At 40.0% G+C, this 283198-nt stretch overlaps 28 protein-coding genes and 1 long non-coding RNA gene across 39 annotated transcripts; 15 read left to right on the top strand and 14 right to left on the bottom strand.

Annotated features, from left to right (window-relative positions):
- Positions 1-19070: 19070 nt before the first annotated feature.
- On the top strand, positions 19071-22626 carry LOC104437229 (protein TRANSPARENT TESTA GLABRA 1). 2 transcript variants are annotated; one of them, XM_010050135.3, is made up of 2 exons: positions 19071-20234; positions 22194-22626. In XM_010050135.3, exon 1 carries the CDS (start codon positions 19208-19210, stop codon positions 20231-20233), a length of 1026 nt encoding a protein of 341 aa, XP_010048437.1. In that variant the 5' UTR covers positions 19071-19207; the 3' UTR covers position 20234; positions 22194-22626. The 2 variants fall into 2 exon arrangements, with proteins under 2 accessions (XP_010048437.1, XP_010048445.1); XM_010050143.3 differs by having other exon boundaries at positions 19071-20257.
- Positions 22627-26185: 3559 nt separating this feature from the next.
- LOC120296523 (E3 ubiquitin-protein ligase RHA1B-like) lies at positions 26186-26743 on the top strand. Its single transcript, XM_039318392.1, has one exon. It carries the CDS (start codon positions 26186-26188, stop codon positions 26741-26743), a length of 558 nt encoding a protein of 185 aa, XP_039174326.1.
- A 4096-nt stretch (positions 26744-30839) lies between these two features.
- Positions 30840-31388, top strand: LOC120296507 (E3 ubiquitin-protein ligase RHA1B-like). Its single transcript, XM_039318391.1, has one exon. It carries the CDS (start codon positions 30840-30842, stop codon positions 31386-31388), a length of 549 nt encoding a protein of 182 aa, XP_039174325.1.
- Positions 31389-93106: 61718 nt separating this feature from the next.
- Positions 93107-94635, top strand: LOC104437248. The gene has a single exon (XM_010050166.3). It carries the CDS (start codon positions 93646-93648, stop codon positions 94306-94308), a length of 663 nt encoding a protein of 220 aa, XP_010048468.2. The 5' UTR covers positions 93107-93645; the 3' UTR covers positions 94309-94635.
- A 1659-nt stretch (positions 94636-96294) lies between these two features.
- LOC104437255 (NDR1/HIN1-like protein 26) lies at positions 96295-97746 on the bottom strand. The gene has a single exon (XM_010050173.3). It carries the CDS (start codon positions 97706-97708, stop codon positions 97079-97081), a length of 630 nt encoding a protein of 209 aa, XP_010048475.2. The 5' UTR covers positions 97709-97746; the 3' UTR covers positions 96295-97078.
- A 4733-nt stretch (positions 97747-102479) lies between these two features.
- On the bottom strand, positions 102480-107694 carry LOC104437265 (two-component response regulator-like APRR9). The gene is made up of 8 exons (XM_010050191.3): positions 107310-107694; positions 106199-106360; positions 105979-106109; positions 105677-105832; positions 105286-105460; positions 104869-105199; positions 103904-104681; positions 102480-103122 (listed from the first exon to the last, which is right to left on the bottom strand). Exons 1-8 carry the CDS (start codon positions 107527-107529, stop codon positions 103015-103017), a joined length of 2061 nt encoding a protein of 686 aa, XP_010048493.2. The 5' UTR covers positions 107530-107694; the 3' UTR covers positions 102480-103014.
- A 9833-nt stretch (positions 107695-117527) lies between these two features.
- Positions 117528-120383, top strand: LOC104437281 (ribosome-binding factor PSRP1, chloroplastic). The gene is made up of 5 exons (XM_010050203.3): positions 117528-117959; positions 118164-118307; positions 118384-118635; positions 119783-119891; positions 119975-120383. Exons 1-5 carry the CDS (start codon positions 117633-117635, stop codon positions 120103-120105), a joined length of 963 nt encoding a protein of 320 aa, XP_010048505.2. The 5' UTR covers positions 117528-117632; the 3' UTR covers positions 120106-120383.
- Positions 120384-124419: 4036 nt separating this feature from the next.
- Positions 124420-129600, top strand: LOC104437306 (granule-bound starch synthase 1, chloroplastic/amyloplastic-like). The gene is made up of 14 exons (XM_010050239.3): positions 124420-124587; positions 125781-126164; positions 126286-126366; positions 126448-126546; positions 126663-126752; positions 126925-126988; positions 127123-127223; positions 127312-127421; positions 127504-127747; positions 127855-128031; positions 128156-128347; positions 128457-128543; positions 128633-128761; positions 129028-129600. The coding sequence occupies exons 1-14, from the start codon at positions 124435-124437 to the stop codon at positions 129142-129144; spliced, it is 2028 nt and encodes a 675-aa protein (XP_010048541.3). The 5' UTR covers positions 124420-124434; the 3' UTR covers positions 129145-129600.
- A 143-nt stretch (positions 129601-129743) lies between these two features.
- On the bottom strand, positions 129744-131183 carry LOC104437298 (60S acidic ribosomal protein P1). The gene is made up of 3 exons (XM_010050226.3): positions 131022-131183; positions 130687-130899; positions 129744-130000 (listed from the first exon to the last, which is right to left on the bottom strand). Exons 1-3 carry the CDS (start codon positions 131088-131090, stop codon positions 129947-129949), a joined length of 336 nt encoding a protein of 111 aa, XP_010048528.1. The 5' UTR covers positions 131091-131183; the 3' UTR covers positions 129744-129946.
- Positions 131184-149958: 18775 nt separating this feature from the next.
- LOC104437320 (60S acidic ribosomal protein P3) lies at positions 149959-151485 on the bottom strand. Its single transcript, XM_010050260.3, has 2 exons — positions 151201-151485; positions 149959-150347 (listed from the first exon to the last, which is right to left on the bottom strand). The coding sequence occupies exons 1-2, from the start codon at positions 151396-151398 to the stop codon at positions 150183-150185; spliced, it is 363 nt and encodes a 120-aa protein (XP_010048562.2). The 5' UTR covers positions 151399-151485; the 3' UTR covers positions 149959-150182.
- A 4134-nt stretch (positions 151486-155619) lies between these two features.
- On the bottom strand, positions 155620-179088 carry LOC104437330 (U3 small nucleolar RNA-associated protein 25). Its single transcript, XM_010050272.3, has 26 exons — positions 179039-179088; positions 178344-178397; positions 177916-178023; positions 177362-177479; positions 176675-176769; positions 175958-176144; positions 173947-174085; positions 173298-173421; positions 172355-172455; positions 172100-172231; positions 170930-171010; positions 168708-168895; positions 167265-167337; positions 165564-165623; positions 165410-165448; positions 165211-165299; positions 165053-165117; positions 164497-164543; positions 162928-162987; positions 161843-161914; positions 160483-160512; positions 159463-159557; positions 159220-159325; positions 156738-156800; positions 156505-156576; positions 155620-156027 (listed from the first exon to the last, which is right to left on the bottom strand). Exons 2-26 carry the CDS (start codon positions 178369-178371, stop codon positions 155953-155955), a joined length of 2247 nt encoding a protein of 748 aa, XP_010048574.2. The 5' UTR covers positions 178372-178397; positions 179039-179088; the 3' UTR covers positions 155620-155952.
- A 2604-nt stretch (positions 179089-181692) lies between these two features.
- On the top strand, positions 181693-182960 carry LOC104437338. The gene is made up of 2 exons (XR_724371.2): positions 181693-181878; positions 181967-182960. It is a non-coding gene; the product is annotated as an uncharacterized LOC104437338 (long non-coding RNA).
- Positions 182961-183314: 354 nt separating this feature from the next.
- On the bottom strand, positions 183315-189370 carry LOC104455767 (serine/arginine-rich splicing factor SR34A). Its single transcript, XM_039312462.1, is given in 14 exon segments — positions 183315-183608; positions 184145-184181; positions 184278-184349; positions 184435-184514; positions 184679-184735; positions 184842-184891; positions 185985-186042; positions 186123-186169; positions 186285-186327; positions 186330-186434; positions 186516-186590; positions 186695-186760; positions 187262-187369; positions 189186-189370. Coding segments are annotated over 13 exon segments (798 nt in total). The 5' UTR covers positions 187349-187369; positions 189186-189370; the 3' UTR covers positions 183315-183587.
- Positions 189371-191184: 1814 nt separating this feature from the next.
- Positions 191185-196285, top strand: LOC104437350 (polyadenylate-binding protein-interacting protein 12). Of its 2 annotated transcripts, none has more exons than XM_010050301.3 (10): positions 191185-192212; positions 192490-192597; positions 192747-192791; positions 192873-192945; positions 193037-193149; positions 193280-193339; positions 193425-193472; positions 193560-193628; positions 195650-195711; positions 195825-196285. In XM_010050301.3, the coding sequence occupies exons 1-10, from the start codon at positions 191763-191765 to the stop codon at positions 195880-195882; spliced, it is 1086 nt and encodes a 361-aa protein (XP_010048603.2). In that variant the 5' UTR covers positions 191185-191762; the 3' UTR covers positions 195883-196285. The 2 variants fall into 2 exon arrangements, with proteins under 2 accessions (XP_010048603.2, XP_010048596.2); XM_010050294.3 differs by having other exon boundaries at positions 191195-192212; positions 192487-192597.
- Positions 196286-197086: 801 nt separating this feature from the next.
- On the bottom strand, positions 197087-199641 carry LOC104437365 (RNA-binding protein 38). The gene is made up of 6 exons (XM_010050311.3): positions 198841-199641; positions 198598-198730; positions 198210-198324; positions 198076-198109; positions 197598-197826; positions 197087-197499 (listed from the first exon to the last, which is right to left on the bottom strand). Exons 1-6 carry the CDS (start codon positions 199054-199056, stop codon positions 197435-197437), a joined length of 792 nt encoding a protein of 263 aa, XP_010048613.2. The 5' UTR covers positions 199057-199641; the 3' UTR covers positions 197087-197434.
- A 697-nt stretch (positions 199642-200338) lies between these two features.
- Positions 200339-201882, bottom strand: LOC104437376 (small heat shock protein, chloroplastic). Its single transcript, XM_010050320.3, has 2 exons — positions 201200-201882; positions 200339-200993 (listed from the first exon to the last, which is right to left on the bottom strand). The coding sequence occupies exons 1-2, from the start codon at positions 201459-201461 to the stop codon at positions 200569-200571; spliced, it is 687 nt and encodes a 228-aa protein (XP_010048622.1). The 5' UTR covers positions 201462-201882; the 3' UTR covers positions 200339-200568.
- Positions 201883-202397: 515 nt separating this feature from the next.
- On the top strand, positions 202398-204861 carry LOC104455778 (protein IQ-DOMAIN 14). Its single transcript, XM_010070511.3, has 5 exons — positions 202398-202843; positions 202945-203244; positions 203394-203636; positions 204027-204170; positions 204271-204861. The coding sequence occupies exons 1-5, from the start codon at positions 202748-202750 to the stop codon at positions 204859-204861; spliced, it is 1374 nt and encodes a 457-aa protein (XP_010068813.2). The 5' UTR covers positions 202398-202747.
- Positions 204862-205374: 513 nt separating this feature from the next.
- On the bottom strand, positions 205375-208681 carry LOC104437386 (growth-regulating factor 7). Of its 4 annotated transcripts, none has more exons than XM_039308032.1 (5): positions 207920-208681; positions 207580-207732; positions 206612-206918; positions 206257-206324; positions 205375-206154 (listed from the first exon to the last, which is right to left on the bottom strand). In XM_039308032.1, exons 1-5 carry the CDS (start codon positions 208113-208115, stop codon positions 205556-205558), a joined length of 1323 nt encoding a protein of 440 aa, XP_039163966.1. In that variant the 5' UTR covers positions 208116-208681; the 3' UTR covers positions 205375-205555. The 4 variants fall into 4 exon arrangements, with proteins under 4 accessions (XP_039163966.1, XP_039163964.1, XP_039163969.1 ...); XM_039308030.1 differs by having other exon boundaries at positions 205375-205689; positions 205783-206324; positions 207920-208679; XM_039308035.1 differs by having other exon boundaries at positions 205375-206324; positions 208064-208676.
- Positions 208682-222705: 14024 nt separating this feature from the next.
- On the bottom strand, positions 222706-229192 carry LOC104437401. Of its 3 annotated transcripts, none has more exons than XM_010050345.3 (16): positions 228707-229192; positions 227800-227850; positions 227500-227727; positions 226908-227006; positions 226766-226821; positions 226393-226504; positions 225996-226166; positions 225606-225848; positions 225018-225230; positions 224716-224919; positions 224494-224619; positions 224098-224376; positions 223897-223995; positions 223287-223777; positions 223145-223177; positions 222706-223011 (listed from the first exon to the last, which is right to left on the bottom strand). In XM_010050345.3, coding segments are annotated over exons 1-16 (2523 nt in total). In that variant the 5' UTR covers positions 228824-229192; the 3' UTR covers positions 222706-223010. The 3 variants fall into 3 exon arrangements, with proteins under 3 accessions (XP_010048647.1, XP_010048665.1, XP_010048660.1); XM_010050363.3 differs by having other exon boundaries at positions 227500-227718; XM_010050358.3 differs by having other exon boundaries at positions 227500-227721; positions 228707-228841.
- Positions 229193-233051: 3859 nt separating this feature from the next.
- LOC104437432 (auxin-responsive protein SAUR32) lies at positions 233052-234313 on the bottom strand. Its single transcript, XM_010050373.3, has one exon. The coding sequence runs from the start codon at positions 233912-233914 to the stop codon at positions 233510-233512; it is 405 nt and encodes a 134-aa protein (XP_010048675.2). The 5' UTR covers positions 233915-234313; the 3' UTR covers positions 233052-233509.
- Positions 234314-242268: 7955 nt separating this feature from the next.
- LOC108959872 (homeobox-leucine zipper protein ATHB-12-like) lies at positions 242269-243737 on the top strand. The gene is made up of 2 exons (XM_018874085.2): positions 242269-242791; positions 243115-243737. The coding sequence occupies exons 1-2, from the start codon at positions 242462-242464 to the stop codon at positions 243439-243441; spliced, it is 657 nt and encodes a 218-aa protein (XP_018729630.2). The 5' UTR covers positions 242269-242461; the 3' UTR covers positions 243442-243737.
- Positions 243738-243883: 146 nt separating this feature from the next.
- Positions 243884-246065, top strand: LOC104437452 (B3 domain-containing protein At2g24670). The gene has a single exon (XM_010050395.3). The coding sequence runs from the start codon at positions 244782-244784 to the stop codon at positions 245877-245879; it is 1098 nt and encodes a 365-aa protein (XP_010048697.2). The 5' UTR covers positions 243884-244781; the 3' UTR covers positions 245880-246065.
- Positions 246066-246348: 283 nt separating this feature from the next.
- Positions 246349-249202, top strand: LOC104455787 (pyridoxal reductase, chloroplastic). The gene is made up of 9 exons (XM_039314487.1): positions 246349-246663; positions 246753-246981; positions 247081-247088; positions 247376-247470; positions 247632-247755; positions 247841-247942; positions 248089-248240; positions 248358-248451; positions 248603-249202. Exons 1-9 carry the CDS (start codon positions 246526-246528, stop codon positions 248786-248788), a joined length of 1128 nt encoding a protein of 375 aa, XP_039170421.1. The 5' UTR covers positions 246349-246525; the 3' UTR covers positions 248789-249202.
- Positions 249203-249290: 88 nt separating this feature from the next.
- Positions 249291-251258, bottom strand: LOC104437441 (ubiquitin-60S ribosomal protein L40). The gene is made up of 5 exons (XM_010050384.3): positions 251098-251258; positions 250915-251001; positions 250212-250314; positions 249653-249719; positions 249291-249538 (listed from the first exon to the last, which is right to left on the bottom strand). Exons 1-5 carry the CDS (start codon positions 251198-251200, stop codon positions 249512-249514), a joined length of 387 nt encoding a protein of 128 aa, XP_010048686.1. The 5' UTR covers positions 251201-251258; the 3' UTR covers positions 249291-249511.
- Positions 251259-253136: 1878 nt separating this feature from the next.
- Positions 253137-255773, top strand: LOC104437462 (probable 6-phosphogluconolactonase 4, chloroplastic). The gene is made up of 3 exons (XM_010050417.2): positions 253137-253612; positions 254165-254300; positions 255054-255773. The coding sequence occupies exons 1-3, from the start codon at positions 253248-253250 to the stop codon at positions 255513-255515; spliced, it is 963 nt and encodes a 320-aa protein (XP_010048719.2). The 5' UTR covers positions 253137-253247; the 3' UTR covers positions 255516-255773.
- Positions 255774-260109: 4336 nt separating this feature from the next.
- On the top strand, positions 260110-264470 carry LOC104437467 (GTPase-activating protein gyp7). Its single transcript, XM_010050430.3, has 5 exons — positions 260110-260850; positions 262010-262145; positions 262245-262294; positions 262642-262695; positions 262810-264470. The coding sequence occupies exons 1-5, from the start codon at positions 260699-260701 to the stop codon at positions 264032-264034; spliced, it is 1617 nt and encodes a 538-aa protein (XP_010048732.1). The 5' UTR covers positions 260110-260698; the 3' UTR covers positions 264035-264470.
- Positions 264471-264923: 453 nt separating this feature from the next.
- Positions 264924-267519, bottom strand: LOC104437478 (cytochrome b5). Of its 4 annotated transcripts, none has more exons than XM_010050438.3 (4): positions 267366-267519; positions 266833-266928; positions 265731-265797; positions 264924-265477 (listed from the first exon to the last, which is right to left on the bottom strand). In XM_010050438.3, the coding sequence occupies exons 2-4, from the start codon at positions 266917-266919 to the stop codon at positions 265227-265229; spliced, it is 405 nt and encodes a 134-aa protein (XP_010048740.1). In that variant the 5' UTR covers positions 266920-266928; positions 267366-267519; the 3' UTR covers positions 264924-265226. The 4 variants fall into 4 exon arrangements, with proteins under 4 accessions (XP_010048740.1, XP_010048748.1, XP_010048762.1 ...); XM_010050446.3 differs by having other exon boundaries at positions 266833-266925; positions 267366-267518; XM_010050460.3 differs by having other exon boundaries at positions 266833-266925; positions 267335-267458.
- A 5802-nt stretch (positions 267520-273321) lies between these two features.
- On the top strand, positions 273322-273945 carry LOC104455798. Its single transcript, XM_010070531.1, has one exon. It carries the CDS (start codon positions 273322-273324, stop codon positions 273943-273945), a length of 624 nt encoding a protein of 207 aa, XP_010068833.1.
- A 1084-nt stretch (positions 273946-275029) lies between these two features.
- Positions 275030-278731, bottom strand: LOC104437505 (metal-nicotianamine transporter YSL3). The gene is made up of 7 exons (XM_010050473.3): positions 278049-278731; positions 277751-277920; positions 277525-277622; positions 277305-277439; positions 277024-277213; positions 276802-276916; positions 275030-276674 (listed from the first exon to the last, which is right to left on the bottom strand). Exons 1-7 carry the CDS (start codon positions 278413-278415, stop codon positions 275737-275739), a joined length of 2013 nt encoding a protein of 670 aa, XP_010048775.2. The 5' UTR covers positions 278416-278731; the 3' UTR covers positions 275030-275736.
- Positions 278732-283198: the final 4467 nt, after the last annotated feature.

Genomic DNA, 283198 nt, shown 5'->3' with positions numbered 1-283198 from the left:
TGGTGCCAGGCCTCCATCTTGTATTCTTTATAGGCAAAATCTATACATCTCTTATCTTCACCAAAAAAAAAAAAAATTATCATCCACCCACTATCTAATATAATCACACACTTAACAATAAAATATGGACCATCCAGTATCAGTTTTATTCTTCAGTTTCTCCTCAGCAAATACTGGTAAATAAAAATCTTTCACATATAAAAGGTCCTCCATCTTTCCTTTCCAAATATGATAATTCGAACCATTCAGTGTAACAATTCTACTCGTATTCGTTTCCATTGTTTAACACAAGGTAGAAAAATCAAGCAATAACCAGAAACTCTAATACCACTCAGCTGGGAGAACAGTAACAATTCGAACAATATCGAATTAACGTAGCGGAATAAAATAATTTCTCATCTTGTGTAGACCTAATAGGAATCGATATAGTAAAGTAAAATAAATACCAAGCATGCGAACACAAGACGATTTTTTTATGTGAAAAACCTCCTCGATGTGAGAAGATAAAAAATCACAGGACTAGAGTCTACCCAAAAATCTTCACTATCAACAAAATTGGGTGAAAAATGTTTTTCTCTAGCAAATACTAGAGGTACATAGCAGCAAAGACCTCAAGAATATAATTCTTGGCAATATACATGAATTTCATAAGAGATCAAGGATAAATTTGACCAAAAACGCAGGTTTTGATCAATCCATGAAAAACCTGATGTATGGAGCTTTGGATGAAAATCAAACCGTTCAAATTCAAGAAGATTGCACCATGAACATGTTGACAAAATTTCAGCTCAATCGGACCACGAATCAACCTCTGATGCCAGCTTGATGTAAATCAGACTTTACCCCAACCCCAGTTTTTCTGCTTTCCCTTTTTCTCTTCTTACTACGTCTTTTTATGGCTACCACTTTAAATATAGTGAGAAACCCTATTTCTCCATATGACTTATCATATGAGCTCAAACCCTTTTTAGGTTTGTAACTCATTGGGCTTCCTCCACATAGGAGTAAACCCAGCTAACACAAGCATATATTGCACTCAAGGATTGTGGCTCACAAGTGTCTGTTTCGTGAAGGCCATAGATTTGTGTTCCAAACAGCATCCGAACAAATAAATATGGAGACAAAATGAACTAAATTCACCCCAATTTCAGCAACACATGAAAAATGCCAATAAACATTTAGGGTTGCACCGACTTAGGGTTGACTCTAGATATTGTGGTTTGCAAGCACATAAAAGAGGGTCGACTCTAGACACAGAAATTATAGAAATGGTCACGAATCAAATGCCAATCAAACGAAAAAAGAGAGAGGCAGAGCTAGGTCACAACAACAAAAAGGGAGAGAGACTCACCTTGTTGTGATGGAGGCTATGGTTGTGACAGAGCTAGGGTTGCAACGAGAGGTAAACCTACAGTTGTAGTGACAGACGTTCGACAATGGTGGCGATGCTCCTTGCAACGACAAAGTTGGAGCAAAGAGGATATGAAGAAGTTCGGCTGAGTCTATGCACTTGAGAGAGAGGGATTGTGCGATGAGAAATTTTTTTATTTATATTTATGTTCTAAACCTATTTTTGGACAAAAAAAATTATCTGGGAAATAGAAATTTGAAATTGTGCTACCAAATGGATTTTTGTTTTAAGCCTATTCCCGATACTATAAAAAAATTTTAAAAAAAAAACATAATGGTTATCATGTACGTCTTTATCAATTATATCTAATAAAAGATTTTTTTTTTTTTAATTTTCATGCACTAAAGATGCACAAACACAAGGAAAATAATATTTTTCAAATAACAAATTTTCAATATTTTAATGGGCGCTGGTTAACAAAATACTGATAAACATGACCGTTTCCATCATATTTACATGGAGACAGCATTTTGATTTATGTACCACACTCACACGATACTTTTTCCAGAGTAAAACCTTTAAATAATCCCTAAATTCTTGAAATAGCATCTACAGGACAGTGTCAATATAATATTGTGTATACAATAAAGTAATCTCATTTCATGTGAACATTCGATACGATAATATTGTGCTGAAGTTCTGGATTTCTCAAATGAGATGGGACCCTGTTGAATTCCCAAGCATACCTAACAATTTTTCTTTTTCTTAGTAGTGATTAGCTAAAGAATTGGATGTGGAGGGACGAGATGAGCATGATGCCATCTCATATTTAAGCCTCATTAGTTATATGGAAAATAAATAATTTAAAATTTTTTTTTCTAAAGATAATTACTCATATCGCTTGAAATAATTAGTCGATAGAAAATAATTTTCATTATCAATAACAATTTATGTCTAAACATTTTCAAGACATTGAAAATATTTTTTGTTGATTCATTTTTTCAAATGATACAAATAATTAGAAAAAATTCCAACTTATCTATTTTCCGTGAAACAAATAGTTCTAGAACCTTAGAGGGAACTAGTCAAATACCCGCGCTTTGCCACAGAATATTCTTCTCTCTTTTTTTTCATAATTTTGTTATAGCAGACATCAAAATTTTATGTTCTTATGATTATCTCATGCTTGTAGTCTCAAAATCTAAACTAATATAATGGAGTCAAGAAGAGTCGTCGCTCTAATCAAGTGATATAGTATTATAACATGGATTTTTTTTTTCTTTCACTATCTTTCTTAGTCAAATTAAAATATAATATTTCCTTTGTTATAGGACTTTGAAATACTGTTTATGATGATTTCATACATCACACCTTCAAAATTACCAATATATTTTGTCAGTTTTATTGAGAAGCTCCTAATCAAAGTTTTTTTTTTTTTTGTTAAAGTACGTGAGAAACTAAAAGCAAGGGTTCTCTTTAATAACTAAAATAAATTAAATAAATTCTACTCCAATGAATTAAAAAGAAACCTAAACTTTGTAAAACAATTGGCTTGTTACTTAATAGATGAAAAAAAAATGAAAGAAAAAAATCATGAAAATAGTTAAGTAAATAAAACGGAAAAAATAAAATAAAAACCAAGGGCTGACCGACCCGAATTTTCCTTTTTCTAGGGCGAAAGGCCTAATTCAGTGAAAATATTTTCAAGAACTATCTTAGGCTCCTTGTTTAACGTAAAGTATGACATCTTTGAAAAATGTTTTCTAGGAATTCATTTTCCAAGGAAAATAAGAATATTTTCCTATATTTGACTGAAATCTTAAATAAGTGAGAAAATATTTTCCACCATTTGATATAGATTTTCTTGAGGAAAATTAACAAAGTATTCGATTTTTTTTTTTTTTTTTTTCTTTTTCCTTCTTCCTTGGTCAAGTGCATGCCACCGCCCAACCATAGGGTGAGGAATGACTCTCCCAAGCTAGTGAGCAAAGCTTGTTTGAGTTCAACAAGCTAAGTCAAGTTAGACTACGAGCTTGAGCCTCATCATAGGCCGGCAAGGCTTGAGCTAGCCAAATTTCGGCGAGCTCAAGTCTCGCTAGCCTTATGCTAGTTCATCCCTTGCCTGGGGCCTTTCACTAGCCCTCATCATGGCTGACAATTGGCCAAAGAAGAAGGAAATAAATAATAAAAGAATAATTCAATTTTTTTTAAGAACAAAGAAAAATAATAAATAATTAAAAGGATTGCAAGGACAGCATACTTGGTCATGGTGAAAGAAATAGGAAATCATTTTTCCTACTTATAAGTTTTTTTATTAATAGAACATATTTTCTTTAATTAATTTATTTTTCTGTGAACTAAATATCGGAAAATTTAGAAAAAAATTCTGAAAATTATTTTTGGTGAAAAAGCGAAAACCAAACATGATAGAGAATCGATCAAATATTCTTGTCCTATTTCTAGTCAAGATCATCATTTGCATTGGAAGTCGGCACCGATGCCGTGCCAATTACTTCTCCCGATCGTACCCGCCGTGGAAAATAGACTCCCAGTGAGGGATAGCCAGATCAATCATTCAGCCCCCCTGATTTAATTTTTTTTTCCACTCCGTACCTGCCTGCGTTCACTCTGTCAAGGGGAAGGAAATGAGACGATCATGATGCCGACGAACTTCGGCTTCAGGATGGATGGGCCACGGGACAAGCGTGGAGAAAACGCAGAGCCTTCCGCCCTTATCGCGACGTGCCATCGAGCCTATCACACAGCTGCAGAAATCACAGATAACGCAATTGGTGCACTTGTTGTTTGTACGCAATAGCTGACTTAAAACCACCCGTTTTCCACCCGTTCACATGTATCAAGATGAGGCGTCGGTGGATGCGCGTTCATTGCGTTTTCCACAAGATCGCAACTTCTAGTGGGGGGGGCAGACTCTGGACAAACCCCCTTTATAGCCTCGTCAACTCGAACCATTTTCCACGCATTCGTGCATCGGATCGAGCGGTGGAAGCGAGCGACAATATCCACATGCTTTTCGTGGGTCACAACATCAATGATGGGGAGATGAGTTGACTTGAAATATCCCAAGTCAAGGTCGACGCTTTTATCTTGGTCGATATCCACATATTTTGTGACGTGGTCTTAGCAAGACAGCTTCTATAATCATCTCATGGTTGCGAATGGATAGATACCAAAGTGCTGAGACACAAAAGAGTCAATTTTTGTGACCACTTCACTCATATCATGGTGAATGTCATGAGATATCGGAGGATGATATATGAATTGCCTTAATTGATACCGTGAACGCCTAGTGCTTATTATTGGGCTTGTTTTACTCCGTTAGTTTTGTTGGATATGTTGATGGTTTTGAATTATTCAAAGCAATTGTTTTGTAACAGCTTTAATGGAAAATATGACTACAATGAATTTGTAGCGGCTTTGTAATGTTTGATTTGATTTATTTTTTATGAACCCTCTGCTTTTTTTTTCTATAAAGAAAATCTCCAAATCACAATAAAAATATACAAAAAATAAAAAATTCTCTTTTTTATTTCCATTTATTTGTTGGGTTTTACATATAACGATGTTGTTTTTGTTTCCTCAATTACTCTATGTGAAGTAAAGAGAAAGATTTGTTGTATTCTGGGAGGATAGCCACAGGGGTCAAATACACAAAGTTCTGATCTTTGAGGATGGAATTAAGACAGTGCTTATTCTCCTCAAATATATGTTTGTATTTTTCATCTTTTCTAATAGATTTTCCAACAAACTTAAGGATAATTCATATTCCCAATAATAAGGTCATTCATGTTCTCATCGAACTTTAGAATCAATTTTATGTTAATATTCTCTCCACTACCTTGGTTTTATATTCTGCTTATGTGTGTCTTCTCAAGCAAAACCATGGGCGAACACCAAAAAAAAAAAAAAAAAGATATGTTAAGTCATCACTCACTTTCATGTATTAATTGTCAAGTGAAGATATTGGAAATCGTGATATGTATCCTCTTAGTTCTTGATTATTTGTAATTAGTCAATAAAGTTGATGCGAATTGGTTTTTCTTGTGATGTGATCATGCCAGATGTCAAAAGAAATAACAAAAATTTCCGTTAATTTGGATTACGTGATTCACGTTTGTCCTTAAGTTGATTTGGCATCCAAGGATATCCTGAGTTTTATTTACTACTATGTTTGTATATATTAGCTTTGGATGGTTGTTGAAAAGATTCACTACCATATTTGACTATGTGTGATGAAATTTGAGTCCAATTTAAACCCAATCTTGTTACAATATGATACTGGTATATGTATCCTCGATTGAGTCTACTTTGTTGGAGAAAACCCTTATGATGTTTTGAAGTTGACAAAAACTTATCCAAGTTCTATTATGAAGATTGCCAGACTTATATGTCAAAGTTTATCTTACATCAGAAGTCTGCCCACTCTGATAAGTTCCAGATTGTACACATGAATGAAGACTTAATCAGACTCGAGATTATTTTCTTCAAAGTGCCAATACGTTCAAGACACATCAAGCTTTCTGGTTGAAAATATCACTTACCATATTGGTTATCTCAATCAATCTCGAAGAAGCAAATCATTTTGGAAGGCAAGCTTATTTGGAAAGAATCTACTTATGGAAACCAATATCCTGATTGTATGGGCGAACAGGATTGACGGGTTTTCATCACAATCATCAAACGGCTCGAGATGTCCTTGATTGATTCTGTCCAATGGGTTGATTGGAAGAATTCCTCTAGAAAGTGCAAATGGTCAAGAAGGCATAAATGAGTATTTAAAGAGGATTTTACAAGTTATTTGAAGAAGAGCATGAAATAAGAATTCCAAAGTCTAAAGCTTATAATTCACTTGCCCTTCATCTTTTAGTGCTTAAACTTGTATTTGAAAGTAAGAAACTCTAGAGAGTAATATTGTGAGAACAGTAGAGGCTCCTCACTGAGAAGTTGAGATCACAGGGTTGTAATATTCTCTTTCGATTCATAGTGGAAACCATTCAGAAGGCTGTCAACATGGAAGAGTGAATGTGGACTTGATCTAAGCCGAACCACTATAAATCTTGTGTTCATTTTTTCTCTTCCTTGAACTCCTTTATTTTTTTTGCTACGATATACTTCTGTATTTTGAAATATTTGTTAAAGTCTAAATTCTTCTGCAAAGTCTGTAGTCAACTAGACTTAGGTTAAAAGTAAAAAATTCCACTGCATTTCGCAAAATCTATTTTCACACATATTCACCCCCCCTAAGTGTTCATATTAGCCCTTTCATACTTGTACATCATTGAAATTGAATTATTTCATCCCGCATACTTTTTTTACAAATACTTTTGAGTCACTTTACATTGTAGTCACATTTATTGATTATGCTAAACATGGTGTTGCATATGGATTTCCTATATTAAAAAGAGATGTGTTTGGTAGTAACTCAATAGTTGAGACAAAGAACGTAGCATAATGCATAAAGAAAATAACACAATTTATTTTGTGGATTTCTTGGTGTAAAATAAAAATAAAAATACAGTGATGGTAACTAGATCTCATAGTTAGATGAGACAAAATCCACTAATGGATATGTGTTCACACATGGTGGCAATGTTGTATCTTAAAAATTAACCAAACAAAATTATGAGGAAAACGGCAATCCTATTAACCCAAAAGTTAACTCGGTTGAAGAGATTATTCTGATGACATAATTGTTGCAGTTATTTCTCAAGCTAATATTGTGGCCAATGTGAAAGAAATAGATGGTAGATTCAGGTGCTACAAAGCATATATGCACAAAGAAAATGTTTTATACTCCTACAGTTTATTAGAGGAAGGAGAAGAGATTATTTATTTTAGTGTTGGGAGAGAAAAAGTTCTTCTAAAACTCATATTTGCAAATGAGACTAAGTACTTAATAAAGTTTTGGGCAGATATTCCTTTGGGAATGAAACCAACACATTTTATGTCTAGACATTGTGATTGTCAAATGGCAATATCCATCGTAAAAAATTATATTTTCAGTGGCTAAAAGAAACACATCTGATTGAGATGTGATATAGTAAACAATTGTTTAAATATGGAATTATGTCAATTGATTTTTGGGTTAATACCTTGAAAAACTCAAAACTAATATATGCGTGACAAATTTACCTCAAACTATTTTTTTGACTATAAAAAACTCCAAACCGGTACACTTGTGATAAATTTACCCCGATTAACCTTAAAAATCATAAACTGATATATTTATAACAAATTTACCCAAAACTAATTTATTTGACCGCCAAAACCCCAAACTAGTACATTCGTGATAAATATACTATTTGTTAAATTGGTTAATACCACAAAAAAATTGTAAATTGTGACAAACGGAGAGTAAAATCCTAAACCAGTATACAAGTCAACTGTCATGTGTCATCCAACTTAATAATTTAACTGTAAAATTTATTGTCGATCATAAGGTGAAAATGATGCAGAACTGTAGTGAAAGAATAGTTGAGCTAAACTTTTAATAATTTCCGTAGCTATTATTAGTGGTGTATTAATCTGCAATATACTCTTGATGAAATCACCTACATAAGTGTGAAATGAGATTGCTCCTATAAGAATTTTGGCAAAATCTTTGGTATGCTTATGAATAAACCAAGCAATTTGATGGTCTATTTGTGCAAAACCGCATTGGACAACAAAGCTTATGGGAGTGTAATGTGATTGGTGAAAATTATAATTCACACAACAAGTCCTTGGCTTATAAAAGTTTCCTACTTCACCAACGATCTCGTGAATTGTTATTTTATTATTTTCTATTTCATAGCCTAACAAGCATCAATTATGTTGCATTACATTCAATTCAGTTTAACTCAACATTTATTTTTCTTTTCTTTTCTTTTCAAAACTTTTGAAATATGTGGGGATAGTTGGATATTTCTACTGTTTTGAATTATTCAAAACAATTGTTTTGTAACGGCTTTAATGGAAAAAATGATTGCAATCGATTGGTAAGGGCTTTGTAACATTCGATTTGATTTATTTCTTTATTAACCATCTCCTTTATTTGTCTATAAAGAGAATTTCCAAATACAACAAAAAAAAATGCAAAGAAAAAAAGAAATTCTCTCTTTTCTTTCCATTTATTTGCTATATTTTACATATAACGATGTTGTCTCTATTTCCTCGATTACTTTATGTAGAGTAATGGGAAAATTTTGTTGTATCCTATAAGGATAGCCTCTAGAGGCCCACGTTGAGTTTCGTACTCCAAAGAATGGGATGGAATTATCCTTAAAGACAATAATTACATACCTCAGATATACGTTCTCATTCTTCATCCTTTCTAACAGACTTTCCAACAAGTTTTTGCAGAATGTTAAGAAATCTTGAATTTCTTAGCTTTAGGATTCTTCAGGTAACTGGCCTCATCTTTACACTTAGAGAGCTATGTCTAGCTCATGGGTTGGGCCGTTCTAATGTTTCGAGGCCCAATGACACCTGCAATTCAAAGAAGTTAGGTTTATAGATGAGGCCGGCATCAAAGCTTTTTTGGCAATCCAAGTTCATTATTGGGTCCACAACATGTTGTAGTTAAATGATACAAACCATACAATCCAACAAGGTGCAGGGCCAGCTTTTGACCCACTTTTTATTGCCAAATGAACTGGGCTTAATCCATGTAACTCATCTTTTGACAAATCAATATGCGCCCAATCCATAAAACTCATCTTTTGATGAATCAATCTCTCTCTCTCTCTCTCTCTCTCTCTCTCTCTCTCTCTCTCTCTCTCTCTCTCTCTCTCTCTCTCTTTGAAAAAGACTTTGGTTGCAATTAGGGATTAGTATGGTCCAAATGGTTGGTTATTGTCTTGGAATTGGGAACCATCCATTAATGACCGATTTCGAAAAATTGGAACCGAGATTCACCTGTTAACTCTATGGATCCACCCAAGAACCGAATTATCGATCCGATCTAGTTCCTAAATAGGTTAATGGAACCGGTCCCTAATCCATACAAACTTATTCAGCCTTATATTCAAGTTAAATTGCGAGCTATTCAATTTGATTAAGGATTGAAAACCATAAGGCAACATGAATAAACAATATTTGTTAGCCATAAACTTAATTTCTTCGAAAATCATGGTGCAGTCCTCTTAAGACTTTCCAACACCAAACACATATGGAGAATTAGATTACATGTTAAAAGTCCTAACTTCAATAGAAGTTAAAATATTGATTGCTTAATTTGTCTTATTTAAATGTCAACCTAATTTAATCATGGGAATAATTAAAAAGAAACCTAATTATACTTTTAAAATGAGTTATTCGCTCTTATGGACATCTCCAATCAATTATGTTCTTCCTCTATGTTTGTTTATTTTATTTGGGTTGAGAAAGTAAGTAAATGGATTTTTTGAATGAAAAAAAAAGGGAATAAGTGCAATAGAAGTCCTAAAACTTGTCATAAAAATGCAATTGAGTCTTAAAACTTGCAAAAAGTGTAATCAAGTCCTAAAACTTGTAAAATTATTTCAATCGAATCCTAAAGTTAACACCGTCAAATTTACGGACGGAAAATGCTGATGTGGCGCAGACGTAGAATTTTAAATAAATTTTCATTTTCTATATGGCTTTTTTAAATTATTTTTTATTCAAATTAGATTTAAAAACTAAAAAGAAAAGCTAAAATTTAGTTTAAAAAGAAAAATAAAAATGGCAGCTCCTCCCCGCCACCGCCCATCACTGGAGGGGCCGGTGATGGTTGCCAGGCATGGGTGAGGACGCCCAAATTTAGGCACACCCGCCCTCATGGGGGGCCGGTGATCATCGCCCGCCTTGGGCGAGGCCTCGGTCGCCCTCGCTCAAGGCTGGTGAGGCTCGCTTAGATCTAGGTGACCGCAAGCCTCACTGGCCCCAGGTGAGGACCAACAAGGCCTTGCCCAGGGCGGGCAATGATCATTGGCCCTAAGTGAGCACCACCAAGGCCTTGGCATCGCCTACCCTAGGCAAGGGCTGCCGAGACCTCGCCAAGGGTGGGCGACAATCGCCGGCCCCCTGTGAGCACCAGCGTGCCTAGATCTAGGCGCCCTTGCCCACACCTAGCGGCAGCCGGCCACCTCCGCCCAAGGTTGCCGGCCCCTCCGGTAATCATCGCCAACCCCTCCGACGATGGGTAGCGACGGCATCGAAGGAAGAGCTACCATTTTGTTTTTTTTTTTTTTAAACAATTTTTTAAAATAAATTTTAGCTTTTCTTTTTTAGTTTTTAAATCTAATTTTGAATAAAAATAATTTAAAAATCCATATGGAAAATGAAAAGTTATTTAAAATGTCACGTCCACGCCATGTCAGCATCTTCCGTTAGTAAGTTTCATAGTATTAATTTTAGGACTCGATTGAAATAATTTGACAAATTTTAGGACTTAATTGCACTTTTTGTAAGTTTTAGGACTCAATTGCATCTTCGTGATAAGTTTTAGGACTTCTATTACACTTATCAAAAAAAAAAAAAAAAAAAAACAGGGGGTTAATCTTATTACACACCCGAGAAATAAAATTAGTCAATAATGTCTAATAACTATAAATATACACATATGTACATATAATTTGGTCTAAAAACTATTAAATAATTAAGTGATTAAAATGGAATTTCTTTGTATGCGCGCACGCGCGCACACACACATATATGTCCATTCCGGTCCAGGTAGGCAAGCGGGTGATTCCACTCCTAGAAACAGGAACCGAACTAGTATTGACCGGTTCCACTAAACTGGAATTGGGAATTGGACTAACCCTCATAGGAACCACCACTTCCGGTTCCAATCTATGCAGTTTCCGATTCTTTCGCACGCCTCTAGTTGCAATGAATTCTATGCTGGAAATTTCTGATAATATGGGTTTACATTAATTAATTGATTTTTTGTTTTAAATAATTGGGTTAATGGATATTCAAATATTTGTTAAACCCTTGAATGATCTTATTGAATTAGGTTTTGGCATCTATTAATAATAGGTCTAGTTGAGCAGCAAAGTGTAGGCAATTGTGTTTAATTGAAGCCTGTAATGGAATGGCCAAATTGACAAACTATTTATTAGGGTTTGCTAGGTTCCCTCTTTAGTCTATCAATTACTTAATCCCCTTATAAGCTATTATACGAAAATATATCATAAAGAGGAATATCTAGCATTCCAATAGATCTCTGATTATTAGGTTGATCTATTTTATTTTTCAAGTGAAACAATGGCTCAAACACGTACGTTTTGATTCTACCGTGATTATCGATTTTGGTGTTTTACAATCATATATGAATTCAATTGTTCTTGATTAATTATTTATTTTATGTGAATAATTTCCTACATATGGTATCAGAGCAAGCCATATATGATTGTAGAACCAAAAATTATTTTTTTTATGAACAAATTCGAAATTTTCCTCTCTGAGTCGAATATTTGTGTTATTTTTTTCATGTCGATTTTTTAATCGATTGATCCTAAAACCATAGGGCTTTTGTTTTGTATGTCGAGATCTTTCCAACCATATATATTTTGTATAGTTTTGTTGAGAATTGAGTGAGAATTTTAAATTTTAAATTCTAGGGTTTATACATGAAAAATGTTCTAGAATTTTAAATCACATATGACTGAGTGATGTTCGTTGTAATTGTTGCATAAATATTGTTTTATATATGTTTTAGCATCTTTTGGTTGCATTAAGGTAAATTTTTTGGGCTTAAACATGAGAAAAACGAATTTCGGCCATGGGTGTTTAGATCCGAAATTTTGAAGCTTGAATATGAAGATTTTCTCATTTTTTTTCTTCGTTTAATTCACTTTTATCAATTTATAATGATGTTAGTAGCAAGATCCGTGAATAAATTTAAAGAAAAATCAACTTAGTGGGTGTTTTTTATGTTCTGAGTCAAAATCGGGTCGTGTGACCTGGTTTTGTAGAGGTTCGGGACCCGGCTAGAGGTTGAAGAAGACCTCCAGCCGGGCCTGGGCCAAAATATGGGCTTTCACCCATATTCTATTTAAATATATGATTTTGGGCTATAAACTTACTTGGGCTAGGGACAAAATATGGGCATAAACCCATATCTTTCTAAGTTTCTGATTTTGGGCTCATGCCCAAAATCTTGGGCTTTGTAGGTCTAGCATGGGCCATGGGCAAAATCCATCGAAATGGGCTGCGTAGTTTGGGCTGCTCTCATGGGCTCCGCAGGAGGGTCCAAAGGTTGCCCGCAGGTCAGGGCCTACGGGAGGGTCCGAGACATTTAATAATAAAAAATATTTAAAATTAAAATTAAAATTAAAAAAATGAAAATTATGGCAAAAGTTGTTGATTGATAAATGCAATATAATCTTAGGAATCACATGTTGTAAAGTGTTTCATATTATTCGATGAATTTTGGGCATAAATTTTTGGAAATCCCTATTGATAAAATATTAGTATATATAATAACTCACCCAAAGGGGGTTATTGTGTATATTAATTTGGAAAATAACATTAAGATTAATTTCCAAATTTAAAAGATGTGAATGTATAATTGAAAAATATTTATCTACCCAAAGGGGATAAATGTTTTGAAAATTATATGCAATTCTCATCTATATTGATATTATATAGATGTATAATTTAAAGGATTTGTCTACTCAAAGAGGATGGATCCTTGACAATTATATGTAATTCTCCTTATTATTACTTTATAAATTTAATGCTGTGGAAAATAATAGTACATTGTATACTCTACCCAAATAGGAATTTATAATGTACTAATTTTTTTTAATTGTTTATTACCCATAATTGATCTTATTACATTATGTATGACAAATAGTTACATTTGATGTAAATAACAATAATGCCACAGTTGAAATGTTAATTGGATCAAACTTCAAGAGATTGAAGCAAGATATAAAGTTTGCTCTAGGCATCATAAATATGGGCTTGGCTCTACGTGAGGATGAACCTTCCAAGCCCCATGATTAAAGTACTACATATCAAAAGGCCCATTATGCTAAATGGGAAAAGTCTAACTGACTAAGCCTCATTGCTATGAAAAGGTCCATTGCTGAGCATCTCATTAGTGGTTTGCTAGAAGATACAAATGTGAAACAGTTCCTTAAAACAGTGGGAGAAAGATGTAAAGTTTCAGATAAGGCTAAAGCTAGGAACTTGGTGAGTGAGTTAACGAATATAAGGTATAATGATGCTATGGGTGTTAGAAAATTTATACTTATAATGGTCCACATTCAGTCCAAACTTAAGGCTCATGAAATTGTCTTTTTTGAAAATTATATTGTGCATCACGTCTTAAATGTTCTGTAAGTTGAATATGCTTATAGTGCTTAGAATGAAACATGGAGTGTCAATGCCATGATTATCAAATGTGTGACTGAGGAAGAGAAGTTAAAGAATGAGAAGTATGAGTCGGCCCACTTAATTGCCGATGCCAAGTTGAGTTCATCTAGTGGAAAATAGATGCCTAAAGGGTCAAATGCTTATAGTCCAAAGAAATGCCAAGACTTCAAGAAAAATGGAAATCATGGGAGAAATAGAGATAGAGATTTCAAGTGTTTTCACTATAAGAAGTAGGGTTATAAGAGAAAGAATTGCTATAAGTTTCAAGTTTGGCTAAAAGTAATAAAAGAAAATCACCAAGGTAAGTTGTTGGTTTGTTTTGAATCAAATCTGATTGATGTTTCTTTGGATTCTTGATGGCTTGATTCTGGTGCTAGTTCATGTGACTACTACCTTATAGGGTCTCACAAATCTAAGGAATCCAAGTCTGAATGAGTCAGAGCTTAAAGTTGGAAACGATATTAGAGTTAATGTGGAGTGCATAGGAACAATTGTTTTGAATTTAGATTCTAGTTTTCAACTTATTTTGAACAATGTCTTTTATATTCCTGATTCAGGAGAAACTTAATATCTCTTTTTTTGCTTGACAAAGCTAGATATTGTTTTTATTTTGAGAATAAAAGAGTGGATTTGAGTTATGATTCCAAAATTATTGGGAATTGTGTTATGTTTTATGGATTATATCGATTATCATTATCTCTCGATAGATTATATTATTCTTTCAATGTCGAGAATAATATTGCTAAGAGATCTTTAATCAAAGAAAGATCTTCATTGCTATGGCATAAGCTATTATGACATATCTCCAAAGAAAAGGTAAAGCAACTCATCAAGATTGATATTCTTCCTCCTTTTGACTTAGATGGTACTAAGACTTGTATTGATTGTGTGAGAGGAAAATTGACTAAAACCAATAAGCATTGTGCTACTTGCAATCAAAATCTATTGGAAATAATTTATACAGATACTAGTGGGCCATACTCAACCATCCTGTGTGGAAATAAGTACTTCATCACATTCATTAATGATTTTTCCCATTATTATTATGTTTATCTAATTAAGGGAAGACTGATGCTCTTTAAATGTTCAAAGTGTTTCGCACAAAAGTTGAGAAACAATTGGGAAAAATTATCAAGATTATTAAATCTAATTCCGGTGATAAGTATTATGGGCGATATATAGAGACTGGACAATAAATGGGACCGTTTGCTAAATATTTGCAAGACTATGGTATTGTCACTCAATATACAATGCCTGGTAGTCCTGAACAGAATGGTGTAACTGAACGGTGCAATACAAACTCATGGAGATGAAATGAAGTATGATGGACAATTGTAATTTGCCTAAATACTTATCAGGTGATGCAATTAAAATAACAACTTATATAGTGAATCGTGTACCTAGTAAATCGGTATCGAAAACACCTTTTGAATTGTGGATAGGGAGGAAATCAAGCTTGAATCATTTTCTAGTTTGGGGGTGTCTTGCAGAGGTGAAAATTTATGATCCTTCTCAGAAGAAGACTGAATCGAGGACTACTAGATGTTACTTTATTGGACACCCTGACCATTCCAAATGGTATAGGTTCTATTGTCCTACTCGTGACACTAGAATCGTTGAATTTCAAACTGCCAAATTCTTGGAATTAGATGTTGCTAAAAAGAGTTTTTCTTAATCTTTCGAAAAAGAAGAACCAAATAAAACGGTCGCTATCCCATTGCCTATCTTGAATGATGATTCTATGCGAGAGCCCTACAGAATAAAAATTCAACAAGAAGCAGATACTGGAGATATGACGGTAGATAATACTATTACAAATGAAATTCCCTAAACGAATGATGCGGCTCCAGAAATGTCTGTGCAAAGATCACAACAACAAAGAAGACCAACACCTTTAAATGATTATCATGTCTACCTTGGAGAAGCTGATTTTGACATTGGAAATATAGTTGATCCGACGACCTTCAAAGAAGCTCTTAATAGTGATTAGACAGATGAATGGTTAGGAACGATGAAGGACGAGATGATTTCCATGTCAACTAATCAAGTATGGGAACTTGTTGATTTACTTGATGGGTATAAGATTGGCTACAAACGGGTATTCAAAACCAAGAAAGACAATAAAGGCAACATAGAGAGATTCAAGGCAAAGTTAGTCGCAAAGGGGTACACACAGAGAGAAGGCATCGATTGTATTGAAGTCTTTTCTCCAGTGTCCACTAAAGACTCTTTTCGGATAATTATGGCATTAATGCTCATTTTGACTTAGAGCTTCACCAAATGAATGTCAAGACATTCTTTCTAAATGGAGATCTGGATGAAGAAGCATATATGTAGCAACCTGAAGGATTTAAAGAAGTCGGAAAGGAGCATATGGTATGCAAACTTCAAAGGTCTATCTATGGTTTCAAACAAGCATCATATTAGTGGTAGTTGAAATTTCACAAAGCTATGAAATTATTTGGCTTTAAAGAAAACAAATTTGATCAATGCATCTACATGAAAGTAAGTGAGAGTAAATATATTTTCTTAGTACTTTATGTAGATGACATTTTACTTGCTAGTAGAGATGTTGATCTATTGAATAACATAAAAAGTTTTCTATCTACAAAGTTTGATATGAAAGATTTTGGGGAAACCTCTTTTGTTCTAGGCATTGAGATTCATCATGACGAATCTAAAAAGGTTCCGAGGTTATCTCAAAAAAATTATATAAATCATGTTTTAAAAGGATTCAATCTGCAAACCTACAAATTAAGTGAAGCCTCTGTTGTGAAAAGAGATAAATTGAGCATAAAACAATGCCCCAAGAATGATATTGAAAAAGAAGTCATGAAGAATGTTCTATATGCTAGTGCAGTTAGCAATCTTATGTATGCACAAGTATGTACTGGACCTGATATTGCCTTTGCTATGAATACTCTTGGAAGATATATATTGAATCCAAGTCATGAATATTGGGTTGCAATTTAAAAGGTGATGATGTATCTACAACGAACAAAATATTTCATGCTTGTGTATAGCAGAGTTGAGGACCTAAAGGTGATTGGATATTCAGATGCTAATTTTGCTAGTTGTTTAAATGACAGAAAACCAACTTCTAGATATATTTTTATGATGGCTAGAGGTGTATTTCTTAGACGAGCACAAAACAAATCTTGATTATGAACTCTACAATGTATATTGAGTTTGTAACGTGTTACGGCGATCCAATTCAAGTTGTTTGACTTAGAAATTTGATCTCAGAATTGTAAATTGTGGACTCTATTGCTAGATCTATTTTGATATATTGTAACAACATTGCAACTGTATTTTATTCTAAAAATGACAAGATCAGCAATAACACATGGATATCAAATATAATACTATAAAGGATGTGGTCAAAAAAGGAGACATTGTGATCGAGAATATCAAAACTGAGTCCATGTAAGCTTATCCTCTAATTAAAAGGCTTACGATGCATTTTGTTTAAATAACATGGGTGTTTTAGATTCTTTAGATTTCTTTTATTAGTGAGGGCTATATAATTCGTATTTCTAGATATTATAGTTATATGCAAACTGATAATGCTTTTATGATATCTATTAAAACATTTATTTTCAATTATCATTATTATTGATTCTATTGTTATTTTTCTCCTTTTGACTGAGAAAAGAAAGTATAAAATTGTATCTTTAAATAAATTTTAGTTTAAAGACGACTAAATGTCACTAATTATGAGATTTCATATTGGATTGTGACATAGTCATGCAATTTCATGTTATTTAAAAATTGTGCTAATGTAGTTTTATGTCGTTGAAAAATTGTATTGAGAACCGATAAAAAAATAGTATATATTTTGATCACATGTTACTACTATTTCTTACTCCATTAGTAGGCCTATGATCCATGAAAATATAATAATTATTATACGTGATTATAGAATGTCATGTGTTGTAGTATTTTCTTAACACACACTGATCTCCATAGTCCTATATTGAAGTTTTATAAGATTGGATTGGTTTTGAGATACCGTTATTGAAATGTCATTTTTTAAATTTGTGGCCACATAAAACAAAATTTTCAGTTATTAACCCGATAGTGTCGTTTTCAATATATTTTTTTTCAAAATAAAAGTAAGTTAATTAATATAGCCCAAGTTGGAGAATGTTGGAAATTTCCTATAATGTAGGCTTACATTAATTAATAAATTATATTTTAAATAATCGAGTTAATGAATATTCCAATATTTGTTAAACCTTGAGTGATCTTATAGAATTGGGTTTTGATATCTATTAATAACAGATCTAGTCGAGCAATAAAGTGTAGATAATTGTGTTTAACTGAAGCTCGTAATAGAAGGGGCTCAGTTGACACACTATTAATTAGGGTTTGCTAGGTCCTCTCTCTAGTCTATAAAATGATAGGTTATACCTATTAGTTGTTTAATCTCATTGAAAGCTCATATACTGAAATAGATTATAGAGGGGAAGATCTAGTGTTTCAATAGATCTCTGATTATTAGGTTGATTTATTTTTCTTCAAGTGAAATAATGGCTCAAACATATACGTTTTGATTCTACTGTAATTATCGATTTTGGTGTTTTACAATCACATATGAATCCCGATTGTTCTTGATTAATTATTTATTTTATGTGAATGATTTTCGACATTCTTGCGAGCAAGCCAAACTCGCATGACTTGTCGTCAGCTTGACATGGATCATACGATTTTACAATCCAAGTGAACTGAATGTGCCCATCCCTCACCCTTCTTTTCGTCCAGAGATCCAACGCTCGGATCCTGATTGTCCAAAGCCAAAGTAGGGGCAACTCCTTCAAGAAATGCCCCGTTGTACTCGGTTACTTGAAGGGGGAAAAACGGTCTTTTAAGGTTATCCAGGAATTCATCGGCCACAATATGATCCGATGAGATTATGTCGTGTAAATACATGCGCGCACAAAGCTTACTTTCTATTGTTGTCGGTTCGATGGTCAAGGTCACGCTCTATCGAGAGTGATTGCACGGTAATGCTCTCCCCTGTCATGGAGTCTCTAGCTTCGCGATCTACAGGGTCCTTTAAGAGCTTTTTATAGTGGCATGCTGACCATTTCCAAAACGACGTTTCCGTCTTTTCTTTTCTCGCACGGCTTGCTCCTTTGTTTGCACGAGCCGAGACTGGTCAAACCACGTGTCCGTCCGTCCCGGCCGACCGGGTCATGCCACGCCACGAACTTTGTCTCGGTCTCGGTCCAACCCACGTGGCACCCCCTTTCCCTCATCTCTCCTACCAGTCAACGCTGACCGCTCCCCGGTTTGGACCGCGTCCCAGCGACAAAGTTAGATAAAGCACGCCGCCGTTTTGGATCTCCCCCCGCCGGGCCAAAACGACGTCGGCCTGAATACCTCCCAGGCTTCCACCGTGCCGTCCCCAAAACCCCCACACCTCTCGTCCATTTTCCCGGGAAAAAGCATCCCCCAGAACCCCTCCCCACACTTTCCCTCTCTTTCCCGGAAAATTCTGGAGAGATGGAAAACTCGACCCAAGAATCCCACCACCTGAGATCCGAGAACTCGGTGACCCACGAGTCCCCCTACCCGCTCTACGCCATGGCCGTCTCCTCCTCCCCGGCCCGCCACCACCACCACCACCGCATCGCCGTCGGGAGCTTCCTCGAGGAGTACACCAACCGGGTCGACGTCGTCTCCTTCGACCCGGACTCGCTCTCCATCAAGACCCACCAGGGCCTCTCCTTCGACCACCCGTACCCGCCCACCAAGCTCATGTTCCACCCGCCCTCCAGCAACCCCTCGAAGTCGGACCTCCTCGCCTCCTCCGGCGACTACCTCCGCCTCTGGGAGGTCCGGGAGAGCTCGATCGAGCCCGTCGCCGTCTTCAACAACAGCAAGACGAGCGAGTTCTGCGCCCCGCTCACGTCGTTCGACTGGAACGAGATCGAGCCCAAGAGGGTCGGCACGTGCAGCATCGACACCACGTGCACCATCTGGGACATCGAGAAGAACGCCGTCGAGACGCAGCTGATCGCCCACGACAAGGAGGTGTACGACATTGCCTGGGGCGAGGCTAGGGTTTTCGCTTCCGTCTCCGCCGATGGGTCGGTGCGGATCTTCGATTTGAGAGACAAGGAGCATTCGACGATCATCTACGAGAGCCCTCATCCCGATACGCCGTTGCTCAGGCTGGCTTGGAACAAGCAGGACTTGCGATACATGGCCACCATCTTGATGGACAGCAGTAAAGTTGTGATCTTGGACATAAGGTCGCCGGCGGTGCCGGTCGCGGAGCTCGAGCGGCATCGGGCGAGCGTTAATGCGATCGCGTGGGCTCCGCAGAGTCATAGGCACATCTGCTCGGCCGGGGATGACTCTCAGGCGCTCATTTGGGAGTTGCCCACCGTGGCTGGGCCCAATGGGATTGACCCGATGTCGATGTACTCTGCTGGGTCCGAGATAAACCAGTTGCAGTGGTGTGCGGCGCAGCCGGATTGGATTGCTATCTCGTTTGGGACCAAAATGCAGCTTTTGAAAGTTTGAGGTGTGAGAAATCTCTTTATCTCAGTAAGTAGTCAATGGTCTGGTCAGTTCTGTGCTTAGGAATTAGGAGTTGCTGACCATGAGGGTTATGTCTGGATGAACAGTTTAGGTTGTTCGGTGCCAAAATGAAATGCTCTTCGAAGGTGAATTAAATGTAGCGCTTGGAAATTTCAGTTCTGAAATTTCTCTTTCATGGTAGTTGGATTATATGTTAGTTCAAGTGATTTTAAGCTCTCTTTCATTGGTGGTTGTTTTCCGTGAGCCAGTTATATCCCAGAATTACGCAATACCGATCCTGCATTCGGAATTATAATTGGCTAACTATTCTAGCTTGTTTTTCGGGCACTTCATAGCTTTCATTAGGTTTTATTTTGGTTCTTAAACACCATGTTAAATTACATGTGCTGTCTGTTGGCACTAGCTCAAATCATTTGCCAACATTTCTTACCGAAGGTGGCCTTTTTGTTTTTTAAGTAGCGCAGTGAGAGCTCTTTTTGAACATCCCAAGACTGTGGGTAATATTATTTGTCACTGATGATAACCGCAGAGTGATGAGACTCTGTGTTCTATGAGTTCTCTCCAACCCTGTTAGAGGAATCATTCCCTAACCTCCTTGAATGTTATGTTGTCCCATCTCATGTTTGGCAATCTCAACCTGTTGGATGTTACCACTTTCCAGCCTCGTTTGTGGGTTTTGGGTAGGATTGAATTTGGCCTCCTTGAACATGCAATTTGTTGATAATCTCTTGCCAGTCCAGTCCATTCACAAATAACTTGCCATATTTTCTGGGAGTCTTGTGACTAAAGTTGATAGCTAGGGAGTATCCACTGCTGAGAGCTGGTGCAGGGTTGGGGTTTTGCATGCGTCCACTTAAAGCTGATACATCAAAATGGAGTACTTGGACTTTTCTTGGTCTTAATACATGTCTAAGCCACTGTAGTTTTCTAGTAGCACGTACTTAGCCTCCTCTTTTCAGTATATTCGGTTATCTTTTCAAAGGTCAGTGACTCAGTACCACATAATAGGAACCTGCGCGGTCTGTTAATACCATTATATTCTCCATCTTCTTTAGTCAGCTTTAGCAATTCGTGTCCTGAAAAATGGCATTGATTATTTTAGAATTTCAAACCACAAGGACAAGTCAAGTCCAAGGCATTTGGTTATGGCCAGATGGATTGAATGTTTTTCCTCCAGCCACTGTTTAGATGTTGGGCCCTTGGAGAGTTAGGAATTCTTAGCGTTGTCGGTTAAGGCACATGCATTCTCAAATGATGTAGTTTGATGTCCTCCCTCTTTCAAAATCTGTTCTCTATTGCCTTTGCTGCATCTGCTATCCCAGACTGGACACTAGACTGATAATTTCATACTGTTTCTGTAAGATTGGGAAAGGCTGATGAGTCCTGATGAGATTGCTGAAATCTCATTTTGGTGGCTGATAAAATTAACCAAGAAGCTTTTCATTTTGATAACAGCATTACTCCATCAATCCAGCATAATACTGCAGTCTATGTGCCCATAAGATTTCTTGCTGAGATCTTTTGTGATTGTCAGTCCTTTCATCCTGGTAAATCAAGCATGATATATACATCAAAAAGAGGTCTAGTGACATGTGAGAGCTGCTTAACTAAGTGCTGTCAGCATCCTGCCTGACATTGGCATTACCATGGATGAAAACTTTAGACAAATTGTTAGACTAAGAGGATGAAGCTGGGTTACATCCTTCTATCCAGTGCTATTGTTGTCAGTTATCCTGCGTGCAAAGCATTTCTGCTCTCATCTTGATTTAAATACTCCCAAGACTTGTTACTGGTTTCCTGATTTGGTCGGCTTATATGTGCCTATCCTTTATAGCATGTATGGTGTCGTATCATGAAGTTGCTATTTTAACTTTTCACAGTGATGCCTACTGTGTAGCTACTTGATGAATGTGTAACTTATTGGCGTGACTGTGTTTTTCAGGCTGTAGGCGGGTTGTTTTACAAGTAGGTCATAGCAGGATGGAGATTGCTCCCCTTCACGGTCGGAGATTGTTCAGTTGTCATGTGAAGTCTGTTCTCCCTCTGTGAGGTCCTTGGAGACAGATCAAGTTGGTGGATTTTGTAACTGTAATCTAATCACTGTATCTGAACCTCGCTAACGAATTGGATCCTGAACAAGTTCATGCCGTGAATTTGTAGTTTCTGTCTAGATCATTGTGATTCATGTACTCTCTCTCTCTCTCATTCAGTTGTCAGGTGAAGTCTGTTCTCCCTCTGCAGGGTCCTTGGAGACGGATCGAGTTGGTGTATTTTGTTACTGTCATCTAACACTGTATCAGAACCTGGCTAACGAAATTGGATCCTGAACAAGTTCACGCCATGAATTTATGGTTTCTGTCTAGATCGTTGTGATTCATGTACCCTCTCTCTCTCTCCCACTCTCTCTCCTTCAGTTGTCAGATGCGCGCGCGCGCGAGCAAGTTGTGCGCGCGCGTGTATTGTAGACTTCGTTATTTTGCGAATCCTTTGGATGTTTTGTTTCATTTGATTAGCTATTCTGATTAGATTCTTGGAAGTCAGGGAGTTAGGTTTGGGATGGTTTTAATGGATCGATACCGAATCACTCGAATTGACCACGATGTCAAACATCTCTCTGATTAGGCGGATCTGTTGACAAACAAAGACTACTGTGGCTTGCCTCACTGGGGATCGGGGATCAAATCCCACCTCCGGGTTCAAGGCAAGAAAGAGCTCCTTGCAATTGAATTTGCAGATACCATGTGCTTTACTTTGAAGGGCTTGTAAGCAGGCCGAGTCCGCTGGCGAAGTCACCATGTCGACTTACTTACAGAGAAGAAAAGGAGAGATTTTGCCAAAACGGCTTCACGTAACAGAGTCTAAAACCAAGGGGGTCCACCAAGCTAATTGAGATGGTTCCGGCGAGGAGGTTCTCTAGGAGCTGAATCGTCAACTCATTTTGGTTGGACGTTCCTTTCAACGGTGTCCATTGATTTTTCTTCTTTGATGTGCTTTCTTGCTTGTTTCCTGATTTGCTGTAGATGCCCAAGTGAAGTCAAAGGCACGCGACTTCTTCTTTCATGATCTTACCCGTCTCTCCTAAGACAAAGCAATATATATAAGCATATGAATTCGCACAATATCGATATTGGTTTTCCTGTCCTTACCTCTGTTGTACCCGAATCTTTGCTTAAGGTAAATAATATATATTAACAAATAAATTGAGAAAATTATCTAAAAAGTCATAAACATATTATATAGATACTAATTGAGTGTTAAACCCTTTAATTTGGCCATTTTGTATTAAACATTTTTATCAATTTGTCAATGTAGTCCATTAAATTAGTTTTGGTTAGAAATTGTTAATGTGGACGCAAATCATCCCATATAGTATAGTCAACGCTATTGTTGGCAACTTTTGCTGTTTTTCTATAAAAGTTTCCTATTTTTTTTTTTTTTTTGTTCTTATTTCCCTTTGTGGATCTGCAACCTAATCATTGGTCAGCGGAGGTTGCGGACCATAGGAGAGGGCATCACCCTAGATCTAGTTAGAATCACGCCACCCTTGCTTGGCCTAAATCTGGTTAGAACTGTGCCAACCTCGCTTGGCTTAGATCTGGCAAAGGCTGTCGAGATCCTTGCCCAATGCTGCTTATAGCTGGCGAGGGTTAATTAGCAGCCCTCAATTAAAAAAAAGTAAGAAAGAAAAAGTCATAAAAATAATGAAAAAATTTGCAAAATTTTCCACCTCAACCTACATGTGCCACATAGGAAAATCAATGTCCACATTTCAAATATCAAAATATTTATAAAAAAAAAAAAATAGCCAAATCAATGGTATCAAAACCTAGCTTTTGCAAATGTCTCTCCTACTTCAATCTTCAAGGGATCAATCTCCAAACTAACCATTGGACGATTTGTCGAGCTAATCATTTAACCGTTGAGGTGTATTAATCCAAGTTCTATACCTTTAGTCACCTATACAATCAATTTCTTTTTTTCTTTTTTTATTTCAAGAAAAAGAGTATCTTGGTTGTGGAAAGAATCTTAAATTTAAAAACAAAAAAATATATTTAAATAATACTTAAAAATGTCAACATCGGTCTTGCCGGTCGTGTCACATAGGATGCCTGATATCCATGTTAGCAATTTCCGACCTAAATTAGCTAAGTAAATTGAATTTATATCAATGTGAAAAGGTTTATAACAAAAGTGATCAAATTAAAATGTTTATGGCTAAATTTGTATCAATGCAATAGGTTTATGACATTTTTTTGTACTTTTCCCATAAGTATTTCACTTATATTAGCAGTCCTCGGTTAAATCCAGTTTCTCAGTGATATAAGACTTCCACTAATGTTAGGCTTTTGGTCATGTCAAACTCTTGCTTATATCAGGCTTCCGTTGCTATCAAAATTCGCTTATATTATTAGGTTTTTGGAATACCCAATTGCGATCCACTTGATACTTTGAGTATGATGGTGATGTAAATTCATTTAGACTGTTTATCACATAAGTTCTTGAAGTTATTGTGAATATTTTCTCTTCAACATCCAAATTTCTTCTAAAGTAGATAGTACCTGAGACATAAACAACACTTATATAGACCAAGCTTGTTAGAACTCATGAATTGTTTTGTTAATTTCAAAATATATTATGAGGTTTTCTTAACAGTTCTCTCTCTCTCACTTCCCTGCATCATCTTCTTCATCCATCATCCATAGGGGAGGATGAGAGCCCTCTCTTGTTAATTTCAGTTATCATCATCATCATCATCATCATCATCATCATCATCATCATCATCTTATTTTTCTTCTTCTCCCGATCTAGTTTTAGATCTAAGAGTTTAAACTCTTCCGATTAAGTGCTAGATTCGGGAGTTATCCTTTATTGATCTATATCTAGAAGTTTAATAAATATATGTTTGAGGATTCAATACGTGTTTTGTTTCTATACAAGCTCTCTACTTCCATATCTAATGGCAATCTCAGGAGCCCTGGTAGCTTGCTAAATCACAAAGATTTACTCTCTCTCAATGTTGGATTTGTGTTTGTTCTACCTATTTTGGCTATCTCTACACAACAATGGTCCAGAGGCTCCAACTAGAAACGCTACAATTACTTAAGAATGAATTTCTAGCATGTGTTCATCACTGATAAATATATAAGATTCAGTGATTGGCCATTGATTATTTTGGTTGACAAATATTTTTTTGTTGAACTAGCATATGAACAAATGAGGATCAACAGAGCATCAATAGGATAATTATTCCGCAAACAGAGTGCTATGCAAGTTAGGCGAAAGGCCGGATGCATCTGCACAATCCTGTGCTTCCTCGCCGGCCGCAAGAGGAACCCAACTGAAGTTAATAGGCATTGACCAAACATCATAACGATAATGATTTTCTGCCTACTTGTGCTTCCCAATGAATCGACTTAATCATTACTTATAAAAGCATTTGACCAAACAGTTCTCTCTTTTTCGGTGCCCTGAACTCCAAGGAATCACGTGTCAAGTGGCCTCGTGTAAGGGCGAAGAGAAGACGGGAAGACAGACCATCAATATCAGAATTGAAAACGGAATCGATAACTACAAGTGTATTCGGCGTATTAATACCTATTCGCTATAGAATTCCACTAGAATTTAGAACCAATGATCCAAAACAAGCTACCTCCTATCAGCCTACGAGAGAGACACGGAGATTCGCGTACAGATATAATATCCATGTACCGCAACATGGCAGTTGTCTGTGACCCATAAAAGAAATCATTTCGTTATTATAGATTATCCACAGTTGGCGCATGTACCACGCTAATCCTTTATGTCGTTAGCAATGCCTCCAAAAGGGACCCCCACTAGCTCATCAATTGCCTTCATTTGTGTTCTGGTGCATTGTCATTGAGACGGTATTTTACCATCTTCGTCACTCCCAAGACTCGCGGCTTGCTAGTTTTCATGGGTTCTCTAGACAGGCGCACCAAGCAAGCTCCGGGTCTCGCATCCACAGCCTCCCGAAATCTCAATCTCCGCCATGCCAAGCACGCGATCGGATCGCTGCTCTCTCGTCTCCCACTGATCGGCAGACCATCGGAAGCAGACGAATCACCAGACGAAACGGCGGGTAGTTCTCGGCCTTCTCCTTCGCTCGTTCCACTCCCAGTCACCTCCAATGTGCCCGAACCGGCGAAGGATCCGTGTTCAATGTTGTCCTATCGCGAATTTGTGGAGAGAAGGGGAGGATCATTAGACTTTCGGACGGACACGGACTCGGGCGTATGCACGGTGTGCATGAACTGCTTGCAGGAGAGCGACCAAGTGAGGGAGCTTTGTTATTGTGCTCACGCGTTCCATCTCGAGTGCCTCGATGCTTGGATCGACCAGGGCCACGATACTTGCCCAATCTGCAGAGCGAAGCTATGGAGCGATCCACCAGAGGAGCCGAGAGACGGTGGGGCCGATCCGTGGAGGGCGGAGAGGATGGTGTACTTGTTTGGGGAGGATCTGGAGTTCTGATGATCTTGATGTCCGGACGAAGCAGCGACGAGGGAATGGAGTTCAGCAAAATGGCCTGGAGGACATGATGAAGGCTCATCAAAATTCACCAAAATGAAGATGAGAAATTGAGAATAGTCCCCTTTGCAGAAGACTCTGGGAAATCATGTTACTTCCTCTATAGAGTCTTATGTGAGGAGATTTTACAAATCTCGCTTTTTATTCTGTCTGGAAGTCAATCAAATGCAAGATAGGTAAATTATATTGCAAGTTTGGACTTTGGCTGATTATAATCTCTCTCTTGTTAGCAAAAACTTGGACTATGCCCTCTCATCAGGTAATATGATTCCATTTTGTTGATCTTTGAACGCATTAAATTCATCAGTGTTAGAATCACTACATAGCGCTAAATAATATACCGCATCTCGTCATCTATCGTGTAATTTTAGTTCGAATCGCACATTCATCTCTCCTGTTCATCTTTAGCGGAACTTGTACTAGACTATGATATTATCACATTAATCCCAACGTATTTAAGAGATTTGGTAAGAAAATAGGAAATGGACGGATGAAAACATTTATTGAGAGAGAGAAATCACGGCACTTACATTTATTAGCAGGACACCAAGAAAATTTTGAACGTATCACATCCTCAACTAATTTAACATGAGGCAATCAATCATATCATACCATACGATCGCCCCAATTCTTTCGACATTGTCCACGATTTGGGATGTGGGCTCTTAAATGGCCTGGTTGATAATGTGACGTGTGATGCAGACCGAATTTTTTTTGCCCCCTCTTTGTGCTTTTGATAACAAAGTCTTTTCCCAAAAATGGGCTTTTCGGTTCAGATTCGAAATGCTCGAGATCGAGGTTACAGTCAAGAGACGTATCTAAACACATCTGGACCACCCACAACAACCCAGAAACCCATATCAGATCAAATTGACCAATGCTGCCCTAACCAAACAAAAACAAAAGGAATAAGTATATTGAAAGTTTTAAAATTTATCAAAAATGTGCAATTAAATTATAAAACTTTAGAAAAATACAATCGAGTTTTAAAACTCATTATAAAGCACAATCGAATCTTACAACTTTTAAAAAGTATAATCAAATCTCGAAATTTACCAAATCGATGCAATCAAATTCTTGTATTAACTATCAGTTTAGTCAAGAGCTGGCCCTAGATTTTTTATCCTCCCAAGGATTCTCTCTTCTCCCTTTCATTTTCACATAGTTGTCTCCTTTAATTAACATAGAGGGAAGGGTTTGAGCTAGAACTCTCCCTCCCCTCCCTTTTTCTTTTTCTTTTTTTTTTCTTTGACTATTTTGGTTCTTTGTTTCCTTTTCTTGCTATCCTCTTGTTTGGATGTTTTTTTCTTCCAATTTAGTCTAGATTTAGAAGCTTCTCTCTTCCATTTCAAGAGTTCTATCACAATCTAGTCTAGATTGTGTGTATGTTTCCAGGGTTTCGCTTCTTTCGAGTTTCATTAATAAACGAGTCCAATTTTGAAGGGATGGAGGAGCTTCGTGAATGTTTCACTCCTACATGCATTAAATCCATACTTGTTCAATATATTTTCTCTAAACAACGATGGTGTTAGGGATGTTGAACCTAGGCACGCATCGCTGAAAAATAAAGCTATTGTAACAACTATAGATATCAAGGTATGTGCTCATTATTGAAGACGAATTCGGTGATCGGTTGTTGATTTTAGTTTGAATAAATCCTAAATTTGCTTTTTGAGTGCATGACCTCTAATCTTGTTTTGATGACTTTTCTTGTTTTCGGAACTTGTTTTGCCGTGAATTTGTGGTTTATGTCTAGATCATTATGATTCATGTTCTCTCTCTCTCGTCCACTTATCCTAGTTGCACTCTTCAAACGTCAGGCATCTCCCTGATTGGGTGGACCCATCAACCAACAAAGACTACGGTGGCTTGCCTCCACCTCCGGGTTCAAGGCAAGAGAGGCTCCGTGCAATCGGTATGGTTTTCATGTATCGACACCAAATCACGCAAATTGATCAAATTTTGATAATCCTTCGATATCGGGCATTATTCGATCCGATTTTGCTTACTGGGACAAAGAGGACAAAAGTTGTAAGAACGGCCCCACATAACAGTGTCTAGAACCAAGAGTGTTCACCGAGCTATTAATTGAAATTGTTCCTGCGAGAAGGTTCCTGTAGATGCACAAGCGAAGTCATAGGTACGCGACATACTTCCGGGGCGTCGGGGTCCTACCTCCTTTCATAATCTTACCTTAACTTGTACGACAAAGCAAATATAAATTCGCACAATATTGATATTGGCTTTCTTTCCTCTGTTGTACCTAAGTCGTCGCTTGAGGTAAACAACATATATTAGCAATAGAATGGGAAACTTATCCAAAAAGTAGGATAATTGGTTTTAGGATGGATAAATTCCAAAAATGAAACCTAAAACCTGCTCTATTATAATCGGTTCTAAATTTTTTGACCTTAAAACCTATCATGTTTGCCTAGAACTAGTTCTAGATCCTATCCTATTTTTTCGATCCGGTTTTAAGGTCTACTCGAGAACATGTTATGAATAACAAAAATCTCTATCCGCCAAAAACAACAATCCATAAGATGAATATATAATAAACAATAAAAAGTTCAAACACATAACATAAAGCATAAATTATAAAACTCCATTCCCTATTCATCCATGAAAATTTAGGGAAAGAGGAAGGACTGGCAAGGCGTTTCGAGGAATGACAAGAAATGAAGAAGTATTGAAGTTAGAATTTAGCGGGAAAAATTAGGATTTTGGCTTTTTAGCTTATAAATTTGACTCCAAAACTAGTTCCAATTCAGGTATTCAGTGAGAATCTATTCTCGAACCATTTCCATAAATTTGGAACTTGTTTCCAAATCAATTCCAATGGGAACCAATTCCTAGACCTATTTTTTGGGCGATCCAATCCGGTTCTTAGGTAAAATCGGTTTGGTTACACATCCCTACCAAAAGTTCATAAATCAATTATACATATATTAATTCAATTCTAAACATTTTCATTTGACCGATTTAATTCTTAACATTTTAATGATTTACTAATGTAGTTCTTTTGGTCAATTTGGCTAGAAATGACTAAATGTGGATGCCAATCATCTTATATAGTATAACCGGTGCTAATATGGACAACTTTTGTTAGTTTTTTAGATCTTTTTATTATCGAAAGTTTTTTCCCTTTTATTCCGTTTCTTCTTCTTGTTTCCTTATTTTCCTCCATGGATCCAAGGCCTCGATAGTGGCAAGTGGAGATCGCAAGCTATAGGTGATGGTCAGGACGCCCTTGCCGGGCGCCTAGATTTGGCAAGGGTGTTACGGCCCTCACTTGATGCCAATGAGGGTCGCCACCCCTTACCAATGGCCCTCAATTTAAAAAAAAAAAAGAAGAAGAAGCAAAAAATAGAAAAATTATTCAAAATGTGCAAAATTTTTCATGTCATCTTTGGTCATGCCACATAAAACGGTTAGTATACACGTCAACAATTTTAAGGTTATGACTAAATCACATGCCAAGCGGCTGTTAAAAGGGTCAAGTGTACGGGTAAAGAGAAGACTAAAATGAAAATTACTAATGCCATAATTGAAATCGCAACAGGCAACTATAAGTAGACTGAGTATATCAATATCACTCCGCTACAAAATCCATAAGAATTTAGAACCGAGGGTCCAGACACAGAGCTCGCTCATTTTGAGCTATCGAAAAGAGATATAGGGATTTTCATACAAATATAATGTAAATTATTCTAACATTTTCTCTCACGGTTGGCATGGTTTTTTATAGAAATTTAATTGGAAAGGCAATTGAAGTCTAGAAATATTCAAATCCTGATATCATGTGAGATTTTGCTTCATATGTTTACGGGACTATTTAGACAAATGCATAGTTCAATATTTAATTATTCTAATACTCTCGGTTAGTAATGTCTTCAAGACCACACAGCTCATGAATTTTGCCGTCCAAAAAGTCTTTTGGTAGATCCTTTGCCGTTGGCCCAGTCACCGTCATTGAGCTGTTATTTTAGACCCTCTTCTTCGTCACTTACGAGTCTCGCAGCAGCTTCTCGCGGAGTTCATGGGCTCTCTAGACACGAGCACCAAGCAAGCTCCGCGCCTTGAATCCGTAGCCTCCCCCCGAGATCTCAACCTCCGCCGTGCAGGGCACGTGATCGAATCTCTGCTCTCTCGTCTCCTGCCGGTCCGCGGACTGTTGGAAGCGGACGACACGGTGGCTGGCTCTCGGCCTTCTCCTTCGCTTGTCCCGCTCCCAATTACCTCCAACGTGTCTGAACTGGCGAGGGATCCACGCCCCGTGTTGTCCTACCGCGAATTCCTGGAGAGGAGAGGAGGATCGTCGGACGGCCGGAGAGACGCTGACCCGGGAGTGTGCGCAGTGTGCATGAAGTGCCTGGAGGGGGCCGACCAGGTGAGGGAGCTCCGTTACTGCGCCCACGCGTTTCACCGCGAGTGCCTTGACGCTTGGATCGACCACGGCCATGGTACGTGCCCAATCTGCAGAGCGAAGCTATGGAGCGATCTGCCGGAGGAGCTGAGAGACGGCGGCAGCAACCCGTGGAGGGCTGAGAGGATGTTGTACTTGTTTGGGGAGGATCTGGAGTTCTGATGATCCCTCGATGCCACGACGGAGCGGCGGCAAGGGAATGGAGTTTCAGCGAAATGGCCCGGAGGACATGATCGTTGATCAAAGGCTGCGTCAAGATCACCAAAATTAAAGATGAGAAATTGAGAGCACTACCCTTTTGCAGAAGTCTACATGGGGAGATAATGACATGCCAAATAAGGGTAAATTAGTTTGCAACTTTCGAGTTTAGCTTAGCATAGTCACTCTCTTGTCAAAAGCCTTTTCGTGGTGTAACATGATTTCATTGGTCGCGTTTGAATAGTCATGTATTGCTAAATGACATGTCGTGTCTTGTCATCTATTATATAACTTTTATTCAAGCCACGCGATTATATCTTCCTTATTTTTTTTTTATCAAAACTTGTGTGAGATTATCATATGATCACGATAGTCTTGATATGAATAGAAAATGATAGATGGGTTGATGAAACACTTGAATGCGACAAAGAAACTATAGCACCTGCATCATTTAATAGGATATGGAGAAAATTCTTAAAATGGGTCACATCATCATTAATTAACTTAATATATGACAAATCAATCATATCATACTCAGGCCACCCTCTCCGTTTCTTTGGAGCTTCTCTCTATCTCTAGGAGATAGTTCAAATCCCTTTCATCAAACCCTAAATTTGTCAAACATGGCAATTTTCAGGCATTTTCCACCCGACTAAACACCTTTCTTCCTGTTGATTCTTCTCTAAATGGCGACCAATGGTAGCAGATTTGAAAGAATCGAGGGGTTTTTCGCTATATCATCCTATCCTCATTTGTGAAAGTGCTGCTGGGTTGGCGTCGTTCACCCCGATCTTCCTCTCACTGGTTGACCCAACATTGATTGAAGCTTAGTTGAGAATGATCCACTCCTCTAGGTTCCTTTTCTTCTATTTCCTCCAAGCTACGACCGAAGCCTTCTAGTGAATATGTTGATGAGAAAGCCTTCTTGCAATTGTGTTGCTGAGAAGTGTTTGCAATTGGGGTCTTTTGTTTTTGCGTTTATGTGCCTCTTCCGGTGAGTCAATTAGTAGTCTTTAGTGATTCCCCTGTGTAAGGTCGCATTACAAGACATCAAAGCTAGACTTACACATTACAAGACATCAAAGCTAGAGCTCCCTTCACTCCATAGCCAAACTCCTATAGTATCTCGGCCAATCATGAACTTGTGACAATAAATGGCAGACAGAGAGTGTCGCGACCTAAAAGTTCCGGGGCTCCACCTAAACTTTAGGTTAATGGATTACTAAGTTTGGAACTTAGCTCAGGCCTTCTCAAGCCTATACCAATTCGCGACTTAGGGTTCCAATTTTTTTTAACATACATATGAATTTTATTTAGGAGTCGCCACTAATCAGTTTTCGGTAGGTCAATTAGACACTTAAGTAAAATAATGGGAAAATTATTTTACTCCTACAAACCAGAGATTATAGGTGCGGGGACTTGATTACGTTAGATTAGTCTAATACCCTTTCGGTACCTTTTATTTTAAAAAAATATTTTTGCAGACAGTATTGATTAATTTTAACTTAAGTTAAATAACATGCAAATGATGGTCATGCAGATGCACAATCAATGAAATAACATTCAATAAACTAAAGTGATAGAATTGTAAGAAATCATTAACGACAGCCTTACAAAAATGCTAATGAAAATACATGCCCTAAACATGATTTTCTAAATGACATGACACTTAATCTTAATTTAACTTAATATGCATGAATTTATTTTAATGACATGCGAGATGCAATTTATATTTATCACTATATGTATGCAATCTAATTTATATAATCATAAATATGCATGTACTACGTGATATGGGATGAATGACATGATATTTCTACATGCATGCTCTCTTATGATTTTTTTTTAATGATGATTCATTTTTTAATGCATATATGCAACCTATGCTAAATAATGATGATATTAAATGAGATTAATTATGAATTAACCTATTAACTAACCAAGGAAATGATCTTTAGTTTTTTTTTTTTTTTTTTTTTAATGACATAATGTTTTTATTGAAAAGAAAGTAACTTAATGGTGCAATGATTCATCTTTTAGCATTTTCCTTTTTATTAAAAAAAACAATTAAACTATAACTCATATTTTTTGTTCCTTTTTTTGTTTTACTAAATGAAAATTGACTTAATCTAAAAATATCTAAAAATATCTAGGTGTGTTGCTTTAATATGAAATGTGTATGGACCTAAGTACCTAAGTTCTAGATATGAAAATATTTTACTAATAAACAAATTCTAATTAAACCTATTATGCAAATTAATTAATATGTACCTAATATTTTTGGATTCTTTTTATTGAAATTCGAAATTAAAAAAAAAACTAATTAGAGTATCTAAAATGAATGATATTCTAATTTATTTTAGGAATCAATTTAACTTAAACTATATCCTATCTTAAAAAATCAAGACATGCCAACATTATTTAAAATTAGCCCTAACAAAAATCACTCATCTAAAAGTATAATCTAAAAATTATAATCCTATAAATACAATTCTAATTTACTAACCCTAAAAATACAGTCCTAATTTACTAAACCTAAATGCTCTAACGCAATATTTAGATTTTTATGTACTTTTTGATTTTTTGATTTTTTTAATCTTTCCAAACAAGTAATTATCAAATAAACCTTACATCTACACAATCAAGATATTCAACAAATAAAGAATTAAAATAGTCGAAAAAATAACCTATTGTCTCACAGGTTAAATTAACGATTACTCTAACCCTGAACATCACGACACATAAAAAGGTTCAAAATAATTAAAAACCTGATCCGAAGTCTCACGGATCAAATTAATAATTATAATGATTTTTATAAAAATGCCCAAAATTAATATAATTAACAAAATAATCCGATGTCTCTCGGATTAAATTAATAATTACATTAATTCCGGACAAAACCCTTGGATAATGCCTACAAAATTCATGAAATGAAGATCCCTTCAAATTTTCACAATAACAACTAAACTTAAAAGAAATAAATAAAATAAAGTTAATAGAAAAAGAAAATAAAACTACCTAATTTCCTTTTCTTTTCTTTTTTGCTTTTTTTTCTTTTCCTGCTTTCTTCACCCACGGCTGAGCGGCTTCGGTGGATCACCGGGGGTTGGGTCACCGGCGTTCAGAGCTCCGGCAAAGACCAGCAACGGGCTGGTCGGCGACGAGCGGTGGCGTCGCGAGGAGCAGCAACAGGCAGCCTCGCTCGAGCTCGGGCAGAGGATCGGCGTCAGACTGTGGCAGAGAATTGGCGTTGGGCTGTGAGTGGGCTCGACTCGAGCGACGGGGGTGGTGTCACGGCGGTCGGCGCCTGGGTCGTCATGAGGGAGACGAGCGCTGCGACTGGAGTGGGTTCGTCAGGGGGCGGCTCGGGCGGCAGCGAGCAGTCGAAATCGTGGGTCAGCCAGCAGTAAGGATGGCTCGGACTTTTGGAGGCTGGACGACGGCGGCGCACGGGTCTTCGGCTCCGAGTAGTAGGTGGATCGCGGTTTAGGCGAGGCCGGGGAGGCGTTGGGCAGCAACAACTCGTTGGGATCGTGGGTAGGCGCCGCGCGAATGGGAGAGCTCGGACGGACACCGGCAGGGCTTTGAGCGAGGCGGTCACGGCTGGCCTCGGCTTCCAGGCGGCGTCGGCGTGGCGAGATAGCGGCGTCCGGCGGACAACGTCAGTGACAGGTCGAGATGTCGGCGGAGCGACGGTGGGCGCGGAGGTCTTTGCGGATGGAAGTTGCAATGGGGGGCGAGTGGCGAGGGAGACGATGAACAGTCGTCCCTCTGCCACTTGTACTTTTCTCCTCTGCCCCCTTTTCTTTTTTTTGCTTTTTGCTATTTTTACTTTTTATGCTCTTCTTTTTCTTCCAAAGAACTGAAAAATCCCCCTCAGAGAACTCTCCTTCCCTTCTGACTTTTCTTCGACGAAGACAGAGAGGCCCTCTTGACGTCCTTTTTGACCGTTTTACCTTTTTTGCATTTTTTTTTCGACGAAGAAACACCCCCCCCGGGCGTTCACTCGGTTCTGAAGCCTCGCCTTTTATAGTGAAAGCCCTCAAAGTTGTTTTTGCAGGCGAGATATTCACTCAACTACTCCAACAATAAAAAGGCTCAAAAATCAAATAAAAACTGATTTTTTTTTTTAATTTTGAAATGAAGATATATTTTCAATAAAAAATTTCCAAAACCAAATTTTTATTTTATTTATTATTTTCTAAAATATTAGGTGTCAATAATTTCCCTCTTTTTGAAGGGGAAGCTCGTAGAGGTTTCCTTCAAAGATAAATGACACCTAAATTTAAACCATGCAAAATGAATATGAATATGCAAATGTTAATTGTAATGACTTCTTTTTTTTTTTAAAAGGAAATGAACTCAAATAAATTTAATTTCTTTTGAAATGCAAGGTCATGCAATAATGCAATGTAAATGCAATGATTTGGTCAAGAACATAGATCTCAATGTGTCTATGCTCAATGAAATGCAAATGCAAAGAAGAACACGTACCTGTCATACTTATCCGGAGATTCAGAAAAGTGTTATTAGGTGTGAAATGATTCCTAAGAGACATGACCAACATCTGGAAATCTCTTCAGATAATTGAAAGGCTCAAGGTCTTCAGGGATCTAGAACTCTCATCCGATCCCAAGCACTTGGAAATTGTATCAAGTACTTGAACTTTCAAAAATCTGATTCTTATGTCAGACATTTGAAAATATTTACTAAACATTTGGAAATCACATCAGATGCTTGAAAAGACAAATACTTGGAAGTCACATCAAGCATTTAAGGATTCAAATATCTGGAATTCACACTAAACATTTGAAAACATTTACTAAATATCTGGAAATCACACCAGACGTTTGGAATGACAAACACTTGGAAGTCACATCAAGCATTTAAATGCTCAAATATCTAGACATTTAAAAACATGGGTACTTGGAATTCTCATCAAGTATTCAAAGATAATTGAACAAACTGGGGTTTCAAAGACAAATCCTTTGGTCTTTGAGGAAAAATTCATTTCATTTTTTTTTATAAATTCAATGAAGGTCCATACATGATGACTTTTTCAAACTTCCACAAGGAAAAATTATCAAGACAATTTTCACTAAGCTGTGAATCTCTTGAACATGCTAAACGAGACACTTTTGATGTGAAAAAGGCTTTTTCACTCGCTCTCATTTAGGAGGGGTTATTTGTCCTGACCATTGATGCGGGAATATATCACTCAATCTTATCATCATCTTGTCGACAAGAGTTCGAATTTTCTTGCAATCAGTACGACCTTACCAATTTGAAGATGAACTCGAAGAGGTTGCTTTCAAAGATAATTTGAGACCTTAAATTTGACTATGCATATGCAGTGAATGATTTTTTTTTTTTTTTTTTTTTTTTGAAAAAAAATGAATCCCATTTCGAAATGCAATTTATATGATGCATGGAAATGCTAATGCAAATGATAAAGGAACCTACCTGGAATAGCTTACCTTTAAGGAGGGTAGAGTGATTTGAGATAGTTAATGTTACATGTCCAAGACCCGTACCATTCTACGGTCGCCCAGAATAGTAACATGGCTTTGTAAAGAGACTGCTTTTCTAGGACTCGTACCATTCTACGGTCGCCCAATATGACAGTGTTTGATTGTGTCTAGGACCCGTACCATTCTACGGTCGCCTAAACAGGGGTTTACCTTCCAGGACCCGTACTATTCTACGGTCACCTGAATAGGGAAATAGATGTTGTCTAGGACTCATACCATTCTACGGTCGCCTAAACGGGGATTTTGCTTAGCTAGGACCTAAACCTGTCTTCGATCGCTTAATGTTGCAACATAGATTATCTGACTAGGACCCGAACCTTTCTTCGGTCTCCTTAATCAAACTAAATTTGGAGAAAAATCTTTGGGGGACAGCTCGATCGAGATTCGGTGTAAAGGACTCTAGGCTATGAAAGCACGCCAGGTCAATAAAAGAAAACTGGGCTATGGAAGCACGTCGGTTCGATAAAAGGGAACCTGGGCTACGAAAGCACGCCATGTCAATATAAATGAACACCGGGCTACGAAAGCATGCCGGGTCAATAAAGAGGGGGACTCTAGGCTACGAAAGCACGCCAGGTCAATTTAAAAGGACAGCTTGACCGAGTCAAATGTCAAGAATGGGTAGAGATATACTTACCTGATGATATCTCTGATTCTTTGGGATATGTCTTCTGGAACTTAGATATCCTGTGGAGGCCTCTCACCTCCTGGTAGAAATAAATTTTGGAACATCAAGGATGCACCTTGAATGTTCATGATGGTTTCTCATCTCTTAATATCATGACGCATTTTGAAAAGAACTTGAATATCAAGAGCTCTTGGGTCTTTGAGAAAACATTATCTGTCAGACATGATTAGAGTAAAAATGCATTTACCAATGAAATAAGCAATTAAGGCTATTCTGGAATGCATGCTTCAAAATCTACTGAAGCTTTTATCAATTTAATAAAGGTTCATGCATAATGACTTTTGCATCACCCAAATTTCCACTAGAGAGAATTATCGTTCAAGACAATTTTCACTCATGACATGGATTTCTTAAGAATACTAAATGAAAGACTTTTGGTTAAAAAAGACTTTCACTCACTCTCATTTAGAATGACTATTTTATGAGAATCACTCAATTTTATCAAATCGACATGGGTCCGAGTATTCTCGCAAGCGGTACGATCTTACCAATCTGAGAGGTCTTTAACAAAGACCATAATGTGGACTTGGTCAACGGCTTAACAAAATGACTCTTTGAGTCAAAGCTATCGAATGAACTGTCATGTAATCATCTCCAGGTTTACAAGTCAAGAATCCTGCAAAATGAAAAAGAAATAATCTTGCTCGCACTTCTTCGAGCGATGCTTATAAACATATGAACTCCTACGTTAATTCAAATGCCCTAAACTGAAGAGACTTTGTAAGGAACGTAACGTAGGTTGGGTTCATGGGTTGAGAAATGAAAGGATCATTAGGCTCAAAATGTGTGTAAAAGGTGAGAGTTGATGATCATCTTGGCATTGCCACCAGTTTTTTTTTTTTTTTACCATCGGGGATTGTCTTCATGAAGTCCTCCATTGATTGTAGAAACTCGGCATTTGAGTTCTTTGAGTATTGCTCCATTGGGATTCAATTCTTACAATTGACAGTCACCTATCTTAACTTTTTTTTTTCATCTATGGGCATTGGCCTTGCTTTTACCAGGCACACCGCTTTTTTTATGCCCCTTAATTCTATTTTGAATTCAATTCTTGTGCATAATGCATGCGTCAAGCAATTACACTTTGAATGACACTCGAACTTTTCAAGAGTCTTCATCTGTCTTTTGCCTTGCCCCAGTATGGGGGATGATCACCAACTGAGTTTAAAGAAATAAAGTTGTAGGCTCACGTGGGCTATGCAAAGGATATAAGTATATAAGATGGAGAAAGAAATGCTATTCGTCATCCTAAGGCACTTAAATTAACACATGAATTCAATGTAATAGCATGACTTGAAGATTGATGCAAGTGATAGCAGGAAAATTTCAATTCATTTTCCTCACCTCATGATGCCATTTGATCTCTTAGTTGCCCCGATGTGGGGTGATTCTTGACAGAGGTAATTTGAAAAGAATGTCCGTAAGTGTATGGGCTCAAAAGGGTTAAGCAATGGATCACCTGTAGTGTTTGGGATAGAAAAATGACTTGCCTCTCATCATTTCAGTTGCCGTACCTCTTGCGAGAGAACTCTTTACCTTATGGATATGAACCTTCCTACACTCATCTCACAAGTGTATGAATATGGGACCGTGTATAGGATAGGGTTTGCATTTCATCATCCCGACTCGTCTCATTTAGTACGCTCAATCAATTCCACATCATTCATTAAATTAGTCAATCCCGATGCTTTTTAGTGGAATTGGTGGATAAAACATGTAAGAGTCATTATGCAAAATCCTTTTTTTTTTTTAAAGATCTTAACAGCTTTAGGCAGGCAATATTGTCAACTTTAAAACAAACAATTTTCCACAATAAAAATGGTTTTAAGCATTTATTCAGGGGTTGCTCCACAAAGGGATTGCCTTAGCAATTGATGTCTTTGGATTGTCCTTATCATTCAAGACTGAAAATCCACTTTTTCCCCTGTACAAGAGAACGTGCATCAGTATGATACTATGCAACATCAAAGTAAATTCAAATTGCACATCCATTTTGGCTCGGGTCGAGACTTTATCCCAGTCGGGTGACTACCAAAACCTGTCATGCCCCCAATTTGTCAACTCTTCCACCAGGGAATGATGGTCCTCTTTTACTTGCCCCAAATCTGTTTTTCACTACAAGTACACTCTAAGCCTATTAATCACAAGTCAAGTTTATGATCATTGAAACTTGATACACTATTCTCAGATGTCCCTTGTCATAACAAGTTATAGAATTATGCTCTGAGACAACAAGCAATTGAGTTAGACAAACAAACAAGTTTAATCTGCAACAAGCTTTGGAAAAATATTTTTTTTTTTAACAATGAAATGCTTTTGCTTTCGAAAAAGTTTTTGGGAGGAAGCATGAAAAAGTCCAGCCCTCAGGATTCCTCCATGGATGATAGTTTCTTTCATGGTTGGATATCGTCATTGGGCTGGTTTGGAGTACCCCATCATGTCCTCAAAATTTGAAATAAAATTGTAATTTCATTGAATAGAATCAAATGAATTACATTATTGGAATGGAAATTGTGATTCCTAAACCCCTAAAAAGAGAAAAAATCGAAAACGATTCCTAAAAAGTGAAAACTATCCTAAAAACTGATAAGAAATTCCTAAAAAGAGATAAAAATTCCCGCGCAAGGGAATGTGCAACAGTAACAAGTTACTCTTGCAGGCTAACGTCTATGTCTTCCGAAGGTCCTTCGTCATTGGCTCTTATGAAGAGGTCATCAAACAGACCTATGATTCCTTCCAGGTAGGGGTGAGCATGGTCCGGGTTGGTCCGGGCTACCCCCTAACCCTAGGACCAACCCGTACAGTGCCGGTCCTCAATTTTTAGGACCGAGGACCGACCCTATTGAGCCTGGGACCAAGGACCGGACCGACCCAATGGGTTCAGTCCGGTTCCAGGGTCAACCCGGGACCGATCGATAATTTTTTTCGTCTTATTTTTTATACTCCCTAAAAAAGCAAACTTACAAATTCAAATTACACATCCATCAATAATGCGACATTGTGCAACTAAACTATAAATACCAATACATATTTAGCAAATTTAAGATTACACAATAATAGAAATTTCATACTTGCTAACCGCTCATCGAGATATGGGACAAGATGGAAAGTTCTTGTAATCATCTATCTTTAATATTCATAACATCATATGCAAAAGTGTTTTCCTGCATTTGATCATGTAAAGTCCACTTAACCAAAAAATGAGCTTCACACCACTTGACTAGCAAATCACCGTAGCAACTGCAGTACTACTCTACTCTTAAAAAACTTCTACCATTTGACACAAATTGAAAAGCAAAGTGCAGCTGAAATTCATTAGTAAAATACAATTAAACCATAAAAAGTTCAAAATACTTAATATAAACCATGAATATATAACTTCACATCTTGTTAATTCACTTGAACTTCTAAACACTTGAAAACAAAACAAACGACACTTAATTAATACTCAACAAAAGTTTTAAATTGAAATTACTATTAGTACTATTGATAGAACATTTCAATATAATATAATATAACAGACATTTTACTTAGGTTTGAATATATAAGAGAATTATAAATAATATAATATAATATAATATAATATAATATAATATACAGGGTTGGTCCAGAGTTGGACTGACCCAAAACTTTTAGTACCAAGGACCAACCCGCACAGTATTGGTCCTGGAATTTCAGGACCAAGGACCGACCCAATCCCCTTGGGAACCGGACCAGGACCGGCAGGGTTGGGCCAGTCCAGGGTTGGTCCAGGGTCGACCCTAGACCGCTGCTCACCCCTACTTCCAGGGCGTCATCAGAGTTCTCTGTCTTTGGACGCGTCAGATCGTCCATGTCATCCTATCCACTTGGAACTATGTTGTGGGAGTCAAAGTAAAAGCTAGGAGGAGCCGAATACTTCACCAGGTAATCAAACTTGCCACTAGGCTGCCCCAGAGTGTCCATCACTTCCACTTCATCTTGCCCCATATTAGGGACATTGTCAGATTTAGTTTTTTCAACAGTGACCAACAGTGGGTCATCTTCCAGGTCAGGCATGTCGCCATTGCTCATTTGGGTCTTACCTAACTGCTTCAAGACTATTGTCTCAAGGAGAGCAGGTGCAAGAGTCAAATCCGTTCGGAGGGATTGGATTTGAGCTGTCAAGAATTGTATAGAGGCGAGCAACTGTCGGAGTTGATCTTCCATAGCGGAGATACGATCACGCATTTCGGTTTGGTCGGCCATTCTAGTTCTTGATTGCCTAAGGAAATGGAAATATGTAAGAACGAGGTATAATGAGAAAACCAATCCATGACAACAATCTATTTTTTAGTTAAGAAAAGTCCACATATGAAAAGGATTTTCAAAAAATGGACTAGGAAAATAAAGACACGAGATGCTCCAGTAGGGATGAAATTTCTTAAACATGAACTAGGAAGAGTCAAGACATGAATTGAAAACAAATTTCCAATTTTTCATTTTCCAAATGATTCATTGCATGGCAATTTTCTCATTTCGTTTCTAACTGACAAAGGAATTAAATTAATGATTGACCTAGATTGTCATGGATAGACCCAAAAATACGACAAAATAAATTGCATTGTATAGGGATAGAAAACTTACTTCATCAAATAAAATCAATGGCAATCACATACACATGCACATGAGACGTGAGGCTCGATTTCTACCTAGATGGCTTAACAAAGTGAGCTAAGAGGATGATCTGACCGTTGCAGTCTCGCATTAACGTGTCAGGTCCCCCTAACTCCAACTCAGTCGAATGGAATACCCAATAATCACGCAGTCTCACGGATATGGACAAACACATTCGACACCATGAAAGAAATTTCGGGGAAGAGAAGGTCAACCTCTACATAGCAGTCTCGCTTTGGAGGAAGTATCCTTCTCAACACCATCCTAGAAATCCTATCGCAGCCTAGGTCCAACCGTAGGTTGTGTGTGCAATAGTGTAGTGCTAAAAGCAATAAAACATGCACAACAGTTTAAATGCAAGCAACACTTCTGTAGTTTTAATTCAAACATTCATTCCTAACTTCAACCTACATGACAGGGGTTAACAAATACTACTCCCCTTATACCTCCCATCTGCAAGAACATCTAACACCTTAGGAATGTTAGGGACGTACCTGAGATCTTCGCTGCCAAACAAAAATATTTTTAAAAGAAAAAGAAAAATTGGCCTAAGTCCACTAAGTGTTTTAACACAGTTCCCTAGTGGAGTCACCAAGTTGTCGCGACCTAAAAGTTCCGGGGCTCCACCTAGACTTTAGGTTAATGGATTACTAAGTTTGGAACTTAGCTCAGGCCTTCTCAAGCCTATACCAATTCGCGACTTAGGGTTCCAATTTTTTTTAACATACAGATGAATTTTATCTAGGAGTCGCTACTAATCAGTTTTCGGTAGGTCGATTAGACACCTAAGTAAAATAATAGGAAAATTATTTTACTCCTACGAACCAGAGATTATAGGTGCGGGGACTTGATTACGCTAAATTAGTCTAATGCCCTTTCGGTACCTTTTATTTTAAAAAAATATTTTTGCAGACAATATTGATTAATTTTAACTTAAGCTAAATAACATGCAGACGGTGGTCATGCGAGTGCACAATCAATGAAATGACATTCAATAAACTAAAGTGATAGAATTGCAAGAAATCATTAACGATAGCCTTACAAAAATGCTAATGAAAATGCACGCCCTAAACATGGTTTTCTAAATGACATGACACTTAATCTTAATTAAACTTAATATGCATGAATTTATTTTAATGACATGCGAGATGCAATTCATATGGTATGACTTAAACTGATCACTATATGTATGCAATCTAATTTATATAATCCTAAATATGCATGTATTACGTGATATGGGATGAACGACATGATATTTCTACATGCATGCTCTTTTATGATTTTTTTTTTTTAATGATGATTCATTTTTTAATGCATATATGCAACCTATGCTAAATAATAATGATATGAAATGAGATTAATTATGAATTAACCTATTAACTAACCAAGGAAATGATCTTTAGTTTTTCTTTCTTTTTTAATGACATAATGTTTTTTTTTATTGAAAAGAAAGTAACTTAATGGTGCAATGATTCATCTTTTAGCATTTTCCTTTTTATTAAAAAAAATTAAACTATAACTCATATGGCATGCATAATATTTTTTGTTCCTCTTTTTGTTTTACTAAATGAAAATTGACTTAATCTAAAAATATTTAGGTGTGTTGCTTTAATATGAAATGTGTATGGACCTAAATACCTAAGTTCTAGATATGAAAATATTTTACTAATAAACAAATTCTAATTAAACCTATTATGCAAATTAATAAATATGTACCTAATATTTTTTGGATTCTTTTTATTGAAATTCGAAATTAAAAAAAAAAAACTAATTAGAGTATCTAAAATGAATGATATTCTAATTTATTTTAGGAATCAATTTAACTTAAACTATATCTTATCTTAAAAAATCAAGACATGCCAACATTATTTAAAATTAGCCCTAACAAAAATCACTCATCTAAAAGTATAATCTAAAAATTATAATCATATAAATACAATTCTAATTTACTAACCCTAAAAATACAGTCCTAATTTACTAAACCTAAATGCTCTAACGCAATATTTAGATTTTTATGTACTTTTGATTTTTGATTTTTTTAATCTTTCCAAACAAGTAATTATCAAATAAACCTTACATCTACACAATCAAGATATTCAACAAATAAAGAATTAAAATAGTCGAAAAAATAACCTATTGTCTCACAGGTTAAATTAACGATTACTCTAACCCTGAACATCACGACACATAAAAAGGTTCAAAATAATTAAAAACCTGATCCGAAATCTCACGGATCAAATTAATAATTATAATGATTTTTTAAAATAAAAAAAATGTCCAAAATTAATATAATTAACAAAATAATCCGATGTCTCTCGGATTAAATTAATAATTACATTAATTCCGGACAAAACCCTTGGATAATGCCTACAAAATTCATGAAATGAAGATCCCTTCAAATTTTCACAATAACAACTAAACTTAAAAGAAATAAATAAAATAAAGTTAATAGAAAAAGAAAATAAAACTACCTAATTTCCTTTTCTTTTCTTTTCTTTTTTGCTTTTTTTTTCTTTTCCTGCTTTCTTCACCCACGGCTGAGCGGCTTCGGTGGATCACCGGGGGTTGGGTCGCCGGCGTTCAGAGCTCCGGCAAAGACCAGCAACGAGCTGGTTGGCGGCGAGCGGTGGCATCGCGAGGAGCAGCAGCAAGCAGCCTCGCTCGAGCTCGGGCAGAGGATCGGCGTTAGGCTATGGCAGAGAATTGGCGTCGGGCTGTGAGTGGGCTCGACTCGAGCGACAGGGGGTGGTGTCACGGCGGTCGGCGCCTGGGTCGTCGTGAGGGAGACGAGCGCTGCGACTGGAGTGGGTTCGTCAGGGGGCGGCGAGCAGTCGGAATCGTGGGTCAGCCGGCGGTAGGGATGGCTCGGACTTTTGGAGGCTGGACGACGGCGGCGCACGGGTCTTCGGCTCCGAGTAGTAGGTGGATCGCGGTTCAGGCGAGGCCGGGGAGGCGTTGGGCAGCAACAACTTGTCGGGATCGTGGGTAGGCGCCGCGCGAATGGGAGAGCTCAAACGGACACGAGCGGGGCTTTGAGTGAGGCGGTCGCGGCTGGCCTCGGCTTCCAGGTGGCGTCAGTGTGGCGAGACAGCGGCATCTGGCGGACTACATCAGTGACCGGTCGGGATGCCGGCGGAGCGGCAGTGGGCGTGGGGGTCTTCGCGGATGGAAGTTGCAGAGTGGGGCGAGCGGCGAGGGAGACGATGAACAGTCGTCCCTCTGCCGCTTGTACTTTTCTCCTCTGCCCCCTTTTCTTTTTTTTTGCTTTTTGCTGTTTTTACTTTTTCTGCCCTTCTTTTTCTTCCAAAGAACCGAAAAATCCGCCTCAGAGAACTCTCCTTCCCTTCTGACTTTTCTTCGACGAAGACAGAGAGGCCCTCTGGACGTGTTCCTCTCCTTTTTGACTGTTTTACCTTTTTTGTGTTTTTTTTTTCGACGAAGAGAACCCACCCCCCCCGGTTCACTCGGTTCTTTGTTTTTGCACGCAAGATATTCACTCAACTACTCCAACAATAAAAGGCTCTAAAATCAAATAAAAACTGATTTTTTTTTTTAATTTTGAAATGAAGATATATTTTCAATAAAAAATTTCCAAAACCGAATTTTTATTTTATTTATTATTTTCTAAAATATTAGGTATCAACAGAGAGGAAAATCAACTCCAGCTAGCAGCATTGTGTAGGTGAATGGGAGACTTGTGGTCAGAAGAAGAAATAATAGACCTAAGGGACAACATTCCAGGAGAAGAAAAATAGCAAAATGAGTTAACTCTCTATGAAAAGTTATATTCGATGCCCAATGTTAATTTTCAGGCGTTCTGGTAGCACTATGAAAAGAGCATGGAAAGCAAATTCAGTAAAATGTGAGCAAATTGAACCAGGTTTCTTCTTGTTTATGTTCCAATCCAGCGAAGAAAAAAGATGGGTGTTAGAAACTAGACCTTGGTCTTTTGCTAGTAATCTACTAGTCCTGAGAGAGGGAGATCCAAACATACCTAAGCATTGTTATGAATTTACACATTATGCGTTCTGGGTACATTTCATAGGCTTACCTTGAGCTAGAGTGAATGAAGTGCCATACGCCTTTTAGCTTCAAAATTGGGGAGAGTTGAAGAGATAAAAATTGAGGCGAGGGGTAATAACTCCCAGAAAAATGGAAAGGCAAGAGTGCTGTTGAATCTATCTAGTCCCCTCAAAACAGGAATCGTGATAAACTATGGGGAAAAGAAATGGTGGATTGACTATAAATATGAAAGGCTACCCCACTACTGTTATTCCTATGGTCGGATTGGGCATTATGCAAACTTTGTGCTGAAATACCCTATGAAGAGACGAGATTAGCTCCAGACCAACCAGGTCGATTTAGCTCGTGGCTGAAAGCTGAAGTCAAGGAAGTTAGCCCTTATTAGGAAGATTTTTTATGGCAAAATCGAACCCTCAGTGTCAGAAGATGAAGTCGTTATGGAAACCCAAGCAGAGGTGATTGAATCAACCATAAAAACAACGGTAGAAGAAGACAACTCACTGGCACTTGTCCTTATTCAGCCTGAAAAAATAGAACCAATGAGTGTAATTATAAGACATAATTCAAATCAGCACCAAGCACTTCCTTTATCCATTGCTTGGAAGGAGATTCCATCACAAAATACTAAGAAAGGCAAGGCGATATATAAAGCTCCAGCAGCTAAAAAACAAAGGCGAAGCAACCCCTATGAAAAGAAAACATCACAGGAGCTGGTGGTAGATGAAAAGTAACTCTTGGATGCCCCAATTCAGTCTTGGAAATGGGCGACTACATGAGTTATGGTTGATGGCCCTAATAAGCCACCTGAGCAAAGATGAAACTATTAAGCTAGAACTGTCAAGGGTTGGGCAATCTCTTACCAATCTAGCATCTTAGAGCCCTAGTGGCTCAAGAGAGGCCCAACCTGGTTTTCCTCATGGAAACAAAAAATCAGAATCCTGTTATCGAGAGAGAGTGAGGAAAATGACTCATTTTACAGCTTCTTTTACTATTAAACCGGTTGGCATAGCCAGAGGATTAGCAATCATGTGGGATGGGGAGGTTAAGGTGGAAGTGGAAGGAAGTTCTAGGGAGCTTATTACTATAACATGCACGGATCTTAATAGAGGTGACCTTATGAGGATCTCTTTTCTACATACACCAACAAATTTCCAAAAGCGACTGAGATTATGGCGTATTGTGAAAGAAAGTAACTACTCCAATCCACTCCCCCATGGTTATGTATTGGAGATTTCAATGAAATATTGTACCAATGGGAAAAGTTTGGGTGTAGAGAGGTGGATAGATACAGACTTGCAGCTTTCAGGGGTTTCTTGGATGATTGTTCTCTACTGGATATTGAAAGCAAATGTTGTGCTTATACCTAGTCCAATAACAGAGAAGGCAACGCATTAGTTAAAAAGAGATTAGACAGGGCACTTTGCAATTTGGAATGGAGAGTACTATACCCAAATGCGATGGCCTTTGCTCTACCGGCAATAGGTTCGAACCATAGCCCGATAGTCCTGAACCTTCATCAAAAGGACAAGAAAAGTCAGAAAAAATTCAGATTTGAACCAGTTTGGTTAGAAGATCCGGAGTATGAGGAGGTGATTAAACGAGTTTGGCATGCTAAAAGTTATGTGGCTCTCAGTCTCACACACAAAACAAGGCTGGTGGTGGCTAAACTACACAAATAGAGTAGGAGGAAGTTTCAAAATACTCAAAAACAGATCAACCCCCTTAAAGTTTAGCTTATGGAATTAACAAATACAACAACCGGGGAGCAAAACAGAGAGGAAATTAGTAACATTATCCGAAAAATTAAAGATTCGTGGACGCAAGAAGAGATGTATTGGTGCATGAAATCTAGGATAGAATGGTTAAAATGGGGGGACCAAAACACCAAATATTTCCATGCAACTACAATTCAAAGAAGACAAAGGAATAAAACTTCTATGCTTCGGCTTGATGATCAAACCTGGTGTAGGGATCCAGAGACTCTTAGTCATCACATTTGCAGCTATTATCAATCTTCGTTCACCTCAGTAGGAGATCGGAACTATCAACCTATATTACAGCAATGCCAAGTGGTAATCAATGAGGAGATAAACGAAGATCTGACTAAACCAATCACAAAAGAAGAAGTAAAGGCTGCTGTGTTTCAGTTAGGGGCTACAAAGGCACCAGGTTGGGATGGACTAAATGGCTTATTCTATCAGAATCATTGGTCAATCATCAATGAAGATATATTCAGCATGGTACAAGCTTTCTTCAATCAAGGTATGTTTGAACCAGATCTCAATAGAACGTACATTACACTTATTCCTAAAGTAACAAACCCAGAGAACATCACCCAATTCAAACCTATAAGCCTTTGCAATTTCAGTTATGAAATTATAGTAAAAGTGTTGGCTAATAGGCTGAAACCATGGCTGTCCATGATAGTTTCTGAAGAGCAAACAGCCTTTATAAGTGGTAGACAAATCCAATATAACATATTTATAGTCCAAGAGGTGATTCATCAACTAAGAGTGAGAAGGAGAAAACATAAATTTCCAGCTATTCTAAAACTAAATATGCAAAAGGCGTATAATAAAGTTGAATAGGATTTTTTTATGTGATTATATGCTGAGGTTGGGATTTCATGAGAAATGGGTCAGGTGGATAAAGTATTGTATCTCATCGGTATCTTTTAGCATATTACTTAATGGTGAATCTTTAGCTGCCTTTAGACCTACAAGAGGAATCCAGCAAGGGGATCCCCTATCCCCCTACCTTTTCATTATCATGGCCAATATCCTCTTGACCTTAATGAACAAAGCTGTACAAGATGGAACTATAAAGGGTATTCGTCTCAACTCTACATGCACAACCCTCTCTCATCTCTTTTTTGCAGATGATGCCATTTTCTTCTTAGATGGCACGATTCGAGAAGCCCAAAATGTATCCTCTGTACTGAACCGATATTGTTACGTGTCTGGACAAGCTATAAACCTTAATAAATCAGGTCTTTTCTTTCGGAGAGATTGCCCTCAGGATCTTAAACATGTTGGAGAAATCCTCTTGAAGTGTTTTGAAGTTGACAAAACGTTTCCATCAGTCTAGTCTGAAGGCTTGCAGACTCTTCTATTTAAAGTCTGAAAACCTCCGGACAACCAGACTCAAGACTCAAAGTCTATCCTCATTGACAGTTTCTAATCCGTTGAAGAAAGGCTATCCAGAATTGGATGTTTCATTAAGGATGTGACCTTATCGACTGGAGAAGATCTCTTGACTGGATATGACATAATAGAATCCTTTATTTGATCATAATTGATTTGAAGATTAAGGATCCGATGATTGGCAAAGTATACTTGGAAGGTTCTACTTATAGAAACCGAGATCCTGATTGTATGGGCGAACAAGATTGATGGGCTATCGACATGTTCCTTTAATAGCTCGAATGATCTTCCTAATTGATTCCGTCCAACGAGTAAATTGGAGGAATTCCTTTGGTAAGTGCCAACGGGTATGATAGCATGAAGGAGTATATAAGGAAGACGTTCAAGTTGTTCGAGAGTGTGCACGATAGAAGAATTCCAAAGTCTGAAGCTCCTTGTTCTTAGTCAATTCATTTGTTGAGCAAAATCTTGTAAACAAAAGAGAGTCTGTATTCGTGAGAAACCTTGAGAAAGTGTGGTAGAACATCTACACTGTGGAATCAAGGAAAAGCTGTGCTATAACTTCTCTTTTGTTCATAGTGAAATCCAGCCGGTGGGCTATCAGTGCGGAAGAGTGGACGTAGGCTTGGAATAAGCCGAACCATTATAAATCTTGTGTTCAATTTTCTCTTCCCTAACCTTTACTTTACTTTGATCGTATTTTCTTTTATATCGTTTGCCTAGAATCGTTTCCGTATCTCGAGAAATTATGTGTGCACCTATTTACCCCCTCTAGGTGATTATACTAGCTATCTCAATTGGTATCAGAGCCTGTGTACTCACTTTGTTTGAAGTGTTTTACTTCAGAGTTAAAGATCCATGGCTAGTATGTTGGCTCCGGAGCTGGTAGAAAGGCAAAGCAATACCAGACCACCTTACTTTGATGGAAAGGATTACAACATATGGAAAAACAAGATGAAAGCATTCATAAGATCAAAGGATCCTCTGGAATGGGACGTTGTAGAAAAAGGAATCATTCCTAAAGCTGCATCTGTCTCAGAAAGAGGAAAAGATGATGTTGAGTCTAGCGAAATGACTCAGGAAGAGATAATCAAGAGACAAGCTCTTGATGCAAAAGCAATTTATTTATTATATTGTGCTTTATCCCCTACTGAATATAACAGAATATCTTCTTGTGTTACAGCTAAAGAAGTCTGGGATAGATTACATATTACCTATGAAGGAACCGATCGAGTGAAAGAGACTAGAATCAATATTCTCCTCGGTCAATATGAAGCCTTCAAGATGAAATCAGGAGAATCTATAACTGATATGTTTAGTCGTTTTACAGAAATCGTGAATGGTCTTGAAAATTAAGGTCAACCAATTTCTGATCCCATGAAGGTAAACAAGCTACTGCGTGGACTCTCCAAGGATTGGAATCACATAAAAACTTCAATCAGAGAGACCCAAAGAATCATACCACTATCTGTTGATGAGTTGGTTGGGACTCTTCAGTCTTATGAAATGGAACAAATCAATGAAGACGAAGACCCTAAAGGTAAGAAATCCATTGCATTAAAATCTAATGATGATTCTGATGTTACAGATTCCGAAGACAATATGGATGATGAGGAACTTGCTCTCGTGATAAGAAGATTCAGAAAGCTGAACAGAAAAGGAAGAAGATTCAATCCAAAGAAACAAAGTTTTCAAAAGCAACAGACTAAGTCTGTTGAGGATGATGAATCAAACAAAGATGTAGTCTACTTTGAATGTAAGAAAAAGGAACACATCAGACCCAACTGTCCTCTTCTGAGGAAGAAGAAAGGAAAAACTGAAAAGTACCGAAAAGCTCTTAAAGCTGAAACCTTAAGTGATACAGAGTGTGAAGAAAGTGATGATGATTATGCCAATATATGTCTGATGGCACAATCGGATTCAGATTCAAATTCCGAGATAGATTCAGATTCAAAAAGCGAATTTGAGGTAAGTAACTTCAAAATCCCTATTAAAGTTTCAAAATACATTGATGAATTGTGTTTTAGTCTTAAGACTTCTCTTAAAAGAATTTCCGAACTCAAAAAGGAAAATTCTGCTCTAAAACAACAGGAAAATATTTTGAAAGAAAAAGTGAAATGTTTAGACAAGAATGTTTTTTCTCTTAAAGAAAGTGAAGATAATCTTTTAAAAGAAAATGCATTCTTGAAAAATGATATCTCAAATATTTCCAAAAGATTTTCTATAAGATCTGAGAAACTAGAAAAAATACTCTCTGTTCAAAGACCCTATTTCAATAAATCTGGTTTGGGAATGACTGCTGAAACCATTCCTTTAATTGATTTTCCTAAAGTGAAGGAAAGAATCAAACAAAGACCCACAAGAGATGCTTACAAAAATCATTTTAAAAGGATATTTGTAAAACTAGTAGGTCGCAATGCTCTCAAATGCTCAAAGTGCAATAGTGCAGATCATTTTGAAAAAGAATGTCCTATGATTTGGAAACCTGTTAAAAAGGTATGGGCAAAAACTGCATATCATACTAACTGTCGCGACCAATTTTTTCGGGGTTTTCCGTCTAGGGTTTGGCTAATGGATTGTTAAGCCTAGACTTAACTCGGGCTCTCCCAAGCCCATACCAATTCGCGACTTTCGGTTCAAGTTCTTAACATGTAATTTTTTAATTAAGAGTCGCCACTAATATATTTTTGGTGGGTCGATTAGAAACCCAAGTAAAGTAACGGGAGATTCATTTTACTCCTACGAACCAGAGATTTGGGTACGGGGACTTGGTTACGCCAGATTTTTCTAACGCCCTTTCGGTACCATTTCTTTTATTTTGACAAAAGGGTTTTGCAAGCAGCTTGAATTGATTTTAAACTATTTTCCTAACATGTAAGGTGATCATGCAGGTACACAAACCACCAATTTAACACCCAGATAAACAATAAATAAATTACAAAAAACATACCTCAAAGCAACGAAAGCATCTGCGTTGTTAGATCAAAATTCACATAAACAACCCTAGATATGATTTCTAATTAACACGCAATTTCTTTTTTTGGTTTTCACTTAATTAATGAGAATCATGCTTTACGCAATGCATGCCACTGATTTAACATGAAATGATATGACATGGCAACATGACTTAGCTATATGACCTAAGCGATATGACATAAATAAGCATGTAATCTATCCTGAAGCATGAGATGGATTTATTCTAAAAATAATTTTTTTTTTGTATTTTCCACGAGATTCGAAATTAAAGAAATGCAACATTTAAATATGCAATCTAAATTAATCTAATGACTGACAATTTCTACTTAAATGGACCTAACAAAAATCACTAAATGACGTGTATTGTATGAACCTAATTCTATATGACGTGCACATGGTTTTTATTCTAAATAAGCATGCCATTTATTCTAATATGCAATGACGTATAAAGAATGTCCTAATTCTACATGACATATGCATGATGACCTTTTTTGTTTTTATTTTTTCGAAATTAAGAATTATCAAATTATTAAATATGCAACCTAAGTAAAAAAACACTAGCAACCTAAATTGATTGATTTGATTTTTGATTTTTGAAATTCGAAATAAAATCTCTATTCTAAATATGCAAGATAACAAGAAATATTCTAAAACAAACCTAATCCTAATTCAATTTTTTTTTATTTTCTTTTTTATGAAAACGAAATTGATTCAAACGACACAATAGCAAATCAGGCAAGATAAGATCAATATCCACAAATTGACGAATCATATCCCGCACATGAGATCGGATTGGCCAATTTTAGACAAAATCACGAATCGTATCTCGAGCGTGAGATCGGATTGGTGATTTTTCCGTGCGATTACGGGTCATATTTTGAGCATGAAATCGGACCGTCAATCATATGCACGTTGCGAAATTAGGAAGATTTCCTAATTTAGAAGGCTACTCGAGATTTCACATATTTTAGCATATCGGAAATTTCCATCATGGGCATCAACGAATATATCAAATAAGGAAACGGAATTTTCGAAAATCAAAATAGATAAGATTTTTACCTAATTCGAATATTGGCTTCCGAATTCCGATCCTCAAACGGCTACTCACGACCCGCGACCAAAGTTGGCCAGCGGTGTACTCGCGGTCAAGAGACCCGAAGTCTGTTATCTATTCTTCCACTAAAGAATATCTCCACACGTCTGAATTCTTCATGAGCTCCTGGCCTAAAATTAATCTTCTTCTTGCATGAAGTGAAACCATAAAACCCACAAGTTGTAAATACGAGACAAAACTCAACGGAAGACAAATTCACCGCTTGCACTTATTTGACCAAATTGTGATCTCTTTCCACCTGCGGCAACTTTATCCTCTTTTCGGAACACGTGAGACGCCACGGTTTTGTTGCTGGACGTAGACAAGGGCACCGGTAAACAGTGGTGTGGCGACTTCTAGCGTCGGGTCGCAGCAGCGGTGGTGAGTAGCGATGCGGGTGGGTCACAGCCAATGAACCTGCGAAAGTAGAAACTTCAATGGATCGGTTTGAAGAGAAGATCAATGCTGGCTCGAGCTTGGCGTCAACGTCGACGGGCAACTCGTGAACCGTGGTGGTTTGCAATTCTCAGTGAGTGGCCAGCAATAGGGACTCAGTGCGAAGTGGTCGGCGGTATACACGGTGGACAGGGCTCACGGGGAGGTAGCGGGACATTATGCCATCTATTCTTCTCCCCACTTTGTCTATAGTCGCCACGCATCCGAATTCTTTGAGATCTCATTGCCAAAAAACGTTCTTTTGCTTGCATGAAACAAAATCACAAAGCCCACAAAATGTTATAGTAAAATATGGACAAAACTTAAAAAAAGAAGACCAACCCACCACTCATAATTATTCAAGCGAGATTCTATAATATCTCTTTTCGACCGTGGACTTCAAGCTCGCAAGCCGTGGCCGCGAAAATACGATGAGATATTTACGCCGGTCAGGAGATATTGGCCTCTTTGAACTTCGACGAAACCTGCAAAGAATATATACGAACGAAGCGCAAAAGCCTGTTTGGTGATTGTCGGTGAGTCGAAGAAAACACTTCGGGGCATCACCAGGCCGATGGAACTTGCGGGAGTCTTTGCTAACTCCGAACTAGGCCGTAGTGGTTCAAGCGTCCCCGGGGTGCGCTGGCTCGTGGTATAGCAAAAGCAGCGGATCGTGGATCGTCGGGGATGGGGGGCTGCTCTAGTGATTGGCCTCTGTTGAACTGGGTTCGTCGAGGCTTGGTCACGACGGTAGGAGGTTGGCACCAGATCTGCAGCTCATCGCAAAGACAAAGAGGTCACAGCAGCGAATCCATCGTCGCTGCAGGGGGCGACGTAGCAAAGACGTGTGTCCACGGTAACTCCAGGGCAAATGCTAGGGTGTGGCGCTGTAGCAAAAGGCCTCGCACAACGTGGGGGCTCCTCGACTTGGCGAGAGAGAATTCCTTCTCTTTCTCTCTCTCCCGTGTATATCTCTAAACGTCACCGACCCGTCCTCTCTCTCTCTCTCTGCACTCGCCGCTTTTCTCTCTGAATTTTTTTCCTTTCAATATGGCCGAATGTCTCAATTGCGTGGCCTCCATCTTTGTTGACTATTGACCTCTGAATATGAAGACTTTCTCACGTGTAATGGCCGAAGATCATCACTTGCAGGACTTGAGTCTCGTGTTTAATGCTATGGTGGGCGAGATGGTTTGCCCGAGTGGACTCAACCTTTCGAGTATGTCCTTTGTTCCCAGCTCTCCATATCTCCCGGTTCTGCTCAAAACCTGCAAAACAGAATATTTATCTAACTTGGTTCGGTGAGGACGCTGCAAGTCTCAATGGTGCTTTATGTCATCATGGTAGAGGGTACTGAGCAGCAATTCGTTAGTACGGCAACGTCGGTGGCTCACGAGTTCACGATAGACATCGGGGTCAGCGAACTTGGCATAGTAGGACTCCACGGATGGGAATCTCGGCGCAACAGCTTTTTGGTCTGGTTCGAATTTGTTGCTGGCCGGGTAGTCGCGCGAGGGCAAGGTAGGGCGTCGGTCTTCGCCGAGGGACTTTCTGGATCTTCTTTGGTCTTCAAATTAAACCATACAATTGAGCTTCTTCCTTCTTTTTTAATATTCCTTCCCGATCAAAATTGCACCCGCCGTACTTTCGCCACCACTACACTTGCATAGATTTTCTCTCCCAAGTGTTGCTCTTTTGTCGGTGTCGCTAGGCACAGTATCTGCCAGGAAAGTGTTAGTGGTTGTGGACAATCAGCAAGGTGGAAATCCGGTGCACCGAGCCTGGAAAGGACTAGCTCTGGCTTATGGATACTTTGGACCGGACACCATCAGTCGTGTGGCTTCGTCGTGACGAGGTAGCAGCGAGCGTCGGGTGGTTGCTATGGTGATCTTGGTACAACCAACGAATGAATCCCGTGAAAACGTCCGTGAGGTCTTGGCCAAGAAGGGACTCCGCCAAGACTCCTCCCTCTCATGTGTGTTTACCCTCTGTGTTTTTTATTGATTTCTCAAAAGAACGAACGGAAAGCCCCCAAAATCCGAAGAGAAGCCCCACTCACGTTTTTCTCTGGACGGCCATATATTCAATGTGTGGCCCTCTTCTATTCTTCGTCTGCGAAGGTCCTTTATAGGGAGAGGGTTTGAACTATCATGGAAAGAAAGCATATTTTGTTTCCTTCTGTGCATGCTTTGAAATATATTCTATTATTTCCTTTTCTTTTCCTCATTGACCGAATGCCTTCTCTGCAGGGATATATCTTTTTTGCAAATCTGTGTGCCCGCAGTGTAGAACGTGCCCAACATTCCCTTCTCATGCTAATCTTTCGAATTTCCTTTGTGCATATTGTATGAATCGGACCAGATAAATTCTTTCCTCTTAAAATAATGCTGGTCAATTTCTTGCTCCCCACGTTGACCGAATTATGGCTAAGCGCATAATTTTCCTTCACGCGGATGGGCTTCTCCATGTGCGAATCGGTGGCCGCTTAAACGCTGTCCTTCCTTTGCATTCGTTCCCTTAAATGCACAAATATGTCGGTGCCAATATGCTGGAAATTTCTTAATCAACTTTTAACAATTTAGGATACCCATGAAAATGTAATATCAATCACCACGGAGGAATTATTCACTTATCCAAAGTTTAAAGCCATCCATTCACCGCCGGCCCAACAAATATGCAATTAAATGAAATATGCTCCTAATGACCATATGTTATCCAATTATATTTTTTTAGGGGTTAAAATTAATCCCTGATTTTTATGCGATAAAGACTAAATGGGTCGCCAAAATTTAGGTGTCAACACTAACACCAATGGACCCAAGAAAATATGGGTACCAAAGAAGGTTTGAGTTTTGTTGACACCTAAATTTTTGCCTAATAATTTAGTAATTAGTTACATGAAATAAAAAATAAAAAATAAAAAAAAAAAATAGCAAAATTGCATTTCATGTAGTCGCATTTGCATCGGTACTAAAAAGGCAACAAGACGCAGCGGCTCGTGGTCGATAATATTCACAAAAGGATTGTCTCTCTCTCATCAATGCATGCATTAATTCGACGGATGTGGTAGGGGCCCTCGATCAATAAGATGCGCGAAAGGTAGTCTCTCTCTTGCTGGTATGAAAACACACAATGAAAGTCAAAAAAATAGAAGAAAGAAGAGTTCTTGCACGTCCGTTGTCTCTCCCTCATTAATGCATGCGCATGCATGCACAAATTCCGCGAACGTGCAGATTCTAGAGGAACCCTCAGAGAAGCAAAATGAGTCCATGATATATTCTCTCAAGTGTGGGTGTTAACTCTAGTGAAGCAACGAGAAATTTGATGAAGAAAGAAGCAAGCAACAAGCAAGAAAAGTCAAAAGTTGCGGCAGTCCTATAGGAGGGAGGGACAAGTAGCCGTATAAGAAACTCCAAGCATGAAGAAGAAATAACCATCCAACGTCCATTTTCTCCCCCCTCATTAATGCCTGCACATGCACGCATTAAATTGGGGACGTGAAAATTCCACAGACGCCTGCAAGAAGATGGACTAACATTTTTATAATGTTATCCTTGCTGAAGAGAGCAGATCGGTGGAAGAACCGAACGTGAACAACAAGGAAAAGTTACGGCTGCTTCCTGGTCACCTGTTCACACTAAAGTCGGTTGTTGCCTATAAATAAGCAAGGATCCTCGGCTTAAAAGGGGGAGCTGGGAGAAGAACGAAAAAATTCACTGGAGAGGTTCGTGAGAGCTATTAAAAAAGAGAGCCTGTGTGGAGACACATGAGTTGAGAGAAAAAGGGCAGAGAGACGGGAGGTGGAGAGAAAGAAAAGCATTCACTGAAGAGATTTTGTGAGAGCTATTAAAAAAGAGAACCCGTAGAGAGACACATGAGTGGAGAGAAATGAAGAGATTAAAAAAGGAAGAGATGCTCGTCAAGAGAACCAAGAAAAAATGAAGTCAGGGGGGAAGTGAAAGGAGGGAGGAGGAGATTAAAAGATAGAGAGTCTGTCAGAAAAAGAAAAAAAAGAAAGAAATCAGGTACAAGAGCTGAACAGAAACAGAAAAAGTACACTGAAAAGAAGAGAAGCGAGAGAAAAGAAAAGCAAAAAAAAAAAAGGGGAGAAGAAAGAACAGATTCTGTTCTTCTTCTTTGCGAGGCTTCGCCGTCAACCCCTCACGGCCCGCGCTCGCACCGTCGCGCCTCCACCTCCGCCGTGCACCGCCTCGCCTGCTGTGTGCACCAACCCACGGCGACCCGACGCTGCTCCTTCTCCGCCCGCTGCTGCTGTCTCGCCGCTCTACCGCTCCTCCGCCAACACTGCTGCAGACCCGCGACACCAGGACCGGAGGCCGAGCCACCACACGCCCGAGCGACTCTACCGCTGCTTCTGCTCTGCCCGTAACCCGCAGCAGTCGAGCCCCTGTTCGTCGTCTCCGAGCGCGCCACCGTCTCCGCCCGCCACCGCTGCTTCTGCAAGCAACACCTCCGCAGCCGCGAGCACCAGCAGTTCGCCCACCACCGCTGCTGCAGCCCAGCCCTGTCGCCTTCTGTGAGTCTGCTCCCTGTGTCTGCTCAGTCGTGCAGCAATCCGACCCCTGCTGCCCGACGCTGGTCACCCCCGTGCGAACACCGCCATGCCTCCGCCTCTGCCCGCCACCAGCAACGTCTGCAACTCCACAGCGGCACCCAGCCGATGCCCAGCAGCCCGCGCCGGCGTTGCTCTTCGCCCGAGCACCAGCAAAGACCATCCCGGACACTCCGCAACTAGCATCCGCCTCGCTCGTTGCTCCGCCGAGTCCACCAGCTCTCCCTCATGAGTTGTTGCGCCCGAGCTGCCCCCACAAAGCCCGCGACGAGCTTGACCCGAAGCCGCTGTTGCGTTGCAACCGCCACGCCCCGACCCCCGACGCTAGCGAGTCGCACGCCCTCTCGCTTCTCCCGCACCGGCGGTGGTTGCCGCTTTGCCGCTGCTGGTCCGTGTTTGTTGCCACTCGCCGGAGCTCCGGTTGACGGCGAACCATCACCGGCGCAGAACCCACCACCACAGCCACCTTCCTTATCCGCGCCGAGCCTCCATCGTGGTCTACAAAGTACTCTTTCGTTAAGGCAAATTTGGAAAAATTCAAATTAGGTAGGTTTATTATATTTTATTAGGTAGAATTATTTCGTTATGTTATTTTTAATATTTTGTCCCTTTGTTTGAATTAGTCCTTAATGCATGTTTGAAAATCCCCGACTTACCACATAATTCGCAATCGCACAATGATTTTTTATTTCATCTATAAGGCTTTAGATGAAATAATTACTTACGCGGGAATAAAATTGATATTTTGGTCTTTAAGGCTTAAGATCAATTTATTGATTTTATTAGCGAAACAACCATGGAGGATTTGGTATCTTTTAATTGTTTTGTTTATCTCAAAAATACAAAAAAATTGCATTTGCATTCCATGTAGGTTAGAATTAGGTTTATTTCATGTGTTATGGTTTGCATATTAAGAATAGGAATTTTATTTCGAATATAAAAAATAAGAAAATCAAATCGATCAATTTAGGTTGCTAGTTTTAACTTAGGTTCCATGTTTAATTACTTGGCAATTTTTAATTTCGAAATTAATACAAAAACATTAAAAAAATTAGAATTTTGGCACTCTTTGCATATCATTGCATTTTAGGGTAAAATTTCATATAGTTTAATTCTAGATGATAGTTTTTTAATTAAATGAAACTTTTAGATAGATTGCATTTTAGTTAAGAATTTCTAAATTAGGATAACATTCTAGTTTAAATTAGGATTTGGTTTAACCTCATTCCTAATACAAATTAGATGATATCTTAATTTAGACAGATAATTTTCACATTTTTCTAATTCCGAATTTCATGAAAAATACACAAAAAAGATGTCTTAGAATAAATTAGTTTTATTTTCTAGGATAGATTGCATGCTTATTAAGAAAACACAAAAACATAGCATTTGCATCATATAGTTTAGGCCATATTATCATGTCATATTATTCCATGTTAAATTAATAGTATGCATTGCATAAAGCATGATTTTCATTAAAAAAAGTGAAAACCAAAAAGAAGAAATTGCGTATTAATTAAAAATCATATCTAGGATTGTTGATGTGAATTCTGATTTAACCTTGCAGATGCTTTCGTTGTTACGAGGTAAGTCCCGCAATTTATTCATCGCTTTCTTGGGTGTTAAATTGGTGGTTTGCGCACCTGCATGATCACCTCACATGTTAGGAAGATAAATTAAAATCAATTCAAGCTGCCTGCAAAAGCATTTTTGAAAATAAAAAGAATGGTACCGAAAGGGCATTAGAGAAATCTAGTGTAACCAAGTCCCCGAACTCACAATCTCTGGTTCGTAGGAGTGAAGTAATTCTCCCATTACTTTACTTGGGTTTCTAATCTACCCACCAAAAATAGATTAGTGGCGACTCCTAATTGAAAATCAATTGCATGTTAAGAACTTACACCTAAGTCGCGAATTGGTATGGGCTTGGGAGAGCCCGAGTTAAGTCTAGGCTTAACAATCCATTAACCTAAACCGTAGGTGGTGCACCTGAAATTTAGGTCGCGACAGATTGGCGACTCCGCTGGGGACTTGATTTAAGACTTTAGTGGACTTAGGCCAATTTTCTCTTTTCAAAACAAAAATATTTTTTGTTTGGCAGCAAGGATCCCAGGTACGTCCCTAATATTTAAGGTGTTAAATGTTCTTGCAGGATGGGAGGTATAAGGGGAAGTGTTTGCTAACCTTTGTTTTGTAGGGAGGTGTAGGAATGCATGGTTTATTTTTATGAACGAAGTATTGTTTGATATGAATTGTTATGCATGCCTATGCATTTACACGACACTATTGCACACACAACCTGCTGCCGGACCTGGGCTGCGATAGGATTTTTAGGATGGTGTTGAGAAGGACACTTCCTCAAAAGCGAGACTGCTATGTAGAGGTTGACCTTCTCTTCCCCGAAAGTTTTTCATGGTGTCGACTGTGTTTGTCCATATCCGCGAGACTGCGTGATCATAGGACATTCCTTTCGACTGAGCCGGAGTTAGGAGGACCTGACACGTTAATGCGAGACTGCAACGGTCAGATCATCCTCTTAACTCCACTTTGCTAAGCCGTCTAGGTAGAAATCAAGCCTCATGTTTCATGCGTGTGTCTATGTGATGGTCATCCATTCCAGGTGAAAGTAAGTTGTCTAAACTCTGACTTTGCAATTTACTTACTTCATTGCATTTTTGTCGGTCCATGACAATAGGTTTCGTCGCCAATCTTGTTTTATATGCAATGGGGAAAACCGATGTACAGTTCATTTCCACTCCAAAAAAAGAGCTCAAAACATGGTTGGACCAATTAGATCAAGAGGGCCAAAGATATGTGAAAGCAAGAATCGCCCGACTTCTCCCATTGCTAGAGATCAACATCCACTCTGGTGTTATGCAGGCGCTACCACACTTCTGGTGTCCACAGACTTCCACCTTCATATTTGGTGAGTACGAACTAACCCCAACATTGGAGGAATATAGTGTTGCCATTGGAATGCCTCTTGAAAAGGAACTTGTTAGGCCACCTATCGGTATAGATTCTATTTCTGAATTATCATAGTTTTTAACAATCAAAGCTGAAATGGTAAGGAAGGTTGTCAAAGCCAATTGTTATGCATGCCCATTTTCGTTTTTGGCAAAGTGTTTTGCAAATCAGCCAATGATTTCAAAGGCTAGGATTTTTATTTTAGCATTTTTTGGACTAATTGTTTTTCCTTATCGAAAAAATGCCATTAATCCTTCAATTTCATGGGTGGTTAACCAAGTTTGTGACAAGTTAAATTATGTCAACATGATTTTGGCTGAAACATTTTTGTCATTAAACCGTTTCAAACAAAATGAAGAAAGGACCATGCGTGCCCTCCCGAACTTTTGCAAATATGGTTTTTCTCCCACATAAAAGGGTTTGGGCACCTTATGAAACAATTTAATATTGATGATTTTAGGCATCCCATACAAAAGTTTGAGGTCCTGGGAGCGTTTTCCCCAAATAAACAAAAGTACTCATGTTGGATCAATTTTCTGAAAGATGCTAATCCCGAAGCATTCTTATGGCACGCTAAATGGTTCCATGTTGAGGAAGCTCGTTTCTCTCATAAATATGATGAGCCAATCCCATTGCTTTGGGTCTCTCTGGTACTACTTCTTATTACCCATATAGGGTGGCCCATCAATACGAGCTCTTCAAGAAGTTCCTCCGCCTCTCAAGATGGAATTGTTCCAAGTCCGTTTTACTCGCACGGACTATGACTACTTCAATGAGATTCGACGATCATCGCTGCATGGAATGAATGCCATCCGAGAGAAAATTTTGGTGCCCAAGAGACTGAAAGGCGAGGAGGAGATTCACCATGCGTCAACATTCTATATCCAACAACATCGGATTCCCGCCGCCTTGCGTCCGGTGGTCCCTAATGTGACTGAAAAGCCTACTCAGCAAGCACGGATTGAGCATCTTAAACGAAAAGTGGAAATGGCTGAAGCTGAAAACAAAAAGCTTCGCTAGGCATTGGGTTCCCGAAAGCATATAAAATGAGATGTTCCCTTAGTTTCAATGTTTAGGAAGTTTGATTTCAATTTTTAAATTAGGGGATTTGCTTTCAATTCTCAGTCCAATGTTTAGGGAATGTTTATTTCAACTTTTAATGGAATTTGGTTTTAGTCCTAATTTCGAAAGAGGCGAATAGACCATTGTCATGCACCATTTTCCTATCCTTGGTTCTTATATTTCCTCTGTTATTAGGTGATAACGGATCCTCCACGTTCGCCTATCATTACGCGATCAAGAGCAAAAATGGCCGACCAAACCGAAATGCGTGATCGTATGACCGCTATGGAAAACCAACTCCAGCAGTTGCTCACCTCTATGCAACTTATGACAGATCAAATGCAATCCCTCCAAATGAATCAGACTCTTGCGCCCACTCTCCCAGAGATAGTAGTCCCAGAGCGACGGACAAGGCCCATATGGGTGATGACGACATGCCCGAGCCGGAGGATGACCCACCGTTCGTCACCGCCGAAAAAAGCTAAGCCCGACACCGTCCCTAAGGCGGAGCAAGATGAACGCTTCACCAAACTTGAAGAGAAACTGAAACAATTGCAAGAGTCGCGTAATTCACTCCCGTTCGACTTGTCGGTTTATGAGAAAGTCAAAATGCCAAAGAAGTTTAAGATGCCGGAGTTCGAGAAATACGACGGTACTTCTTGCCCAAAAGCTCATTTGCAAATGTACCATGTACGCATGGCCCAATACGTCAAGAACGAGCCTCTCATGATCCAATCGTTTCATGCAAGCTTGACTGGGCCCGCACTCAACCGGTACATAATGAAAAATGTAAACCTTCTCGACACACTGAATGATGTGGCCGACGCTTTCCTAAAGCAAAGATAAGTTCAACATGGACATTGCACCTTCCCGAGAGGATCTTAAGCGGATGGAGAAGAAGAAAAGTGAGTCATTTAAGGAGTATGCTGTAAGGTGGCGAAACTTGGCAGCTCAAATCACTCCTGAGCCTACAAATAAGGAGTTGATGAAATGGTTCGTCAAGACTCTCCCGTATGAGTTCCATACCCGGATGGCTAGCACATACGTTGAGAACTTCAACCAACTTATCCCAATCGGTGAACAGATCGAAATGGGGCTAAGGGATGGATGGTTCAATGAACCGACTCATCAAGGCAAAAGGTTCACCATGAAGAAAGATAAAGAGCCAACCACTGAAGTCAATGTTGCATATGCGCAACCAACCCCTAGTAAGCCTCCAATGGTTCGTGTCCCCGGGAATCAGCAAGATGGAGGCCGAGTGCCCGCACGCGGCAATTCACCAAAAGGCGCTTCTCTCCTCTTCCCGGCCCTCTATCTCGGGTGTTGCCGATACTCCGAAAGAAGGGATTGATTTCCCATGAACCAAAGCGACCCAATGCTGAAAAATTCTCCAACTATGATCCCTCCAAAAAATGTGAGTATCATATGGGAGAGGTTGGCCATTCAACTGATGAATGTTTGACTTTGAAGCACAAGATTCAAAATTTGTTGGATACTAAGGCATTTTCTTTCCGTACCACCCAACCAAATGTCCGAAGAATCCATTGCCGGAACATCGTGGAAACGTGAATGCAATCTTTGAGTTCAATGCTAGCAAAAAGATGAACTTGAAGGTGTCTCACAAAGATATCTATAGCGGATTAGTTAGAGTTGGTTACTATCCGACGGATGAGAATCCTCCCTTGCCTACCATGAGGGAAAGGGTTCAAGAAATGGTTAAGGCCGGCATAATCGTGTATGCTGACCAAGCCGGAATAGTGTCAACTATCTCCGAAGTCATAATTGATTGGGAGAAAGAATTTGCTAAGCTAAGTGCCGAAAAGAGTGAACCAGATCCATTGATCGAGGACATGCCCCCACTTGAGGATGCCTCTGACCATGAAGGACTGATAGTGGAAGTGCCTTCAACTGATGAAGAAATAATTATTGAGATGCCCCAGCTGTACGAGTACAAGGATAATAAAGCAGTCCCATGGTCATACGAGCTAGATGTTGACCTGATTACCAGGTCTGGTCGGACCTATGCTCAAGCTAATGCCCAACCTGCAAAGCCAGTTACTGACGAAGAGGCTAAAGAATTTCTGGCTATAATAAAAGCAAGTGAGTATAACGTGGTCGACCAGTTGCGGAAATTGCCCGCTCAAATCTCTTTACTTGAACTCTTGCAAACATCTCCTACGCATCAAAAGTCTCTAATGAAGGTTTTAAGCGAAGTTCATGTACCAGAGACAATTGAGGTAAATAGGTTGGAGGAATTTGTAGGGTCGATTCTTCTTAAGGATTTAATAGCCTTTTCTGATGAAGAATTCCCTCTTGAGGGGAGGGGACATACTAAGGCATTATATATATCCGTCAAGTGTAAGGCTTCCCATGTGGCTCGAGTACTCATTGATAATGGGTCTCGCCTTGAATATCTGTCCATTGGCGACTCTTCACCGCCTTAAAATAGATCCTTCAAAAATAAATGCTGCAAAGACCTCCGTCCGAGCTTTTGATGGTACGAGAAAGGAGGTTATAGGGGAGACCCACCTCGAACTGCAAATAGGACCGGTGATGTTCAACGTCCTTTTCCAGTGATGGACATCCCTACAAAGATTCAATTTCCTATTAGGCCGTCCCCGGATTCATACTTTGCAGAGCTGTGCCATCAAGTCTCCACCAAAGCGTGAAATTTGTTGTCGAAGGAAAGCTAGTCGTTGTTCATGGTGAGGAGGATCATCGGATCTATCATGAGACGGCAATCCCCTATATCGAGCCGGAACGTAGGGAGGAGTCAAGTTACCAATCGTTCGAACTTGTATCCACTATTCATGCATCTCGAGGGTCGACAGCACCCACCCCTGATGTGTCAAATGCAGCAGTTATGGTAGCAAGAGTGATGGTTGGAAATCGCTTTATTCCTGGCCGTGGACTTGGTAAAAGAGAGCAGGGTATTCGGAATCCTATTGAAGCCCCTCGAAGGTCTCGTTCAGCCGGATTAGGGTACCATGGAAAAGGTAGAGGACATGAACAAGAGAGGAAAACTCATTACTCCTCGATATCCGCGAGACATTCCCGGCCCCGCTAGAATGATGCATGATGAAGGAGGAATGACCCCCACCCGAGGTATCGTGCCCGATGGATGGAGAAGCATGGATGACCCGACAACTTCAAAGACAGAGGATCCGATAATGGGATGGAAGGGATCACGACCCTATTCGATGATCTCCTTATAGGTGCCATTGACGAAGAAGCATCGGAGGAAATGGGTGCTAGCCCACAAGACCTTATGGCAGGCAAGGAGGTGAAAATGGTCCAATCCAATGCCATGTGTGATGACGATGATGATGACCCCGATGATCCAAATGGTGACTCCATTGAAGTACAACAAAGTTGGGAGCACCATAAAAATCCAAAGTTCTCACCTCCGAGCAAATCGTCACCATCAATTTGAGTGATGACGAGGATCCTAAAGAAATAAAAATTGGGGCAAATCTTCCCAAAGATGAGGCCGAGCACCCGACTCAGCTTGTTGAAAGAATATCAGGGATATCTTTGCCTGGACGTATGCCGATATGCCAGTTTAGATCCGTCAATTGTGGAACACTGTTTGCCCACCAATCCAGACATGCGCCCTAAGAAGCAGAAGCTTCGGAGGACTAAACTAGAGCTCTCGAAGAAGATAGAAGAGGAAGTAATGAAACTCCTCAAAGTGGGATTCATCGAAGTCTCGCAATACCCTGAATGGGTAGCCAACATAGTACCGGTCATGAAGAAAGACGGTCGAGTCCGAGTGTGTGTTGATTATCGGGATTTGAACAAGGCCAGCCCAAAGGATGACTTCCCATTGCCACATATCGATGTTCTCGTGGATAGTACTGCCGGATTTGAATTATTCTCTTTCATGGATGGTTTTTCTGGCTACAACCAGATAAGAATGAAGGAGGAAGACAAAGAGAAGACAGCATTTATCACCCCGTGGGGAACCTTTCATTATAAGGTCATGCCCTTCGGACTCAAAAATGCAGGGGCAACTTACCAATGAGCCATGGTTACATTGTTCCACGACATGATGCATGAAGAAATTGAGGTGTATGTTGATGATATGATTGCAAAAACCCGACCTAGTAAAAGTCATGTTGAAACCCTCAAGAAGTTATTTGATCGGCTTCGTGAATTCAAACTCCGTTTAAACCCTGCCAAGTGCGTGTTTGGGGCAGCATCAGGAAAATTACTTGGGTTTATGGTGAGTAACAAAGGGATCGAAATTGACCCATCTAAAGCCAAGGCAATATGTGAGTTGCAACCTCCGTCGACAATGAAGGAGGTCCGGAGTCTCCTAGGGAGACTGAATTACATTGCACGATTCATTTCCCAACTCTCAGAGACCGCTAAGCCATTCTTCAAACTCTTGAGGAAAAACGTACGAGTTGAGTGGAATGATGAATGTCAAGAGGCATTCAACAAGCTGAAGCAATATTTGATGAATCCGCCAGTTCTTGTCCCACCAATATCGGGGCACCCTTTGATTTTGTACCTCACAATCCATAGTGAGTCACTCGGCGCGATGTTAGCTCAGAAAAGTCCCGTGGATCAGAAGGAACGGGCCATTTATTACCTCAGTAAAAAGTTCACTGTCTCGGAGCTAAAGTATTCTGATGCTGAAAAAACTTGTGCTGCGTTAGTATGGGTATTGCATAGACTGCGACAGTACACCTTGCATTACCAGACGTTTCTCATGACTGAGAACGATCCCATCAAGTATTTATTTAATCAACCAGCTTTGGTGGGTAAGCTAGCCAAATGGCAGGTCTTGATTTCAGAATTCGACGTGCAGTTCATACCACAAAAATCAGTTAAAGGCCGAGTAATTGCTGATTTATTGGCTGAGAATCCTAGAACCTTCAATGATGATGGTTGTCCTCTGGATGATCGTATTTTGGCCATAAATGAAGATGCATGGTCCATGTTCTTCGATGGAGCTGTGAACTTGTCCGGTTCTGGTACTGGGGCAGTACTGATATCCCCAGATGGACAACACCACCCAATTGCTGCGAAATTAATATTTCCATGCACTAACAATATTGCTGAATACGAAGCTTGTATTCTCGGACTTCAAGCCGCAATTGAAATGGGAGTGGCCAAATTGAAAGTATATGGAGACTCGCTCGATCATACTCCAGATCGTAGGTGAATGGAAGACCCGGGGATGCCAAATTACCGCCGTATCATAAGTACCTCGAAGAGTTGGTGAAGGAGTTCGATGAAATCTCGTTCGACTACTTGGCTAGATCTCATAATCAGTTCGCCGATGCCTTGGCAACGTTGTCATCTATGTTGCAAGTTACTGATGGTTTGGAAGTTGAGCCTTTGAAAATTGAGGTTCTAGCCAAACCTTCTTATTGCATGGCTGTGAATGAAGAGCTTGATAAGAAGCCATGGTATTGCGACATCATGAACTATATCCAAAAGCAGGAATTTCCTTAAAGGAGCACTTCAGCCGATAGAAAATACATAATGAAGATGGCCTCAAAGTTCTTTGTCAGTGGTAAGAATTTATACAAGAGATCTTATGATTCAGTTCTATTGAGGTGCGTAGATGAAGCAGAAGCCACCCACATCATGCAAGAGGTGCATGAAGGAGTTTGTGGCCCACACATGAATGGGCACATGTTAGCCAAGAAGATCATGAGACTAGGTTACTATTGGCTTGCATTGGAAAGTGACTGCATACAGCATGTCAAAAGTTGCCATCGTTGTCAAATTCACGGAGATAAAATAAATGTTCCTCCAACGAAGTTGCACCAGCTATCTGAGCCGTGGCCTTTCTCAATGTGGGGGATTGATGTAATTGGCCCAACAAATCCCAAAGCTTCAAATGGGCACCGATTCATATTGGTGGCAATAGATTATTTTTCAAAGTGGATTGAAGCTGCATCATATGTTAATGTCACAGCTCGAAACGTGGTGAAATTTATTAGGCGTGACATAATCGCCCGTTATGGTGTCCCTGAAGCAATTGTCACTGACAATGGGACAAACCTGAATAACAAGTTCGTTGATGAGTTGTTCAAAGGAGTTTAAAATCAGGCATTTGAATTCATCCCCTTACCGCCCACAAATGAATGGAGTTGTTGAGGCAGCTAATAAGAACATCAAGAAGATCCTAGCTAAGACAGCCGAGAATTATCGAGATTGGCATGACAGGTTACCCTTTGCTCTAATGGCGTATCGGACATCGATCCGAACATCTACCGGGGCAACCCCTTTCTCCTTAGTTTATGGCATGGAGGCAGTCTTGCCTGTGGAAGTAGAAATCCCCTCTTTGAGAGTCTTATCCCAAGTGGAATTGTCCGAGGCAGAATGGACACAACAAAGGTTCGAGCAGTTGAACCTGATTGATGAGAAAAGGTTAAAAGCTCTTTGCCATGGTCAGGCGTATCAACAAAGAGTAGCCAAGTCTTTCAATCGGAAGGTACGGCCGAGACACTTCGAAGTAAATGATCTAGTTCTAAGAAAGGTGTTGCCGATTTTTCCGATCCTGAGGCAAATTTGCTCCAAATTATAACGGACCGTATATGGTGAAGAGGGTACTCCCGGAGGTGCCTTAATCCTTACGAAATGGATGGTCGTGAGTTTTCTAATCCTGTTAACTCGATGCTTTGTGAAGAAGTATTACCCTTGAAAGAATTTGTTGTAAATTGAAGGTACTCATTTCTTCATTGAATTGTGTGGGAATGGATTGAATGAGATGAGAAGTAGGCCCTGTTCCATACACATATCAAATTCATTTGATTCGGTATATCAGACGTGTTGACCTAGTGTCAGTTCAATTAAATAAAAAAGGAAATGCCCTGAGGACACCACCAGCACCTTGGCCTGGTGGCACGGGGAATGAAAAGGTCCGAGAGTGACCAGGGTTCGATCCCTGGAAATGGCAACAAGTTTGCCGCAAAAAAAAAAAAAAAAAAAAAAAAAACAAAACAATTTTTTTTTTACCAATCCTTTTCTTTCTTTTCGAGTTGTAAACTCTTTGTGTTCAAAGCCGATGAGTTCATGAAGTACTTGTGCCCTTTCAAAGGAGAATTTTGCGTGATAGTTTTACCTGTTTAATTACCAATTCCACTGAGGATTGTCACCATCGATCAAGTTAATGAATGATGTGGAATGAATTGAACATGCTAAATGAGACATGTCAGGATGATGAAAGGCAGGCCTTATCCTATACACAGTCCCTTGTTCATGTACTGGTGAGATGAGTGTAGGGAATTCCATGTTTCTAAGGTAAAGAGTTATCTCGCGAAAGGTACGATGATCGAAATGATGAGAGGCGGTTCATTCTCTATCCCAAACACTACGTGATCATCCATTGTTTAAACCCTTTTGAGCCCACACACGTGAATAATTTTTAAATTACCCCTGTCAAAAACCACCCCACATTGGGGCAAGCTGGAGGTAAGACGACATCATGAGGTGAGGAAATTGATAGGAATATTCTTGCTCTCACTTGCATCAATCTTCAGTATTGCTATTACATTGAATTCATACGGTAATTTAGTGCCTTAGGATGATGAAGAGCAGTTCTTTCTCTATCCAACACACTTTATCCATTGCGTAGCCCCTTGAGCCTGTAAATTCGTTTCATTTAAACCCAATTGGTGATCATCCCCCACACCGGGGCAAGGCAAAAGGCAAATGTTCAAGCAGCAGAATCCCCAAGTGCCAACAAAAAAAAAAATGAAAACTCCTCAAGAACCCAAATGTTAAAGCATTATGTGGTTATTAAAAAAAAACAAAAAAAAACAAAAAAACAAAAAAACAAAAACAAACAAAAGGGGCATGAAAAAGCAGTGTGCCTGGTAAAAGCAAGGCCAATGCCCATAGAAAATGAAAGAAAGAGTCGAGATAAATGATTATCAGTTGTAAAAGGGTGTATTCCCAATGGAGTGGTACTCAAAGAACTCAAATGCCAAGTTTTTATAGTACCTATGAGGAAAATCCCAATGGTGAAAAAGAAGACCGGTGACAATGCCAAGATGATCACCAATTCTCATCCCCCTACACACATTTTGAGCCTAATGATCCATTCACTTCTTAACCCATGAACTTAACCTGCGTTACGTCCCTTACAAAGTCTCTTCAGATTAGGGCACCGAAATTAACGTAGGAATTCATATGCTTAAAAGCATCGCTCGAAGAAGTGCGAGCATGACCATTTCTATCTCATTTCGCAGGTTCCTTGACTTGTAAACCCGAAGATGATTGTGAAGTATTGTTCTTTCATTAGCCTTGACTCGAAGAGTCCCTCTTTGTTGAGCCATTGACCGAGCCTACATTACAGTCCTGATAAAGACCTCTCAGATTGACTAGATCGTACCGCTTGCGAGAATACTCGAACCCTTGTTGACATGATGAAAGTAAGATTGAGTGATTCCTGTGATCCGACATTAATGGTCGGGACAAAATAGCCTTCTTAATGAGAGTGAGTGAAAGTCCTTTCTAACTGAAAGTCTCTCATTTGGTATTCTTGAAAATCCATGTCATGAGTGAAAATTGTCATAAACGATGATTCTCCCTAGTGGAAATTTGGTGGTGCAAATATGGTAAAACCATCATGCATAAATCTTGATGGAATTGATAAAAGCTTCAGTGGATTTTGGAGTGTGCTGAATTGCTTACTTCTTTGGCAAATGCATGTATTTTTGCTCTAATCATGTCGACGATGTGTAACGTTTCCTTGAAGACCCAAGAGCTCTTGACATTTATGTGGCCTTTCAGAAGCCTCGAGGTGAGAAACCTCCATGAATACTTGAAGTACATCCTCGATGTTCCAAAATTTCTGTCTACTAAGAGGTAAGTGACCTTCACGAATATCCCAGGTTTGTCTTAGGTATTCCCAAATTCTTGATATATGCCTCAAAACTCTTGTCGTTAAACATTTCACTGATGTGAATGCTTTCCGATCTTTTCGTTATACCTTAGTCTGGATCTAGGTATTTCGAATCTTCTTAATCCAATATTCATCTCACCTAACATTGAGTGTCTATTGGTTAAGCCCCAAAATTCTTGGCATCTCAATCTGGATCTGGATGACTCGAAACTCTTCGTTAAACATTTCACTCTGGACGTGAATGTTTTTCGATCTTTTTCGTTATACCTTAGTCTGGATCTAGGTATTTCGAATCTTCTTAACCCAATATTCATCTCACCTAACATTGAGTGTCTATTGGTTAAGTCCCAAAATTCTTGACATCTCAGTCTGGATCTGGATGTCTCGAAACTCTTCGTTAAGCATTTCACTGGATGTGAATGTTTTTCGATCTTTTCGTTATACCTTAGTCTGGATCTAGGTATTTCGAATCTTCTTAATCCAATATTCATCTCACCTAACATTGAGTGTCTATTGGTTAAGTTCACAAATTCTTGACATCTCAGTCTGGATCTGGATGTCCCAAAACTATTCCTTAAGCATTTTATTCTGGATATGAATGCTTTTCGATCTTTCTCGTTATACCTTAGTCTGGATCTAGGTATTTCGAATCTTCTTAACCCAATATTCATCTCACCTAACATTGAGTGTCTATTGGTTAAGTCCCAAAATTCTTGACATCTCGGTCTGATCCGGATGTCTCGAAACTCTTCGTTAAGCATTTCACTGGATGTGAATGTTTTTCGATCTTTTCGTTATACCTTAGTCGGATCTAGGTATTTCGAATCTTCTTAATCCAATATTCATCTCACCTAACATTGAGTGTCTATTGGTTAAGTTCACAAATTCTTGACATCTCAGTCTGGATCTGGATGTCCCAAAACTATTCTTTAAGCATTTCATTCTGGATATGAATGCTTTTCGATCTTTTTCGTTATACCTTAGTCTGGATCTAGGTATTTCGAATCCTCTTAATTCAATATTCATCTCACCTAACATTGAGTGTTTATTGGTTAAGTTCACAAAATTCTTGACATCTCAGTCTGGATCTGGATGTCTCAAAACTTTTCCCCGTTTAGGCGACCGTAGAATGGTACGGGTCCTGGGAAAGCAGTCTCTTTGTAAAGTCATGTTACTATTCTAGGCGACCGTAGAATGGTACGGGTCTTGGATATGTGACACCAACTATCTCGAGTTACTCTACCCTCCTCGAAGGTAAGTTATTCCAGGTAAGTTCCTTTTATCACCGGCATTAGCATTTCCATGCATCATATAAATTGCATTCTTTAAAAAAAAAAAAAAAAAAAAAAAAAACAAAAAAACAAAAAGGGATCCATTGTCCCGCCAAAATATCACCCATTGCATGTTCATGGCCAAAATTTAGGTATCATATTGTCTTTGAATGCAACCTCTGCGAGCTCACCTTCAAAGAGGGGCAGCTGTTGACACCTAAATTTTTGCCTAATAATTTAGTAATTAGTTACATGAAAAAAAAAATAAAAAATAAAAAAATAAAAAAATAGCAAAATTGCATTTCATGTAGTCGCATTTGCATCGGTACTAAAAAGGCAACAAGACGCAGCGGCTCGTGGTCGATAATATTCACAAAAGGATTGTCTCTCTCATCAATGCATGCATTAATTCGACGGATGTGGTAGGGGCCCTCGATCAATAAGATGCGCGAAAGGTAGTCTCTTTCTTGCTCGTCTGAAAACACACAATGAAAGTCAAAGAAAGAAGAAAGAAGAGTTCTTGCACGTCCGTTGTCTCTCCTCATTAATGCATGCGCATGCATGCACAAATTCCGCGAACGTGCAGATTCTAGAGGAACCCTCGGAGAAGCAAAATGAGTCCATGATATATTCTCTCAAGTGTGGGTGTTAACTCTAGTGAAGCAACGAGAAATTTGATGAAGAAAGAAGCAAGCAACAAGCAAGAAAAGTCAAAAGTTGCGGCAGTCCTATAGGAGGGAGGGACAAGTAGCCGTATAAGAAACTCCAAGCATGAAGAAGAAATAACCATCCAACGTCCATTTTCTCCCCCCTCATTAATGCCTGCACATGCACGCATTAAATTGGGGACGTGAAAATTCCACGACGCCTTTGCAAGAAGATGGACTAACATTTTTATAATGTTATCCTTGCTGAAGAGAGCAGATCGGTGGAAGAACCGAACGTGAACAGCAAGGAAAAGTTACGGCTGCTTCCTGGTCACCTGTTCACACTAAAGTCAGTTGTTGCCTATAAATAAGCAAGGATCCTCGGCTTAAAGAGGGGGGAGCTGGGAGAAGAACGAGAAAATTCACTGAAGAGGTTCGTGAGAGCTATTAAAAAAGAGAACCTGTGTGGAGACACATGAGTTGAGAGAAAAAGGGCAGAGAGACGGGAGGTGGAGAGAAAGAAAAGCATTCACCAAGAGATTTTGTGAGAGCTATTAAAAAAGAGAACCCGTAGAGAGACACATGAGTGGAGAGAAATGAAGAGATTAAAAAGGAAGAGATGCTCGTCAAGAGAACCAAGAAAAAATGAAGTCGGGGAAGTGAAAGGAGGGAGGAGGAGATTAAAAGATAGAGAGTCTGTCGAAAAAAGAAAAAAAGAAAGAAATCAGGTACAAGAGCTGAACGAAAACAGAAAAAGTACACCGAAAAGAAGAGAAGCGAGAGAAAAGAAAAGCAAAAAAAAAGGGGAGAAGAAAGAACGATTCTTGTTCTTCTTCTTTGCGAGGCTTCGCCGTCAACCCCTCACGGCCCGCGCTCGCACCGTCGCGCCTCCACCTCCGCCGTGCACCGCCTCCTCGCTGTGTGCACCAACCCACGGCGACCCGACGCCGCTCCTTCTCCGCCCGCTGCTGCTGTCTCGCCGCTCTACCGCTCCTCCGCCAACACCGCTGCAGACCCGCGACACCGGGACCGGAGGCCGAGCCACCACACGCCCGAGCGACTCTACCGCCGCCGCTTCCGCCCGTAACCCGCAAAGCGGCCGAGCCCCCGTTCGTCGTCTCCGAGCGCGCCACCGTCTCCGCCCGCCACCGCCGCTTCGCAAGCAACACCTCCGCAGCCTCGCGAGCACCAAGATTCGCCCACCACCGCTGCTGCAGCCCATGCCCCGTCGCCTTCGTGAGTCTCGCTCCTCCACTGTCCGCTCGCCGTGCAGCAATCCGACCCCCGCCGCCCGACGCCGGTCACCCCGTGCGAACACCGCCATGCCTCCGCCTCGCCCGCCACCAGCAACGTCCGCAACTCCACAAAGAAGACCCGCCGATGCCCAAGCAGCCCGCGCCGGCGTTGCTCTTCGCCCGAGCACCAGCGGACCATCCCTGACACCCGCAACTAGCATCCGCCTCTCGCTCGTTGCTCCGCCGAGTCCACCAGCTCTCCCTCATGAGTTGTTGCGCCTGAGCCGCCCCCACAAAGCCCGCGACGAGCTTGATTAGAAGCCGTTGTTGCGTTGCAACCGCCACAGCCCGACCCCGACGCTAGCGAGTCGCACGCCCTCTGCTTCTCCCGCACCAGCGGTGGTTGCCGCTTGCCGCCGCTGGTCCGTGTTTGTTGCCACTGCCGGAGCTCCTGTTGACGGCGAACCATCACCGGCAGCAACCCACCACCACAGCCACCTTCCTTATCCGCGCCGAGCCTCCATCGTGGTCTACAAAGTACTTTGTCGTTAAGGCAAATTTGGAAAAAATTCAAATTAGGTAGGTTTATTATATTTTATTAGGTAGAATTATTTCGTTATGTTATTTTTAATATTTTGTCCCTTTGTTTGAATTAGTCCTTAATGCATGTTTGAAAATCCCCGACTTACCACATAATTCGCAATCGCACAATGATTTTTTATTTCATCTATAAGGCTTTAGATGAAATAATTACTTACGCGGGAATAAAATTGATATTTTGGTCTTTAAGGCTTAAGATCAATTTATTGATTTTATTAGCGAAACAACCATGGAGGATTTGGTATCTTTTAATTGTTTTGTTTATCTCAAAAATACAAAAAAATTGCATTTGCATTCCATGTAGGTTAGAATTAGGTTTATTTCATGTGTTATGGTTTGCATATTAAGAATAGGAATTTTATTTCGAATATAAAAAATAAGAAAATCAAATCGATCAATTTAGGTTGCTAGTTTTAACTTAGGTTCCATGTTTAATTACTTGGCAATTTTTAATTTCGAAATTAATACAAAAACATTAAAAAAAAAATTAGCATTTTGGCACTCTTTGCATATCATTGCATTTTAGGGTAAAATTTCATATAGTTTAATTCTAGATGATAGTTTTTTAATTAAATGAAACTTTTAGATAGATTGCATTTTAGTTAAGAATTTCTAAATTAGGATAACATTCTAGTTTAAATTAGGATTTGGTTTAACCTCATTCCTAATACAAATTAGATGATATCTTAATTTAGACAAATAATTTTCACATTTTTCTAATTCCGAATTTCATGAAAAAATACACAAAAAAAGACGTCTTAGAATAAATCAATTTTATTTTCTAGGATAGATTGCATGCTTATTAAGAAAACACAAAAACATCGCATTTGCATCATATAGTTTAGGTCATATTATCATGTTATATTATTCCATGTTAAATTAATAGTATGCATTGCATAAAGCATGATTTTCATTAAAAAAAGTGAAAACCAAAAAGAAGAAATTGCGTATTAATTAAAAATCATATCTAGGATTGTTGATGTGAATTCTGATTTAACCTTGCAGATGCTTTCGTTGTTACGAGGTAAGTCCTGCAATTTATTCATCGCTTTCTTGGGTGTTAAATTGGTGGTTTGCGCACCTGCATGATCACCTCACATGTTAGGAAGATAAATTAAAATCAATTCAAGCTGCCTGCAAAAACATTTTTGAAAATAAAAAGAATGGTACCGAAAGGGCATTAGAGAAATCTAGTGTAACCAAGTCCCCGAACTCACAATCTCGGTTCGTAGGAGTGAAGTAATTCTCCCATTACTTTACTTGGGTTTCTAATCTACCCACCAAAAATAGATTAGTGGCGACTCCTAATTGAAAATCAATTGCATGTTAAGAACTTACACCTAAGTCGCGAATTGGTATGGGCTTGGGAGAGCCCGAGTTAAGTCTAGGCTTAACAATCCATTAACCTAAACCGTAGGTGGTGCACCTGAAATTTAGGTCGCGACAAGTTTCTTTTTTAAATGCAGGTCACTATCAAGAAAAAGGTAAAATGGTATCTGGATAGTGGATGCTCAAGACACATGACAGGAGACTCAAATTTCTTTATAAAGCTTGTTCGAATAAATGGTGGAAAAGTTTCTTTTGGAGGAAACAGCAAAGGAAAAATTGTGGGATTTGGAACTGTAAAGATTGGAAATCTCTCAATCAGCAATGTTTCCTTAGTAGAATGACTTAATTACAATTTGCTCAGTATTAGCCAACTATGTGATACTGGTTTCAAAATCAACTTTCAAGAGGGAATATGTTCAGGAATTAGTAAAGATTCTACTCAGTCATTCATGGGTCGAAGACATGGAAATATCTACCTCTTGGATGTAAAACCAAATGAATCACAATGTCTAATCTCAATCCAAGACGAAGCAAACTTATGGCACAGAAAGCTTGGGCACGTCAATATGAAGCAAATAGCCAAAATCTCAGCAAAGAAGCTTGTTCGTGGTCTACCCAATTTATCATACCAAAAGTCTGATCTATGTACACCATGTATATTGGGAAAACAGGTAAGAAATTTCTTTAAACCAATAAATCAAGTTTCCACTAACCGTGTACTGCAGCTTCCGCGTATGGATCTTTTTGGACCAACCAAACACAAAGCATTGGAGGTAAGAAATACTGCCTAGTAATTGTGGATGATTACTCACGATTTACTTGGGTATATTTCTTGGCAAGTAAGTCTGAAACTTTCTCTTACTTTGAAAAGTTTGCTAAAAAGGTTCAAAATGAAAAAAGGGTATGTTATCTCGAGTATAAGAACAGATCATTGAGGTGAAGTTGAAAATCATGATTTTACAAAATTCTGTGATGAATCTGGTTTTCAGCATGTATTCTCCTCTCCATATACTCCAGAGCAAAATGGAGTTGTGGAAAGAAAGAATAGATCACTTCAAGAAATGGCTAGAACTCTTTTAATTGAAAGTAACATCTCTTCATGTTTTTGGGCTGAAGCAGTTTCTACAGCATGTTACATTATAAATAGAGTTTTTCTAAGGCCTATTATGGAAAAAACCCCCTATGAACTATTCAAAGAAAAGAAGCCTATTGTTTCATATTTTCATGTATTTGGATGCAAATGTTTTATACTGAAAAATGCAAATGATCGAGTTGGTAAGTTTGAAGAAAAGTTAGATGAAGGCATCTTCCTTGGATATTCAACCACAAGCAAAGCGTACGAGTCTACAACAAGAAGACTCAAACAATCGAAGAATCAATGAATGTTAAATTCCAAGATTCTATGCAAAATGAATCCATTCTGACTCATCTTGAAGAATCTCGAACCTGCTCCAGACTCTACAAAGTCTAAAATAGCTCGAGACTTTGAAGGACCAACTGTTGAAGATTCAAGTGAAGGAAGTGATCATCAATCGACAAATTAACCAAAGAATCGGAAACATAAGTCTAGTCATCCCAAAGATCTTATTATTGGCGACATCAATGAAGGAATTCGCACAAGATCCAAAAGGCGCGAAGAGTCTAGTGATGTGGCTCTTGTTTCTGAAATAGAACCCAAAAGCATAGAAGAAGTTTTATCTTATGAAAGCTGGATTGAAGCTATGCAAGAAGAGCTCAGGCAATTCAGCATTAATGATGTCTAGGAATTGACTCCTAACCAAAAGGTAAGTCTGTTATTGGAGCTAAATGGGTTTTCAGGAACAAGATGAACGAGAAAGGAAAAGTCATAAGAAACAAGGCAAGACTCGTGGCCAAGGGATACACACAAGAAGAAGGGATAGACTATGACGAGACTTACGCACCAAGCAAGGTTAGAAGCAATTCGATTATTACTTGCTTTTGCTTGTTATAAGAATTTCAGGTTATTCCAAATGGATGTCAAAAGTGTCTTCCTAAATGGATTCATCCAAGAGGAAGTCTATGTGGAACAACCACCTGGTTTGAAGACCCAAGGAAACCAGACTCGATTCGGACTCAAAAGGCTTTATATGGCTTAAAACAAGCACCTCGAGCTTGGTACGGCCAGGACCGAGTAAGTTCTTAATTGAAAATGGATTTGTTAAAGGTAAAGTAGACACTACTCTTTTCATTAAAAGAGAAAGCAAGAGTTTTCTACTTGTTCAAATATATGTCGATGATATTATTTTTGGATCCTCTAATGAAAGTCTGTGCAAGAAATTCTCTAAGACTATGCGGGATGAATTTGAAATGAGTATGATGGGTGAGTTAACCTTCTTTCTTGGACTTCAAGTAAAACAACTGAAGGAAGGAACTTTTATTCATCAAGAAAAATATGCTAATGATATTGTGAAGAAGTTTGGACTGGACAATTGCAAAAAGGCCGATATACCAATGTCAAGTTCCTTGAAGATAGACAAAGATGAAGGAGGAAAGAAAGTCGACCAAAAGTTATACATGAGTATAATCGGTTCACTTCTTTATCTTACTGCTTCTAGGCCTGACATTTTGTTTAGTGTTTGCATTTGTGCCAGATTTCAAGCAAACCCTAAAGAATCACATTTAAATGCTGCAACGCGTATTATCAAATATATTGCATCAACTTCAAGCTTTGGTCTCTGGTATCCTAAAAGGGAGACTTTACTCTTCTTGGATACTCGACGCAGACTTAGCCGGATGCGAGTTGATAGAAAGAGCACCTCGTGCACATCTGTCAACTACTTGGAGGCGGGATTTCTGTCTTGGTTTTCAATGAAGCAAAGTACAATAGCTCTCTCTACAGCAGAAGCAGAATATGTAGCTCTCGGAAGTTGTTGTTCACAAATTCTGTGGATAAAACAACAACTAAGAGACCTTGGAATTGAAGATTTATGCACGGAGATTAAATGTAACAACACCAAATAAGCAATCAATCTCACCAAAAATCCAATTCTCCACTCAAGAGCAAAGCATATAGAGATTCGACATCACTTCATTAGAGATCATGTTCAAAATGGAGAAATTACGATTCAGTTTGTTGACTCAAAGAACCAACCGGCGGATATATTTACAAAGCCTTTGGAGAAAAATCAATTTGAAATTATCCGTTCCGGACTCAACATTTTGAGGTTTGAAGAAGTTAAAGTCTAGAGACTCTCGGACTCGACAAATAAGACTTTGACCGCAAGACTTTGACTCGTAAGTTATTCTCTCTCTAATCTCATCTTGAAAAGGTACGTTCATCAACCGTGTTTGATTATTGTTATCTCAACCGCTATCTTTAATTGACGAGATTATTGCAACGTTTCCTTTAGAAAAAGGAGTTATTTTGAAATGACCATTTTTCGAAAAAGGCAGTTGTTTTATCCCAAGTGATCCTCGTGATTGGGGATTTAATCCGGTAGATGGAAATGATGATGACAAATTATACAGCCAATTTCAACCAAGAATGGGAGTTGCGGCGGAAAATCGAGGAAAAATGGGAGAGTTGTTTAGATCGAAGGAACAGAATGATCTATACTCAAAATTGCTGAAGCGTGGGGTGATAAACCCTAGGAGTGTGGATTTTGATTTTCTGGATGCTGAATGTGAACTTAAGGGAAAAGTTCGGTCATCTTCAACTTGAAAATTCTGCTCGACACCACAGAGGCCTATCCTCAACTAACTGCATATTTCTATTCAAATCTTAGTTTCTTGGATGCTAATAGATTCTCTTTCAATGTCAAAGATCAAGACTTTGTAGTGGATATGGATATGCTAGCAGATGTGTTAGGAGTTGAGAGAGGAAGATATCAACGGATCAAAGTTTTTATTGCTCGTGCTACACTGGAACTTGTTAAGGACAAGAGGACAGAGGGAAAGATTTCATATTCAAGAATGAGTGCATTCAACATTTTGCTTCACAAGATTGTGATCAATTGCCTCAGACCGAAATCAACTTCCAAGACTAATGTTTCAAGTTCAGAGGCAAAGCTAATGTATGCCATCATCACTGGGAAAAGGTTTTCACTTCCTCACACTGTTATGTTCCACATGTATAGAGCAGTGATGAAGGACAGAGGTCAACTTCCTTATCCAGGTCTTGTGACGAAGTTATTCAGACATTTGAACATTCAGCCTCCGCAAATTCTTTGTGCTCGATCGTGCGATCATATGGTGGTAGGACTGAAAATGGTGACTAAGATGCGTCTAAAGGAACTAAGCAAGGCGTTGGAGAAATTCAAGGAGAAGACTCCAGTCAAAACTCATCAAATCTCTTCTGCTGCAAAAAGAAAAGGGAAGGAGCCCATGGATGCTCTATCCAATAGAAGAAGAGCTCTCATCGTTGAGGATGAAGATGATGAGGAAAACATCACTATTTCTGCATTGAAGAATCTAAGTCGTTATGTTCTAGAGAAAGACTCAGAACAGCAGACAGAAGAAAGAGAAGAGAAAGAAGCAGAGGAAAAAGAAACGGAGGAAAGAGAAGAAGAAGAAGAAAGAGATGCTGAGAAAGAGAAAGTTGAAAAAGAAGAAGAAGAGAAAAGAGATCAAGAAGAAGGAGAACATGAGGAGCACTCTCCACCTGAAGGCATGAAAACAGGGGGAGACCAAGAGAAAAGAGGCATGTCCTCAAATCTTGCAACCAGTGAGGGAGTCAGTCGATCCCCAGCAGATCCAGAGGATATTTATGCCTCTCAATTTCCTAAGGAAGGTCATGATATTTCATCGCCAAATCTGCGTGATTATGCTGATCTACCATCGTCTGCATTTACTCCATCAGATCGTGCCAACGCCAGTACGCAGACCGACAATTCAGCAGACTTTCGCAGAGTTATAGATATTCTCTTGGAGATGCAAGGTCAGATATATGCATTGGGATGCGAAGTTCGAACTTGCGGGAATGCAGGACAAGCTTCTTCGGGTTCATTGAATGATCAAATCCAAGCCCTTTCTCTTGATTCGAGGCTAATGCTAAGGGTGAGGATGTTGCACAACTGAAGGAAGACTTGAAAAGGCTGGAAGGCATCATTCAGTCGATGGGAGATTTCCAGCTTGTTCGTGTTCCCAAGCATTCTTGACTCCACTCCATTTTCATCTTAATCTTTTTTATGCTGACAAAAAGGGGGAGAGTTGCGAGACTTGAAAAACTTTGAACTTAAATTTGTCGAACTTAAATTTGTCGAACTTTTGGCTTGTTTGGTTTGTGGTTTGTTTTGACTTGACTTGTGTGTCTGGATGTGGACTAAATTTGGGATTTGAATTTGACTGCTTATTATTAACTACTATTGATATCTTATGGATGGCTTTATTGCATACTAGACTAACCTATTTTCTATGGTTGCGATTCTAGTGTTATTCATTTAGCCATTTATCTCTATAAGATATGCATATGTGTTTGAGAAATGTTTTGCAGGTCAAAGTTTTCCAAATCTGCAGGAAAGTTTTGTCACCATCAAAAGGGGGGAGATTGTTGGAGAAATCCTTTTGAAGTGTTTTGAAATTGACAAAACGTTTCCATCAGTCTAGTCCGAAGGCTTGCAGACTCTTCTATTTAAAGTCTGAAGACCTCCGGACAGCCAGACTCAAGACTCAAAGTCTATCCTCATTGATAGTTTCTAATCCGTTGAAGAAAGGCTATCCAAAACTGGATGTTTCATTAAGGATGTGACCTTATCGACTGGAGAAGATCTCTTGGCTGGATATGACATAATAGAATCCTTTATTTGATCATAATTGATTCGAAGATTAAGGATCCGATGATTGGCAAAGTATACTTGGAAGGTTCTACTTATGGAAACCGAGATCCTGATTGTATGGGCGAACAAGATTGATGGGCTATCGACATGTTCCTTTAATAGCTCGAATGATCTTCCTGATTGATTCCGTCCAACGGGTAAATTGGAGGAATTCCTTTGGTAAGTGCCAACGGGTATGATGGCATGAAGGAGTATATAAGGAAGACGTTCAAGTTGTTCGAGAGTGTGCACGATAGAAGAATTCCAAAGTCTGAAGCTCCTTGTTCTTAGTCAATTCATTTGTGAGCAAAATCTTGTAAACAAAAGAGAGTCTATATTCATGAGAAACCTTGAGAAAGTGTGGTAGAACATCTACACTATGGAATCAAGGAAAAGCTGTGCTGTAACTTCTCTTTTGTTCATAGTGAAATCCAGCCGGTGGGCTATCAGTGCGGAAGAGTGGACGTAGGCTTGGAATAAGCCGAACCACTATAAATCTTGTGTTCAATTTTCTCTTCCCTAACATTTACTTTACTTTGATCGTATTTTCTTTTCTATCGTTTGCCTAGAATCGCTTCCGTATCTCGAGAAATTATGTGTGCACCTATCCACCCCCCTCTAGGTGATTATACTAGCTATCTCAAAATAGAACCTAGCAGCTGAATTGAGAGTGCCTATCTCAGAAAGTCTAGGAAAATATCTCGGAATTCCATCGAATTGGGAGAAAACAAAAAAAAACAAATGTTTGCTTGGATCCTTGCTAAAGTAGAAAGGAAAGAGAGATTGATCTCAAAGGCAGAGAAAGAAATTCTCATAAAGACAGTTATTTAAGCACTTTCCCAATATGCGATATCCATCTTTAAAATCCCAATCTCTATCTGTCGTACTATTGAGAAAAGAGTGGCCTCCTTTTGGTGGAAACAAAATATAGCTAGAAAAGGAGTTCATTTGAAGAAATGGGAAGACCTAAAAAGCATAAAGGATTATGGAGGCCTAGGCTTTAAAGATTTGGTGGACTTCAACAAAGCCATGTTGGGAAAGCAAGCATGGCGGCTTGTCCAACAACAAAATTCTTTATGGTGTCAAGTGCTAAAAAGTTTGTATTATTCTTGAGGTGACTTTTGGACAGAAAATAAAGGTACTCAGCCTTCATGGGGATGGCAAAGTCTATTGGTGGGGAGAGATGCAATTGAACCTGCAACTAGATGGAAGGTTGGTGATGGACAGACAATACGAATCAGAGAAGATGTATGGCCGCCGTCTAGAAGAATTATAGGCCCAGCAAATAAAGAAGACCCAAGAGTGGTGGCTGACTTAATCAACAAAGATATCAAAGCATGGGATACGCATAGAATTCAAGAACTTTTTCCAAACAATATAGCAAAAGAGATCATCGCCCATCCTCTTAGTTTGCACTCCAACCCAGACAAACTTGTATTGACAGTAAACAAATCGAGTTCATATGCTATAAAAAGCGGTTACAACTGCATACATAACCCAAATGACCCCTCTACCAGACAAAAACCATCTTCCTCTTACCAAATACCAAAGTCACTTTGGCATGAGATATGGAGGCTACTGACTCTCCCCAAAATCATATTCCTACTCTGGAATATATGTAGCAACTCTCTCCCAACAAAGGAAAATTTGTTTGAAAGACAAATGATACCTGAACGAACCTGCCAAATCTGTGGCCAAGCTCCAGAAACAACGGAGCACATCTTCATCCTTTGCGACTAGACAAAAATGCTATGGTCCCTTAATTTGCAAGCCAACACAAATCCAGAATGTATCACTCAAATAGATAAATGGATCTTACAAAATCTCACCTCAAGGACGGGATCAAAACCGAAGACCCGCTTTGCTGCGCTACTGTGGTAGATCTGGAAGACCCGCAACTTAGCGGTGTTCCAAGGGAAAGAGCCCGATCCATCTTGTACTCAAGCAGAAGCCCGAATCGTAGCCGATCTCTGCACAAAATGGTTCGAGAAGAGGAAGAAAGGAATCAGTCAATAGCAAACAGACCTTAACAGATCAAGAAATTGGAAACCACCTGACCCACAGACACTAAAGATGAATGTTGATGCGTCCTGGTGTAGCTCAACCTAGGAAGGCTCGGTCGCGAGAATTTGCGGAAATGCTGCTAGACTTCTAGTCGTCGGTTTTGTTAAGAAGATTTCTACTCCGACTGCCTAGGTTGTAGAAACCCTAGCCGTGAGAGAAGCACTGCTGTGGGTAAAAGAGAAACGAAAAGCTCGAACTCATCGAACTGATCTCCAACTGGAACCCTTAGCTGCAACCAATCTGCAGGTGTGCGTATCCTCAGATTGCTTCTCTCTTGTTGAATGCTTATCAAGCCGAGAAGAGCCCCCTTGGCAGGCCCAAACGATCGTTGCTGACTACACAAGCCTTCTGGCCCAACTGTGTAACATTGATATCTTCTACAAGCCAAGGGAATTTAACAAGGCCGCGGATTGGGTCGCTAAAGCCCACCGAGCCAATATTCTTCCTAGTAATTGGGCTTATGCTCCTCCTTAACCCTTAATCTCCTTATTATATTTAGACTTTCCAACTAATGGTGCCCTATTTGTGAGCCCCCTTGGACCAGCCCAACTCTACCGATCCCGATCCGGTTCCCAAGGAGACTGGGTCGGTCCTTGGTTCTAGAATTTATGGACCAGCATTGTGCGTGTCGGTCCTAAGTCCTGAGAGTTCCGAGTTAGTCCAGTCTGAACCAACCCTGTATATATATATATATATATAATATATTATTTATAATTTTTTTATATAAAAAAATTTTTTTATATAAAAATCTTAAAATAAACAGCGTCAACAACATTAGACAGCTCTTTAGTGAGAAGTTCAAGTAATTTTACATTATTCTTTAATAACTTAGATTTTTAATGTCTTTAACAGTGTCAGTAGTCATAATTTACGAATGAGGAAAATATTTTTGTGAGGAGTTCTCACAGTGTCCAAAAAGGTATAAACAACTCCTTCTAGCATCATCCTCTAGTATTCATTATCTTCTGTCTTATTTGTCATCTTAGTCTTCAATTTGCCAAAATAGAAAGAAACAACTTCTCCACTCGCCACTCGACACTCGTCTCGCTCACTTTGGGTCACTTGTGTCGCTCATTGCTCGATGCTCGCTTGGCTTGTTGCTCCCCGCTTGACATTCGATGCTAATTTTGTTTGATGCTTACCTCACTTGACCCTCACTGCTTGTCTTTCTTAACTGACCTCACTCATCATCGAACATATTGGATCGATACAGTCATCGGTTGCCCTTTCAAGAAGTACAAAAAATGAAATAAAAAATTATTGATTATTCCTGGGTTGACCTTGAAACTGATCAAAACCCATTGGGTCGGTCTAGTTCTTAATCGTTTTTTAAGAAATATAAAAAATGAAATAAAAACTTATTGGTTGGTCTCGGGTTGACCCCGGAACCAGATCGAGAACCGGACCGAACCCATTGGGTCGGTCCTCGGTCCCAAAAATTGAGGACCAACACTATGCAGGTTGGTCATAGGGTTTGGGGTAGACTAGCCCAACTCGGACCATACTCACCCCTACTCTACATGTTTCCCTTCCTTCCCCCCCCCCCTCCAAAAGAAAAAAAAAAAAAAAAAAAAGGGAAAAAGGGCTTTTCGGTTTGGATCCGACAAGCCCAAGATCTAGGTCACGGTCAAGAGACATAATCCAACAATATCTGGATGGCCCACAACAGCCCCCGATCCAAAAGCGCAAGACAGGCCCAAATCAAACAGGATTGGCCCAAATGCCATCATGACCAAAACAAAGACAAGACAACCAGATAAAAAAGAGGGGGGCGAATATCAGGAACATGAATATATATCTAATCCTAAACCCACCTATGTTCCTCACCTCTTATCCTCTCAAGATACAACCCTCAATCTCCTTAAAGAGAACCCAAAAAACCAAGAACAGAACTTTCCTCCGCCTTCTTCCTCCTCCTTCTTCCTTCTTTGACTAATTACTCTCTCTCTCTCTCTCTCTCTCTCTCTCTCTCTCTCTCTCTCTCTCTCTCTCTCTCTCTCTCTCTCTGGGTTGCTCGCCATCGCCAACACAATCCCCAAGTTTCGATCTTGATCATCACCAGAGCGCACAATCCCCAAGTTTCAATCTTGATCATCGCCGGAGCGATAACCATCACCGTCGACACCGTTGATATGTCACAGCCTCCACAACCCATCTCCAAAAGCCGCCACCACCACCATGATTTGGGATGTGGCCTCTTAAATGGCATGGTTAATAATGTGATGTGTGATACAAACTAAATTTCTTTTTCCCCCTCTTTGTGCTTTTGATAACAAAGTCCTTTCCCAAAAATGGGCTTTTCGGTTCAAATTCGAAAAGCTTGAGATCAAGGTTATAGTCAAGAGATGTATCTAAACACATATGAACCACCCACAACAATTGAGATTCAAAAGTCAAGACAAACCCATATCAGATCAAATTGACCAATGCTACCTTGACCAAACAAAAACAAAATGAATAAGTATATTGAAAGTTTTAAAATTTATCAAAACTGTGCAATTAAATCATAAAACTTCAGAAAAATACAATCAAGTTTTAAAACTCATTATAAAGCACAATTGAATCCTACAACTTTTAAAAAATATAATCAAATCCCAAAATTTACCAAATCGATGCAATCAAGTCATTGCATTAACTATCAGTTTAGTCAAGAGCCGGCCCTAGATTTTTTCTCCTCCCTAGGATTCTCTCTTCTACCTTTCATTTTCTCATAGTTGTCTCCTTTAATTAACATAGAGGGAAGGGTATGAGCTAGAACTGTCCCTCCCCTCCCTTTTTTTTTTTTGACTATTTTGGTTCTTTGTTTCCTTTTCTTGTTGTCCTCTTGTTTGGATGTTTTTCTCTTCTGATTTAGTCTAGATTTAGAAGCTTCTCTCTTCCGTTTCAAGAGTTCTATCCCAATCTAGTCTAGATCTCAAGATCCTTGTGTGTATGTTTCCAGGGTTTCGCTTCCCTCGAATTTCATTAATAAATTAGTCCAATTTTGAAGGGAATTGGAGGAGCTTCGTGAATGTTTCACTCCTACAAGTGTTAAATCTATGCTTGTTCAATATATTTTCTCTAAACAACGATGGTGTTAGGGATGTTGAACCTAGGCACGCATTGCTGAAAAATAAAGCTATTGTAACATCTATAGATATCAATGTATGTGCTCATTATTGAAGACAAATTCGGTGATCAGTTGTCAATTTTAGTTTGAATAAATCCTAGATTTGCTTTTTGAGTGCACGACCTCTAATCTTGTTTTAATGATTTTTCTTGTTTCTTGGAACTTGTTTTGTTTTGAAGCTATTCAGGATTTGTCTTGATTTGTATTTAGACTGCATTGTATCTCTGTTGATTTTTTTGTGGAAATGAATGGAATATTTTCTTGACAAAAAAAAAAGTTATTCCATTCATTACGTACAACTCGACAAATTGAAAATGCTATCAAGTTTTAGGGATTGATTGCACTCTGTGAAAGTTTTAATATTCAATTACACTTTTATGACAAATCTTTACACTTTTGTGATAAATCTTAGAACTTTCAGCACATTTGTCATTAAACAAAACAACAAGATAAAAGAGGGAATGTTAGGACATCAATATGTTGCCAATGAAATGGGATCATCAACAAGTTCTTGCCGTGAATTTGTAGTTTATGTCTAGATCATTATGATTCATGCTCTCTCTCTCTCTCTCTCTCTCTCTCTTCCACCTATCCTAGTTGCACTCTTCAAAATCGGGGAGTCGGTTTGGTACAGTTTAATATATATCGATACCGAATCACGCAAATTGACCAAATTTTGATAGTCCTTCGACATCAGGCATCTCCTTGATTGGGTGGACCCATCGACCAACAAAGACTACGGTGGCTTGCCTCCACCTCCAGGTTCAAGGCAAGAAAGAGCTCCGTGCAATCGGTATGGTTTTCATGTATCGATACCAAATCACGCAAATTGATCAAATTTTGATAATCCTTTGATATCGGGTATCTCTTTGATTGGGTGGATCCGTCCACAAACAAAGACTACTGTGGCTTGCCTCTACCTCCAGGGTCGAGGCAAGAAAGCGCTCCGTGCAATTAATTTTGCAGATGACGCGGACGTTACTTTGGAGGGCTTGTAATGAGGCCTAGCCTGCCTGCGAGGTCACATCATGCATTATTCAATCCGATTTTGCTTACTGGGACATAGAGGACATAAGTTGTAAGAACGGCCCCACATAACTGAGTCTAGAACCAAGAGTGTTCACCGAGCTATTAATTGAAATTGTTCCGGCGAGAAGGTTCCTGGGAACTATATCATCAACTCATTCTTGGTAGGACATTCCTTTCGGCAGTGTTCATTGATTTTTCTTGAATGATATGCTTTTCCTTCCTTGCTTCCTGGTACGCTGTAGATGCACGAGAGAAGTCATAGGCACGCGACATACTTTTGGGGCGTCGGGGTCCTACCTCGTTTCACGATCTTCCCAATATCTTGTGCGACAAAGCAATTATAAATTCGCACAATATTGATATTGGCTTTCTTTCCTCTGTTGTACCCAAGTCGTTGCTTGAGGTAAACAACATATATTAGCAATAGAATGGGAAACTTATCCAAAAAGTAGGATAACCGGTTTTAGGATGGGTAAGTTCTAAAAATGAAACTTAAAATATGTTCTGTTATAATCAGTTCTAATTTTTTTGACCTTGAAACCTATTATGTTTGCCTAGAATCGGTTCTAAACCTACCCTTTTTTTTTCGGTCCGATGTCAAGGTCTACCCAAGAACTTGTTTTCTTTTCTTTTTTTTCCTTTTTTTGGTTCATTTTTTACAACAAAATCATCTGAGACTTTAAGTAACAAATCGATTCAAAATAAAATATGAACAACAAAAATCTCTATCCGCCAAAAACAACAATCCATAAGATGAATATATAATAAACGATAAAAAGTTCAAACACGTAACATAAAGCATAAATTATAAAACCTTATTCCCCATTCATCCATAAAAATTTAGGGAAAGAGGAAGGATTGGCAAGGAGTTTCGAGGAATGACAAGAAACAAAGAAGTATTGAAGTTAGAATTTAGGGAAAAAAGATTAGAATTTTGGCTTTTTAGCTTATAAATTTGATTCCAAAACTAGTACTGAAATAGGGCGGTCCAATTCAGTTCCTAGGTGGGTATTCACTAAGAATCTATTCTCGGACCGTTTCCATAAATTTGGAACCTGTTTCCAAATCAATTCCAATGGGAACCGATTCCTAGACCTATTTTTTGGGTGATCCAATCCGGTTCTTAGGTAAAATCGGTTTGGTTGCACACCCCTACCAAAAAGTCATAAATCAATCGTACGGATGTTAATTCAATCCTAAATATTTTCATTTGACCGATTTAATTCTAAACATTTTAATGATTTACTAATGTCGTTCTTTTGGTCAATTTTGGCTAGAAATGACTAAATGTGGATGCCAACCATCTTATATGGTATAACCGGTACTAATATGGACAACTTTTGTTATTTTTTTAGATTATTTTAAAAATTATCAAAAGTTTTTTTTTTCCTTTTATTCCTTTTCTTCTTCTTTTTTTTCTTATTTTCCTCTATAGATCCACGGCCTTGGCAATGGCAAGTGGAGATCGCTGGCTACAGGTGATGGTCAGGACACCCTTGCCGAGTGCCTAGATCTAGCAATGGTGTTACGGCCCTCACTTGATGCTAGTGAGGGTCGCCACCCCTTGCCAATGGCCCTCAGTTTAAAAAAAGAAAAGAATAGAAAAATTATTCAAAATGTGTAAAAAATTTCATGTCATTTTCGATCGTGCTGTGTCAAATGATTAGTATTCACGTCAACAATTTTAAAGTTATGACTGCATCACATGCCAAGTGGCTGTTAAAAAGGTCAAGTGTGCGGGCAAAGAGAAGACTAGAATGAAAATCACTAATGACATAATTGAAAATGCAACAAGTAATTATAAGTAGACTGAGTATATCAATATCTATCTGCTACAAAATCTTTAGGAATTTAAAACCGAGGATCTAGACACAAGGCTAGCTCATTTCGAGCTATCGAAAAGAGATACAGAGATTTTCATACAAATATATATAATGTAAATTATTCTAATATTTTCTTTTACACTTGGTACGGTCTTTTATAGAAATTTAATTGGAAAGGCAATTAAAGTCTAGAAATATCGATTTGATATTGCGTGAGATTTTGCTTCATATGAGATTTTATGGAATTATTTATGTTAAAATATGTCTCGAGTTTAAGCCCAATGCAAAATTACGAATATTCCGAATTGGATATGTTGTGGATGTTCGAAATCGAGCAAAGAAGATCCGAAGATCAACTTCCCAAATTTGAATCTGCGTTGGAGAGTCTTTGTTAAAATAGGAAAGTCCAACTTTGACTAGGACTTGGATTTTTGTTTAAAAATATACAAAGATATGTTTTGGATAGGAAACAAAATCCTATGAGAAGTTAGCAAAAGAATAAGAGTTTTACTTATATATAGACTTAAGGCCATGGGTGATAGATGTGGATCACAAGTTGTTTTGAAGCGCCACATGAGTGCTTGATGTTCTGCCGTTGATCGTGAAGAATTGGTCTTGAAGCGCCGTCTCGTTGTCGAGTGCTTGGGAGGGATTTTCTTTGTCGTGAATTACATCCAAGAAGGTTTAGTGTTAAAGCCAATTAAATCTTGTGGTAAGATTTGTGTGTAATTCCTTCATGAGATTGAGAGATTATTTCTTGAGGAATTTCGGGGCTAAACACTTGTGTGTTTATTGGGTGTAATTGGGGCTTGGGAAACACCGAGAGTGTTTGAGTGATCGAAAAGAGATACAGAATTTTCATACAAATATATATATAATGTAAATTATTCTAATATTTTCTTTTACACTTGGTACGGTCTTTTATAGAAATTTAATTGGAAAGGCAATTAAAGTCCGAAATATCGATTTTCTTTTATTGCGTGAGATTTTGCTTCATATGAGATTTTATGGACATTATTTAGACGAATGTATAGTTCAATATTTAATAATTCTAACTGTTAGTAATGTCTTCAACAACGACCACACAGCTCATGAATTTTGCCGTCCAAAAAGTCTTTTGGTAGATCCTTTGCCGTTGGCCCAGTCACCGTCATTGAGCTGTTATTTTAGACCCTCTTCTTCGTCACTTACCAGTCTCGCAGCAGCTTCTCGCGGAGTTCATGGGTTCACTAGACACGAGCACAAAGCAAGCTCCGCGCCTTGCATCCGTATCCTCCCCCCGAGCTCTCGACCTCCGCCGTGCCGGGCGCATAATCGAATCGCTGCTCTCTCGTCTCCTGCCGGTCCGTGGACTGTCGGAAGCGGATGACACGGTGGCCGGCTCTTCGCCTTCTCCTTCGCTTGTCCCGCTCCCAATCACCTCCAACGTGTCTGAACTGGCGAGGGATCCACGCCCTGTGTTGTCCTACCGCGAATTCCTGGAGAGGAATTCCTGGAGAGGAGAGGAGGATCTTCGGACGGCCGGAGAGACTTTGACCCGGGAGTGTGCGCAGTGTGCATGAAGTGCCTGGAGGGGGTCGACCAGGTGAGGGAGCTCCGTTACTGCGCTCACGCGTTTCACCGCGAGTGCCTTGACGCTTGGATCGACCGCGGCCACGGTACGTGCCCAATCTGCAGAGCGAAGCTATGGAGCGACCTGCCGGAGGAGCCGAGAGACGGCGGCAGCAACCCGTGGAGGGCGGAGAGGATGTTGTACTTGTTTGGGGAGGATCTGGAGTTCTGATGATCCCTCGATGCCACGACGGAGCGGCGGCAAGGGAATGGAGTTTCAGCGAAATGGCCCGGAGGACATGATCGTTGATCAAAGGCTGCGTCAAGATCACCAAAATTAAAGACGAGAAATTGAGAATACTACCCTTTTGCAGAAGTCTACATGAGGAGATATCACGAATCTTGCTTCTTCTTTTTTATGAGGTCTATCTGGAAGATAATGACATGCCAAATAGTCACTCTCTTGTCAGAAGCCTTTTCGTGGTGTAACCTGATTTCATTTACTACGTTTGAATATTGCTAAATAACATATTTTGTTTTGCCATCTATTATATAACTTTTATTCGAGTCACGCGATTATATTTTCCTTATTTTTTTATCAAAACTTGTTTGAGATTATCATATAATCACGTTAGTCTTGATATGAATAGAAAATGATAGATGGATTAAAGAAACACTTGAATGCGACAAAGAAACTATAGCACATGCATTATTTAATAGGATATGGAGAAAATTCTTAAAACGGGTCACATCATCATTGATTAACTTAATATATGAAAAATCAATCATATCATACTCTACATAATAATTATCCATCGCCCCAACATTTTCGAGGTTGGTCGGGATTGCAGAGTCCTAATTATTACTATTTTTTGGGGGGGATCAGAGGGCTCTTAATTGGCATGGTTGATAATGTGATGCCGTGATGCTCACCGATTATTTTTCTCCCCTCTACACGCTTCCCTTCCCTTCCCTCCAACCACCACCACCACCACCCCCCAAAAAAAGAAAAAGAAAAAAAGGAAAAAAAAAAAAAGGCTTTTCTGTTCGGATCCGAAAAGCCCAAGATCCAGGTCACGGTCAAGAGATATAATCCAACAACATCAGGACGGCCCACACTGGCCCAGATCCAGAAGCGCAAGACGGGCCCAAATCAGACCGGATTGGCCCAAGTGCCATCGTGACCAAAACAAAGACAAGACAACCAGATAAAAAAGAGGGGGCGAATATCAGGAACAAGAATATATATCTGATCCTAAACCCACCTGTGTTCCTCACCTCTTATCCTCTCAAGATACAACCCTCAATTTCCTCAGAGAACCCAAAAAACCAAGAACAGAACTTCCCTCCGCCTTCTTCCTCCTCCTTCTTCCTTCTTTGACTAATTATTCTCTCTCTCTCTCTCTCTCTCTCTCTCTCTCTCTCTATATGGACTGCTCGCCATCGCCAGCACAATCCCCAAGTTTCGATCTTGATCGTCGCCGGAGCGATAACCATCACCGCCGACACCGTTGATATGTCACAGCCGCCGCAGCCCATCTCCAAAAGCCACCACCACCACCACCACCTTCCGTTCCTCCGCCACCAGCCCAGCGCCACCCTCCCGGAGCTCTTCTTCACTGCCCTCTCGGTCCTCTTCCTCTTTTCCCACACCTCTTCCTCCTCCTCCTCCTCCTTTCCTCCTCCTCCTCCTCCTCCTCCTCCTCCGCTGCCGCCGCGACTAAGGCCAGAGCCCTAAAGATCCCGTTTTTGTCTTGCCACTTGAACCCCCGGCGGTTCCTCGGGATCCCCACCATGTCCCGCCCCGGCCCCAAGATCCGCCACCGCTTCGCCACCCCGCAGTCCCTCTCCGACTGGCTCAAGCCCCGGCTGCCCTCCGACTCCTTCGCCTCCTGGGGCGTCAAGCCCGGCACCAAGAACGTCCACAACCTCTGGCTCGAGATCTCCGAGGGCGAGACCTCGCTCGCCGACTCCGTTCCCCCAATCCGCACCGTCAGCGTCGTCTCCGTCCGCGTCGTCGGGGCCGACGGTCGGGTTCTCGTCGAGTCGCGCCAGGAGCTCTCCGACGGCAGCGTCCGCCACCGGTGCAGGCCCTTGTCGGAGAAGATGAAGCCGAGCGAGACGCCCGAGGTGGCGGTGATCAGGGCCGTGAGGGAAGAACTGGGATCGGTGATTCGGGCGGAGGTCGGGAATATTGGGGATGTGGTGAGGATTGTTCCGGGATCATATAAGATGAAAGTGGAGGAGAGGAATTCATTGTCTTATCCGGGATTGCCGGCCTGTTACATGCTGCACTCGTTTGAGGTGGAGGTCGATGGGTTGCCGGAGGAGGCAGAGTTCTGCACGGAGGAGGAAGAGGAATATGAAGGTAGCGGTGATGCAGGTGTTGCGAACGGAGCGGTTTCCGTGAAGAGGCATTACTGGAAATGGGTGGGTGCTGATTCTATTGAATCTTGAAAGTTTAGTTTTTGGTGGGAGGGTTGGGAGGAGTTTTGGCTCTTCAATTTGACAATTTTGGTGTTTTTTTTAGCTTTCTTTCTTTCTTTCTTTTCTTGCTTTTATGTATACGATAGAGAATAAGACACGATTCGATAATGTATGAGGTTGAGCCTTACGTGAGCTCGTCAAGATGGTTGTGCTCTGGTGATAACTTGTATCTTCAGATGAAGAGTTATGGTTGTACAGAGCTGCTTGTTTAGCTCATATGAGCCTGATGTAAAATCGCTCATGACATCTTATTTAGTGATATGATGAGCTTCAGTAATGTGATTCTTTATGTTCTCATGGTGCTTTGTTGCTTTCCACTTCCTGTACATCTTTCTGAGGCCTCATTAAGGTTGTTATCTATCAAACCACACAAGGTGGGGAACTATGTAAAGTGAGAACTTCAGCAATGGAGTTTAATTTGATTATAGGTTTTGAACTTGAAACATTATGGTAAACTTAATGTCCTCCGGTCGCCCCTTGAAATTCCAGCTTAGATGGAATTTGATTATAGAAGAAACTTTCTTAGCCAAAAACTTACAGTTTAAGATCGGAAATAAGCTATTAATGTAGTAGATAGTTTTTGGCAAGCATCAGGATGTAGATGGGGTTGCTGTGGACAATCGCAAATCAACTGTTCACTGCAGGTTTGTGCAATTTGGCTGATATCTAGGCTGGTGACCATGAGGACAAGCCATGGGACCAGATCACACTAGAGATCAGGTCTTTGCAACTCTTTCGAGGCGGACATTTGGTCCGGCAATTTGCCTCATGGTCTTAGGCCGCAGTTTCGGCCAAATTGCAGTAGTTCGATGAGACCTGGAACTGATCAGGGAGGGAGAAAGGGAGGGAGAGATTGATACAAAAGTTATCGAGCTGGACATGTTTGACGGGTACTTCATTGCAGGAAACGGGTATGGCTTGGCTAGGTCGACAACTTAAAAAAGAAAAGAAAAACATGTCAATTGAAGGGAAAAAAATCAGCCCTAGGGTCAGACATTGTAACATATCCGAGCATATCCAAACATATCCGGTTCGGACAATGGCACTACAAGTTGAATGTCTTTTGTACACCGGGCCAAAGAAGTTGACTGTCTTTGAATAGTATAAGTTGTGATCATTTCGGGCTGTATGAGTTCTACTTGCGTAAAGCTTTTCTCGAAAGAAGATGTTCTGGTGAGTAGCTAATCTTAAGAAATCAATCACGCGTTCACAGACATGGACTTCAACCTGTTGCTGTCAACGTAGTTTCATTGTGGATATGGGTGTTCTTTCCAATTTCTAGGACATGCTCACACACGATACTTTGACGACGTGCAGGATTTGATATGTTTTTGTTGGATTTTGATAAGAACGGCATTTTCCGTGGTAAAAATGTTCCGTCAGCTTGGCTCGTGTCCTGAATTCTCGTGTTACAGGAAAATCTAGTGAGAAACAGAAATCCATTCCACGTTTGAAAATAAGCCTTGAAAAGATAATATAACTGGTGGTCGTGAGGACTTTTCATAGTTGTGAATTTTCTCCCTCTCTCTCAAAGCATTACCAAGACACGTCTTTGTCACACTATTCGGCAACGAGCTTTGTGAACGGAAGATTAGAATTCGAACTCGCAGCAGAATTCGACGTCTGCATTAATGTAGCTAATCCTCTGTTTAGTAATCTGAAGAGCCAACAAAGTCGTGTCCAGATTATGTCAGTTTTACCAAATGGTTCGCACTCTTTTATATTTGCAGCATCGGCAGAAAATGAGGATGCTGCAGTACCGGGTGAAGCTGGTTTTTCGTTTATGCTCATGTGCCGAACCAAGCATACCTAGCACCTTTCTTATTATGCTTACAGGTAGATTCATTCCAAAGACGCCCTCGAGTTTGTACCCTACCCTGTCCATGTTCCAGGCAGCCAGACCCAAACGAATCCTCTTCCATTCAATTTGTCGTCGTTGTTGTGGTGGTGGTGGTAGTTTTCCTTATCTGTGATTAACAGCATAAATTGCAGAAAGAATTCGAATAGTCCAGATAACATTAGAAAAGATTGGGATCGGGAAGTTTTGCTTGAGGTGGCTCGTGCTCTTCCCGCGAGTGGACCACATAATATATCAGGTAGACTCATTCCATGAAACTAAATTTACAGAATCAATCACAATCCAAAATCATTTAAAAATCGGTGTTTTCTTTTTCAGTTGGGCCGATGAGTTTAGGCGATGTTCACTTTGTAGATGGTGGTCTCCTTTAATCTGCTAATGATTGAAGTTGCGCAATTGGCTAGGACGTGTGAAGATTCTCATCCAAAAAAGCAGTTGTTTTTCCCGCCTTTAATTTCTCCTTTTCTTATTCTGATTTTTGCCCCCTTTGAATCTCATCTCCTGTCAACTTATCCTTCTTTCTTCTGCAACCCAAGCAAAGAAACCAAAGGCTTGAATAATCCTCCACATCAGCCCCTTCTTCTCAATACCCACTTACTAAAAGGAAGCGGAAAAAGTGGCATCTACAGACATATCCCCTTCCATTTCTACTCATCCAAACCTTTGTATGAATGATATGTAAAGACGGGGCATAGGAATACGATGGAAAGCTAAACATAGAAATTCATTCTCACACACAGCACTGACTTCTTTTTTGAACCCCAAAACATTCATCTACTGGAGTAACTCCGCGCAGAATGCTTAAGAAACAATATCGACAAAGTGTAGAAAGAGATAAGGAAGAGAACGATTAGACCCTGAAAGCGCCAGTACGTGTCAATTTTATATGGAAGTCGAACACCGACTCCCCTGCTTCGAGCTTAAGGGGGTAACCAGGGCACCAGGCTGGAAGGCCATGACCACGACGCAATTGACATTGAGCATGTTTTTCCTGGAAACCCAAGTCCCGACCTTCCACCGCAGCTGTCCATTCAACTTGATGCTCAACGCTAGTTTACCAGCCGTCTGATCGCGTTCCACTTGGTAACCGAGAGAATCAGCCACTGGGAGTCCGTTTCCAACCAAGGAAGCAGTCAGGAGATCGCTGTGTTGATACCCTTGATAGAATGGAGGAAGAGTGGATCCGACTGTTATCTGCTGACCCCTATAAGCAGCATAAGCTTGTAGGTCGTCATAGTAAATCCCGACCTTCCCATTAGGGTTCTCGGCGAGCAAAGTGAGCTGGATAGAGGAGTTGAGGCGAGGACTGGATATGTTGAGCTGGTCGATATCGGCTTCCTTGATGGTGAACTGAGGCTTGGCCGGGTGGAGGATGAGCCAAACAAGAATAACCAGCGCGACGAATGAAGTCAGGGTGGTGAGGAATGCCAAGAGCAGCTTCTTGTGGCGCTTGTCGATGCTGAATCCTCGCCTTGCGCAGTGCTGTGGTGATCTGATGAGGACTTGAGACATTTGCAGGAACGGCACGAGGTGACTGGAGAGAAGGGGAGGGGGGGTGTTTGGCATGCTAAGGAACGAGGGAAAGGGGTGGAGTTAAATAAAGGCGGGCAAGAAGACCAGAAAGCAGCAATAATTTTAGCTTTCATGCTTTTTTGACTTTGCAGATCCTATCGTGGGTTCCAATAGCCAAGGATTGTCCGTGGCATGCTTATTAGTCACTTGTAAATCTTAACATGTATCGAGTGATTCGACTTCAATGATGTTAATCATTCTTCATCAGGAAGACCTTACGATGTTTCGGCATTTGAGGTGGCTCAACTTTCTGCTCTGATAGATGACATAACTTCAGCAACCCGAGTTCACCCCTGCGGCACTAGAGTGACTTATAATATTACTAATCTTTATTTAAGTGACGTATTATAACCCCATTTAGTTCAGCTTTCCCAAAAGACTTTGGGCCAAGGAAAACATGAGGCATTTGGCAAGTGTTTTTGGGACTCAATTAGCCAAATGCTAGCACTGGGAAAACTAACAGCCCAAAAGAGGTCCCTACTTATTTTGGCTTTCAGTATTTTGAAAATGCAAGTCTTAGCATTTTTCACATTTGCCCTTCATTTTCCCCGATTTGCACAAAAGAGCTGGACGGAGGCCAACGACCGCCACTTGAGGGGTCGCACAACCCAAGGTGTCGCCTGAGGCCACCCTACCTTAGCCATCATCGCTTTGGTTCTTGCAAATTAAGTAATGTTGCTTGTGATCATCCTACCTTAGGTTTTGCCTAGGTTGTGCGACCTAGGCAACACTTGAGGTCACACAACCTCAAGCAAGATTTTTCAATGGTTGAGTTCTAATGGAAATAATTTGAGACTTAAAAAAAAAAAAATAGCATAAATCCTAAAATTACAATTTACCAAACATTACCTTTAACCTAAAGGTACTTACATTTTTCCAAAAACATTTTCCCAAAGCCCAACCAAAGGGGCTCTAACTAGGTTTGGGTTACCAACTAGCATTTGAGTTACTTATGTACATTTATTTGTTTTTCATTTAAATTGACAAACATTTCTATTTAGTTACCACTTTTATTTGTCTTACTTACTAACTTTAAAATTTTTATCGATTTTTTTGTGGAAATTACCAACCTCGATAAATATGCTCCAACTAGTTTTTTTGTTACTAGCTTTTATTTGAATTAGTTATCAATATTTATTTGGTCTTTTTAGTTTGACAAGTTCTCTTATCTCTTATAAAAAAATATCTCTTATTTTTTGGCAGCTATCACCAACTATTATAGAAATTTACAAAAACATATATTTATTGGATTTACCAACTTTTATCTTATTAAGTTATCGATTAATTTTGAATTACAAACTCGATTTGTTTAGCAATGTCGAGTTATTTCATTTTGTAAAATTTACCAAGTATTTTAAGAGTTATTAATTTAATATACTTTAAGTACAAATTTTAAAAGAAATTAATAACATCAATTAGAGTGATTACAATTAAGTTGGCATGTATTTTTGCATTAACAACTCTTATTTGAGTAGTCGCTAATATTTATTTGGTTTTTTGAGTCACCAACTTTTCTTATCTTTCAAAAAGATAACTTATGTTATTTTTTGCGAACTTTTATATAAAACTACCGACCCTTATTTACATGACTTACTTACTCTTCTCCAATTAAGTTATTCATTAGTTTTGGGTTACTATTTTTTATTTGACTTGTTTATCGCTATTTGTTTTTTTTTTTTTTCTGCAATTTACCAACTCATTATTTGATTTATCACTTTTATTTGTCTTACTTACAAACTTTTAAATTTTACCAACTCTTGTTAGAATAATCACACTCAATTAAAGTGATTAACAACTTTCATCTACTTAAGTTATCCACTAATTTTGGGATACAAACTCTTACTTGAGTTGGTTGACAACATTTTGTTTGTTTTTTTCTTATATCTTCAATTGATCTTATTTGTGCAAACCAAAAAAATAATCTTTATATTTGTGAATTTTTATTTACCTTTTTTTATCAACTCCCTAAAATTATTAATTATCTTATGCAATCATCAACTTTTATTTGAATGCCTTGCCATCTATCAGTAACCCAATAAGAATAAAAATCAAATAAATGGTAGTGACTACCTTAAGTGAAAGTCCTGACCCAAAAATTACATAATAACTTTATTGGAGAAAAGTTGATTAAGTAATTTTTGTTTCTTTTCTCCTAACACAAATTTTGTTCTTTGTTCCAGGAACAAAAATAACAAAACGCGTTTGTTTACATTTTGTTCTCCTGGAACAAAAGATCTATTCTTTTGTTCCTAGGAATAAATTTGGAATGGAAACAAGAAGTAGAAAAACTTGTTCTTATTCCTGGGAACACTTCGAGATACACTTTTTTTTTCTTCTCATTTTTCTTCTTCTTTTTTTCTCTTTCTTTTCTTCTTATTTTCTTCTTCTTCTTCTTTCCTTTTGTCGGGCCATCGGCCTTGGCCATGGCCGGCACCAAGAACAGCGGCCGGACAAGGGCCGACGACCTCGCCGGAGCGTCGCCCGGCCAAGGCGAGGCCGCCAAAATGAAGAAAGAAGAAAAATAAAAATAAAGAAGAAAAAGAAAAGAAAATAAAAATTTTAAAAAATTTTAAAAACAAAACAAAATTATACAAGTTTATCAAGCGTGTTTCGTTCTCTTTTTATTCTAGGAAAAGAAATTTTGTACAGTTACCAAACGCATTCTTCTATTCAAAATTGTTCCAAACAAAATGTAAATAGTTTTTTCTATTTCTTTCCCTAAATAATTTTTTAACGGAAAACGTTACCAAACGCCCTAATTGACTTGCATTAATAATTTTGTAAAAGAATGAATGAGTTTAAAGCATAGCTAAGAAAGGTAAATAGGAGTTAGTAGAAAAATTTGAAAAAAAAAAAAGATGGTAACAAAAAGAAAATTAAATTTGGTATATAATTTAAATAGAGTTGATAATTTCAAGAAAAAATTGATAAGTCACTAAAGTCAGTAATCTCTATAAAGTGTTGGTGAATTTAAGATATTGTTAAGAAATCAAAATAAAAGTTTGTAAGAAGAATAGTTAGCTGATTAAACCAAATAAATAAATATATGATAAGTAACTCAAAGAAGAGTTGGCAATCTAATATTTAGTAATTTTGATGGTAAGTCACTTAAGTTAGTTAGTAATCTTCAAAAGAAATTCTAAATGTAATGGACTGCTAACCATGCAAACAAAAAGTTGATAAATGTTGGCAAATAAAAAAAAATCAATTATAAGAAACTCAAACAGAGTTAATAATTCAATATTAGTGGCTAATTTAATCTGAAAATAGTTTATGAGTCGCTCTAACTTAGATTAATAGTTCCAATAAGAGTTAGTGAATTCGAAGTGTTGTGAATATAAAGGAGCCAAACTTGGATTGCTCTGCTGAACATTTTCCTCTGTCCTGTTGCTTCTTCCTGAGAGCTGTGTTCAGTTAAGGTCAACAGCTCCGGGCGGCATCTTTAATCACGCGACATGAGAGTCGGAGACAATGCCGTTTGCCAACTACAAATTAGCCTTGTCCCGGTACAACCTTTCCTGGAAGTAACCGAAACAAAATTCAGAAACAGTCGAGCATTAGATCCGTTGTCAAACACCCCGGCCTCGGGTAAATATATGCTGCTGTATCTTGATGTGTATCTGCCGATCCACTAGGCCGCAAAGTTTCAGATGGAAAAAGCTGGACAAACGTGTGCTTTTTTAAAATCTGCTGCTTTCTAACAAAGCGAAGCCGTGGCAGATTGGATACAGGTGCGGTGCTTTTGGAGATCCAATGAGCATAAAGGAGCAAGAGCGTAAGTCCAGAGTCATTCGCTGTCGCATTCTACATCAGATGTAGTAGTCACTCGGATCATCTTCGCATCCCCCCGTGGCTCTTGCGTTTTTGTTTTGGCGGATCGCTCAGAAACTGCTCGAGGGATTTGCCAGTTGTTAACTTTTTCCTCTGTAAAAACGTATGTATCGATACGAGTATCACCATGAAAAGGGGAACTTCTTAAGGTGGAGAAAGCATGGAGTGCATCCCCCTAGACTGACCTTTCCAGTACCCCCATGGGAATCAACTTTCTCTGGATGATTGCTCTCGCCTTTATCGGAGGGAGTCTTTCTATTGCTTTCAGGTTAAGAAACTGGACCGAGCAAGAAGAATAAGTCCAGAAGCTGATGTTCTAGTGACGTCAGATTCCTGAGACTAATGATCTAATTGCATATTCTTTTTTTTCTTTTTTTTTTGGACGGTCTTAATGGGCATGTTAACATAAATAAAAACCGACCAAGACAATGACCCTCATCGAACCTTCGATCCTCATGCATGTACCGGTGCATCTCGAGTTGACTGGCCACACGGATTATGGACCACTGAACCCTCGCGCTATAGGATCTTCGAGAGAATATTACATTCAGTGCCGCTAGGAAATCTTCCAGGATTCGTTTTTGCTTTCGCCACGTCTCCCCCTCATTTTAATACGTTATCCTATCTACCAGAAAGTTTCGATCGTATTGTGATCATCATCCCACGTGTTCGGTTGAGACTTCAAGAGATATGAATCAACATTCACTTTTCAACGTGAAGGAGAATAACAAGAAGAAGAATTCTTGGGCCGAACTAAAGTTGTTGCCCGTGAAAATTTCAGTTGCCGATTTCACGTTAGTTCTTTCGATGGCCTGAACTCGAGTTTCCCCTCTGCGTCGGCGACTTGACTAGAGATCAGATGCAGTAACAATATACTTAGTAGGTGAAATGCGAACCTTGATTTTTCTCCTAATTCAAATGGAGGACCAAACAGATCTGACAGACAGACAACTTACAATGTACTGCAGGAAAAAAAAGAGCAGCATCTAGTCTGCAGTATTAAACATAAACACTAGCTACATATATCGTGTCAAGCGTCAGCCAGTTGATAAGCCACATATTGTTTATACGAGGAACCTATCCTAACTTCTGCAAAAAGGACACCTATATATCTGATTAAATACAACATATATGCATACGCCTCACTAAACAAAAAGCTAAAAGAAACCAAAAAGGGGACTTGCTTAGTGCTATGATACAATGAATCCTACAGATTACTCTGTCCTCTATCCACAAAATAGGGGGTGAGAATGAGGTGTTAGAAGACGCATCCTGGAAAGCCCTTCCCCTACTAAGCAAGCAATCACAAACGGGTGCGGTTTTCTTCTAAATGCGTCTTTAGTTCGGCTACCTTGAGACCATGGCCCCCATTTGAAAGCAGATTGTTCAGTTGCACGTGAGGATAAAATGCCATGTCAAGAATCAGTTTCTCCAGGTGTAGGATCCGCAGGCACTTGCCGTACAAATTGTCCTTTCACTCGCGGCCGCTGCTCCGCGAGTTTTTTTCTGCTTTCATACCGAACCTGAGGAACAGCAGCATAATTAAGTCTACATGCTGGAAAATCGTACCCAGTGGGATTTTGATTTTTATCATTAAAATTCTAAAGAATGCGAAACCAAAAGGATAGATCTGAAATAAATTTAAAAAAAAAACCATAATACACTTAAGTTTTGAGCAATATGACCGAATTAACTCTAAACAAGCCAGATGAGCAGGGGTCCTATTTCCATCAGAAATAAACCAACCATGTAACACCTGCTAACATACACGCCCATTATGAGTTTCACTTTCAACTATCAACATTTGATGCAGAGTGTTTCAGAAATCCATGCTCCATTCTGGAATCTGAATTATTTCAAAATCAGCATGCTAGCACTAAAAGTTCAAGGCCTGAGAAACCATTCATTCCATTATTTCACAAGGCTTAAAAAAGACCTAAATCTCCAAGATCTCCTTATGGCCTTTGAACAAGACTATGAAGAGGAGACGGACAATCCCACTACTTCTAAGCAGAACAAGACCACATATAAGCCAGTTGGTAAGAGCAACGGCAGATGATGTGCTGACCCAAGTTCAATGGGATTATTAAAAATACTCAAGTTTTCACACTGATTCCACGGAACTCCCCCAGGGAATAAATTTTCAAGGCCTGATATTCATTTTCCACATGAAAAATCCCTGTTATACCCATCAGTTTTTAAGTTAAACAATTAGGTCTCGCACCAAAAGGAAATAGGCATCAAGTAGGCAAATATGGTGACATCTTGTACTCATTAAAAAAGGACCAAAGTAAAAGTATTCACCTTCTTTTCATAGCATCTATCTTTTCGCTTCATGCGAAACTTCGCTAAAGCTGCTTCTCTCTGCGTAGCTCGTCGAGAGCTTCCATCTTGAGCAACAAGACTATCTCCACCGATGCTCTCACCAGCATGCCTCGTTGCAGAGACCTGATTTATATTGCCATTACTTCCTGAGATACTTCCACAGTCAAGACTACTAAGCCGAGTTAATGTGCCATTGCAGAAGCTGCTAGTTGCACTCCTGTCCGTACCGGGTGAAATATGTCCTCGATCCTCCAATGAATCAAACTTAAACTCCTGTTTGTACCTACTCTGGTTGGAGGAGTTGCTTGTGTTTTGATCAAGTGGGTTTTGTGCGCGATCACAATTATTATTTTCACAACTTGACTGATGAAGCGATTCAGTGCGGAAGAAAGCATCTTGCTGGCCAGCAGTACTTGGACTTGGCACTGGTGAGGGAACTGATTGCCCACAGTGTACTCGAGGAAACACGGAACCATAATCCGTGCTTAGATTGTCAAACCTGACACCTCTCACCGGAATGGGAGCCGGAAAACCACTCTGCGGAGGGCACGAAAGGAAGTATTCGGACTGCCTAGATTGAGTGCTTCCTGATGCAATCATACTCATTGGAGTGCTTTGCACAGGAACAGGAGTGTCAGGCTTACTATCATCAGCAACATGCAAAGCCTCTTTATCAGGGTTGCTTCCACGGGCCATCTGCCGAATAGGAACATTAATTGACTGTGGCCGTAATGGTTGCGAAGACTTGTTCACATACCTGCATTTGGATTTCCAAACTGAGTTAAAGATGACAATCCTACTAAAGAGAGAGCATCCAAATGTGCAAAGAAGAAGAACGCAATAACAGAAAAAATGCAACACAGACCAGCTGCATCTTCAAATTTCTTCCTCACAGCCAAAATTATAATGCACGACATGTATCAGAGATTGAAAAGTAAGCTCACCGTGAAAATGCCGAAGCATCAGAATGCTTGAGTGTTTGCCTCTCTTCATGATTTCCAAACGCGCTAGGATCAGATCTTTTCAAGGAAAGATCCAGGTGCGTTGATAAGTCTGACTGTCTCATGCCATAATTGGATGGACGATCAACATAACAGACATGTGAATTATTCTCAAATGCTCCAATTAAGTTGATCGCTTGTCTATATGAGTTCATTATTCCATCATTATCACCACACCAATCACTAGCAGCATTTTCATCCCCCCTGTGAACTTCAGACCTGGCATCCTTGATCTGAGTCAATGCATGAGAACTTCTGTGGGCATCCACCATAGCTGCTTTTCGAGAAATAATGTGGAGAGTCAGGTGTTCTGTTAAATGATTAAATGCAACAAAAGAAAAGTGCAGAAGAATAGCATACCAACATCAGCATCCTCTTGCAATACAAGTCCTTCCTGAGTTGATTTCATTTTCTCTTCGGGCATTGCTACCTTATTGTCATTCACAGAAGACTTGTCCCACCCAGGCCGAGAAAAATCTGGCACCTGTTCTATTTCTGTAACCTCAGCTTCCAAGTCTGGCTTTGTACAAGAACTCTACAGGAGAAAGAAAGCAAACACACAATCAATACAGAACTTAAAACACAGTGGATCTGCAGGTAGATATTGACAATAAAAGGAACTCCAAACTGCATATACAATCTCAGATTGCCGGTGAATTTTATGACAAAAATCAGATTTGACTGCACAGATGGTGCTTTTATTCCTCTTAGCAAGGAAGTGTGCTTCCTCCATGTGGAAGTGGATACTAACCTGAGCATCGCTTCCTTTCTCAATCAATTCCTTGTCTCTCTCGACACAAGCCATGTACCCACTTGACTGATTACTCGTAGCATTATTTTCAGCAGTTGCTTCGACCTTCTGCAATGCATTAGTCTCATCTTCTTGGCCACTTGCACTGGCAGTTGACTGCTAAGAAGTAAAGATATCAGGGTCTCACCAGAACAAGCAATAACTTTGAAGCAAACATATAAATGAGATGGAAACATGCTATGCCATTGTTAGTTATATATCTTAAATGATCAGAATATTTTACAAGCAAGTTAGGAGCTTACGGCTTGTCTTCTCCAAACATGTTGCCACAAGTTCTTCAATTCATTTCTCCTAATAGGCTTGACAAGATAGTCAGCAGCACCTCTCAACATGCACTTGTACACCGTGCCGACAGCATCCTGTGTGGACATCACTGCAAAATTACAATGGAATAATGTCATTTCGGACCATGGCACCAGTAAAAAAATATAAATCTACCATGTATAGATATGTATGACGTACTTATGACTGGAATATTTTTGCATATATCATGCTCCATGATTAGAGTAAGAAGAGGATATCCAGATATTGATGGCAAATCCACTTCGGTCAATATGAGATCGATGCTGTGAGGTCTTCCCTTCAGTAACTCCCAAGCCTTCATACCATCGGGAACAGCTGCAACTGCTCGACAAAAGGATAAAATCACTTCAGTTAAGAGGGCTGACATGTTAAAATGCATATAAAGAAAAGGGAGTTCTAAACCTGAGTACTAAGAATCTGTGCATAATTCTTAAGTACAAAATATACAGTTGAAGATTGATTAATTAACCTCTTTTAGGGCAGACAGAACAAGCCGACATCAACAAGACATCCACAATTTAAAAGCAAATCATAACCTATTAATTCTTGTATTGGTTGGTGCAGGCAGTGAAAACCAATGTTGAGCAGTAACCACTAAGAAACATGGCACGAGACAAATCAAGTATTCCTGATTCCAGGCCAATTAGCCTATTCTAGAACTCAATCATATACATCGAATTACTTTCTACTTCACCTCTTCTTCTGAATGAGGAGGCAAGCAGCTCACAAGGTGCGTCAACAACAGACCAAGGTGCAATGATTCGCGATGACATTAAGATGAATACTTCAATTAAGACCCAACAAAGGGCTCCTTGACTAGAAGAAGGTGAAAAATGGTGTTCTATACAAGGAAAAGGGCAACGCATAATTGGTAAACTAGAATAGAAACCCTTCACGACAAACGAAAGACGATCTTGAAAATTCATTCTTCCGAAAGCAGCAAACTGAAGGACATGGACACAGAGGACGTGGTTTCCGATACCGTCATTGAGACACGACCACATGACTTGTACGACAATTTGCCTCGGAAGCCAACCACCAGGCATAAAAACAGAGACTTTTTTGAGCCTACAACAGTAACAAACACCACTCCTCAAATCTCAACTCACTATAACTGGAAAGCCTACCGAACTAAACTCCGAAGACCGATCCTCTCCACCACCCTTCCACAATCGAGCTCCCCAGACAGAACGGAAGACAGAACACGCGAAGCAATCGCCACAAGAGAAACCTCGAACACAGAGAGAGAGAGAGAGACTGGAGAACTGACCTTTGTAGCTGCATTTCCTGAGGAGCGCGGCGATGATCTGCCTGGTGGAGTCGTCGGCCTCGACGAGCAGCACCCGCAGCACCATCCTCGGCAGGAACCGCTCCCACTTCACCACCCCGCACGGGCTCCCCGCAGGCTTCTCCGCCGCCACCCCGCAGCCGCCCTCCTCCTCCATCCTCGCCTCCGTGCCGTCGCTGCTGCTCACCACCGCCTCCCCCATCTCTCTCTCTCTCTCTCTCTCTGCCTTCAGCTCCTCCACTTCACGTCGCGGCACGACGAAGGAAGCAGAGAAGAAACGAAACTGAAATCACCGCCTCCATTTTCTTTCTTTGGCTCTCTTTATTTAGTTAGTTGTTTTGCTTTGCGGTTCGGGGATCGGGGAGGTTTTCGTCCGAGTGAGGGGGAGAGAGAGAAAATATCTTCGAAATCTGGCGTCGATGGGCCACCGGCTGGAGATCGGACGGTGGAGACGCCGGGTCCACCGCTAACTGCCTCGGGATCCAACGGCAAAAAATATCTCGCCTAAATGCGTGCACCTTGAAATATCTCGAGGCCCGTCGTGTGTGTGGCTGTGGTGCGCCACGTCATCCGCTCTATCGGAGACCCGAGCACCCCCCCAAGCCAATCGATCAAAAGGAAAAGAGCTATTGGTTCTGTGGTTGGTAGGTGGCCTTTCCACCCCCCCAAAAAAAAAAAAAAAAATCGGAAAATTCTCCTCCCATCCTTTTCTTTTCTTTCTTTTGTGAGGTCAAAAAGGCTGGGGCGAGGACTTGTGGTGCTCGGGATATTTTGGAGCGATGGACACGTGGCGCGCCGTGGGGCCTGGAGAAATACTTGTTTAGGAGAAGATATTTTTGGGTTGAGTGCCGAGGGGGAGACATGCCGATCTCATGGACAGCGCCGCGACACGTGGAGGATATTTAGGGGCGGCTTGGTTCCGTGGCCCTTTTTTATAATTTTTCTTGAAGTCGTCGCGTGAAGGGCGCTGCTTATCTCCTTTTTATCTCTCGACTTTTTGGAGGGGACTTATTACTCTTATTCCTCGCGAAGCTCCACGTTTCGCTCGCCCATTGGGTGGATCCGACGTTGGGCCAATTTTTTCAACCGCCGATGCGATTGGTCGAATGGGCAATTTTCCACGGGGTACGAGATACCCACGAGGAGACGCGCGAGCCGTCCGTTTAGCAAGGCAGGGGGGGTGGATCTGGAGCCCACGGGGCTTTACTTCGACCTTCCTATAATTATTAAAAATCACGAAGGTTATCATTAAGGTTGTTTTTTCATATGACTTGATGCTTTCTTTAGTTGAGGCCACGTGTGTTTTTTTCATTTTTCATTTTTTTATTTTCTTCTGGTCAGATATTTTTTGAGCGAATCTCTTGGCGATGCGTGATCGTCTTGAGATCTTGATTTGGGTTCATTAGGGGACCCAAGTGGCCAGTTTGCAATCATCCCCACCTTGGAGCTGAAAAAAAAAAAAAAGAGAGGCTAAGAATCGAATAGATACTCAGGACAAGTGCCCCTTTTTGCTTCGACGATTTGTAAAATACAAAAATAAATTGACATTTGGTTGACCCGACTCTTTAATTAAGTTAATATGCTCTTGGTCATGTTAATTCTTGAATATTTTATTGGAGAGATAAATAAGAGTCTCAAAAAATTGAAATTCGAAACTTCCTATTACGATATCATGTGAGATTTTACCTGATAATTGTTAACATTTTTTAGAAAAATAAATTTATTAGAGATATGTATAATTTATTGTTTAAATATTTTGTCACTTGATAGTTCCATGGAATATCTATACTACTTTTCCTTGGTATGGACAAAAACTTCGGATGAATGGGAACCGCACGTTCCCGAATGTGGTGAATATGCCCTCTTTCTTTTGTTAGCGTGCGAAATTGTGAATGACCAGGAACCAGCAATCGACTACAAATGGGCCTCCAGAAGATTGCTTCAATCTAGGAAGCATGGTTATCTTTTCGCAAATTTCCTCATTTCCTCATTTTCTTTTGTTTTAAATTATATCTACTTGATCCGAAGATATTAGCGCCAACAAGATTTCTAGACATATAACAGTTGATTTCTATGTCGCGAGTTTGCTTAAAGTACTCGAATGATGTATATACGTCATTGGTTAGCATTTGCCGTTCGGAGTACTGGTGCGCTACTGTACCTTTTTCTCGCCTTGCAAGTGCACCGTTAGCGCAATCCACGAACACACATGGACCGGATGTCGAATAGGAGCTGTTGAATAGGGGTTATAAAGGGGCTACCACCGTACCCATGGACTAACAAAAGAGACGGTCTCTTTAACATCCGACAACAAGCCGGGTAGGGCCGTCCGTGATAGAAATCGCCGGTGCCTCAACGAGTCTCGAACTCCTCCTCTAACTCAATTTTTCTTCATCGGAAACCCACCAAGGTCTTCCACAAGATAAACCGCATCAGCCAATTTGGTCTGCCCTATCTGCGAAGCTCCCGCGCTTCAAAATCTCAGAAACGATGTGCGAATACAGGCCGCTGCCCGTTCGAGTCATATCAGTTTGATTGATTGGGAAAAAGGAGAGACCCCGCCATGTTGCTCTTCTGCAGGAGAAGATATCTCGAGAGATATTTTCTCCTTCTGCAGTGGCGACTTCGACGAGGAAACCCACTTGAGGCAATCGAGCAAGTTCAGGTCCCACGTCGTCACAAACGAGAGGAAGTGCTTTTGGCTCGGTTATGAACGTACTGACTCCTCCACTTCGAGCTCTTTCTGCATGATGCTGCTAATTATTATGGACTGTCATAAGTTCGTCCAGAAAAATTAAATACATTTTACCGCTGTTTATAGTGACCTAGAGGGCAAAATTTTCGGATTTTTAGTCTTTAATATTGATTAAACTCGTGCTTAGGTTTTGTATGTCCCTAAACCAGGATTTTGTATAGAAGGGTGGGAGTGTGACCTTACAAGTTGAGAAAAGATAGGCAGGAAACAGGCAAAGGTCTGGCCACTTGCGTTGTCCTCCGTGTACTCGCCTTGCCCTACCTGTTCATCCAATGGCCTTGCCTTGATTGGTCATAATCACGACATCGAGTGAGATGTGATTTGTAATACTTCGGCATTTAGTGATCAATTGGGTATGTCACATCATCACTTATTAGTTACCACGTCACTTAGACAATCATGTAAAATACTTTCTCGATAATGTTGTACTGTGCTTTGCAAACTACGTTTGTTTCACAAAAAATCAACAATTCAAAAGAAAAAATTTTGATATTGATGTAAAAAATGAGTTTGTTTTCTTCTCGACAGAAAAATTTAAGTATACATTGTGATGATTATGAAACCATTATTCATTAACTCATTTTTCTAACTCGTTTTTCTAAGTGATGGAAATGGTATTAGAAAAACATTCTCCATGGTGGAAACATTTTGTGACATAGACGGAGTCTAGTATGCAGGACAATATAATAACCCCATGAATCCAGAATAAAGGACCCTATTGTCAACACCCCTCTCCCGACGCCCCTCTCTATTTGTGTTGAGCTCGTATGCAGCTCGAGGCAATTGTTGAGCTGGCGCTTGATTTGAGGCTAAGCTCGCATCTAGGTTGAGCTATGTGATAGGGGTGTGCAACCGAATCGATATACATGAGAACCGAACCTACCCACCTGAAAAATAAGATCGAATCAATTCTCGCTGAAACCGACAAGGCCTAGGTTCTCAAAATTCGGAACTGGTTTGAACTGGTCTAGGAACCGGTTCCAAGTGATTGCCCACTTGGGAATAAGGGTGATCGGTTTCCGGTTCGGTCCGGTTCCAAGGTAGAACCGGGAACCGGGAACCGGACCGGGAGAATCGGTTCCCAATTTTGGGAACCGTGGACCGGACCGTTGGTCTTAGGACCGAGAACCGGACCGAACCATCGGTTCCGGTCCGGTCCGGTCCGATCCAAAAGAATTGACACTTTATTTTTTCACTAAAGAATGACCATTCACTAAAGAATAATCATGCTTCGGACCGATCAATCAAATTCAGTTTCCGAGCAATCTAATAAAACTACTCACACATGTTTTCACGTGCAAAATATTCAAACTTCACTTGTGTGAATATCAATCATAGTTTATGTGTTTCATGCTTAATTTTAAGCATAAAACCCATGAACAACGTGATTAAAGGTTGTGCTTGGTTTAGGTTTTATAGACAATCTCTCTTTTATACTTTGAATGTTTAATCGATATGAGACTTTTTAAGACTTGAAATGCCTTGTCGTTTGCAAGTGAGGGGAGCAAGAGAGAGAGTGTGAGCATGAGAAGAGTTTTTTCTATAAATAAAGAGTAACAACAAGAGATTTTGTGGTTTCTTGGCCACATAAGAGATTGTTACCTAAATTGCAATTCCGATTGCAATAAGTTTCATATATAATATTAATATATTATATGTGTTTATATATTATATGAATATAAATTATATATAAAAAAATTTGGTCCTAGTCCGCCGGTCAGTCGGTCCTGGTTCCATCTTGGAACCTGGAACCGATATCGCGACCTAAATTTTTCAGGGCCAATCCTAAAGTTTAGGTTAATGGATTACTAAGTCCGAAGACTTGGCACGGACCCTCCCAAGTCCTACCAATCGCGACTTGATAGAAATTAACTCGTTTTAAACATGCTATTATATTCAATTCCAAATAAAGTATGCGAGAATACTTTACTTTTGCGAACTGGAGATTCATAGGTCCGGGGACATGGTTATGCTAGATTAGTCTAACGCCATTTCGGTACCTTTTATTTTAATTTAAAAAAATTATTTTGCAGGCAATGTTGATTAATTTAAACCTAAGTTACTAACATGCAAATGGTGATCATGCGGGTGCGCAATCAATAAAATAACATTCAAATAAAAATGTTAATAAAAATGCATGTCCTAAACATGATTTCTAAATGACATGACACCTAATTTTTTCTTTTTATTTTTAAAAAAAATAATTATTATATGCAATCTTAATCTAAATTTAATATGCATGGATTTATTTTAATGACATGCGAGATGCAATTCATATGGTATGACTTAAACTTATCACTATATGTATGCAATCTAATTTATATAATCCTAAATATGCATGTGCTACGTGATATGAGATGAATGACATGGTATTTCTACATGCATGCTCTTTTGTGATTTTTTTATGATGATTCATTTTTTAATGCATATATGCAACCTATGCTAAATAATGATGATATGAGATTAATTATGAATTAACCTATTAACTAACCAAGGAAATGATCTTTTTTTATATAAATGATGCAATGTTCATCTTTTAGCATTTTCTTTTTTATTAAAAAAACAATTAAACTATAACTTATATGGCATGCAATGTGTATGGACCTAAATCCCTAAGTTCTAGATATGACAATATTCTAATTAAACCTAGTATGCAAGTTAATTAATATGTACCTAATATTTTTGGATTCTTTTTATTGAAGTTTGGAATTAAGAAAAAAAACTAATTAGACTAACTAAAGTGAATGATATTCTAATTTATTTTAGGAAACAATTAACTTAAACTATATCTTATCTTAGAAGCTATATATAAAAAAAAATAAGACATGCCAACATTGTTTAAAATTAGTCCTAACAAAAATCACCCATCTAAAAGTATAATCTAAAAATTATAATCCTATAAATGCAATTCTAATTTTACTAACCCTAAAAATACAGTCCTAATTTGCAAAATCTAAATGCTCTAATGCAATATTTAGATTTTTATGTATTTTCTGATTTTTTTTTTTTTTAATTTTTAATCTTTCCAAACAAGTCATTATTTTAAAAGAATGAAGATAAGAATTAAAATAACTGAAAAAAAATAATCCGTTGTCTCACGGATTAAATTAACAATTATTTTAACTCTATAACAACTTAACAATTGAAATGCTATCAAAATTCCTAAAAATTAAAGTAATTAAAAAAATGACCCGACGTCTTACGGGTCAAATTAATAATTACCATAATTTGAGATAAAGTACCTGCAGTAAATACCTACGAGATTTATAAAAGAAAAGCACATCTCAATATTCTAAATTGAACAATAATAACAAAATAAATAAAATAAAGAAAAGCAAACTACCTAATTTGCTTTTCTCTTTTTCTTTTGTTTTTGTTTTTTTCTTTTGTTTTTTCTTCTAGTCACGTGCTCGTGAGTCTCTGGGTCACTGGGGAGTAGCACGTCGTCGGACCAGCAGGGGGGCTCCGACGAAGGTGAACCGGCGGTGGGCGAGCGGTGAAGAGGTGAATCGGCGGTGGCTCGAATCAGTACAGGAGCGGTTTCGTCGGCGGAACAGAGGTGGCGCGACGGTGGGCACTGGATCTGCTGGCGTCGCAGGGGTGGTCACGAACAGAGGTGCTGCAGCATCACGAGGCAGAGCAGCGCGGGGAAACTTCAGGTGCAGGCGCTGATCGGAAGCGGGGCCGTCGTGGGATCTGCAGAGGGCTCCGGCGTCGCTGGGTCGTTGGCGGGGCTTCGGGTGCAAGTCCGGCGTCGCGAGGGGTTTCACCGGCGGCGAGCTGAGATGCAGATCATGGGTTGAGGTGCGCGGGCAGCCGGTGGTGTCTCGATGGGGAGCGGCGTTGGTGCTGGTACTCGGACGAGGGTGGCGTCGGCAGCAGGGCGGTTGTGAGGCGAGCGTCAGTGCAACAGGGGCCGGCGGATCAGGGGGCTTTCCGTCGGGTTCCGGTATTGAACTTGAGCGTCGCCGGATTGAAGCAGAAAAGGAGCCGTCGGTCTGCAGGCAGCAAATTCCGGCGAGTGCAGGGGGAAGAGGATGAACAGTAAACGTCCAATCCCCCCTGCCGATTGAACTTTTGCTTCTCTTTTCCCTCTGCTTTTTTTTTTTTTGTTTTCTTTTCTCTCCTGCTCTCACGTCACCCTCTTTCTCTCACCTGTCCCTGTCTCTTTCTGCTCCCTGTGTACTTTCTACAGGAAACTTTCTTCTCTTTCTCAACTTTTCTTTTTTTTCCTCTCCCACAAATCGAAGCCTTCTTTTCTCTTTTTCCTCCTTTCACTTTTCACTTTTTTTGGACGAAGAGGAACCCCTAAACCGAAGCCTCGGCTTCTCTTTTATAGAAGAAAAACTTGAAATTGTTGAAGATCCGGCGATATTCACTCAACCTCTTCAACAAAGAAATGGCTCCAAAATCCGGCCGTTGAATTATTTTGAATTCAATTTTTTTTTTAAAAGTTTCCCTCTGCAGCCAAATGCTATATTATTATTTTCTCTATTTGTGTTGAGCTCGTATGCAGCTCGAGGCAATTGTTGAGCTGGCGCTTGATTTGAGGCTAAGCTCGCATCTAGGTTGAGCTATGTGATAGGGGTGTGCAACCGAATCAGATATACCTGAGAACCGAACCGGCCCACCTGAAAAATAAGATCGGGAATCAATTCTCGTTGAAACCCATCAAGGAACCGGTTCTCAAAATTCGGAACTGGTTTGAACTGGTCTAGGAACCGGTTCCAAGTGATTACCCACTTGGGAATAAGGGTGATCGGTTTCCGGTTCCAAGGTAGAACCGGGAACCGGACCGGGAGAATCGGTTCCCAATTTTGGGAACCGTGGATCGGACCATTGGTCTTAGGACCGAGAATCGGACCGAACCATCGGTTCCGGTCCGGTCCGGTCCGATCCAAAAGAATTGACACTTTATTTTTTCACTAAAGAATGACCATTCACTAAAGAATAATCATGCTCCAGACCGATCAATCAAATTCAGTTTCCGAGCAATCTAATAAAACTACTCACACATGTTTCCACGTGCAAAATATTCAAACTTCACTTGTGTGAATATCAATCATAGTTTATGTGTTTCATGCTTAATTTTAAGCATAAAACCCATGAACAACGTGATTAAAGGTTGTGCTTGGCTTAGGTTTTATAGACAATCTCTCTTTTATACTTTGAATGTTTAATCGATATGAGACTTTTTAAGATTTGAAGTGCCTTGTCGTTTGCAAGTGAGGGGAGCAAGAGAGAGAGTGTGAGCATGAGAAGAGTTTTTTCTATAAATAAAGAGTAACAACAAGAGTTTTTGTGGTTTCTTGGCCACATAAGAGGTTGTTACCTAAATTGCAATTCCGATTGCAATAAGTTTCATATATAATATTAATATATTATATGTGTTTATATATTATATGAATATAAATTATATATAAAAAATTTGGTCCGGCCCAGGTGGCCGGGCTCGGTCCGGGGTTCCATCTTGGAACCGGAACCGACCACCGGCCGCCGGTTCCAAGATTAGGAACCGGAACCGGACCGCCGACCATGGGAACAGCCCAAAACCGGCCGGTCCGGTCCGGTTCCGATTCGGGCGGTTTCCGTTGCACACCCCTACTTGGGAACCAATTCCCAGGCCAGTTTTGGAATCGGTTTGGGAACTGATGTTGTAAGCAGATGTCAAAAACTCTATTTTTCTCCTAATTTTTATGATTACTTTCACAATTGCATGGCGTTTTTCCTCCTAACTTTCTCAAACGTGCATAGCATTCCTCCTTATGATTTTATTTATGATAATTAGTCTTGTGAATCATTAGTTTTTCATTTAATTAAAAAGTTTATGTACTTATTGATTACAAATGCTTAATATTCAATACAAATTATAAGGATTACGTTATTTTCTCGCATATTAATGTAAAATTCGAAACTATATAGATATTGGACAATTGTGAAATAGATTCCAGTGAAAATAGGGTTAACCTTAGAATATCAGACCGAAAAAACATGGTGATTTAGGTACAGGGTCCAATGCAAACAAGATTAAATATAGGGTCCAAAAAATGAGAATCGATTATAATAGGGCCGAGTATATGATCCAAATCTAAATCCTAACCAAATCACCCCTACCATGTGAGATGGGCTTTGTGCTCGCGACGGCCATGGCCAACCACATGAGCTCCGTACTAGTGCCAAGGTGGCCGGGAGAGCTCCGCTACAGCGCTAGGCCAAGGCAGCCATTGCGGTCACGGCCACGGGAACTCTATAAATAGAGACTGGACCTGGTGCGCTGCTCGCCGGTTGGGCAAGATGAAGAAATTGGGCAAAAGGAGAGAGGAAAAGAAGAGGGAAGGAGGACGGAGGGAGTCTTAGCCATGAAAGCGGAGGAGATGATAGATCATGCGACTTTTATTCAGAAAAAGAAAAATGGTGAGATTGACTCATAAGATGAGGAGGAGATAGAGCGAGGATTAACAGCAAAAATTACATTATGGAATATATCATAAATAATAAGCCACTAATACAAAAGAACTATGTAGTGAGCGGTATTTCTCTCTTTGGGATAATTACACAAACGAGTTATGAACTTTTGTCCAATATATATATCTTCTTTAAACTTTTAATTGGTTCTATGTGATTTTTGAAGTTTAACCAAATGTATAATATCATTCGAAAACTTTTAGTTTATTCAATATGGTCCATAGACTTTTATAAATATTCAATTTAGTCAATTTTCAATGTTTTCATTCTATTAATTAGAGTTAAGATAATTTGTCGATTTAGCTTCCAATTTGATAAATTAGAGCGGTGGATGAAAAAATAAAATCACACGCAAATTATCAACACAAGATATTCAACCCAAATCAGGAAATAATTATCCATGTCATTAAATAACATGGAACTTTTACGAGCCGAGTAATTAAAAGGATTGTTATATTCTAATTTGAATTGAATATAATCCACAATTCAAACATACCAAACTGAAAGCCAAATCAGCAAATTTCATTATTTTGAATTAATGGAAAGATTAAAAAAATATAAAAAAGTTTAAATATAACATTACACGATCTAAATTTCAGGAATTGCGCTAAACAAATTAAAAGTTTAGATAATTCATTATATATCGGATGAAAGTTTAATAATTATTTATCACATTTTCTGTTCATTTATTGTCAAAAATAAATCGGGAGGAAGAAAAGGATTATCGAGACACGTGGGACACGATCCGGATAACGCTTAGAAGGGCCGTCGTTTTGGGCCCACGCCGGACATCGAGAGAAACGACGGTGGGGCCCACGACCCATTCCTCTACAGCCGAGCCGACCCAATCCTCGTCCCCGCGTCAGCGGATATTTCCTCTCTCCCGGATGACCCGCCACGTCGGAATTCCGACAACCAAAAACCCCAGAATTATCCAAAACGGAAAATTCCAAAATTCGAAATGAATATTCAAGAATCCTGCTGCTCCTCCTTCCTGCACGACCCAAGATTTTCTCTCGCTTTCCCACGCTCGCCTAACCCGAACCAAGAATCTGCTGTAATCCCGCTTCCGGGAAGCTCCGACGATGGCCGCCGCCCTCTTCGCGCCGTCTCTGCAGACGCCCTTGCACGGCCCCCGCCACTCGCCGCCGTCCCCGGCGTCGGCGTCGGCGTCGGCGTCGGCTTTTCCTGTCTCCAATCTGGGCTCGCCGCTCCTGTCGGCGGCGAGGACCTGGGTCCCGGGACTGTCGTCGAGCAGATCGTCCTTCTTTGCCAGCCGCTTCAGCGACATTGTAGGTAATTTCAGCGCGAGAATGGCGAGGGGCGAATCCCGCGGGCCGATGGTCGTGTGCATGTCCTGGGATGGACCGCTCTCTTCCGTCAAATTGATCATTCAAGGCAAAAACCTGGAGGTGATCGCTTCTCTTTGCTCTTTCTTGTTTCAGAAATCTACGAGTGGGTGGAACATATTTGTACTCGAGCAATTGCATGAGTTGAAATTTGGAGCTTCTTTATATCTGCAGAAAAACAGGCCATGATTCTTCCTATATCCTTCCCTTATTGATGGAATAGTGTGGATGGTAATATAATGTGGATCTTCCTATTACTGGGTGCAGATGAATAGTTCAGTGAAGTCTTATGTTGAGGAAAAAGTTGGGAAGGCTGTGCAGAAGCACAGCCACCTCGTGCGCGAGGTCGATGTCAGGCTGTCGCTTCGAGGCGGAGAGTTTGGAAAAGGCCCCAAAGTTCGCAGATGTGAGGTAGCTACGACCGAATCTTGGGGTTCGACTTTGAAATTTGTTGATTTTGGTTTTCTGATTCTATGCGAGTTTTCAGGTTACATTGTTCACCAAGAGGCATGGTGTGGTTCGAGCCGAGGAAGAGGCAGAGTCAGTCTATGGAAGTATCGATTTGGTATCGTCGATTATACAGAGGAAGTTGAGAAAGATTAAGGAGAAGGAATCTGATCATGGTAGGCACATGAAGAAATTTGATAGGCTGAAGGTTAGAGAACCCGTGGTGGTGCCGCCAGTTGTGGAGGATGATGTTGAGGATGTTCCTCAACAAGAAGATGAGGACTATGATGAGGTTATAACTGTTTGCTCTACACTACTCATCCGTTCTTGTATGTCTGGTTCTATCAGTTTGTGCTCCATTCACTTCTCTATTGTTTCTGCACTTAGTTGCCCCGAATCATATGCCAGTGCCCGTTTGACAATGAGGTAATTATATCTAGTGCTGAGTTAAAACTGATGTTCTGAGGCTTGCCGCTGGCATTCTTTGATGCACTTTGTCCCATCTATGTGCGAGTAAATTATTAGATAACTTTCATGGGAAGTCAAATCAATGAGGCAAGCAGTTTAGTCGATAAAACAATGTCACTAACTTTCCAAATTAGATTCATGTTTTCAACATGGGGATTAGGTGAATGTAGTGCATTGCATCAATCATCAGGCTCAATTCATGGCCTAGAGTGGTGAAATTGTAAAACTGTCTGCTTAGACTGTCAACTGCTGTATACTTGAAAATCTGTAGCACCACAAGGCTGCTCTTCCTTCTATGAAAACATCAATTTTCATCAATTTTTGCTCAGTGTTTCTCTAGTCCACCCACAGGGTATCTCTCTAATTATGATCTGCACAAAATGGACGAGCTTGTCTAGTCTAACACCTAGAGATAAGTTTTTTTGTTCATGTCATGGCAATAAAATATGATTCCTGCTTGTCAATACATTGGCTCTTTTGTTCTTTACATGCTTACTTTCATAGCAGACTTTGCTTGCTTGTATGTCTGTCTAGTGAAGCACCAAAAAAAGCACTGCAGGAACCTGTAATTCAACTCCTAGATTTTTTCATAATAGCCATTATATTCACATACTTCTCAGTTGATTATCCTACTTATAAGTTGTGGTTGAGCTATAAATCGTATATCATGATACTCAAGTCCAGGTGAGAGTGCTGAACTCCATTCTCTTTTGACACATCCTGTTGGTCATTAATTTGGCTCAATGTAAAAGTACAACTTGTATTTAGCCTCCCAGTATGTTGCAGCAGTTTTCATGAGTCAGCAGATTCTATGACAAGTTGTTCTGCTTGATACTTCGTGTGATTGGTAGTCTGACCGTTTACTATCTAAAAGAATCGTTGCAATTGCAAGAACCCTTCATTTGTATTTACTTATGACATGCTCATGCCCTCTTTCTGCGAGTCACACTCACAGTGAACTTATTTCTCAGATCATCAGGACCAAGTACTTTGAGATGCCACCTTTAACGGTAGCTGAAGCAATTGAGCAACTGGAAAATGTTGATCACGACTTCTATGGGTTCCGGAATGAAGAAACCGGTATGATGGTTGCTTTGCTTTGTTGCTCTCTCCTTGTAGCTATCTTTCCTCGGATTTGGACTAATTATATGCCTTCACTGCAGGTGAGATCAACATTCTGTACAAGAGAAAAGCTGGGGGATATGGTCTGATTGTACCGAAAGGAGACGGTAAAGCACAGAAATTAGAGCCTGTGGTAGTAGAACCAGCCAAAGAGCCATCTTTCGCTGAGTGAGTGAGGCGAGGTGAAGCGACGGGATGATCCTTTCCATGTGATAACATAAGATTTTCGAGGCCTTTTGCGTCATTGGCATAATCATCCTGGCTGCAGATCACTAAAGGGCAAGCTCATTGCCAGAATGACCTAAGGCTGAAGACACCAAATTACAACTGATTAAGCATTGCAGTGCTTACTTATGGGAACTAACCTTTTGAAGCACAGCCCACTTTGGCGGTGTTGTAATCATCTCATGACCCGTATGCAAGTTATAAATGCCCATTTTGCTTTCATCTCCTGCAGTCTTCAGCAAGTTTCTGCTATGACAGCACGTTTCTCATTTTTACAATGTAAGGCTAGCCTTTAGTAAGTGCAATAGTTAAGAACGAAAGGGTGTTCGTGGATCTGTTTACACCAAAATTTAGCCAAGTCATCAACATGATACTGATTCGAATAAGCACGTGATTTGAAGACGGTGTGTTCATTGATAAGACACCTTATTGATAGCCATAGGGATAGCAAGAGATAGCAAGAGTTGCTATCGATCATTATCTTATATATTGATCATGATCAATTATCCATATAAAATATCCATATAAAAGAGTGGTTGTTGTCGATTAGTAAAACTAGTTGGGAAAGTTGTCGATTGAAACAGGCCAACGAAGAATCAAGGATGTCAATTGAAAGATGTAGGTAAACAGGCCAACGAAGAATCTCTCGAAAGTCAACTGCTTGGCGAGTAAAGTGAAAGAATAATCACCCAGGGACAAGAAATTGTGACAATGTGAAGGTATGAGGTCAAAAATTTCGAAGATGTGAAGGCATGACTAGAACCGCTCAATAATTATTTATGGGCGGTGACATTATGAGTACTACAAAAATCAATGTTTGTGTTAAATTATCTTTCAATTCCTATATCATTGTCATGACCTAATTTTTGCATACCTCATCCGTAATTAAATTATAATATGTATTTTAACTATAATTTCCAGATATTTTTATTGTCGATTAAATTCTCAGTTGCAATTTATGGGTGTTTTGTCATTAATTAAACACTCGCATCTTTTATCTCGTATATTGTAACGTCAATTACATTCCCTTGGAATATATCCACCGGTTTCCTCATATACCTAGGATATTTTCATGTCTAAAATTATTTGAGAAGTTGTCTTCTCTTATTAAAAATGGAAGAACAAGAACGATTTTCAGGGATACATATTTTGTTATCGAGATAAATTCCAGCAAAACGGTATCTAAATTTATCGATTTGAGAAATCTAAACCCAAACACAAGTCCAGACAATCAAAATCACATTTCAAACCAAATCACCACTTCGATTTGGTTCGTTCTCAAGCCACGAGGGGACGTACAAATCTCATTTGATAACAGCATCAATAATTAAAACCCGAGTTGACTCACTACCAAGTTTTAACCTTAACGGAAGCTCAAAGTTTAATCTAATCAAAGTTCATTACTTTCGGGAAAGACTTGGATTTTCCGGTTCACACGAACCGACCGGTCAATCAGACCGCCGCCGACGGTGGACCGTTGACGAATTCGGCAAGAACACGCTTAGGAGTCCAGAGGGCAAAAGAACATACAAAAATATCAAGAGAAATCAAAGATGGGAAAGAAGAAGAAGAAAACCAGATGGGACACGCGATTGAGTCAAAACTTCGATCGAGGTTAAACTCTTCAGTTACACAGAGAGAAGAGTATTCAATCATATACACAAAAGAATCGTCCGGAAAGAATACGACGTTCCAGGCTACACAGGTCGCGTCGTGGTCCGATCAGTAAGGAAGGATGGTCTCGAAGCAGTGGACTCCGTCCAGCTCCGGCGCGAACCTCGGCGGCCGTTTCTTCGGTTGCCCCGGCGCCGGGGGCATCGGTTCGCCGCCCGCGCTCCTCTTCGCCTTCTCGGCCGCCGCCGCCGCTGGCGCCGCCGATTGATCCGCAGGCGGTCGGGCCTTGGCCGGAAAGAAGGAGAAGGCGATCTTCTGGCCGTGCGAGTCCGCGCAGAGAGCCTCGAAGGAGCTGAAGATGGACATCATCTTGTCTCGGTGAACGGTTTGGGCTTATATTTGATTCGGTTGGTGCAAGAGATTTTGCTCGAGGACTCTTCAAGAGGAGGTGGTTTGCTCGTGCTTTTGGGAATTGAGCTGAGGGGTAATCCGAAAGGAGGAGGTATTTAAGGAGGGCGAGAGGGGAAGGCGATGGCGATGGCGATGGAGATGATGTAGAAGGACCTGGAACGAGCGAGGACGGGGAGCTGAATCTTCCGCGGGAGAAGCACGTAGAAGGTGGGGGGTGGACGACGACCCGGTCGACGGGTCGACACGTGGGCCGATCTTCGACTGTTCACTGGTGGTGGGACCCGCGGCGCCGACTACGTGGACGCATCGAAGCGGTCTCGGGCGTCGAACGGGTCGACGAGGTTTATGTCGCGGAAGCTTCCACTGAGGGGACTCGGTGGGAGTTGGTGATCACCGTCCGATTGATTTTTAAAATGGAGAGATGAGCGGCGGTGGGCGTCTGATGACGCGATGCCTCCGTGTCTGTAGCTTATCCAAGCGGGGGAGCTTCTTCTTCCGTAGAAACCCTCCAGGTCAACGGGTCAACTTCCCTTCTTCCTGAAGCACGCAAGGTGGACGACCGGTCTGCAGTCAACGGTCCGTCGTATTTGACCTGCTCGTTTACTGACGACCTCATGGTTTCTCGCCTTTTGGTGAAAGGCCGGGAACAGGGACATGGGTTGGGCTGGGCTGTGCATTCGACGCCTCATTTCGAATTGGTTTTGGACCTCTAAAAGGCTTTTGAGCCCAGACCGAGGTGTTCTGTGCAACGAAATTTCTAAGGCCTTCGAATTAAAACTAGCATTGATGAAGTCACTCGGCCCACTGCAGGTCTTACCCGGCTTTGTATGAGCATCTCCGGAATGGTAGTGAGTTTTTTGCCTTCCAATTTTGCCTTCACTAAATTTTTTAAATTTCAATTTTACCCTCAAAACGAGCGATGTTGGTAAGGCCACTCGCCAGGCTGCAGGAGTTTCCACTTGGGGCCATGTGAATGCAAGCGAGGGCCATTTGTGCTGGATTTGGCTTGTCAGCATAGTCTTTTTTCATTTTTAAACTTTTGAATTTTGATTAGAAGCCAATGACATGGATACTAACCGACCTTCATGACACAATCAATACTAACGCAAAAGATTTTTGTAAAAAATGCCTTTTTTTTTTTTTACTTTTCCCTAGTAAAAAATTTAGAGTACAAAATTAAAAAATTCATGAGCAAATTGACCACCAACAATCATAAAAGAAATGAATAGTATCGACAAATATGATGCTTAAGTAAGAAACACTGCAACTGCAACCACATAAATGATTTAATCTGTCTTTTCAACCCAAGTGTTCAGGAAACCACAGAAAATGGAAAAGGGCCATGTGGTGTTTTAAATTATTTGACTTGACATGGGATATTTTAGCATGCCCCACGAGGGGAAAAAATTGACCGTCAATAATGGAAAGGAAGTTGAACAGTTCGCACGGCTTGGATTGGGCGTGAGTTATTGGTGGTGTCAGTGGTGTCTAACATCGTTGTACGAGAAAAATAATTTAGTCTTTGATTTTTTTCTTTTTTGGTTCAACAAGAAAAAAAAAATTATAGAAATTCCAAATAAAAATCCGAAGTATCATCATTTTTTGAAATAATAATCTGAATTGACTATATTAATCTCAAAGCAGAACTTATAGTAATTAAGGCCAACTCGTGGGCCAACAAAAAAATTCCTGCCAATCAGATATATTTTTGTTTAAATGTTATTTAAATTTAAATTAAATTAAATTAAAAGTTAAAAATAAAAATAAAAAAATCAAATAAAAAGAGAGGCAGGAGGGCTCCTCTCATGTGTTTTTTTTTAGTTTGCAAAAAAAAAAAAAAAAACAGAAAAAAAAAAAAAAAATTAGAAAATTTAAAAGATGAAATTGCCCTTAGTCAAACAATGAGTTTAAAACCCTTATTAACTAATTGATATGATCATTTCAGACATTTATTTCAAATAAAGTCTACTTCAGATTTTTATTTTAAAAAAATAACCTTTACTTGAAATAATATATATTTCATGTCTTTATTTAAAAAATGAAGGTACTTTATACTCTTATTTAGAATTCTCTCCAAAAATATCATCCCAGGAATTCCCGTATATTCGCTTTGGGCTGCCGCAGGCCCCCGCTTCAAATGGCCTCACGGCCTCAAATCGGTTCTAGAGGTCGTCATTGACTTGGACAGACCCCCAGGCCACTATTCTTCCGCCAGGTGGTACTCGCGGGCCCCGCATCCGTTCCGTTACAAATGGGCGGGGCCGTTTGCTCCGGTGCTTCCAAGCTCACACTCAAGTTCGCAGCGGAAGAAGCTATTCGGCTCTCTGCAGGCAGCGAGCGAGCGAGCGAGGCGAGGCGAGGGTCGTGCAGGGAAAACCCGCAGCGCGCTGCCCGAGCTCTCCAGGTGAGTTGAAGAAGCGCGCGATTCGGACTCCTCGCTTTTCGCCGGCATCGATTGCGGTGGCGGTGGCGGTGGTAGTGTTTTCCTCCATCGCGCGTGCGTTGCTTTCCTTCCAACCGGAACGGCGGCCCGTGTCGTTTTCTGTGCCGTTTCGGTTCAGCTGAGCATGTCGCTTTTCCGATTCTCTGCATCGTTCTGCGTAGATTTTGGTATTCGTTTTCCAAAATCCGTTTCTCGCGTCGATTCGCGACGTCTTCTGTTCGTCCGCGAAAGTGCTTATGCCCGCGGTGGCTTTCAGTTCGGTTACGACAGATGTCGAATGTTGAGTTTAATCACTTTAACCAGCGTCTTCGATTTTCTCCTCTGTCTGCTTGTCGTTGCGGTTTCCACAGAAAGGCTGCCGACTCGACCGTATCTCTCAGCTTAAAGCTTTCAGGTTTACCTTGAGTAGTTTTTCAGTCCAGATTAGTCGACCAAGTTAAGAAGATGCGGCCCGAGTTTTCTCCATTTAGGATTTGCAGTTCGCATTTTTAGACATATTCATATGTACCCTCAGTTAGCATAAACAATCAATGAAGAAAACATCTATTTCAGACGAGGTTGGTGACGGCAAACTGACGAAGGCTGTGTAGAAGTCATTGTTTAAGTAGATGCATTTATTTGACTACCAAGTGCCCCCTTTTTCGCTTAATCGACCTGCGTTATATTCCACGATAAGATAGAGAAAATAGTGTCCAAGATGCCCCGGTGACTCTGTTGTCTATTCATTTGCATGATGCTGAGTTCCACTCTAGAAGTTATTCATCTGTTCATGATTGATGGTGCAAGTGCAAGGTTGATTTAAATGTATTGAACGTGTACATTGCATGTCGCGATAGGTTACAAAGAATATGAGCAGATTTCATGTTCCGTATGACCAAGTGTGCTCAATTCGGGCGACACTGGCTCCATGGTGGCGTTTAAACAATTTCAAATGCAATGTTATTGATTCTGAAAATTGATGAACGTCCTGCGCTTTCTTAGATCAGAAATGGGTCGTATAGGTGGTGATGATTCCAAATTTCAAAGAGAGCTGTAGAAACATACTATGGGAATTAGTGCTTCTGCAACTGCTTGGCTATGAAATATATGTATCATTTGATTATGGCTGTTTTGCATTAATCCTTCACATTGTCAAATTATGTGTACCCTTCCAGGTGATCGTGTGCAGCATCTCTCCCCTGATGGCATCTGTGAGTGCTGCTCAATTCGTCCCCGGGAGCTCTTACCTCAGCACTGCAGGAGCAACTGGCTCAGATTCCAAGACAGTATTGACCCACAATGACCTGAAAAACCAACCAATTACACACTGTGGCTTAAGGTCCTTGAACAAGTTGGATATGCTGCAGATCAAGACTAATGTAAGGGCAGCTACCAGACAAACAAGAAGAAAGGCATTAAAGACAGAGGTTGTGAGCCCCTTACGAGTTATTAAATGTGGAAGTGGGATGAACTTAGTTTTTGTAGGTGCAGAAGTTGGTCCATGGAGCAAAACTGGTGGACTTGGTGATGTTCTTGGAGGACTTCCACCAGCTATGGCTGTAAGCATGTCTCACAGCATACTTCTGTTTCTGTTTATCAACAAATTCTCTCTCTTTTAGCTCCTGTTCAGAAGTTCAAAAGATTATGGTTATAAGCCAATGTTCTATACTTATTCTCTAGGCAAATGGTCATCGAGTCATGACTGTGTGCCCTCGCTACGATCAGTATAAAGATGCTTGGGATACAGAGGTGCTGGCTGAGGTAAAGTTTTCGAATGGCTCATACTTGTATTGCACTCACATTCCATGGAATATGTTTCGGAGCTTTCTTTTTGTTCTGCAGGTTAAAGTCGGTGATAGAACTGAAACTGTTCGCTTCTTCCACTGCTATAAAAGAGGAGTTGATCGTGTTTTTGTAGATCACTCCTTGTTTCTCGAGAAAGTGAGTTTCATGCACTGTTTATTTTTCTTGTGGGGAAACTTTCATTATTGACTATTGAAAATTGAATCAGTAAAAATCTGTCTAGCTGAACCCTTCTTCATGGTTTGACTCATAAGGTATGGGGGAAAACTGGATCCAAGATTTATGGTCCCCAAGCAGGGAAGGACTATATTGATAACCAACTTAGATTCAGCTTGCTATGCCAGGTTAGTTCTTTTAGCTGTTCATGCATTTTAAACTTGAAAAACTGAGCTCACGTTCAGTTTGCTAATGATGTTTGTAATCTTTACCATTTCATTTGAAAAAACATACATATTATTTAACAGATAGTTACCATTAGAATGCTTTGACACTAACATGGACTGCAATGATCATCAGGCAGCTCTGGAAGCACCACGACTTTTAAATTTGAACTACAGCAAGCACTTCTCAGGACCATATGGTGAGGCGTCATTCTTTTTCTTTTCATTATTTTTCTTTTCTGTTAAGTAAAAGGAAAAAGAATAGTGAAAATTTTAAATTATTTCATTTGCTCATTCATGATTAGATGCATAACAAATTCACAAAACTGTGCAGGGGAGGATGTTGTTTTTATTGCTAATGATTGGCACACTGCTCTTCTCCCCTGCTACTTAAAATCAATGTACAAACCTAGAGGAATCTACAAAAATGCCAAGGTATATATTTCTCGTTTAGTATAGTTGCCTGCTCTTTTCAAGTTTTGAGAGGTTGATGAGCTAAATCTCTTCATGACAATGGTTTTAGGTTGCTTTCTGTATCCACAACATTGCATACCAGGGCAGATTTGCATATGCAGACTTCTCATTATTGAACCTTCCAGACCAGTTCAGGGCATCCTTTGATTTTATTGACGGGTGACTACTTTACCTGTTTCTTCAACCTTCCATCAAGTATATATTGAATGCGTGTCTGATCCAATAGCTTTTCTTTCCAAAGCTACGACAAGCCTGTGAAGGGCAGGAAGATTAATTGGATGAAGGCTGGAATACTAGAATCGGACAGAGTTGTCACAGTGAGTCCATACTATGCAGAGGAACTTATCTCTGGCGTAGAAAAAGGTGTAGAATTGGATAATATTATCAGAATGATTGGTATCACTGGAATTGTCAATGGCATGGATGTCCAAGAGTGGAATCCAGCGTCAGACAAGTACCTCGACGTCAAATACGATGCTACAAATGTAAGAACCTCAGTGCCAGTACTTTCTCTACTCCTTGTCTGAAAGACTTAAATTGACATGCCAGTGAATATGAATCTGCATTAATCAACATCTTCGATAATTCTCAGGTGTTGCAAGCAAAGCCCCTGTTGAAGGAAGCACTGCAGGCTCATGTTGGATTGCCAATTGATAGAAATGTCCCCGTAATAGGCTTCATTGGTAGGCTTGAAGAGCAGAAAGGTTCAGATATTCTTGCGCAAGCAATTCCTCAGTTCATCCATGAAGATGTTCAGATAATTGTTCTGGTGAGAATGAATAGGATAGGAATGAATGATTTTCGAGTGTTGCTTCTGCTACTGCAATTCCAGAACTAGGTTGCTCTGCACACTGCTTGCCTAGTTATTTACAATTTAAATAACTGATAATCAGGGCACCGGGAAGAAAAATATGGAGAAACAACTTGAAGAGCTTGAGATCAAGTACCCTAACAAGGCTAGGGGAGTCGCGAAATTCAATGTTCCCCTTGCACATATGATCACAGCCGGTGCTGACTTTATGGTGGTACCAAGTAGGTTCGAGCCATGCGGTCTCATTCAGCTACATGCCATGAGATACGGAACAGTATGCGCTCTCACTTTTTTCTGATGTTCTATCTACACGATAGCTCACTCTGCATTTGGCTGTGAAGCTTGTGTCACGACATACATGCGATCCTCAACCATGGATGCAGGTACCAATCGTGGCATCCACGGGGGGTCTGGTCAACACGGTACTAGAAGGTTATACCGGATTCCAAATGGGCGCATTCAATGTTGAGGTGATTTTACGTCCCTTCCATTTATCATCCCGCAAGAGAAAGTCAATGAACTCGTGCCGTGTAACAAGCTGCGTGTTTCTGCCTTTCAGTGCGAGACTGTCGATCCTGCTGATGTAGCAGCGATAGCAAAGACCGTGACAAGGGCACTAGCAACTTTTGGCACCCCTGCTCTGAAGGAGATGATCGCGAACGGCATGGCTCAAGATCTCTCCTGGAAGGTCAGAATGATTGTTACCGTCACATTTACTTCACAGCTCGCATAGTGTGATGTTCATCATTGTAAAAGGATCACGTTTGACTATGAAGCTAAAAAGAAAGAACTGCATAGGGAAATCGTCACATTCCGAGTGCTGCACCGGAAAAAGAAAGAACGACCGTTCCCATATATTAAGCTGTCCTAGTCTAGAATGAATGGACCGGTGGTTTAATGCATATGCTGCCATTTTCTCAAGCTTCTCTGAGAGTAGCCTCTTTATTGTGACAGGGACCAGCAAAGAACTGGGAGAAATTGCTATTGAATCTAGAGGTCACCGGCAGTGAACCTGGAGTCGATGGAGAGGAGATTGCTCCTCTAGCTAAAGAGAATGTGGCCACTCCTTAGCTTGGTCAGCTTCCAATACCTGCTTTTCAGTATATGCTCCAATGAACAAACCAACTACCCTGATGGCTGACTACAGGAAACAAAATAGTTTCCCTCGTCAAAAAGGATAAAAAGGTACCCTAATGACCATCTTATATAAGCCTTCTCTTTTCCCTCTTTCTTCTGGTGTAATATAGAAGCTTCTTGTCGAACCTTTCCTCATAACGCACCAGCACTCGAAGAAGGCAGTGGATGCTGCTCTTTGGAATGTTGAAATTAGCTATATTCAGAGGCAATGAAGAATGGAAGGGCCTAGGCAAATCTATGCTCAATCTGTCATGAGTTGTATAGAACGTTTTTCTGTAGTAGTTATTCATTGCGTTGAAGGTGCAACTGTGGAAAGACTTGTAGTTGTTACACTAATGATAGCTATGTACGCCATTTGCCGCAGCAAAAAATGACCTTCCAATGTTTAAAGAGCAATTCTCAAATGCTGCAATTACTTGCTAGCAACGATGGTCATTCACTGCAACCAGTAATTTTTCATTTTAAGTAAATGTGCACCTAGCTACTAGTTTTCTGTTTGTTTCAAGAATCTCCATGAGATGTAACTTCCAATATTTTAAGCGTGATAAGGTTCAATAGCAAATGATCCACAATAGACATGTTTCTGTTTTCAAGCCAACTGAATCATAGAAAAAGCCTGGTTGAAGCCAAATGTCAACATTATACCAAACAAAATCAAGGGTGAAACTTTCCAAAAGTTCCTAATCTGTTGAACCAAACAAAAAATCCTGAAGAATCAGAATGAGTACTTGTTTTCTTAATCAAACAAACTGAAGCCCATGTCGTCATCACTCTCCTCCTTTGGTTCTTCCTGCAGTCAATTCCAGAAGAAAAGGAAGCAACTCAGACAAATGACAAGGTGATTGTCCATCAAAGACATCAATTAGACCAGGCAGCATCACACACCCTAGAATTTCCGACTGATTCTAGCTACGGTGTTCATATAACCATAAGAACTCGAACAACATCCTTGCATATTTCTCATGCAAAATTTTCAGAAGAATTACTGATTGCATATTTAGCTTTCTTTATTTCTAATACAATCCACCAACTCTATACATTGACAAAAGAGAACATTAAACATATAATTGCAGAGTTCACAAAGAAAAAGCACTACCTTTTACTCCGGCAGAATGCAAACTTCTAAACTATCTACAGAGTCATTCATCACTAACTAATATCAAGATCATCATGCGCATAAGGCTTTTGAGATGTTGTTCCGTTGAGTTATAGGACTTAAGATTTCAATTGCTAAGTAGACTCGGCCAAGCAAACGAATTTCCTTGTTATCCGTAATGACAAATATAGAAGCCTTTAGTGATCTTCTAGATTCAGATCAGAAGGAAGAATGCAAAGTCACAAAAGAATTTGACAAACTAATTTCCATTTTCCAACACAGAATCAATCAAGATGCACAAAAGACCTCTACAATTCAACACAATCAAATCTTATAGCTGTCTCTCTACAAACAAAGTAGCCAAAAGGAGAGGAAAGTACCTTCTTCTCCTCAACAGCAGGAGCCGCGGCAGCCGATCCGGCTGCACCGCCAGCGGGCGCGGCCACGGCGACGGGGGCGGCGCCGCCGCCGGAGCCGACGTTCATGATGAGGTCCCCGACGTTCCTCTTCTCCGCGAGCTTCGCGAAGAGGCTGGGCCAGTAGGACTCCACGGAGACGTTGGCCGCCTTCACCAGCGAGGCGATCTTCTCCCCCTGTTCCGTTTTCACTCGACATTTCAGCGACAACAAATCACGAGAAGGAAGACACGACCTTTAGAGAGAGAGAGAGAGAGAGAGAGAGAGAGAGAGAGAGAGAGAGAGAGAGAGAGAGTTACGGTAATCGGGATTCCATCGTCGTGGAGGATCAAGGTGGCGTAGGTGCAAGCGAGCTCGCCGGCCGACATTTCTGCAGTGGTGGGAGAAGAAGACCTTCGCTTCGGAATCTGCTAGACAAAGAGAGAGCGCGCCGGCGTGAAGCTCTGGAGAAGAAGATGGGGACGTACTTATTGGTGATTCGGGGAAGGCTAGGGTTTTGGATCGTCACGTGGATGTAGCACGTGACTTGTGTTTTGGACCGAACGAGTAGCTTTTGGCTGGGCCAGGCCCGCCCATGGATCCGGACCAGTCGCGAAAAGATGTTCTGAGCGATTTTGTTAATTTAGAGAAAGATAACTGAAGTCGGATTATGCCGGGATTTTCGGTAGATCCATCGCCTGTGTAAAGAAAAAAATAATAATTAGATGACAGTCTTTAATCTAAAGAATAGTAATATATTTTGGACTATAAAAATCAAATAAATAATAATAATAAATTGTTGTGGGTTCTACTTTTTCAAGAATTTGTGACTCATAATAAGTTATTATTTTAACAGCAATCCAAAATTTGTAATGTTAGCAAAGCCCAAATAAATATATAAATAATTTCTATTTTTTATGAAAATGATATTTTGAATCGAGACTGATTGGCTTGAGAATATGGAAAGATTCAAATTAAAACGATTACCCTTTGGATTATTATTGAATCTATTGCCAATGTAAACATTAATAATGAACACTATGTGTCTTTTAAAGATAGTTATGTAACCGCGCCTCCGTCCGAAGATGAATATGTAAAACAACTTTGATACTATCGGTGATGCTAATAAAATTCATTTTTATTCCATTTTCCTTTTTTGTGAAATTGACATGGATGTCAAAATTCTATTAAGCATGAACTTAAGTTTCAAATAACAAAGGTTACCTAATTCTATTAGATTTATATATGTAACTATATATGACCATATGTGAGTTAATAGTAATTGGTATGCCATTGCCATGAGAGGACATTGAGTGAACAGTAGCCTGTCAACCTACAATATAAATGTATATGTATATGTATATATTACTTGATTCTACTAAATATGTATGGCCATATGTGAGTGGCAATAGATAGCGATTGATGAATAGTAATTGGTCTATTATGATAGGACATTAAGTGAATGGTGGTGTGTGTGTATGGTGGAAGATGAAGATAGTGAAGGAGAATTGATTTGACCAAAAGTATATCACATCAACCAAAGTAGATCACATGCCAAAAAACTTCCAAAAGCTTGAAGCATCACATGCCCAAAGACTGGAGGTTAAAAATACTTTAGTACTTCTTATTGCAACACTTTTATTGTAGAACTTTCGCTATAACACTTTTACTGTAGTACCTTTTTATAATTCATCACCATATATATATGAATACTCCCATAATATATATCTAAAACATCTATTTCCACAATTTTGAAAGGACAAGGATCAAATAGATGGAGATAAGGCATTTCTTTAACATGAGTTTGGATTTGTTTAACAATATTAATATGAATTGATGTTCCGACAAAGGCAAAACCATTACCAAAACTTTAAATCACAACCCTAATTACTAAATATAGACCAATTCCAAGCTTGGTTAGATATAACAAAATCTCAACAATCACCACCACCATTACCATCATCACAATAACCACAACAGTTGTAAATATGGTTAGATCTAAATTAAAAGCCAACAAACACCATTAACACAATTAATATCGCCTAATCTTACCCCATATCTATCTCCACTACTCACACAAACAAAATCAGAAACCGCTATGTCACAACCACACATGCCACAAACCAGATCATAAACTCAAAAATAATTATCATTATCTCCTCCAATCAAAACTTATGTAGACATTAGTCAAGAAAATCTATCAAAATAAATTGAGATCACTCTAAATCCATCACTATTGGCCTTTCACAATTCAAAAAAATCACAATCACTTAAAATGATAACCGGTGAAATTGTCATAAAATCACTACCTTCCTCTATGATAGGAAAACCATCTACTTCTACTACTTTTGTAATAATATTACAATCTACAGTCAAATCATAATTCATCACTAAAGCCAATATCAAGATCTCATAATAATTAAAAAAGAATTACACCATGAAAATTCAAAAGTTTATGCAAAACATGTCTTTCTAGAAAATTGGCATTACCCACCAACTGATTTACCAAAACCTCAAGCCTATTATGAACAAATCCTTGTTGAAAGCAAGTCTATCACATTTAAACATTTTGTATCATCTGAAAACCTAAATAATATCACTCATTCAACAACCATAATCCTCCAAGTTATACCGCCAGAAATGTGGAAGCCCAATCGTCATACCCAATTACAATTCGAAGCCAGATTAACTACCAAATTATCCTATCTTCCAACCTTTACTTATTATAATTATCAATAAGCCTAATGGAATGCCTTTTTTTTCTACTAGAATGAAGATGACCATCACACTTGGCTTTTTTATTTCAAAACAGAACACTAAACAATTATCTTTCCGGTTCCTAAAATGGTGGAGTCACTTTGGCCCTATCATTGAAATATTACCTTCACAGTTTGAAACCAGCTTGAAAATTTTCCACACCCAATTCAAACCAATCAATTATGAATTAAAATTTTCAAATATCCTACATATTTTCATTAATTTCCAAGTTTCCTGTGTAATTGCCGAGGAATTTGATTGTAATCAACTCTCTCACTCTTCATATCTCTTGCACCTACTTAGGAGATTCAAAATTAAGTAGTGGGACAATTTCAAATTTACATAAAACCTTTTTGAGGAAGCAATTCTGAATTAGTTAAATCAATGAAATTACAAATCCTCTAATCATAAAATTACTAAATTTCTTTAACAAAAATCATTGGCCAAAGCTTATTTAGTTGCAATTCAATCACTAGAAGAATATCGCCTTGTATTGGCAAAAATCATGTCAGAATTACGAATTACCAAGCCACCTCTAAAATTTCTAAGTTCCTTTGATGATGATCAATCTTATAATAGTGGCAATACAAATGAAGATGATTGCTATGTCATCAACTTGTCATATAGCGATAGAGATGAATAAAGGAAATTATCAATCACCAATTACCAAAAGAGATAAAAGATGAAAAAATAAAAAGGTTGCTTTTTTTAAAGAACACCATCATTTTCCATTTGAAGAGAAAAATCTGAATATGCTACTACTACTACTAAAAATTCATCAAAGACTTTAAAAAAAAAAAAAATACCATTTACTTTGTTTGAGCTTGTTGAAATTTTGTCTATGAAAGGATAGCAGAAGAAGAAGGAAGACACTACTTGCCTTAAGCGCACTTGTGCTCTTTTGTTATTGTCTTTTTGCTTCATAAAAGCCTCATTTAATCACAACTCTTTCATTTCATCCTTTAAATAATTTCACAGAACTAGTAGGTTTTTATAATTACATTAGAGATATAGAACCTACATAATTTTTCCACATACTAACTAGATCAAACAAACGCAGAAGTTTAAATTAAATTACTAATCACTTGACAATTACTATATATATATTAAAATCACTCTATGTTCATTTCTTATCCTTTATATAAAGTCCCAGATCCTAATGGTTATCTGGTATCAGAGCCATGGAAGATATATTGGTTAACTTAATATTTTCTTTTAATAGGTTTGTCCAGTTTAGCTGGGACCTTCCGTAGGTGAGGTGTGTCAAACCAATAGTGGTCTAGGTAGCAAAACCCAGTAGGACTATCTTGTCTACGGAGTCCATTATAAAATTATGATTGCATGCTTTGTGATTAATGCTTTCAAACATAGTCCTAAAAGAGAAACCTTTTACTCCAAACCGATATTATTAGAGCTAATACTATCATTTGTGGGTCGATAAACTAGATTGATATTATTTTTTTAGACTAGTGGGAGTTGGAGGACCAAACTCCTTCAAATATTGTTCATAATAATAAACCAATAAATATAGTACAACATCCTTAAGGAAAAGTAACCATTCAATTTCCTAGAACTTCTTTTGATATAAGATCAATTCCTTCCTCTTCTTCAAGAAGATCAATTGATTCCATCCAAACCTTCATCCTATAATCACTCTTCCACCAAAAAATCATGATGGGGCAACGACTTCTAATCAATCCAATAATCCTAATATTAGTGATCTTGATAATTGGTCTGGAATTCCTAGACCTATTTATCAATAAGACCAAAATGAACAAAACTTAGAGAACCTAGATTCTCCTCATCACTCTCCTACTTATTCACAATTAGTAAACCCTGAGTTTCTTGTCTTTGAAAAAGAATTCAAACCTAACTATGAATTTCCAAATAAAGAATTTAATTCAAAGAAAACAAAGAGATTGGACAATGATTTTTCAATACTTTCCATAAACAAGCCAAATAAATTAAACAAAAATATTATAATTTTCTTTATGAACATGAAACCCATATCTTCTTTTTTAATTGGTTTGAAAAATATTTCCTCCAACCTAAAGATGTTTATGTCTTAGATCATGCTTATAAATGGCAACTTGGTAATGACCGAACTATAAAATTTAATCATCTTCTTTTGAGAAAGATTAGATCAAGCATAGAGATAGTGAAATTACTATCGCCCTTTTCAAGTCACAACTAATAATGACAATCCCCAAATTGCAAAGATAATACATCAAAATAATTACACTAAGCTAGCACCTCCATACTATTGGTAATCAACTAAATAGGATAAAAGCTTATATTTAATTATACTCTTTACAATTACCAAAGTTTGAAATTCTTAAATCATCAATTTTTAAATCTTTTGAATTTCCTAAGGCTTATAGCTCAAAATTTACTAAAGCCTTATAAAATGGAAAGAGTCTTGAGGAAAGGTTCCAGTGCTGGACACTCCTAATATTAAAGGACCTTCTCTAGTAGAAGAAACTTCTAGGATAAGAAATCTTGTTATCAATGATACTCCTGACCAAATTTTTTTTTTTGAAAAATCTATTGAAGAATCTAAAGTGAATCAATTCCTGAAATAATAGACTTTCATGGAAAAATCCTAAAAAACTCTATTACCAAAGGGCCGCTCCTCTTGATATTGTCTTAGAAGAGTCATTACAAAGAATTCAAAATAAGTATTCTCCTTATGCTATTTATGAATGAAATATAATGCTGTTTCAAAAATAATATTATTAAGATCCTAAATCAAATGGTTATTGTGGCAAATGCTTATTGTCGTTAATCTTTTAATAGTCAAATTTATAGAACAACTAAAAGATTGGTGGGATAATTACCTTACTGATGAACAAAGAACTCAAATTGTAAATGCATATAAAATAAATGAATAAAGACAGGGTATTGAAAATGCAAATGGACAAGCCATTGAAGATGATGTCTGTACTCTATTCCATCTCACAACATTCCATAGGTGATCTTACCCATACAAGAGACATAAATCAAGATCTTCTTTCACATATAAAATGCAAATCTTTAGGAAGATTTAGAGAATATAAATATCTTTTCCTACAAAGAGTTTTGATTAGACCAAATTATAACTAACCGTTTTGGAAAGAAAAGTTCTTGGCTAGATTACCTTGTTTAATAGGAGTCCGGGTTTATATTAAAATAAGAAAAGAATATGATGGTCAAATTCCTTATCACTTTTTGTCATATGGAGAATTAATTTCTTATGTATATAGACAAGGTACATAGATGTGTAATTTAATAAAATTACAAAAGCAACTTAAGAAAGAACAATCATTAGGCAATAAAGATTCATGAGATTTTTTGCACAATTGATCCTTCATACACTCCTTCAAAACCAAAATGCAAAGAGAAAACCTAAAAACCGTACAAAAATAAATCACAAACCAACAAATAAGATAAACCTAAACAAAAATCAAAAAGAAAGATTACCAAGGATATTAATTGTTACAATTGTGGGAAAATGGGACGTATTTCAAAATATTGGTATATAAATAAAAGGTTAAATGAACTCTCAATAGATGAGAAAACACTCTATCAGCTTAATAATATTATGACGCCTACGAATGACGATACTTCTTCGGAAAACTTTTTCAAATAAGAAGGTTTTCAAAGCAATGAAATCGAAGCTTCTTTAGAATCCGGAGAAAAATGATCCCTCTTCAAGTGAACCAACACTTGAAATCAATGTTTTAACAAAAAAAGAAAAATTGTTGTTGGAAATAGCTCACATAATATTAGACCTAGAAGCCAAAAAATAATATTTAAATAAACAAAAGTCTTCTATGAAAATCCCAATTAATTCTAATACAACTTATAATCTTAAAAAAATTCTTAATAGGAATGAGATTGGAGATTATTACAAGTGATCAGAGATATCTTAAAGAAGTGATTATAAGTTATCAGAGGTGATTACAAGTGCTTGGAAAGTGATTACAAGAGGACACAAGCGATCAAAGAATGAAACGAAAAGGTTGTGATCAAAGGAGGCTTTTAGGATGCAAGAAAGTAAGAGCATAAGAGAGCAAGTGAGCTCAAGATAAGTAGTGCCTTCCTTCTTCTTTTGCTCTCCATTTTATAGGCAAAATTTCAGCAAGCTTGAACGAAGTGAACAGTAATTATTGTTTTTTTCTTTTTTAAGTCTTGGACGAATCTTTAGTAGTAGCAGCAACATCTTTAGGGTAGCAACATCTTCATATTTTTATCTTCAAATGGAAAATGATAGTGTTCTTTGAAAAAACCTTTTATCTTCCTCAATCTTTGTCTCTTTTGGTAATTGTGATTGTCAATTTACTTTACTCGTCTCCATCCTCATCTGATAAGTTGATGCCATAGCAATCATCTTCATTTGTGTTGTCACTAGATGAGATTGATCATCATTAGAGGAACTTGGAGATTTTAGAGGTGGCTTGGTGATTAGCAATTCTAACATGATCTTTGCCAATGCAAGGCGATATTCTTCTGGTAATTAAATTGTAGCCAAATGGGCTTAGGCCAGTGATTTTGTTGAAGATATTTAGTAATTTTGTGATTAGACGATTTGTGATTTTGCCGATTTAGCTAATTCAAAACTGCTTCCTCGAAAAGATTTTATGTGAATTTGAAATTGTCCCGCTAGTTAATTTTGAATCTCCTAAGTAGGTGCAGAGGATGTGAAGAATGAGATGGCTAATTATAATCAAATCCCCAAGTAGTTACCTAGGAAACTCGAAAATTAATGAAAAGGTGTATGAGATTTGAAAAATTTGATTCGTGATTGGTTGGTTTAAAATAAAAGTGAAAAATTTTCAAGCAGGTTTTATTCTGTGGAGGTAATATTTTAGTGACGGGGTCAAAATGACTACCATTTTTGGAACCAAAAAGGCAATTGTTCAGTGTTGAAATTTGTCTTGAAATAAAAAAAAAAAAAAGTCAAGTGTGACTATCTTTTTCATTTTGGCAAAATATATATATTTCACTAAACTTCTTAGTAATCCTAATAAGTGAAGGTTCAAAGATATGGTAATTTGGTGGTTAATTTGACTTTGAATCGTAATTGGATACGACAATTGGGCTTCCACATTTCGGGTGGCGTGACTTGGAGGATTGTGGCTGTTAAATGAATGATATTATCTGGTTTTCAAATAATGCAAAAGGTTTAAATGTGTCAGATTTGGTTTTAACATAGATTTGTTCATAATAGGCATGCGGTTTTGATAGATTAGTTGGTTGGTAGTACCAATTTTCTAGAAAAACGTGTTTTGCATAAACTTTTGGATTTTCATAATGAAATTTTGTTTCAACTATCATGAGGTCTTGATATTGGCTTTTAGTGATGAAGTATAATTTGGCTAAAGATTGTGATATTATTATAGAAGTAGTTGAGGTAGAAGGTCTTGCTATTACAGAGTAAAGGATGGTTTTATGACAATTTCACTAATCATCATTTTACGTGATTGTGATTCTATTAAATTGTGAGACGCAAATGATGATGGGTTTAGAGTGATCTCAATTTATTTGATAGATTTTCTTGAGTAATATCTGCCCAAATTTTGATTGGAGGATACAATGATAGTGATTTTTTGAGTTTGTGATTAGATTTATGACTTGTATGGTTGTGACATAGCAGTTTCTAGTTTTACTTGTTTGAGTAATTAAAACAAATATGAGGTAAGATCATGAGGTATTGATTGTAGCAATAATATTTGTTGGGCTTTAATTAAATCTAACCATATTTGCAACTGCTAAGGTGACTATGATGATGATGCTAATGGTGGTTGTAGCTTTCATTATGTCCAACCAAGCTTGAAGTCGATATATAGTTGGTGATTGGGGTTGTGATTCTAAGGTTTCGGTAATGGCTTTGCCTTTGTCTTTTTTGGACTTTAGCATTGTTTTCTTTGCAAAAATTCTCTTGTTAGAAAATCAAACAAAGAATTTGATGATCCATTAATTAATTCAATATCAAAATGAAAGATAGATAATCTAGCAAAATTTGTTTTGAAGTAATATTTAACACATTGTTTTGTAATATTTGTTTTGCCTATATATAATCAATACGTGATAAGAACTTTTGATTTAAAAGATCACCTTTGAATTTGGATATTGCTAAAACAATGGCTAATATTTCTTTTTCAACGGTAGAATAATTTTGTTGGGTTTAGTTCCAATGTTTAGAAACAAATTATACTATCTAGTCTTTGTTACTTTTTACTTGTTTTATAATACCCTCGTAACCTACATTTGAAGCATATGTTTCTACGATTTTGAAAGCAAAAGGATCAACTAGATAGATGGAGGCAATGTATTCCTTTAAGAGATAAGTGCAATATAAGTCATAAAATTTATTATGAAAATGCAATTGAATCTTAAAACTTACAAAAAGTGCAATCAAGTCCTAAAACTTGTCAAATTGATTCAGTTGAATCCTAAAGTTAACACCACCGACTTGCTAATGGAAAATGCTAACATGGCGCGGATGTGGCATTTAAATGATTTTTTTATTTTCCACGTGGCTTTTTAAAATTATTATTTTATTAAAAAAAATAGATTTAAAAACTAAAAAGAAAAGCTAAAATTTATCTTTTTTAAAAAGAAAGAAAATGGAGCTCCTTCGCCATTGCTGCCGCCGCCCATTGCCGGTCCCTCCGGGGAGCGGCGGTGGCGGGGCTCCATTTTCTCTCTATCTTTTTTATTATAGTTTTTTTAAAAATAAATCAGTTTTTAAATCTATTTTTTAATTGAATAAAAATAATTTTAAAAAGCCACGTGGACAATAAAAATCATTTAAAATGTCACATCCGCGCCACGTCGCATTTTCCGTTAGTAAGTCCGACGGTGTTAACTTTAGGACTCAATTGAACCAATTTGACAAATTTTAGAACTTAATTACACTTTTTGCAAGTTTTATTACTCAATTATATCTTCGTAACAAGTAGTAGGACTTCTATTACACTTATCCATTTCTTTAATATGGGCTTTCATTTGTTTAACATTATTAGTATGAACCGATGTCCATAGTATATGGTTTTTCTGTAATGTTTGATGTAAAGGTTTATATAATTTGTTAATATTTGGGAAAAAAATCTATGATGTAATTGAGACTTCCTAGAAACCTTTGTAATTGGGTTTTATATTTAATTTCATTAGGAATTTTTTCTACAAATAAGATTAATCATTTAATTGGGATGATAGTTCCTTGAGAAATGTAATGTCTTAAAAATTTAATTCTTATTTGAAAAAGTGATATTTTGGTAGAAGAAACTACTAAGTCATTTTTCTTAATAATACTTATGAATACTAATATATGTTTAAAGTGTTGATCTATACTAGTGAAAAAAATTAAAACATCATCTATATAAACTGTATTATATTAAGAGTAAGTATTAAAAATATCATTCATTATTCTTTGAAATTCAAAATGAGTGTTTTCAATCCAAAAGGTATTACACATATTGCCTAAATGGCACTATAAATGATGTTTATATTTATCCGATTCATTTATTTGAATTTGTCAAATTCATATTTCATATCTTATTTTGAAAATATTTATTAATTATGATGACAGTTTAATAAATCATTTTTTTTTTTTTTGGAATTGGAAATCTAATCCATTTTAAACCTTTGTTCAATGTTTGTTAATTGATAACTAACGTGGGTGCTAACCAATTCCATTTTAAACAAATCTCCACTTTCTCGTGGGGACTCGTAAGTTTTGGGTTTCGACTCACCCGCAAGATAAAAATCTGAGAGTTAGTTTAGAATAGGAATAGAGTAAGACTGACCAAAAAAAAAAAAAAACCTGGGTACTCCCTTTCTAGTTAAACATTTTTACCAATATAGAAAGTACAGCAACTCCAAAGTGATTGACTTTTTCTAATCGGCTTTTTATCTAATAAGTCTTGAATTTCTTTTTGGCAAAACTATAAAACTTCTTGATTCATTTGTGTTGGACGAGCTTTTGTAGAAGTTTGTTTTTCTGTGAAATTTGGTTCACAAGGTAGACTAACAATATGTTTCTTTCTTTTTCAAAATGCATTGGGCAAGGTGGAACATATGTTTTATTCAATTTGTTTTTGAAGAGAAGCAATTTTATCTTTTACTTTTGGTTCAACTAATTTTTGTTCTATCATTGTAAATTCTAAATCATCTTTTAACTATTAAAGTTGTTCTTCTTTGGTTTTATAAGACAATTAATTTCATCAATTGAATCTTCTTGTAGTATGTTTAAATTTCTTGTATGTGGTTTAGTGATGAATTCAAAAGTACTCTTTTTTATTTAAATCTTGTGTTTTAATTCCCTCGCTAGTCACGGTAAAGGGTTGGATTAACTGAATAAAGGGTATTCTCAATATCACATTTTGTCTCATATCTTTAACTAAAAGAAAAAAATATTTTATAAGACATTTGATTTTTTTATTACTGAAGTTTCAGGTTACTTATAACTTGTTCTATGTTTGTCCTTTGAGGTTGACTTTAATGATTTTGTAGTTTTGTGAAAATATTTTGTTGGTACTAACCTTTCTCTTATGCAACTAAGATTGGTTCTTGTATCCAAAAGTGTTATGGTATCAATAGTGAATTCATTATTGATTTTTATTGTTATATCTATTATCCATTTTCTTGATTTATCTATGATAATGCCATTAAAAAATTAGGATCGGAGTTATTGGTTAGTTTTTCTTCTTTTTTATTTTTTCTGCTCTCTATCTTGGATTTTATTGCCAAGATTTCCATTTTCTTGATTTATCTATGATAATGCCATTAAATAAAAGTCTTTTTATTTCTAACTTTTGCTGATTTATTTCATTATTAAGGTCATTTATATTAATAGGTCTAGATTGAATTTTCTTAGTCCTATTAAGAATTTCTTTAAGATTATAAGAATTAGTAGGGATTTCCATATAAGTTTGAAATCTATATAAATATTGTTTTTTGGCTTTTGAGTATAATATTATATCAGCTATTTCTAACAAGAATTCTTCTGCTTTTACTTAAACATTGATTCTAGGTGTTGGTTCATTCGAGAAGAATCATTTTCTCCATATTCTGAATAAGTTTCTATTCATTAGTTTGAAGACCCTCTTCTTCAAGAAAGTCTTTCGAAGAAGTATCATCAAGTGTAGCTGCTATAATATTATTAAGTTGATAGACTATTTTCTCATCTATTGAGAGTTCATTTAATCTTTTATTTGTACGACAATATTTTGAAATATGTCCCATTTTCCCACAATTGTAACATTTAATATCTTTGTTAATCTTCCTTTTTGGTTTTTGTTTAGGCTTATCTTGTTTGTTGATTTGTAATTTATTTTTGTAATAGTTTTTATTTTTTTCAGAAGGACAATTCTCTTTTGCCTTAGAAGAGTCATCACCTGAGTTTATTAATGGAGGCTATAAATCAAAATTGTCTTAACAAACATATCCAAAAATATAATTATATCCACATAGAGTTAGTATAAGTGGGTGTTAAGCCCCTTACCAAAGAAGGCTTAAATACTTCCATTCTGCTAGCCTTATGTGATGAGAAATTACTAAATTTCAAAGATTCCTTCTTAGGAACGGTAGAAACAAATCTTTGTAATGGCTCAATTCATTTTACTCCAAACCAATATTACTAAAGTTAATACTAGCATTCCTAGGTTGATAAACTGGAGTGATATTGTTTTATCAAAATAATGGGAGTTGGAGGATCAAACTCTTTCAAAGATTGTTCGTAATAATGAACCAACAAGTATAGTACAACATCCTGAAGGAAAAGTAACCATTCAATTACCTAGAAGATCTTTTGATATAAAATCAATTCCTTCCTCTTCTTCAAGAAGATCGGTTGATCTCCATCCAAACCTCCCTCCGTAAATCACTCATCCACCAAAAGATAATGATAGAGCAACAACTTCTAATCAACCCAATAATCCTAATATCAATGGTCTTGATAATCGATACGGAATTCCTAGACCTATTGATCAACCAGCCAAAATAAACAAAACTTAGAGAACCTAGATTCTCCTCATCACTCTTCTAACTATTCACAATTAATAGACCTTGAGGTTCTTGTTCTTGAAAAATAATTCGAACCTAACCACAAATTTATGAACAAATAAATTAATTAAGAAGAAAACAAATTAGTAGACAATGGTTTTTCAATCCATAAACAAGCTAAAGAAATTAAAGAAAAACATGATAATTTCCTTTATGAACACAAAACCCATATCTTCTTTTTTGATTGGCAAGAACATTCCAAGGAATAAATGGCAAGAACAAAGCTGGAATGAATATGAAGAAAGAGAGTTTGGTGTGATTCTGAGGAACAAATGCTGGAACCAAATGGAATGAATATGGACAAAGCTTCTATGAGCTGACTAGTCGAAGGCCAAATCTTTTGTTTTCCTTCCTTTGAAAAAGTGAAGTTGAAGGTCACTCCTCTACAATTAGGGAGGTGACTCCATTGCCCTCACTTGAGGAAATTGCTTAAGAAAATCCATACCCCAAAACAATCGTCTTTTTCATAAGCCGCCATGAATCATGAATATTGACCAACCAATCTTAACTAAATATAAATAAATGGACTTTACTAGCATAACAATTCTTGGACTATTATGATGATGACAGATTGTTGTGGGTTATAAATTATTGAAGGCATAGACTCACACAATTTAAAATTATTTTTATTTGATTTTTGTGATCCAAAATAGATTTTTACTTTCATAATAAATTTAAAATTGTCATTTAATCATTTCTCTAATTATAATTATTACCTATAACTTGTAACCCACAAATAATGGCACATGACCTATAAGATAATCCACATGGATTCTATTTTACTTCAACCAAGTCATTAATTGATGATGATCACATTCTCTTATACTCATATTTAACTTTGAACAAATAGTCCAAAAGTTTTTTTAAAAAAAAAAAAAAGAAAACAAGTTCTCTGTCTCTTTCTCCCTCATCACTTCTCTCTCATGGGTCCAATCTTGAGGCCCACCCATGGCTGCTATCGCTGTCGACGCAAGGGCTTCAGAGGTACACTCATGACCACGTCCTCTAAACCCTTAGACCCCTGTACTTGGACCCGAAACTTCGAGGTCTAGAACCCAAGAGTGCTAGTCTTGGGTTCTTGAGGCTGATCTTAGGACCATAACATAGGCCCGAGACTTCGATACCTAGACTCTACACCTCCGGGGCTAGAGCTAGGACCCTGCCCTGGGTTCTAACTGTTTGCTCTACACTACTCCATTCTTGAATGTCTAGTTCTATCAATATGTGCTCCATTCACTTCTCTATTGTTTCTGCACTTAGTTGCCCAAGCGACGGCCGCCTAGGGTGGTGCGACCCCAGCGACCGTTTGGGGGCCAAATCCGGTCATCCGGCCAAATCCGATCTCCGGTCCTAAGTGGCCGAACTTTAAAAAAAAAAAAAAAAATACAATTTTTTTTAAGTTAATAAAAGTCATTTACAAATGCAAATTTTATCAAACGGGACATTATTTGCACGTTTTCGGAAAAAACCCATTCTCCCAAATGTATTTGCATTTTTGCAAATGCATTTCCCCAAAAGCCGAACCAAATGGGCCTAAAGCGGGGTAAGACCTGCATTGGGCCGAGTGACTTCAGCAATGCTAGTTTTAATTCGAAGGCCTTAGAAATTTCGTTGCACAGAACACCTCAGTCTGGGCTCAAAAGCCTTTTAGAGGTCCAAAACCAATTCGGAATGCGGCGTCGAATGCACAGCCCAGCCCAGCCCATGTCCCTGTTCCCGGCCTTTCGCCAAAAGGTGAGAAACCATGAGGTCGTCAGTAAACGAGCAGGTCAAATACGACGGACCGTTGACTGCAGACCGGTCGTCCTCCTTGCGTGCTTCAGGAAGAAGGGAAGTTGACCCGTTGACCTGGAGGGTTTTCTTCGGAAGAAGAAGCTCCCCCGTTTGGATAAGCTACAGACACGGAGGCATCGCGTCATCAAACACCCACCGCCGCTCATCTCTCCATTTTAAAAATCAATCGGACGGTGATCACCAACTCCCACCAAGTCCCCTCAGTGGAAGCTTCCACGACATAAACCTCGTCGACCCGTTCGACGCCCGAGACCGCTTCGATGCGTCCACGTAGTCGGCGCCGCGGGTCCCACCACCAGTGAACAGTCGAAGATCGGCCCACGTGTCGACCCGTCGACCGGGTCGTCGTCCACCCCCCACCTTCTACGTGCTGCTCCCGCGGAAGATTCAGCTCCCCGTCCTCGCTCGTTCCAGGTCCTTCTACATCATCTCCATCGCCATCGCCTTCCCCTCTCGCCCTCCTTAAATACCTCTTCCTTTCGGATTACCCCTCAGCTCAATTCCCAAAAGCACGAGCAAACCACCTCCTCTTGAAGAGTCCTCGAGCAAAATCTCTTGCACCAACCGAATCAAATATAAGCCCAAACCGTTCACCGAGACAAGATGATGTCCATCTTCAGCTCCTTCGAGGCTCTCTGCGCGGACTCGCACGGCCAGAAGATCGCCTTCTCCTTCTTTCCGGCCAAGGCCCGACCGCCTGCGGATCAATCGGCGGCGCCAGCGGCGGCGGCGGCCGAGAAGGCGAAGAGGAGCGCGGGCGGCGAACCGATGCCCCCGGCGCCGGGGGCACCGAAGAAACGGCCGCCGAGGTTCGCGCCGGAGCTGGACGGAGTCCACTGCTTCGAGACCATCCTTCCTTACTGATCGGACCACGACGCGACCTGTGTAGCCTGGAACGTCGTATTCTTTCCGCGACGATTCTTTTGTGTATATGATTGAATACTCTTCTCTCTGTGTAACTGAAGAGTTTAACCTCGATCGAAGTTTTGACTCAATCGCGTGTCCCATCTGGTTTTCTTCTTCTTCTTCTTCTTTCCCATCTTTGATTTCTCTTGATATTTTTGTATGTTCTTTTGCCCTCTGGACTCCTAAGCGAGTTCTTGCCGAATTCGTCAACCGTCCACCGTCGGCGGCGGTCTGATTGACCGGTCGGTTCGTGTGAACCGGAAAATCCAAGTATTTCCCGAAAGTAATGAACTTTGGTTAGATTAAACTTTGAGCTTCCGTTAAAGGTTAAATATTGGAAACACGTACACGTTGTCCTTTTCTGGTCTTAGTAGTCAGAACTCAGGAATCATTACCATTGCTAATGCTGTCTTTGGAGCGAAGCCACTGATATCCGTTGATGTTCTCACCAAGGCCTTCCAAGTGGACAAGAAGGTTGTTGACTATCTCCAGGCGCAGTTTTGGTACGACAACTAAATGATCTATCAGAAGTTACACAAAATAATTAAATTATAAGACTTACTACATTAGTCTTATTTCCGTAAGTGGTTGCTTTGGACACATGCTACGCACCACATGTATGATAGATTTGAAATAAAAGATTGTTATCTTTCTAGTGGTTGCTCTAGACCCTTAACTAAACTACATACCACATGTATGATTGATTTCAAATAAAAGATAGTTCTCCCTCATATATGACTAATTTTGATCTCTCTCTCTCTCTCTCAACTAATGGGAAATTGGTGTGCAATAACATTAAACTATGTGGAATTTGGAACTTGAAATGATGGAACTTGAAATGATGTCATCTAAGATTAAATATTGCTTCCTATATCAAAGGGTATCATGAAAAGAATGTCCAACCCTGGTAAAAGGTCTTATTTGAAATAGTCTTGTAAATGGGTTAGGATACTGTAAAAAAAAATCATCAAGGCGATCATTTATACATCCGGCCCTTAGGTGGCCAAAATGAAAGGAGAACGGCTTGTATTTCCATCTTTATCTTGTGATGGCTTTTTAATTAGTGATGGGCCTAAGTTGGCCCGTCCGCCCATGCTGGGCCCAAAAGGCCCGGCCCACGGGAATAGGGCCCGTGGAAGGGGAAGGTATAAAAGGGAGAGAGAGAGAGAGAGAAGACAACGCTTGGCTGAACGTACGTACGTTCTCTCCCTCGCTCTCTCTCTAAAAAGACAAAAAGAACAGTAAGGCAAACGGCACGTTCTTCTTCCCTTCAAGGCGCCATCGGATCGAATAGGACCAGAATTTCTTCTCGATCTTTAGCATTGGTGTCTAATCTGTGGCTAACAAGGTACGCTCAATCCGTGGTGTACTTTACGATCGGTGATACGTGTTTTTCCCGGGCTTCGTCTTCCGCATTGATTTAGGGGTTCGATTGAGTGTCAAATCCGGTTTTCGGGGATCAGTCATTCCCAACATCTTGGAAGGAGAAGTCCCTACAATCTATAAATTTCCTTATTGTATTGAATTCAAGTGTGATAAATTACAGTTGATGACATTTCTCATGTTATAACCAACACAAGTTCACTTGGATAATTTTTTGCAGGATTTTCGAGGCCTACAATATCATTTGTAAGGGTTAATATTACCAAAATTCCTAAATTGTTACAATTGTAACAAATTTACCATAAGCTAATCTTTTTTTTTGGTAAGGTACCATAAGCTAATCTTTTTACCATAAAAAACCCTAAACTAGTACACATGTGACAAATTTATTCTATGTTAGTTTCCGTTAAATTTTACTATCAAATATCTGAGTTTAATACACATAACAGTTAACGGGCGTACATTTTGGAGTTTCACTCTCAATTTGTCACATATTAGTTTGCGATTTTTCGGTATATTAATCCATTTTAACAAAAATTAATTGAGGGTAAATTTGTCACATATGTACCAGTTTAGGGTTTATGATAGTCAAGAAATTATAGCTATTCCGATTTGTGATTTTTGATGATCAAAAAATTAGTTTTGAGTAAATTTGTTACAAATGTACAAGTTTTGAGTTTTTCGTGATATTTAACCCTATTTATAAATGTGTATGCATGGACGATGTCAAAACCTTCAATACGATATGGATCGCATTGATCTCTTTCTTAAAGCAATCAATAAACAATCTCAAATAGATCATCGTTGGACATAACGGGAGAAATATGGAGGCACGAATGCGTTACTTCCTACCCACTAATTTTGACAATTTCCAAAAATAACTGGAAAGCTAAGTTGCTTCTCAACCTTAGCTTGGAATGATCTAACTCACTCTATATGGCAATTGTACCAAACACAAACTTAGACATATCATGGAGATGGACATGACTCTGATGGAAATCCTTGTGTAATTCCTAGTAATTATGCAGCGGAAAATGTCTAAGATCACATACCAAGGAGAGCCAGCAGATAAAACAAAACATAGGCTATCAATCAACATATAGGAATTCAAGAAAAAAATAATCCCAACAACCCTGAGCCAGACCCGAAAGGAGTACTCAAGAACTGTCAAGAGTGAAGAAGAGTGTCTGCTTAAATTGACATTATTATTCAAGTTTGGTGCAGGGACTTGGCTTCGGTCCTCATGGTAAGTCCATGTTATAATTCTCAACTATGCCCTCAACTGGTGTTTTTCCTTCTCGCTCCGGTTGCATGGAAGGGAAACTTGCAGATCGACAAAGTGTTCAGCTTCGCACACTCTAGTGAGTTCACTTCAAAGATAAAAGTTTCCTCAGCTTTTCTGGTTTCCAGATCGACACCTTAGAGTTACATCGCCTGTGATTGCAAAAGCAGTAACAAACATTTCTTGTGGATTGCTAGGATTTCTTGAATGATTACTTGCCAAGGGTAGAATCAATCCACTGGCCACGAATGAAAATTTACTCGGCAGAGGTATGAAGTCTACGGCTAATTCTCCATCTTGAGATAGCCGGTGTGAAAGAAACAGTAAGGCACTTACGGGGAGTGATATGTGGGAGTGAGTAGCATTGAACAAATGGTCCCAATGATGGTTTTGCTGATACTAATCTAAAGGGAGAGGCTAGGAAAAGAGGTTTTTGGTTCCCATTGCTTTTGGGTGATGAATATGCTTGATTAACAAAATACTACAACTCAGACGGACAGCTTCGAAGAAGCAATAAACTCGGGAATGGAGAGTCCCGCCAGAAGAAACCGGACAGTTAAAGACGGTGCTTACGATCTTATAGCTGGAGTCATCCTAAGTAACCAGCAGGGGTTTGGTCAAAAGAGGAAAAGAGCAGAGGCTGCACGCTTAAGTTGCCGAAGCCATGACTACTAAGGAATCTCTGCAATGTAGGATGCTGCAGCAGCATATCAAGACCTGATGAAGAAAAAAGAGAAGATCGGACGGATCCAGTGATTTATGTATCTATTATTGATGGTTGGTTAATACCTATTGGATCTTAGCACCAGCGAAAGGCCTTACCAAAGTTATGTCAAGATATCCGATCTACTTGGCCACAAATTACTTTATTTAGGCCCTCACAACCAATGGTTACTGATCGAGTAAAGAGCAAAGGTCACAAATTTACAGAACCTTATATAATATGCAAGCAAGTGGATATCGACTACTCATGCTGGAACTCACTAAACAGGAATGAAATAGATTACAAATATAACCAAACTTAGGTGGAGAAGACGATGAACAAATACGATGTAAGATCAGACAGACTTGCTTTGAGAGCACTAAAATGCTGTGAAGGTAATTCTGAGCAAATGCTATTAAACATGACTCACATTGCCAAATGTTCACAGTGATCCAATGTTCCAACCAGAGAGGACAAAATTCATAGAAATTTGGGTATCCAAACAAAATTCTCATGCTATTTAGGATATGATTGACATGGAGTGGTTTTCAGCAAGACATGAAAAAGAAGCGTTCACTAATGTAAAGACCGAAGCACAAATCAACTGCCCTAATCAAATAGAGAGAATCCCATGTCATCATCACTCTCCTCTTTCTCTTCCTTCTTCTCCTCTGCTGGAGGTGCTTCAGCAGCCGGTGCTGCACCACCTGCGGGGGCTGCAGCAGCTGCACCTCCTCCGATGAAACCGCCGCCACCACCGCCTCCAATGATCACCTGAGGCAAGAACAAGTTTGAATCAGTCCTGAAAATGATGCATTCAGCACAAGATGAGCCACCACATGTCTGTATGAATGTTGTGGTATTCTAACCAACATATACTTAAAAAGTTCTACTGCATAAGAAGTCCCCAGCAAAGGAAACAGAGAAACAGAAAAGCGTCCCCCATGGTGACAAAGCATCCCCAACATACATCATTCAATTTCATTCATGAGCCAATTATTGCATATAGGTTTCACAGACATCTCATAGCCCCAATAAACATGCAAAACACAATAAAACCGTGTTCTTCAAAGATTACTTCCATGTTGCATCTAATATCTCCAATGCATTTCCCATTCTTTCCGAATCAAGAAAGGAAGCGTAAAATATCCAACTCGACACCACAGTGAACTGTCTTCGCATCAACAAACTTCATCACAAAACATGTCAGTACATTAACATTCTGTCCAAGATCACTCCCTCTTCCGACCCGTAACATAAGCACAAGAAATTCCTTAACAACAGTTTAGTATGCATGTACACACGAGTAATCACTTTGATAATTACTAGAGCATCAACGAGGATCTAACAACAGGCGACTAGAAAAAGGAAAGATTTGCAATACCTTCACGAACAATCAAGAAACAACAACAAGAAGCAAAACGATCCGAGACATTACTCACGAAAAGAGCATCAAAACACAAATTCCCCCCAAAGAGAAAATCCCCGAGTCTCTACCAAATACTATCTCGACACTTGCGCCACCACTTCAAATACAGATCGACTATGACGCACACTTCCTAGGAGAAAAACGCAGCAGTTTCGAACATGACGTATGAACCAATCGAGTGCAAGCGCCGCGGGAGACCTGGAAAACGGCGGAGGAAGGGGTGACGAGCGCGAAGGAGGACTGGACGCCGCCGGAGGAGTCGGCGGCGACGGCGGACTGGACGAGCTTCCGCTGGAGCTCGAAGGTGGAGGCGGCGCAGGCCTCGAGGTCGCCGGAGACCTGCTTCGCCGTCCACTCGTCGCCGGAGCTCCTGCAGACGAAGGTGAAGACTCCCATTGTCTCTCTTCTTCGACGGAAGCGAGCGCGATGGCGGAGGAGGAGGAGGGAGAGAGATCGGAAGAGCCGAATGGTGGGAGAAAGGAACGGGAGTAAATTTGTTATAAATGTATTAATTTAATGTAAATTTATCAAAGGTTACTAATTCGGGGTTTTTAGTATTTAAAAAATTATTTTTAAATAAATTTGTTATAAGTATATTAATTTGGGGTGTTTCGGAATATTAACTTTTTTATTTTTTTACTTTTTCTCTTTTAATCTTAGCCTCCATTCATTTTTAAGGAAAACAACTTAAAAAAAAAAAAAGGCTTTTTAGATTTTTCAAAGCCAAAAATAAAAATCATCAATGGAAAAAGTTTTCAAAATAGAGGAAATTGTTTTTCACTTTTTGTTTTTGAGTCTTATCTTCTTGCACCTTATTTTTTTCATCAAACGTCTTCCTCTTTTTTTCTATTTTTCAAAAATCAAATTTATAATTTTTTTTTATTTTTCTTTCTTCTTCCTTGGTCAATGCCAACCATGACCCTAGTGAATGACTGACCACATGGGAGGTCGAGCCTTGTCAGCCTGTGGCGAGGCAGGTGACACTCCTCCTCACCTTGCCTAACTCACCGAATCTGACAAAACCCAAGCTTCCTCGTGGCTGGTTGGGTGAGCTAGGCCTTGTCACTAGTCAATGAGGCTCTAGCTTGTGGTTGATGACCAGTTAAGGAAGAAAAATAAAAAAATTATTAAAAATCGATTCTAAAAAATAAAATAATAAAAAATTTATTGAATCGAGTGCATAAAGAAAAAGATTTTTCTTATCAAATGGCGGAAAATAATTTCAAATTCATTTTCACTTTTTAATTGAACAGTGAAAAAGGTTATCGTTAAAAACGCCCCATTTTCTACGAAACGAATAGAGTCTTGAATTAGTTAACTTAGTTGGCAATTAAATTTACTCTGACTCTTGTAATTTTCAGTAGAATTTGATCATTTTTATAAATGAAATTGAGTTAAAGGAAAATCATCCTCATTTTCGCTCAGGTTTTAGACTTCTATTTTAGTGGTTTGCTTTGAGAGAGAAATTTCATTTCCATGTTATTTTCGTACTCGACTTTTGGGGCTGAACTTTTGGGCCAGTTCTTCAACAAGTGATCAAATTTAATTTTTGAGTTATTTTTAAAACTTTTTTTTTTTTATGTTTGTCATATTACATTGAAATTCCAAGGGTCATGTTTTCCTCCCATGAATCTTAATTGGTGGGTTTTCCAATAATAATAATAACAATAATAAAATCTATCTAGATAACCCATCTTTCAAGGGAAAAGAAAACGATAAAAAAGAGGCTCTCTTTTAAGTGATCCTCGTTAAACCTTTAATCCATAAATAAATGGAAGATTTTGAGCTAAATCATGCAAATTTGTGAAGCCTATATTTTGTCAAGATTGACTTATATTAATTGTGGAAGGGGCTAGTAGTCGGCTTATAAGAATGAGAGAAAACCTCAATATCACCCAACACTGACATTAAAACCTATGTTATTAACAAGTTTGAACCCAACAGTCACACACACGAGAAAGTTACAAGGGAAATTTCACCATTTGAACAAGTATTTTAAGTGAAAGAGGCCCAAGACCATATGATATACATAGTTGTCCTATGGGGGGCCTCACAAGAAATGGCCTCGTCAATCAGACCATGGAATCGAGAGAAAAACATAAGAACATTAGCATTTCCTCATGCATAACGAATAATCGCTATCATGTGCCTAGATGACTGTCCTATCGAGACCTAGAACAATGGGTTTGCATGAATAACTCTAGATTTATCGATAGCAAATTTATAAAGACATTCCTTTTTATCATTAAATTTTGAACCTAACATTGAAAGATCTTAGAAAAGGCCCATATTTTTTTTCTAGAAATCTCTATGTAGTATTCTCATTGAGGTTATGACAAGTAGAGATGTGGTTGAACTTTGTCAATGAAGAACTTCATTGAAAGGAGCAATTTTTCCAAGAGATAGAAGTGCAAGCAAAGCGTATGGCAACCTAAAAGCCTTAAAAGTTGATACAAAAAATGAGTGCGTTTGGTTTAGCATTTTCAAAATTCTTTGCAAATGCAAAAATCATTTGGCAAAATTTTTGGATTGCTTAACCCAAGATAGGTTCATAAATATTTTGAAATTTTGCATTTCTAGAATGCAAATAAATTTTTTTCCTTCCAACTTTGTTCTTACTCAACTTCATAATTTTACAAATGTCTTCGAAAATCCCAACTTTGCCTTAGGCACCTACGAGAAATCAGCAAGCAATTGACACGTAGCCAGCGTGCCACTACCACCCTCACATGAGGTCAAGTGACCTTAACTGAGGCTGGTCAATTTAGCTTGCCAACGGCGGCCAAGTTCCGTACGCAAATAGTTTAAATTTTACTAAATGGCATTTATGTCTAAGTTGCTTTTCAATGTATTTTTAAGATACATTTTATAAATTGGAAAAACCTTTTTAATCCAAAGACTTTTGCATGTTCCCAAAAACATTTCCCAAAAATGGAACCACACGCATCCAATGAGGGGAAAGCTCCCCCATTTGGTCAACCAAATGGACACCTTTGAAGGCGACGGCAGCATGGCTAACATCATCAATCTCACTTTCCCGCATACGAAATGAAATTATATAAGTATCCCGAAATTAGTTTCTAAAATCAGTCGATCGAAAGAGTTGGGCATTGGTCACAATTTTTTACATAGGCTATTTGACATGCTATTTTTTTTGGAGCGTGGAACATGACATTACACTTCCTTAAATGCCCGTTTGCTTTGTCAATTTTGATTTAAAAGAGCATTGCTCGCATCTGTAGCCCTGTCTTTAGTATGCCGGCATTGCTATATTGAAAATGGCAGTTAAAACAATGTTCCTTTTTGCCATACAATTAAGGGTGAGCATGGTCCGAGTTTGGCCGGTCCACCTCTTAATCCTAGAATCAACCTACACAGTATTAGTCCTCAATTTTTAGGACCGAGAATCAACCCTATTGAGTTTGGGACCGAGGACCAGACCAATCCAATGGATTTGGTCCAGTTTCAGAGTCAACCCGAGACCAACTAATAATTTTCTATTTCATTTTTTGTACTCTTTAAAAAGTAATTGAGAACCGGATTGACCCAATAGATTCAGTCCGATTTCAAGGTCAACCTAGAACTAATCAATAATTTTTTATTTCATTTTTTATACTCCTTCTTAGGACAACCGAAGACTGTACCGATTCAATGGGTTCGATGATGAACAAGGTCGGCTAAGAAAGGTAAGCGGTGAGGGTCAAGTGGGATAAGCGTTGAACAAATGAACATCGAATATTGACCGGGGAGCAACAAGCGAAGCGAGCATCGAGCGATGAGCAGCACGAGTGACCCAAAGCGAGTGAGGCGAGTATCGAGGGGCGAGCGGAGAAGTTTTTTTCAATTTTAGTATATTGAAGACGAAGAGAACAGATAAGAGAGAAAAGAACGAATACTAGAGGAGGATGCCATAATCTACCTTTTTGGACACCGTGAAAACTCCTCACAAAAATATTTTCCTCATTCGTAAATTATGACCATCGACGCTGTAAAAGACATTAAAAACCTAAGTTATTAAAAATAATATAAAATTACTTAAATTCTTCACTAAAAAGCTATTTAATGTTGTTAACGCCGTTTATTTTAAGATTTTCTCTATATAAAAAAAAATTATAAATAATATATTAAATATATATATTATTTATATATAGTCGAGATTAGTCCTGATCGAACCGATCCGAACTCTTAGAACCGATAACTAACCCGCACAATGTTGGTCTAGGAATTTTAGTATCAATAACCGACTCAATCTCCCTAGGAACCGGATCAAGACAAGCAGGGTTGAGCTGGTCCAGGGTCTGTTCAGGGTTGACCCTAGACCAATGCTCACCCCTACATATCTCCTGTGAGGATTTTATTTAGCGGACTTGATTGGGGTAAATCTTCTTTTTTGCTAATGTTTCGTGTTTCCAATTATAAGATAACTAAATATTATTTGAAGACGAGTAAATTACCAAACCTCTCCAGTAATGTTAACTTATGGAGTACCAAGTCATTGACGTTTATTAACCGGCTAACGCCGGTAAAAGGATCAAGGTTGAGCACCCGGCTCATCTTGGCACAGTATTTCAGAAGCTAAATCAAAAACAGAACATAGAATTAAAAGAACAGTCGACAGATACAAATTCCAGAACATCTGGACCTCAAAAAACCACATTTGATATTTTTCCAAAACTCGGGGTCAAAATTGCCATTATGCACAAGACACTTCGTTTGCTATATAAGTTAGGGCTCCTCTGAAGTAGCTCCATACAAGAAAGTAATGGAAAATCCTAGGCAAAACTGCTGATCCATCTCAGGATCTTCATATCGTTCTCTCCCGTCTATCTCATGAAATTGGCTCTATATGCCTCTGTGAAACCTAGAATCCTATAATATTTTCTTTTGGTTAGATAAATATACTTAAATGGCATCCTCCACTCGCTAGCTTCTACTATCGACCATAATCAATTAACAGAAAGCAAATACACTCTTCTCTGACGTCATCATCCTCTTCGCAGCGGTGGAACCGACAATTCTCTCCAGCTGAATATAATCACCACAAAGAATTAGAATAAGTCAGCAAATCTAAAGCACATTGCACATAATGCAATATCCTTACACTAAATATGACACAAGAATCATCTCAAGAACATACTGCCTTTCCAGTTCACCAAAAGTACTGATTTTTTAACAGTTTTAAGTTAAGTACTATTAGGGAATAGTTAAAACGTCACTGATCTCAAAGAACTAGTATTGACAGGAAGCTTGGACCTTGACTCAACTGCAAGAAGTGAAACCTTTTTTATTTGGCCATAAGAAGTGAAATCCTTGAGAGTATGAAACTTTAGCCATGATATGAACCTCTTAAGCCACCACTAAGCTTACCAATGTAAAAATATCCGCAAGAAGTGTAAGAAGTGAAATCAAAACAAGCAACACTAGAAAAAATTATAAACCATTCCTCAACGTATTATCTCACAGAAAAGTAAAATGAAGGACAGAATAGGAACAGCACATTACCCGGAGCTGATCAAAACGAGAAAAAAGCACTGTGCATGTCAAGCCATGAGAACCCTCAAGCATATTTACAATCTGTAATCAGAAAATAAAAAATCCCAGCAGAAAAAACTAATGAGAATCATTAAAGAAAACATATCTTGAGCTTGCATCCATGGCATGCAAATGATACCCAATATCAGACAATGATCAAATGCTAGGGGAAAAAAGAAGCAGCATGGAAAACAAGTGTCTACCTCTGGATAGAACTCCTTCCTCTCAGGCAAAGAATAGATTATTAAATTTTGCATGCCTCGGATCTGTGGGCGAAAAGATAGAAGAATTATTCAACAGTATGCATCAACAAAATGAAAGTATCGAAAGAGAGACCATGAATGAGGTCTCAGAATGTAATCATCAGAAGTTCTATAAACCGGCAAGAAGAATGATGTAAACATGTAATTGTCACTTAAAAGGTCATTGTATGTCCCCCAAACATTAGTTATGTAGATTTAAGTATAGAAGAGAATTTTTCAATCCACTTGCAATTCTTTTGGCTCTCTTGAGAAAGTTTTTGGCAAAAAGGGCATCAAATGGGCCTGCCCAATGTATTATATCAGTAATTGCAGCTTTTGGCAAAAAACAATGAATATATCAGTAATTGCTGTTGGTGCATTCCTTTTAACCAAAAACTTGCCGTGTTTATTTTAAATGTTTTCTAGCATATTGTGTTATTATGAGCAGCAATGCAGTAACTGCACCACCCCCCCCCAAGTTTCTTTGTAGAATCCTCTTCTTACGATCAGATGCATCTCCCACTCACAATATGAAGAATCATTTGAAATGCATTGAAGGCATTCTACCCGAATAAGACCTAGATTATTTATCAAGCCACAATCGTTTTAGTAGATAAACACAGGAAATCCAAGTAAGAGAAGACAAGTATAGTAGCAATGGCTTGTACCAAAATCTGTTAGGATACATCCCACAAGTCACAAGGTACTTTCAGATTTTCGCACAATTCTCTGGTTAGGTTATTCAGATGGATTTGTCGTTGACTTCTGTCACCTTGACATGGTATGGTACATTCATTTGCAACTCTGTATGTATATAGGCATGAAGAACTGCATGCACATGCTCAAGGACATGCGTGTATAGGCAACTATGAACAAGTATATGTATATTTGTTAGTATATATAGACTGCAGACAGATGAGGAAAGACATCTACACATTGACTTCATGAACCAAGTTTTGCGAGACTAACCAAACCCACCGGTCTAACAGTCAGTCCAGGAACCAGGTCCAAGCCTATTTCAACTTGATTATTTAGGTCTACTCCACATCGCTTGTTGATGGGGTTTATATAGATTAACGTCTCCCTCCACCCAATACCTTAAGCTTTTAGGTTGAATATTCTAACATAGTATGAGAGCCGGGTTCGCCCTAGATTTATCTCACATGAGGCTCCCCATTCATTGATTCCACATGCTGTTCTCGATCCATCTCGACATGTGAGAAAGGGTGTGAAAGAATATCCCACAATGCTTACTTACGGGGTCAACATAGGCCTTATATACACGTGTTATCCCTCCACCTAAAAGCCTTAACTTTAAGATCAGACATTCTTACAGGGTCATTTGAGGTCAAGAACTCGGATTGGACAAATGTTGACATTTAACTAGTCAAATGTAATCAATCAAAAAATTCAAATGGCATGCAATATTTTGATTGGTAAAACATGTCTGCAAGCTTGAGTTGAAGGGCTCAAGCATTGTGCACACATGTGGGCAGAGAACTCCATCATCCACCACATATATCGTTTGCTTTATAACTTAAAAGTATTTATCAATTCCACATACAAAACCCAAGCTAAGGTTTAAGCCACAAGTGGGTCAGGGGTCAGCTATATGAATCCTTTTACACTATTGCATTTGATTTTGTACTAAGTCTTTTGCAAGCTCAATTCTCTATCGATTCCATGTGCTTTGACAAATTGCGAAGGAACAAAGTGTTAGGGTGCAGACCCTAGTCCTCAAGGATGGAAGAGAGCGAGCTCTTACATCGTATCTTGATGCTATGGTAGATTGCACATTTTCCAATATGTACTAAAGTAAATTTTTTTATGACACCAGCAACTGCAAAGCAGCATAAAAAAGGCTAACTCATATCGTAATCAGTTGGCATATTAGTTGGGTTCTGAAAAGATGAAACCAAATTAACTCATCATTAATATAAAATGTATGTCAACTCAAGACTAAATGAAAATGCCTTACAAACCAAAAACTAGATGGGCGCATGAATCTATCAAGTCCAACAAGAATGCAAATTGAACTAAATGACATTTTGAAATTCATATGACCAAGTTCCAAAAGGTGAGAGATTTTTTTTTTTTTTTTTTTTTTGGGGGGGAGGAAGTAATTACAGCATCAAGAAAATGAGCGTCTGATCATGTCATCAATTTCAAAGAAATAGTAACAACTGGTTAACATAAGCTGGATTTGAAATTGCATGTATCCTTTTAATGAAGTTGAAATGTTGGGCCAGATTCACATGAAGAGTCAAGTACCAGGTCTTTCTCCGATTATAATGCCGACTTTACATTCATATTGGACCCAAATACATCGCCTATTCTGGCTTAAAAGTGGGTTTTATTGACTCGTGAAAAGTCCCATGTGGGTTTCTATGGACACCTCATTTTTAAATATACAACATGAATGAAAGGGCATGTGTCATATAACCTTATATCTGTGGTAAAAGTGAGCTCTCTCGGTGTACAGCATGATCTTCCTTTTACCTTCGAAGAACCAAACTCGTGAACGAGAAATATCACTCTGCTTTGTGTACCTAAAGTAAGAAAAAATTCAAGCACATATTTCAAATGAATGCACAAAACTCATTTTCAAATTTGATGCCTTCTAACTCAGAAAAGGCAAAATGGTAGGACATAGATGATCATTATGACATAGTAGAAAGGTCCTTACTCCCCCAGTAGGCAGAAAGAAGCATTTTGCGACTTCAAAAAGTTCCGAATTCGAACAAACTCAAAGTAGGAACTGATAAAAAGCATGATCCCACCCTGCATAAAAACAGTCATCAGGTTCGAAAAAGAGGGAATCAAATTTTTTTTTTTAATAAAACAGGTTTAGTGCTGCTACAAAAATTACAGTTAAAAACATGCTATCTTAAAAGATCATGAAAGTCCTATTCCTTTTTTGCCACAAAAGATCATCTGAGTTAAAGAGCAAAATGAATGTGATGGAAAAGAATATACTCTAACTATAAAGTGGTCCAGATATACAAAAAAGGAAGTTTTCTTTGTCCTAAAGAAGGTTTTGCCCCTCGAGAAAATCCTATCTTAAGAGGTCATCTAAGTCTTTTCATCTTTTGCCATGAGAGGTCATCTAAGTTGGAGAGGAAAAACGTGAGGATAAAAAACATCCCCTGATAAAAGAGAACTGTCATCAGGTACAAGAAAGAGGAGACTGATTTTGACCTAAAGTAGGTTTAGTGGCCCCTACAAACATTAAAATCAAAAACATGCTTTCTCAAAAGGTCATTAATGTCTTTTTCTGGCTTTGCATTCTTGTCAGGAAATTAATATGAGTTGGAGAGGAAACTGAATCTGAGGAAAAATATAATACTCTGATAATGGAAAAAGGTCATCAGAAACCTTATACTACAAATAAGTTAATCATATTAAACACACAAACAGAGCAGCAGAGATTTTGCGTCCAGAGAATATACCATATTGTATAGTCAACATATCCAGTACAAGCATCAAGAAATCTATTGCATATACCACATGGAAGATCTATTTATTGTGAAGAAATCTATAAAAAAACCTAGAAAACTTCACAGCAAAGCCTACAAACTATGCAACATGACACAGTCTATGTGTGCATGCGTGCGTGTGCTCGTGTGCGCGTGTGTTTTAAGGGTTGGGTTGGATGATGGATGTCTGGATCCCTGTCACTTATCTATGCTAATTCCAGTCAACATACCTGTATTGAATCTTTAATTTTTGGGAAAACCTGCACCAAGAAACTGAACTTAGAATATGAGAAAAACAAGTTTATAAGTGACTTGAAAAGGCATCCCAATAAATAATGCAAATTAATAAATTTCTGTATAGAAGCATCTCTACCCCAAAGGTAACAATCTGAAAACCAATCACAAATGAAGGTGGAAAGGAGTTGATTAAGCAGACTCCTTAATTTCACAAAACAATTGAAAGGTAGACAAGCATCCATAGATTTTCCCAGCATGAACCTATGGAGGTTGACTTTTCAGTCATTATTTTAGTTTCTCTCTACTTGTTGATTGCTCAAATATGGGTCATTCAGTCCACTTGTTTGCACTTATGCCTCATTCATTTCAATCATGAAATAAGCACTTTCATGATTCTTCAATATTCTTCATCATATATTTCCATGGGACATGGTTACACACCTGTTTCAAATTTACTTTTCCAACTATATATTAATTATCCTCAAATACATCCATACTTGGTGCTGTCCTCTTCAATTGATTTGGTGAAAATTCATCATAAAGCACACATTCAAAAGTGAAAGTTCATTAGTTAGATTGTAGAGCGCACAAAGGTCTTAAATTAAACAATTACACGATTTCACTTGTAAACTCAGCCAATTTGCCATACAATTAGAGAGACCTAACACTCAGAGTCTAAGCAAAATAGAAATCAATCGAACAACACAGGGTCGAGAGACAAATATCAGCAAGTAAAAATAAAAGGAAACCCATAGATTATTGTATAAAAATCCCGAGAAATTTAACCAAAAAATAAACTTGAAGTATCACAAACATTTATGGATATGCAGCTTTATTGAAACATCACAAAATTTAATGTGACTTTCGATGGTGCACTAAAATAATCTTCAAACACCGAGCTTGGTGGCTAGGCATTGCGAAGCAACTTTATGGGCCATTTTGGAAAGGAACATTCAGAAGATCATAGGTTAAATGGAAAGATTATGCAATTTTAAAGCGGTAGAAGATAGAATAGGAATCTCAGATGAAACTTGAATACAGAGATGGACGTAAAACAAATTAATAAAACAAATGATACCAAAATAAAATATTATGGATCAACATAAACTTTGCCCAAAAGACGGAATCAGAGCAGCAAGAGAAAGGCCAAAGCAATATTCAACCAACATAACACAAGGACAAACAACCACTCGGCAAATGGCATTGCTGTACAAAACAATCGATGCAAAATGCACATATAAACTGATGCATACAAGGGACAGACTGACGTGGCCTAAGTTACTCGGTTTACTAGATTTCCTGGATGAAATAAACACAACAGCATGCAAAACAGCAAAATAACCACACCCATACTTTCTTAGTAAAATATTCAAGCCGTGCATCATCAGCTTCTGCTATTGAGTCAGCATCGAATCGTTCATAGATCTGCAAGCAACGAAGAAACTTTAATATAAGAGAAAGAAGCCCACCTAAACCAATGAAAGAAAAAAGATGAAATGTTGTTAACTGATAAATAAAATAAGCAAAAATCAAAAACTATATCTAAAAAAGAAAGGCTATCACGAAGTTTGGACAGAGCCAATATTTTATGTAACATTGCTTCTCATGAAGACTCTTAGGTCAGCCAACTATTAATTATCTGAAACTTTGTCCTAAAACAAAAACTTTTAACTCTGACAAGCAGCTAACAGCAAGAGTAAACTAGTAACAACTAATGCCACGGCACTCATCAATCAAATTTGCAATTAACATGGTAAAAGTCAAGACAAATATTCTCATGACCGCATTAATTGACTTGGCTATCAAAAAACCATTTGGTTAGGATTTTAGTGATCGCAAGAGAAAGGAGAGAGGAAACACAAAGGGCAACGTCTTTACTCAATTTTTTTGTGCAAATACATCTTTACTTGACTAAATTTAATATTACATGGAGGCTCTCTTTGTAGCGCATATATACACAAAGTCCACTTAATACCCAAATCCCTAGCTTATTTGATATTTAACAATGGAAATAAAATAAAATAAAATCAACAGAATACGACAGTATTTTACGGTAATCAGAACTCCTGACATTTCATATCTACTGTGCATTAGGTCATTTTTTAACAGCATGTATTTGGAATTCATGGGAAAGAGCCACTTAATTATGTCCAATAACAGTAGCTACAAAATTAATTGGTCATCTGAAGGCTCCTGTTGTATATTGACCAGTATGGGTCACTTCCTCTATACTACATGAACGGACCATAAAAACGAATCTTTAGGATTGAAGAACGAAATGTATGGAAGGACTATAAAAGGAATTTCTCAGATTGCATGACGAAGTCTACCCTGCAAACAGAAATGTCCTACCAAGTACAAACACAATCATCTTAATGTAAGAGAGGTGAATCTGAATGCACATTACAAACAATAATCAGTATAGCAAAGTCATTTACTTGACGTGCTTGGATTAACACTTTAGGCAGAATTCCTTTGTACTCGCAGATCAACTTCACCTGCACAAGTTAATACATATCAGAAAATTAATTAGTCATTGAGAGCCAGAGCAGACTCTTTGGTTAAGATTGACCAAAACATCTGAGAGCATTGGAAATTTCTCTCCATCCACACTAAGCACGCTAAAAGATTCAAAAACAAATGAAAGGCTCTCACACATTATCGTCATAAGAAGACTAGAAATAGATCGGCCTTCTTTTTAATATGAGATCTTTAAAAGAAAAACTCCAATCTGGCCCTATGTCACCTACTTTGCTACTCATGATGGCTCATCAAAGATCTGGCCCCAACTCACCCCCCATTTATTACTTTTAATATTCAAATTTTTCTTAATTTTAATCTCTGAAACACAATATTGAACATTGCAACACCAGGTAAAAACAAAGACTACCTGTTCTCAATGTTTATTCAGATACCATAGCATAACTAGTCACTCATTAAAAATTTGATTTGCTCAAGTACAAAAATTTAAACTTGTGTATAAAATGAGTGCGGAAGACATAAGATAGTATTGTTGGATGTATGATCACTGTAATAAAAAGAGGACTATAAATGAACTACCCTGAGAAAAGTAAGTGTTTCCCCAATCGAAGATAAGATGATAGAAGCTCCTTTGAGATGGTGTGGTCATGTTAAAACAAAGACATTCGAATGCTCCAGTAACAAGAGGTGAGCAAGAGATGAAAACACTGTTAAAAAGGGCAAGGGAAGGCCTGGAAGGACGTGGACAAGAAGATGAGCAAATACACAGAGCATTTAAAGCTTAAGGAGGATCTACTATAGGATCGAACATTCGTATGATATTATTCATATAGCCGACTTTGCTTAGATGAACAAGACTTGGTTTATTATTGTTGTTTCTCTTATAGCTGATTATGTTTTAGCACTCACATGTTTGGAGCTGGAAGTGTAGTATTGCTTGATGCCGAATCTTGCACAATAAGAAACAAATTCATGGCTATGACACACACAACCCATTACACAATATCTGTGTCACCCCGCTTCTCACCATTCGTTAAGTTACTGTATGTGAATTTGACTAGATTTAATTTCTTGGTGCACAATTATATATTCAATATTTGCATATTGTTTAAAAGAGTAGATATTAAGAAACATTTATGAAAACGGACAAAAAGTGGTGGAGAAAATATAAGCAGGTCATTGATGGAGATAGAGAAATGAAAACAAACAAAATTCAAGCTTTTTAACAATATTCTATGAGTAAAGCTATTGAAAATTTGCACTTCCACTTAAACCCCAGAGCAAGAGGATATTGCCCATTCAGAGAAATTTGTGTCTCAAAAGATATCAGTATGTCTGCTCCAAGAATAAGTAGAATGAAAGACACAGGGCACCTTAAAAAACTGCATTCATCTCACATCCCTTCTAGCACCAGAATATACATGGTCCACATACATAGCATCAAATTAAATGGTGTAAACATAGCAAAGGCCATGAATGCTCTGATTAGCACCTTAAAGGTTTCCTAAGAAAGAAAATCTACTTACCTTTCCCTCATAATTAAGGCAGTGTTGATTGAACAGAGAATTCATATCTGCAAAAGTAGTATCGTCAGGTTAGATTACCTAATATAATTTATTCAAGAGTTAGCTACTCCTCACCCTGTACATCTGAAACCCAAGATGAGTGACAGCAATTTTATAGCCCCCAAACCCCACCGCCCCAAAAAAAAGAGCAAAACACAAAAGACCAAGTGAATTTAAACCATAAGGTAATAAGCATACAAGAACATATTCACACACAAGAACTCAACATCTGTATGCTGCTTTGTGCACAGTGAATGCAGAAGGCCATGTGAACCAAGTACAGGAAAATGTGATGAAGAAACCTAACTGTGATAACGATAGGGCTAGAGCTACATAACACATCCTTCATTGTTTCAAAGTTGTTCTTTTCCGGAAATTAATCCTATAAAACTTACTCGAATGGAAACAATTTGTATGTATCTTCTACCTCGTATTTTTCACAAAGACTTGCCTACTGTGATGTTTGTGGAAGTAGACATCTGACAGGGTGAAAATAAGGAATTTGGGTTGGACATACCTGGATTCAAAAAATAACCAAGTACTATTGACTGACGGTAGAACCTTGCATATCCATCCAAGTACCTAGAAAAGAAATATACGAATATCTCATTTAGGCTGATTAAATGAAAGAAAGAAGAAACAATAAGACTTCACAATAAGTACTGCATAGCTTACCACTGCCTCATGCGCATAACATCCATGCCATGCTGCTTTGAGGGTAAGCAGTTCAACTGCTCCACCACAGTATTTACATGTGACCAATTCTGGAAATTTAAAGCCAGCATCGGTCAAGAAGAAATATATTCACTGAAATCTAAAGATTTTTCTGGAATGCAAGACATATCATAAGCAAGAAAGCAGATGCCCGCCATACCTGCATGGCAATGACATCCGCATGATCTATGATCAGGATCTGCAGAGTAAAACATCCTCACTCATTTAGCAGAGAAAAACTGTACTACCCTCCAAAACAAGAATTAAGTTAACCCCTGACAAATATGCAATATAGAATGTGTAAAATGAATAACCTCTATAGATGACAGGTAGTCAACATCTTTCTCCTTCTCTCTCTCAGCCTCCCCAATTTTCTGTCATTCACAGTTCCAATGTCAATCGCATGGTTTATTAAAAGCAAGAAACTTTATTATTAGCTCAATCATTGACATTAAAAATTCCATAAGAAATGAACTTTCAATCTAAAGAACAAATGATATTTTTAAAAAATAGACTTTCTCTACAGCTGCCAACCTTGCCCGGCCAATCAGCTGTTCCCCTCAACGTGTTGTACTTTATTAAGTGAAATTCTCGACAACAATAATGTAAAAGGTCTCATGAAAGCACGGGCTCTTAGATGTGTATCTCTGTAGACAATATATCCTAATTGAACAATCCTCTTCCAATCTGAGCTGTTCTAAAATTGCAATAACTTCTTTTCTAGTGATGATAAGAGCTAGCCAAAAGAAACTGTGCATGTAGATTCTGAATATACATGAACGGATCAAAAAGAAAGAATAAATAGTACCCCAAAAAATAAGGAAAATCAGAGCAATCCCATAAATGTTTTAAAGCTACAAAAACAACAATCTAATGATCCTTCAAAAGATCTTTTTGTTGCATTCACTGCAGACACACCACATATGACAAAAAGGAGCAGCCTTCCCAGATTTTCTTGAATAAGGGGAACAAGAAGGGAATTTCCAGCACTGAAATAATTGCAAAGAGTATCTCCACATGACCCTACCCTGTTAAGAGTGGTGCTTCCATAAACCCTACCACATGCACTTCCATAAGTCATTCATCTTTGCCTTATGTGCTTCCATAATTCTAACACATGCACTCCCCCATTCGCATAGATATACACCCTTCACCATGGATCAAATATGGCAATCATCACCCTCCTCACACGCTTTCACCATATCCAAACTCCACTGCCATTTTGCAAGCAAAGCTTTATTGAAGAATACCAATGATTTAATGCCCATTACTGACCAACTAATCTACGACTTTCCAATTGATCAAATGATATCTCAGGTTATCATCGCAAAGAAACTTGTTTTAAGTGGACAAGAGAAGTCAAAATTGCAAAGGTAACAGTAGATGCCAGATAAATTGAATAAAAGAAACTTACATAAATTGGAAAGCAAAAGAGATTATTTGTTTATTTTTGCCAACGAAAAGCAACATAATTTTCGAGTGGCTTATTATGGTTCTCACACTAACCCTCTAAAAGCTCAATTTCAGAGCTTCTTTAGAATTCCATGCAATAAGGAACCAAGTATCGAGTCTTGCTTGACTCTCATGGAAGGGAAGATGCTTTAGGGTGTTGAGTTCATCAAACACTTTAATGATAAGAATTGTGGTTGTAGTGGAATTCTTCCAAGTGATAGAGAAAGCAAAGGTGAATCTTGACTGCTCTGATTCTCCAAATGATCACCAACTAAAAAAATGAAGTTTAGAGAGTCACTATAAAGGTCCACCAGCAATTATGTCCTCTGATGGAGGACGAAGAACAGATGATTTTCGTTGGAGACTAAAATCACAACAAAAGCTTCAGCTCATAGCCAGCTCCATCACTTTAAGATCATAAAGTAAAATCTGCCTTCTTATTTAATATGCTTGCTGGTGTGCGACTTCATTGTCGATCAAAAAGAGTGTGGAGTGATGAAAAAGGAAAATGTAATTCTTCCCAACAACTTAATAATCCTTAAGCATAAGAAATATTTGCTTACTGTAATCAAACCGAGAGGAGAAGCTACAATCATGTCTGATGTGTAAAAGTCACTGTACAGCTTTATGCTTTTCCTGTAGTAAGTATAAAATAGGAAGATTAGTACTAACAGAATAGATTTCCTCTTCAAAGGTAAAGAGAATTTCACTATGAGGCACCAAAGGCATGCCAACTCATTCAAATAAAGAGCCCAAAGCCAAAAAAAGAGCTAAAAGCCATTAAAAAAAAAAAACTAATTTGCAAGACCAGGAATCCACAATGTTAATCACAGCATTTACATCCAAGAGTAAACCCCCTCATTTGAAAAGTTAACCAATTTTTCATTAAGTTCCTTAATGAAAGTTTCTTCCCCCACAAAGGCCCTAATGTTTCACTCTTTCCAAATCAACACAAAACCAGATAGAGGAACAGAGGATCTTCAACCTATGCCATAAGTAGAACGAAAATCATTAACGGTAACGTTCTGTTTTGCTTGAACAGAAGGCATTCTAAATAGACACAGTTTAGTTAGCAGTTGAGCATGACTTAGGAGCACCTGCTTACTGGAATCTTATGTGAAGTTCTTTATTAAATAAACTGTTGAATTAACCGCAAAATACACAACCCTGCCAAATCTACAAAACAAAAGATGGCCTATACAACCACCCTGCTTAAGAGGGATCCTATTGTCTGTCATAGGTTGGAACGGGAAGATAATCCTAGGAGGCTGAATAATTATCAAGCCCCAACTCAATGTTTAAATGACTAAAAATGGTGTTCTAGAATAGTCTTACATATTTTCACATTTTAATTTATTTGATATCAGCAACAGTGTCACTCTTTATGTTTGGAAAAGATCATGAAGAAATTTTTTCTGGCAAATAGGGTTTCCTCATCTGAAACAACAGGAACATAATTAATAACATCAGCACCATTGGGTTGCCCTGGTTGCTGAGCGTTCTCCTGAGAGCTGGATGTTAGGTATTTGATTCCTGCCCAGAGGATTTACACCAGTAAAGTTTGTCCAGTTCAAGGTAAGGGTACAACCTAAAGGCCCCAAGTTAAACTGACCAGTATGAGTTGCAGAATGGCTCTTCCTTCAGAAGGTTCTCAGTAAGAAAAAGAAATAAATAAATGACATCAAAACCACAATTGCTGTAATTGTTACATTCTGCGATACTTCTTTTGTTCTCTTGGCTTGGATACATTCTGATATTCTTTCTTTCATGATTTTGTAAAAAGCGTCACAAAATCCACCTTATAGTCATCAAATCACAATCTTTCACTGGAAAACTCTTTCATATAATTTTTTTTTTCTTTTGGTAAGTATCTTTCATATAATTTTTCTACTTTATGTTAAAGAATAAACAACAGAGAAGTATAATAAGTAAAATCAACAATGATCACAGTAATAGAAAATGCATGGAACTTCAAAAGAAATGGCACTAAAGGAAAAATTATATACCTAGTAAATTTAATTCCAACCATAAAGTGATCATCAGGATTTCCATCAAACAGTGCATGAAAGTCGGTAGGTTTCGAAGACTTCTGACCAGAGCCATGGACATCCTGAAACACCTCATTGTCCTCATTGTCATGAGCCTCTCCAGCACCAAAATCGTCAGAGAACCGTCCCAAGTACTCTACATTAACCTGGGACAATCCATGCTTCCATTATTCAAACAAAACGTGACAGAGGTTTTCATTTAAAGGGGGGTAAAAAGGCCTTGAATTAACTCTTCCATTTTCCAAAAACTTTAACAACACAGTGCCACTAAGGGTATGCCAACCCTAAGCTATGTAAAGCATTACACACTTAGGCACATGGAAGAAGTATGGAGATGAGGAGCCCTCCTTGTCTAGCACATGGTATGAGTAAGGTCTCCTTCTGTAAATCATTTGGTTGAGGCAAGATAATGACTCATATGCTAGACGCCAAGGTAAAACAGTCCTATTTCGTGGAAAAACACAAAATTTTTAAATATGATAGGTTCGTAACCCCTCACTGTGGTTGAGTCAACATCCTACAGAAGGCTGGGCAAGGGCTGCACAGTCCTTGCCTTAGCTCACCAGGGTCACATCAGGCCTTGACCGGCCCAGGTGAGGGTGGCATGACCCTGGTCATGGACTGACATGATTCAACAAGGCAGCAATGTTCACTGAATGGACCACCAGTTAATTTTCTCTTTAGTTTCTTTAATTTTCAAAGTTCCACCAGTTAAGTTTTTATGATGTGGCTCCCCATCAGCCAATACATGGTGCCAGGTTAGCCCTGATTCACCACAGTAATTTGACAGCACTCTTTTTTTTTTTTTGGTGAAAGTAAGAGATATATTGGGGAAAGGTCAAACTGTACAACCAATCGGCTTCAAAAACTTACACTCAAGATGGACATGCCCATTATGAGTGGAAGGAAGCCGAGGAAAAAACCCAAGAGGCAACCGAGAACAGCCAAAAAACGAAAAGCAGACCGACAACCAGAAACGACCTAGCAAGACGCCTAGCCAGCCGATCCACAATCAGTGGACAGCACTCTTAATTGCTGAAGTAATGGAAACTATATTTGATACAGGTTTTGAAGTTTGGGATATTTGTTACCAAAACCACTAAGGTAGAGATTTTCTGGACATTTGCTCTTTGTTTTTTTTTACCCGTTTCCCCTCAAAAGAGACCTTAATTTTATCTTTTTCCTCATCACTCTGCCGTACTTCACGTGCATTTCCTCCTATTTCTTTCTATGTATTTATGGCATTGTACAGATTTTGCCCTTTGTTTTTGGTATGAATTTTTGCCCATTTTAAATGTTCACTCAACTAATATCTTTCTGTTTGATTGCTTTCCTTGTTGTTCCAACTTCTTTTATTTGGGTAGCCACTAAACATTTGGACTAGCAAGATACCAATGCAAATGCAGCAAGACATTAATAATAAAAGCATTATTATTATTACCATCAAGAAAAAGTAAAAGTGCTATAGAATAAGTGATATTAAGGAAGAAACATATATAATAAAGTTATTATAACGTTATTTTTTATTATTTATATTTAAGCGACAGCACAACCACCATTAAAAGATCTGCTGACTCCATGACAGGGTGTAATGTACTCATAGCAAATTCCAACTCCACTCTTTTCAATAAAATACATAAAATGACAAATACAACTCATAGTTCCTCTTATTCAAATTGCGAAAGAAAAGAGACAGGAGGGGAGCCAAATAGTTCTTGTATGATGATACATCAGACTCAAACTCTTTAATTCTGTTTATGATGAGAATTATCCAAAGAAACAAAAATCAAAATGACAATTGCAGTGCACTGCAGGAAACAATAATAGAACATTCCGAACTTGAATAAAAAGTAGAACCATGTACATTTTCATAAGTGTCTATTGTCATTGTTAAGAACTTCAATGATTCTCTTTTTCCTTTCAACTTGGTACATTACTATGGAAAAATTTATAGAGAATTAAAATGCCAAATTATGATGAACACGTCATAATCATGTCTAGGATAATACCGTGAACTCGTAAGAGGGTAACAATCTTTAGATCTTAATTCAAAAATAGATATTTTGATTTTTTGGCAAATGGTTTGAATTTTCATCACTTATAAGATACAATGCCACAAAATCAGCTCTAGAATTTTCAACACTAGGTCAACACCTTTAAGAAACAAACTTAAATTGTACCTTGTGATTTGAAGGTGTCAGCTGTATTAGCCTCTTAACAACTCGAAATGCAATGTTACGAAGTGGCAAAAGAATCAAAACCTGAAAAGCATTAAGAAAAAGCAAATCAACCAAGTTAGAAACCTAACATAAGGACAAAGTAAATGTGAGATGGACAACAAAGTTTTCTTTTCTTAAAGGCAAAGAAAACAGAACTGGATTCATCAGCTCATCAAAACCAAGACAGAAAGGAAACGAACAAACTAATCATTTATTCAAAGGGCAAAGAAACACGCATAATTAGCTATGCACAATGCAACATGTGTGATTTCTCTCTCACGAGCTTCCAAGATTAAGGACAGAATTTTCAGCTACAAACTCAAGATTCAGGTTGGATATAGTAGTTTGGTGGATCTGGAAATGCATATCAAAGATATTTTGAATGGTTTGGGGAAAAGATTCTTATTTAATGAAACAGTTATTTTGCTCAAGCCATTGTAAGCAGCAAGGACAGTCATAAAATATAGCAAGTACCTATAAACTGCACTATCTCAAATGAAACAGAATATTATATTACTACCAACTCATTTTAAGCATCACCATGAAAAGTGAGAAAAAATAGAAGGTACATTTCGACAATAATTCCAGAAATCATCAAAATTCATAAGAACTTGCATTACATTAGCTGGACGCTGCACACAGTGAAAGAAAGCCAGAGAGACAGACAGAGATGCAGAAATTCAAATACAAGTAGGGTGGTACAATTAAGGGGTTATGAGCAACTTGTAGCAAGAGGTGCAGGAACACCCAATAGTTAATTCCCCAACAGCACTTGTGTCCAACTCATTTGCTTATCCCAAGATAATTAAAAAAATCCTAAATTGCCTCCTTAGTACAATGAACCTTCAAAACTAGTCTCAAGACCCAAACCCACAATAAAACATCAGTTTTGAAGTGCACTCTTGCAAAAGCCTAAGTAGAAGTCCTTAGTAGTAAATTCACAATACATAGCATTACTACTAGGAGCTATCACTAAAGACAGTCAAAGTGACTAAAGGTCATATACAAAAAAACCACACCCAACTAAAATGAAATGTACACGTTTGGTGACTGGATTACCAACTTTTTGATCTAGAAATTACTCAACTAGATCTGGAACACGCAAAGCAGAAGTGGCATTTGTCAGTATACCTTGGGACGAGTGAAGCCATGATCAAGGAATTCACCACCAGAAAGTATTTCATCCTTTGCCGTTTCTTGGTGTTTGGCCATCTTCGTGTCATTTCGAGTCACAAGATCTCTTGTTCTGAATATGTGATTCAACTGTCAAACACATCCCACAAACTGTTAAGGTTATAATACTACAAAAGACTTAAGAAGGAAAAGAGACCAATTTCTCAACAAAAGAAAACCAAAAGGTCGAGTACGGGAAAGGTAGGCACGCACAGAATGCATGATGTATGCGTCTATGGTACTTGAGTCTTCTCCATGGCCCTTGTGATAAAAGGGCCTCTTGCTGCAGTTCAGTATATCTCGATAGCTGTTGCCTAAAATATAAAAGTAGTTTGAGTATTTCAAATTAGCATAGTTAGTCCACTGGTGATGAAAATTCATTGAAGACGAAAGCCTGGTACATTCAAGTACACACAGGCAAACAACACAATATACTGTTATAACTGAAAAACAAAGAACAAGAGATGACAAAGGAGAAGGAGAAAGAACTAAGGAGACAGTGTGATTGCTTATCATATCGCCACACAAAACCAAACCCAATAAAGGGTTTTGCTGGGTTTTTAATTGAACCAGCAACTCAAACATGCTGAGGCAATCAGACAACTTACCCATCAATACCAAGGATTTTAGGTCACCAATCAACCTCAACTTTACAACAAACAGATTGGTGGTGACTTTTGGATATAAAGGCAAAAAAATTTATTCCAGGGAGAATTTTAGGATTTTGAGAAATTTTGGGGGCACAAGAAGGGGGTAAGCTAATCATCTTCATTTTTAACCAATTAGTACCACCCACATAAACTCATAATAAAGAATGTACAAACAAAAGAATAAACAATGTATAGTTTTAAACAAGAAATGCAAATACAAGTAGAGAATATTGCAGTAACGAAATCCAGAGTAAAATTGGCACAAAACGCCAGATTAGAATGCAGACAACCACCAAGCACATCCCCTGCCTTCTCTTCTTCCACTGGCGTGGGATGCTATATTGAAGGAACTGACCAAAGAAAAAAGGGCATGGAAGGAACTGCCCACAGGAAAACAAAGTATTGAAAGAAAAAGAGACAGACAAACATGGAGGAATTATAAAAAATTCAATTATTATAATAAATCCAGAAAAACAGTGAAAAAGAGCTTCAGGATCCCAACTTACAGAGGGAGAAGAACAATCTTTCTTTTGACGTATGAAAATCACTGCCTCCAGACGTTTCATAGATGTTTAACCAGTGTTTATACAAGCTTGGCTTCAAACCATACCCAGATTTTGGGTTGTCATCCTACAGAACAAAGTTTATATTAGGTTATGTATTAATTTGCAAAGAAAGTGCATATAAGCAACATCCAAATGCCTTAAAAATTTATTAAAGTTCAGATACCCAGAAAATGTATGTATATAAATGACACAATACATTAGAAGAAGAAAGTAGAGTTAAAAATAAACTAATAACCACACCACCAAAGCTCATGCAACTAGATGTCACTTGAGATGTGATCCTCAAATGACCTCTCAAATGTGCCTTTTTGGGTTCAATTCTCTGTTTGGGAAATCTGAAGCTAACTATAGCTATTAGGCAAAGCTGTCTCTCATCAAAAAGCAATTAACGATAAAAGATATAAGGTTTGCAATCAACTCCTTTTTATCCCCTGCACTTCTTTGCTACTAATGCCATTTACCTCCATGCAGAATATTAGCAAAGAAGGTCTAAAATAGTAGGCATTTCAACAAGACTTTTAAAAAGATAAATTGGTGGTTAGAACTCTCAGAAATAAGAAAAAAAGTGCGGGTCATACAACAAACATACCTTCATAAAGCACTCTCCAGTTCCTACCCACTTGCAGTTTTCAGCAGCAGACACCTCCCATTTATATTTCCATCTTTTTTCTGACAATTCATCAATCTCTCCTTTTGATATCTGATGACCCAAGTGCATAGCATATGAACTGTACCCAAAAAGAAATTCAAGGTCAATGAACAAACTAGGTCAGAAATAACAACAAAAGGGGGTCAAAACAAAATGAGCATGAATAAGTCCGGTAGAGATTACAGTAGGCCAACATGTACAGCATCATCTTCTAGAGAACATTAAGTTAGTCAGATTTGACATATCCACAAAATGAACTCTCCTTACAACAGCTGCTGATAAGTCAGTTTCAGATACTTAGGCCAGTTGGGAATGGATTTTGATCATTTAATTGCAGCTTTTTTGGTTTAGCTGTGGCTTTCAGCACTTGACTGTAGCCTCGACTTCTGCTCAAGTAAGTGTCTTTCTTTCATGAGCAACTAGAGCTTATTTTGAAGACACTTTAATTTGAAAAACTTAAACTCTAAAGATAGAGAGATATTTGACTTTTTGTGAACCATCTTAAACATTTTCGTATATCACAGTTTTTTTTGGGACCCACAATTATAAGAAGGGACTTTAGAGCTTCTTGGCTTCTGGCTTTAAGCGAAGATTGACAAACTAACACCACCTTCACAAAGAGCCTATTCTCTCTTTATCCCAACGAAATTAATTTGTAAGCCAGCAAAACTTTTATAGGTTAAAATCTTGTTAAATAAAACCATTTTGTTATAAATATTGAGTGACTCAAATAACTTTCACCTTCAAAAAGAGCCTGTTCTTTTTCACCCTTAAACAAATTATTTTGTAATCCAGCCAAACTTTTATAGGTTGAATCAGAAATAAATTCCCTAATATAATCTTGTTAAATAAAACCATTGTGTTAAAGATGCTGAGTGATTCAAATAACTTTCACTAATCTTTTCCTCTCCTTCTCAAGGAAAATCTGGGAAAGTCTGCCTCAGCTGGTAGCTGGTTACACAAAAAGTACAGGAAAGTCCACAACAGGCCATGGGATGTTGCAGCATATGAAATACCAAAATTACAGCCAAGTATCCTAACTATTAAAACATCAAAAATAGAAAAAAAATATTTGAAAAGCTATATCAGTAGGCACTAAAGAAAAACTATTTTTGGGAGATCTGTCAAATTGGGTACCTCAAGGTCTAATCATTTAATGGTACTGTGGTACCTCAAATAAAATTATAAGAAGTACGAGCAAGTCTGGTCTTCTTCTCCCCTACGTAGTTTGTGTCTTACATCACCTTTGATTGCTTGCAAGACCTAAATTGGAGAAATGTTCTCCAAACTAAGAATTGTCTGAATCCTGCCCAGACGATAGAGTTCTAAGATAGCTCCACGATATTGGTATCCTGTTCTTTCTATGAGTGCTGACTGATATTATATTTTAGAATATCCCGTAATCGAATGCACACTGATATACACAACTAAAGCAACAGGAGGCTAGCACAACTGCAACCTTCACTTTTCAAAGACTCTTCTTCTCTCCCTCTTCCCACTAAACCACAACTTCAACCAATCATGTGCATGCAGCAGCCCGCAACATGGCAGAATCTTAATATTCAAATAAACATATTTCACAAATAGGAAGCTCAAATTCATTACATGATATTGCACCTGGGTTTCAAGATTAAAGCTGAAATAGATGATCTTCACGCAGATAAGTGAGCAAGCATTAATCCGTGGTTTTGAAGAAATGAGAAGTCAATGTGACAAGCCTCAATTACCCTATAACATGTGACTTATATAAAGTAATGCTCACTAATGAAACTGTGCAATGTACATGCATGTTACCACCATTTTTACAGAAAAGAATCATTATATGAGGCCAAGGGATGCCTTCCCAGTACAAGTAATCGAAATTGATGTGACCACTTATAAGTCCCACTAAATAAAATACAGCCAAATAAAGATAATCAGATATTGAATAGAGGCTTTTTTGTCAACAAACCTCACACAGCCTGATGCCTCAACGGCAGCATTAGAATGGACATCTAATTCATGCTCTTGCTCAGACTCAGATGTACCTTGATCATTCTCCATTTCAGCATCTTCACCCTCCTCTCCAGCACCAACTACACCAAACTTTTCTAATATACTTCCCCTAGCATCAATCTTAGGGGACTCATCATCAGATCCTACAAGCCAAGCATGAAATACAAATTAAAAGAGGAAAGGTTTCACAAGTCATGCTGGTAAATAATAACTTCACCAGACGTTACATTCCCGATGCCATTCTGTGACAGCTCCATAGCCACAGAAATTGTGATCTCACTTACAATTGCTACAAGTGAGAACTTATGCAAGGACACTAGGGCCATTACATGCTTCTATTTCTACATTTCAAATTTGAATATTTCAACTCTGGTTATGGGGATTTAAATACCATGCTCCTAAAGCATAAAAAGAATTGTAACTATATCAAAGCCATAAAGAATAGAGCTCTGAATTCCTGGTCAAGAGTCAAGAACTACTCTACAGGGTTTGGCACAATCTTAAAGCCCATGCTTTAAACTCCAAAAAGGTTAAAGTAAAATATCCGCATACAAGAAAAATCAAAACCAGGAACTCGTATACAACTTCAAAATCTTTAAGTTAGTTAAGACATGGAATTTCAACATGTGGAACTTTGAAAAATATAAGCAATACTTAAAGTTTAAGTTTTCACCTCTTTCAGAATCATTCAGGCCAGATCCACTAAGAGAATCAGAATCATCATAATCACTTTCTTCACTGTCACTTTTACCTTCTTCTTCTCTCTGTCTGTTCACAGTAAAAGTTTCCAGCACCAGAAACTCTATTAGTATCCAAGAATGACAACTAGACTAGGAACATAAATCAAATGCTATAAATCAACTAAAAGTACGCTTGTATGAAAGATTGTGAACTTTTAGGTCATAGGAAAGCATGAAATGCATTTTGCTTTACGAGTAATGTGTTACCATAGGTGAAAACTCACAATTAAAAAAAGAAAAAAGAAAAAGGGTTGCCACCATATTTTACTTTTCTTTTCTTGAGACCTGTTTAATAAGCACTCTTTCTTTCAAGTCGTTTCCAAAGTAACCTTCTATACTCTTTTTGGCTATTGCTATAGTTTCACCAGAAAGACAAGCTGTTGTGCAGTAAATCTCTAATGGAACTTATTTCACATTACATGAGTGGCAGCAACATTAATCCACAAAAACCTACAGATAAGGATATCTCACCCTGATATAATCACCCATGCACAGTACAATATGATAGTACAACTAGCAATATTGTATGGTGCCCTTAGCAAACTTGTAGTTAGAGCATCTATCTTGCAGTTGACTTCCACCAAGGGAAAGAAAGGAGGAAGGGGGAATAGTACCATTACCTTCTTCTATAAGCATCAGAGAAATATTTGCCGCTAGACCCCAAAGTCACTAACAAATTATTGTAAGCCGAAGGCTCTTTATAAATTGCTTCATCATCGTTATCCACATTAGTGAGTTCTGCAGCAAATGATAGCATCATAATTATACTAAATTTAAAGTAGAATATTCAATTCAATTACAACCCTTTAACTTAAACTTGATTCCAGGCCAACAAGCTGATCCTCAAGGATGCTGGTCCCAAATCTCATGTCAAGCATTATGTTTTTAGATAGAATCATCAAGTAAGGGATATCCTAATAAAGGTAATTTCTACAACTTAAAATCTCATGTGAAGCATGATAATTTCTACTAAGGCTTCATGAGATGACATAGAGGAGTGCTGTAGACATCTAAACAAATCCTTGACATTACTTAATTTAATAATGTTAGAGAAGAAAAGATCAGTAGTTGACTGAAGATTAAGAAGCATTTTATAGAATGAACAATTTGATAATGAACACTTCCGAAAATGTTTATATATACATATTATAGTAATAAAGCTGCATTGACATGCCTGCAGGATCAGGAGATATCCTTTGTGAAATGTGTTCTTCAACCTTATGCTTCTTTCTCACAATCCCACCATCTTCAGATATCTCAAGGGTCTTGGGTTTCTTAAATCCTGCTTTATGAAACAAAGTAAATAAGAATTCACTCCAGCTTCGCTGCAAAGAACTTGACAACCCAAATATAAAAGAAAATCTAAGAAATGTGAATAAAGTAAAAGAGAGTGATTAAAAATGTGAGGCCAAATTTAGACATAAGGGAGAGCCGAAAGGAGAATAATGTAATGCAAACAGGCTAATTGCAATCTACAACTTATCAAACACCTTCTCTTGGATGAGCTGTTGTAGGCAATCAACTTATATAAAATACCAATTTAACCAACTATAAGGCACAGCATGTTAAGCGTAAAAACAAGAAATAGCCAGAGAAATATACCATGCTTCTGACGATTTCTCTTGCCCATAGGGATCAGAAAGACGCCTTCGGTCACTGAGATGCATACAGAGTTTCAGTTGAATTTTACCAACAGCGAACTACTTTTCAAGAAAACAACACATTGGTCATAAACACGGAGTCAGCTTGGCAGTGAAACCACTATAAACCACCACAAACGAGACAAAGAATAACCACAGTGCGACCACGGCAGAAATCAATCAAGAATATTCACTATCAATCCTTGTTGTGTCGAACCAACTGCCACATGTAGAAAGAAGAACTGAACGTGAGTGATCCGCTCTAAAAATAGTCCGCCAGCTCGCCTCGTGTTGAGTAATAGGTCATATTGCCTTAAGACTATATAGAAACAACAAAGATAAGTAACTAAAAACTAAACTAGCCGAGGGAAAAACGAGCCGCACTACTTGCGACTACTGGAGCCACAAGGGCAGGTGAGAGCAGGGCCGGCAACACTCGAGTGCTGCATTGGCGGCAGAAGCGAGAAGGAAATTGGTCGAACAGAGAACAGGCACACAATCCGGGACGGCCACAGGGCGGCCCCGCACAGGGTCCGCGTCTCGCGTGCGAATAATTACTACCGTCCCCCACTCAGCAGACCGTTCAGAGCGAGCATTACATTCGCATCCCCGTCTCCCTAGGGAGGGCAAACAGCGCAGAGAGAGAGAGAGAGGAACCTCAATCTGATGGGAGCGGCGAGCGGCGAGGAGCGGCGAGGAGCGGCGAGGAGCGGCGTGCGGCGAGGAGCGGCGAGGAGCGGCGTGCGGCGAGGAGCGGCGAGGAGCGGCGTGCGGCGAGGAGCGGCGAGGAGCGGCGTGCGGCGAGGAGCGGCGAGGAGCGGCGTGCAGCGAGGAGCGGCGAGGAGCGGCGAGCGGCGAGGAGCGGCGAGCGGCGAGGAGCGGCGAGGAGCGGCGAGGAGCGGCGAGCGGCGCGGCGAGCGGCGAGGAGCGGCGAGCGGCGGCGGCGAGCGAGGAGCGGCGAGCGAGGAGCGGCGAGCGAGGAGCGGCGAGCGGCGAGGAGCGGCGAGCGGCGAGCGAGGAGCGGCGAGCGGCGAGGAGCGGCGAGCGGCGGCGAGCGAGGAGCGGCGAGCGGCGAGGAGCGGCGAGCGGCGAGGAGCGGCGAGGAGCGGCGAGCGGGGAGCGGCGAGGAGCGGCGAGAAGAGGGAAAAGGAAACTTGCACGGGCGGATGACCTGGATTTGCAGCTGCTCTACAACAAAAAATTATTCAAAAAAAAGTGTTTTTACCAAGAAAAAACTTCCTTAAAATAATTTTTTGAATTAATTTTTTGATTATCCAAAAACTTAAATTGGTACACATATAACAATTGACAAATTTACCCTCTAAATAATTTTTTGACAATAAAAAACCCTAAATTGATATATTTGTAATAAATTTATCCTATATTAATATTCCTTAAATTAAATTAGTACCCCAAAAATTTACAAATTAGTATCCTTATAACAAATGGATAATAAAACTCTAGTATAATATATCTATTAATTGTCACGTGTCATTTAATTTAAATTAATTTAACAAAAAAATTAATTAATTAATTAATTAATCACAAATATAATTTTGGATAAACTTGTTATTAGTTTGAGATTTTTCGTATTATTATTCATTTAGCTATAGCAAAGCAAACAGACTAAGGGTGTGTTTGTTTATTTGTGTTTCTTTTCCTTGGAATACAAATTTTTGTTCTTTTATTCCGAGAAATAAAAAAGAATGTAAACGCGCTTATTTACATTTTTGTTTTTGGAACTGTTTGGAATGAAATAATAAATAATAAAAAAACTTATTTCTTCCCGTTAAAGATCACTTTCGATAAACATTTTTTTTCTTCTTCTTTTTCTTCTTTTTTCTTCCTTTTGGCTAATCATCGCCCGCCATGGCCAACGACCGCCCATCTAGGGCCGGCGATCTCGCTAAAGCATCTGCGACCCCCAGCAGGGCTCGACCTTGCCAAATCTGGGTGAGCTCGAGCTGGCCCAACCAAGGCGAGGTCATCGGTGAGGCTCAACCTCGCCCAGGCGATGCAATGTCGACCTCGCCGAGGGCAAACGAGAAAAAATTATATAATAAAAATATTGAAAAATTGAAAGAAATAAAAAATTATACAAGTTTACCAAAATGTTCTTGGAGCATAAATTTTTTGCGCTTACCAATAAGTATTCTTATACTCAAAAATTGTTCCATGAAAAAAAAAAAACTATTTATGTTCAAAAATTGTTCCCCGAAACAAAAACATTACCAAACACGCCCCAAGCTTTTCCTCTAGAAATTGATCCTGCCCAGCAATACATCTCGGGCCCAAACCGACTGAAGCAAAATTATTAACCCAACATGATTCTTTATTACATTTTGAATATATCTCTTTATATTTCTAGTAATATGTCAATAATCTTTTTGATCCTACGTGAAAAAAGTGAAATTTCAATACGTGGGTTTACTTATTTTTTTAATGCTATCGAAACAAAAATTAAAAATTTGAACCTTCATTGAACTAAATTCTTTACTTAATTGAACTAATGAATTGAACAAATCATATGAGAAAAAAAGTAATCCTCATGAAAATATCCAAATGGAAATTGACTTGAAACCACAAATGGGATTGACTATTGGACTTTGAACATAAATAGACATAATTTTTTTGTCAAATAATAGACATAATTTACTAAATCAAAAACGTGCGAATAGAAATCTTCAATCAAACTTAACTAATAAATAAAATAAAATAGGTGAAAAGTAGTCATCAAGAAAGCGAATAATCCAAATTGAAATCAACTTGAAATCACAAATTAACGTTAAATATTGGCACTCAAATAAAGAGTTTTCTCACTCAAAGAAAATGCTTATTGAATTATTTTCATCAAACTTATTGTTAATTGAATTAATGAGATTAAAAAGCATATGATCAAGAAAATCATCGTGAATTCATTGTTTATATCAATTAATGAAATAATATACCATACAATATGGAGGGAAAACACGAGCTTTCTAAAACTTTGAAAAATAAAGACAAAGCGCTGTTACTAGTAAGCAATAACACAATGTGGATTTGATTAACAAAATTTTACTAAAGACGGTCCATAAAATGCCAAATAGTATTAGAACATTTAGTGATAAATTGCATAGATTATTAGAAGTTAAACTTTAACCCTAAACAAAAATAAATTTATTATAACTTATGTTTTATGAGCATTTGCACTAATAATCACAGAAATTATTAAAATTTGTTAAAATAAAATATTTTAAAAATTCAAAAATAAAACAAAATTATTATTAAAAAAGTGGGGTAGGTCAAGTCGAAACCATGCCGACCCAGTCCCCCTCTTCCTTTTCTCCTGGCTATGCCTCACCCAGCCTCCTTTGATCTCCTCTTCCCCATTCCACACAGGTTGGCCCCTTTCCTTTCCCCTTCGACCCAACCGGCGCATTGGTCTCTTGCATCTCTGCAAACGAAATACAAAAGCAAAGCAGAGGTGGGAGCAAGGCCAGGGCCACACCCAAGCCACGGTAGACAACACACTATTATGCTACCTTTCCCATGCTGAAGCTACGATAGGTCTTGACTCGTTTTTTTTTTTTTTTTTTTTGCTTTTAGTCTGGGGGTCAATTTCTCGACGATCATGGCTTGGAGGCATGGGAAGCAACCGATCATCATCCGATTTGTCAAGCTCGCCCTCCATTCACTACTCCCAAGCCGGGTAGGGCCATTGCCGTTAATGCCCTTCTTTTTTACTTTACTTTGAATCCCTTATTAAATTCTGTTTTTGGGGGGCTCTCCGGGCTAGCGCTCAAGGCCATTCAGCTTGCACAAGCTCTAGCCCACGTTGCCCTTGCATTTTGTTATGGTATTCTCGAATGTCATGCCTTAAGGCCACTGGCGTAAGTTAAAGTCCCAGTTTGGGTCAGCAACCCTTCATCCCAGTAGCGGACTCCAATTGTTTGCATAAATGCTTGAGTGAGATCTGTTTTTATTCTACCATTTTTGTTCGGAGTAGTCACTTGTGCTCAGCCACGCCTTATCGAGCTGCCCTATGGTGTTGGCACTCCCAAGCGCCCGCTGTTTGGTTGATTCAACGTACGCTGTCACCCTTCCACCATTTTCCGTCTTGGCCAGCTTTTGCTAGGGCTGACCGAGGACGATAAGGCTAAGGCGTCTAACCTCTTCGAATGAGTACAAGGTCATGGTGATGTGCAGCGGGATCTACAGGATAGCACTTCTGAACCTGGAGACAGTAATTGGAGGTGCCTGCCAGATCATCCTAGGATAAGAGTATTCAGAGATGTAATATTCTACAAAAGGGCTCTTTCATATTGTGGATTCCTATAGGGGCATGGCAAATATTGTTGCAATCGGATGATAACGATCTGAAAATAGAGACGATCACCCTGACACTGGCACAGCGAGCACAACTAGACGATCCATACAGCGGACAATCATGTACTCATTTGGTGGAAGCATCATGGGAAAATATGCTGTTGTTTCAACGACAAAAATGATCAAGGCATCCATTTTACAGGTTATTTCCATCTCTAATGATAAGAGAACCAGTTTTGCTATTATCAATTATATGATGCTTATTTCTCTGTTTCGAGTAAGTAGTCCTGTATCCACTTCGTCGGTTTTTGGTAAACATTATCGAAGGTATCTACTTGGGAAGGATTGTGGATTCATCCAGCAGTCTATTCATGCAATGATACCTCCCCGCTGAAATACGACAAGCTCTGGCATTATGATCGTGAAAGTACCAATCAGTCCGTTCATTTTCAAGTTAAAAGTGCCTTAATATCCTCTTGAATCCATCAATCACATCAAACGTCACTAGAAGGCCAAGTTCAGATTCCTCTGCGTAGTTAATATGGGATGGACCTTGATAAGGACAAGCATATATGACTGCTTTACCCTGGAGGTTCAACAGCAGCATTAATTCGAAACCAGGATGCGCTTTCCCTTGAACTTGATTTGAGCCAAGCCATCATCATCATTTCAAACAGTTACACAGCATCTCCAAAGATCTTGATAGCGAGCTACATAATATTCAGACGACACATTGAAAAATCCAACACTTCAGGACGTCACAAAACAGTATAAGGCATACTCGAGTACCTAAGGTTCTTTGATTAACGCATCATAATCCTTACAGATGAATCCCAAAGTTCCCTAACTCACTCACTTTTTTCATTACAGCCATAAGCACTGGAATTTCTGCTACAAGAATTCAGCCACTACCTGACCTCACCTGAAAAGAAATGAAGATATCTTCAGAGATGCACACGAATCACCAACCAAGTAAAGACCCACTATTACCATTTGACATAAATATGTTAATATCAGTATTTCATTAATTTAAAAGTAAAAGTTCGTCTTCCATAGGAGCTAGAATCTTGTATCCATCCCATGTGCATATTGAGGGGTTAATAGACTCAACAATTTCAGTCACACAATCAAGGGATAGGAGTGCTGGGCATCAACTTTGACCAGAGAGCCTTCCTCAAATAGAGCCAAGCCCCAACCCCCCTCCCAACCAAAAAACAAAAACCCCTGGGGGCGGCGGCAGGGCACAGTTGTAAGACATTTGCATGAAATTGCCAATCATTCCTGGAAGAGTGCATCCCTCATTTTCTCTCAAGGCACTCAGGAGGACCTTCATCTCATTTTTATTACTATTCTAGTTTTTAACTTCCAGAAGCAAAACCCTAACACTCAGTAGATCAGCTCTAAGTGAATTTGCCAACTGTAACATGCATCTTAGTACACAGGGGAAAAACAACTCACCTGACGGGGAGATGCCGACCTTGATCTGGACCTTGGTCTGTATGTTTTGCCAAAGGAAAAATGACCAAAACTATAAGATACAGAAGCTAGCACAAAGAAGCAAATCGAGATCAGAAAACACAAACCTACATACCTGGAAGACTTGACTGGAGATGCTGATCTGGATCTAGATGGCGATTTTGATGCAGATCGACCCAGTGATTTACTAGAGGAAGAAAAAAAGGCATATAAGTGCACCATGAGAGAGAGAGAGAGAGAGAAGGGGAGAGAGGGAGAGGGAGAGGGAGAACCTCCGTTCCCTTCTGTCGCTTCTGCTTCTACTGCGGCTTCTGCTGCGAGACCTAGAAGGACTGTTTTCATATTTTTTCACCTAGCCAAGTCACCAAAGACACAAATCAGAAGAGGATTTTAACAAAGTCACTTAAACTCCATCTTCTTGAAATAATAACCTCTACCTAAAAAAACTCAGTTCTCCTACAAAAATTAATTAATCTAAAACATCAAATCTATAAACCAAATCATTAAATAAGTCACCCGTATATAAGATCTCGCCCAGGGGTTTTTGAATTCAGTGTCATCAAGTTTCCGAACCTGAGCAAATAAAAGGTTTTTACACTAAATTATAAAAAAGAGTGGAAAAATCAGAAGCCATAGAAGATAATTCGAGCAAATTAAGTGCTCCTTTTCATAAACTTACAGCATACTTCATATCGTCATAGTTGGTGTAATCAACAATGCCATAAGTCCCTGATTGCACATAACTCAAATATTAGCACTTCTAAAAAAAAAAAAAAAAAACTTAAGATGAGCATTTCCATAATCATAAGTTTATTGCACAGTGCAGACTCTAATCATAAATTATAACCAAGAGCCAGGACCAGATTTAGCAGTTCATCAAAGCTAAGGAGGTTTTCCAAATGAAAATGAGTCTCACATAGAAATGACATCAGAAGTTGGCTAAAAACATACAAAGTAAATCGAAAACTTTATATATAATAATAAATCTACCAAAGTGCAGTGCTCTCTCATTCTGTAAAAGTATCATAAACCCGCAAATATACATTCATGAGCCTAGATGCATCTCAGACCCTCAAATGTAAAAGATGAATGTGGAGGGAAGCATAAGAAATTATTCCAATACTGACATCAACATTTTGTAGAAACCACACTATATTACCAACATAAAAAAGCAAGCTTTCACAAGATGACCAGCTCAGCTCATTCAAGCATGAGCACCTGCGGCCCTTGTTTCAAGTCAGCCTCAGCCATGTCTAGATCCAAGGAGGAAGAAGTACTGCTTCAATAAGCGTAATCGCTCAGTCTCAACTTGTTTTCTAGAAAATTATTTAGCATAAACAATTAATACTTCACACAATTTCTGGGTACTTTAAGCTTGACTCTCAGAGCATGATCAACAAAAGAAAACGATTGGCAAAGTAAATCCATTTGTCTAACATTGGCAATGATGTCTGCACATTATAGGAACCCATCCACTTTATGACATGAAGATGCCACTTTAAATTTCTGAAGGCAAGGCAATCCTAAAGAATTCATGTCAGCTAGAAATTCATATTGACAGATGAAGATGCTATCTTAATTTTCCTTCCCTCAATATTGGGGCAATGAAAGGGTCGATGCTTGTGCTCAATGACTCATATAAAACATCTGCAGTTTCCCTTGAGAAAGAAACTCTAAGAAACTGATAGAAATCCATGCTGATCATTCGTCAACAAGACAGCCTTTGTCAACTAAAAGTAGCACTCAATAGCTATTTCCATCTCCACCAGCATAAAGGGAAATGATACAAGAAAATCACGCATATTAAAATTTGATAGCAAACCTTCACTATCACGCGCAACATCCGCAAAGCAAACATCACCAGCTTTTCGCATATGATCCTGCAATTAATATGAACAATCAAGCAGACAAAAGAAATGCTTGATTCAAAGCTTTTGGCGCATATAAAGAGGCTTCTCACCTTCAAATCTTGCCATGATGCAGAAGAAGGAAGTCCTCGAACAATAACTGTATTTAAATTTAAAAAAAAAAAAAAAAAAAACTTAATTTCATTTTCATGAACTCAAACCAGAGTCTCCTATTACATCTCTAATTGTATTTGGGAGAGTCCTGAATTGAGTACCTCGGTATTCCGAATGGCGTGAGTTACCAAAGCGCCCCCACCACCTCCACCTCCACCCCCACCTCCACCACCACCACCACCACCACCACCATAGCTACCACGACGATCACTTGAAGATGATTGTCCTCTACCACCATGAGCAAGTTCAACCTGCATAAAAAGACTGGTCAAAAGCCAAAGGGAAGAGCCGTAACAATAGAACACGACAAAAGGGGAAGACATTCAACTCACCCGTAGACGACAGCCATCAAAATTGTATCCATCACGACCCCTAATTGCATCTTCAGCATCTCGAGAGCTCTCAAACTGTTCATAAATGATACACATATTAGCCAAAGTACATTACTATAACCGTAAGCATTACCAATAGCATCACATGGTTTAGTAGAATGAATGCTATTGTGAGGTACCTCCACAAAACAATAACTTGGCGGACGAGGCGGAATCTTCAGCTCGATATCCAATATCCTTCCATACTGTAGATGGCAAAGGAATTCAAACAAGTTGGCTAATCTAGTCATAGCTCAGTAAAATCTGAGAATGAGTCATTTAAGAAAGAAGCCTTCTGAAGGGAACCAACCCAGCAGTTATATTATAGCAACTACAGGCTGTGACCTATATAGACACATATGATGACATAAAATCCACAGCAACCTTAAGTAGACAATGTATAAGGGAATCAAGACATTTAAAGAACTTTAGAGCTAACTGTCCGAATTTTATAAGCATCACATAGAACTGGTGGAAATTGAGAAGATAAACTCAGATTGATCCACCGTCTGCAGCCCTAGGTATCTAGAAGCAATTTATATGCAAAAAATTCAATCATATTGATATAATGAAGCTGGATGAGTAAAACAACACCTTACAGTTCAGACACCAGTCACAGCCACCTATTCCAGAATATCTGACAGCTAATTTGACAAGGCAAATATGGCAGTATAACATCTATCAGAAGAAGAAACTTTGAACTAGACCTTGTAAAACAGATCTTCGACTTCCCATTCCCTTATATCAGATGGCAGGTTGCCAACGTAGATTGTGCGAGAAAATCGGCTACTCATTTCTATCTCAAAAGTCTTTCACTGCAAGAGGGCAAGGAACAGGTTAGCAAAGCTTGAAAAGTAAGTTGTTCTTACTCAATTTGCTGACACATAACCCAGCTGCCATGATCAGTCAATCGTTGCTGTCAAGAGTAACGAAAATAAAGAAAGACCAAAACTATGAAGCAAACCAAGAGAGCAATCCCGCGGTGAGCCATGCTCCACAAGCTCCACTGCTCATTTGCTCCAAGATGCTCCAAAGCTATATTAAATTCGAAAACAAATTTGATCTCCACATCCTCTCCAGAATTTTCGCAGATGTATAGATCTTCTGGAAGTGACCAAGGTCTCCAGTTATTTAAAAAAATACCCATTACTCCTCCCTGATTCTCCCACTCCCTCTCTAAATCCCTACGAATGACTGCAAAGCTCATATTTGTCCAAGCACTTGTCATCTATCATAAACAAAGGATCCGTGTCATGAGATCAGGTAAGATTGAGAAACATCAATTCATTCACCTTACTCATCTCTCTTTAAGATCGTTGGAGTTTAAAAAGCCTGCTAAACATGTATTCTGTCTAATGAAAACGTAGATTTGATTAAACACCAAAAGGCCACTGTAGCAAAAAAGTAAGTAATAAGCCAGACATGTCTTGTTAGAGAGTCACTAGTTTGATAAGCCTTACTCTCCAGAAGGCAATGGATTAATACAACCTGCCTTGTATTGATTGTCCTGATGGACATATATTCCTATTGGTTGCTAATGTCAAACTGAGTTTAGCATGACATAGTTCAAAGGGTGGAATGAAAGTGAGGTGCTCAATCAAACTCCAGTACTCTCCAATATGCAAATAAGACTAAAAATCAATGCACAAGCCCTCCCTGGCACAACAAAATACTTGCATCACATCAACTTTCAAATAATGCACTTCATGTAACAGCGGCGCACTTCATGTAACAGCGGCGCACTTCATGTAACAGCGGCCAGTAAAATACTTCCCAAATTGCAGTTAAATCTACAAGAACTTGCACCCTGTCACATATCTCTCCCTCCAGTTATTTTGCACAATACAAAGATAAACATATCACCAGTGAATATACTGGGAAGTCAGCAGTCCTTACTATCCTTTGATCTCAACAAATAAACACAGTCACATAAACGAAAGTGAAAATCAACAGGAATTGATCATACAGTCATTAAAAGATAGGTAAAGTTCTGGCCATATCATTCCTTGCAAGCTAAATTCTCCCCCACACCCCCCTAAAAAAAAGCACTTTACCAGGTCATCAATTAAGGGCAAGTTAAGTGAAAACCTAGCGGTTTGTCAGAAATGCGTCACGCACCTCTCACATTTCACACTTGCACAGGCCACCCCACCAATCACACTAACACATCCACATTTGTTTGAAAAGACGACACGACACGACACTCGCCACGCTCAATTATGAAAACGCCCCATGTCCTCTGCTCACAATCCTCTCGATCGTGCTAAGAGAATCAAGCGACGACCACCAGAACTGCCCCTCTATCAAAAATCCCCGCTCCTACATCGCATTTCCAAACCCAATTCCCGAGCCGAAACAGACAGATCACAGCGCATTTCCCACACATCCTCGACCGAAGCCAAAGCATTTACACCCAACCCCCTGAAAACGGCGAAATCGGCAAACTCAAACCCGAACCCCTGCCCCCCTCCGGTCGTTCCCCGCAAGCAAAACCAAATCGCACGACACCAAAAGCTAAAGCGACGCGGCCCCTAAATTGCCGACGCTCAGAAGGCGCACTCGATCTGCCGTGACCAAAATCTCGAAGAAACGACGCTACCGTCTGCACACGCGAGATGACGAATGCCGTACCCGAGTCCGGCGGCGGCGGGGGAGCGTTCCCCTCCGGAGAGCGACCGCGAGAGAAGAGGCGAGCCGAGCCGAGCCGAGCCGAGCTCCGAGCGAAGGTCGATGGAGAGAGAGGAGAGCAGCCGAGCGCCAGGGTTTTTCGCTTCGCCGGCCGGCGTGGTGTCTGCGCGCACCCCCGCGTCGGGTTTCTCGCCGCTTTTTACTTCGAGAGCTACCGAGCTTGAGGTGGGCCCGGGGTCGACGGGCCGGGCGGGTACGGGGTCCGGGGTCCGGCCCGATCGAGCCCAATGGGCCGATTCGTGCATCGCGCCTCACGGCCAGCCTACAAAAGATGGGGCTGATCAGTCCGATTTCAAGGTGGAACTGGAAACCGAATCGGAACGACTGATTCCCCAAAATCGAACTAGGGCAGGAACCGTATTGAATCGACCACTTATTTTGTGCCATTATTTTAGTATATAATTTACATTTTACTAATTTTTTGAATAAATAATAAAATAAAAAAGTATATTTAGTCAATTTAGCAGAGTCGGTACGTTGGAATTAGAAAGAAGATCATCCAGACACTGATTCCACTTTTAAGAATTAAAAATTAAATCGATATTCTCAAAAATTGATCAAGAATCGAACTAAATTGATTGGTCCAATTCGATCAAAGCGATTCTCGATTAGGGCCGTCTGTTTTAGAAGTCCCTAAGCCCATCAGGACCGAGATATGTCAAAGCCGCCACGGCGTAACGGATGGGGATGAGAATTTGTTCTCTCTGCCGGTCGTCTTTTGACCTTATCATCGCGGTGAGCATTTCAAAGTTCGATTCGTGATAGACCCAATCCGATCAGGACGACGGCAAAGGCACACGTGTCGCCTGATGAGGCCGTCTGCGCACCGCGCCGATCATGGACACTACCGCACGGCATTCCCTCTCACCCCTCGCCCGCACGCCCCCCAACCCCACGCCACGTCAGCGGCATATCCGCCTAATATTCTAGAACTCTCTCTCCCCTTCTCTCATATTCTCTCTCTTCTCCTTTCTTTCTTTCTTTCTTTTTTGCGGCCATCCCCCCCAATTCATACGAAATGCCAAAATTTTATTGAAAAAACTTTCAATATTGTCCAGAAATCTTTTACATTCTTTATTAACTTTATTCGTCCGCACACATGCGTAACCATTTTCTTCTTTGTAGTCGCATGATTACGAAATTTTAATATAATTATTCAGCACACGCGTTTATTTGAAATCAATAATAAATAATGCATATTTCCTTTATCTTTCTATACAAATTTAAAATGATCATCGGAATTTTAAGGAAGTTATTGATGAATTATAGAGTAATCCATCTTCCAACATCTAGATAATGTTAAAAAATTCAGTCATATTAGATTAAATAAAAGAGCGAAAAGAGTAAATGGACACTAAGGATTTCGATTAAGTTTGAAGTAAAATGGGAAAAGTAAGGTCTTGCGGGCTTTCTTTCATATCATGCAATTTGAATAAGAGCATTACTAGTCAGAGGGCCGAAACTTCTCTTTTGAAAGGATAATGACATAATAAGATGTCGACATCTTATGTAATTCAGTCATTGAAAGAGATAGCGATAAAGATTTTCGATATTGAAATCTCGAAAGTGATTGAATTCACTAAACATGTCTTGAAAATAGATAATGACAAAATTCAGATGGTGAATCGCACAAGAAAAAGATAAAGAGTACCAAAGTCTCGATTGCCTTCGAAATTACTCTGGAAGGAAAAAAATGTCGCAATAGCTCTCCAAGTGGCTCAAGAAAGATCGGACGAAATGACCACATCCGGAAATGATCTTCCGCATGCGTGGAGCGGGGAACGCAACGCGAGCGGGGCGGGAGGTATGTAGATGAGCATGCCAAATCGGTATCGGGCATTGGAAGGGAGAGAAAAATGGGGTTTTCCAAACGAGACTTTTCCTCTTCACCAGGCGTCACGCACGCACGACGCCCGGGTGTCCCGTGACAGAAGCGAAGGAGGCCAAAAACGGGGGCCACTACCCTGCTCCAAACGGACGATCCGAAGACGGGCTCCCCCCGCTACGACTTTCTCTTTCTACAGCCTGCACCTGCCCCCATCTCTCTCTCTCTCTCTCTCTCTCTCTAAAACCCTCTTCCAATCTCTCTCTATATCTCTCGCACGGGTCGTCACTGGGACAAGGACTCGAGTATAAAAAGTGGGTGCTTTGGCCCCCCGTCCCATTTTTCAACCTCGTCATTCTCCATCGGCCCCGGCTACGATCTTGGTGGGTTCTTGTTGCCGTTCGTTTCTTGGGTTTTAGAGACACGATCTGGTGGTGCTGGTGCTGGTTCTGGTGGTGGGTCTTTGTTGTTTTTCGTTTTGGGTTCTTGGGTCAATGCGAATTAGATAAGGCAGGTGATTCGCTCGCTCCGACCGACCGTACTTCGCTCCAATCCACCATCTCTTCGGGATTTCCTTCCTCATTCCCGTCGCGTCTTGATCCCGATAAAGCGTTCTTTGCGCAGTGGAGCAAAAAAGGGTTGAGCTTTTTGGGGGAGGAGAGGAGGGAGGAATATAAAAGGAGGGGCCTTTGATCATGGCGGTCGCCGAGAATGCTGGGGTCAAGATCGGCGGGTCGGGTCAGAATTTGGGCGCCGTGTCGTCGCCGTCGGAGGACAGGAGCGCGTCCGGCGATTACGCGAAGCCAGAGCCCGGGAGCGGCGCCGCGGCCCGGCTCGATCGGCTCGTCAACGCTGGCGAGGACGGGAGCGGCAGGGTCCTGGTCGTCAGAGGCGGTAGGAACGGTCAGATGGGCCAGGCGAGGGACGGGCTCCGGAGGAACGGGAGTAGTTTCAGGTCAAGTGGAGTGAACGACGTGAGGGAGCTGGTGGATATGCTGTCGAAGCTTAATCCTATGGCCGAGGAATTCGTGCCTCCCTCACTGGGTCAGAGCTTTGCTTATTTAGCTAATGGTGGCTTTGGCTATCCCCAGAATTTCGCCTTACAGACTGATGGGGTCGACGGCAATGGACATACCGGAAGAAGGGTATCGACGCTATCTGCACTTTCATTTTTAGATATCTTTCATAATGTTGTCTGATGTTTAGTTCAGAAGGTCGAGACAAGTGAGAGCATTGAATTATGCGATCTTCATTTTGTTATCCTGAATTAGTAAATTGTCAGTTTTGGAACAATTAGTTTAACGTTCGGTGCGTTTTGTTATCTAATTTTCATTTCTATTGTCTGCTAACTTATGAGCATATTGCTTACCATAGTTTTCTGTCCTTTTTTTCTTCTTTTTGCGGTTTTTTGTGTTCCAGAAGAAGAATAGCTTTAGCCAGGGTAAGCGGCGGATAAATAGTAGAACTAGTATGGCGCAGCGTCATGAGGTAATTAAGAGGACCGTGTATGTGACTGACATTGATCAACAGGTAAGCATTTTTGTTTACACGGTATGGCTCTATTAGACTGTTTTTGTACATTGATGGAAATGTGATCTGTTGCTCGTAATGTTTTATCCTTTTCCTCTTACCAGAACCTGCCTCTGGTTTGATTATGTCTGTAATTTATTTTTAAATAGGTAACCGAAGAGCAACTTGCGGCTCTTTTCAATAGTTTTGGGCAGGTAAGCGGAACTTCATCTGTCCAGTGTACCGGTTTGATGCTTGTCGTGCTGTTTCATTAAAGCTTCTCTTTTCTGCTGAAGGTTGTTGACTGTCGTGTATGTGGCGATCCAAGCTCTTGTCTCCGGTTTGCTTTTGTTGAGTTTACTGACGAAGGTATATGGTTGAACATATGTATCGTTATAGTGCCATGGCAAACTTTTGCTTGTCACATTCACTTTGACATAATCATTACTATTTCTTGCAGATGGTGCAAGGACTGCTTTGAATCTTTCAGGGACTGTTCTTGGTTTTTATCCTATTAGGGTTCAGCCTTCTAAAACTGCGATCGCACCCGTTAATCCAACATTTTTGCCAAGGGTGAGTTATCCAGTATCGACATTTTGACATTTTGGTACCAGTTATCTCATCATGCCTTCCATCTTCTGTGAGATTATTATTATCTTGTTCTGTTTGTTGTCACTGAGTACTGATTTCATCATGGTTTCAGTCCGAAGATGAACGCGAGATGTGCTCAAGAACTGTTTATTGCACAAACATTGACAAAACGGTAGACATGAACTTCCCTATTTTTGAAGTAGTTATCCAGGTGGAATTGCGTTTCCACTTCTTCATCTTGTTGATTATCAATGCAGGTTACTCAAGCGGATGTTAAGCTCTTCTTTGAGTCACTCTGCGGAGAGGTGAGCAATTGCAGCTTAAGCAATATTTTATTCCTTGCTTCACTTTGATTTCCTTTCACTGAATATGTATGGATTTGCTTCCTGCAGGTTCACCGTCTGAGGCTACTTGGAGACTACCATCATTCAACTCGTATTGCCTTTGTGGAGTTTGTGATGGTAAAGCCAGATCTTTTGATTTTAAATTCTTATAACTACAAATCATCAAAATTGAAAGACCAGTAAGAGTGAAACCTCTCGATAAAGACACCTATGTAAATGTGGACATGAAAAAACAAAAGCCTTCACTAAGAAAAATTAACTAACATGAGATGATTGGATATAGAAAGGCATCGTTCCACGTGACTGGAAGGCCAAAACCACCCAACCATCACATCCCTCAGAAGCAATCTAAATTAAAAGGATCTCATCTCTTAGATTTGAAACTGCTGCTTATAGGGAAAGAATCTTAACTTACTATAAAGAACCTCAATTCAAATCGTATCAGTTCAGAGAGAGCTTATATTCATAGACAGTAGTTTGACTCTTACTGGTATTTCAATTTTGATGATTTGTAACTTGTAGATGTTTGCAACTAAGCAATCTCTCTCAGGTCTTTGCTTCACCGTTTCCATTTACGTTTGGGAAATTCTCTTAATGCCTAAAAGAAGGGTCCTCAGCATCTGTGAATTCATACTAATGGAATATGGTATTCCTAAAACACTGTTTATGGTCTATTGTTCCACCTGGTGCTGAAAATTTTAGCTTTTAGTGGTCCTCAATGTCAGGTTAACTGTTTGTGCCACTTGGTGGTGATGGTCTCTCACTATCTCTCTAGCAAAATAGACACAAATCTTACTGGTGCTGGCTGGAATCCTCTGTGATTACCCATTTGATTGTCACAAGTCAACTGGAGTGATTTCTTGTGTCCCTATCTTAATCACTTCTAACACTTTACTAAACAATTTTATGATGTGTGGAGTTTTGCTGAACCTCCTCGGTTTGAAGTTTTAGGGCCCTCAGGGAGCGGTTTTTATAGACTGCCTGAGCTGAAAGTCGAGAGGCCGGTGTGTTAGGAAATGCATAGCGTGAAGTTTAAGCCTTACTGAGTTGGAAGCCTTGTCCAAGTGAGCATTAGCTAAATATTGAGTAGTAGGTGCTGAAGTTAGCATGTGGCAGGTGAGCGCCAAGTGGAAGTGTTGCTACATCAGGGACTAAATTGTAGAGTAAAGTCCATAGTACTTAAACAAAAGAATTTGCATAATGCTACACCAGAGATGGAATAGTCCTGTACTGATTAAAGAGGAAAGCATTTGTTGTTGCTGATGGCCTTGAACAGGTCAGAATAATTCCAGTGTGGTCGAGTAAGGCTCCCTCAGCCTTGCTTTGCCAAGGGTGAAATTAAGCTTTTTCATTTTTTGGTCGGCATAATTAAGCTTTTAAATGCCTTTCTTTATCAATGCTTCTGCTAAGAGCAGCTATATATTATCATGGTGTAATTGTTTTATGCACAAGACAATGGAAAGACATAAATAACTGACGTGGTGGTGCATTGTCCTAGTTGTATTAATTAGATCAATGACAATAAAACGTTGAACCATTAACCTCTACGCCATCTTCTATAATTTGATTTCATCAAATTCACTTGTAGATATTTGAATCCTCGACAAAAACACAAAAACATATAGTTTATGCTAGGCCAAAGTTGGGACCGGTGGTATTTTAGCATTTGCATAGATGTATGGTACATTAGCCATGACATGTATTGCTCATCCATGGTTTCGTTATTTTGTAATGCTTGGCAGAATGAGAAGATTGGGGGGAAAAAAAGCCTTGTTGCACCTTGTAGTGGGTTCACTGTTGGTCATTATGAGAAAATAGCTGGTGCATTGGCATATGGGCATTGTTGCTACATGGGATAGCCCTAATAATCACCAACCTTAGTCTGGTGTCCTATCTTTGTGCGTATGTTAGTTTTGTAGAGGTTCTGGAATTTCACTTGATGTTGGCGTGACAATGTATGCTGCTTCTGGATTCTTTTATGACAAGCCGCCTTCTTTGTTCGCTATCTATGAAGTATAGAGCTTCGCCTTATGATGTCTTGAGAAAAATTTGTAGAACATATTTATGTCTACTTTGGTTTTCAGTAGTCATAGGCTGAATCTGCGCCTGCTTATTGATCACTTTAACCATAATTGCAGGCTGAAAGTGCAATTGCTGCCCTCAGTTGCAGTGGTGTGGTTTTGGGATCTTTGCCCATAAGGTTGTTCTCGTGATCTCTTCATGATATCTGTGATCCAACTGTTTGTCCTTCCCTGACTCCAGATTAATATAGAACCCATCGATTTACCAGTTTTCTTCGTTTTATGCTTGCAGGGTGAGTCCATCGAAGACCCCTGTCAGGCCTCGAGGTCCTCACTCTCCAACGCGTTAATTATGATTCCATCTTTCTAGGACTCATCTGCTGATGATAGACATTTAATCACACATACGTAGGTACATAGTCGCTATATGGTACTTGCAACGTGCCCGTCTATCTATCTGTGTCCTTTCCTCCATCTCAGCCCGGTCTGTTCGGACTACTAGGACAACTTCATGTTTTGTTTGTTAAGCATGTAGAGTTGAAGGTCTCGAGGATATGAGTGGCCTAGTGCATGTTGCATAGCGCAGTGCAGTTCTTGCTATTTTCGGGTGGAACTATTGCCCCTTGGAGGATTGCTGTGATATTTGAAGAAACTCAAAAGTTTTTATTGTTTGTTTGTTCCATTTGTGTAGTTTTAACTCCATTTTGCCGTTGACACAAGTTGTTAAATGAATTTTAGTTTCAGTTAATTGGATTTGGATTTGATAGTGGAATGGATATTGTTGCAGCATTGTCAGTTCACACTGGCTGTTATGAGATCCAGGAGAGTTCACAGAGAGAGAGAAAGAGGGAGAAATCTTTAAGACTCGGAAAACCTTTTGATCAGTGCTTCTGAAACATTTGTTTAGCATCTAACTACAAAGTCAAATAACCAAAATTTTCTCCCCGATATTATTCTTTCAAGAGTCCCGTTTTAAAGCATGAATTATTTATTCATGTGAAAGGTCTGTTTTTTATTTTTATTTTTATGTAGTTGCTTGCAATGTCAAAGGTCTCTGGATTACAAAAAGCACAATGGCAAATACTCAATAGACTACATGACAACCTTTCATCCTACTGCAGGGGCAAATTGACTTTTATTAGTCTTGGCATGTCACGAGAGCATTTGCTTCAGCATGTTTCTTTTCCGTCAAATCTTATCTCGAAAGAGTTTAAATAAATCGTCAGCACGAGGCTTAACCAAGAAAATATATCATCTTAGTGCATTCCATGGAAGTGGATTTGCTCGTCTGGTAGGATGGTCGTTCCTCGGCAAAGCAGTCTCCAGTGTCATCAATCTTAGTTCGCACCCAGCGGTTGTACAATGGTGCAATACTACAGAAAGCTAAGATGCAAATGCGTGGTCAACCCTTCACCTTACACTTCTTTTCTCGGGTGACATCGTGTATTTCTGGTGTTTAGATATCGCTTAAGTTGCAGGTACTGGTTATTCGATTGAAGATGCCCGATTGTATTTTACTAGGCCAGTATGTAAAGCTACTTGGCATCGATAGGAGGCACTGAAAGATACTGTCGCTAACATTATATAGAGGTATAATAAACCTGAACATTGTCAAGAATTGAGTTCAACTTTTCGTTAGAAAAGATCATTCCATGTCAAGTATCGTATGCAATGTGCATGTTTGTGAGAATGTGTGTGGTGGTGCGAAATGAAACTGAGCATGACTTTATGTAATCCATGTGGATGCAAAAAGAAGCAAAGAGGACAAGAGACCTAGCCTACAAGATAGTTAAAAGTGAAATTTTTTGCTTCTTCATGCCTCCATATAATTTCTGTACTCGCAGCCAGAGACGTTGAGCTGGTGCTCCTTTCGCGCTTTTCTCCGCCTGCCCCGTGAATCTTTCAGTCATTCTTGTGCACTGGTTTGTCCCTCGGTTCTGCAGGAACTGCTGATGCAGTCGATTGTGCTGCAATTCAACCATGCAGTATGGGGACAATCTTTTACGTTTCGTGGGTTAAAACCGAAATACTAAATTTTCAGACGAGCAGCACTATTATACTCAACTGGTGACAGCGGGTAGCAAAGCAGCCGAGGTAGTCGTTGACGAGAACTCTAAGGCACGGACCGTCGGAGATAGAAGCGGATGTCGCATCAATTTCGGGAACTGTGTCGAACTGCTCTGCGCCTGATGCGCATAGAATGGATAGTAGTTTAAGTAGAACCCCGGGGACCCTGGTGCTGGAGAAGGGTAGTAAGTCGGATGCTGTTGGCCCCCATATGCATTGTAATAATTCTGCGATGCATACAATCGGGTCGTTCAAATGACATTACCTTATGAGATCAACTAGCACAAAGTTAGTGATCAGCAAAAGATGCATGAAAACGAATAAAACTTTCCCTTCTATACTCATCATCTGAACAGGTCTTTTTTAACTAATTTGACCAGCCAATTGTTTCCCAGTGAACTCCTACTTCTGAATTGAGCACTGAAACTACTACGAATGCATGGTTACTTTTATGAGTGCAAGGAAATTGGACTGACCATTGCGTATAGGTTGTGAGGATATCCTGGGTACCTGAAATGTCGAGAAATGGAATTTAGAGCAGAGAAGGAAGTTGTAGTATGAACAAACATGTGCATGATACATGACGGTACTGAATAAGTCGTTTTGATACCCGTAAGCCGAGTAAGTAAATGCGTTGGGGGGGACAGAATGCGGAAAATATGCAGAGGCATTGAAGCTGGAGGATGCCGCTGCTGATGCAGATTTCTGCCTAAATTTCTCAGTTCCTGCACGTTGCGAACAAAGCTAGCGTTACATCCATCGTTCACAGAAACTAGATATTGCACTTGAAAGTACTCCTGAAGACATTAGCCAGTAACAAACAATGGCCATCTGTCGTCGGCAGAAGTGATGACACACCAGAATGAGAAAATAAGCCTACTACTACTTTAATTTGCAGGAACGACCAAACAGAGCAATTGAAACAGTTGCATGTTCTTGAAGATGAACAAATTGATAGACTCCTAAAGAAACTATCGGAGACCACAAAGAATGAGCACCTTGTTGATTCGTCGAGAAGCGGTTCTTCTGAGCGCCGAGCGAAGCAAGATTGCAATTAGCCCTCCTCCCATCAATGACAGGGTAAGGATCCTGACAAGCCCTGCTCGCCGATTCCGGGTCTCGAAATGTCACCTGATACGAAATAATCAAACAGGGATTGAACAACCAACGCGAGACACGGTCACGCAACGCTCATTTCCACGAAAAGGGAAGGCACCATGTCGCTGCAAAGTGTAACTTACGAAGCCATATCCCTTGGATTTCCCCGTGACCTTGTCGGCGATCACCACCGCCTCTAGGATTTCCCCGAACCGATCGAAGTAGCCCTTCAACGTGTCCCTCCGAGTCTCCCAAGCCAACCCACCAACGAAAATCTTGGTGTAGATCGTGTCCCTCGACTGCGAGGGGGCCTCTCTCGCGTTCACCATCTCCTTCTGCGTCGGCTGAGAGTGAGACATTTAAACCCGAAAACCGGAAACTCGCCGACGACAGGAGCAGCAGCAGGACACACAGTCGACGAGAAGATTCGGATTCGGAGAAACCAAATAGCAGAAAAGGGTTAAGAAGAAAGTGAAAGAGAGAGCCCCGTGCGATCTCAAAGACACCCCACGAAGCACACAGAAACCTAAAAGCAAGCTAGCAAGAGGATCTGGTCAAAACAAGGTCTAGGACCATGATCAGGGTCATTGAGTGTGCTTCCCTGCTTTATAGCAGGACCAGCAGCTATCAAAAAACATTCGCATAGAGCCTTCTCAGATTCCCCCCAACCAAGATTCCTTCAACAAGGAAGAGAAAAAACCGCCTCCTCCCTGCGAAACTTTCAACGATAACTGTTGATGTAGAGAGAGACGAATAGACCAAGAACAGAAGGAAATCAACGCGGAAAAGTGAGGATAATATATGCACATGCACGAAATCGTGGAGGGTGAAGATTACTCCGATGGCGAATAAAGAAAGAAACGACAAGAACGGTGCGAGTAGGGGGGGTGGAAGAGTAGAGGAGAGGATAGGAGAAGAGGTTTCCAAAGAAGAAGGCGATAAAATCTTAATATTTGATTACCAAATACAATCACTGTCACACCATAAATTTCCACTTTTAATGAGTCCAAACACGATACGTGCCTCGCTGTATTCAACTCGCCATCTCGTTCTCTCCTCATCCGGAATTTGTTTATTGTTATATTCGCTTTCTATAAACATCGCGTCGCTTCTCTTACAAGCCATCACCATGCAATTTCTTAATGCCCGGTTGTGGAGTTTCCTGGAAACATTGGCGACATGTTCGGTAATGCTCTCCGCGCGAATATTATAATGCGCCCCCCTCTCGACCCGCGGCCGGAATCGGAAATTCTTTGCACGGGTCACGACGTCGCAACGTGCGGGGCATCTCAGTTTCGGATAGGGACGACGACGACGAGGGGGGCATGATTCCCCAGGGGAAAAGACAACGGTGGAAGACGAAAAGGAGGACGACCCGCGTTTCGTCTCTTAAAATCTCGTGTTCTCGTGTGTAGGTTTAGCATCCTATGGAAAGACAACAACGGCTATATAACCAAATTGGACAGTGGCGAGGAAGAGAGAGGAGAAACATCGGGTGACGTGTGGGTGCAGGGTATCCGAGGCTTGGCATCATTTTCATGGGCTGTCACGGCGGCTATCTTTGCCTACTGTCTGCCACTTGGGGAGGACACGTTTCTCGATCGTGGTTCTTGACGAACAGAAACGAAAACGAAAGGTACATCGAAAACGAGGGGAGTCTCTTCCCTCTCTTGCTAATGAACAGTTTCTGCCCATCTTGGGCTCAACTTCAGCAAGCCCATTGAAGGGCCGCGAGATCCGGAAAGCGAAACACGACAAAGATGGTTCCTTTGTCGAACATATGCATATACGACGAGGTAAGGGAACAGAAGCGAGACACGGGCGGTACAGGATCTCCGTAACATATGCGGAATCCTACTCGGCGTCCCTTGTCACTGGACCTCAACATCGACAACGTTGCGCTCCACTTGAGCCTTCGGGATCGAGATGAGCAGCACCCCGTTCTTGAGCTCGGCCTTGACTTTGTCCCTCTCGCAGTCGTCCGGGAGCTGGAGCCGGGTGTAGTAGGAGCTGCCGTAGCTCCTGGCGGACCAGGGGCCGTCTCCTCCTCCGCTCGGTTCCCTGCGCTCCCCCCCATGGATGACGAGCTCGTCGTCTTCGACGGAGACCCTGACGTCCTCCTTGGAGAGCCCCGGCATGTCGAACCGCATCTTGATTTCGCGGTCGTCCTCGTAAATGTCCCACGGGGGGCGGATCTCCCATCCCCCGCTGCCGTTCGTGTCGTCCTCGAAGAGGCGGTCGATGGCGTCCAGCATCTGGCGCATCGTCCTCATCGGAGATAGATGATCCATCATCCCTGCCATCACATAAAATGTATCGGGAACCTCAACTGTCTCGTCACAAACATTAAAACACCATGTCAAGCATTCATCCTAGAGCTTATATCGATCGCACGACGGGGTGAGCCATGATGAATTCGATCCTACGTCATTCATTAGCATAAACCAAACGGATGAGCATTTAATCGTCCAGGTCCGATGTAGAAATATATCTAGAAATTACCATAGGGAGAGATGTCGACGGCCAAACGCTTGGGCCTCCTGTCAAGAGCAGTCCCTTGGTTATTCTGATTCACCTGCACGTCCGAAGACGTGTCCCTGTGTTCCCCAGCCTGCCCCGCCCTCGTGGCCACCACCCGCCGTGGCGGGTCGTAGCAGCGGCGACGACTCCTCGACGGAAGCCCGGCCGACAGCGGCTGTTTGGGAGCCCCGGCTTTGACCGACACGAAAGGTGAAGCGTACGACAATAACGACCCGGCCATCATTTCCAATGAAACTATGCTCTGTTAACGTCGAGTGTAATCCAAAGAGCGAGCTTTTGAATATGATTCTTCTGGGGATGGATTTGCGATTTGATCTTTTATCTGGAGAGAGACGTGCGAGGTCGACTAGCGTAATACGTGTGCAGGGGAAGAGTTCACAAAGTTCCAGGTTCCGACATCTGTCACCGCTCAAGATGCTGCTGTCGGCCGTTCCTTACATCATGCAAAATCTCGTCATCTTAAAGACACGCCTCAACACCCGCACCGTTCCAAACATCTTATTCGCGAACTTGGGTTAATGTACCCAGCACAACCTAGAAAAGCCCAAAACTGTGCAAAGAAGGAGGAGGACGAGGTTTTCTCGACAGTTGAAGAATTGATTTCTACTGTTCTCAAGGGCCACTGCGCTTTGGTGCCCTGTAAATGGCCAGTCCAGTCCGTAGCCTTTTCCTTTTCCTTCTGAATTTTCGGGCCAATAACACTAACAAACACGCCCTAACGAATAAAGCAAACAGCCCCAGAGGATCCAAGGCACTTTGACTAGTCTCCTTTCGCTAGTGGTGGGACAACCCCCTTTCTCTTCAACTTACATAAAGTTAAAGCTGTGTACTTTGAACTCTGGATGGAGTTGTTCTCTTTTAACTTTATCGAATAGAAATGAATTCGAGACTGCTCTCAGTACAAATAGCGATCTTACTTTTCCTAATAACATCGCGGCACCCTTTAGCATAAGGCTAGTGTAAAAGGTAAGTTAAGATGGCGTTCACCTATTCCAGACGATCTTGAAATGACTGACTACTTGACCTGATTTTACAGAAACATCTTAAACGGGAAAGGAAATGAGAGGACTCCCTCCCTCCCTCCCTCCCTCCCTCTCTCTCTCTCTCCTCATGTGGGTGCTTTCATCATTTTCGAGATTGCTCACCCCCTGTCATGAACTGTCTCAAGCGTGACTGATACAACTTTGCCGCAAAAAGAGCACCCCCCATTTCTTCTTTTCGACATCATATGAGCACTGCACTCTCACAGTGAGCCACATATATGGACGTTTCACATAATATCGGGCAGAGTCTGCTCCCCACATGAATCGACCAGAAGTGCCCCCTTCCATCGATTATAAACCCGCATCACTCTCGTCTCAGTTCTGTTCCTTTCCCTTCCCGCATTTAATGATCCCAGCTACGGACTAAGCCAGACCATGCTCGTATAGAAGAGATTCTTTCCCTTCGATGCGTGTCTGGGCTTCAGCTGAGCTTTGTCTAGTTGATGCGATATCAGCTTCTTGATTCATGGGGAAGACCGGTGGACGAAGCTTTTGGCTCAGTGCCTTGAAAGGGATTTGCAGGAGGAGAGAAGAGTTTCAGGAGGAAGACGAAGAAGACGAGGTAAATATCCATATACATCGATTTTCTCAGAGGGTCGACAAAGTGATGTTCTTCTCCTTTCTTTTTATGCTGATTTTTTTTTTTTTTTTTCGGTTTTGCAGGGGAGAGGGAAGAGAATGTGGACGCTCTTGAGGCCTACTAACCAAGAAGCTGCGACATCCCGACAATGCAGCCGCGAACGGACCATAAGCACGACAGCAACGAGGACTGTCGTCGAAGAAACCCATGCAGATGGTGTCGAAGTTGAAGTAGCAATGGCCACCACGGCGGCTGCTCAAGCGCCGGCCGCAACGGCAAAAGTGGCTCTTGAAGTCCCCCCGCAAATCAGTAGGCCTCGCACCGATGTTCAGAAAGAACACTGCGCCGCAATCGTCATTCAGACAAGCTTTAGAGGATACTTGGTAAGCAAGTGCTCAAATTCGACGTACGTACTTAAATTTTTCTTGAAACTTCTCATCGATCACACGTGGTAAAGCTGCCTTGATTGATAGTTAATTTCCCACCAACATGTGAATATTGATGAAGGTCGTTTTGTGTCGTGTAATCTTAGGCGAGGAGGGCGCTCCGGGCGCTTAGAGGATTGGTGAAGTTGCAGGCAATAGTCAGAGGCCGCAACGTGAGAAAGCGGGCGGAGATGACTCTCAAATGCATGCAGGCTTTGGTTCGAGTTCAAGCGCAGGTATGTGAGCAACGCAATAGGCTCTCAGCCTCGGATGCAGCGAGCACAAATTGCAGGTTTCCCGAATTCGGCAGCTTTTGGAGTTCTATTGACTCCCTCGACATCAAACTCGCTGTAAGATTACATCCCTTTCTCGATCGCTAGTAATGCATCCAGCATAAGTGATCTCTGTTGTTGAGTGTTGCTAGAGAAAGAGCGAAAAAATGACGAGAAGCAAAAGTCTGGGCACTTCATGTTCACGTTCTCTGTTTACCGGAGAATATTGTAGTCAAATTAGTTAATTAGAGTTCTTTCATGTGGTTCAAGCCTCTTCCTGAGGCTCCATTCTGAACAAGATGTAGTTATTACTATGACAAACCGGGTTTCATGCTTCAGACCACAACACTAGCGGATTAGCATTCACCGCATTAAGCAGCGGCATCAGTCGAGTCTATGTGAACCGGTCTGTCCATGTCGGCCATTGCCAATTTCAGTTTTTGATGAAACTCCGGATTTTCATTGCAGCCTAGAGATGGAAGAAGTGTTTCTTGCGATAGAAGTAACCACCGCCGACCGTACAAGTTGGCAGAGACCAAATCCATGTTGGAGAAGAGGAAGGAAGTCGCTTGGAAAAGCGAAAATGACCTAGCTTTTGCTTTCTCTCAGCAGGTTCAATTGGAAACTCCCTTTCTGCTTCTGCAATCATCCAACCTCACCCAACTTTGCTAGGCATCTAATTCCCCTTTCCACTTTTTGCATGATCTATTAGAAGATATGGAGTGATTGCAGCAAAGACCTGCTTGCTAGTGAGGAAGAACCAACCCTGGACACACCCCGGAGGCCTGATCAGAGGATAACGGGAAGCAGTCAAAGTAGAATCTCGCGTGACCAAGGAGAAGCCATAAAAATCATTGAAATCGATACACGCGGACACCATCCATCTTCCATTTCGTATCAATCTCCAATTAAGTCAAGACATCATGCCCAAATCATACAGTCTTCGAGCCCTAGCCTTATCGGATATCACCGGAACCGCCAGGAATCGCCTCAAGCACCAGGGTACGGTTCCAGTCCTAAACCTAGATTAAGTGGCTCGAGTGCTGGACTAAAGCCAAACTACATGGCTGCAACTGCATCCGCAAAATCAAGGTTACGGTCCCAGAGCGCTCCAAGGCAGAGGATTCCAACTCCATTGAGAGAAAGGACCAGATCGGCAAGAAAACGCCTGTCATTTCCCGTTCCCGATCCATTTGGCAAAATGGATGATGAATTTCATCATTGTCTGGAGAGCCCGAGCAATGAGGGAAGAGCTCTTGGAAACAACCGTTCCAGGAATGATCTCAGAAGCCTTTTGAGGTAAGAACTTAAGGATATGAGCAAGAAAAATGCTGATTTAGGAGAGTGACTGACCATCAGAATGCCACCTACCTCCGTATGTGCTAGTTTCTTTTCTGTATGTGGAAGTTCAATGCGAATGGTGTCATCATGAACCGAGTACCCAAAAGTTTGGATGTCAATCATAGTGCAATGATAAAGACACTGGCCTAATGTTTCGGATTAGCGCAGTCACGCTCCAACACAGTTTTCAATCGATGAAAAACATTCAGACTCGAGAAGGGAATGCCTCCATTATATAACGATAAAATACTCATAAGCTTATTTAATTGTTAGAAGACGACATTTACAACATGTATTCTGCACTTACGCAGCAACACCTACGAACAATGAGGAGCATCTCCGGTGAGCAAGAGGTGAAAAAAGAAGGAATCAGCATTTACATGCTCGTTGCGTGCTTTCAACTTAACAACCTGTCTTGCTTTGCAGCAATTCACAAATCATTTCACAAATTGCCCAAAGTAAATTGCAAAGCAAATTCATCAGGAATCGGCATTCACATACCCGTCGCGTGCTTTCAACTTAACAATCTGTCTTGATTTCCAGCAATTCACAAATCATTTTACAACTTTTGCCCAAAGTAAATTGCAAAGCAAATTCATCAGGAACACAGTCAAGTAACAGCTCACGCACAAAGATGACTAGAAAAGTCTGCCTCCTCAATCAGACGATGCCAATTTGTTGGGATTGAACCACTTAAGAGTGATTTCTGACCTCACCATGGAACTTGAGGGGGTCGGACTGCTACCGCCACTACTATCAGACAAAGAAGCCAGTGTTCTATGCAAGACCCCTGAAGGAGAAGAAACTGTAGTCGTCAAAACACTACCAGGATCTTCATTACCTACGCCAGGAGATGGAGGACTAGAAAGGGTCGCATTTATACCAGGTCCGAGCACTTCGGCCAATGGTCCTCCAGGCGTTGAAGAAATCCATGAATTCGAACCAAGCCAAGTGGCATGAGAGTGGCTCTTGCTTGGATTCCGATAAGAATCCAAGACACTGAAGCCCAAATGCGCTCGGCCCATTTCGTCTTGGATTGAATTATTGCCACCCACGGACAGAGTGAGTGAGGAAAGAGAGATATTTTCATCTGACGAAACAGAGCAGCGGCTATTGTTGCCAGCTGATACCGAACTGGACCAGGCATCAATGAATCCCTTGGGATTCTCAATCTTGGGCTTGTCGAGGGGAAGCGAATTTGAGTTGAGGAAATATTGGTTTTTGCCGAAATGATGGATTTCACCGGAAGGATAACCTGTGGAAAAACCTAGGTTCAGGGGTTCTTCTTTCACTAGAAAAGGATTGAAATTGTCGAGTGAGCTCTCAGCAGTTGATCCTATTTTGCCATGCATCGTACTTGGCCATTGTTGTTGATCCAGCATTGGAACTGGAGAAGATTCTCCTATCATGAGCCAGTCCGTGTTCCTTGGAAATGGATTATGCAGAAACAAGTCAAATATCCATGTAGTCTAACATTTAGCCACTAAAGATTCTTATATAAGCTTCTCCGTGACTTCATCATGTTCCGCACGGAAGCAAGTGCATGTATAATATCTAAAACTGACTTTTCCTTAATCCTAAAGGCATCTTGATGTACAAGCAATCAAACAAACGCACTTCTGGTTGCTTTGCAGAAGACTAAAACAATCGATATACGAGCATAGAATAGTAGCTACTCAAGTTGTAGGTTTTGGGTTTGATTTTTCACTCACCTAGCTTCCTTGAGCGGAGATTCGAGAGAGTGAGAACTCTGACTGGGCTTTTGAAGAAACAAAGAAGGGTCCTCTGTTTTCGGAAGAGGACTGGGTTGATGAAGAAGGCGGGTCTTCTTGGAAACGGAGGGATGGAGTTCCACAGGCTTTCTTGAACGAGGACGGCCTCTGTGCAAGTGACGCTCGCAGTACTTCTGATCAGGAGCCACTTCTCTCGAGCACCTCCACTTCTTACCGTCCGTTCTCTTGCACCTCCCTGGCTCCGGATCTCCATTGCTTGAGTATCTTAGACCATAGCCATTCCCAACTGCCACCGCCACCACAAGAAGAACACACTACATTAGGCTTCACGCACACGCAGATTTGACTGAAAACCCAACTTAAACCAACCATGAAGCAGTTATGCCTCAGCAAGTACAAGCTTACGGCAGATACAGATTAAGTTTCTCTTAGCTGAGTAGAAATAACATGCATTAAATCAAATAGATGAAGAGGCTGATGTAGTAGACCCCAATGAGAATGGTTCTGCTAGAGGCAGGGAGTACAGAAGAAACTTTAAAGGGGAAAGAACAGGTAGATACTGAAGCCATTAAAAGAGCGGTGACCACTGACCAATAGCTGCCTGCGAAAGAATCCGGAAAAGCTAAGGAAAGGAACATAGATTCAAGCTTTTCCACTGAGATTCATAAAGAAGTTATCAGCAGACTCTGTCTATTTCATCAGATACAGAAAACAAGAGTATCACTGAAGCAAGAGGAATGGAAGAGACATCAAGGATTCAACAAGCGCATATAATAAACCAATATAAATGTTGCTTCTGCTGGTAAACTAGAGAAGCGCAAAACCCATCAAATCAAACAAACGGAGCAAAAAAGACAAGAAAAAAGTAAAAAAGAACAGATTCTGAAGCAAGGCGTATAATTTGCATGTCAGAGCAGAGAGAGAGAGAGAGAGAGACGAAGCATTACAGGGATAACGAGAGAGACCGTCCCTGGGCGTTAAGATGGGGATGAGAAGCTCAGCAGGTACTGGAACGGAAGCCATCATGTACTTGTAAATCATAGCTTGCCTCTCAAGCTCCTTCCACTGTGCATGTGTAAAGGGATATGCCAACATCGCTCCTGCAAAAAAAAAAAAAAAAAAAAGAGCCCACAGGATGAGAGAGAGAGAGAGCTGCTTCCTCAGTGACTGTCACAATAACCCATCAGGTTTCTCAGTGGTTCATGACTCAAAAATGCGATCTTTAACCACAGCAACACCAAAAACAGGGTGAGTGGAGCGACTTCCAAAGGTGAAAGGCTATAATACCAGGGGATTTGAAGGCAGTGTGAACAGTAGAAGCCATGTCATAAGGCTGCACACTTCTCACAAATCCACCTCCAAGTCCACCATTATCGCCACGAGCACCACCAGAGACATCAGAAGGAATTAGAAAAACATTGGGAAACGCACCGCCGGCGGGACCGCCGCCGCCGCCGTGATGATTCTCGTGATGGACCATCATCGTCTCAAAAAAAAAAAAAGAGGGTCTGTCTCAGCTCGGTCACTGCTTCAAATCAGTCCCAGGAACATTGCCATTTCCATCTCCACCCATAAAGATTCAAACTTTACCGAAATAGCAGATCCCCAGGTCGTTCTTTAAGCAAACAAGGAAAGAAAAACACCAAGACTCTCCGTTTCAGACAGGCCTAACGTGTCTCTGGCAAAGAAAGAAAGAGAGGGAGGGAGAGAGATCTCAAGAGGGGCTCTCGCAGGAGATAACTGAGAGGACCCATGTCTTATATCGCAGATATTTCATCATCCTTTTCACTTTTTAAAAAGGTGGGAACGATAATAATAGCGCGATAATGTGGTGGTTTCGGAATCAGGTCGAGAAGGAGGAGGAGGAGGAAATGGGCTGCCGCCATTCTCGGCCTCTGCTTTGCCTCCATGCTTCCAACATTCGCACCACACTAGAAGACAAAGTAGGGAGAAAGATACTAATCTCCCTCTCTCTCTATCTCTCTCTCTCTCTCTTCATTATTGTCGCGTCTATCGTTTTCTGCATGTAATGCTCTCACCACCTCCGTACCCAACCATTTCCTTCCCTCCCCCACCAGACACACACACACACACACCCCCCGAACCGCCACCATATACAACTTTTCCATTTTGCTTTTTTTCTGCCCGGTCCGAAATCTGAGCCACCCGCTTTCTCAAACGGGGGCATCTCTCGCCCCGAAATCAAATTAGCTCGGAAAACGCCCTCGCCGACCGCCGCCCGCATCTGCCGAGGTAAAGATCGGCCGATATCTGGGGCAATCGCGAAGCGTTTTCGAAACGTCCCGTGCTGGAGACTTCCATGAGGCCGCGGCGGTGCTTTCTTTAGAAGAGACAACGGGGGACAGAGCGGATCGGGGAAGAGATCGAACGAGAAAGAACCGGCTTTTGCAGGGGACGGACCGGGCCGCGGGAGGTGTCAAAAAAAAAAAAAAACAACCTTGGCTTTTCGAGCGAACGGGGGACCAGCGGCCGCGGGCCCCGCGTGCTGACGTGGGCGGAAGCTTTAAAGAGTCCCCCACCCCTCCCACCCCCACTTGGACCAGGACGAAGCCGTGCGTCCCCGCTCCTCACGCTCGTTCCCCGCGTGCGGGACACGCGGGGATGGGGCGAAGGGAGCTTTTCACTGAAGGAGCTGCGATTGGGCGGTGCGGTGCGCGCGCGGCGGTCGAGCGAGCTGACACGGAAGTGGACTTTCTTTCTGGGGGATGACAAAAGAGAACGAGCCAGTTTGGTGCCTACTTTCAAACACTGGGATCGGCCGACCCCCCTCCAAAAATTTACAATAAAGAAGAAAAAAATTGATGATTTAAATCGTGAAAGATTTTAAATTAATGTACTTATGATAAATTTACTCTAGACCTAAGCAGTCCTTAAAAGGCTCACGGAAGAAACGAGCAGGAAAACCTTCCTAGGATGAAAGACCCTACGCTGTCCTCATATTCCCTCTCTGGGGAAGACAAAGATAGACATGGAATTAGAGGCCTCACGGTGGTAATGGTAGACATCACGTCAGGACTTCGATTTTAGCTATTACCAAGTAGGCAGGTATAATAGCCTCCCATGCCTGAAGTGAGTGGGGGTGGATTAAATGCCCACAACTGAATTGACACGCCTTACAGCACTGTTCTTAACCACAAGTTAACTTAGTTCACCCAATTGAGGATAATATCGTCTAAATACTAAAGTATAATACCTTGGAAAACCCTAAACTGATATGTCTGTGATAAATTTACCTAAAATTATTTTTTGACCACCAAAAAGCCCAAATCAGTATATCTTTGACAAATTTATCCCAAACGGGTATACTTATGACAAATTTACCCTCTATTAGTTTTCATTAAATTTTACCGTTAAATTATTAAGTTAAATAACACATGACAGTTAACTGATATACCAATTGGGGATTTTACTCTCCGTTTATTACGGTTTACAAATTTTATGATTTTTTGTGGTATTAATCCAATTTAACAGAAGGTACAAATATACCGGTTTGGAGTTTTTTGCTGTCAAATAAATTAGTTTGGAATAAATTTATCATAAATATATTAGTTTATAGTTTTTTTATGATCAATCGGGGTAAATTGTCACATGTGTATTCGTTTGAAATTTTTTATGGTTAAAAAAATAGTTTTTGATAAATTTATCACACACATACCAATTTGAGTTTTTTCAATGTATTAACCCAATACCAAAAACTTCAAATTGATACACTTATAAGAAATTTATCCCAAAAATAATTTTTTAAACAGAAACAGATTCCAAATTCCCAACTGTTTCGATGGGCTGAATGGTTCTCGAAATACTCCTTTGAAACTAAGCATATTCCTGGAAAGAAGAATGTACTTGCGATTTCTTATCAAGGCCAAAGGCACCAGTAGAGATCAATATGTACATCAAGAGACCCGCTTTCCATATGCTTAATCATGGAGTGAAATACAAAATTGAGAACATCAAAGATTCACAAAGCTGGAAATACCCCCAAGAGATTATTCAACAAATCCAGAATGACAGTCTTGCTGAGAACCTGGAGAACCTCATGTGGCAAAACCACACAGACCTATTCAGATTCAACGGAGGTTCAATTCTTTATCATTTTTGGTTAAATATGAATTATCCATTCATTCATCCGCTTGTCTGGAAGGAAGATGATTTCCCTGAACACTCAAAACGTTATTGTGATACTTAACCAATAAGTACCTAATAGCTTTTGAAATTCCAACCGAGAAGATTCATTGCCAACCTCACAAAGGATATTCTGCTCGGAAGAAACATCGAAAAAAAATGTGATAGAAATCTTTTAGATTTTCTAAACTGGTTCTATCATCCTACATGTTGGAAACAAGACTTGGAAAAAGAAGTGAGATCCATGACGCCGAATCCTGAAGTCCACACCATCCTGTTTTTCCGACGTCCATTGAACTTTTGTAGAAATAATGGTAGTATTCTCGATGCACCACTAGAAATAGGAACCACATCCTATAAACCTAACTTGAACAGCCGAGAAGCCCGGATTTACAAATCTTATCCTAGATCTGTTCGACTTTGTGAACATGAATATCGAGAACTCTAGAGAATCCTATGCCAAGAAAACAAAACCATTCCCGAAAATGTTTGGAATAATGTACCCACTACGTGGGATCATTATGACATAGCACCAGAAGCTAAGGAAGCACTCAGACAATACAGACAAGCCACATCGTCCCAAGAGCTTGAGATGACAAGCGAAGATGACATTGTCCAATCCACCCAGGACCCCTATGCACGCTTTGGAGGACCACTGTCCCAGGATCCCTACAAACAATTCAAAAGCATGGACACATCTTTCTATGCACAGCCATCTAACTGGCCTCAGCCAAGAATTCCTGACCCTCATGAAAATGAAAATACAAACTGGGTTGAAGAAGAGGCATCACATTGGGCTCATGAAGAAGCATCCTCATCACGAAGGCTGAATCAAATCCTCTCACCTGAAGACCTTGAAGCCCTTAAACATAAATACGAGGCACATCTCCTAGAAGACAGCCCGGATGACTCAGTTTGTAGCTACAATGCTCGTGACGGACGAGACCGTTGAGTCCGTACATTTTTACTGTAGCAAAGTCACTGTTCACTTTTACTATAGCACTAGGTTAGGGAAAGTACTGTTCACAGTACAGTTACTGTTCATAGTGTACGAATAATTCCCTCCCGAAAGTTTTCGATGCCTCTGTTTGTATCTGGACCCGTGAGCTAGGTCCTTGTGTGTGTCCTTGTGACCTCTTATTGCCTATATAAGGCAAGGAGAGTGTATTGTTCTGGGCAGAGTCCCCTGAAGTAAAGTGTGTGCTTTGTGAAAATCTCTCCATGGCTTTATAATTTCCTCTTCTTCTCCAACCTGGTAGGATCCTTCAAGAAATGCAGCTTGGGTAGGTTGGAAACGTTTCAATCCTGGCATCTCTGAGTGTCTCTAGGCTCTGAACTAAAGGACGAGTGGTTTTCTGCTAAAATGTTGTCCCTGAAGGGCTTGAACGGGGTTGTTTGCCTATTGTGGGATGCATATCTGCAGGAAATTTACTCCCATTCCCTGGTTCTAAGTCTAGGTCCATTCATGGTTCCAAAACAGGATTCTGTATCCCGAATCTACACTTCCAATGGAAAGTTCTATCTTTTGGCCTAAAGGTAGCACCATCCCTCTTTCAAAAGGTCATGTGCCATATCTTCCAACCGATCTACATTGACGATATTCTGCTCTACAGTCCTGATGAGCAATCACACTGTCAACTCCTTGAGCAGTTTGCGAAAATTGTGAAAAGTATGGTATTATGCTTTCTCAAAGGAAGATGAATATTGCCTAGACGAAATCGAATTTCTTGGTATGCACCTTAACAAAGGTACATACTATCCAGGGCCACATATCGCTCAAGAATTATTAAAGTTTCCTCAAGACAACTTCACAACAAAGCAAGTTCAGCAATTCCTTGGGATAATTAATTATCTCAGGGTTTTTGTCCCAAACATTGCAAAGCTTCTGATTCATTTGCAATCCATGCCGAAGAAGAATTCCCCACCTTGGGGAAAAGCTCGGACAAAGTGTCGGCGAACTTAAGGAGATTATGCGGAATCTCCCACCGTTACAAATACCATCAACAGGCAAAAGGATTCTCCAAACGCGCCAGGTGACGAATGCTGGCAGCTATTCTTTTTGAAGAAATTGATGGTAAGAGACTCCTCCGTGCTCATAAAAGTGGAAAGTTTTCCCAAGCTGAAATGCATTGCCATTCCACTTTCAAATAAATCTTAGCAGTCAAAAATAGAATCAAAAAGTTTGAGTTTCATCTCATCGGCCACCACTTCCTGGTGGAATTAGACATGGCATTTTTCCCTCAGATGACCAAGTTTAAGTTTTTGTCAAATTAAATTAATACTATAAACTAGTACACATAGAACAAATAAACGATAAAACCTTAAATCGGTACATCCATCAATTATCACGTGTTATTAAATCGGCAATAAAAACCAAAGAAAAGTAAGTTCATCATAAATATATTGGTTTGAGATTTTTTAAGGTTAAAAAATTAGTTTAGGTCATAGGTAGTATGGTTTTTTTTTTTTACTATATTAACCCAAAAATTAAATGGAATTTGAGCATTTTCTCTTGTCTTAAATATTTATTAATCTCATATTGCATGGAACAGCATAATTTTCAAAATATTGATTACACAAAATAAGATAACTAACGATTTTAGTAACACATATAATGAGCATCGGTGGATTGTGTTAACAAGTGATTTGGAAATGTTTATCGCTAACAAAGAAATCCTGCACTTTTAAAAATCTAAATATCAATTATTTTGAAAAATTAAGTTATAGTGAATTAATATAATTTGATAATGTTTCAAATCATTCGTTGCTACTGCGAGTAGCAAATTGTGTTCGTTTCGTATCAGCAATACGAGAATCCTATAAAATACGTCAATCCAAACACAAGACAATTAGCTAATTGCATTGATCCACTTGAAATAAACGCAACTTGAAAATTATCAAGTTTGCATGACATGATATGCATACATGTGATCAACACAATTGATTGACGGGTCTAACACAATACCAAATTAGCCCATTGACACAAATTTGACGCAAAGATCTCCAAGTTTTCCATAAATTTTTCAATAATACGTCAACAAAACACTGTCCAATTAGACAACATGTTCATAATCGATAAAAAGATCAATTGAAAATTTTAATAGTGATTAACATGGAATGAATGGTCTTTTAACTAATTGCATCTAAAAAGATCGTATACAGGTCGTGTCAATACTAACCCGTTTATCTATGCGAGTTATACAGGTTTGACATGAACACAAGACGATTATTACTCGTGTGTCAAGGGTCGACGCGAAATCAACCAGAACGCGATCAGCCACGGCCCTAGCCCCGCTAATTTTGTCTCGCGTTCGTGTTGGGTTAAAAAACTTTCACCCCTCCTCGGTATCATAACCCAAATTCAATGTGTACTTTACCTATTTATTCAGTAGGCCTTGTTATAAAACTCTCTGAAAGGACAAATAATAATAACAGATGCGATATTTAATTTGAGAGGGTGGTGGGCCTCTTTAAGACCGAACTCATTGGGCGGTATTACGGCCATTTATTATGATGCACCATATTCCTTTTCTTTTGTCGGACATGCATGTTGGCACGTTGCGATCCGGACGAAGGACACTAATGGCCTCAAAAGAAGGAACAAGATGAATCCACGAACCTTTTACAATAACAAGACTAATAGTAATAATAATAATAATAATAATAATAACAACGACAGTAATATTGATCTTTAGGTCACTTAAATACTAATTAAGGAAATTTTTGCAGTCCTTAATATGTAAATACGCCTTCAATCATGCACAATCAGTGCTTTAAAATTTCATTTATTCCAAAAGGCGTATGCTTAATAAATACTCGCGCTAACAAAATCCTTAGTATAATTAAATCTTATTTGTTCAAATCTCACAAATTATAAGCTATTCGTTCAAATCTAGTCGACCATGTGTAAACTGTCTTAGGTAATAGTCACTCTCACACGTGGGTCAAGGCAAATCTCAATCATTTCATTAGACTTATAGATTGTTCAATGATCTTACGGATGACGGAAATTTTTGTGCTCCTGCTCATGCTCCTGCTCCTGCTCGTGGTCCTAGGGAATAAAATAATGATTGCACCTCGAGATACTTGTTAAACATGCTTAACTTGTAATAGCTTACTCTTTTCGGAACAATTATCGCTCGTGAGAACTAGAACGTTCAATGCATCCAACGCTGCATTCTTTCCTAATTGGATGCTGAACGAGAGCTCTTAAAACTCACGTTAATAAAATCTTCCTTGTATTAGGTTTATAAGTTATATCATATACTAATAAAATAGGAAAAAAATGTTTAAAAGAGAACACTTGAAAAGTATCTCAAGAAATTTTGATTAGGGATGGGGAAAGTAAAAACTTATTTGGCAACAATTATGTTCCTTTGAATAATTTATTCTCGGAAATAGTATTGGTTGATTCTGTTTCCTAAACAAATGTATGACCATTCGATGGCATTTAGTAACTAAAAAACTTCTATTTTTTTGTGTAAAAATGCATTTGTTATGATACTCATTTTTTTTTTTTGTGATTTAAAATTCTTTTAATTTTTAGATTTTTTTTCCTTCTCTTCTTCTTCATTCTCTAACCAGTCGCCCGACCAACCAATCAAATGAGAGTCAGCGACCTTGCTAGCCTAAGAGGTAGGGGTGATTGGTTTCTTATTCGATTCCCAATTTTTGGGACTAGGGACTAGACTGGACGATTTGAGGATTGGGAATTGAACCAAACCATTAAGTCGGGTTTGGTCTGGTTCCATGGAACGAATCATCTAGTAGAAAAAATACAATAATTATTACTATTTTTAGGTTTATTTTTATTTTAAAGAAATTTTAAAGTATATTTTATAATATATAAAAAAAAGAGTCAATTTGGTCCAGTCCAATTCCCTCTCAAAACTGGGAATCAAACCGACAAGCACCGATTCCATTTTTATGGAATCTAGAACTGGATCAATCCTTGTAGGAACCAGGCCAAACTTGCTTGGTCCAATCCGGTCTGGTGATTCCTAATTTAGGCGGTTCGACATGCTCACCTCTATTAGGGGAGCACTTGGATCTAGCAAGGTCGTCGGCTAGATGAGGAAGAGTAAGAAAAAAAAAAGAAAATTGCTTGATTATTGAATTATTCCCGAGAACAAAAAAGTAACTTTTTTTACTTAATCCTATTTCAAATATACCGACCAAAAAAAAAAATCCTGTTTTGAATATATTCTCATAAATAAATATTTTCAAGGAGAAATAAAAAAAAAATAGCCACCTTATCAAACGGATTTTTTTTTTGGGAGAATAAAAGAATATAAATAACAATAATTGATCAGTTGTCAAATATGTCATGAAACATGAGTATAATTGGACACAGTAGCCTACTGATAAATGGGGTACTTTTTATGAAACATAAATCCGAGCCGTATCGCGAGCGAGTTTTGGTCTGATCTGTGCTCGAGACATTTGCTAATTCACGTAAAATTTATTCCAATATTAAAAATAATAAGTTGTGGTGGCACTGGCCACTTCTCCGTACCCTTTTATTTATCACAGAAAAAGAATAAAACAAACGAGATTTATGCAGGCATCGGGGGAGACAGCTGGAAATGAGGAATCCCTTTGCTGTACACTTTTTCCGTTTCTTCCTTGTCATTATCTCCTTTTGGAGAAATACTTGCTCGTGCGCTCGTGCTCATATCGTACTCTTCCCCTCTACCTTTGGATTGGATCTGTCGTGATCCGACGGCCAGCAGAGAGCCCAACAACATCTTGGTCCTGGGAGACTCTTTTCTTTTGTTTTTTCCCGTGGAAAGTCTATACAAATAGTCCCTTAAATTTGGTGAAGTGTATAATGTCATCTATAAAATTTTAATTTATTTAATGTGGTTCCTGAAAGGTTTGTCAATGTTCAACGTAGCTCTTTAGATTTGCTCAAACAACAACAAATTCTACGTTGTTTAATGACGTTGATTATTATATGTTGGATTGGATAATTAAGATGTCGATCCTTTTATCCATCTACTTTAGAAAATGAAAAAAATTATAATGTTGACACGTCAATTGCTGTCTAATGATGTGAATTATTAGATCTTGATTTGAGATGAATAAATTAATTGGATAATTCGTACGTAACTGTTTTAGTCGTTCACTAGTCAAACTTAACGGATTGGAAAATACAGCAGTATATTTTGTTAACTCAAATTAACAAAAGGTCGACATTGACCATCTTCATATAATTTAAGGATTATAGAATATCTACTAGTAATTCAAATACCTCATTGAGTAACTTAAAAGTCTAACAATGACATTATGCATGAGACCAAAATTCATGAATTATTTATGTCATTTTCCTTTTTATTATCAAAGTGGTTTTGATGTATCCTGTCCATTAAAATATTACTGAGGAGAAAGAAAGAACTTTAAAAATATAAGCAACTAAAACTGGCCAGACATGTTTATTTCTAAATTTAATCAATGAACAGGTCAGAGTGGAATGTCGAGTTTAAAAACCTTCCTTATTGCCTACCAATGATTAGAACAGTACTGAGTATTCTTTTTAATCTTTCTCTTTCTAAGAACTTTTTATTTCTAAATTAATAATGCTTGTTCAACCTAATCCCTAACATTTTAAATTTGTTCAATCTTCCGTCAACATGCCATAAGAAAGTCAAATTAATCATTAAATAATCGATACTGTTAATAAGTTCCCGTCATTACATTATTGCCCATACTTTAGAATATCTTTTCATTTAAACTCATTTCCTAAATCAACGAAAAATATGCTCTCTTTTCATTACATTTTTTACTTGTATTATAGTTCCAATTAAGTATATTTTAGCCTATGGACACTATAAAAAAAAAATTATCGGATTCACATTCCTTTTACTTAAAAAATAAGTAATTTCATAAGAATGTTTAATAATGATATTAATTTATTAGGCTAATTCAAAAAAAAAAAGCACAAACTTTAGGTCGATGGATAAATTTGGTCTAAACTTTTTTTTTTGTCTTATAAAAAGCATAAACTTTAAGTCAAGTGATAATTTAGGCCCCAATTTTTTTATCTTATAAAAAATCACAAACTTTCACCCTTATCCCAAATTTGACCCTTGCCATTAACTCTCTATTTGAAGTTAACCTTGTTTTAGGAAAAAAGGTTCTAACCATGAGCTTAGCAGATCTCATTCATGGTGTCTCTCGATGGGCGGCTGTCTATAGTTTTATATTACGACAAAACGATAAAGTTTAGCTAGAGAAATTTAATCTAAAGATTTTTTTACTTGCTAGTAGAGTGTAGGAAATGATGAACAATTTCACCATTATTCTCCAAGCCGTGACTCCAACAAGAAGACAATGAATAGTGTTTTAAATCCAGCTAGCAAGTGCATGTGGATTTATTGCCAAGGACAATCAATGGATTTAAGTTAAGGGGGTTAGATTTAGTATTTGAGTGAAAGTTGATGATTTTTTTTAAGACAAAAAAGAGCTGAAGTCAAAATTGTCACTCAACCTAAAGTTAGTGCTTTACACTAGCCTTGATTGGTGGATGGAAGTACCAAAGTGCGTCAGGTGGTATCTTATGGTTGATAAAGGTTGCATTTAGGAGTAATCCTTCCCTCTAATCATAAGAAAAGAAAGGTTTTGATTTGGGTAATCGGACATTGAAAAATTATTTTTTCTTATAAGAGCAAGTGTAAGCTTATAAGCAGTAGCTCAGCGCTAAGAAGTTGGTTTTTGCACTTTGCTTACACACATGCAATTCGAACACATTTGTTTTTCGACCTAAAGTTAGTATTTTTTTAAGAGACAAAATAAAAAATTAAGCCAGATCTGTCCATCGACCTAAAATTAGTGTTTCTCTTTGGAATCAGCCCCTAAGTAAAAATTGATGGATTTAAGATTTTTTTTTAAGACGAAAAAGTTTAGGATATAATTGGGATTAGATTGAGATTGAGATTATTTTACGAGACAAAAAAAAATTATGATAAAATTAAGACCAAATGAATTTGGAGTTTTTCAAGGAATTAGGCTCTATTTTTTCAGGCGGGAACGTGTATTTCAACTTACTGTAGTCATCATTTATCGAATTTTGTCCTCGCCACAGAAAAAGAATTCTAGATTCATCCCCGGTCTGGTCTCACGTCAACATCTCGACACCCTTTCTTCGTTAGAGCTGTCGTGCTGCTCCTCCCCTCCCCCCTTATCTTCTTGTCGAGTACATCCCACCATTTCCCCTCTCTCTCTCTCTCTCTACTTTACATTTCAAGAATTGCGACGATAGAAGATAACCCCAAATTTACGTTTATTATTATTTTTTTTTTGGGCCAGTGATTTTGACAAATCGTTATAAATGGGGGTGGGCGACGACTTTAGGGGGATGGTTTTGCCAATGGTGGGAGCGGCCGACGAGGAAGATGCCAAAATTCAGGGCAAATATCTTTCTCGGTACGACCCCCCTTCCCCCCAATGCGTGTGTTCCCATTAGTTGGACAAGAAGTTCAAGCATAAAAATTAGCTTTCGGTACCCAAATTAACGTACAAACGGCGGAACGGTTCTTAAATTTTGACTTAATATCCAAAGTTATCTTTAAATTTTTAATTCATTTAATGTGATTCTTAAACTATTCCCGGATGTTTAGTTTAGCCGGCAAACTCTCGACTTGTTCAACATGCTCTGTAAAATATTACAGTGTTTTTATCTAAGTTTGTTTTAGCCTACGGTCTCTATAATTGTAAAAGTAGAACCTCATTTAGAGTTGCATTGAGCTGATATCCTTGCTATTTTAGTTTCCTAATTTAGCTCAAATTGGTTAAGAAAACACAAAAAATTGTAAATTTATCTAGTTACAAAATTTGGAACGAGATTTAGATTAATATAAATATGAGAAATCTATAGATAAATTAAGGGCTAATTCCAAAAAAAAAATGCCAACTTTAGATCGAGTGATAAATTTGGCCTAAACTTTTTTTTCACATAAAAAAACATTAACCTTAAGTTGAGTGGCAATTCTGATCCAAACTTTTTTTTTTGTTTCGAAAAAAATCATAAACTTTCACTTAAATCCTAAATCTGACCCCTCTTAACTTAGATCTATTGATTGTCCTTAGCAATAAATCCATTAGTACTTGTTAGCTAGCTTTAAAACACCATTTATTGTCTTCTTTTTTGAGCCAAAGGTTGGAGAATAATGATGAAACCGTTCATTGTCTCCTACACTTCACTAGTAAGTTAAAAAAATCTCTAAATTAAATTTCTTTGGCCAAACTTTGTTGTTTTGTCATAATATGAAGCTATAGACCATTGCCCATCGAGACACTGCAAACAAGATCTGCTAAGCTCATGGCTAGAACCTTTTTTCCTAAAACAAGGTTAACTTCAAATAGAGAGTTAATGGTATGGGTCAGATTTGGAATAAAAGTGAAAGTTTTTGATTTTTTATAAGATGAAAAAAATTGGGACAAAAATGATCACTAGATCTAAAGTTTATGCTTTTTTACATGACAAAAAAAAATTTGGGACAGATTTGTCTCTCGATCTAAAGTTTGTATTTTTTTATGAAACAAAAATTTTATGCCAAATTTTTCCTTTGACCTAAAGTTAATGTTTTTTTTTTTTTTTTTTTTGGAATTAGCCCTTTTTACTGGCTCCTAGATTTGCCACTGTTAACCCTTGTCCCAAATTTTCCTTAACAATCAAGAGATGGAAAACTTCTAAGCACATGTTATTCGATCGTTCCAAGCTGAGTGTCTCGAGCGTGAGCTCTCTTATAGCAAGATATAGAAATCAACTCCCGAGCACTAGAGATTGAAGAGTGAGCACAAAATCAAAGATCCCAAACAAGATGGAAGGTAGACTTTCTCAATAGTGAGAATAGTTGAAAAAAGATAACCCTAGGTACTCTAGGTTTTACCCAAATGTCAAATCTAATAAGATGCTATTTGGACTGACATGGAAATTCAACTCCAAAAGACAGTTTTCTTGAGCATGAAATTTGGGAAAAGACTAGAGCCATTATGCAAAAATGCCTCATCAGTAATGGCATGGGAAAACAAAAAAAAAATTCATAGTAGAATTGAGATTAGACTTAAAATAGGTAGTTTTTTATGAGATAAGAAAAAAAGGTTTATAATACAATTGAAACTTGACTATAAGTCTAAGTTCTTTAATAAGATGAAAAAAGTTTATAATAGAATTAGGATTGGAGCTAAAGTTGGAGGCTTTTTAGGGTATTAAGCCTTTATAAAATTGGCGAAAATTGGCTAAGTTTTTTCAACTAGTGGGGCCAAAGTGAAATGAAAATACTTTCGATGGACTTTAGATGTAAATATTTTGAGATTTTTTTTGGGGGGAGATAGCAGGCTAAATTATTTTAGCATAAAGTAGAAAACCCTTTGAATTATATCAGATATATAGAAAAATGAGTGGGGCCAACGTCCCCAACCACCCCTACTTTTTTTTTTTTGAACAGAACCACCCCTACTTTAGGTCGGTCTTTTTTGTGAGGCTACATCTGATCAATCTTGTTTACATTGTAAAAATACGAGATTGCATTCATAGTAAAAGTTCTGGACGTCGGCGTCGCTTCCATTTTACTAGGCCGCTCAATTCCTTCATCCGCTAATTTCCTCGTACCTTTTTACAAACATTGACCATTCGATTGGCGATCAGACGTCATATCTAAAATTAGATCTGAAATGTTTCTCAATCACGTCACCGGAAAGCAAAAAACCTATGAAGACGTCCCCATAAAAAAACCCCCCTCCCCCATGAGGGGTCGTGCCCAAAAAGTAACACTAGTTCGACGATTGCCCGGTCTTTCAAGCTATAGAGTTCTTGCTACCGTTACCGCTGCTACTAATGAATCCACTCAGCAAGACGCCGTTCCGATCACCACACAAGTCGTGCTCATAATGACCGAATTCTTTGCCGCCATGAAAACGGGTCAATTCGTACGTGCAAACCCCCCTCAAAAAGGAGCGATGGTCCCCTCTGATGCAGCGTACCCAGAAGGAAAAGACGAACTTTTTGTGCCTCCATGCTGCGAGCAAAACAAGCAGGTGACGACGGCATGGACCGTTGTGGCGCTAGTGGTTCAGCTGCCACCGCAAAGGAGACACAATATCGCCTTCGCTTCACCACCTCCCACTCCCTCTTACCTAAAGTTGCAGTCAAATGGGTTCTCGCACAATCACCTACGGTCCAACCGGCCGAAGGATCAAACCGGAGATTGAACCGGTGCTTGGTTGAAGCGGCTGGCCTGGCCCAGTGTAGTTTTCGAGCACCATGAGCTAGAAGCTTTGAGTTTTAAGCCTTTCTATCTTGCCAAATCAGATGCTTTGGACTTGGGGGAAGTATGCTTGCGCAAATGGGATGGTCGCTGGGAGGGCGCGGGCGGGCCTAAAGTACTTCCCTAGACTTAGGCCGTGTTGGTCCACTAGGTCCTTTCCTAGAACAAAAAGCTGGCTCGGTGGGAGTAGTCATGCACGTGATTGCCATTTTCACGTCCATCTTCTAGGCCCCAGCATCAGACATTTCTGTGGTGCTCTTTCTGAAGTTCGCTCTTTCTTTCTTTCTTTTCTCTCCTTTTCTTGCGGATTGATTATTACATCTGAGCAGACCAGCGCTCGCGTAATGCATCGTCATCCGACAAGAATTACTCCGTAGGGTAATTTGTGCATTGGTCGGCGATGAACCCAGCTGGGGTCGAAAGCAAACCCGATCATTACGCTCAGAGAGGATTCAACCAAGATTCAGCTGAGTATCATTGATGTCAAGGGCAAAGCTAAGGTGATGTAAATCACAAAAGATTCGGCTGGAAGTTCCTTACCACTTCCCATTTCAACGCTCGGTAAGTTAATGTATCATTGTCTCTAGGACAAATTCAAGAACCTTGAAACTCTGCCCTGGACAGTGGACGCTTATAACCCAATCCACTGCCTAAAAATATGAGTGAAATGGAATGGAATAGAAGGATGCTTCGCATAAAATTTTCGCCAAAAATGCAGTCTGTCAATTTAGTATGCAATGTAAAGTATGAAGATTCACGTTGTGATTTTACTGGGCCAGGCAAAATGAGAGACAATAAATAAGCCAAGATATTTCAGAGAGACTTTGAGCGTCAGCAAAAGGGTGCGCGCAACTTCAGTCCGAAAGAATTCCGGTTGCCTATTCATCCACTCGCCATTGGGATTGAAGGATGTTGTTCCTTGTCTTGCTTAATACAACAGCAGTCAATTCATTCACGTCCAATCATCTCCTGCATCACCAAAAAACAAAAGATAATTCTCTACAAGCCTAGCCCCCAAAAAAGGGCAAAAAAGATCGGACATTCGCGTTGACTAATGTAGATTGATGACTAATTGCGCATAAAATAAGGATACGATACTTACTATCTTCTGGGAATAGAAGTATGGCTGCTAGCCCTGTCAAAATTCAGTACGCTGAATAAGGCACATGCTCTAGAATAATTTATACTGCAAAAGCATTGGAGGAAAAGAAAGAGAAGGGACACTTTTAACCATCGATCAATACCTTCCCGGCTGTCTGCCAACAGCATTTAAGCCAGCCCTGCCGTTACTTAGCCCTTTGCCATGAGCATTCACAATGCCGGATTTATCAAGATGTGCCCCGTTGGACACGAACCCAGGTGCTTGGCTTGGCTTTGTTTCTAGACCGTTTGAACCCAGAGCATCCTTAGACTTGCTCAGTACTGTCACTTTGGAAGTACTCCCAGTAATGCTAAAGTTTATTCCATTAGAATGCATATGCATTGTTGGCAGGCGCAAGGAATCTTCAATGACATTGAAACTATTTTCAGAAGCATTCATCTGTTTGCTATCGATGGATGAAGCACTTCTTAGTCGGGCCTGTGCCATAGGGGTAAGAGCCACAGAGGGCATCGATGAGGAATGGGGAGATGACACAGCAGCTGCGGCAGCTACTTTCGCAACAGCTGCTGTAGCAGCTATCATTTCTTGAGCACCTTCACGCAGCTGAATGTAGTCCCCCTCAATCACAAAAAACTGTAATAGCACAAGACATTCTCCAGTTATATTGGATCTTTACTTATATCAACAATATTTAAGATAGTCATGTGTGTGCACGTGTGCAAGAATGTAAACTAACTTATCAAGAAACTCACTTCTGGATGACTAGCAACAAACTCATCGAGTTTCCCATACTTCCTCTTGTAATCGTGCCAATGTAAGGGTGCCAGCATTTTACCCAGTCTATTTGGCAGCTGTAATAGACGCAAATAGCTCATCAGATCGAATCAATCTTTCATGCAAGATGGACAAAGTGGCCTGCAAAGATTATTTCCAGGGAAACAAAAAACACTAACCGTTGAACTAATTCGTATTTTACCACCGGGTGGAACGGTGCGAACTATACAAGCCAACAAGGATCTTTCATCAAGAAGATTAGTTTCTGAATTTCTTCCACCAGTTGATTTAGTAGCCTTCCCAGTTGGAATAACAATTTCAGGAGCAATTTCATCAACAGCGTGATTGTTGCCACTGGCATCACTATTAGCAGGATGAACTGAAGTAGGAGTTGGCTGTTCAGCTTTAAATGCTTGAGCCTCTATTTCTTGATTAGTCCCACTGGAAACATTCTCCTCCTATACCATTAAAACGATGTAAACTTCTTTTAGCCACACAAGTTGCCTGAGGAGGATGAACTCATGACACAAGCAAGAGATATTGCAAAAGTTACAAAGGCATAAACAGCAGCCCACCTTAGATTCAGTACTCTGTTGATGACTGTCCAAAGTGAGAGCATCATGAAATTGAGATGAAATTTGGTTTAAACTCTGCTTGGGCTGGGAGGATCCCAAGTAGCCTCTATCAATAGACTCGGTAACCTAGTGGATAGAAGATCATGGTATCTAATTCAAAATTGTGGACAAAAGTGTGAAAAGGAAATTTCTCAATGATTAGACGGGTATTGCAAACGCCACCTTTGCTTCTCCAGTAGATGATGAAATCACAGAATTAAGCTCTATTACTTGGCTCACAGGAACATCCGTATATTCTCTTTGAACGACTTCACCATTAACATTCATCTCATAGCGATATCCAGAATCAGACTTCAGTAAGTTTTGTTCATTCTGGCTTTCTGAATGCTGTATGTGCTTTGATACATGTGCTTCTCCAGATACATCCTGTGGATATGACGAACCAAAACACACGAACCCAATCACAAAACCTTAAGAAAATTCGTCATTAGCACTTAGGGATTATATGCTATTTTGGATATAACCTGTTGATTCTGCCACTGCTGATTGGCCGACAATGAAGGTATTGATTGATACTGATCAAGCTGAGAGTGAGGAACATTTGATGGCACAGATTGTGGGATTCCTCGTTGATGCATAGCAAATGGATGAAGAGAAGAGACCTGAGCAGGTGGAAGGTATGCAGGCAGTCCAAGAGGTGAGGATGACCCAAGGGGAACGCCAGTAGCATGGTCCATCTAATTTGAAGTTGCCACATATCCAAAACAATTGGAGGTTAGAGGCATCATGACAAATAATTACTAGCATAATTTCAGTAAAACAACACAAAGTGCAGTTATGAAACTTGATTATCTACTAATATTTCTGATTCAATACGCAGGTCCAACATCTTCTGCATAACAACCCAAGAAAGTTCTCTTTCCAAATCTTGACCATAAAAACATTTTTCAGTGACTCAATAACCTAGCAAAGCCAAATGACAGAGACAAGATGTTTTCCAACAGCTGTTTTTCCATGAAATGAATGCCCTAGGATCTGGATCATTTTCCCGGTCCTGAATCTAACTTGGCCCATCACTGACAAAAGAGAAGATCCCATATTTGGCATTATACCTGGGATGATCCATTGCTTGATGCACTGCCAGAATTATCACTTGAAAGCGCAACAGTATTCCCACTGGATCCATTAGAATCTAATTGGTTGTCATTGATCTGTCCAAACTGAGATGCATCCTTCATATTTGTTTGTGGTATACGTGATTCATCGGTAAAGGATCCACATCTTTCTCTCAGATCAGCCAATTCAAGTTGAAGCTGTTGCATTGCATGCACATGAAATCTCTCTATTTCTGCCACCTAACAAATGCAACACATTATAATATCAGCATATGAAGATCGGAATAGCCCAATAACACTATGACCTAAAAATCTTAACATGAAACAGGTTAACCGCAGATGAGAGATACAACTAGAAGTATGAAAGAGAGATCATAGCATATTAACCTGTCGTTGCCAACCCATCCAGAGCTGATTGCATTGTTCAGTTCGTTCCCGCAGTTCAGCTTGAAAAGAGTGAGATTGCAAAGCATCCATTTCCTGAACACGTGCAATCCAAGCTTGGGCCTCCCTCAACTGATCTTCCTTATATATGATTGTCTCTTGAGCAACTCTATACTGTAAAAAGGGAAACGAGTAAGAAATAATAATCGGTGTAAATTATTGAGAACAACATTACGCGCACCAAAGTACACTAGCACATCAACCAAATAATTCATTTAGAAAAATAAAAAAGGATAAAACATATGATTTTCCTTATGCCAATAAGAATTGAAATTTGTTAACTCTCGAAAAGCTTTTCACTTGAGAAGCCTACACAACAACTCTGTTAAGCAGCACCGACCTGTTCCTGCAAGTCCATGACCTGCCTCTCTTTGTCCTGAATATGTTCTTGAAGGTCCTGAATTTGTTGCAAGTGTTGCATTCTTTCAGCTTCGGAATGATCACGCTCCCTTCTGCACAGAGTAAAAGAGAGAAATTACCATCATCAATGTCACTTCAAGATGTCTAAGCATCAGACTGTCCAAATCACAGGAATAAAACCCATTGAGGTAAAAAAGCTGTAGTAGAAAATAAGCCTAGCATGTTAGAAGCACACAAATTAAAGCTCTCATTGTGAATGAGTTAACAATATTGCACCAGAGGCACAATCAAAGAGAAATATTTTATATCATCTGACAAAGTAACATGTAATGTTCTCGAAATTAAGGACACACCGAAAAGTTGCTAATTCTTTCTTTTGTTCTCTTAGAAGATCCTCCTTGGCCCAAGCCTGCGAAATTGAAGGGACAATTGAGAGTGATAACTAGAAAGAAGCCTTGAAATGAAAGTAGAAGAATACAAAAATGGTCCACAAACCGCCTCATTGTCTCTTTTTATAGCAATAAGCTCTCGATCTCTCTCTTCCATCCTCCTTTCCAAGTCATGGATTGCTTGCTCACTTTCATGCAGTTGCTCCTGCATGACCATATAACAGCACATTTTAAAGGTCAGGGCCAATATATTTGAAAAGTTTCAGTCCATGATGACTGGTCAGAGCTATAGGGTGCCAATAGCCTAACATGAGATACCATTATCAAGCAGAGCAGGAGAACATTGATTGGGCACGTTGCATGCGCAGCTTATAGAAATGGGAAATGCTCAGTTGGCCTTTTATTCTAAGACCAGGCATGTTCCAAGCCTTTATATGGACTTATGATTGCTCGTTGGAGACTTCTATTTAATACTCCTCATTGGAAAGAGAAGAAATAAACTCAAACGTTTCACCTCAGCTCCGAAGGATATCAAAACAATATGAGGATGCAAATCAAGGTTGTCCATGATCGAGGAGAGTGCTCCTAATAATTGTACTCCAAACAAGTACTTATTTTGTATATGGAGAAACATATGACTGAAGTTACAGTACATTATTAAAGCAAAAACTTCAGAGTTCACTTTGACTTTAGCAGACCTGAAGTTTGACAGCTGCATCCTCACGTTCCTTAATTTTAGATTCAAAGGAGGTTTTCATTTCAGCAATCTCAGATTTAGCGATCATCTGAGCTCTAAGCTCAATCTCTAGATGCTGAAAATCCTCTCTCTTCCTTGCAATGCTCTGAAGCCGCTCCAATAGGTCATCACCCGAATTGCCATCAATTGTAATTGTACAGAAGTCGAGGTGCTGTCTTCCCTGCTGCACCTTATTTAACAGCAAAGCATATCACTTTTATGTCCATAGTATAAGTCCCAACCACAACATCATGTTTATTACCTCATATATTGTTCTCTCATCAGACTGACCTAATCTTGGCCTCTCCAAGTCCTGTTAACAACTAACATGTCAGGAGAAATCAATGAAGGGAGAAAATAAGAGATGGCGAGTATAATGACTATTCTAAACAATTCACATATGCGTTAGTTCAATGAATAAGCCCCCCCTCGCCAGATAAAAAAAAGGACATTAAAAAATGGCAATCTCTTTTCCTATACCAAAGCGGGGAACCGGGGCTAGTGAGGCTAGAACCCAGATTCCGGATCTGCAAAAGACTACATTATCATCAAGCCGAATTACCAATTTAAATTATCAGAAAGACGGAGAATAGTTTAGACAAAGTGATAGGCAACTCTAGGTCTCTCTAAACTTTTTTGAAAATCAGGCTGCCAATGCAGCAAAAAGGCTGAACCTAGCTAGTCACTTTGCAAATTTAACTTCTACATCAAGATTCTGGAGAAAGGGAATATAAAGAGTACCAAGTCCTTTGAGGTACCGAACCTAATCATACAATTCGGCTTTTCTCCTCCACCGGACATCAAAGAAAGGATAGCTAACAGTCGTTATCTACTGAGAGTATAAAAGGTAACAGTTCTTCGAATACAAATTCGAACGAGTCCCACTGTCCACGATCACATCACAAGAACGCCCGACACGACATTCGCGCAAAATTTTCCGCACCCAACAGTGCGGAGAAAGTGGAAATGCAAGCACCAACGAATGACGACCGCTACGAACAACACATATTCCAAGCCAAATAGAAATCCAATCCCCAACGGGCTCGCGACAGTCACTTAGAGTCATGCACGCACCACGTCTTTCCGAAACTAAACTCCACCTCTACCGAAATGATCAATTCACATTACGCGAAAATCGAATGACTCGGGCGTTTGGATTCGATTTTAACCTCGTTCCCGGAGCTCCGAATCGGCTGATGCTCGGAGACGGCGCGCCACTCCATCCGGGACGAGGACATCGGCGACGAACCGGCGCGATTGGTGGCCACACCGGCCGGAGCCTCCATCGCACTCCGACCCGCTCGGCGCTGCTGCCCCAAACTCCAAGAGCTCCCCCTGTCCCCTCCCCTCTCCCGTGGCCCCCCCCCTTCTTCTCGACCTTTAACAGCCGCAAACCCTAGACCATAGAGAAAAAGAAGAGGGCACCTCGGGATCGAGAAAATCAGCCGGCGAATTAGGTCTGGGAGGAGCTAAGCGGAGAAGGAGGTCCGCCGCGGCGGCGACGGCGAGCGAGCGAGCGACGCCGACGGGATGAGCAGTCGGGGGCCCGTCTGAAGATTCAGGGGCGGAAGGGAGTGAGGTTTTGAGATTACAGGGTTTTGCAGGTCCTCGAGTGCAATTAAGAGTGTGTAGAGAGAGAGAGAGAGAGAGAGAATTGGAAGTGAAAAATCTCAACGCTGAGGAGACGCCCGGTATTTATAAGGGCTCACATGATTGGCGAGTGCACGGACCCTCTTTTTTGGCGCGTGTCCACGGGAGCACTGTCGGATGGGCGGGCCGGACGGATACGGGCTCGGGCTCGGGCCCGGGCCCGGCCTTTGGGAAGAGCCGCGGCTCGGGCCGGATAATGGGCCGGGCCGCTGATCGGGTCCAGACATTCCGAACCCATTCGGGCTTGGATGATGCGTGGTGTGAACCGAATCGGGTCTGTAAAAGGACCCGATTGGAAAAGAGCTGAAGCTGTAGTGTGAAGCCCACAATGATGAGCCCGCTGGATCCCACCATGTACTTTCTTCTAGCTGGCTCTTCTAGAGTGTTGGGCTATACAACTGTAAGTCCACGGCACAATAACACACGAGCATGTCTTTTCTATGGACGAATGCACAGTTGGTACTGCAAATCAAGCCAAAAACAAAAGAGAAGATGAAAGAAATCAAGTCGATATTGTTAAGATTGAGTGCTTAAACACAATGAAATAGAGAGTAAAAGCGAGAAAAAAGAAATCTGGACTTGAGATTTATCCTTAAACTAGGGTTATATCCATCCGAAAGAAAAATTCCACTATAATTAGCACTTCGTACCTTTTTATTACAACTCTCAATTACAAATAATAAATAAATAAATCATTATATATACCAATAGTTATTCGTGGGGGTAAGTATGGTCCAGACGGGCAATTTCCATCTTGATATTGGATATCATCTACTAAGAGCCGTTCAAAAAATTGGAACCAAGAACCGCCTATTGATTCCATGGATCCACTTGGAAAGTAGACTACTTGTCTGGTCCGATTCTTGGGTTGGTCCATGAAATCAATCCCCAATCCCTACAATTTGTATTCATCAATTAATATTATGGTGCACCTAGTTTCTATTTATGTTCTTAAAATGAGCCGTTAGCTCTTACTTTTGTATATGACGATAAAGCGCCGCAACATTTATGGACATCTCCAATCAATCATTTCCTTCCTCTTTGTTTGTTTATTTTGTTTTGGTTAAGAAAGCAAGTAAATGGATTATTAGAATGAAAAAGAAAAGTAAGGGATTAATCCTATTACACACTCAAGAGACAAACTTAGTTAAAATATTTAATAACCACAAATATATATTTAGTCAAAAAACTATAAGATAATTAAGTAATTGAGATGACTTTTTGTTTTTTAAGTAAATACATATTGCTTCGGTTCGGTCCGGGCGGTTTTACACTTAGAATTGCGAATCGGATGCACACTCACCGGTTCCACCACATTTGAATCGAGAACCGAATTGGTCACCATGGGAATCGTCAATTTTAAGCTTGTCCAAATAGTTCTCGATTATTTTGCACACCCTAGTTATTTATGAGCCTAAGTTCAAACTACTACTATAAAAACCCTTCGGCAGCTTGGGATGTTGCCCTCTTAACCCCATCGCCCTGGACCCTCGCCTACTTACTAGAAGGTAGGACCCCGTGCCCTCTTATCAATGTGGAGTATGTATCAGACTTCACCATATAATAACCGAGTAAGGGTAACATCGTGCTGTCTACACGGTACCCGGTGGGAATGCATGCTTCATACTTTACCAGACATGCGTTGAAGGAGGAGGAGTATGACCACGACAAACCCACCTTCAATATTTTCACCACTTCCAGACATAAGACCGTTGACTCGTCATTTTAATAATGGATCGGCGGCAGGCGACCCCGTTGTTTAATACGAATCGCAGCACGAAACCGGCCCATGATTGGAAACATTATGCTTAAGGAAAACGCAGTTTCACGATCCCAATCCCTCGGACCCCGCGGATCGATGGGAAAGTCAACGATGTTCTGGTTGGTCGACAGGCCAGCCCAAACCAACCCCCCCGCTTTCCCCGGGGGACGACGACGAAGCCTTTGTTAGAACCCGTCCCAGTTCTGTTCTGCACACGTACGAGTGAGTTTCTTGAGCCGACTCCCGTTTGTCAACGCTCGAGGTTCAACCCCTCTTTCGCCAATGGCGAAGCCTGTTCTGCAACTGTTGTACGCACTACCCGCCGCCGAGCGCCCGCGTTCGTGGTTGTCCTCGAGTGCGGAGCGACCGGTTTTTCACGCATCCCCGTAGGAAGACACGGCACGAGATCGAGGACGATAAGCTTCGGACCCGAGACGTAATGTCTTTGGGTCATTTTCTTTTGGTGCCGCTATTCTACGGCTGGTCCCCGTTCGTTTCTTGACTTCGAGATATCTTTACAGCCACGATTTTGCCAGCTTATGTTTCGACCATCGAAAGTTTTGGGAAGCATCTTGTGTGTTGGGTCCTTCTGCATGTGCATGTCGCCTACCTTCTTTTTGCTTTTTGGTCCCAATTCCCACTGTTTTTTCCCAACAACGTTCTCCTCAATCAATGGTTGGAAAATTCCCCCTCCAACCATGCCTCTGCTAATGAGGTCCAGTCAACGCATGCAATCCAATCATATCTCTGCTAATGAGGTACAGGTGTGGATATCACTCGTATGCAAATTGAATTAAAATAATAAAGTGAGCGAGGCATGAATATATCCGGATTGTAGCCACAGGCTCCTATTATGTGGTTGTAGATTCGGTTGTATACTATAATGATTTCTCACACAATTAAAATCATAGAACCCTAGCCAAGTAACTTCGTCTAGCTCAATGTCGCATGCGCATGTTAGCTAAAATGACTCAATTGGTTTGAATCAACGAATGCTCGAACTAATTGGTTCAAAATCAAAGTTCAAGAACTTAATTGCATATCACGTAAGAGTGCGTGGACCGAGGATGGATTTATAATTTTTTTTCTAGTGGGGGCCGTATTCTATCAATGCATCTTCCTTGATAAATTCACACCTTATGTATTTGTATGCTTTGTTTGTCTAAACCAATGGCATTTTCATTATTGTGGAATTACTTATTGAGTTTCGTGAACTACATTTTTTTTTCTAGCGGGGATCAATCCTAACTGAGTAGGTTTCGGATTTTTGGTCAAAAGTTGACTTACTCACCCTAGAACCAATTACCCCTACTTGTTCCTCAAACCCACCCAATACACCAAAGAGGGGATAGGGAAAATGATGCGTAAGTTAGAAGGTTATTACTTCCTAGGAGCATCGAATTTAAGTCCCATACAACAAAACAATCCGTTCAAATAATCCTTTTCGCCTCCTTCAACAAATTTGACATTATATCCTAACAACCAAATTGTATCCGGTATCGTATCCTAACCTCCAAGTCATCCGTGTCGTATTACAAGTGGCTTTTTTTCGTAGGATCTTTTTCCAAGTCTTCCACAATAAAGGCGTGCATCAGTCCTTGTCTAATGTAGAAGCGGACCGGATTGGATCGCACCGAACCAGCAAAATCAGCCTAGAGTATGTTTGGGACTTTTCATATGATTTTATTAACAGTAAAAACCACAATAACACTATCCGTTTCAGGGTGAACATGATCAACTTTCTATAATTGGACCATCGAGTCAATTCTCATGATGAAACCGATCATCCCCTAATGAACAAGCATGAACCCCTGCTAATCTGAACGCTTTTTGGGGTTAAAAACGAATAGATGCTTGGCGTATCGTACCTTCGAACGCCAAAACCTTTAAAAATAAATATATATATTAATTTAATGGTCTCCAATCATGATTTCTTTCCCCATTTAAATCGTGCTCCACACGTTTGAGGTTCCCACCTCGCACGGTGCCCCCCTCCCCAACTACCTCCTCCGCTTACGAAAAGCGGTGGAGTAAACGGGGCTCATCCCGACTTTCTCCACTAGACCCGGAAAGTGCCCGGAATTGGGAATTCGAATTTGAAATGATCAGCAATTCACAACATAGTTTTATTTATATATTTTTCATTTCCATAAATGATCGATACTGCTATCGAACCGGTAAAGGGAAAACACATTAATTTACAAATAAAAGCAAATATTCCTTCTTTTCGCTTTTCCCGTCGAGAATATTTACAGGAATAGGGAGAAAGAAAATATGGAAATCAAAGCATTCACGTTCATCAGACCAGACGCTTTCGTCGACATCATCGTCTCCAACGAAACAACCCCGAGCATTGCCGCCCCGCAAAAAATTTCAGCTGATACAAAGGACCTAAAAAGAAGCCATAAGAAAGAAAAAAAAGGGGAAAAAAAAAAAAGAACAAGGTGACTCTTCAAAGTTGCAGAAGTGATTCACGCATCATCGACCGACCCAGAACAATATCTAACAATGAAAGGACGTGCTAGCATGTGATAATAAGAAGAAAATGGTGTCCGTGTGATCAAACCCTGAAGCACCACGCGTGGTGGTGGTGGTGGTGGTGGTGGCCGTGGCCGTGCCCGCTGCCGTGAGAGGAGGGGTGGTGGTGGTGGAGGGAGCTCTCCCGGTCGATGGACTCCTGGACGGAGCGGAACTCCTCGACCTGGCAGGGGATGGTGATGGGCCCCTTCTGCTCGAACCCGAACTCCTCCTCGGCCTCCTTGAGGAGCTGCACGAACCGCGGGTGGTTCACGTACATCACGGGTATCACGAACCTCCTCCTCTCCTCCTCGCCCTGCCCCACCATCACCGCCAGGCACCCCTTCGGCACGTCATGCTCGTGCTGCCGCGCCTGCTGGTGCTGCTGCTGCTGGTGGTGGTGGTAAGGCAAGTGCAGGTGGAAGAACAGCTTGTCCCCGCTTCCCATTAGGGAAAAAAACAAAGAAACAAGCCAACACACAGGGCGAGAGAGAGAGAGAGAGGGAGAGGCGGAGAGAGGGACGGAGATGGAGGGACTGATGTTAGAGGGAGGCGGCGAGAGAGAAGGGCCAGGGGTCGGAGGAGGAGATGGCCAGCTGGAAGAGGGTGAAGGAGGAGTCGGTGAAGGATCTGGGGATGTTGCTCATGGTAGGCGACGATGACCGATCAGCATGTGGGGGTGGGTTGAGAGATGAAGGGAGGAGAGGTTCGGCGGAGGAGGCGATGGCGGACTTTTATAATGGGAGGGTAGAGACGGTGGACGGAGCTCGCGTCTGCGTTCCCGTTCCCGTTCCCGTTCCCGTCGTGTAGGGTTTGCTCCGTTTGCTTTGCTTTGCTTTGCTTTTAGCTTTGCTTATACACAAAGGGAAGAAAGAGATGGAACGGTCAATATCTCGTGGGGATCATTAGTGCGAGAAGATCAAGTGGTTCTGGTCGCTGCGCCTTCTCGCTCGCGCTCGCTGAGAAGGAGATGAGATAAGGATCGTTTTTCTTTTTCTTTTTTAAATTTTAAACTGGTTTTTTAGAGGATTTTTTAAATTTTTTTTGCCTGCTTCGCGGGGCCTGGCGCGATTTGTGTGGATTTCTCTCAAAGCTTCTCCGTATTCTTTTGACTGATTTTATTCTCTAGTTAAACTTCTGGACCCAGCTCTTTCGAAATTCAGAAACTTGCCACGAGATTATGATCAAATTTTAAAACTTTTAAAAGTACAATCAAGCAGCTCTAATACATATTAAATTAGCATTAGATTTTATCTACGTGTAAGGGGAGACCTGCGGCATAAAATAAATGAGGTAATAAAATAATAATCATGTCTGATAACACCTTAAAGTGGAACGTATGGCCTGAAATCCATAACTGTAAATATAAAAGGATTTAATTGTCTCTTTTTATACACTTAACGCATTGGATTCCCCCTTCCTAGAAATTGTAACACGTTGGAATTCCCCTTCCTAGAAATTGTTCCCATATAGATCTTGATTACTAGTCTATATCCATATGGTCGCCCCTATTTTTTTTTTTCTATTTTAATCCTCCTTTCCTATTCCACTTTGAAAATTATGAAAGGAGAAATAGGGCCCTTTTTTATTTTTTAAAGTTTCCACAAATAGCCATTTCTATTTCAATCAAATAAAAAAGATAAATGGGGACATGATTTTCGTCGCACGAACTTTATATTCTCCCTAAATTCATGTTAGGAACACACTCTCGATATCTCCATGAATTTAATTGAAAATATATTATGAATCTCAAATTATTTCCACTGTAATATAAGTAACTCCAACTTTTTTTTGCATCGCCAAAACTTTAAATTTCTCAATTGCGATGGAAAATACATTTATGAAAATGTTGAGTTAGTTGTGTCACAATAGATAAATTTAGAGTTTTAAGTGATGTAAAAAAGGAAAAGACAAAAAAAAAAAAAAAAAAAACCCAAAACTTTGTCAAAAGTGACAAATTTATTTAAAACTTTTTTTGTGATGTGAAAAACCTCGAACTTTGCTAATCGTGACAAATTTACCTAAAACTTCTTTTGTGATATAAAAAACTCTAAACTTATATTATTGTGACACATTTACTCTAAGCTATAATGCATTTTAGTATTTTTATTTTTAATTTTTTTCTTCTTCTTCTCTCTTCCCTTCACCGGCCGCTGGCAGAGGGAAGCTAGCGTTCGGTGAGGGCTAGCTAGGGTTGCCTTTGTCAACGTTGGGCGAGGGTTGGCTAGGGTGACCCTTGTCAACGTCAGGTGAGGACACCTTGGATTTGGCAAGGGAGGCCCTCGCTCGACCCAACTGAAGGCCGCCCTCATTAGCGTTGGGCGAGGGTGGCTCTAGCCAGCTTAGGTGAGGGCGGCCCTTGCCGAACGCCAACTTCCCTCCGTCATGGTTGGCGGAGGGAAGAGAGAAGAAGAAGAAAAAAAAAAAAAAGAAGACAAAAATGTCATTGATAAGGTAAATATGTTACAGTTTACAAATTTTAGAGTTTTTCATGTTACCAAAAAAAGTTTGGGTAACCACCCACTGTGACTTGCGGTTGAAGGCTCAAGACATTGTTCCTCTCGCAAAGGTCCAAGCGTTCGAATCCCATTTGCATCGTGCTTTGATTTACAGGGAGCAAGCGTGGTGATAACTCTACTCTCTCCTAGGGTTTACTCCGCCGTGAAGCGGCGCACGGAGGTTCCTTGGGTCACAAAAAAAAAAATTTGGGTAAATTTATCACTCTAGACAAAATTAGGGGTTTTTGGTAATATATTTTCTCAATAAAAAAAATCGGAATATATATATTTTTATATTAACTCTAATCACAATACATAATAGAAAAAAAAAATTGAATTGACTTGCAAGTTTCGACGTCGATCTCCAACTAGAAATTTCTCTTAATTTCATGAATTGACTTCGCACCCACTCTTTTTTTAAATGACTCGAGTTTCGCATCAGCATGACTCCCCTAGAGCCGGTCCGTAAGATTATTGTGCGGACTTGCCCCTAGTAGAACCTCAAGCTCGTGGGACCCCGCGGCGAGGACACGTGGACAGGGAGAGGGTGGGAATGCGTTGCCACGTCGGCTTGCGGTGGGGCCCGGGCGATGATGATGATGGGGGAGGTGACCGGCACGTCCCGTCGGCACACGTCAGCATGGTGGAGGGGCCGCGCGGTGGGGGACCTCGCCCCCAGATGGCGCGCCTGATGAGTGATGATAACCAAGAAAGTCTTCGGCACAAAAAAAAATAATAATAATAAATAAATAAAAAGAGACGTCAGGGTCGGGGTCGGCAACAGCTCCTCTTAACTTAATCCCAACGTTTTCATCATTTTCCTTCTTTCTTAATTCCTTCCCTTTATCGACCAAGAAAAAAAAAAAAAGAGAAAATTCCTCCCTCTTAGCTTAAAAATCCGTCGCAACATGACAAAGAAAAATATTATATTTAAATATTTAAGTATATGAAAATATTTATACCATTCCGAGTACACGTAATATCAATCCAATTGATTAATATGTTAGGAATTTCTAAATTCTTTTCAAGATAAATATATTGAAAGTATTAAAATTTATCATAAAAATATAATTTAGTCTTAGACTTTTTAAAAGTACAATTAAATTTTAAAATTCATCAGATTAGTCCAATGAAGTCTTTTCATAAATTGGACTTTTGAAAATGTTAACATTTGATTGCGTTTTCGGAAGGTTTTAGGATTAATTGTACTTTTTTTTTTAAGTTTTGAAATTTAATTATACATTCGTGATAAATTTTAAAATTTTCAATATGCTTATTCGATTTTTTCTATAGATGTTTTTTTTTTAACACCTCCTAGCAAAATCTTATTACGAAATTCGAATTGAATACCGGGTTAGTGACAAAATCATCCTCGATTTTCATTTTAATTTTCTTTTCCTGACCGGATGTGACGCCGCAATCAACGGGAGAAATTGCCGTTTGAGCAAAAATTTACAGAATAATTCGTCTAGCGTAGATGGTGGGGGGGGAGTACAGCCTCCCGATGATGATCTTCCAAATTAAAGTCAAATTTTAGATCTTGAAAAGACGGTACGTTAGATATGGTGAATCGGCACTTTACGAAAAGAAAGAGAGGTCGAATTGAATTAGATCCAATCGAAGTGACTTATTTTTATTTTCCTTTCATTTGTCGAGATTTCTACCTAATCGACTTACACAGAATTGGTCATCTCATACTAGCAAAATATGACGTGATTTATGGATTCGAACTCTATCAACGAACGTTCTTGCTAAGCAATTAATTAAGGAGACCTTATGATGTTCGATGCGTTGCTGACAACGCGGCTGATGTTTCGGAAGTCAAATCATTCGTTATCCATTATACCTAATAAGGGGGCAGTTGTTGACAAGACCTCGTGAAATATTAATGCATCTTTCGACCCCCGGTCTCAAGAAAAGAACAAATGAGGATTCTCCTAATAGAATTTCACAGAAACATCATTCTAATAATGATTGGATCATCATGTCAACGATTTTTTTGTGAGAATTAATTGAAACGACTCACAAAAAATGCTTAAAACTAAATTGACAAAAATTAAAAATTCACGATTAAATTGACATCCATCCAATAAATTCAGAACCGATCGGGTAATTTTCCATCTAAAAACTTTGCCTATTTTTTTAAAAGAGATTCCTTTTTATCTTAAGCTGATTTGATGTTGCTTTTTTGATATATTCGACATCATTTAATTTATTTATTTAAGTGAACCGTGGGGTCGTTACTCGCCCACAAAACGGGACGCCCCGGAATAAAAAGGAGAAGTTTGTCAAAAAGCAAATGATGAGCCGGAGCCACTCCCCCCTCCACTTTCAATTATTTTTTTTCCTTTAATTTCTTTAATGGAGCGCTCCCCTCTCTTTAATCTTTATGACTCGGACATAGATTCCTCAGTGTTTTACGAACACCGATCCTGTTGGCATTTGCTTTTTTCGGTTAAATTTGCACGTTGCCAACGATGTCCACCTTCGTAACCCATCAGAACCGATGGCCTTTCAAAGCTATGGCACCATCCGTGTTCTATATTGTGATCGGTTGTCAGTAAAAAATTTCATGACATAAGAACATGATTATAAATCCGACCCGGATTTATAGAGAGAAGTGCAAATTCGAAACCGCACATCTCAACTTGACTCATAAGAGACACGAATCGACACTTTTCAATTAATTTTTAGTTGAAATTAGGATTAACATCACGGAAAAATTCAAATTGATATCCATGTGACAAAGTTTAAAAAATTAATTTTTTAATCATGAAAAAACCTCAAATTAGTACATACGTGATAATTTTACTCAAAAATAATTTTTAACCACAAATAATATCAACTATAATAAATTTATTTCAAACTAATTTTTAAACACAAAAAACCCCCAAATTAATGTATACGTGACAAACGTACCCTCTATTAAATTGAATTAATACCACGAAAAATTACAAAATCAGAACACTTATGACAAAATGAGGGTAAAACCCTAAATTAATATACCCGTCAACTATCGCGAATCATTTAACTTAGCAAATTGATAGTAAAATTTAATGAAGACTGATAAATGATAAATTTTGTCACAAGTTTACTAGTTTGAATTTTTTTTGTTGAAAAATTAATTTAGAGTAAATTTACAACGAATATCTCAATTTGGAATTTTGTGGTATTAACCTTGAAATTACTCTATAATTGTGTTGAGCATCCCTGTAACGATGCTAAATGATAAGAATCGCCAGCTCTCCAACTTTCCAAGAAACTGGACTTGTGAGTTTGATGGATGGGCCCAAAAGAGTTGGATTCGCATCAGGACCACTTTTAGCCCCGTTCCCATCAATAGAAAATCTATCGCTAGATTAACGCGAAAATGGCGACAGGTATAATCGCTGATAAATGGTAAAGATGGATGGTGCGTCTTTAATGAATGCCTCCTGACATAAAATGGATTTACATTTCCCAAGGCATTCATAGTGCATAACACCAAAACAACAGTGTTTTCAAAATGATAATTATAATACATCCGAGTTAACTTACTCGAAGTATCGTCCACTTTAAGATCACCCACCGTGATAAAAATACGCTTTTTATGAGTGATTCCAATTTCACATTTATACCCCAACATACAATCATTCTCTGTTCAGTGCATAATTTAGTTCATTCTCGCTCCATTCGCCATCCTGAATACCTCGTCGTCATAGGCTTGCCAATTTTCACGAGGTTCATCCTTGAACGACACAACTACTAAAGAGGGTATTGCTTTGATAACATATTGTGACACCCTATGTTAACTCTTTAGCTATTGTCCACCTCGATCCGTTTCTCACTGAGCATTATGGTTTTTTCCTTTGGCATACAAGTGGATTGACGTTGAATTTTCAATACTAAACTTGTCATTTTATCTAAAGGCGCCTCTTATGAGTTAATATATCCCGGAAACATTCTATCTTCATTATTTCAAAAGTTTGTTGGGAGTCGCTTCTTATCCAAGTCCTTTGGTCTTGGCAAATACTCCCCGTCCTCGTTGGGCTAGATTGTTACAACAAAAATTCTTTATTTGGATGTTTAATTATTGCCTCAGACTCTCGTTAAAAAATCTATACGGATAATGATTAGTGTTGAATATTTTGACAGTATGTAATGTAGTTATGGAGAATTTAAGAGGATATAACCTTTTCATTTCAAATACTTATCATCATCAATTCGACTAACTTGATTATTTTTATGTAATACTTTTGAATTAACTCACTTGACGTAGTGTCCTCTTTGATATGTTCATATTGAACCTTACGGTTTTACTTTTTGGTGTACATGCAAACACTTTCCTAAGGGATGTTCGTGAGTTAATTTTAATTTTTACACACATACATCTCATAATCGCTTACTCATGTTACGTGCATATTCGGTTTATTCCAGCTTCTTTCGCCATCCTAAAGGCCTGTTAGGAGTTGCTTCTTGTTCAAGTTCTCTAGCCCCATGGACCACCCGCCGCTCTTGTTGGATTAGGTCATTACCAGAGAAGTGAGAATGCTCTGGCCTCTCCATCCTACAAGGATATATCGGCTAAATTTGCATACACTGCGAAGCAGGTCAAACCAAAATCACAATGACCAATGACCATGTTCAGCCGATTCCATTTCTTCATCACAACAAACAACCGTTTTCGAAGGACTTCTCTCAATGAATTTCGGCCGGCCTGCCGCCTTCCTTCTAAGCCGGCGGATCATCGGCCTCGGCGCCGCCACAATCTCGAAGCCATCGTATCATGATGCATCTAGTTACTGTTTAGAATTTCAAATCGGATCCACGCGGTTCATACCAAATCGATCCGTCCTCGTCACGTATCCGGCTCGCTCTCTCTCGCAAGCACCGCGCGATATTTCGAGCGTCCGAATCGGGCGGCCCCGTGGTGTGGTGGACCGGCTGACATCCGGCAGAAGCATCCCCAAAGCGAAGAAGTACGAAAAGCGACGGCCGTCCCCGGCCCTCGGAGGCCACCTAGCAGACCCCGACAGGGACGCGCCACCACCATCCAAGCCACGCTCGACAAGCAAATTGCTAGATCAGCCTTCTCCGGTCCAGCTCTCGAGGGGCCCCCCCATCCCTGATTTTGACCCGGAATCGATGGCGAATGATATTCTAAATCGCACGATAGAAATTCCAAAACCGGGCCGATGTGAAGTCAGCTTTCGTCCCGAGCTACTGACCCACCGCGGCGACGACGACGACGACGACGACGGCGATTGATTATGATTGCGAGCCGCTTGCTTTCTTTCTCTCTCTCTCTTTCCGAGGGTAAAGAACTTGAACTTGGACATGGTTCTAGCTTGACAAATCCGACAAGTCGTTTGTCGCCATTAGGCGACCGCGAAAGGGACCGACTGGTGAGTTGGTGCGAGGACTGAACGATGATGAGGACGCCGCCTTCTCCGTTCCCCGGCGATGACCCGGGGGGACGAAGAAGATGGTCCTCTGCGTGACGCCTTCGATGGAGGAAACGAAAGGACGATGATCATTTTTCGCCCGTGACTAGCCGTTCTTGCGAAGACTCAAGTGGCCGGGATGGCTACGTAGCGACTATAATGCGAGAGAACCTCACGGAAGTCGGACGAGGATGGATAGGTAGCGAGACCGAAGTAAAGAATTCTAGCGCGGGGTCGCGTCCCTTAGCGGGCTCGATCCTTATCCTTTCGGAAACGTCGTAATCTTGCGATTAGGTGAGACGCGACTGTTGGGTAAATCCGCTTTCAACGTGTGCTGGCCAAGTGGCTGCTTTACCCGCTGGAGTTCACATTGAGCTGGTGCCGATCGATCCGTTTCTTACATTTTTTCATCCCGGTCCGTCTCCATTCTCTGCCTCCGTCGGCATCTTGGGCGACGAGAGGAGGAGGAGATACGCGGTAGCTGACGAGTTCGAGGCGCAACTTTTCTTCGATTAACTTTTAACTCGACACCGATCATGCTTTAAGCACTTACCCTTTTCGAGAAACAGGAGATGGACATGGAGTTCGACGTAAAGATCCCGTCTTTGATTACAGAAAAAGCATGCTCAGAGGAGGAGGAATGATATTTCCTGTTTCCATGGTGGTGATAAAAGCTTTGATTTTTCCTTTTCAATGACGTAGCTCGAGTGGCCGATAATCGACAAGGAGGTCCAACTATTAGCACCAGAATGGAAAAGAAGAGGGAGATAGATAGCGACTACCACAAGCTACATTACAAGGATTAATATAAGCAAAATTACTGCAATACGATATTGACCCGATTGGCTTTGGATGATAAAAAAACAATTCTATATTCAATCACACGTCTTCGTCCCCGGGAAAGCAATGATCCAAATCATGTCAAGGAGCTATACTCCTAAGCCCACGTTAGCCCACACTCTTCTCGAAAGACATATCAAATCAATACACTCACTCTCTCTATTAATATTCAATTTCTGCATAATTTCTTCTGTCACTGCCCAAGACGTTCTGTAGCACTAAGGGGTGCTGGAGATGGAGAAGAGTGAGAATTGCACGGCCGGGAACGTGAAGAAGAAGAAGGGCAAGAGCAAGAACATGAAGAAGGGGTTCAGCGACGAGCAGATCAGGCTGCTGGAGACCATGTTCGAGTCCGAGGCAAAGCCAGACCCCAGGAGGAAGATGGAGCTCGCGAGGGAGCTGGGGTTGGAGCCGCGGCAGGTGGCGATATGGTTCCAGAACAGGAGGGCTCGGTGGAAGTCGAAGCAGGTCGAGCAAGAGTACAGGGTGCTGAGAGCCAGTTACGAGAAGCTGTTGGCCGAGTTCGAGTGTTTGAAGACAGAAAAACAGGATTTGGAGAACGAGGTAGCACTAATCCCCCTTTTTAATTTAGTTCCTGCCAAACCGCAGTTGATCCTTGTGATTATGGTCCTGGAGAAATCACATCAGGACAAAGAATTTGGAAAAAGTACAGAGATGGGTTGTTCGTACTTCCACTCATACTTCATTTCTTAGGCAATGATTGATGAAAGCGAAAACTAAAAATGATTTCGATTTTAAGCATTAGATAGATTCAGCAGGTACTATGACCAGCCAAGTTATCGTTCATTCCACAGCGCTTTAGGAAACAAGTTGTTCTGGACAAAGATACAAACTTCATAATGACAACTTTCTTTGGTCATTTACAGTTGCAGAAGCTGAGTGGCATGTTAGACAAAAACCATGGTGGGGGCAGGATCTGCAGAGAGGCTAGCAATTTAGAGGATGAAGATACAGATTGCAAGAACGAAGCCAACCCGTTTGGGCCACACGAATCTTTCGATCAGAGTTTGATTGTCGCCTCACCCGACGACCAATTAAACGAGACAGAGAAGTCGTCAGAAGATGTGCGGGAAAGCCGGGACGAAGAAAATTGTTCGGTGGCATTGCCAGAGAAGTGGAGCAACTTTGGTCCGAGCGACATTTTAGACTATTCTTGCAGCAATGCGGCGCCGTGGTGGAACTTCTGGACCTGAGAAGGGGTGCTGCCTAGGCAATCGAACTTTCGGAATTCAGTGTAAACATGAATTTGACTTGCATCGGGGTCTCATCAGTAGCTAGAACATTGTACAGAATGGGGATAGCCGGTGGTGTAAATGGTCCTGCTCGAACAGCGACGAAGAGACCGCTCGGTGATAGAGGTTTCACAGACGAGGAAAGAAATGAAATGAATTTCAGTAAGAGCTCGAGACATGGAAGTTCTTTTGTGATGGTAGTACAGTGGACATGTAAAGACATGTTAGAGGTATTTGAATTAACGGTTTGTTCTTGCTGTTTTCTGCATGTATTTCCTGGCTGCCACTACCATGCCGCTAACCTAAAGAATCCCAAATAATCAACGAACAGCGTTAGGGGTACTATTCTTTAACTCAATTTGATTTACTAGACGACGCGGGCATTGGTTGCAATTTATTCTGGTTAGCCTAAGTTGAATCATTCCTATGCGCTCGATTCGATCCGGTGAGTTACCAGCGATCCATGGCCGACGTTCTTGTGGCCGGTTTTACAAATGTTTGTCTAGATCAAAACCCAGGTTTGAGTGTTCCCTGTTTCGAATCAAGCCAATAACGCAGCTTCGGATCTGGTCAGGGTCCGCTTTACTTGTAAAATTTACCCCGGAGTTGTCTCTCTTGTTCTCGATCTAGTCTTTAGACCGCCGCCTTCGCCGGCACGATAACAATGCTTACGTGGCAATCTTTAACGTTGTGCTAAACACTACTAGAGTCACTTGTCCTACCTCATCATGAGATAGATCAAATTAGTAAGTTAGGGTTTTGACTCTTCCTTTTTAAATCTTGCCAAACTCCCACTTTCAACTTTCGTCTAATTCGAAACATTTAAATAATTTGATAGGAGTTGAATTCCCATGTAAAGAATCCTCTTTCTAATTTTTTCCTCCACATTTTTTTTTAAAATTCAGATGATACTTTTTAATTTTTAATTTTCTCCATATCTATATTGGCGAGGATAAATCTTCTGAAACCGACTTTAAGATAAATAAATAATAAGGAATTTATAATTATTTTAAATAGCGGGATAATTATTAGTTGTCTTACAAAACTCATGGAATCTTGGTAGAATCCTAGTGTTTTACGATTACTAAATTAGGAAACTTCTTCGTTGGATTCTCTCTTTCATCAAGAATCGCCGCTAATAAGTTTCCAGTTTCCGAGTTCTACTCTGCCTAGACTCAGTTCTACTCGGGCTTATCTGCAAGCTGCAACCGTAAAGGCGCATTGCGATCGATTCAGAAGCGTCGCAGAAGAAAAGATCGTTCCGAAGAGATTGTCTTGCGTCGAGAAGAGGACTGTCTTCGATGGAGGGTTGGATGGAACAGGGCGATTGGCTGCTGCGCCCTGAAGACTTCGCGGGGCACCCGGTCGGCGATACGTTCGAGTCGATGCTGACGGCGCTCGGCCGGGTGGCTCGAAGCAAGCTCGAAAGAGAACTGTCGTCCCGCAGCGGAGGAGAGAGCCGCGGACCGGCGGCCACTGCGACGGCTTCGACAGGTGCGCCGAGGGAAGGAGAAATTATGCGAAGGCACGGATGGATCAGCAAGTTGGTCGGTGGTAACACGCTAAGGGTAGGAGGAAAGAGGAAGGCGATGGAGGAAACGCTATCTGGGGGGGACGTGCAGCAGCGCCGTCGTCGAAGTCCCGGGAAAGAAGCTGTCGAAGAGGGCATCGTCTTCACGACCGAAAGCGGCGACGAGGAGTGGAACTCGAGAGAAGAGAAGAGTCGCGGTGCTAGGACGAAGGTCTGCCTCAACGCAAAAGCAGGAGAGGGAAGCAGCAAGAAAAGCAAGGGGAGTTTGCCGGCCCCCAGCATTCCGCCGGCGGACATGCCTCGAGAATTCAAAGACCGGATCGATCGGATGGGCGGGAAAGAGGTCAAGCTGGTGATCGAGAAGGAGCTGTCGCGGACGGATTTGGACCGACATATATGTCGCGTGTCCATCCCCAAGAACCAAGTCCGCGACCTGAGCTTTCTCAGAGACGAGGAAAGCCGAGCCGTGGAAGCGCAGGCGGCGCTGGACGTGAGCGTGATCGGCCTGAGGCGATCGCAGCTGTTGAAGTTCGCGCTGGTGGAGATGGGCAGTCGGAGCAAGGCGAAACCGTCGCTGATCTACAACTTCAGGTCCGGTTGGAACAGTTTCGCGTCCGAGAACGGCCTGAGAGTGCGCGACAGGATTCAAATCTGGTCGTTCCGAGTCGATTCCGACGAGCGTCTCGACAGGCTTTGCTTCGCTCTGGTCAAACTCGGCGACGATGAGTGGAACGGCAGCGGAGATGCTGGCCACAGCGGTGGTGGCGGTAGTGATAGCAATGGCAACGACAATGGCCGCGGTCCAAGCTCGGTTTCCGGTGGCTCAGGTTCGGAGCACGGAAGCAACAGTACCCCAGAGAAGGACTAGTCTCTCCGTTTCCGTACAACTTCGATTTTGCGTCCATGTTATCTAGTCAATTTTGAACTATAGCCAGCATTATTTGGTTAACATGTATAGGTGTGGCGTTTTGATCTTTCCGAGGAAGTGTTTTCAGGATGTAATTACAGTCACTTTTCGTTGGTATGGAAAATAGCATCGCGCGTATCTGCCAAACTCAATGCGTTCTTATTCCCTATTGTTGTGCATCTATAAACTTTGATCGATCAAGACTACCTTAAAAAAACATGCACGATAGCACCATGCAAGGATAAAGGGAAAGATCTTGAAAGGAAAAAGAAACAAACGCTCGATTTGGCGCAGTCCAAAGATGATATTGACACGGTTAAAGTTGAGCACACGATCATTTCATATGTCTCTAAGTTACGATATAATCACTATGCATTAGATGAAGAAGCGTGTCTCGTCTTATCCCACGATTTCGAATTAATTGCTTGGTGTCTGTGCAAAGGGACCGATTTCTTAGAGAAAAAAACAGGGACAGAATATCAATTGACGAACCCGTCCTTGTAAATATCCAACCGAACTCGCGCATCCCGTTTTCTGACCACACAACGAAAACAGAGCATGGAGCGGACGACGAGCTGAGCAGAAGAAGAGCAGAGCAGCCGCGGGGATGTTAATGGCGTCCTCCGCCTTGACATTGTCAACACCCACGGCGTATTTCACTCCTCAGAGCGAGGCCTCCGTTCCTTCCTCGCTCTTCAAGTCCCTGAAGCTCCCTCCTTTCTGGCCATGGCAGAGTCAGAAGAAGGTAAGCGCGACGCGGCGCGATGCCACGCTGACCCTTTTCTTTTCTTTGAGAAATTGTTGAAGCGTTCGAAATTGGGTGTGCGGGAGTAGGTGAAGATGGGCCCGCTGAGCGTGTCTCCGATGGGGTTCGGGACGTGGGCGTGGGGGAACCAGCTCCTGTGGGGTTACCGAGAATCGATGGACTCGGATCTCCAAAGGGTCTTCAATTTGGCCGTCGAGAATGGCGTCAATCTCTTCGACACGGCCGATTCTTACGGCACCGGGAGGCTGAACGGGCAGAGCGAGAAGCTCCTGGGGAAGTTCATCAAAGACCTTCAAGGTCTCTCTCTCTCTCTCTCTCTCTGTAGAATAGATGAAAGTGGACTGTAGAACTTTGCACGTTTGAGGGGAATGAATTGCTGTGCTTGAATTAGTGAAGCTTTGAGAGTCTTGTGATGGCTGATTTCCTGAATTGAGTGATTGCTATTGATGGGTCAGTAGAAGGTAGAGACCAAATGTTCTTTCCATTAATTGTGAAACTGCATGAAATCGTCTTAACTGCAATATTGAGAGGGATGTCAGCTCCATGAAAATATCAAAATACCATCTCACTTGCAGATTGCTTTATTCATATGTAAATCTCAACGGAAGTTCCTCGAAAATGCTTTGCGCCAATTAGTTCTTTTTCTCATTCAGTTCATCCGACTGCTCAAATCACTTTCATGCATTCGCAGGGAAAGAGCAAGGGACAAGATGAGATCGTGATCGCCACAAAATTTGCTGCCTACCCCTGGCGGCTTACGCCCGGTCAGTTCGTGGATGCATGCAAGTACGTTGCGCTCACTTTTATGCTCTGCGAAAAAGGCAATGCTCGTTTTTTCGACACGGCGACTCAGAGGATGAGGGAGCGGGGATAGAGAAGGAAGCCCCGGTCCTCTCCGTATTTCGGCTTCTGAAGAGGAAGCTTGACGAGTATGTGGATCGTTTCAGGGCCTCCATGGAGCGATTGCAGATCGAGCAAATCGGAATCGGACAATTGCATTGGTCGACTGCAAATTACGCACCCCTGCAGGAGTTAGCCCTGTGGGATGGTTTAGTGGCAATGTATGAAAAGGTCATCATGATTCGCTCTAAGCCTTGAAATCTTTTTGCAGTTATGTAGTATTTTTGAGTGCCGATAATTTGCCGTGGTGATTTAGGGTCTAGTCCGAGCGGTCGGGGTGAGCAATTATGGACCGAAGCAGCTAGTAAAGATTCACGAGTACCTCACAGCCCGAGGCGTCCCTCTAAGCTCCGCTCAGGTGAATGCAAAGCGCTAGACAGAAGTTGATGCCTTTTCAAGTTGTCGTCTGTTAAAGCTTTTCCAAGATGGCTTCAAGGAGCTCATTGCTGTGTAGCAATTGGCTCTCGCTTAGGCTTCGGACTGTAACTGCGTCTGTGCTCGCAGGTCCAGTTTTCATTGCTGAGCATGGGAGAAGATCAGTTTGAGATAAAGGAAATATGTGATTCTTTGGGGATCCGTTTGATTGCTTATAGTCCTCTGGGACTTGGAATGCTGACGGGAAAGTACACACCTTCCGAACTGCCACGGGGTCCTCGGTATGGAAGTTCATTACTTCAGCTTAAGATGTTGTGGAGAATCGATTTGGGTCAAAATTGCTTATGCTTGCAGCTCTCTGCTTGTCTTCTCATGAATGAATTGTCTATTCGTTGCAGTTCGTTCCTGTTCCGACAAATTCTTCCTGGACTGAAGCCCTTGTTATCTTCGCTAGAAGAAATTGCGCAAAGGCGGCAAAAAACCATACCTCAGGTAAACGGCTTTTGATTGCGAGATAGCCAATCTGGCTTCTCAGAAAAGGTTGTACAAGTACTTACCGTCTCTTTCTTTGCTGCTCCTGTCCTCTGACCTTATCCCGACATTCCTGAGTAGTTGGTTGAGTGTGAGATTGTTCTGTGAGCAGGTTGCTATAAACTGGTGCATCTGTAAGGGCGCAATTCCGATACCAGGAGTTAAGACAGTGGAGCAGGCCGAGGAAAATTTGGGCGCTTTAGGTTGGCGCCTCAATGCCAGCGAGTTACTTCAGTTAGAAAACGCAGCGGAAGAGTCTCCAAAGAAAATGATCCAGAACATTTTCCAGACGAGGTGAGAAATTCAAGGAAGGAGCCACGGAACAGCACCATTAGCGATAGCATCAGCTCTTCTGAAGTTGGATGGTCTAAAGGTGATCAAGCACAGGAATTTCTCATTGGGAGAATAGAAAGGAAATCGTAACGAGTTTATAGCAGCTGAAGCAGATGAGACACCGACAATGGCATCAATGTTGACAGGTAGAAGAAACTTTTCAATAAGTGTCATGCCCACTGCTGTGTTTGCTTGTTCTGAGCAGTGGCAGTGCCTCTATATATGGCATGTTTATTTGCTTAGGGGCCAACTTTGTACGAGGTACCGCGGGGGTGCGGGTGTCCCTCTTACCTTCAAATTTTTATTATTTTTTCTTTCAGTTGGCACAACCTTTCATGTTGGAAATACATCATGAAGCAAATAATAGATTTTCACTTCCGAATGTGCTTCATGGTTGTATGGTTCTCAATATTCATTATTCATCGGTAATAACGATAATCCTCAATTGCAAACAAAATTCCGACAAATAGAACAGAAGGGAGATCTTGGATTGAAACTACCAACATGTCAAATCAAATTTCGAGAAGATGCAATGTTCTAAATGCTGGGCACAATGTATTGCCGATGACTAGTAGTACCGGTAACCCAAAAAGGTTCTGCTTCCCACAATATCTATCAAAAAACTTAAGCTTTCAAGTCAAAATCCACCAAACAAAAACACATGCCAAAGCTCTTCAAAATCAGCAATCTACTTGATCTTCTTCTTTGGCCTCAGCTGCAATTGATAAGTGGGACAGATATTTTAGCTCAGGAAGAAAGATGATATCGAGAGGGGCTGACGCAATAAGAGACACCGAAAGCAACTGAATGGACTTGTTAAATTATCTACCTGGTTGCTGTGTCCACACTTCTTTTTCCTGCAGTTGACAGCACGAGGGTGCAGGCGAGCATAGCATCTGTGGCCCAGAGGAGTTCAGCATTGAAAATTACCCAAATATGCATTATATCTTACTAAAGACTACACATCTAACTAAGGAAACTACATGTAAACAATGAACTAGGCCAATGAAAGTGGATAATATGCCGTCAATTTATGTATTAACATTTCTAATGACCATCTTCACTAATGGAATGTCATTTAGGGAAGCCAGGAAAAAGAAACTTCAAAATTTGATAGGTGAATTCCATCTTTTCTCCTCAAAAACCAAGTCACGATTATAAATGCGCATCATTTAGCAGCAGCATTTACTGTTCTAAAAATGTCCAAAGCATACTTGCATCAAGCAAATGCATTGACGTAGATCCAATGAATTACAATTCTAAAAATGTCCAAAGCATACTCACACTTGCATCCAGCAAATAATTTTGACAGATATCTAGTGAATAAACAGTTGCAACTGTCAGGTGTATATATTATGCCATATGCATCTTGCCAAAATGTTACTTACTTGCGGCAAATCATCTTGTCCTGGTTGTATTTTCTGGCCAATGCCATCAATGAGGGCTCGATAATGCCTCCTCGAAGCCTCAGAACCAAGTGCAAAGTTGACTCTGCACAATTCAACAATGAGGACGATTACTCACTTTTTTTTTTTAAAAACAAGCAGAAAAGGCACTTGGCCATGATCAGAGAGACACCACCATGTGAGCTGTGATCACAAGTAAATTTTGACTAGAATCTCTACGTACTCGGAACCATTTCTAAGCCTTATTATTGATTTCCGTGTTTCCATCGAGCTATGCATGATTACATTATTGCCAAGCAAAAGAATCAGTTGCAAAACCAAGATATTGAATCCTTTTCTTGGCATGTTTGCAACACCGAGGAGATTTTCTCGAAAAAGAAACCGTACATCCACTTTGTTATATCTGATCATTTGTTTTCAACCAACAACAGAGGTCCTTTCCCTCAAACACAACAGAGATTATAGCAGAATATATTAGGCCTGATTCGGAGGCTAGAACACTGCAATCATCGCACACCTAACAGATAAGATTCCACGCATCGATCCTCCATAGCTTTCGACGCCTCTAACAACCAGCTGAAGTTTCGAAGAACACAATCGCGCACCCCTCCTAACGAGCCAATTCACTAAGCTACGATCTAGCCATCTAAAAACGCAAAAATCAAGCTCAGGTTCGCGAGCAAACCTTTCTGAATGTTGTAATCGGCCAGCGTACGGCCATCCTCGAGCTGCTTCCCGGCGAAGATCAACCTCTGCTGGTCCGGAGGGATTCCTGAAAGCGTTCGAAAGGAAAAACGGCGGAACGTCAGCGTCCGCACATACAGTAGCAGTAGCGATCGAGAGCTCGAGAATCGGGGAACCTGCGTACCTTCCTTGTCCTGGATCTTGGCCTTGACATTGTCGATGGTGTCGCTGGACTCGACCTCGAGGGTGATGGTCTTGCCGGTTAGGGTTTTCACGAAGATCTGCATTTTCGCTGCGGCCGAGAAGACGCTCTTTCGGTTTCAGCAATCACTACTGGGGGTTGAGCTTCCTTTTATACGAGGCAGTTGGCGAGGGGGATTAGGGTTTTGGGAGTGGGCTCCGTTTGGTTCTTGGGTTTTGGATATTCTTACGAGGGATAGTGGGTTCTTCCTTTTCAAAGCCGCGCTTGGGATAAGAATAGATCGGTTGCCAACTAGCCCTTTTAATTTTTTGTTTTTCTGTTTTTCCTCTAATTGTCAATTATTTGAATAAGCAAGGCAATGTTTTTTTTCCCTCAATTAAGTAAAAAATTAAGAAAAATAAAAATGGGTCAGGGTGGAGATAAAATAGTTAAATTTACTCTCTCTCTTTTTTTTTTTTTTCACTATAAGAAGAAAGTCGATTAATTAACTAGTCTTTTTTTCTTTCGACTTTTGATTCACTGATTTTATGAATGATAGTGAACATTTTAGTTTATTAACAATCGCAATGCGATCAATTGAAAGATAAAATCTTTGTCGTTTGTTTGTGCAAAATATTTATCATTTGCTTGTGCAAGAAATCTTTGTCATATTATAATACTCCTGACCTATACAAAAGAAGTAGTAAATTCAATGACAAGGGCTATGAACTTTTAGGTGTTTAAGATGCCCGTCGTTCTCCCTAGGAAAGGTGCACACGAGTTGCGTTCATAAATGTAAAAAAAAAGAAAAAAAAGTTTTTGAATATAGAATAAACTCATCCTATTAAAAATGTACTTAAATCAAAGAGACCGACAAGAACACACAACAACAAAAATTACACATTGCATGGAAATTGATAACGCAAAGGAATAGTACACATTTACATGAAAGGAAAAAATTACTTCGAAATTTGAATTTTTTATTTTAATATCATGGAGATAAATAGTTTTGAAATCCAAAATTAAAACATGAAAGAGACAACAAAGAATTACAATGTGTATTATGTGCAAAATAAGTGATTGACAATATTCAAGGAAGGAAAAAAAAATGAAAATGACACAAATGGTCCATGAATATTGATTTAATGTGCAATGTAGTCAATGAAATTTCAATTTATTTAATATGGTCTATGAATGTAACTTAATGTGTAATGTGGTCCTTAAACTTTTAATTTATTCATGGTAGTCCTTAAATATTCTATACTTGTTCAAACTATTTCTTAGTATATAAAAAATATTAAATATTGTTGTTCCATTACTTTAAGTTAAGAGACAATATTGAATATTTTTATATAAATTAAAAATTAGTTTGAACATATACCAAAAATTTATAAATCATATTTAAAAAAATTATAAGTTCATAGATCATATTTCATATTAAGCTAAAGTTTAAGGATTGCATTAAATAAATTAAAAGTTTATGGACCACGTTACCTATTAAATTAAAGTTCACGAATTATTTGTGTCGCTATACCACTGACCGGTGATGGCTTTGTTAGATAAGAGCTCCAGTGATTATTCCCTAAATGTGAGGGGTTCAAAACTCAGTGGAGGTTCAAAACTTAATAGAGGCATTTGGTGTCTTAAGTGTGGCGCCGGGTAATGGGTCCTCTGTTAGTGTCGCCTTAAGGTTTGCTTCATGGGTTCTGCATTTGTACGGGTTCCAGATCATAAAAAAAAAAAAAATTATTTGTGTCGTTATTACCAGAAAATTGATTGAGATGTTATAATAACTTTATTTAATCTCATAGATGATCAAATTGATGTCCCCACTTACACAAAATTTGGGCATTGTGAATCTAGATACCTAGTTTCCTTAATTTTTTGACCAAAATGCCTCTTTCTTTCGGTAGGTCGGCAAGATCCAGAAGACTTGTAGTTAGTTCCAAAAATTAAAATAAAATATTAATATTCACAGCTTCCCTCCCACGTGTCGCCTAAATTCTCGCCGGCCATCATCGTCCGTGTCGCCGGTGACACCTAAACCTCCGCCGCCCCCACCACCACCACCACCACCACCACCGAAAAGTCAAGCCCCGCCCCCTCCACGTCGCCACCAAACTCGCCAACCGCCCTTAAAATCCCCACTTCGCATGGCCTCCCTCTCCTCCTCCCTCCGCTCGTTCTCCGCCGGACGCCGCCGCCTCCTCCCCGCCTCGCGCGCGTCGCCGCCGCCGCTTTCGTCCCGATCCCCGCCGCGACGGCTCGCCTTCTCCGCCGACTTCGGAGGCCTCTCCCTGACCGGCGCTCGCTCGAGGAACCTCGTCCCCAGGGCGAAATCGTCGATGGCCGGGGCCGCGACCGAGAGCGGGAAGAAGAAGGTGGAGGTGTTCGAGACCGAGGAGGATCTCGCGGTTTCCCTGGCGAAGTACGCCGCCGATTTGTCTGCTAAGTTCGTCGAGGAAAGGGGCGCGTTCAGCGTCGTCTTGTCCGGAGGTTCGTTGATCAAGTCACTCAGGTTCGGCGCTGATTTTCATTGATTCTTCTGCGTGTTTGCGTGAAAAACTTCCTGGGCTCCGAGGGAATTTGTCTAGCTTTCGGTAGTTCAGTCACTCGTGGTAGAGAATTAGAGGAGTCGTTGCTTAGCCGAAGAATTAGCGCGTTAGGAAGGAGGAGGAGGGTTATGAACGAGGAAGATTACACCTTGGTGAAATTTTCAGTGGAGGAATCGTGGAAAAAAACGAACTTTTACAAGTTTATCTGGCGAAGTTCCTTTGAACTGCTCATGGAGATTTAGGCGACCATTTTGTTTAGCCTTTGGGGGGTGGTTGAGAGAGTTTGGTGAGCAAAACTGAGATTTTGGAAGCATGATGCTTGACTAGGCACTGAAGTTGGGCTCTTTCAGCTTCAGTTAGCTAATCATCTTGGCATAGAGAATTAGACTCATCACTAGTTGGTGGCTGCTTTGCGATACCATTAGAGGGTCAAGATTGGAGTGCCGTTTGATTATGTGTCTTTGATTCACTTTGCACTAGAAAGAGCTTGGCTCATGGTGTGAGATGTATTTCAGGAAACTAGCTGAAGTGCCCTACATTGATTCGGTGGACTGGTCGAGATGGCATGTTCTCTGGGTGGATGAGAGGGTTGTGCCTAAGGATCACGATGATAGTAACTACAAGCTTGCTTACAATGGCTTTCTATCAAAGGTATGTCTATTTTTTTCTAAAGGACCGAGCAATTTTAATGTCATTTATGCTTCTCCAAAATGCCAAGGTCATGTTATGAGGACGTGCGTGGATATGCTTGTTCCTGTTATTCCTCTTGCTAGATCAGCTGAGGACACGTCTCGTCATTTAGATTGCACAGAATGTTACAATGGCATGTAGCTTTTTCTAAGGTTGATAGGGTACTTGTTGCTTTTGAGCTCTGTTACTTTGAGGTGCATTTTGCATTGAAACAAGTCAAATGGATAAATTGGGATTGAATAAGGCAAAGCAAATCCCAATCCGCTTTTTAAGTGGTTACTACTCTGACCATTTAAGAGAGCTCAGTCAACTAAATCAGGAGCGCATGACTGTTTATTTAGTCGATCGGGTGTATTGGTGCGGATGAAAGTGGATGTGATGCATCTTTGATGATATGTTGTGTGCTGGTTTCTGTTGTTTGTAGTTTCCAGACCTAGTTGTTGGCAGATGTCTACAGTGGTTTTGATGTGTTGGGTCATCTGCTTTTATCTATTTGACCTGCTATGAATGGCTATCCAGGGGCTCCATCTTTTGCTTGATTGACTTATTCTTTGCATTTATAGTGAAAAGATAAAAGAAAAATTCCATTCGGTCTCTAAGGTTGAGATGTATGAAAACAGAGACAGCACATTTCTTTGGCTGTTAGGAAGATCATTTTGAATTGCCAGATTCTTGACTGATCATCCATTTTTCTTGCTACTTTACCTACTTTAGCTGCCGATACTTCCTGGCAATGTTTATGCAATTAACGATGCTCTGTCGGCCGAGGGCGCGGCGGACGATTATGAGACATGTATTAAGCATTTAGTGAAGAACAGCACAGTAGCGTCATCAGAAAGTGGGCTCCCTAAGTTTGATCTCATGCTTCTGGGAATGGGTCCCGATGGACATGTTGCCTCTCTTTTCCCCGGTCATCCTCTTGTCCGTGAAAACAAGAAATGGATCACCTTCATTAAGGACTCGCCGAAACCACCTCCAGAGAGAATTACTTTTACCTTCCCTGTGATCAACGCATCTGCACACATTGCACTAGTGGTTGCTGGAGCTGGAAAAGCTGGTGTGGTGCACGCTGCATTGGGTAATAGTCAATCTCCTGACCAATTACCTGTTGAAATGGTTTCGCCCGAGGGCGAGCTGACTTGGTTCTTGGACAAGGATGCTGCTTCAAAGCTGTAGTAGCAAGGCTTTGCTATGTGTGTGCGGTGTTTGTTCCTTTATAATTTAGTCATCAAGATCTTTCTGGTTCTGTACCTTTACGTGTACAAGCTCTGGGATATGTTGATGACATTCCCCAATGATCAGTGAGGTTCTTGCGATCTGTCACAGGATCACAGCATTGACAGAATAAAACAGAGTGAATTTGATACATGAGTTTTCCTTTGTAACTTGCTTCCTGTACTTTCGAATTGTGCAACAAGGTTTTGGGTTCCATTATGCGCGTTGCTCTTGCTTGTTCTTGGCAGCCACCGCATGGGTTCTGATTCATTGCCACTATGGTGAACAGCACTGTGTTTGCAGTAGATGGCTCCCAGATCCAGCCATTTTGGAGCTGTTTCAAAAGCCTTTCAAGCCCCATCCGATGTTAAAAAACTTTCACCATTCTTCACCGGACGGCACGTCCATTCTCATCTCCTGCTCAGTCACTGCAGTTTGATCAGCGATGCGAGCAGGTCACTCACTTATTTAGGGCGCTCATAATAACGTTTCAATTTCTCTGTTTCTTTATTTCTCATAACAGGTTTGGAATAGAAATTTTCTATTTTTGGAACAAATTTCTATTCTAAAAATGGATTTGGAGTGAAAATCTTAAGTTAAAATTCTTAGCTTTTCCAAAAATCTGAGAAATAAGAACTTTCTCCATCGTTCACTCTTGTCATCACTCGTCGCTCCCTCACCGCCCCATGGGATGCTGAATGCCCGCCACCAGCCCCGGCCATTAGCCGCTCGCCACCAACCATGGGCCACCGAATGTCGGCCATCAACCATTGGATTCTAGTTGCTCGTCACCATCCATTGGTTGCCAGATGTTGGATGCTCGTCAATTGTTGGCTGCTCATCACCAACAATCAAACACCAGAGGCCCATCGTCAATCACCAAACGTCCCCCGTCGACCGCCCATCGGTCACCACCAGCCATCGGATGTCGACCGTTGGATTTCAGCCGTTGGCCACCTACCACCAACCACCGATCGCCGGTTGCCAAACTCCAACCGTTGGCCACCCACCGCCGCCACTTTGGACTCCAACCATTGGCCACCCGCCGGTCCACTGGTCTCCGAATGCCGATCGCAAGACATCGGACTCCGGCCACCAAATGCCGGCCGTTACTACTCATAGAAATAGAAATTTTATCTTTTTATCAAATGAATTTTTACTCTAGAAATAAAAATTCTAAATTGTTATCAAAATGCATTTCTTTACTAAAAAATTTGTCCATGGAATATAAATTGATTTGTATTCCAAAAGTTTTGTGGTGCGCGTCCTTAAAGACAAGTCAGATTCTTACGGCGCTGTAGCCTTGCAATCGGTAAAAAGTGAAGCCTATAAAACCCACTATCACGAGCTAATGCGCGACGACTTTCGTAAGGAACCTAACTCGTCGCCTCCAAGTGAGCTTCTCAATGGAAAGCTCCCACATTTTCCCAGGCTTGACCATCACGTTTTTCAGTGACGAATCGGCCTTTGCCCAAAGGGGTCAAAAGGAGAGGGAGGCCGAATTCCACGACGAGACAGGAGGCAGTGTGTCCCCATGGAAAATTAAGCCTCAAGAGCCGGATGGTCCGTTTGGCCCGACCAGAACCAAAAGAAAGGCATTGAATCCGCTGGTCTCTCCGGGCCTTCCGTCGCGATGATTGTGTTTCGTGAAGTGGAAGGCGTTAGGTGATGCTAACGACACAGTGGAGAGATAGAGAGAGAGAGAGAGAGAGAGGCCCCCTTCCCCTTTTTCGATGGCCCCCCTCTTCACGTATCATCAGTTTTTCCTCCTTAATTGATTTCGTTAGTGCTAATGATGATGACCTGACCTGCCTGAGAACGATCCAGCTGAAAAAGAGGACAAAAGAAGGAGGGGGGTCCGCATTCCGAATTAAAAACCGCCATTGGACACAGTCGCTTTTGACCTTTTGACCCGGCCAAAAGAAGAGGAGGGAAACCAAAGCAATCCCCGAACCGGAAGCAAATTCAGGGTTATCCATTCGTGACGCCAAGGGCTTTTGATTCTGCGACCAACCCTTTTCTGTGTTTATCTTCGATTTGATCGAACGGACGGCGCTTTCGCCTCCTCCAGCTTCGTGCTCGATGAACAGCATGGTGACGCCTGCTTTTGTTGACTCGAGACTTGAGGGAATGTGCCTTGGGCACTCGGGCGCGAAAAGGAAAGGGTCGAAAGCATCTCGTTCTGGTGAGCAGTCGCTTTTGGCCTTTTGCCTTTGCCCCGACAGGGAGATCCCTAGTATACATCCACTTCGACCGTAACAAGCACATATAAAGACTGAATTTTTTATTTTTTAGATTTTTCAGCCCGTCGAACGCGAGCTATCGCTCCATGCGAAAGCCGAGAGCTCGAGGATCAGATCAGTCTCAGAGTAGAGCTCTCCTGAGCTAACCCCGTTCGGATCCCGGCCGATGCGTGTTGGGACATTTTCTTGACGTGCAGGGATCACGGACGGCACGGTAGAAAGCGAAGGAAGGGAGGAAGAGACGTGATTTGCCCATCCTCAATGTACCAAGTTTTACCAACCTCCGTCTGTACTTCAAAGCAATACGTAGACCATTCTTTACTAATGACATCTAGGATGTCCCCCTTGTTTTGGTAAGAAAAAGAGGCAACGTGTATCTGAGAATGATTATGATGAATTGGGTAAGATAGAAGAAGAGTAATCGATTGAGGTTGAGTAGCAGGTGAGGCATCCATATGATTGCTTGCCACTCACGATCCGCCATCCATTCCAAGCGAAGAAAATCTAAAATTTATGGCGTGTATGATAACTATTTGATTTCTCTATTTTTTCTATTCTCGCAAACAGTCATGGAATATAAATTCATTCGATAATGCAGATTCATTTTTCAATTTGCTGAACAAATTTTCACCTAGAAATAAATTAAGAACAAAAATGAGAAGTAGAAATTCGTTACTTTTTTTTTACATAAATAAAAACTATTTACATCACTTGCCAGCCGTTTGCTGCCGTAAGAGGGAGATATTTAAGAAAGCCAATCAACAAATTTTTGTTTTGTGTAAACGTGCATTTCTGCTCAGAAACTCATTCAAGGTATAAAAATTGAAAATATCTGGCCAAAATTTGTTTTCAATAATAGAATAGTTATCATTCGCGTTCTTAATATACTTATCAAACTGTTTACGAAATGAATGAGCCAAGACCGGGAATCTATCGGTCAAGGAGGTTTGATTGGTGGCGACTCTTGGAACAACTGGAGTAAGCATTCTGCGCGTGAGGAATTCACGGGGACATCCGATGACGATCGAGGGGCATCTTGTCGTTGCATAGCTCGCGCGGAAAGTTCTTCATTCGATCCCCGAACACAATCATAGGCTTATATAAAGTCAACGAGATTTAAATGTAAAACACCAAACTTATTTGGTGCACCGTATCTTTCGAGCTCCTCGCGAAGCGGAATGGGGAATTTGCACGCGACCAAAACTGGCCAATGCCTTTTGCCTCGCATATTATTTGCTAGAGTAATGTCGTGAATATGCACAAACACGAGACGTCACGCGCACCGGAGAAAATATACCCTGCGCACGTTTAATAAAGTCATAATATTTCGAAAGCTTTTATTCGTTTCGAATAGAACGAGGCAAGATTATTCTAGTCTTGGAAAAATACAAAAAAAAAAAAGAGTTCTAAATTTATTATATTGATACCAATTCATCTCTAAAACTTTTAATTAGGTCAATCTAGTCCTAGACATTTTTCATTTATTCCAATTGATTCCATTCATCTAATTTTGGTTAGAAATTGTTAATATGGACATCGGCTGTCCTACGATAACAAATTTGTCAAATTTCTATTATTTTAAAAAAATCATTTTATTTTATTTCATTGCTTGTCGGTCGTTGGTAAGGGCTGCAGCTATCACCTAGACCATGTCGACCGTAAGGGGTGGTCGCCAACCCCTCGCCAAGCTATGAGAGTCAAGCTCTTGCTAGATTCAATGAGGTTTGAGCCCTCCCCAGTTGTGAAGTGGGCCGCCTTGTGTTGGTTCAGTTGAAACCTCTTACCCTCAAATTCCCCCTCCTGTTTTCGCTCCCAACCATGAATCGCAACAAATTTCTTCTTTAACTCACAATCGCATAGGTGAATCCAATAACACAACTAAGTGAGCGTCAACATCAACTGACTTGAAGAGGATCTGGGCAAGGATTGCCTTAGCAACCTCTAATGAATTTTTACCCTACGATCGACAATGGCCTGGATGAGGGGTGCGACCCTTGCTAGCCATAATGAAAAAAAAAAACAAAAAAAATAATAAAAAATTTAAAAAAAATACATCGACCAAGCTGGTCCTATAATGTTGAACGGTCAGCCTTTATGTTAGAGATTTCCATTAATGCACATGTACCGATGAATAAGTTTAGAACTTTTTTTTTTTTTTTGGGTACATTTCTTCTGTCCATTGTCCAATTCTATGTAATCATCATCCTCATCCGTTCTCTGTTAAGACCAAGACAAAGCTTTTTTATACGGCGTCGTCCCGCAAAGTCTCCTCTTTTCTACTCGAAAATCTCGAGCTCTGCGTAGATTCTGAAAGTCGCTTCGCTAACTATCCCTCCGAACACGCCACTCCTCTCTCTCTCTCTCTCTCTCTCGCAGAAGAGACAGAAAAAGACTCGCCCACGCCGAAGAAAAAAGAGAGAAAAAGAAGATCAAAGCGAAAGCAGTTGGGCTTCAGTTGGCCAGCCTCTGCGCACGAATCTCTCTCCCCCCACCCTCCTTTCGTACGGAACCGAGATCGCCGCCGCGTCGAACTCCTCCTCCTCCGCCGCCGCCGGGGGCAAATCTGTGATCTCGACTCCCCGCCACCACTGCCATGCCCGGCCTACTACTGCTCGGCGGCAGCGGCGGCGGCGGCGGCGGCGGAGGCGGATCCTGGTCGTCGGCGCCGCTCCTACCCCGGCCTCCGCGGCGGCCCTGTTCACCGACCTCGCCGGCCGGCCTCGCGGTGCTGGCTGCCGTGTTCTGCTCCGCCAGTAGGCGAAAAAATCCCGATTCGCGTCGCGTGCGTGGGAAGTTTGATTTAGTCAAAGCCGAAGTCTCCCGTGCAACCCTAGACGCAGAGAGAGAGAGAGAGAGCGGCTCGCTAGGGAGTGTCGGACCGTGTTTCGTTCGTTCGCGTAGATGAAAGCTCTAAAGCGGAGTCACACTTCGTCTTCCTCGAATTCGTCCTCCCCTTCCTCCTCCTCCTCCTCGTCTTCGTGGATCCATCTGCGTTCGGTCCTGTTCGTCGTAGCTAACTCGTCGCCAGCTTCCTGTTCTTCTTCCCTCGATAGGTGAGTCTCTCTCTCTCTCTCTCTCTCCTAGTTTTATGTCGCTCTGCTGTCGTTCAGATCTCGAAATAGAAGTCTTAAATGTTAAATCTTTTTTTTTTTTTTTTTTTCTCTGGCTTCACTTCCGATTGCTTTCTATATTTTTTCCCTCGTTCTTCATTTTGTTAGTCCCTCTTTCAGGGAAATGCTTTTGGGGAGCCAATTATGGTGGCGATTGTTTGAATCGGGGTTACGAAGATGCTGTTCTCTGTGTGACTAGGCTAGTGTAAATTTAGCTTATTGTTGCTTGGCTTTGATCGATCGGAGATCGGGTTTCGTTTGAAGATTTCTGCGGTTTCATGGGTTCAAAATCATATCTTGCTAGTTCTGGTTATGGTGTTTACTGTGTTTGTTCCTTTTTGGTTTCGAGCTTCTGTCAGTTTTTGATTTACATGTTCTTATGCGTCTTCGGTCGATCAAAGTACTTATTAAATAAATATAGTGCATAAAATAAATGATGTTTACCATGATTGGAAATTGTGATGAGCCAATTGGTCATAAACAATGGAAATTGGTGGCAAAAAAGCGGATATTTGGAGTCTGGAAAACCTCGATAGCCATTTTGGCTGGATGCATGTGTCCTGCCTGCTATCGGATGGATTTTCCTGTGCAAAGGCGATTGCTTAGATTAGATTCCATCACAAGCACAGATGTTCCCTTTTGTTGTTATTTTCTTTGTCTTTTATTGGTACAAGCGCGTGTCTTTGAAAACCTTCTGCATAGATCAATGGTGTTCACACAGGCTCAGGCAAGCCAACTTGGGTTGCCTTCTAGGTTGTCAATGCAGCCTGGAGAAATTTTTACGCCATGTGGGCACTGCTGTACACTTGGCTTATCTCAGAATGTCACTATCACTGGTCATGTGTTTTCTCAGTTTTTGGATTCACCCATTTTCCTTGATGATCACTGGAAGTCCATTAGGATTGTTGAATGCTTTGGTCCTTTCTATCTTTGTGACTTTGTCTTTTGAGTACTCATTTGCAATATATATATTGCAAAATAGGCTATAGGGAAACCAAGCATCTTGTTGGCGTATACAATTTACACTTGCTTGCTCATATTTATGCTGTTTTCTTTTCTCCCTTTTCTTGCATATGCTAATTTTGCCTGTCATCAAAATCAGGGGCCGCCTTAAATCACCATGGTCTCGTCGAAAAAGGAAACATGTACTCTTGCCCAAGCAATGGAGGAGTTTGTTTACCACCGATGGGAGACTTCGAGATGGTGGAGTCAAGTTTCTCAAGAAAGTTCGCAGTGGAGTGAGTGATCAATTCTTTCTAGGGATATTTTAAGAAGTATCTAAAGTGTATTGTTCAATGTTCATAGCCTGTGAGCTAAAAGTTCATATCCTTCTCCAGGGAGTTCATCCAAGCATTAGGGCGGAAGTCTGGCCTTTCCTTCTTGGAGTGTAAGATATAATCTTGATACGCTTGAATTTTATTTTCATGGAGTGTGCTAATTTCATATCGGAGTTTCTGATATGAGTTTTAAATTTGAACTTTTGAAGATCTTTATGGCTTTCCCTCATTAGAATTATGCATGTTGGGATTGATATGAATTTGTAGAACTTTTCCGCCCTTATTAACAAAAGCATTTTTGCCTCTTTTAAAATTGAGATTTTTGCCAAGTTCTTTAGTTTCTGCAATATTAGTTGCCTTGTTTTGTATGGACAGTTAATACCTTTTCTGAATTAGGATGTAGTAACAGTAAATTTCTGTGCAAGCAATTTGTTCATTTAGCTTCCTTTACTATCAGGTATGATTTGAAAAGTTCTAAAGAAGAGAGAGATATAACAAGGACCCAAAACAGGTGCTTTCCCTCTTCAATTTGAATCCGGTCATTGTTTCTGTGACAAGCTTTGTCCTTGTACCTTTGATGCAACTCTGTTTAATTGGCATTTCCCTTGCCATTGGTTCTTTGCAGGAAGAAATATGAAAAGCTTCGAATGCAATGCCGTCGGTTGAAGAGGCAATCTGATGAGAGCTTCAGTAGCAGACGATATAGTGGGCGGATCATTCAAGACACATATTCTCCTAGCTCTGAAGAAGTGGAAAGTGCCAGGGAGTCCCTATCCAGTGGGGAAGAAGGCGGCCCAGATAGTAGGTGCCTGGATGATTCTTCTAGCAGATTGTTGGAAGGAGATGACTCTTCAAGAAGAGTTACAAATGCCGATACCTCTACACTGAACACGGACTCATCAGAGACGGACTCATCAGAGGATGTTGAAGTAATTGATGCATCCTTCTCTTTAGAGACTGGAGATGATGATCCTGATACACCACCCAAAGAGAACCTCTCTCCCTCCAGGACAGAAGTTCAATCTGTCCTCCATACTGATGAGGACTTTGCTACATGGCAGCGGATTATCCGTTTGGATGCAGTGCGTGCCAACCCAGAATGGGTACCATACTCCCCATCTCAGGCCATAGTATCAGAAGCTAGGGCACGGCGTTCTGCTGAGGCTGTCGGTTTGAAGGACTATGATCATCTTGAGCCTTGCAGAATTTTCCATGCTGCTCGACTAGTTGCAGTTCTCGAAGCCTATGCCCTTTACGACCCTGAAATTGGCTATTGCCAGGGTATGAGTGATCTTCTTTCTCCAATAATTACTGTGATCACTGAAGATCATGAGGCTTTCTGGTGTTTTGTTAGTTTCATGAGGAAGGCTCGGCATAATTTTAGGCTCGATGAGGTGGGGATAAGAAAGCAGCTCAATATTGTCTCCAAAATTATCAAATCCAAGGACTCTCACCTTTACAGGCACTTGGAGAAGCTCCAGGCAGAAGATTGTTTCTTCGTTTATAGAATGGTGGTTGTACTATTTAGAAGGGAATTAACCTTTGAACAGACAAGTTGCCTTTGGGAGGTGATGTGGGCTGACCAGGCCGCTATAAGGGCTGGGGTCGGGAAATCGGCATGGAGCCGCATAAGGCAGCGGGCCCCACCGACAGATGATTTGTTGCTGTACGCAATAGCTGCTTCGGTTTTGCAGAAGAGGAAACTGATCATAGAGAGGTACAACAGCATGGATGAGATACTGAGAGAATGCAACAGCATGTCGGGGCACCTTGATGTGTGGAAGCTTTTAGATGATGCACACGACCTGGTGGTGACCCTCCATGAGAAAATAGAAACTTCTTTCCGATGATTAGTATTTGGATCTCATTTTTGGCTAATTGTTCATGTGGTTTTTCCACTGATCTCGGGACTGGAGGTCAAGACCTTCCTGGAGCAACGAGCACCCTGTTCCATAGCTTATTCCGCCTGTTTCCCATGGCTTACATTATAGGCTTGAGGAAGTGGCAGGGGCAAACATTAGATAGAGTAGACATCCGCAGCTATGCTCTAAATTACTACTGTTTGCATCTGGAGCGATGGCCGGCAATAAGAGGCCTCGTATGTATTGTTGTCTGTGAGCAAAACCTCTTTCGTTTGAAAGAGCACAGCCGCGTCCGCTTCCATTCAGCCTGTGAGATGGAAAGCATAAATTCCGATTTGTAGAAGAAAGACATGGTGGCAACTTTTTATTTTCCTTACAGATTTCAAATTTGGCTCACCAATGTTGAACCGAAGGCTTTCTCTTATTCTTCTCTCTTCTGATATTTTGTCAGTCTTCCAAGGTTCTAAAGTCTAAATCTATCACTAAATCACAATAGTCGAGTCTCATAGGCGTTTGACTAGATGCTAGATTAATTCCCTTAAAAAGAGCTGTGCGATCAGCGACACAGGGTACTCGGTTCATATAGCTGGAGTGATAAGAAGAGAGTTGCAAAAGGAGTGTTAAATCTTCAGGGTGTTTGCCAACGCATGAAACGCGTTGCAGCTTCTCAATCACCGTTTCACCCAGTCTCACACGGTGCCCACTAAAACTCTCCAGCAAAACGAAATAGAAATGGCAAGACCACCACTCAATCTTCCTTCCTAAATTTCGCTTTACCTTTCATAATATCGTAGAACATATCGTCGAGTTGGTTATGTAGTGTCGCCCCAATTCAACAACAATCGTCCTCTGGATCATTACTTCAACATATTGGACGAGTAAAGATAAGAAAAACATTCTTTGAAAGCACCTTTGAAGAAAACAAAGTACTCAAAGGAAAAATGACAGGTCCAAACTGAAACAGAACACCAGCTTGAGAGATGGTGAAAGAGAGAGAAGGCGTTCCGACCATAGCAACAACTGACCATCATCCGTGGGGCTCACCAACGACAAACTGACTGCTATTACAGGACCCCAAATTATGATCCTCGGCTGTAGTTCTTTAAATTATTAAAGATAATGCAAGACAAACAGTTCACGCCTCATAAGAGGGGTTATCTCCAGGCAGTAGCTCCCAGTCCTACTCTTTCTTTGTGTAGTGCCGCACCACAAATGCTAAGCCCAAGATCAGAAGAGGAACGAGAAACTGCAAAATCTTGATAATAAATTCTGGAGTCTTGTCGTGATTATAATTGGGTTGCTGCGGGGGGATGTGCGTGCGCTTGGCAGGAACGGTTGATTCATCAATCTCACCAATGCAGTACTCCTTCATCGTTTCTCTAGCTGAATCGCTATGGCCGACATCTTCGAAGTCATTTGTTGCATCTTTTCCTGAAATTTGTGGAAGCACACATCACACTCAGTTAAGACATCAAAAATAACATAAGAAAATAGTACAACCTAAGACAGATTTTCTTTGCCATCAAAACTTTTACTTTTCCTTCTACATCCTCCGTCTCACTCAACAAGCCCTACGCTGCCAGTGTTCAAGCTCATACTTCCAGAAAAAAATGGCTTAAAGTTTTCTAACAATCTTTTTTTTGAGGGGTTATAAAGAATTGAGTAAGCTGAAATTGTTTCTTACGAGTTGCTGATAGCAAAACTTCATCTCCTCCAGGATGATCATCCATAAATGAAGTTACATCATACACCTGCAACAGTTTACAGCAGTTGCTCACTGAGAAATGATTTTAACAACCAGAAGTTGGATTTCATTCCTTTTTTCCATCACAGAGCACTCCCCCAATTTGCAATGGTGTCTGGAACACTATAAAGAAACGTGACAAAGAGGATCCTCGTCCTTATACCTTTACAGCTAGGGAAAAAACCACAAAAAAAGGGAATATCCACTGTGATACATTTACCCTAAACATTTTTTTTGTCACATTAAAAACCCCAAATTACGTCCACTATGACACATTTACCCTAAAATTTTTCTTGTGACATAAAAAATCACAAACTTGTACTTACGCGACACATTTACCCTCCTCCATTAAAGTCTCGTTAGATGATTTTTCAGCCAAAACAATATCGTTTTTATTTCACTTAAATCCCATAGGCGCCATGTCGACACTGTTTACCTTCCGACGTCCATGTAAGGAGATTTTTAACAGTGCTCATTGACAGAACCTTAAGAGAGGGTACATATATCACACGAAAAAAAAATGTGTCACGGTGAGCATAGTTTGAGGTATTATCTGACCTCTAAGCAAGTGTATGAAAATGAAGTTGGTGGGGGTTGGGAACAGGAACCATTTCTTAAAGCCATCTAGAGATTCTGCTCATGAATTGCATGTGAAGTAGCCTACTAGATGTATGCACCACGGTGGGAGGGAGGGATACATTCGACAATATTCATGCATAGCACTCTTTCAAATCTAACTCACTGCCTTAACTACTTTACAAAAGACGAACATCCATAATATATCAGCTAATGCACAATCCTGGTCAGTTTTCAGGCGAAGAAAGTTTGACAAAATATTCATCCAAGGCAGATGGAACCATATCAGACAAAACATGCTACAAGCGAGCTGCAAATAGATTTCAGAAAAGACAACTTGAGGATCTAAAAAGTGAACCAAACCAACTCTCTAATAACTCTTCACTTCTGCAATTGAAAAATCGGTGCTTTAGCAATTAACGATCCGAACATGCAACACACGAGTTGAGGGAGATCTGATTCTGACCTTCCCCGAAATAATAAGCCAACAATCCTTGGTTTTGTCGTGCTTCTCGACCTCCTCGAAATTAAAGAGCTTTCGGTCCGATGCCATTATCAGCTGCTACCGATCCAAAAAGCACCCAAAAAACTTCAATTTCGCACCGAATCAAACATGGGATTGTACCAATCAAATGAATTAAATGAGTGATAAAGGAAAAAAGAATCCCCCCAACAAAACCAAATCCCACAAACGTCTTCATCGACGTCTAACTCGAAACACACGAGTGAAGTCGATCAAGAAACGAATTTGCTCCAAACGAGGTTCAGCTCGTACTCAATCTTCCATCAAATTGCACCCACGAATTGAAGAAAGTGAGTGACTGAGGAAAACCCCCCGCCCAAGAAAGCCAACAACCCCCACGATATCTACATCTAGTCGACCTCAAAAGACCAAAAGAAAACAAGTGGAAGTGCATCAAGAAACGAATTAGAACCGAAAAAACAGATCTTTGAATCAGAATCACCACCAGACAGAGCTACGGATCCGCCCCAACTTACGAAAAGAAAGGGTCTCCGGAAGACGGATCGGAATTCGCTCTCTCTCTCTCTCCCGCACCTCGGTCTCGTCGCAACCTGTCGAAATTCAAGGCAACGCCAGCAGATGCAACGCGCCGCGCTTTAAACGCGGCCGGTGGTGGGACCGAAGTGTCCGAAACGCCCCTCGCTTGCAGACGAACACATTGGCAATGTTCTGTGGACGAAAGGAATTGGGCGGGGGTAATTGCGTCCTAAAGCGGAACACCCAAAGTTGCTTTTGTTGTATTTATTTTTTGTCCGGATAGAACGACGGATCTCATTTTCAAAAATAATAATAATAATAATAATTTAATTCACCTAAGCTTACCCTCGAATTCCCAAAAGAAAAGTAAGAATATGGTAATTTCTTGTTTCAGAAATAATTAGATAAAAGCCTTTAATTTACTATGAGAATAACATTAAAGAATTTATAACTCATAACATATGCTCCTACTCTGAAAATAATCAAAAAATTATTACACTAACCAAACTCTTTTTGTTTCGTTTATTTTCCTTATCAAGAGGGTGGTTAGTATCAACTGAGCTTAGCACTTTCGGAAGAGTCTCAGTCTTAGGATAAGCCTAAACAGAGTTTTCGTGCTAACTTTTGTTGTTTTCCGCTGCTGTTTCCCTTCCCGCTTCTTATTTCTTCACGTAAGAAGAAAGTTAGAAAAATAAATTATAAGAATTCTGGGTTAGGTACAGAAAGGAGAAAGCAGTACCGGATGATATTATAAATTTCATGGAGACTGACCTGCGGGCATGATTCACTAAATATATTCCCCCAAAATCAAAGTTGTGATCTTTCCATTCGTTTGACTTGCCATTAGTCCCGCCCGCCCTTCCTTTCATCTTGATCCTGTAATTTTCGTTGCTGGTTCTTTCGGAAGTGCTCCAGAAGTAAACTTCGAAGAAAATCGAAAAAGCAGCAGATAAATAATATAATATATATTATTTTACCAAAATAATAATATAATATATATATTAGCGATTCTTTTTTTCTCCCCTTTTGTTGTTCTAGAGAGTTCGGATTAACAACTAGCCTGGTCAGAAACGATAGGCCACACTCTCTCCAGTCTCTCACATGCATTATCTTATTTTTGACTCGTCTTGTTTTTTTGTCAGCAGGATGTTCTTGACTTGCCACCCCACGAAATCTTCCCAAGATTTTTTTATTAAAAAAAAAAAAAAACGCATTTGATAGTATTTTTATTTTGAAGAATATTTTTATTTCAGAAATAATATTCTTTTATTTTTATTTCATAATATAATTTCCGAGTAAAATAAATAATAAGATTTAAAAACTATACAAAATTTTTATTCTCAAAATATAAAAATAATGGGAATGCGTTTAATACGACCCACAATTTCTTTTATAATGTAGAATTTATTTTAAATTTTCTTTTTCTCTCTCTTCTTCTTCTTGCTTCTCCTCTAGCAAGTGGGGCAATGACTAGTGGAGGCGGGTAGCAACGAGCGGCGGGGGGCAACGGATGGCAAAGAGAAGAAGAAAAGAAAAAAAAAAAGATTTATTTCTAGAAATTATTTTCAAGAACAATAAGCTATTTTTTTATTTCTTTTTTTTATTCTAAATATATTTCTCAGCTACTTTTTTATTTCGAGAACAAAAAAATTAATTGACGTTATCACATTTCTCTTTTTTATTTTTTTATTACGGGGAACAAAAGAACAAAAAAAATCAAGGAGTAAAAAGTGTTTCATATAGACTCTAAGTACCATTTAGGAAGCAAAATTCTCCAATGGGAATGAAAAGTTAGGCAAGCTTGCCATTTTGGGGGCGAAGAAAGTCAGCTCCATTAGATTCGTTCACACATGGACGGCTCCGTAAGCTGAATCGCCCAGACCTAATCAATAGGCATGCGTCGATATCACGCTCAATTCAGGGACCACATGTGCTTTCGGGCATTGTAAGTTCTTTCTTTGGCTATAACTCTCCTAATCGTAAGGTGTGGCCCCGAATAATAAACTAGGAATGTTGTTGATGCTCTCGGTGTGCCCAGTCTCTGGTTGAGCCGCAAGGATTTGAGGTTGGTCTAGGGCTCGGTCCCAACGATACAGATGTTGGGTTTTTCAGTTTGAGTACGTTCCTCAAAGGGGTTCCTCATTTTCAATCCAAAATATTACATATGAGAGGTGCATATTGGTATTTACAGATCAAGGGGTAGAGGAGTTTTTGGCGATAACAATCCATTGCATGGCTTGCTTGTGAATTACATCTTGGACAAGCTGCAAGTGTTGTGAAGCCAACGGATCTTGTTGTAAGAGCTGTGAATTCCTTAATGAGAAATTGATTGAGAGGACTAATGAGGCAACATATGAATTACTAGGTATAGACAGAGGGTCAAGAAATATTGAGAGTGTTTGAGTAATTGTAATATACATTCCACATTTTGTTCCACAGCGGTACCCTTATGCGGCTCCTCCCATGGAGTAGTTCTTGCTGATCGAACTATATAATTTTGGTGTCCAATTTATTTTCTCATTTTGTTTATTATTATGTTCGATTGCTTGTTTTCACAATAGTATAGTGATGGAGGTTTAAGCCAGCTTTCGGAATGAAAAAACAAATTTCACATTCAAGAAACCTAAATTTTGCTCACCATATAGTTTCATCAATTCTAAAGTCATGTTTGGTTTGCTCGTTTCATTTGTTTTTCAAAAGTCTGAAATGGCAGGGGCGTGTAAAATGTTTTCTTCTCGCCAGCTAGTCTTTTGCATAGCAAAACAAACCTAAAATGGGCGGCTCACTCGTTGTAAAATCTTTAGAAAAGCAACGAAACGAGGGATTCTCCATGAAATAAGATCGATGAAATGCATGGCCAGTGAGCATATTTCTCGTATTCAATTTCCAAACATTTGGGTGTTGTAGTAATTATGGTAGATTAATAGCTCAATAAAAGTGAGCAAAATGAGACACGTCTCTTCTGTTCACATGTCTTTTTAGTTCATGTATATGTTATAAATATCTCCAGTTCATGTATATGCTAAGTTCATGAACCTTTTCAATGCATGGATATTTTCAATCGATATATCTCTTGAGTTCATAAATCTCTTCAAGCTATGTATCTATTAAATTTATGTGTCTATTTAGTTTATGTCCATTCAAACTCTATAAATGAAATTCAGCTACTCTTCATTTGACAAAAGATAACGTATATGGAGTGTATGAGAAAATAGGGAGAGTAGATGAATAGATAGAGCATCTCTCCTCTTCAATTTTTCTCTAAATGTGTTGGTTTCAAGAAATGTTCGACAAAATCTTGTTTGCATAGTGCTAATTCATATGGTTTCAAGGATTTATATCTTGAGAAGCATAGTTTGTGAAAATGATTAACACCGTTGGCAGAAAGTAATTGTCTTAAGGAAATCTAGTTAGCCGTACATCACTTCCTATTTAATTTTGTTACAATTTTATAGCAATTTTGCTAGTCCATAGTTGGTTTGCATTGATGTACTCTTCACTTGTTGAGAAGATTCATTCAATAAATTTACTCATTGATTTGGTCATTATTAAAGTTGTTATTGCCTTTTCAAAGTTTTTTTTTTTTTTTTTTCTGGTTACAACAAACAGTGTTGTGTATTTTTCCTCCAACACATTTTTCCCCACAATCTTAAGGTAATTATATGTACATACTATTTCTTGGGTTCAACACAATATCAAGATGGCTAATAACAATTATGTATCTAATAATGTCCAAAACGTTTTTAGAGACGTTCCTTTGGTCAATTTGACCATTGCTGTTAGAGAGGTTTAGACTTGGGGCTTGGTTTTGTGGCAGCAAATGCTGCAGGCCTTTAGGTCGACAACATTTATGGTGGTACAAGTACATGGCTACTACACCTAGGATTGATTTCCAAAACAATATAAGCCAAATGACACATAGTACTGTTTATCAAGGGAGTTGATTCATGTGATTTAGGTGAACGCTTTGACCTCATGTGTACTAGAGCGGAGGGCTCGAGGGTGAGAACCTCTCGCTCTCAATAGTGGGGGTGCCTAACCAAAGTGGTAATTCTTCCAAAAGAAACTAGGTTTAGATATAAAACGGTGGATTACATATTTATTGGTTATGTTTAAACTAATAGCACATACGGATTTTTGATTCACATATGTGAAAATGTGGAAATCCATGCCGATGGAATAACCTGAAGGATTCAAGGTTAAAGGGCAAGAACACAAAAGTGTGTAAACTTGTAAAACCATTGCATGGACTTGAACAAGCTCCTAAGCAATAACATAAGGGGTTTGACCATGTGATGATCGAAAATAAGTAAATAATTAATGATTGTGACAAATGTGAGTACACTAAATCCACGTTAGGTAGATGTGTGCTTATTCGTCCATATGTCGATGACTTGCTAATTCTTGGAGATGATACCATGGTCATCAAAATCACCAAGAATGTTGTTAAGAAAAACTTCAAGATGAAAGACTCGGTGTTGTGGATATTGTCCTTGACATCAAAAGTTTAAAAAAATTCCAATTATCTAGGTTTAACACAATCTCATTACATTAAAAAAGTAATTGAGAGGTTTAAAGGATTGAGCATTAAAGATGTAAATAATCATTTTCTTTCACACCTAAATTAAAAAAGAATAAATAGAGCATAAAGTAGATGAATAGAGAGTACATGTCTTCTCTTTAATTTGTCTCTAAGGGCGCGTTTGTTTAAATGTGTTTCTGTTCTTCGGAACACAAATTTTTGTTCTTTTGTTCCGAGAAACAAACAAAGAACAAAAATGCGTTTGTTTATACTATTATTCATGGGAACAAATTTGAAACAGAAACAAGAAGTAGAAAAAACTTGTTTTTTGTTCCCGGGAACACTTTTGAAAAACATTTTTTTTCTTCTCATTTTTTTTTCTCTTTCTTTTCTTCTTCTTCTTCTTCCTTTTGCCAGTCACCAGCCTTGGCCATGGCCGGCGCTAGCGACCGGGTAAGACGAGGCCGTCGGCCCCGAGAGGCCGAGCCTCGTGCGACCACGGCGAGGCTCGGCCTCCCCAGCTGACGCGAGGCCGACCCCGTGCCACCTAGGTGAGGCCGAGCCTCACTGGTGGCCCGGCGAGGCTCACCAGACGTCGTCCAACCGGTCATCGGCCATGACGGTGGCCGATGATCGCCAAAGAGAAAATGAAAAAAAAAAAAAAAAGAAAAAAATATTAAAAATATTAAAAAATAATACAAGTTTACCAAACGTGTTTTTTTTTATTTTTTATTTCATGAACATAAATTTTGTGCGAGCTTACTAAATGCATTCTTCTGTTAAAAAATTATTTCCCGGAACAGAAATAGTTTTTTCTATTTTTGTTCTTGAAAACAATTTTTGAACAGAAACGTTACCAAATCTAAGTGTGCTGGTTTTGAGAAATGTTCGATAAGATCTTGCTCACATAATGCTAATTCAAATAGCTTTGAAATGATGTATTTTGAGAGTCATGGTTTGTGAAACCGCTTGATATCATTGACAGGAACTAATTGCTTTAAAAAGATTGGGTTAAGCATACCTTACTTTCTGTTTAATTGGAGTACTATTCACTCGTTGAGAATACTAATTCAACATATTTACTCATTGATATGATCAATATTAAAATTGTTGTCGCTTTCTCAGATTTTTTTTTTTTTTCGGACTATAACAAATGATGTTAGGTGGCAGGTGTTTTTCCTCGAACCCCTTTTTTTTTTTTCTTTTTTTTTTTGGAAACAGGTGGTCCTCCTGGAGCTTCCCCCGAACGTGTGGCGTCAAATGATTTTGCAACTCCCGCCTGGCAAACTGCACATCGCTATCTCAGCTCTTCAGCTCCGTTCTGGATACTTTCCACTCTTTTTCCCCATTGATTCTCGAGCCACTGAGATAGAACGACAAGACCGCCATAAATAGGAGAGGGAGAGAAAGGAGAAGAGAAATCGACTTCAGCCATGGAAAGACTCAGGAGCAGCTCGCCCTCGCAGCGTTACATGGGTCAGCTCAACCCGCCGGGGTCCGACCAGGATTCTTTCGAATGGGAAGAGTCCGACATAGTCTGGTCCTCCGACACGGACCCGAGTTCCCCGCCCGCGACCCCGACCGCCCCTCCGAACCGCCAGCCACACCCTTCCAGGTTCGGCCTCTCCGCCGCCCTGGCCGACCCGCCTCTCGTCCGGAAGAAACCCGCCATAAACCCCACCCTGTCGGCCGTGTCGGCCGTGCGCGCGATCCCGCAAGCGCCGCAATCGTCCTCGCCGGACCGCGGAGGCTTGTCCGGGTCGGGTCCTGGGAGGGCCCGGATGTCGGCCCCCGTGGATGTGCCCGTTTGGCCCAAGTGGGTCAAAGGAAGTGTGCCCGGGATCGAGTGTCGCAGGTGGGAGCAGCCCAGGGACGACGCTGACGTGGAGGACGATCATCCGCTGGAGAAGAAGATGGTGCCGCCGCATGAAATGGCGGCGATGTCGCGGGCGACGATGGCGTATTCGGTGTTCGAGGGCGCCGGGAGGACGCTCAAGGGGAGGGACTTGAGGCGAGTCAGGAATGCTGTCTTCAGGAAAACAGGTTTTCTAGATTGAAACTGTTACTTTAGGGCCCGTTAATCATCATGTGGGAGACGACCAACTTTCCCTAAATCCCATTAAATTCGTGAATAAATAAAATGATGAAATTTTTTAGTGCTTGGTCAAAAGGAAAAGTTAGATATATGAGGATCTTTTATCCTATGAGCACGCTGTTCTTAGTTGGAATCTGCCTGTAATGCGCCAACCATGGAGAGACATTCTTTTTCGAGTAGAGACGAAAGTGTTCGTGTAACACATTGGCGATACTATCTAAGGAAGTGCGCATGTGATCCACGCAATTCGTATCGTTTTCTGACAATGCTTGAGCAAGAATCAGTCCAAGATCATTGCTTGTGAACGAAAAGTGACCATTTAGCTCTGATTGATGATGACAATTGAGATAGAAACATCTGAGAACTGTTCATCTTGGCCGACATGGGGTCAAGTGCTTGATTTGTTATTGAAGCTACTCGAGTAAAGAAAAAGCTCAAAGTGCTCGGTTTTGATACTCTCTCTCTCTCTCTCTCTCTCTCTCTCTCTCAGTGCCCATTTTACTGATGTATTCAAGCACTGGTGATACCCTTTTGTATGATCACTGAGGTAGGGTGTTTTCGGAACAAGAATGTGTTTGGTCAGCGCTACAGAATTCGAAACGAAATCTTGACTCTCTAGAATTAGCATTGAGGTTTCTTCTGTTCTCATTTCTCTCTTAGGGGTCAGGGAGTTGGCTGCTGCTGATACTGCAGAACATTTTTCCCTCGGATTTCGCACTTCAGTCCATTTACTGTGGATGCTTCTCTCGATACTAGCATTCATCATTCTGATAATATCTTCTCTAGAAAGTTAGGTAAAGTTAAGTAAGTCTGAAGTTTCTAAATGGGATTAAGAGTTGGTCAGAACACTCATCCTGAGCGTCAGGAGGGGAAGGCAAGCGGATGTAAGAATGTTTTCGTCTCTACCTCTGTTATGAGACGAAGATGCAAGCAGCAACGCCTCCATTAGGCCGCCGGGCTACGAGGATCGATTTTCCCTTCAAACTCTCATTGCAATTTTGGCCAATGAATTTTGCATGAGCGGTGTAGTGAAAAAGTATTCGGCATGTCGATATGGGACCCGTTACTGAACAACAAGGTCATTCATTTCATCTCACTGTAGTTTCTCAAGATGGAGCTCATTCACGAGTTCTTCTCAAACTTACAGCTTACATTCTTCAACTTCATCAGTCTATCAAGTATCATGGTTAGGCCCATGCAGAGCTTTTAGGAAAGGAAGCAGATGCAGCCCAATTCAATGCAAGCTTGCGAGATTGTCGTGTTTGATTCAATCCTGTTAAACTTTACGTAGACTTAATTTGGGCTCAATTCACAGGTGAGATCTTCCTTTCTAAGCCTTTTTGATAAGGAGAGAGAACCTGACATCCTTTAAGTTTCAATCCACCTCTTCAACAGCACTTCAATCCTTCCATTCAAGGCATTCCCATGCATATTTAGATCAGCAGAGAAAAGGACCTGTGATATATTTACAAAAATCACTTTAACCTGATGAATATATGAACCCTGTAAGCATTTCCATAATCGATCTTCTGTGAGTTTGCTGCGACTAGAATTTCTCGATCAGCTTCTGTATTCATATTAGATGCTGGTTGTGTATAATTCATCTGTATAATTTCATGATCAATCTTCTGTTTGTTTGCTGCAACTGAAACTCCTTGGCCAGCTTCTTAACTCATATTGGATGCTGGGTTGTGCATAGTTCCTTCATCTGATGAGCATATCAGTTTGTTTCGCCTCCAAAAGCAGTTAATTTCTAAAAGAACTGCGTAGTTGGAGAGAATCTCAAACAGAACGGCGGATGAACTTTAGCGAGAGCAAGGATCGAGGATGGAAGGATCCACAAACCGTCTCCGCAAATCAGCCCAGAAGCAACGGCAGGAACCATCAAGCCCGCCTCTTCACCGTTGGCTTTTTTATATGCAAAAACGATGAAGCTCCCCACACACATATCTATCGCGAAGTAGGCACCGACTAGGAAAGGGACGGCCATAGCCATTGGAAGCGGAACCCAGTTCCCTATGTGTTTAGGCGAGAGGTCTCTCGCTAAGTTTGCCACCACGGCAAAGACAAAAAAGCCATAGCAGAGCTGCAAACAATGCTGAGGGAGGGCAGAGAATCCCTCCGTTCCTAGAAGGGCCATATTGCGGTAAACAATAGCGTACGGAGCCTTATACTCGCCCTCCGGATTTCCCACGTCAAATGTGTCGTAGAAGAGGAAAAATATTAGAGGGGCTACCAAGCAACCTAAGGCCGTCCCAATGGCCTGGCTAAGAAGCATCGCTCGAGGAGAGGTCAGCGTCAAATGACCAGTCTTGAAGTCTTGCATCAGATCAGAAGAGATGGAAACTATTGATTTAATTAGACCACACCCAATGAGTCCGGCGACAACGCCGGAATCTTTTCCAACAGAAGCGGCTAGCACAAAGAGCGCTACTTTCCCATAATTATAGGCCATGTTCATATCCGTGAGTCCCACCCCGTAGGCATTGCAGAAGCCAAGCGCGGGTGCAAGCACGTAAGCAGCCACTACATAATACCATTTTAGTTCGGGGAACATGATGGGGATCACGGCGACGGAGATGATGGAGGTGAAAGCATACCCTGCACAGGCCATCCCAACGGGAATGCTCTCCCTCGCAAATACTTGGTTCCGCCGAAGATCATCAAGAGATTGATTCTCATCCTCAAGAACTGCAGGTAACATTGCATAATTTTCAACGTCATTGTTGGTGGTTAAGTGCAGGATTGACCTGTGACAGACTAAGCTCATCTGAACTCAAAAATAGGGTAGCTCAAGTAAAGTTCAGCTGTGACTTACATGTCTTACGTTTCTTCTTGTTCATCCTAGCACAGATGCTCTTTGTAGTCAAATACAGTACTTTTAGGAAATTGTAGATTCCATCGCCCAGAATGAGAGCTATCGAAATGAAAACCTGCAGGCACACGACTCAATGTATCGAAAATGTATCGAATGTGTTATATTGCCACCATAGAACATGTTATTGATCCAAAAATCGCTGATTGAATCGTGAACATTCACCTTGTAACCATTGAGACTCTTCATGCTGCTTTCAGGTGGCATACTGGGAAACCAGTCCCCTTCACGGCCACCGATCAGAGGCCACATGATTCCCCAGGAGAGCAGAGCACCGAGCAGCAGAGACAAGTTCACGAGATGGGAACAGATCATTCCGGCTCCAATGTAGCTCATGCTGAAATCGAAGTAAAATCTGCAAAAACCAGATGCTCAACCAATAAAAGCGAAGCCAAGTCGGTCAGGGAAACAGCAAAAAAGAAGCGTCGAAGAATTCAAGCACGCACGAGTTTTTCCAGGCGCTGAATCCGAAAATCGGGAACTGCAAGAATCCACATTGCTCGCCCCCTGAATATAACCACTGGAAGAAAGCCCACAGGAAACTGATTGAGAAGAACTTCGTAAAAAGCCGAACCTGTTTCCTGCGAATATAATTATCTGAGATCTCTCATTTCCCAAACTAGGTTCTGTGGCGCATGCTTCGATCAATAAAAGCGAAATCCATACTTGGCTATGCCGTCTCCTGTAGGAGTATGGAACCCATTAATAAGCGCAGCCGTAGCAGTTCCGCTTGGATATGTCAGTTTGTACTCTACTATCATGATCTGCAGACCCACATAGCTGCTCAGGCATTGAATTCTAGATCTTACAAGACGCAATCCGTTCGAAACGAACTCGAAGTTCGAGTAATTGAGGAACATCGAGAGGGCGTCGAGAAGCATGAGATTATTACCTTTCTGAGAGGAACAAGTGCCAGAAGCCCGACAAAGCTGCTGACAAAGAGGAAGCCGGTCATCCAGCCGATTCCGGGTTCCCTTGTGCTCTCAGGAGTATTGCCAGGCGCATCCCCAGCTTGCTCGTAAGTCTTCCTGTTCAAGGCCAACAGGTAAGACCCGAAGCCGCCTGCAAAAGAGGAACAGATTCTCATAAACAAGCAGAAACTCAGAAACACGGATCGAGCTCAAAGTGTCCTAGACAACATGCTGAATAGCATCAGCTTGAGAAACTAGGCAAGAAAGGATCTTCCCCACCTCCGACGGCGATGCTGTAACACGCGACGGCGCACGTCTGAATCACGGTGTTCTCCTCCCGGGTAAATGGGGTCGACATCACGCCGGCCTTGCGGAGCACCTTGGTCAACGCCTTCACGAACACGAAGGCCGAGACCGCGGCCGAGACGTTCAGGTTCGGCACGAGCCCGGTGGTGAGGTTGAGCTTCATCACGATCACCCCGTAGACGATCCCCACCGCCGAGCCGGCCACGATTCCCCTGGCCGTGACCTGCTTCGTCCATGGGGCGGCGGCGGCGGCTCTCACGAAGCCCGCTCGCCCCGCGGGCGCTTCTTCCGCGCCTTCTCCCTCCGAGTTCAGGAGCTCGCCTAGCTCCCCACGGTCCATGCCCTCCCCTCCCCCCGGTCGGCCGGCGTACCTGCTGCTAAAGAGACGGCGGCGGCGACTTCGGGATCCGAGCCAGCACGTCCCGAGAAAGAAAGAACGGAAGTAACGACTCACAGCCGGCTGCTCAATGCAGCCGGCGAAGCCGAGGAACGGACCGACGAGCCTGGACGGCAGGACCGCCGCGTCAACGGATGGAGATGAAGATGGAGTGAGGAGGAGGAGGAGGACGTTCCGGTGGAAGAGACGAAGAGGGGAAAGCCGGAACGAAAGACGAGTATTTTTTCCTGGGAGAAGACGTGACGGGATGGCTGCTGGCCTCGCACACGTGATACGTTCTTTTCGATGTAAGAAATAATAAATGCGGCCGTAGTGCTCGAAGGCTCAACTCTCCTGCTGCTGACTGGACGAGGAATCGCATCGTAGCCGCACAGGTGTAGGCCGGTGGAGCGGGACAAAAGGATCCTGGCCGTGGGTTCGATCTAGTTGCGGGGAGTTTCCCCATGTGGTTGGAATTGGACGTCCATTGATCGCGCTAGGATTATGGACTTCATAAATTATGATGCTTTGTCTAACCCCCAAAAAAATAAAATAATATATGATGCTTTATCTGACCCCAAAAAAGACAAAATTATGATGCTTTGCTCGCTTAGCATATGGACACCCGATTCGCTTGCGAAAAGGACGTCCGACCCTGCGACAAATCAAATTCGGTGATATTTTTTATCGCGTCATATTCCTGATTACGTACAAACTTCTGTAGTTTTCATTATTAACAAAATAATATTTGAGATGTTAAGTATTTTTTTAATGATGGGATATCAAAGACCTTCGCAGATCATCATGACTAGACTACATCTTATCCTTATTCACGATACACAATCATGACATTTTTATAAATCGGTGTAATTTTGATAGACAGTTGTAACCTTTCTGTAAATCGTTGTAAATTTATTTTTGTCGATTTTATTCTACTTTTATTGTAACTCTTACTCTAAAACTTTTATTCTACCTTCTTTAGCAAATCGTGGAGTTGAAACCTATACTTGAAACGAAATTGTCTCAACTCCAATCTTTCTAAGAAGGTAAGGTCCTCCACCTCATATTTCTCATGTAGCAAGGGTGGTCATCAAGATAAACCACAATAGTTAAATCGTCGTAATTGAAAAACATCCAAATTTACATTGTACATACTCAATATCCACCTCATCAATATCTCAAGTCAAGGACGAGTTCTATTTATGATGCCCTTATCATGTTTACTAGGGAAAATTACCAAAAGTCTTAAACCTATTGTAATTATATCAATTTAATTATTAACAATTCAATTTAGCAAACATAGTTCAATACCTTTTATCAATTTTCCAATATAATCCATCTCAACTAGAAATTACTGATGTAGATGTGGATCGTCTTATGTGACAAGATTAGTGCTAACGTGGATAATTTTTTGAAACTTTTGAAAAAAATTCTGAATTTTTTTCTTAGAAAAATTCTAAATAAGGGCTCGAAATATCATTATTTTCTCAAATAAGGGCCTGGAGTATACCTTATTTCAAATAAAGATTTGAAGTGATCATATTAGTTTCAAAGAATGGCTTAGTTTCATTGGTTGGCAAATTTTTTTGGTAAATTAGAGATATTTTCCTCCAAACCCAATTTAAAAACTTAAAAAGAAAGAAAGAAAGAAAAAACAAAAATACACCACCCTATCGCTAGTGGGGTGATAGTGATGGTTGGCAAGGTTGTTGGTACCCTTGCTCTTATTGGTGGCTAGGCAAGGGCCGGTGACTCTCACCAACTAAAGGTGAGGGCTAGCGGGGGCTCTTGCCAAATACTAGAGAGGGGAGCCCTCTCCCAGATGTGAGCGAGGCTTGTCGGGGGGAGGGTGGGTGACTTTTGCTTAGATTTGGGAGGCCTCCCTTCTCCTGTTTCTAGCGAGGGCTTTCTAGTCCTCGCTTTCGGCCCTCGCCCAAGCATTGACGATCCAGTTGCCCCATTGGTGATGGGGCAATGGCCACAAGAGGGTGGGAGCCCTCCCTACTTCGTATGTTTGTGTGCATGTCTTCTATTTTTTATTATTTTTTATTATTTTAAGTTTTAATTTTTTTAAGTTTGCTTCTCTTGGAAAGAAAAAAAAGAACAATAAGGAGAAAGAAAAAAGGAAAAAAATTTAAAAGACAAAATTGCCCTTACTAAATAGTGAGTTTAGGTTATGATTTGAGACTAATATAGCTACTTCAAGCTCTTATTTAAAATAAGATTCACTTCAGACTTTTATTTGAGAAAATAATAGCACTTTGAGTTATTATTTGAAATAATGTCAATTTCAAGCTCTTATTTGAAAAAATGAGGCATTTTAGACTGTTATTTGGAATTTTCCCTTTTTTCTTTAGATGAGGGGTAAGGGTGACTCTTGCCTAGGCAAGGGCGAGGCTGCCTAGGCAAGACTTGGTGAGGCTAAGATTTGGCCTAGGTAAGGGTAGGCCTTGCCAGATCTGGTGAGGAGGCCTTGCCCAAACAAGGCCAACCCTTGTCTGTGACCAATGACCAACAACTGGTGAAAAGAAAAGGGAAAAACAAAGAAAGAAATAAAATATTAAAATATTGTCAATGTCGATATTGATTGTGTCACGTACGACAGCCAACGTTAACATCAGCAGTTTCTAGTCAAAATTAGTTAAATAGATTACATTGGTAAATTGTTAAAATTTTAGAACTTGATTGGATAAAAATAAAATGTTTAGAATTGAATAAGTACGCAATAGGTTTATGGCTTTCTTAGTAATTGTCCCTATTCACAGTGTGCTATTGTGATGTCTTAAAATCTACAGAAAGAAAAAATAATGCTAGTCGACATTTGCTAGTTTTTGGCACAAAGCAACAATGTGCTTTTGAAATTCCCATTTTATGAATGGAATGCACCACTAACAATGGCAATATCATCAGTTTTGTAATACCATTACCATCTATTTAAGTTATTAAATGAAAGTGTCGGTGCATTCAATTCACGGAAAAATGAGTAATTTGAAAAAAAAATTGATTATTTATACAATTTAGAAAAATTAGTTAGCGAATTTTTTTTTTCATCATTGATAATAATTTATGTGTACCTATTTTTGTGAGTGATGAATTTTTTTTTCAAACATTTATCTTTATAAGCAATATAAGCGATTATTTTTTGAAAAATCTTTTTAGAATTACTCATTTTCCACGAAATGAATGCATACATGCTTAGGCTAGACTTTGGCTTAATACTAAGTGTGGAGATGCATGGTGGGGACATAAACAACAGGCTTGGAAGGATTTTAACTCAAGACATTTATTATAATATCATGAGAAATTTTTGTAGAACCACCTCCAATGTCCTACAAGTTGACATGGAGGGAGACTACGGGAGGGAGACTACGGGCGCGTTTGTTTATGTTTCTGTTCAAAATTGTTCCGAGGAATAGAAATGGAAAAAAATTATTTCTGTTCGGAGAATAATTTTTACCGAAAAGACGCGTTTGGTAAGCTTATTCCGGAATAAAAATGAATAAACACGTTCTAAATTTATATTCCTTTTTTATTTCTTTTTATATTTTAATTTTTAATTTTATTTTTTCTTTCTTTTTAATTTTTTATTTTTTTCTTCTTTTGGCCATCGCCGGCCTTGGCCATGGCCGATGTTGCGACCCGATCTCGCCGCCCCTCAAAATGTCCAAATAGGGGAAAGGTCGGGTTTAGGGGTACTTTGATCACGAGAGTTTCCTCATGAGATCACGAGCTCTCCCAAGCCCGTACCCCACGTGACAACGGATTTATTTATACGATCTAGGTATTTAACAACCTAGAAAATATACAGGAGTCGCCACTAACCTCATTTTGGGGGTCGGCTAGAAACCCAATTGAGGGTCGGGAGTGTTCCCTCGATTCCTACATAACCAGATATCTAGGTTCAGGGACTTGGGTTATGCTAATATTGCTATTAGCGCCATTTTGGTACCTAAATAGTATGTTGTGTTTTTTTCTAGGGTTAATACCCTGAAAAACCCCAAACTTGTACACTTGTGACAAATTTACTCAAAACTATTTTTTTGACCATGAAAAAACCCAAACTGGTAAATTTGTGACAAATTTATCCCGACTGACTATAAAAAACCGTAACCGGTACATTTATGACAAATTTACCCCAAACTAATTTATTTGACTGCAAAAAACCCTAAACCGGTAAATTTGTGACAAATATACTCTCTGCCAAATTGGATTAATACCACAAAAAAATCATAAAAATTGTAAACTGTGACAAACGGAGCATAAAATCCTAAATTGGTATACCGATTAACTATCACGTGTCATTTAACTTAATAATTTGAGAATAAAATTTAACGAAAACTAACATAGGATAAATTTGTCACAAGTGTACCAGTTTGGGGTAAATTTGTCAAAGGTATACTAGTTTTGGGTTTTTGGTAGTCAAAAAAATAGTTTTTGGTAAATTTGTCACAAGTGTACTACCGGTTGGGGTTTTTCAGGTATTAACCCTTTTTTCTAACATGTCCATGCATTTCTTTTTTATATTTTCAAGATCGTCAATTCTATACTAAATGATCATGCGTGGTGGATTACTTTCATTCTATTATATTCCTAAAAAATGAAAGGAAAACAATCAATGAAAATTAAATTGCAATACATGAAGTAAACAATCAAGAAAAAACCGTTAAACCTAATCATGTAATTCTAAAAATATAAAAGAGAAAACAATTGGGAAAGAAAGGAAACCCACAACTCGTCGCGTTTTATA

This window comes from Eucalyptus grandis, chromosome 1 (genome assembly GCF_016545825.1).
Source record: "Eucalyptus grandis isolate ANBG69807.140 chromosome 1, ASM1654582v1, whole genome shotgun sequence".
NCBI classification, from domain to species: Eukaryota; Viridiplantae; Streptophyta; class Magnoliopsida; order Myrtales; family Myrtaceae; genus Eucalyptus; species Eucalyptus grandis.
Note: the sequence above shows the minus strand (reverse complement) of the source record. Positions and strands in the feature narration are given on the sequence as shown.

Bases quoted from the DNA above. Each gene is read 5' to 3' on its own strand.
- LOC104437255 (XM_010050173.3), bottom strand. From the start codon at position 97,708: ATGTCTCAAGTCCTCATCAGATCACCACAGCACTGCGCAAGGCGAGGA.
- LOC104437432 (XM_010050373.3), bottom strand. From the start codon at position 233,914: ATGGGAAGCGGGGACAAGCTGTTCTTCCACCTGCACTTGCCTTACCAC.
- LOC104455787 (XM_039314487.1), top strand. From the start codon at position 246,526: ATGTTAATGGCGTCCTCCGCCTTGACATTGTCAACACCCACGGCGTAT. The intron at 246,664-246,752 runs GTAAGCGCGACG...GTGCGGGAGTAG, and splicing joins CATGGCAGAGTCAGAAGAAG to GTGAAGATGGGCCCGCTGAG. The intron at 247,943-248,088 runs GTGAATGCAAAG...CTGTGCTCGCAG, and splicing joins TCCCTCTAAGCTCCGCTCAG to GTCCAGTTTTCATTGCTGAG.
- LOC104437386 (XM_010050330.3), bottom strand. From the start codon at position 208,115: ATGATGGTCCATCACGAGAATCATCACGGCGGCGGCGGCGGTCCCGCC. The intron at 207,733-207,919 runs GTATTATAGCCT...TTTTTTTTGCAG, and splicing joins CACTGCCTTCAAATCCCCTG to GAGCGATGTTGGCATATCCC. The intron at 206,919-207,579 runs GTAATGCTTCGT...TGGCGGTGGCAG, and splicing joins CGGTCTCTCTCGTTATCCCT to TTGGGAATGGCTATGGTCTA.
- LOC104437401 (XM_010050345.3), bottom strand. From the start codon at position 228,823: ATGGAGGCTCCGGCCGGTGTGGCCACCAATCGCGCCGGTTCGTCGCCG. The intron at 224,920-225,017 runs GTTATATCCAAA...TCATATCCACAG, and splicing joins AGCAGTGGCAGAATCAACAG to GATGTATCTGGAGAAGCACA. The intron at 224,620-224,715 runs GTGGCGTTTGCA...TCTATCCACTAG, and splicing joins CATCTACTGGAGAAGCAAAG to GTTACCGAGTCTATTGATAG.
- LOC120296523 (XM_039318392.1), top strand. From the start codon at position 26,186: ATGGGTTCTCTAGACAGGCGCACCAAGCAAGCTCCGGGTCTCGCATCC.
- LOC108959872 (XM_018874085.2), top strand. From the start codon at position 242,462: ATGGAGAAGAGTGAGAATTGCACGGCCGGGAACGTGAAGAAGAAGAAG. The intron at 242,792-243,114 runs GTAGCACTAATC...GGTCATTTACAG, and splicing joins AACAGGATTTGGAGAACGAG to TTGCAGAAGCTGAGTGGCAT.
- LOC104437298 (XM_010050226.3), bottom strand. From the start codon at position 131,090: ATGTCGGCCGGCGAGCTCGCTTGCACCTACGCCACCTTGATCCTCCAC. The intron at 130,900-131,021 runs GTAACTCTCTCT...AAAACGGAACAG, and splicing joins ACGATGGAATCCCGATTACC to GGGGAGAAGATCGCCTCGCT. The intron at 130,001-130,686 runs GTACTTTCCTCT...AATTGACTGCAG, and splicing joins CTGCTGTTGAGGAGAAGAAG to GAAGAACCAAAGGAGGAGAG.
- LOC104437365 (XM_010050311.3), bottom strand. From the start codon at position 199,056: ATGTCTCACTCTCAGCCGACGCAGAAGGAGATGGTGAACGCGAGAGAG. The intron at 198,731-198,840 runs GTAAGTTACACT...ATTTCGTATCAG, and splicing joins AATCCAAGGGATATGGCTTC to GTGACATTTCGAGACCCGGA. The intron at 197,500-197,597 runs GTTGAGTATAAT...GTTGAATTGCAG, and splicing joins TTTGCTACCCGCTGTCACCA to CACAATCGACTGCATCAGCA.
- LOC104437467 (XM_010050430.3), top strand. From the start codon at position 260,699: ATGAAAGCTCTAAAGCGGAGTCACACTTCGTCTTCCTCGAATTCGTCC. The intron at 262,146-262,244 runs GTGAGTGATCAA...ATCCTTCTCCAG, and splicing joins TCAAGAAAGTTCGCAGTGGA to GGAGTTCATCCAAGCATTAG. The intron at 262,295-262,641 runs GTAAGATATAAT...CTTTACTATCAG, and splicing joins TGGCCTTTCCTTCTTGGAGT to GTATGATTTGAAAAGTTCTA.
- LOC104437350 (XM_010050294.3), top strand. From the start codon at position 191,763: ATGGCGGTCGCCGAGAATGCTGGGGTCAAGATCGGCGGGTCGGGTCAG. The intron at 192,946-193,036 runs GTATATGGTTGA...TATTTCTTGCAG, and splicing joins TGTTGAGTTTACTGACGAAG to ATGGTGCAAGGACTGCTTTG. The intron at 193,629-195,649 runs GTAAAGCCAGAT...CCATAATTGCAG, and splicing joins CCTTTGTGGAGTTTGTGATG to GCTGAAAGTGCAATTGCTGC.
- LOC104437452 (XM_010050395.3), top strand. From the start codon at position 244,782: ATGGAGGGTTGGATGGAACAGGGCGATTGGCTGCTGCGCCCTGAAGAC.
- LOC104437281 (XM_010050203.3), top strand. From the start codon at position 117,633: ATGGCCGCCGCCCTCTTCGCGCCGTCTCTGCAGACGCCCTTGCACGGC. The intron at 117,960-118,163 runs GTGATCGCTTCT...TACTGGGTGCAG, and splicing joins TTCAAGGCAAAAACCTGGAG to ATGAATAGTTCAGTGAAGTC. The intron at 119,892-119,974 runs GTATGATGGTTG...CCTTCACTGCAG, and splicing joins GTTCCGGAATGAAGAAACCG to GTGAGATCAACATTCTGTAC.
- LOC104437441 (XM_010050384.3), bottom strand. From the start codon at position 251,200: ATGCAGATCTTCGTGAAAACCCTAACCGGCAAGACCATCACCCTCGAG. The intron at 250,315-250,914 runs GTTTGCTCGCGA...TGAATTGTGCAG, and splicing joins CGATTACAACATTCAGAAAG to AGTCAACTTTGCACTTGGTT. The intron at 249,720-250,211 runs GTAAGTAACATT...TCTGGGCCACAG, and splicing joins GACAAGATGATTTGCCGCAA to ATGCTATGCTCGCCTGCACC.
- LOC104437306 (XM_010050239.3), top strand. From the start codon at position 124,435: ATGGGCGGGGCCGTTTGCTCCGGTGCTTCCAAGCTCACACTCAAGTTC. The intron at 126,165-126,285 runs GTAAGCATGTCT...CTTATTCTCTAG, and splicing joins GACTTCCACCAGCTATGGCT to GCAAATGGTCATCGAGTCAT. The intron at 128,348-128,456 runs GTATGCGCTCTC...CCATGGATGCAG, and splicing joins ATGCCATGAGATACGGAACA to GTACCAATCGTGGCATCCAC.
- LOC104437462 (XM_010050417.2), top strand. From the start codon at position 253,248: ATGGCCTCCCTCTCCTCCTCCCTCCGCTCGTTCTCCGCCGGACGCCGC. The intron at 253,613-254,164 runs GTTCGGCGCTGA...GATGTATTTCAG, and splicing joins TCGTTGATCAAGTCACTCAG to GAAACTAGCTGAAGTGCCCT. The intron at 254,301-255,053 runs GTATGTCTATTT...TACCTACTTTAG, and splicing joins ACAATGGCTTTCTATCAAAG to CTGCCGATACTTCCTGGCAA.
- LOC104437330 (XM_010050272.3), bottom strand. From the start codon at position 178,371: ATGGGCAAGAGAAATCGTCAGAAGCATG. The intron at 172,232-172,354 runs GTGCGTGCCTAC...TGTGTTTGACAG, and splicing joins ACGCATACATCATGCATTCT to TTGAATCACATATTCAGAAC. The intron at 160,513-161,842 runs GTATGGGTGTGG...TTCTTGGTGCAG, and splicing joins TTGAATATTTTACTAAGAAA to GTTTTCCCAAAAATTAAAGA.
- LOC104455798 (XM_010070531.1), top strand. From the start codon at position 273,322: ATGGAAAGACTCAGGAGCAGCTCGCCCTCGCAGCGTTACATGGGTCAG.
- LOC104437376 (XM_010050320.3), bottom strand. From the start codon at position 201,461: ATGATGGCCGGGTCGTTATTGTCGTACGCTTCACCTTTCGTGTCGGTC. The intron at 200,994-201,199 runs GTAATTTCTAGA...ATGTGATGGCAG, and splicing joins CGTCGACATCTCTCCCTATG to GGATGATGGATCATCTATCT.
- LOC120296507 (XM_039318391.1), top strand. From the start codon at position 30,840: ATGGGCTCTCTAGACACGAGCACCAAGCAAGCTCCGCGCCTTGAATCC.
- LOC104437229 (XM_010050135.3), top strand. From the start codon at position 19,208: ATGGAAAACTCGACCCAAGAATCCCACCACCTGAGATCCGAGAACTCG.
- LOC104437320 (XM_010050260.3), bottom strand. From the start codon at position 151,398: ATGGGAGTCTTCACCTTCGTCTGCAGGAGCTCCGGCGACGAGTGGACG. The intron at 150,348-151,200 runs GTCTCCCGCGGC...TTCTTGCCTCAG, and splicing joins CTTCCTCCGCCGTTTTCCAG to GTGATCATTGGAGGCGGTGG.
- LOC104437505 (XM_010050473.3), bottom strand. From the start codon at position 278,415: ATGGACCGTGGGGAGCTAGGCGAGCTCCTGAACTCGGAGGGAGAAGGC. The intron at 277,921-278,048 runs GTGGGGAAGATC...CCTCTTTTGCAG, and splicing joins TTACAGCATCGCCGTCGGAG to GCGGCTTCGGGTCTTACCTG. The intron at 277,214-277,304 runs GTGCGTGCTTGA...TGGTTTTTGCAG, and splicing joins TTCAGCGCCTGGAAAAACTC to ATTTTACTTCGATTTCAGCA.
- LOC104455778 (XM_010070511.3), top strand. From the start codon at position 202,748: ATGGGGAAGACCGGTGGACGAAGCTTTTGGCTCAGTGCCTTGAAAGGG. The intron at 203,245-203,393 runs GTAAGCAAGTGC...GTGTAATCTTAG, and splicing joins CAAGCTTTAGAGGATACTTG to GCGAGGAGGGCGCTCCGGGC. The intron at 203,637-204,026 runs GTAAGATTACAT...TTTTCATTGCAG, and splicing joins CCCTCGACATCAAACTCGCT to CCTAGAGATGGAAGAAGTGT.
- LOC104437248 (XM_010050166.3), top strand. From the start codon at position 93,646: ATGTCCCGCCCCGGCCCCAAGATCCGCCACCGCTTCGCCACCCCGCAG.
- LOC104437265 (XM_010050191.3), bottom strand. From the start codon at position 107,529: ATGGGGGAGGCGGTGGTGAGCAGCAGCGACGGCACGGAGGCGAGGATG. The intron at 105,833-105,978 runs GTAAGCTCCTAA...ACTTCTTAGCAG, and splicing joins ATGTTTGGAGAAGACAAGCC to TCAACTGCCAGTGCAAGTGG. The intron at 105,200-105,285 runs GTATGCTATTCT...CTCGAAAAGCAG, and splicing joins GCAAGAGGATGCTGATGTTG to CTATGGTGGATGCCCACAGA.
- LOC104437478 (XM_010050438.3), bottom strand. From the start codon at position 266,919: ATGGCATCGGACCGAAAGCTCTTTAATTTCGAGGAGGTCGAGAAGCAC. The intron at 265,798-266,832 runs GTCAGAATCAGA...AAACTGTTGCAG, and splicing joins GGCTTATTATTTCGGGGAAG to GTGTATGATGTAACTTCATT. The intron at 265,478-265,730 runs GTAAGAAACAAT...CACAAATTTCAG, and splicing joins AGTTTTGCTATCAGCAACTC to GAAAAGATGCAACAAATGAC.